This window comes from Hypomesus nipponensis, chromosome 14 (assembly GCF_054491055.1).
Source record: "Hypomesus nipponensis isolate SF chromosome 14, ASM5449105v1, whole genome shotgun sequence".
NCBI classification, from domain to species: domain Eukaryota; kingdom Metazoa; phylum Chordata; class Actinopteri; order Osmeriformes; family Osmeridae; genus Hypomesus; species Hypomesus nipponensis.
Window position 1 is genome coordinate 9,323,576 of NC_140374.1, and position 288,358 is coordinate 9,611,933.

General features: G+C 40.6%; 3 protein-coding genes and 1 pseudogene across 17 annotated transcripts; 1 reads left to right on the forward strand and 3 right to left on the reverse strand.

The window, feature by feature from the left end:
- Nucleotides 1–46,593: 46,593 nt before the first annotated feature.
- Nucleotides 46,594–79,151, reverse strand: dapk2b (death-associated protein kinase 2b). Of its 7 annotated transcripts, none has more exons than XM_084672051.1 (12): nt 78,963–79,146; nt 78,190–78,370; nt 54,387–54,608; nt 53,908–54,046; nt 52,968–53,097; nt 52,733–52,781; nt 52,610–52,636; nt 52,345–52,497; nt 51,022–51,085; nt 48,189–48,278; nt 47,972–48,055; nt 46,594–47,714 (listed from the first exon to the last, which is right to left on the reverse strand). In XM_084672051.1, exons 2-12 carry the CDS (start codon nt 78,264–78,266, stop codon nt 47,637–47,639), a joined length of 1,113 nt encoding a protein of 370 aa, XP_084528177.1. In that variant the 5' UTR covers nt 78,267–78,370; nt 78,963–79,146; the 3' UTR covers nt 46,594–47,636. The 7 variants fall into 7 exon arrangements, with proteins under 7 accessions (XP_084528177.1, XP_084528178.1, XP_084528175.1 ...); XM_084672052.1 differs by having other exon boundaries at nt 51,022–51,067; nt 78,963–79,145; XM_084672049.1 differs by lacking the exons at nt 46,594–47,714; nt 47,972–48,055; nt 48,189–48,278 and adding an exon at nt 48,468–50,126 and having other exon boundaries at nt 78,963–79,151.
- Nucleotides 79,152–82,744: 3,593 nt separating this feature from the next.
- tbc1d2b (TBC1 domain family, member 2B) lies at nt 82,745–216,574 on the reverse strand. Of its 3 annotated transcripts, XM_084672046.1 has the most exons (14): nt 216,191–216,574; nt 215,280–215,430; nt 213,802–213,961; nt 172,469–172,614; nt 171,949–172,199; nt 135,210–135,467; nt 135,045–135,125; nt 134,603–134,713; nt 134,194–134,390; nt 133,545–134,039; nt 133,192–133,309; nt 125,979–126,164; nt 87,400–87,521; nt 82,745–84,241 (listed from the first exon to the last, which is right to left on the reverse strand). In XM_084672046.1, exons 1-14 carry the CDS (start codon nt 216,527–216,529, stop codon nt 84,046–84,048), a joined length of 2,811 nt encoding a protein of 936 aa, XP_084528172.1. In that variant the 5' UTR covers nt 216,530–216,574; the 3' UTR covers nt 82,745–84,045. The 3 variants fall into 3 exon arrangements, with proteins under 3 accessions (XP_084528172.1, XP_084528171.1, XP_084528170.1); XM_084672045.1 differs by having other exon boundaries at nt 135,063–135,467; XM_084672044.1 differs by having other exon boundaries at nt 135,045–135,467.
- A 22,501-nt stretch (nt 216,575–239,075) lies between these two features.
- Nucleotides 239,076–260,183, reverse strand: LOC146258526 (uncharacterized). 7 transcript variants are annotated; one of them, XM_084672320.1, is made up of 11 exons: nt 259,690–260,183; nt 246,462–246,487; nt 244,741–244,954; nt 244,555–244,663; nt 244,254–244,348; nt 243,140–243,199; nt 242,811–242,879; nt 242,686–242,730; nt 242,104–242,342; nt 241,677–241,835; nt 239,076–239,248 (listed from the first exon to the last, which is right to left on the reverse strand). In XM_084672320.1, exons 5-10 carry the CDS (start codon nt 244,258–244,260, stop codon nt 241,719–241,721), a joined length of 537 nt encoding a protein of 178 aa, XP_084528446.1. In that variant the 5' UTR covers nt 244,261–244,348; nt 244,555–244,663; nt 244,741–244,954; nt 246,462–246,487; nt 259,690–260,183; the 3' UTR covers nt 239,076–239,248; nt 241,677–241,718. The 7 variants fall into 7 exon arrangements, with proteins under 7 accessions (XP_084528446.1, XP_084528445.1, XP_084528447.1 ...); XM_084672319.1 differs by lacking the exon at nt 259,690–260,183 and having other exon boundaries at nt 246,462–248,974; XM_084672321.1 differs by lacking the exon at nt 259,690–260,183 and having other exon boundaries at nt 241,696–241,835; nt 244,741–248,974.
- Nucleotides 260,184–278,565: 18,382 nt separating this feature from the next.
- On the forward strand, nt 278,566–280,868 carry LOC146258527 (uncharacterized; annotated as a pseudogene).
- The last annotated feature ends 7,490 nt before the right edge of the window (nt 280,869–288,358 follow it).

Genomic DNA, 288,358 nt, shown 5'->3' on the forward strand with positions numbered 1-288,358 from the left:
ACTTTTCTCAGAGGCCTTTGTATGGAAAGTATAGGTTTGACGACAAAAGCTAATTACTGAAGAAGCAGAGATGGAAGTGAGAAAGAAATCGAGAGAGGGAGGGAGTGAGAGAGTGGAGAAGAGCGGGAGGGAGTCTGCAGGGGAGAGCTGGAGGGAGAAGGAGGGGGAGAAGGAAGGAGAGACTAATACAATTCTACTTCGTCCATGCCAAAGAGACAGAAAAAAAGCCTAATTTCTTTCAAAGCACCCTTTTATTGTGAATTGGCATTTATTTTAGTTCCGGCTGGGTCTGAAATGGCTAGTCCATGAGGTGAAAGACTTTCCAGCCTCGGTTTGTTCTTTTGCAGGTATTTATATTCTGTAGATAATGCATTTCTTTATTCAGTCTTTCCCTTTTCCTGGATGTTGAAATAGCAAACATTTTGCACAAGGTTTTGCACAGAAAACCTCCTATTTTGCTACTTCAAAATAATTATCTGAAAACTCTGATAGTACAACGTGATATAAAGACACCCGGAATTGTACTAATTGGTGGCCAAGCCGCGAAGCGGCGAAGCCACATAAGTGATTCTACCTTTTCTAATTATTGGTGGCCAAGCCGCAAAGCGGCAAAGCCACTTAAGTGTTTCTACCTTTTCTTATTAGGGGCCAAGCAGCGAAGCTGCAAGGCACCTATTGTAATTTGTAGTATTATTAGGGGCCAAGCAGTGAAGCAGCGAGGCACCTATTGTAATTGGGGTGTGCTTGCCTTCGGCGAGCACAAACCATTGTTATCTCACATATATATTATTATTGGAGTGTGCTTGCCTTCGGCTAGCACAAACCATTGTAATCTCACATATATTATAATTTTTTGTTGTTTATTTTCGCGCCCCTAAGGCTCAGTCAATATTTGGACTATATAGACAGCCTAGGTGTCAAACATTTCGTCTTGGTAGCGATTGCGTTGCTTCTATTCGGATTTACGTTCCGTTGCACAGTTTAGGAGGTTGCAAGGTTTTTGTGGGGACAAAGTTCCTTTTGTCGACGAAGGGTAACCTGTGCTAGCTACGTCACCACGTCAACACACGTTTGCAACGGCGCATGGATACAACGTGATAGAGACGTTCTAGCACACAAATTGGAGCTTGGATTACGAGTGAAAAATCCCACCCCAAAAATCCCAACCATTTGGCTTTGTTGAGAAAGCGATTTCGAGTGGAACTGAAATCTCGGATGTTTGATTTAGGTCGTCAAAGTCTTTGTAATTTGAGCGAGTGCGGGTCGCCCATGAGACCGCCTAGTCTTTTAGGCGGCAGCCATGCTAGAAAGCGTCATAGTAGTATTTTCGTAACTAATTTTATAGTTAAATTTTACACGAAAAAACAGAAAGAGGGAAATCTTATGAGAATATGACTATTGTGAAGACAGCCAGGTGGTGAGATTTTAATGTAGGTTGCTGTAAAAACTTTGATTTGTTTGCTACGGGGGAGACCCGTCAGCCTCCATTGACGATTGCGGCAGCAATAACAGTGTTGTTAACGTCGACAAAAGTGTTGTCGGTCTGCATCTGATGAGTTCTTTCTTAATTTAGCACCAGGGTCAATTCTACATTGTTGTGTACAGTGTTTTAAAGATATGGCGATTTTGGAGACAGCCAGCGGGTCAGCATATTTGTTATTTGTGTAAAATTTTTGAATTTTAGTGAGACCGCGTCTTGTTTTGACGTTAGCCTCTGAGTCACAGACTCGGCTCTGTGACTCACACTAAACTATTTTTATATAATTCAGCTTTTTGATATCTATTCAACTTTTTTCAATATCACTGATTACGTTTCATGACTTTTTCAAACCGTTTCTGAGATTTACATGGGTGTTTACAAGAAAGCCCAGAGCGCAGACCGAATCGCTTAGAGCGGAGGGGAGCTTCGGATGTCGTTGAAAACATATTTCTAGTTTGCCACCATTGCCACAATTTTTGCTCTTCATGCTTCGTTTTTGGATCAATATATAGCTAATTTTGTGCTGGTTGTAGACAGTTGTCTGTGGAATCCAAAAGACTTACACATTTGTTCAGAGCCGGACGAAAGCGAGACAAAGTCCAACTCTCGCCCCATAGAGTCCAATGCAAATGTGGTGACAAATTCGTCACAGAAAACAAAAAATAACAAGATTTCTAAACTGCCGTTATAGTCGTATTTCTGAACGCACAGACATATAAAGGACATCTCTGGTTTCGGCAGAGTCTTGGAAAATATCGTTATTTTTTGTATTGGACGTATAGTTTTGCGTCTACGTTAACTTGTTTGAGGTGTGGATTCTTGCTAAATTTCTGGTATTCTCTGCCCTCAGCGCATTAGCAGCCATAGCTGCACCATCACCGTGGCAACCACACAAACAAGCGCCTGTCTCTTACACAGGTGATTGGTATTAGCTGATTAGTGGAGACACAAGACAAGCGATTCAGTCAACTCGTCTCATTAAAAGACTAAGAGCACCACAACACAACTACTACCACTATTGATACTGCTATATCTTATGCCACACTACAACAACTAATTCTGAAGACGTCTACATGATTCTTTTTATTAATCCTTGTATGGTCCACGGACAAAACGTGCACCATCATCCTTCTGCAACAAAGTGTCGCCGTGTCTTCCTGTATCAGCCCTACTACTGCTGTATGTGTCATTCAATCAAAACCAACAATCCCAACTATAATTTCAGCTGTTAAAACTATAATATTCTTGTTACAACTATAGCCTACTTCTTCTTCTGTTTAACAGTTCAACTTTCAGCTTCTCCCGCATTGTAGGCAATTTAAGCTTTTATAGCTTTGTTGATGCAGTTCAGCTTCCACACTGCCTCTTGAAATTAAACTAATTCTTCACAACGTTCAAACGTATTCTCCCGCATAGTTTTTAAGCACTGAGCTTCGTCAGATGATGCAGTTCACTCCATCTTTTGTGGAAGTCATACATTTGTTAAAATAATTTCAGCTTGAGGGTATTTTCTCATTTCTGTATTTTCAGCCATTTAAAAAAGAAAATTCAGATTTCAGCATTCCAACGCATTTTCAGCAGGAAATGCATAGTTATATCAACTTCTTAGTTCTTCCGCCGTTTTTTTAGCCTTTAACTAGTCCTACATACTTTCACAGATTCCAACAATTTTGATATCAAAACGTTCAGCTCCTTCAGGAGATGATGGCTATGACTTTTGGTATTTCTCACTTTTATACTTTTTAGACAATGAAGGTTTTTGTGCAAATTATTCTCCCATTAAAAGTAATGGTAAATCCTTTCAAATCATTATAAAGATTCCTCCTCTTTCAAACTTAACCAGTTCAGCATACTTTCAGCTAGAGACACCATTCAAACTTTAAAATGTTCACAAGACATTCAGCTATCCCCAAATGATTCAGCTTTTTCAAATATTCAGCCAATTTTCAATCGTGACAGTTTTAAATACATGAAACATTTAGCTCCTTCTTGGTTGAACAGCCAGCAGAGTGGCACACAGCCTTTCAAATTATCTCACTAACTTCAATGGAGAGGTGGGTAAAATTCGTCAGAGAATTTCGAAAGTAGACGTGTTTTTAAACTGCCGGTAGAGTCGTATTTCTGACCGCACAGACATATAAAAGGACATGTCTGGTTTCGGGAGAGTCTTGGGTCTCAGAAAATATCCTCATTTTTTGGATTGGACGTATAGTTTTGTGTCTAGGTTAACTTGTTTGAGGTGTGGATGCTAGGTAAATGTTGGTGTAGCGCCCCTCGTGCCACGTTGTCGGGCATAACTTAAATTAAGAAGGGCGCCCTGAATTCTTCAACAAATAATGCATACGCATTCAACTTAACAAACACACATTTACATTTAATATATATGTATATATATATAAGACATTACAATTTAGATGATAATAACACTGGCCGTAATTATCCTACTACCGATTGAAACTAATACCCCTCAGTCCGTCACAGGCCAACAGGTGTTCGGCTCGGGCACGTTGTTCCACAGCCTAAGATGGCGGCTGCTGTCCGTGGGCAAGACGCAGCAATAGCGGCCACCTCGTGGCGCGGTGATGGTTACAGGGCTGAACAAGCAGGTCAACGGTGTCCCAGAGAACTTTGGCAGAGTTCGTCGGAGATTTGCTGGTATAGACAAGAATGGAAGACCTCCTGGATTTGGCTATCCGTCAACTCCGGTCCTCCTCCCGTCTGATGCAGTCCCTGGTTTGACTCGTAACCACGGAGTTGCCTATCCGACAGCTCACCAGTTACTGTATTTTGAAGGTTACCTAGTTGGCAACACACCACTCAATGAACTTTACTATAGCCTAAAAGTTTATATGGACTGCAACATTAACCAAACTCCCAAACACCAACTCTGATATATTCTCCACCGTCTCTCCCTTCCGCTTCCCTCCATCCCAATATATATCCCGACATCGGGTCAAGGGTCAAACTAATCAACCAATAAGCTGACATTAAATGAAATCCAAATATTAACAGCGGATATATTACATAGAACACATGAAACTTAACAGCATTAGTATATCTGAACAGAAAAACAATACATGAATATAATATGAAATAAAATACTAGCAAGGGGCTACACACTCCCCCCCCTTAAATGGTTCTCATGTCCCTATGAGACTTCACTAACATTACCAATTAGAACTCCTCTCTAACCAATCCTTATAACTATCCCCCTGTGAACTATAGTCAACGGTTGGTCCTTGGGCCGGCCTGCTTCATCATATGTCAATCTAATCACAGGCTTAATAGGCCTCTTCTCCACTTTAGGGGAACTTCTCTTATCAGCCCCTGTCGGTGTATTACCCTCTGCTATCGTATTACCTCCATCAGTCTCATTACCGGTAGGAATGTCACCCTCACTGGCATCTGCCACCTCATCCTTTCCAGAACTTGCATACTGCTCATCATTACTCCCTGCATCTGAAACCCCATCAAAAATCCTATCAGGGATCTCACTACTACGTCCTACCCTCAATCTGCACCCTGGTTGTACCCCGCAATCAGACTCACTAGTTTCTCCATCAATGACCTGACTAGTATTTCCTTCAGGTTCAGGTTGACGCAACTTGCTTGCCACAGACTTCCTCTGAGCTCTAGTCACAGGTCTGTGTATTGGGAGCTGATCATCTCGCTCTTGGTGGACTTCTCTGCCCTCGGCGTGTTAGCAATCATTGCTGCACCATCACCGTGGCAACCAAACAAACAAGCACCATGAAAGCAGAATTGGGTCACGTTTTGGAAACTGCAGGTAGAGTCTATTTCTGACTGTACAGACATATAAAGAATATCTCTGGTTTCGGCAGAGTCTTGGGTCTCGGAAAATATCAGTTTTTTAGGGGATTGGACGTGTAGTTTTGCGTGCAGTTTAACTTGTTTGAGGTATGGATGCTAGGCAAATTTCTGTTATTCTCGACGAACCAATAAAGTTCATCATTCATCAAACCCGATTATTAGCAATTGTCGGTTCATGCCAATAATACAATTACTCCGTTTACATGTGTAATTAGTTATGCGATTACTCAATAAACACGTCTACATGATTCTTTTTTATTAATCGTTGTATGCTTCACGGACGAAACTTGCACCATCATCCTTCTGCAACAAAGTGTCGCCATGTCTTCTTGTATCTGCCCTACTGCTGTATGTTTGAATCCTACTAAGAAAGCCGAGTAAATGCACTCAATGTTAGGCTACATCTGCTACTGCTATTACTATCTCAACTATATTTTCAGCTGTTAAAACGATAATATTCTTGTTATGACTAGCTAGCCTACTTCTTCTCTGTTTAACAGTTGAGCTTTCAGCTTCTCCCTCATTGTAGGCTATTTTAGCTCTTAGCTTTGTTAGATCATGCAGTTCAGCTTCCACACTGCCTCATTTGTATGACTCACACATTTTTGAAATTCATTTCAGCTTTCAGCTTGCTGGTATTTTCTCATTTCTGTATTTTCAGCAATAAAAAAAAATATATATAATAAAACAAACGTTCAGCTCCTTCAGGAGATGTGTGCTGTGTTTTGGTATTTCTCCCTTTTATACTTAAAAAAATGTTAAGGTTATTGTGCAAATTATTTTCCCTTTAAAAGTAATGGTAAATCCTTTCAAATCATTAAAAAAGCTTCCTCTTTCAAACTTAACTTCTTCAGCATACTTTCAGATAGAGACACCATTTAACCTTTAAAATGTTCACAAGACATTCAGCTTATAACTTTCTACTAAATGTTCACTATTTTCAGCTTTTTTAGCATGGTCAGCTATCCCCATTCAGGTTTTCAGCATTCTCACTGCTGTTTCGCAGGAACAGCCTTTTCTAGTTGTGAGAATGCTGTTAAGCATTCTCACTATTGTTTTTTGTTTCTCTTTATTATTATTATTGCTGGCCAAGCCGCGAAGCGGGGAAGCCACATAAGTGATTCTACCTTTTCTTATTATTGGTGGCCAAGCCGCGAAGCGGCGAAGCCACATAAGTGATTCTACCTTTTCTTATTATTATTGGTGGCCAAGCCGCGAAGCGGCGAAGCCACATAAGTGATTCTACCTTTTCTTATTAGGATTCCTCCGTAAGGAGTAAACCTATTGTTGGGGTGTGCTTGCCTTCGGCGAGCACAAACCATTGTTATCTCACATATATATTATTTATTATTTATTGTTTCTTTTCGCCCCCCTAAGGATGCCTCAATATTTGGACTACATAGACAACGGCGATGTCAAAAGGTTCGTCTCGGTAGCGATTGCGTTGGTTGTATTGGGATTTATGTTCCATTGCACGGTTTAAGTAGAAATTACGTTTTTGTGGCAAAAAGTGAAGCTAACGGTGGCTAACTTGCTAGCCACAGTCACTGACGCCACTAACGTCACCAACGTCACGAAAACTCGCGTGACTATCTCTAGCAGAACATTAGTTTCCCATCTGTTAACTTGGGGGATACTAATCTGCAAGGCAGCTGCAGAAACGCCACAAGCAAAGAGGCCAGGGTGATATTTAATCATTTTACTTTGTGGTGTGAAACATAATTGTGAAATGTAATGTACAATATTAGCTGATATTATTAAGTAAGTAGGCCCACATCTACTTTCGGAAACGGTAGTCTACTATTTCACTGAAGCATTAGCATCATGACATTAGCCTCTGTTGCTTGGGCAACACATACTACAGTGGTCATGATGCATCTGTTTTCAATCGTTAAAATAAACATTCCTCACAAATACGTTTTTGTTGTAGGATTTATTTTGACATTAATAAACGATTTGTTGGTGAAATGACCATTACCTGTGGTTTCAAATCAGTGTGGCGGCTCACTGCAACGCTGTAGCCTACCCGAGACACTAATGAGTAGCTAACAAAAACATCTCTTTATAGATGTTTAGAAAGTCAAACGGCGACGGAACATGTTTGGCTTTCCCCTTACTCAAAAGTTTTTCAATAGGTGAAAGTATCTGACTACTAACCTGAACTTCATTGCCACAGCCTAAACTTTGTCAATGTCAAAACTTTGTCTGTTCATGAAAATAATTAATGTCAGCCTGCTTCAGCCTTGCTTAGCTGTAGGATATACATTTTACTGGGTCTTGCTGCGCTGCTTGATTTATTGAAATTATTATGAAATGTTATGTTTTACTAGCCATTTGCCTTCTTAAGCAAATCACAGTATTTCCCACCCCTCATGGTGTAACTGAGACGACCGTAAATAGCCTAATTCATCTTTCAAGTAATAAGCCCCCGTTGAAGTGTTGAGCAGGAAATTAGCTGGTCTGTAGAGATCTTGGGTTGGTGGTTTTACTGATGCAGAATTCGCTCAAATAAAATCGATAGACGTAACGAGTGGCACATAACGTGAAGTAGGCCTAACATTGCATTTGATTTTGTTTGAGTTTTAATAACTTGTCCAGTGCATCGGGGCAAGTAGCACTAGCCTAAATTGATCTTCCAGACTTGCCGTAAAAAAAAAATGTACTCTTCCCGGACAAGCCTTAGCTACATGGCTAGACTGTTGATCCAGATCAGAATCCATCATATCTTGGACACTCAAAATCAGCGAATCTTGCAGCCAAATCAAGTAGCCTATATTTATAGGCCTTTATATGGCTACAAACTTCTGCTCGGTTTCTAGCTGGCTACTTGTTACCAAGTTACAACTTTGTTGCAGGGGCATTCTTTGTCTACATTGCGAGCTAACAGTGTCCGGTAATTATGTCGCTATAAATAATGATGTTAAACCGAGACCACTAAGCCCTCAAAGAAAATGTAAGGTCAAAGAAACAAAAGAAAGGTTTGAGGTTACTCTGAAAATTATTAATAAAATAGGCTTCTAATATTAAACTGCTAAATCCTTCTCTAACTAGGCTCCTCTATGATGCATAATGAAACTTAACGTTTTTTAAGTAATCAATAAGCCTACGCTTGCCCTCATTACTCAAATGATGCCGTACAGGGCGTTCAAATTACATAATAGGGCGATGATAGGAGGATAATAGGACATAATAGGGCAACCAACAAGTTGTTTATATCTGATTACAATTTAATAAGTTATCTAGCGATGCATCTTCATGAGCTACATTTGGCCTCCTTCTCTTCCAACCAACCAGTATCACCTCTCCTCCATTTGAGTGATGCATGTCATTTTTACAAACTTATTATCAAGGGAACACAATGGTCAGAACTGTAGTCATACACTTAAATGCTTTTTGAAATATGTAAACACCAGGAGTGTATGGAAAGCTGGGGCAGCCACAAGCACACCCTCACAATTTCCCCAGAAATTGTATGCTCTCTAGTTATTGTTAGTTTTATTAGGGTTCCTCCGGTAGGAGGGAACCCTATTGTTATTGGTGGTTTTATTAGGATTCCTCCGTAAGGAGGAAACCTATTGTTATTGGTGGTTTTATTATTAGGATTCCTCCGTAAGGAGGAAACCTATTGTTATTGGTGGTTTTATTATTTGTAATTCTTGTACCATGGGAGTCAATGGCAGCCCCTAGACCCCATCGACAACTTTTTGTGTAATTTGGCACACTCATTAAGGACAGTTTCTTCTATATCAACACCAAGTTTCATGTCTCCCATTAGACCACTCTAGCGCCACCAATGGGTCAAAGTTGGACTTGTGTTTACACACGCAACTTTTGAACCGTATGACTCATTTTCAAAAATGAGGTACCACTGGATTCCCTGGATCAAGCCGAGTTCAACGCACACCATGGCGTTAATTTCCGGTTTTATAGATTTCCCGCCATTTCCGGTTTTATCAAAAACCTTTGAAAGCCTACTCCTCCTACAATTTTTGTCATATCTTCTTCAAAATCACCAGAGATGATCTTCAGACCAAGCCTCACAAAAGTTATCAAAGGAATTTTGATCCTCATAACCGTCTACCCGGTACAGCCAATCAAATTCATCAGAAAAGCCGCCAAACAGGATGTGAAGTCATGTCTCAGCAAATCTTTGAGATATCAACACTAAACTTGGTAGATCGGAGGAAGGCACTACAACATGTTACCATGTGCAAAGGCAAATTCATATCTCTAAAAATGATTGATATAAATCAAATTGAACTTATCGCTAACGCTAAAATAATGCTTTACACATCAGCCAGTCAAAAACTGATACTCTGATTCAATCACAAGTTCATATGAAGACTCTTGAGAATGTTCATAACACAAATCTGTGAAAAAGTTGACTGTAAGATGAAAGGTCGATTTTTGGTGAATATTTGAAACATGCTTGCTTGGCTAATTTCTAGGCAAATTTCCAATGAATGTCTCCCCTGCTCCTCCCCGCGCGTGCTCCAAAATCGCACACACACTCAGCCTTCCCTTGACACACGCGCGGCCAAGACGCACACGCAACATTTCAGGAGAGTGTGGGCTGACCAAGCCCCCACTCATTCCTTGGTCTTTAGCAAAGAGCCCATGTGGCTCTTGATGGTATTGCATTTCCGATTTTGTATGCAATGGTAAAAAGGTCTCAAATCCTGAAACATTGATAGTGTAGGCCGAGAAACACTTTAACAAAAGCCCATGTGGATCTTGTTGGTATTGCATTTCCGATTTTGTATGCAATGGTAAAAAGTTATAAAAATCCTGAAACATTGATAGTATAGACCAAGAGTAACTACCACACCACAAATGGCCCACCATTAACCATAGGTGGCACTACAGGCCACGCCCAAAAGCACAAAGATACAAGGCTTTCTGGAATGGATAGGCTCACCAAGCCCCCTCCCTTCACTTATTGGCTTGAAAAAAAGGCCCATGTGGATCTTGATGGTATTGCATTTCCGATTTTGTATGCAATGGTAAAAAGGTCTCAAAATCCTGAAACATAGATAGTATAGGCAAAGAAACACTTTAACAAAAAGCCCATGTGGATCTTGTTGGTATTGCTTTTCCGATTTTGTATACAATGGTAAAAAGTTATAAAAATCCTGAAACATTGATAGTATAGACCAAGAGTAACTACCACACCACAAATGGCCCACTATTACCCATAGGTCTTCCATTGACACACACGCGGACTTGGCAAGACGAACACGCAACATTTCAGGAGAGTGTGGGCTTACCAAGCCTCCACTCATTCCTTGGTCTTTTGCAAAGGCCTTGTGGATCTTGATGGTATTGCATTTCAGATTTTGTTTGCCATGGTAAAAAGTTCTCCAAATCCTGAAACATTGATAGTAAAGGCCAAGAGTAACAACAGCACTTTAACAAAAGCCCATGTGGATCTTGTTGGTATTGCATTTCCGATTTTGTATGCAATGGTAAAAAGTTAAAAACATCCTGAAACATTGATAGTATAGGCCAAGAGTAACTACCACACCACAAATGGCCCACCATTACCAATAGGTGTCGCTACAGGCCATGCCCTAAAGCACAAAGCACTTCACTTCTTGTGAAGATTAAAGCACTTCACTTCTTGGCTTGAAATAAAGGCCCTTGTGGATCTTGATGTTATTGCATTTCAGATTTGGTATCCCATTGGAAATTCTGCAGCATTGATTTTTCTATACAGTTACAATTTGTCAAGAATAAACATTTTTCAATGGTTCGCAATGCTTTACACGTAAGCCAGTCAAACAAGTTCATATGAAGACTCTTGAGAATGTTTAGTACACAAATCTGAGAAAAAGTTGACTAAGATGAAAGGTCGATTTTTGGTGAATCTTTGAAACATGCATGCTTGGCTAATTTCTAGGGAAATTTACAATGAAATGTGTCCCCTGCTCCTCCCCGCGCATGCTCCAAATTCTCACACACTCATTCTTCCCTTGACACGCGCGGGCTTGGCAAGACACACACGCAACATATCAGGACTGTGTGGGCTGACCAAGCCCCCACTCATTCCTTGAATATCAGCATAGGCCCTTGAGGACCTTGGTGTCATTGCATTTCCTACTTTGTATGCAATAGTAAAAAGGTCTCCAAATCCTGACACATTGACAGTACAGGCCAAGAGTAACTACCACACTTTACCCAAAGCCCATGTGGATCCTGTTGGTATTGCATTTCCGATTTTATATGCAATGGTAAAAAGTTTTTAAAATCCTGAAACATTAATAGTATAGGCCAAGAGTAACTACCACACCACAAATGGCCCACCATTACCCATAGGTGGCGCTACAGGCCACGCCTTAATGCATAAAGATACAAGGCTTTCTGGAATGGATAAGCTCACCAAGCCCCCTTCCTTCACTTACTGGCTTGAAATAAAGGCCCTTGTGGATCTTGATGGTATTGCATTTCAGATTTGGTATGCCATTGGTAATTCTGCAGCATAAATTTTTCTATACAGTTACAATTTGTCAAAAATAAACATTTTTCAATGGTTCGCAGTGTTCGGTGGAATCCGCCATTACTGCTTGCAGTTATATTTTGTAATTCTTGTACCATGGGAGTCAATGGCAGCCCCTAGACCCCATCGACAACTTTTTGTGAAATTTGGCACACTCATTAAGGACAGTTTCTTCTATACCTACACCAAGTTTCATGTCTCCCATTAGACCACTCTAGCGCCACCAATGGGTCAAAGTTGGACTTGTGTTTACACACGCAACTTTTGAACCGTATGACTCATTTTCAAAAATGAGGTACCATTGGATTCCCTGGATCAAGCCGAGTTCAACGCACACCATGGCGTTAATTTCCGGTTATATAGATTTCCCGCCATTTCCGGTTTTATCAAAAACCTTTGAAAGCCTACTCCTCCTACAATTTTTGTCATATCTTCTTCAAAATCACCAGAGATGATCTTCAGACCAAGCCTCACAAAAGTTATCAAAGGAATTTTGATCCTCATAACCGTCTGTCCGGTACAGCCAATCAAATTCATCAGAAAAGCCGCAAAACAGGATGTGAAGTCATGTCTCAGCAAATCTTTGAGATATCAACACTAAACTTGGTAGATCGGAGGAAGACACTACAACATGTTACCATGTGCAAAGGCAAATTCATATCTCAAAAAATGATTGATATAAAGCAAATTGAACTTATCGCTAACGCTAAAATTATGCTTTACACATCAGCCATTCAAAAACTGATACTCTGATTCAATCACAAGTTCATATGAAAACTCTTGAGAATGTTCATAACACAAATCTGTGAAAAAGTTGACTGTAAGATGAAAGGTCGATTTTTGGTGAATATTTGAAACATGCTTGCTTGGCTAATTTCTAGGCAAATTTCCAATGAATGTCTCCCTTGCTCCTCCCCGCGCGTGCTCCAAAATCTCACACACACTCAGCCTTCCCTTGACACACGCGCGGCCAAGACGCACACGCAACATTTCAGGAGAGTGTGGGCTGACCAAGCCCCCACTCATTCCTTGGTCTTTAGCAAAGGCCCATGTGGCTCTTGATGGTATTGCATTTCCGATTTTGTATGCAATGGTAAAAAGGTCTCAAATCCTGAAACATTGATAGTGTAGGCCGAGAAACACTTTAACAAAAGCCCATGTGGATCTTGTTGGTATTGCATTTCCGATTTTGTATGCAATGGTAAAAAGTTATAAAAATCCTGAAACATTGATAGTATAGACCAAGAGTAACTACCACACCACAAATGGCCCACCATTACCCATAGGTGGCGCTACAGGCCACGCCAAAAAGCACAAATATACAAGGCTTTCTGGAATGGATAGGCTCACCAAGCCCCCTCCCTTCACTTATTGGCTTGAAAAAAAGGCCCATGTGGCTCTTGATGGTATTGCATTTCCGATTTTGTATGCAATGGTAAAAAGGTCTCAAAATCCTGAAACATAGATAGTATAGGCAAAGAAACACTTTAACAAAAAGCCCATGTGGATCTTGTTGGTATTGCTTTTCCGATTTTGTATACAATGGTAAAAAGTTATAAAAATCCTGAAACATTGATAGTATAGACCAAGAGTAACTACCACACCACAAATGGCCCACTATTACCCATAGGTCTTCCCTTGACACACGCGCGGGCTTGGCAAGACGCACACGCAACATTTCAGGAGAGTGTTCCTTGGTCTTTTGCAAAGGCCATGTGGATCTTGATGGTATTGCATTTCAGATTTTGTTTGCCATGGTAAAAAGTTATCCAAATCCTGAAACATTGATAGTAAAGGCCAAGAGTAACAACAACACTTTAACAAAAGCCCATGTGGATCTTGTTGGTATTGCATTTCCGATTTTGTATGCAATGGTAAAAAGTTAAAAACATCCTGAAACATTGATAGTATAGGCCAAGAGTAACTACCACACCACAAATGGCCCACCATTACCAATAGGTGTCGCTACAGGCCACGCCCTAAAGCACAAAGCACTTCACTTCTTGTGAAGATTAAAGCGCTTCACTTCTTGGCTTGAAATAAAGGCCCTTGTGGATGTTGATGTTATTGCATTTCAGATTTGGTATCCCATTGGAAATTCTGCAGCATTGATTTTTCTATACAGTTACAATTTGTCAAGAATATACATTTTTCAATGGTTCGCAATGCTTTACACGTAAGCCAGTCAAACAAGTTCATATGAAGACTCTTGAGAATGTTTAGTACACAAATCTGAGAAAAAGTTGACTCTAAGATGAAAGGTCGATTTTTGGTGAATCTTTGAAACATGCATGCTTGGCTAATTTCTAGGGAAATTTACAATGAAATGTGTCCCCTGCTCCTCCCCGCGCATGCTCCAAATTCTCACACACTCATTCTTCCCTTGACACGCGCGGGCTTGGCAAGACACACACGCAACATATCAGGACTGTGTGGGCTGACCAAGCCCCCACTCATTCCTTGAATATCAGCATAGGCCCTTGAGGACCTTGGTGTCATTGCATTTCCTACTTTGTATGCAATAGTAAAAAGGTCTCCAAATCCTGACACATTGACAGTACAGGCCAAGAGTAACTACCACACTTTACCCAAAGCCCATGTGGATCCTGTTGGTATTGCATTTCCGATTTTATATGCAATGGTAAAAAGTTTTTAAAATCCTGAAACACTAATAGTATAGGCCAAGAGTAACTACCACACCACAAATGGTCCACCATTACCCATAGGTGGCGCTACAGGCCACGCCTTAATGCATAAAGATACAAGGCTTTCTGGAATGGATAAGCTCACCAAGCCCCCTTCCTTCACTTACTGGCTTGAAATAAAGGCCCTTGTGGATCTTGATGGTATTGCATTTCAGATTTGGTATGCCATTGGTAATTCTGCAGCATACATTTTTCTATACAGTTACAATTTGTCAAAAATAAACATTTTTAAATGGTTCGCAGTGTTTGGAGGAATCCGCCATTACTGCTTGCAGTTATATTTATTATTATGTTTTACCCATGGGAGTCAATGGCAGCCCCTAGAGCACAATTGTAAAAAGTTGTGAAATTTGGCATGTTGAAACTGCAGACCATTAGTAACTACCATACCAAACATGGGCCATGTGAGACAACAGGTGGCGCTACAGGCCACGCCCCAATATGTCAATTTTTAAAGTGATGCCATTTGCAGGCCATAAGTCCCAAAATGCTGAAATTTATTACAGATGCCTTATTTCTCATGAGGAACAAAAAAGCCTCTAGAACCTATAACGGCCGCCATATTGGATTTTTCTGTACAATAAAGATTGAGGAAACACGTTTTTTCGCTACTCCTCCTACATTTTTGGTTAAAATTTTCTTCAAAGTTGCCAGAGAGGATCTCCAGACTGAGCCTCACAAAAGTTATCAATAGGATTTTTGATTTTCAAAACCGTTTGTCCAGTACAGCCAATCAAAATCATCAACAAAGGAACCAAACAGGAAGTTGGGTCAAATCTCAGCAAATCTTTGAGATATCAACACCAAACTTGGTATATCGGTAGAAGACAATACAACATGTTCCCATGTGAAAAATTGACTTAATATCTTAAAAAATGACTGACATAAATCAAATCAAATTTATCGCTAACGCTAAAATAATGCTTTACACATCCACCGGTCTAAAACGGATACTCTGATACTATCACTAGTTCATATGAAGACTCTTGAGAATGTTTAGTATTCAAATCTGAAAAAAAGTTGACTGTGAGATGAAAAGTATATTTTTGGTGAATATTTGAAACATGCATGCTTGGCTAATTTCAGAGATATTCTGCAAAACCCTCTCTCCCCTCCTCCTGCCCGCGCGTGCTCCAAATTCTCACACACACTCAGTCTTCCCTTGACACACGCGCGGCCAAGACGCACACGCAACATTTCAGGAGAGTGTGGGCTGACCAAGCCCCCACTCATTCCTTGGTCTTAAGCAAAGGCCCATGTGGATCTTATATGTGGTATTGCATTTCCGATTTTGTATGCAATGGTAAAAAGGTCTCAAATCCTGAAAGATTGATAGTATAGGCCGAGAAAAACTTTAACAAAAGCCCATGTGGATCTTCTTGGTATTGCATTTCCGATTTTGTATGCAATGGTAAAAAGTTATATAAATCCTGAAACATTGATAGTATATAGACCAAAAGTAACTACCACACCACAAATGGCCCAACATTACCCATAGGTGGCGCTACAGGCCACGCCCTAAAGCACAAAGATACAAGACTTTCTGGAATGGATAGGCTCACCAAGCCCCCTCCCTTCACTTCTTGGCTTGAAATAAAGGCCCATGTGGATCTTGATGGTATTGCATTTCCGATTTTGTATGCAATGCTAAAAAGGTCTCAAAATCCTGAAACATAGACAGTATAGGCCAAGAAACACTTTAACAAAAGCCCATGTGGATCTTGTTGGTATTGCATTTCCGATTTTGTATACAATGGTAAAAAGTTCTCCAAATCCTGAAACATTGATAGTATAGTCCATGAGTAACTAACACACCACAAATGACCCACCATTATCCATAGGTGGCGCTACGGCCACCCCCCAATTGTCCATTTTCAAAGTGCTGCCATTTGCATCCCATTTGTTCCAAAATTCTGAAATTCATTACATATGCCTTATTTCTCATGAGGAACAAAAAAGCCTCTAGAACCTACGGCACCCACACAAATCTGAAAAGTAGTTCAATGTAAGATGAAAAGTAGATTCATTGTGAATATTTAAAATATGTATGCTTGGCTAATTTCTAAAGCTTTTTCCCCAAATCCTATCTGTAATTTGTTTAAACAAACGTAGCCTTTTAAACCTCTAGGTTTAATTCTCTCTTTTATAAATTTAAAGTTGGATTTGAGATTTAACAGACATTTAATCATTTAGCAAGTTGTTTGACTCAAAAATCATAACAATAGCAAGCTCCCACCTTCACTCCTTAGTCTAGTAGCCATTTTAGACTAGTAGGCATTGTGTGGTTAGTTTGGCCACAGCTAATTCTACTGTTAAAAGAAACAGAAGGTCTTCTTCTTCAGAACTATACAGTTGAATCAACCAAACACAGCTTGGTCATGTTATCATCTTCTTTGGCACATCTAAACTAAGGACTTGACTTTTAAGAAAGCATGACCAAAGCAATTGGGTGAGGGAGGGTTCCTACATAAACAGTTGCTGACAAAGAATTTCAGACTTAAACATAGTCTTGCATTAAGAGTAGAGTCAACAAATTGAATAACTGTGCTAATGGTTGTTGAAACTCATTGCTCTGCGTTGGTGCATGTCAATTTAGGCAGAAGTCCATGTCTGGTGATATTTGACAACCTCAAACACCATGAGTCTGCCACTGGGCCTATTGAAAAGGCTCTTGTTTTCATTTGCAATGCAACTATGGGGTGCCAAGCTGGGCCTAGTTGTACTGTTAGAAAGGCCAGTTACATTAAACATTATTGTTGTTATATAGTTTTCTTCCGAGCATTGCATGCACTAATAAAAGCAATGATGCCCAGAAATGTTTTGTAGGAGTTGCGAAAAAGAGAAGCAGAACAGTGGAACACCATCCCAACTCAAAATGTAGTAGCGTAGAATAGAGGAACTGGGTGTACAAGCATCTGCTTGCGGAATGAATGCTCCGTGCCATGTTTTAGAAAACTTGAGAAGTCTCCCTTTATTCGTGGTGTGTGTCCAGTATATAACGTCTCGCCCTGCTTTATCCTACCGCCCTGCTCCCCTGCCCCTTGTAGTAGCCTCATCTCCATGCCCATAACATTACGCCATTAACTAGATCCAGTAACATGACACTGGGAAATGGGTGCTGAAGTGGAAAGTCCCCAAAAACAGCATAAAACAAGGAAAATATTAATCCACCAGTCATTTTTACATTTTAAATATGGAGGCATCTATTGGAACTGGTGGTAACTCCTTTGTTGTACACCCAACAAAAATGGGGCTACTTTACATATAATATATATATAACTATACTTATAGGCCTTAATGTAGTTGTCGTCCTACCATTGCATACACGTCCTTTACTAAAGTGTATCTTCCCTTTCATAAAATTATTATTGTAATCAAAGCTTTTAAAGAATGGATCTCTGCATGATGGGCCTGACCAGAGCACAGGTGGCCTGACAGAACACGCTTCAAAGTTGTCACTTTCAAAAGGGTGGCATTTTAACCCTGTTTGTCCAAAATGTCTAAAAGTTGGTACGCATGCCTTATATTGCTCATGGGGAACAAAAGAGTGTCAATAACCCATAATGTCGGCAGCATGGATATTTCTCTACAGTGACAATTTGTGAAGAATTTCAGAAAATGACTTAAAATCAGCCATTGATCCAGTTGTCTTGAAATGTTGTGTACATGAATGAAATACATGTCTGTGTCATGTCAATTTGGTAATGGTTTGAAATGCTATGGAGGAACCCGCCATTGCTGCCTGCAGCTATATTTCTTTTTTTTTTTATTCTAGTGCCATGGGAGTCAATGGCAGCCCCTAGACCCCTTCGACAACTTTTTGTAAAATTTGGCACACTCATTAAGGACAGTTCATTCTATACCTTCACCAAGTTTCAGGTCTCCCATTAGACCACTCTAGCGCCACCAACGGGTCAAAGTTGGACTTGTGTTTACACACGCAACTTTTGAACCGTATGACCAATTTTCAAAAATGAGGTACCATTGGATTCCCTGGATCAAGCCGAGTTCAACGCACACCATGGCGTCAATTTCCGGTTATTTAGATTTTCCGCAATTTCCGGTTTTATCAAAAACCTTTGAAAGCCTACTCCTCCTACAATTCTTGTCAAATCTTCTTCAAAGTTACCAGAGATGATCTTCAGACCAAGCCTCACAAAAATTATCGAAAAGAATTTTGATCCTCACAACCGTTTGTCCGGTACAGCCAATCAAATTCAGCAGAAAAGCAGCCAAACAGGAAGTGAAGTCATATCTCAGCAAATCTTTGAGAGATATCAACACCAAACTTGGTATGAAGACTCGGAACCCTCTTCTTAGCCTATCTACACAATTTGGTGTCACGTGATCACTGGGCGTGGCCGCAGGAAGCAAAAATGTGTTTTGGCCAATAACTATTGATTTGTTTGCCTTTATTGAGTGATTCCTTTGTCTCATGATATCTTGGGACATCCCGTGTGTGACTCATAATAATTTGTGAAAATAGCCGAATTGATGCAGCCGTCATTTTGAATTCATTGAAAAACGTTTTTTCTGTTCTCCTCCTACACATGTTGTCAAATCTTCACCAAATTTAGCAGAGATTATCTTCAGACCAAGCCTCACAAAAGCTTACACATGGTTTTCTGATTTTCGAAACCGTTTTTCCGGTACAGGCAATCAAAATGTGCCGTTATGCTAGCAAACAGGAAGTTGGGTTGTATCTCAGCAAATCTTTGATGGATTCACACCAAACTTGCTGCGTGTACTTGTTACCCTCTTCTGAGGATGTCTAAAATGTTTTCTGGGTTATTTGACTGCTTGGCCACCTCATTGCTGCTTGCAGCTATATTTGGAATTGGTCAGATTTGGTATCCCCTTGGTAAGTCAGCAGCATTGATTTTTCTATACAGTTACAATTTGTCAAGAATAAAAAAAATTCAATGGTTCACAATGTTTGGAGGAATCCGCCATTACTGCTTGCAGTTATATTTAGGATTCCTCCGTAAGGAGGAAACTTATTGTTATTGGTGGTTTTATTATTTGTAATTCTTGTACCATGGGAGTCAATGGCAGCCCCTAGACCCCATCGACAACTTTTTGTGAAATTTGGCACACTCATTAAGGACAGTTTCTTCTATACCTACACCAAGTTTCATGTCTCCCATTAGACCACTCTAGCGCCACCAATGGGTCAAAGTTGGACTTGTGTTTACACACGCAACTTTTGAACCGTATGACTCATTTTCAAAAATGAGGTACCATTGGATTCCCTGGATCAAGCCGAGTTCAACGCACACCATGGCGTTAATTTCCGGTTATATAGATTTCCCGCCATTTCCGGTTTTATCAAAAACCTTTGAAAGCCTACTCCTCCTACAATTTTTGTCATATCTTCTTCAAAATCACCAGAGATGATCTTCAGACCAAGCCTCACAAAAGTTATCAAAGGAATTTTGATCCTCATAACCGTCTGTCCGGTACAGCCAATCAAATTCATCAGAAAAGCCGCCAAACAGGATGTGAAGTCATGTCTCAGCAAATCTTTGAGATATCAACACTAAACTTGGTAGATCGGAGGAAGACACTACAACATGTTACCATGTGCAAAGGCAAATTCATATCTCAAAAAATGATTGATATAAAGCAAATTGAACTTATCGCTAACGCTAAAATTATGCTTTACACATCAGCCATTCAAAAACTGATACTCTGATTCAATCACAAGTTCATATGAAAACTCTTGAGAATGTTCATAACACAAATCTGTGAAAAAGTTGACTGTAAGATGAAAGGTCGATTTTTGGTGAATATTTGAAACATGCTTGCTTGGCTAATTTCTAGGCAAATTTCCAATGAATGTCTCCCTTGCTCCTCCCCGCGCGTGCTCCAAAATCTCACACACACTCAGCCTTCCCTTGACACACGCGCGGCCAAGACGCACACGCAACATTTCAGGAGAGTGTGGGCTGACCAAGCCCCCACTCATTCCTTGGTCTTTAGCAAAGGCCCATGTGGCTCTTGATGGTATTGCATTTCCGATTTTGTATGCAATGGTAAAAAGGTCTCAAATCCTGAAACATTGATAGTGTAGGCCGAGAAACACTTTAACAAAAGCCCATGTGGATCTTGTTGGTATTGCATTTCCGATTTTGTATGCAATGGTAAAAAGTTATAAAAATCCTGAAACATTGATAGTATAGACCAAGAGTAACTACCACACCACAAATGGCCCACCATTACCCATAGGTCTTCCCTTGACACACGCGCGGGCTTGGCAAGACGCACACGCAACATTTCAGGAGAGTGTTCCTTGGTCTTTTGCAAAGGCCATGTGGATCTTGATGGTATTGCATTTCAGATTTTGTTTGCCATGGTAAAAAGTTCTCCAAATCCTGAAACATTGATAGTAAAGGCCAAGAGTAACAACAACACTTTAACAAAAGCCCATGTGGATCTTGTTGGTATTGCATTTCCGATTTTGTATGCAATGGTAAAAAGTTAAAAACATCCTGAAACATTGATAGTATAGGCCAAGAGTAACTACCACACCACAAATGGCCCACCATTACCAATAGGTGTCGCTACAGGCCACGCCCTAAAGCACAAAGCACTTCACTTCTTGTGAAGATTAAAGCGCTTCACTTCTTGGCTTGAAATAAAGGCCCTTGTGGATCTTGATGTTATTGCATTTCAGATTTGGTATCCCATTGGAAATTCTGCAGCATTGATTTTTCTATACAGTTACAATTTGTCAAGAATATACATTTTTCAATGGTTCGCAATGCTTTACACGTAAGCCAGTCAAACAAGTTCATATGAAGACTCTTGAGAATGTTTAGTACACAAATCTGAGAAAAAGTTGACTCTAAGATGAAAGGTCGATTTTTGGTGAATCTTTGAAACATGCATGCTTGGCTAATTTCTAGGGAAATTTACAATGAAATGTGTCCCCTGCTCCTCCCCGCGCATGCTCCAAATTCTCAGACACTCATTCTTCCCTTGACACGCGCGGGCTTGGCAAGACACACACGCAACATATCAGGACTGTGTGGGCTGACCAAGCCCCCACTCATTCCTTGAATATCAGCATAGGCCCTTGAGGACCTTGGTGTCATTGCATTTCCTACTTTGTATGCAATAGTAAAAAGGTCTCCAAATCCTGACACATTGACAGTACAGGCCAAGAGTAACTACCACACTTTACCCAAAGCCCATGTGGATCCTGTTGGTATTGCATTTCCGATTTTATATGCAATGGTAAAAAGTTTTTAAAATCCTGAAACATTAATAGTATAGGCCAGGAGTAACTACCACACCACAAATGGCCCACCATTACCCATAGGTGGCGCTACAGGCCACGCCTTAATGCATAAAGATACAAGGCTTTCTGGAATGGATAAGCTCACCAAGCCCCCTTCCTTCACTTACTGGCTTGAAATAAAGGCCCTTGTGGATCTTGATGGTATTGCATTTCAGATTTGGTATGCCATTGGTAATTCTGCAGCATACATTTTTCTATACAGTTACAATTTGTCAAAAATAAACATTTTTCAATGGTTCGCAGTGTTTGGAGGAATCCGCCATTACTGCTTGCAGTTATATTTAGGATTCCTCCGTAAGGAGGAAACCTATTGTTATTGGTGGTTTTATTATTTGTAATTCTTGTACCATGGGAGTCAATGGCAGCCCCTAGACCCCATCGACAACTTTTGGTGAAATTTGGCACACTCATTAAGGACAGTTTCTTCTATACCTACACCAAGTTTCATGTCTCCCATTAGACCACTCTAGCGCCACCAATGGGTCAAAGTTGGACTTGTGTTTACACACGCAACTTTTGAACCGTATGACTCATTTTCAAAAATGAGGTACCATTGGATTCCCTGGATCAAGCCGAGTTCAACGCACACCATGGCGTTAATTTCCGGTTATATAGATTTCCCGCCATTTCCGGTTTTATCAAAAACCTTTGAAAGCCTACTCCTCCTACAATTTTTGTCATATCTTCTTCAAAATCACCAGAGATGATCTTCAGACCAAGCCTCACAAAAGTTATCGAAGGAATTTTGATCCTCATAACCGTCTGTCCGGTACAGCCAATCAAATTCATCAGAAAAGCCGCCAAACAGGATGTGAAGTCATGTCAAAGCAAATCTTTGAGATATCAACACTAAACTTGGTAGATCGGAGGAAGACACTACAACATGTTACCATGTGCAAAAGCAAATTCATATCTCAAAAAATGATTGATATAAAGCAAATTGAACTTATCGCTAACGCTAAAATAATGCTTTACACATCAGCCAGTCAAAAACTGATACTCTGATTCAATCACAAGTTCATATGAAGACTCTTGAGAATGTTCATAACACAAATCTGTGAAAAAGTTGATTGTAAGATGAAAGGTCGATTTTTGGTGAATATTTGAAACATGCTTGCTTGGCTAATTTCTAGGCAAATTTCCAATGAATGTCTCCCCTGCTCCTCCCCGCGCGTGCTCCAAAATCTCACACACACTCAGCCTTCCCTTGACACACGCGCGGCCAAGACGCACACGCAACATTTCAGGAGAGTGTGGGCTGACCAAGCCCCCACTCATTCCTTGGTCTTTAGCAAAGGCCCATGTGGCTCTTGATGGTATTGCATTTCCGATTTTGTATGCGATGGTAAAAAGGTCTCAAATCCTGAAACATTGATAGTGTAGGCCGAGAAACACTTTAACAAAAGCCCATGTGGATCTTGTTGGTATTGCATTTCCGATTTTGTATGCAATGGTAAAAAGTTATAAAAATCCTGAAACATTGATAGTATAGACCAAGAGTAACTACCACACCACAAATGGCCCACCATTACCCATAGGTGGCGCTACAGGCCACGCCCAAAAGCACAAAGATACAAGGCTTTCTGGAATGGATAGGCTCACCAAGCCCCCTCCCTTCACTTATTGGCTTGAAAAAAAGGCCCATGTGGATCTTGATGGTATTGCATTTCCGATTTTGTATGCAATGGTAAAAAGGTCTCAAAATCCTGAAACATAGATAGTATAGGCAAATAAAAACTTTAACAAAAAGCCCATGTGGATCTTGTTGGTATTGCTTTTCCGATTTTGTATACAATGGTAAAAAGTTATAAAAATCCTGAAACATTGATAGTATATACCAAGAGTAACTACCACACCACAAATGGCCCACTATTACCCATAGGTCTTCCCTTGACACGCGCGAACATTCTCAAGAGTCTTCATATGAACTTGTGATTGAATCAGAGTGTGCTTGGCAAGACGCACACGCAACATTTCAGGAGAGTGTGGGCTTACCAAGCCCCCACTCATTCCTTGGTCTTTTGCAAAGGCCTTGTGGATCTTGATGGTATTGCATTTCAGATTTTGTTTGCCATGGTAAAAAGTTCTCCAAATCCTGAAACATTGATAGTAAAGGCCAACAGTAACAACACTTTAACAAAAGCCCATGTGGATCTTGTTGGTATTGCATTTCCGATTTTGTATGCAATGGTAAAAAGTTAAAAACATCCTGAAACATTGATAGTATAGGCCAAGAGTAACTACCACACCACAAATGGCCCACCATTACCAATAGGTGTCGCTACAGGCCACGCCCTAAAGCACAAAGCACTTCACTTCTTGTGAAGATTAAAGCACTTCACTTCTTGGCTTGAAATAAAGGCCCTTGTGGATCTTGATGTTATTGCATTTCAGATTTGGTATCCCATTAGAAATTCTGCAGCATTGATTTTTCTATACAGTTACAATTTGTCAAGAATATACATTTTTCAATGGTTCGCAATGCTTTACACGTAAGCCAGTCAAACAAGTTCATATGAAGACTCTTGAGAATGTTTAGTACACAAATCTGAGAAAAAGTTGACTCTAAGATGAAAGGTCGATTTTTGGTGAATCTTTGAAACATGCATGCTTGGCTAATTTCTAGGGAAATTTACAATGAAATGTGTCCCCCGCTCCTCCCCGCGCATGCTCCAAATTCTCACACACTCACTCTTCCCTTGACACGCGCGGGCTTGGCAAGACACACACGCAATATATCAGGACTGTGTGGGCTGACCAAGCCCCCACTCATTCCTTGAATATCAGCATAGGCCCTTGAGGACCTTGGTGTCATTGCATTTCCTACTTTGTATGCAATAGTAAAAAGGTCTCCAAATCCTGACACATTGACAGTACAGGCCAAGAGTAACTACCACACTTTACCCAAAGCCCATGTGGATCCTGTTGGTATTGCATTTTCGATTTTATATGCAGTGGTAAAAAGTTTTTAAAATCCTGAAACATTAATAGTATAGGCCAAGAGTAACTACCACACCACAAATGGCCCACCATTACCCATAGGTGGCGCTACAGGCCACGCCTTAATGCATAAAGATACAAGGCTTTCTGGAATGGATAAGCTCACCAAGCCCCCTTCCTTCACTTACTGGCTTGAAATAAAGGCCCTTGTGGATCTTGATGGTATTGCATTTCAGATTTGGTATGCCATTGGTAATTCTGCAGCATACATTCTTCTATACAGTTACAATTTGTCAAGAATAAACATTGTTCAATGGTTTGCAGTGTTTGGAGGAATCCGCCATTACTGCTTGCAGTTATATTTAGGATTCCTCCGTAAGGAGGAAACCTATTGTTATTGGTGGTTTTATTATTTGTAATTCTTGTACCATGGGAGTCAATGGCAGCCCCTAGACCCCATCGACAACTTTTTGTGAAATTTGGCACACTCATTAAGGACAGTTTCTTCTATACCTACACCAAGTTTCATGTCTCCCATTAGACCACTCTAGCGCCACCAATGGGTCAAAGTTGGACTTGTGTTTACACACGCAACTTTTGAACCGTATGACTCATTTTCAAAAATGAGGTACCATTGGATTCCCTGGATCAAGCCGAGTTCAACGCACACCATGGCGTTAATTTCCGGTTATATAGATTTCCCGCCATTTCCGGTTTTATCAAAAACCTTTGAAAGCCTACTCCTCCTACAATTTTTGTCATATCTTCTTCAAAATCACCAGAGATGATCTTCAGACCAAGCCTCACAAAAGTTATCGAAGGAATTTTGATCCTCATAACCGTCTGTCCGGTACAGCCAATCAAATTCATCAGAAAAGCCGCCAAACAGGATGTGAAGTCATGTCAAAGCAAATCTTTGAGATATCAACACTAAACTTGGTAGATCGGAGGAAGACACTACAACATGTTACCATGTGCAAAGGCAAATTCATATCTCAAAAAATGATTGATATAAAGCAAATTGAACTTATCGCTAACGCTAAAATTATGCTTTACACATCAGCCATTCAAAAACTGATACTCTGATTCAATCACAAGTTCATATGAAAACTCTTGAGAATGTTCATAACACAAATCTGTGAAAAAGTTGACTGTAAGATGAAAGGTCGATTTTTGGTGAATATTTGAAACATGCTTGCTTGGCTAATTTCTAGGCAAATTTCCAATGAATGTCTCCCTTGCTCCTCCCCGCGCGTGCTCCAAAATCTCACACACACTCAGCCTTCCCTTGACACACGCGCGGCCAAGACGCACACGCAACATTTCAGGAGAGTGTGGGCTGACCAAGCCCCCACTCATTCCTTGGTCTTTAGCAAAGGCCCATGTGGCTCTTGATGGTATTGCATTTCCGATTTTGTATGCAATGGTAAAAAGGTCTCAAATCCTGAAACATTGATAGTGTAGGCCGAGAAACACTTTAACAAAAGCCCATGTGGATCTTGTTGGTATTGCATTTCCGATTTTGTATGCAATGGTAAAAAGTTATAAAAATCCTGAAACATTGATAGTATAGACCAAGAGTAACTACCACACCACAAATGGCCCACCATTACCCATAGGTCTTCCCTTGACACACGCGCGGGCTTGGCAAGACGCACACGCAACATTTCAGGAGAGTGTTCCTTGGTCTTTTGCAAAGGCCATGTGGATCTTGATGGTATTGCATTTCAGATTTTGTTTGCCATGGTAAAAAGTTCTCCAAATCCTGAAACATTGATAGTAAAGGCCAAGAGTAACAACAACACTTTAACAAAAGCCCATGTGGATCTTGTTGGTATTGCATTTCCGATTTTGTATGCAATGGTAAAAAGTTAAAAACATCCTGAAACATTGATAGTATAGGCCAAGAGTAACTACCACACCACAAATGGCCCACCATTACCAATAGGTGTCGCTACAGGCCACGCCCTAAAGCACAAAGCACTTCACTTCTTGTGAAGATTAAAGCGCTTCACTTCTTGGCTTGAAATAAAGGCCCTTGTGGATCTTGATGTTATTGCATTTCAGATTTGGTATCCCATTGGAAATTCTGCAGCATTGATTTTTCTATACAGTTACAATTTGTCAAGAATATACATTTTTCAATGGTTCGCAATGCTTTACACGTAAGCCAGTCAAACAAGTTCATATGAAGACTCTTGAGAATGTTTAGTACACAAATCTGAGAAAAAGTTGACTCTAAGATGAAAGGTCGATTTTTGGTGAATCTTTGAAACATGCATGCTTGGCTAATTTCTAGGGAAATTTACAATGAAATGTGTCCCCTGCTCCTCCCCGCGCATGCTCCAAATTCTCAGACACTCATTCTTCCCTTGACACGCGCGGGCTTGGCAAGACACACACGCAACATATCAGGACTGTGTGGGCTGACCAAGCCCCCACTCATTCCTTGAATATCAGCATAGGCCCTTGAGGACCTTGGTGTCATTGCATTTCCTACTTTGTATGCAATAGTAAAAAGGTCTCCAAATCCTGACACATTGACAGTACAGGCCAAGAGTAACTACCACACTTTACCCAAAGCCCATGTGGATCCTGTTGGTATTGCATTTCCGATTTTATATGCAATGGTAAAAAGTTTTTAAAATCCTGAAACATTAATAGTATAGGCCAAGAGTAACTACCACACCACAAATGGCCCACCATTACCCATAGGTGGCGCTACAGGCCACGCCTTAATGCATAAAGATACAAGGCTTTCTGGAATGGATAAGCTCACCAAGCCCCCTTCCTTCACTTACTGGCTTGAAATAAAGGCCCTTGTGGATCTTGATGGTATTGCATTTCAGATTTGGTATGCCATTGGTAATTCTGCAGCATACATTTTTCTATACAGTTACAATTTGTCAAAAATAAACATTTTTCAATGGTTCGCAGTGTTTGGAGGAATCCGCCATTACTGCTTGCAGTTATATTTAGGATTCCTCCGTAAGGAGGAAACCTATTGTTATTGGTGGTTTTATTATTTGTAATTCTTGTACCATGGGAGTCAATGGCAGCCCCTAGACCCCATCGACAACTTTTTGTGAAATTTGGCACACTCATTAAGGACAGTTTCTTCTATACCTACACCAAGTTTCATGTCTCCCATTAGACCACTCTAGCGCCACCAATGGGTCAAAGTTGGACTTGTGTTTACACACGCAACTTTTGAACCGTATGACTCATTTTCAAAAATGAGGTACCATTGGATTCCCTGGATCAAGCCGAGTTCAACGCACACCATGGCGTTAATTTCCGGTTATATAGATTTCCCGCCATTTCCGGTTTTATCAAAAACCTTTGAAAGCCTACTCCTCCTACAATTTTTGTCATATATTCTTCAAAATCACCAGAGATGATCTTCAAACCAAGCCTCACAAAAGTTATCAAAGGAATTTTGATCCTCATAACCGTCTGTCCGGTACAGCCAATCAAATTCATCAGAAAAGCCGCCAAACAGGATGTGAAGTCATGTCTCAGCAAATCTTTGAGATATCAACACTAAACTTGGTAGATCGGAGGAAGACACTACAACATATTACCATGTGCAAAGGCAAATTCATATCTCTAAAAATGATTGATATAAATCAAATTGAACTTATCGCTAACGCTAAAATAATGCTTTGCACATCAGCCAGTCAAAAACTGATACTCTGATTCAATCACAAGTTCATATGAAGACTCTTGAGAATGTTCATAACACAAATCTGTGAAAAAGTTGACTGTAAGATGAAAGGTCGATTTTTGGTGAATATTTGAAACATGCTTGCTTGGCTAATTTCTAGGCAAATTTCCAATGAATGTCTCCCCTGCTCCTCCCCGCGCGTGCTCCAAAATCTCACACACACTCAGCCTTCCCTTGACACACGCGCGGCCAAGACGCACACGCAACATTTCAGGAGAGTGTGGGCTGACCAAGCCCCCACTCATTCCTTGGTCTTTAGCAAAGGCCCATGTGGCTCTTGATGGTATTGCATTTCCGATTTTGTATGCAATGGTAAAAAGGTCTCAAATCCTGAAACATTGATAGTATAGACCAAGAGTAAATACCACACCTCAAATGGCCCACCATTACCCATAGGTGGCGCTATAGGCCACGCCCAAAAGCACAAAGATACAAGGCTTTCTGGAATGGATAGGTTCACCAAGCCCCCTCCCTTCACGTATTGGCTTGAAAAAAGGCCCATGTGGATCTTGATGGTATTGCATTTCCGATTTTGTATGCAATGGTAAAAAGGTCTCAAAATCCTGAAACATAGATAGTATAGGCAAAGAAACAGTTTAACAAAAAGCCCATGTGGATCTTGTTGGTATTGCTTTTCCGATTTTGTATACAATGGTAAAAAGTTATAAAAATCTTGAAACATTGATAGTATAGACCAAGAGTAACTACCACACCACAAATGGCCCACTATTACCCATAGGTCTTCCCTTGACACACGCGCGGGCTTGGCAAGACGCACACGCAACATTTCAGGAGAGTGTGGGCTTACCAAGCCCCCACTCATTCCTTGGTCTTTTGCAAAGGCCTTGTGGATCTTGATGGTATTGCATTTCAGATTTTGTTTGCCATGGTAAAAAGTTCTCCAAATCCTGAAACATTGATAGTAAAGGCCAACAGTAACAACAACACTTTAACAAAAGCCCATGTGGATATTGTTGGTATTTTTTTCCGATTTTGTATGCAATGGTAAAAAGTTAAAAACATCCTGAAACATTGATAGTATAGGCCAAGAGTAACTACCACACCACAAATGGCCCACCATTACCAATAGGTGTCGCTACAGGCCACGCCTTAAAGCACAAAGCACTTCACTTCTTGTGAAGATTAAAGCACTTCACTTCTTGGCTTGAAATAAAGGCCCTTGTGGATCTTGATGTTATTGCATTTCAAATTTGGTATCCCATTGGAAATTCTGCAGCATTGATTTTTCTATACAGTTACAATTTGTCAAGAATATACATTTTTCAATGGTTCGCAATGCTTTACATGTAAGCCAGTCAAACAAGTTCATATGAAGACTCTTGAGAATGTTTAGTACACAAATCTGAGAAAAAGTTGACTCTAAGATGAAAGGTCGATTTTTGGTGAATCTTTGAAACATGCATGCTTGGCTAATTTCTAGGGAAATTTACAATGAAATGTGTCCCCTGCTCCTCCCCGCGCATGCTCCAAATTCTCACACACTCATTCTTCCCTTGACACGCGCGGGCTTGGCAAGACATACACGCAACATATCAGGACTGTGTGGGCTGACCAAGCCCCAACTCATTCCTTGAATATCAGCATAGGCCCTTGAGGACCTTGGTGTCATTGCATTTCCTACTTTGTATGCAATAGTAAAAAGGTCTCCAAATCCTGACACATTGACAGTACCGGCCAAGAGTAACTACCACACTTTACCCAAAGCCCATGTGGATCCTGTTGGTATTGCATTTTCGATTTTATATGCAGTGGTAAAAAGTTTTTAAAATCCTGAAACATTAATAGTATAGGCCAAGAGTAACTACCACACCACAAATGGCCCACCATTACCCATAGGTGGCGCTACAGGCCACGCCTTAATGCATAAAGATACAAGGCTTTCTGGAATGGATAAGCTCACCAAGCCCCCTTCCTTCACTTACTGGCTTGAAATAAAGGCCCTTGTGGATCTTGATGGTATTGCATTTCAGATTTGGTATGCCATTGGTAATTCTGCAGCATACATTCTTCTATACAGTTACAATTTGTCAAGAATAAACATTGTTCAATGGTTTGCAGTGTTTGGAGGAATCCGCCATTACTGCTTGCAGTTATATTTATTATTATTATTACACTTCTTCTGTCATTGGAGTCTATGGCAGCCCCTAGAACCGTATGGTAAAAAGTTGTGAAATTTGGCACACTTATTAAGCACAGTCCCTTCTTTATATTCACCAAGTTTCATGTCTCTCATTGGAGCACTCTAGCGCCACCAACTGGTTAAAGTTGGACTTGTGTTTTCACACGTAACTTTTGAACCGTATGACCGATTTTCAAAAATGAGGTACCATTGGATTCCCTGGATCAAGACGAGTTCAACACACCCTATGACGCCAATTTCCGGTTATATAGATTTTCCACCATTTTGAATTTAAAGGAAACACGTTTTTTCACTTCAACTACTTCTATTTTTTTCAAATCTTCCCCAGAATTGGCACACATTATCATCAGACCAACCCTCACAGAAGTTATCAAAGGATATTCGATTTTCAAAACCGTTTGTCCGGTACAGCCAATCAAAATCGGCAACAAAGCAACCAAACAGGAAGTTGGGTCATATCTCAGCTAATCTTTGAGAAATCAACACCAAACTTAATATGATGACTCGGAACCCTCTTCTGAGGCTGTCCAATTAATTTGGTGTCATGTGATCACTGGGCGTGGCCGCAGGAAGCAAAAATGTGTTTTGGCCAATAACTGTTGATTTGTTTGCTTTTATTAAGTGATTCCTTTGTCTCATGATATGTTGGGACATCCCCTATGTGATACATGATAACTTGTGATAATAGCCGAATTGATCCGGCCGCCATTTTGAATTAATTGAAAAACTTTTTTTCTTTACTCCTCCTACACATGTTGTCCAATCTTCACCAAATTTGGCAGAGAGTATCTTCAGACCAAGCTTCACAAAGGCCTTTACATGATTTTTGTTATTTTCAGAACCGTTTGCCCGGTACAGGCAATCAAAATGTACCGTTAAGCCAGCAAACAGGAAGTTGGGTCGTATCTCAGCAAATCTTTGATGGATTCACACCAAACTTGCTGCGTGTACTCTTTACCCTCTTCTGAGGATGTCTAAAATGTGTTATGGGTCATTTGACTGCTTGGCCACCTCATTGCTACCTGCAGCTATATTGTTAGTATTATTATTATTATTCTAGTACCATGTAAGTCAATGGCAGCCCCTAGACCCCTTCAATAACTTTTTGTAAAATTTGGCACACTCATTAAGGACAGTTACTTCTATACCTACAACAAGTTTCATGTCTCCCATTAGACCACTCTAGCGCCACCAATGGGTCAAATTTGGACTTGTGTTTACACACACGACTTTTGAACCGTATGACCCATTTTCAAAAATGAGGTACCATTGGATTCCCTGGATCAAGTCGAGTTCAACGCACACCATGGCGTCAATTTTCGGTTATATAGATTTTCCGCTATTTCCGGTTTTATCAAAAACATTTGAAAGCTTACTCCTCCTACAATCTTTGTCAAATCTTCTTCAAAATGACCAGAGATGACCTTCAGACCAAGCCTCACAAAAGTTATCACAAAATAATTTTTATCCTCACAACCGTTTGTCCAGTACAGCCAATCAAATTCGTCAACAAAGCAACCAAACAGGAAATTGGATCAAATCTCAGTAAATAGTTGAGATATCAAAACCAAAGTTGGCACATCGGTGGAAGACACTACATTATCATGTGAAAAATTGACTTAATATCTTAAAAAATGACTGATATAAAGCAAATCAAATTTATAGCTAACGCTAAAATAATGCTTTACACATCCACCGGTCTTAAACAAATACTCTGATACTATCAGTAGTTCATATGAAGACTCTTGAGAATGTTTAATATTCAAATCTGAGCCCATAGAAAACTTCCTTAATAACATATTGGCCCGAGAATATATTTTACAGCGCTGTCGATATATATCGTTGTCATCTGTCCAATCATCAGAAATGACATGGCCCAGATATTTTATTTCCTCACAAACACCAAGGGGACTGCCAGATAAATAAAAGGTAGGGAAGGTTAATTTCCTGTCCTGATTACTTCTGACTATCATTTGTGGCTTTTCTTTGCATTATATTTTATATCATGATCTATGCCATACTGAGAGCACACCCTCAGCGTCTGTTGCAACAGGCTGAGTAGGACCAGGGGCCTGTACTACGAATCAAGATCAATGCTCTGGATTACTTTCAGTTACCCGGCTACGCGAAGCCTAACAATTGCAGTCACGATAAGCGGTACTACGACGGCGTTTATCAACTCTCTAACTCAACCCAGATCTTTCCAATCTAGAGACGTGCGCGTTCACATAAAGGGGCTGTGTTTGAACCGTATGTCCAATCGCAAACATGGACAAAACAAGATCCGCATATTTCACGGAGGAGGAGCAGACAATCTTACAAACTTTGTCTACTCCTCCTGCGTGAAATATTGTAATACAAGCATATCAGGAATACAGACATAATACAGGCAAATTTCAACAAAGTCGCTGCTGCCAAGCTGGAAAAAAATAGCATACGCTGTAAATGCGTAAGCTACATGACTTATTGAAGATGTGACCATAATTACACGGGTGCATTCCACAACGTTAAACTTTTGTTGCTGTATTATTTTAGTTGCAACCCTGCAGTGGCAAACGATCGTGGGAGCAAATGCTAAATAAATATAAAACCATAATTCAAAACGGTAAGTAGCAGTAGGCAATACTTGCACATATTTTAAGGCCAAGTACAAGGCTGAATTGCCTGAATTAGTCCCTTTTGTAGGCAATTGTATAGCTACAAAAGGCCTATAGAACAATGAAATTGCCTGCAGCCAACAGGAAGAAAAATTAGGCAACTGGTGGCAGCAGGTTGGAAGCCCAGGCATATGTATGTTTCAAGTAATCTATGTGACCATGTTCATTCAACAATTATTTATGAATATTGTAGGAGTGAAATGTATTACTGTTCTCTGCAGTGACAGGAAATACAGTGGTGTTGCTGCCACCACCCACTGTCGTCCCACTGTGGTATACAGAGGTAACAGTGAAACTAATAGTCATACGCCAGTATGTATGCCATATGTGGTTGCTGAATATGGATCAAATATACCATTTACTTTCTCAAGTGGAGGTCCTAGATGATCAGGAAACTGTGTCTGCCTGCTCATTTTGGGGGTACACCTTTGAGTTTTATTTACCACTTGCAACACAGATGGTGAGAGTGTGTGAACGTGTGACTGTGATTGAAGTGTCTGTAATGACTTACTAATTGTGGTGGTCTCAACATAAGACACAAGTCCTTAAAGTGCTCATTTCAAATATGACTCAATTGATTACATTTCTATGGTGTTGAACTCAGCAGGAAGAGGAACTTCTTCCTCCCCCTGAGCCTAGGGCCTCCACTTCAAGGCCAAGACAAAGACACAAGGTATAAGCAAAAAACCACAGTAGTCAAATGGACACCTTCAACTTTCTCCAAGTGTGCCTTGCAAAGGGACAATGTTCTTCATTTGTTTCAGGTTGGAGCAGACAGTGTGAGGGTCCTGTATAAAAGAACCCTGGAGCTCGATTATAAGGTTTTTAATTAAAAAAACAAGGCTGGAGACAGAAAAACTGGAATATGAGAAGAGATCGTACATGACTGAACGACACTAAACTTAGTTACACTGACATTTGTTAGTTTTATTATTATTATTATTATACTTAGGACTAGGAATTTATGGCAGCCCATAGAACCGATTGGTGCGAAGTTTTGAAATTTGGCACACTGATTTTGGTCTCCTGATTATCGTCACCAAGTTTCATGTTGATCCCTGAAGCACTATAGCGCCACCAAGGCGTGACAGTTGGAGGTAAGTTTACGCCCACAACTTTTGAACTGTGAGACCGTTTTTCTTAATTGAGGTATCATTGGATTCCTTGGATGCAGACAATTCAATTGAACCCTGTGACGTCATTGTCGTCATGATGGTTTTTACGTCATTTATATTTTAAGAAATGCCAACTTTTTCAAACTAGTCCTAGGCCGTTGCCCCGATTTTCATGAAAATCGTAACAGATCATCTTCAGACCATGCCGACAAAGTTATCAACATTTTATTGTTAATAAAATTCACGAGTAACGCGCAAACAATTTTGACAAAGAGCACGCCAAAGCCGGAAAAGGGTGGAGTGCCATCTCCGGGTCGGGGAGGAGATCCTGAACCAAGTGGAGGAGTTCAAGTATCTCGGGGTCTTGTTCACGAGTGAGGGAAGAATGGAGCGCAAGGTCGACAGGCGGATCGGTGCGGCGTCCGCAGTGATGCGGGCTCTGCATCGGTCCGTCGTGGTGAAGAAGGAGCTGAGTCGAAAGGCGAAGCTCTCTAATTACCAGTCGATCTACGTTCCTACCCTCACCTATGGTCACGAACTATGGGTAGTGACCGAAAGAACGAGATCGCGAATACAAGCGGCCGAAATGAGCTTTCTCCGCAGGGTGTCCGGGCTCTCCCTTAGAGATAGGGTGAGAAGCTCGGTCATCCGGGAGGGGCTCAGAGTAGAACCGCTGCTCCTCCGCGTCGAGAGGAGCCAGCTGAGGTGGCTCGGGCATCTGATTAGGATGCCTCCTGGACGCCTCCCTGGTGAGGTGTTCCGGGCACGTCCCACTGGGAAGAGGCCCCGGGGAAGACCCAGGACACGCTGGAGGGACTATGTCACTCGGCTGGCCTGGGAACGCCTCGGGGTCCCCCAGGAAGAGGTGGTGGAAGTGGCCGGGGAGAGGGAAGCCTGGGCCTCCCTGCTTAGGTCGTTGCCCCCGCGACCCGATCCCCGGACAAGCGGAAGATGACGAGACGAGACGAGCACGCCAAAGCGGACGTGAGGCCTTGTCTCGGTTCCATACGGTTTACCGTGTGGAGACGAAACTTTGATAATGTAATCACAAGCATGTCATCTAATCATGTTCCTACCACAATCACCTTGATATGTCAAAATATGACTGAATTACAGCTGTTTATTCTTGGGTCAAATCTGACAAAGCTTGCCACGGGAGAAACAGCTTCCTTTTTTAAATAAAGTAACCAAACACAGCACTTCCCAGCAGCCAGAATAGCTCATTGGGATAAGACGTGCTCCTCAGAATTGCAAGGTAGTAAGATCGAATCCAGCCACAGTCATCGAGCATGTCGTGACACTTGATAATCTGTTTAGCGACGCCACAGTAGCTGTCTAGCAGTATAATCGTAATAGTAACAATAACGTTTCATTGTCATGGGATTTATAGTCAAGAAGAAATGCATTTATTGTGCTTTGTAGATACAACGCTGCTACATCTAGCCAGTGCATTTTGTCTCAAAATGACATGACTGTGTTTTATGATTTGTTTCTTTAGCTACTGAATTTCCATATCGAATGCTGCTTGGCCCCTTCATTGCTGCTTGCAGCTATATATATATATTTTTTTATTCTTGTACCATGGAAGTCAATGGCAGCCCCTAGAACCCTTCCATTACATTACATTACATTTATTCATGTAGCAGACGCTTTTATCCAAAGCGACTTCCAAGAGAGAGCTTTACAAAGTGCATAGGTCACTGATAATAACAACAAGATAACCCCAAAGCATTGCGGGTTGCCAAAACAAGAAGTACACATTGTGAACGACCAAAAAATAAGTGCTAAAGGGAGGAAACCATAAGAGCATGTAGATAAACAAGTTACAATTAAACAACGTGAAACTCTAAGTGCAAGTGTACCTGTAGGGAAGCAATAAAAATAGGATTAACTAAAATAGAAAACAGTTTAAATCAGCTACCACTAACAAACAAGAGCAACAGTCTAAGCAAGAGTCATTGTGATCCTTGAGGAAACCAGCGTTGGGTTCAGCAAACCATTCCTAAGTACCGTTGTACTCCCGGAACAAGTGCGTCTTGGGCCTTCTCTTGAAGGTGGAGAGACAGTCTGTGTCTCTGATAGAGGTGGGGAGTTGATTCCACCACTGGGGGGCCAGGCAGGAGAAGAGCTTGTGTTGGGATTGGGCGGTCTTGAGCGGTGGGACCACCAGGCGGTTGTCTGAAGAAGACCGTAGGTGGCGGGTGGGGGTGTAAGGCTGCAGGAGAGACTTGATGTAGTCGGCTGCAGTCCCGTTCACTGCTCGGAAGGTCAGTACCAGGGTCTTGAATCCGATGCGGGCCGTTATGGGTAGCCAGTGGAGGGATAACGAGCGGGGTAACGTGGGAGCGTCTGGGTAGATTGTAGACCAGGCGGGCCGCCGCATTCTGAATCCTCTGAAGAGGGCGGGTTGCGCATGCTGGGAGACCGGCGAGCAGCAAGTTGCAGTAGTCCAACTTGGAGAGGACAAGTGCTTGGACAAGCAGCTGGGTGGAGTGCTCAGACAGGTATCTCCTGATCTTCCGGATGTTGTAGAGGGTGAATCTACACGACCGGGAGACCGCAGCAATGTGGGCCGTGAGGGAGAGCTCGTCATCCATGGTAACCCCAAGGTTCCTGGCAGAGGATGAGGGGGTCACCGTTGCAGATCCTAGGTTGATTGAGAGGTCGTGGGAGATGGAGGGTTTGGCCGGGATGATGAGAAGTTCTGTTTTGGCGAGGTTCAGCTGGAGGTGGTGCTCGGTCATCCAGGCGGAGATGTCTGCGAGGCAGGCCTCAATCCTAGCTGAGATCCCCGGATCGGTCGGGGGGAACGACAGGTACAGCTGTGTGTCATCAGCGTAGCAGTGGTACGAGAAGCCATGGGAGGTGATGATTGGTCCAAGTGAGGTGGTGTACAGAGAGAAGAGGAGGGGTCCAAGGACGGAGCCCTGTGGGACGCCAGTGGAGAGCTGGCGAGGGTCTGACAGTTTGCCTCCCCAGGAGACCTGGTAGGATCTTCCCGACAGGTAGGATGAGATCCACTGGAGTGCAGTGCCAGTGATGCCCATCTCAGAAAGTCTGGAGAGCAGGATCTGGTGGTTAACCGTATCAAACGCTGCAGAAAGGTACAGCAGAATGATGACGGATGACCTCGAAGCCGCTCTGGCAGACTGGAGGGCAGTGGTGACTGAAAGGAGGGCAGTCTCTGTGGAGTGGCCGGTCTTGAAGCCCGATTGGTTGGGGTCAAGCAGGTTGTTCTGAGAAAGAAAGTTAGACAGTTGGTTAGATACAGCACGTTCAATTGTTTTAGAGAAGAAGGGTAACAGTGATACCGGTCTGTAGTTCTGGAGGATGGCAGGGTTAAGGGAGGGTATTTTGAATAGAGGGGTAACTCTGGCCTGTTTGAAGGCAGAGGGGAAGGTGCCAGAGGTAAGAGAGGAGTTTAGAACATGGAGCAGAAAAGTTATGATAGAGGGGGAGATGGTTTGAAAGAGAGGGGAGGGGACAGGATCAAGGGGACAAGAGGTGGGGCGATGAGAGAGAATGAGATTAGAGAGCTCTGCCTCGGACAGGGGAGAGAAAGAGTTTAGACATTTAGTTGGGTCAGTCATGGAGGGTGAGGGGGTAGGAAAGGTGGGTTTAGGGAACCGACTGCTAATGTCAGCGACTTTTTTCTCAAAGAAGGAGGAGAAGTCGTCTGCTGTCTGGGTGGAGGGAGGGGTGGCGGAGGTGGGTTAAGAAGGGTGGAGAAGGTAGAGAAAAGTTTGTGGGGGTTAGAAGCAGAATTAATTTTGTTAAGAAAGTAGAGGGTTTTAGCTCTAGTTATGTGAGAAGAGAAGGATTTAAGGAGGGAGTGATACTTATCAAGGTCCAGACCGTCTTTGGACTTGCGCCATCTCCTCTCAGCTGCTCGAAGGGTGGACCGTTCTTCACGGATAACATCCGTAAGCCACGGGCAGGAGGGAGAAGATCGTGCAGGGCTGGTTGACAGGGGACAGAGAGTCAAGTGATGCCGTTAAAGCGGTTAACAAGGTGTCAGTGTTAGTGGGGTGGGACGAGAACTCGTCAATGGAAGGGAGGGAGAATGTTACAATAGAGGAGAAATGGGAGGGGGATAGGGAGCGGAGGTTGCGCCGGAAAGTTACGAGGGGAGGGGAGGTGGGAGGGAGAGAGATAGAGAATTGGATAAAGTAGTGATCAGAAATGTGCAGTCGGGTTACAGAGGTTAAGTCAGTGAGATAACTTTTTGTGAAATTTGGCACACTCATTAAGGACAGTTCCTTCTATACCTACACCAAGTTTCATGTCTCCCATTAGAACACTCTAGTGCCACCAATGGGTCAAAGTTGTGACTCATAATAATTTGTGATAATAGCCGAATTGATGCGGCCGCCATTTTGAATTCATTGAAAAACGTTTTTTCTCTACTCCTTCTACCGATGTTGTCCAATCTTCACCAAATTTAGCAGAGATTATCTCAGACCAAGCCTAACAAAAGCAAACAGATGGTTTTCTGATTTTCGAAACCGTTTTCCCGGTACAGGCAATTTAAACGTGCCATTAAGCCAGCAAACAGGAAGTTGGGTCGTATCTCAGCAAATCTTTGATGGATTTACACCAAGCTTGCTGTGTGTACTCGTTACCTTCTTCTGAGGATGTCTAAAATGTTTTCTGGGTCACTTGACTGCCTGGACACCTCATTGCTGCTTGCAGCTATATTTGGATTTGGTCAGATTTGGTATCCCATTGGTAAGTCTACAGCCTGGATTTTTCTATACAGTGACAATTTGTGAAGAATATACATTTTTCAATGGTTCGCAATGTTAGGAGGAATCAAGCCATTGCTGCTTGCAGCTATATTTAGGGTTCCTCCGTCAGGAGGACCCTACTGTAATTGTTGGTATTCTTCTTCTTATTATTATTCTTGTAATTTAACTCATGAACACATTGGTAAAAAGTTTAGAAATTTGGCATATTGATACAACATGCCACAGCTACGGCCCAAACACAGACTGGCCCACATCAGACAATAGGGGGCGCCACAGGCCACGCCCAAATGTCCACTTTTCAGAGTGGTTGCATTTCCACCCCATTGCTTCAATTCTTCTGAAACTTGGTGGGCATTCCTCATTTTTCATGAGGAACAAAAAAGCCTCAAGGACCCATAAGGTCCGCCATGATGGATTTTCCTGTACAGTGATAATTTGGGACAACATTCAAAATTCCTCTTCTCTTGAACCAAATGTCTAATTGACTTGAAATTTGGTACATATATGTATCATTGACGTATTTAAAAATGTTACTTAATGCAATTGAATTGAAGTACAAAATGGCTGAAAGGGGTGTATTTATTTAAATGTCCACATTAACTCAATATGTTTGTGTCACTAAATCAAATGTCATTTTGAATGATGGTTTTTCAAACCTAATAGGCTTTAAGGTGATCACTCTGACGTACCCTACACAATTTCACCTTGGTATGTCAAAATATGACTGAATTACAGCTGTTTGAACTTGGACCAAATCTGACAATGCTCACCATTGGAGAAACAGGTTTTTTTTGTACAGTAACTGAACATGCCAAAACTCAACACTGAGAATAGCTCAACGAGCGGGAACGGTGACCTGCAAAGTATAAGGTCGTAGGTTCAAATCAAGCCACACTGAGTCTGTCTTAAATTTGAATACATGTTTAGTTAAACAGGATGACATCGTTCTGAAGTGCCATGCGCAATTTCACCTTGATATGTCAAAAGATCATTGAATTACAGCTGTTTAAGCTTTCGCCGAATCAAACAAGCCATGCTACAGGATATACAGGTTTTATCAGAAACTAACCAGAAGTTCTCAGCCTTGCGGGTAGCCCAATGGGTTGAAACGTTGTACTGCAAAGCATAAGGTCACAGGTTTGAATCCAGGCACAGTCTTTTGGCCTGTCATAATTTTGATTACTTGTTTAGTTAAACTGGCAGACATTATTCTGAAATACCTTGCACAATTTCATGCAATTTAACCTTGAAATGTTTCTTAACCTTTGTCCCAAAGCTGACAAAAAACTAATACTCATATCACGCAGTCGGAGCACTGCTAGATAATCAGCATCAGATCCCTTGGGTACCCAGCATGCAGTGCGGCATGTCCAAAAACGCAAAGACTTGTGGAAAATAGTTTGGTTACAACAGCCTTGCGAGGGATTTCATTTGTTGTGTTCGTTCAATTAGATGTTTGTAATGTTATTGTTGGTTAGTGAATATAATCTTGTTGGTCACCTTGATTGTGTATGTTGTGTAGTTTAATGGGAGCAGAGAGTCGGCTGCTAAACAGTCACATGTTATTCTTGCAAAGAGCTGAATGTGAACGCTGCCCTAGCCCAGTTACCCACATGATTTTAGTTGGTTGTGCATTGACTGAGAATCTGGAATTGATTTTGGCCAAACATGAAGTCGTTTTGCTCTCTTGTTGTCAAAGTCTCGATCTTCTGCAGTGTACATGTTTATAATATTTTGCCATTTTGCGGAGGAACCCGCATCGCTGCTTGCAGCTATATTCTTCAAATTGTAACTGTATAAAAAAATCTATGCTGCAGAATTACCAATGGGATACCAAATTTGAAATGCAATACCATCAAGATCCACAAGGGCCTTTATTTTAAGCCAAGAAGTGAAAGGAGACATGACATGAAAACTTCATTTTATGAGGTTATTTAACATTAATATGAGTTCCCCTAGCCTGCCTTTGGTCCCCCAGTGGCTAGAATTTTCGATAGGTCTAAACAAAGCCCTGGGTGTTCTTCTCTCGCTTTGACAAAATGAAGGCTCAATTGCTCTATTTGAAAATCTCCTCCGGGTGACGTAGATACGAGAAAGGTTACCTCCCCTCTCTCTGCTTTGCCCGCCCAGATCATCTGGCCCGCCCATGAGAAACTGAGCTACCACCGTGCAAGGGCAAGTGCGATATTGGTTTTTCCTGGAGAGACATGGCGAGCAAACGAACGAAGCACAACAGTTGCTCAGTGCTTGGATGTACAAATGCAAGCACAAATCTTTTTTTAGTTCGTTCATCCGAGCCTCTGCACAACCAATATCTAAATTTTATTTTTGCTGTAAATGCGCCGACACAACTTCCCAAAGTTTTGTATGTCTGCGCCAAACATTTCAGCCACTACTGTTTCTTCAACTTGAGCCAACACAAAGCTGGCCTTACTGAAATTACATTCTGGATCATTACTAAACCTCCTTGGTCAAGCTACAAACCTTGGACAAGTAAGTTAACTAATGCAATCATTTTGTTGCTTACTGTATATGGTTACCTAGCTTGCTACCCTTAGAATGTGGCTGTAACATTAGCTCTGCAGCTAACAGCTGAGTTACTGTTGCTAATGTAAAGATAAATGGCATCAAGTGTGTGTGTGTGAATACAAACGCTGTAACACCAGTGTTGTACACTTCTTTGTTATTTGGATAACCGTTGGTGTTATGGCGTGCGCGATATCCGCCTTTCCCCTCATTTAAATTATTATGAGTGTGCACTTCTGCAAACCAGGGTGATCAGATGAGAATGGGCAAATTCGAAGCATCTTACAGCAACGGGGCTACGAGCCAGCTGAGTTACTGTCGCTAATGTAAAGGTAGATGGCATCAAGTGTGTGTGTGAATACAAATGCTGTAACGTGAGTGTTGTACACTTCTTTGTTATTTGGATAACCGTTATGCTGTTGGTGTTATGGCGTGCGCGATATCCGCCTTTCCCCTCATTGAAATTATTATGAGTGTGCACCTCTGCAAATCAGGGTGATCAGATGAGAATGGCTAAATTTGAGGCATCTTACAGCAACGGGGGCTACGAGCCATTGCGATACATCCGTTGTAAACATTAGCGCATGTAGCCGCCCCTTTCCTCCTCATTAGCATTTAAAGCTACAGACACAGAAACAGCGCGTTTTGAGGAAAGCTCATTGAGGGACTGCTCGTAGTGGCTGTAACTATGCACCAAGGCTGAATTTCGGGAAAGATACTTCGGATACAGTATTAGGGGACCACTAAGACCTATATAAAAGCATCCAAAAACAGTATTTCAAGTCTCCTTTAAGGGAGGGGGCTTGGTGAGCCTATCCATTCCAGAAAGCCTTGTATAATTGTGCTTTAGGGCGTGGCCTGTAGCGCCACATATGGGTGATGGGGGGCCATTTGTGGTTTGGTAGTTACTCTTGGCCAACACTATCAATGTTTCAGGATTTTTATAACTTTTTACCATTGCATACAAAATCGGAAATGCAATACCAACAAGATCCAAGCGGGCTTTGGTTAAAGTGTGGTTGTTACTCTTGGCCTTTACTATCAATGTTTCAGGATTTTGAGAACTTTTTACCATTTTATACAAAACCGGAAATGCAATGACACCAAGGTCCTCAAGGGCTTATGCTGACATTCAAGGAATGAGTGGGGGCTTGGTCAACCCACACTCTCCTGAAATGTTGCGTGAGCGTCTTGCCAAGCCCGCGCGTTTGTCCAGGGAAGGCTGAGTGTGTGAGAATTTGGAGCACGCGCGCTGAGAAGGAGAGGGAGAGGGGATTTGGGCAAAAAGCTCTAGAAATTAGCCAAGCATGCATATTTAAAATATTCACAAAAAATCAACTTTTCATCTTACATTGAACTTTTTTTCAGATTTTTGTAGTAAACATTCTCAAGAGTTTTCATATGAACTTGTGATTGAATCATAGTATCACTTTTTGACCGGCGAATGTGTAAAGCATATCCACAAAACAGTACAAAGTCACAAAGTGATACTCGGACAAGTCAATGAAACACTTTGTATTCATCAGCGCACATGAACTATGTTAAACTTCTATCCTTTGGTTTCATGAACACAATTACTCAAACATCTAGCTTTCGCTCTCATCGCCTCTGTTTATTGCCTTCTGCCTAATGCTAGCTAGTAAGGATAACTATGCAGCTAACCAAGCTAGCTAGCTACCATTTCCAAAAAAACAGTTGCGCTGTAAAGACCGTCACAAAAACTTGGAAAGCACAAAATAAACAACAAAATTACATGACGCAATATAGAATAACCCAACCATACAGGCACGTACAGTACATTCATTTCAAACGCCGTCTCACACAAAGTAAAAAGGTTTTATAGCTTGAAATGCTGAAATACATAGCCTACTGTTTACTAGCAAAGATTAATCCCTAGCTCAACAAAACAAGTACAACATTGAATAAAATAGTGTTTAACTTATCATACGAATTAAACACAATAATACATGTTGTTTATTGATGTAATAGGTATGCTTTTAATACTTACGGTCAGATGTAACGAAAATCTTCTGCACACAAAAAAATGGTGTTCTCTCAATATCAAAGATCTAGAATCTTCTGTTTACCTTACACCCGTATATCCGGTTCCATTATTCAAGACAAATAATACAAAATACATGATCAAAGTAGTACATTAAAATAAACAAAGGTTACTGACACACTTTTAATCCAATGAAGAAAAATCTACTTGACTGTTATAGCAAATTCCAAAGGAATATGGATTTGAAAGACATTTGTATCGTACATTTCCTTGCAAAACCACTGTTCCGTCTGTCTGCATCTCTGTGTGTCTTTGCATGTGGGATATTCTTAAACAGGGTTGTTGACTTAAAAGGTTTAGCAAAGGCAACTATGTCTGGAAATATGAAGGTTATACCTTGGTCCAAAGCAGTACCTGAATATTCAGAATCAGAATTGGTGTTTATTCGCCATGAAAGTTTGCACAAACAAGGAATTTACTTTGGCAGGAGAGCCTACCTAGGGAGCCATTTTCGGCACCAACTAGAAAGGTTACAGCAGAACATGACATGAGGAGAGAGGAGGAGAGAAAAAGGCAACCCCCAGACAATGTTCCTAGAGGAGTACAGTGTGGAAATAGGCAAAAACCTCAGCACATAAGCCCAACAACATTTACAAAGTAAATTGCAAACAGCAATCTATCACTGAAAACTGGAAATAGCACTTGTCTCCTCTCCTGGTTTATGAGCTCTCATGAGTCTGCCAACCAGAGGACCTAGATGGAGAGCAAGGGAGCACTGAGACATTGCCACTCAATGACAGATATAGAACACAGCGGCCTAAATACAGCCGCCTCTTATTAAGGCTCCTTTTTAAGAATAGGGCCAGACTGTGCTGCTGTAGGAATGAATAATGGAGACAGCCTCCAGAAGCTCATTTCCAGAGAATAATCATCAGGCTAAAGTATGTCCTGATGATCACACAGATAAAGTGAGCACGAGGCTTGCATGATTAATGGCCAGCAGGTCTGTCTTTTGGAACACTAGCTCTCTGGATCAGACAATCTGTTCCTGGACAGCTTTGTGAAAATGGTACTAGAGCTACTTTTCCCTTTATTCTCCCTTCACAGCAGACTCCTTTAACAATGACCTACAAAGACATTTGACCACTAGATGGGGCCATGGTCAAAGAAAATCTTACAAACATTTCAATATGCCATCTATAAACTACTGCACATTACGTGACTGACTATGATTGTGATTAGCTTCAGTTACAGGTAGATTTTTAGATGGATGATAATAATGTCACAAACCAAAGCTGTTTGCGCAGATTTTTTAGCAGTTGTACTAATGAGCCTTTGATGTTAAAAAAAGTAGCAATAATCAAGAGATCCTTGCTCAGTGGCCCAGCTGGGGAGGTTCAAGGATAGTTGGTAATGATTCACAGAACTGGACACCCCATTTATCACTGAGACCTATTCTTGGGAACCATATCTTTACGTTTCTCAGGCACCACCCATAGCAAACTGGAGTGCATGACATGATTACATGACACAGCACACATTTGACTGTTACGTCACTCTCCCACATTTGCAAATCAAGTTTTATCAGATGGTTAATGACATTGAAATGGTGAAATGACTCATCATCCAACAGCTAGAAAATACCTGGTGTTTAAAGTTGATAATGTGGGCAGTTGACTTGTTGCTAGTGCCCGATTTGATCACAGATTTTAATCCCAGGTCTGTAAAGGGTATTGGTGAACATCATCGTCTGTGTTATGCATCTAAATGCTGACAGAAGAAGCACACCATATTTGTCTCGGTGACCGACAGGGACAGTTTGGTATTTGTTTCAGTTATACTGTTATAACTTTATATTATAAATGCATAGGTCACTCTCTGTGTGTGTCTGTGACTGGCGACAGGGGTGAGAACAGTGCAGAGCAGAGGACACTCACTGACTCACCAGCAGCACTGAAAGTAACAGATGACTGGTAGACAAGCTATATCAAACTTTCTACCCATGGCAAAGCCACAAAGACTGGACCAGATGTGTATCAATGAGACATCTTTCAACTTTCACAGCCTCTAGGCTGGAGAAGAGATCTGGCTCCATATGAACAGGTGACGCAAACTTATTTTTGCTCTTTTATCTTATAGGCTGCTTGTAAGTTATTGGACTGTAACAGGAACTTAAAGAAAGACACAAATACATGCCCTTATTTTGACACCAAGGGAAACAGTGCCTCTCACGCATGAGGACCACGAATAGTGTTAACATCACAATCATGCTTGAGCCACACTGAACAAATCATGTTCGTCATTCATTCTTTAAAATCAGCTGTGCTTGAACCAAATTGTCAGGACATTTTATTTGAGTTTCACCATTGAGTCTCATGTCAATGGGCCAATCAAGGATTATTTAAAAAAGTAGGGCAGACAGCTGAGAACGGAACAAACATGCATATTGGCAAGATTCCACTCATTATGCATTAACAGAGAAAAGCTCATTGGACATTGCCCGGTTTAGGGGGTGGTCTGACGTAGTTTGGGTCAGTTTAATTGCACAATGCCCCTCCCACTGAGTTAACTTATTTTAGGTCACATTTTCCCCCAATTTCTTTCAGCCTAACCAGGCTCAAACAACATTATTATTGTGAAACTACTGAGCAATCACTGTCCCAAAACATTATAATTGAAAATATTAGTTCTCTGCAAGTTAGATATAGCATATATATAAAAATAACGATTAAAAGCTCATTTAAAAAAAGGTAACTAAGTTTGTTTCTCATAAATAAGGTTATTAATCGACTATTGAACATATTTAACTATTCAACTTTTTAAGATTAATGGGATGTCTAGCCTCACTGTGACCAGTCTTTATATTAAGTTAATGGCCCTGAAATTCAGCACAAGACAAGAGTTGACTAATTGGTTATTTTAATATAAATGTTATATTGTTTCGTAAACAGAAATGAAAATCCTCCAAACACATTAAGTGTACATTAGGCAAAGACGTAAAAGTCTAAAACAGACTAATTTAAGAAACTAAAATAATCAAAACAAAATATATTTCATAAATATTAATACACATCCAGAACATGACACATTCATAGAAAGTAAGTGGGAAAAGTTTCATTGTATCCATTACTATACTGCAAACTGTAATCACACTTGAGATGGACCGATTAGCACTGGCCTGGATACCTGCCTTGTTCAGTCAGTGCAGTAAACAACACAGCATCTTTTCCACAACGTCTTGCAACATCTGGCAATCAGAGATAGCGTTTTTTCAAAAGGTGTAAACATCAGTAAACATATTTGTAACTCTGTAATGCATTAAAGTCACTGATGGAGGTTGATTAGCCAGTTGAAAAAACAAAACAAAAAAACAATGTAAACAACCCTGAAGACTTACCACTCTAAAATGTATTCTAATAAGGTAGGTTGTGAACCCAGTAGAAATGGATGCAGTGAACGTTCAGGACATAATGCTTAATTTGCTATACTAAATGAATATAAAACAAGCTCAACAAGGTGTCTGAAATCTGATCAAAGGTAGCAGACATTGAAAATAAATGAAGGAATCACACTGTCAGAACTGTTCCAGGGACACATCCTGAACGAGGAACGTTGTCAGTGTGAGTGTCCTGCTTTCACCTAACACTCTACACAAAGCCCCTGCCTATTTTACATTCTATGACACAAATGAGGCAGGAAATACTCCTTGTACAGTATGTTACAATAAAAAAATATTGCACCAGAAAATACATTTTGAATTATGTAATAAATATGCTGCATGTCTTTGATCACAAAGATGAGCACATTGCATATACATTAATTTCAATACATTGTAGACTGCAAAACTGTTAATAACAGATTGCCTGTGCAACTACTGTAGTCCATGACCAACAGTGTCTTCTACAACATCACACCAACACTGACTGAGCTCGGACAGAGGAACTTTCAGGAAGTGCTGCTTCTTTTTCTTGTTCTGGGTTTTCTCTTCATGAAGTCTTCCTCTTGGTCACTTTCACAAGCCCTCTGAAACAAGTAAATGGCAGAGAGTTTGTGAGAAGTTTAGGCACAGGTTACAGCACAAGCAGACTGAATGTAGAGTAGTTAGTGTTTAGCGTACACTATATGTCACAGTAACAGGACACAAACAGTCCCACTGAACCTTGGTCAAATAAGATCATGCCGTGAGCCTTATGACTACCCAATTCAGGATTAGTTGTATTAGTCCCTGATTGCCCAGACCTGCTGGTTCCAGTGGTGCCAGAACAGTGTGTCCTCCTCACCTCATGCTGGTCAGGCAGCTTGGGATGGCCCTTCTTCATCATGCGTGTTAGGTGGTTGCACAGGGACACAATCCTGAATGTCAGCTGTTTAATAATTGAAGGAGAGGGTTAAGAGAAGTAGGTTAGAAGTACAGTACAAATAATAGTACATTAATTAATATAATCCACTACAGTTTGCTTAGACTTGGATGTCTTTGAGATTGAGTGTGCGTTTTACCTTCCACTTGCGTCTGGCATACAGTCTCCTGAAGTTTTCCAGGTTGACCACAGACAGCCTCCTCACCAAGGCCTGTCTGGGGTTTAACGGCTGAGGAGAGAAGTAAAAAGTATAAGGAAAGACTAAAATGCAAAATTTAATATCAATGTTAAACCAAGGCCTGTTGAACACTTTCATTGACATATTTTAGACTGCAGCTGGAATATTGTAATTGTAATATTGTAAGCATGTATTTACTAATTTAAAACTAGAACAAAAAAATTCAATACTTCAAAACAATTTGCTGAGAGAAATAAACAGGGACCTTTATTTATGTCCACCTTTAGGAATTCATAAACAAACCAAATACAAGGTGATGTTTTATGTCCAGTCATTACAATTGGTTACTGACATTTCCAAAATAAAGTGCCATATTTGCACTGGACTATCAATATAAAAAGAAAATTTGACTAAACATTTTTTTTTACTAGAAAACAAAATTAACTAAGAATGAAATGAAAATATAAATCAACAATTTCAATGAGTTCAACAAGTAAAGAATAACTTTCTGCTACAATCCAAATTAAGGAATATATATTTGATCATGGGTTCTTGGCAAGGTCAAGGCAAGGAAGCAGACACAGTGGTGGACCAAACAGTCCTGTATGGTAGAGTGGCTAGACAGAAGCTACTCCTCAGTAAAAGGTACATGGCAGCCTGCCTGGAGGCAGGAAGGCACCTGAAGGACTGAAAATTCTCTGGTCTGGCGAAACAAAGATTGAACTCTTTGGCCTGAATGCCAAGCGTCATGTTTGGAAGAAACCAGGCACCTGTCCAATACCATCCATACAGTGAAGCAAGGTAGTGGCAGGCAACTTGTAAGTTATTGGACTGTGGCCATCATGCTGTGGGGATGTTTTTCAGTGGCAGGAACATGGGTGACTAGTCAGGATTGAGGGAAAGATGAATGCAGCTTGAGTGACATGCTTGATGAAAACCTGCTCCAGAGGGCTCTGGACTCTTATTGTATATTATTTTATATAATTTTTTACATTGTATAATGGTGGTTAGAATTATTTAGATACTGTTGTACATTTTCTACATTTTATAGGGAATACAAATAAATGTGAATATACTTTCAAGACAATAGAAAAAACAAGCTTGGAAAACAAAACTCATGACATTGAACAGAAGTTGAGTCTTGCATTTCAGTAAATAAATCAGATGAGATATAATTTTCTACAAAACCTGACTTCTATGACACATTGAACATTATTGACTAATTAAGCAAAGGTACCCATGTCATAATCTTTCCTTTCCTCAATGTTAGTTAGACTCTTTTATATCCTGTTTGGCCTCAGGACCCAGTTCCCCTCCACAGGACTGGTTGATCAGCTCTGTCAGGGCATGTTTGATGTCTTTGTTGAGGCTGTCAGGCAGGCTGCCAGTCCCCTCCTGGTTTAGGGACCGCATCAGCTCCTGCAGCCAGTGGAGCTCTGTGGTCAGCTCTTGCCTGAGGGACCTGAGGCGGTTCTGCCTCTGGACGTACCTCCCACTGATGCTCTCCAGGCTGGCATCCACTGCCAGCAGGTCAACCTGCAGTAGCCTCCTGGAGGCCTCCACCTTTTGGAACTCATAGCACACCTGAGAGAGTTGCTTCCTTGCATTTTCGCCCTCCTCCTTGTACAAGGCCTCCTTCTTGGTGTAGACGGCGAGGAGGGTGTCAACGTCCCCCTGCAGACTCTGGTGGGCTCCGGTCACCCCTGTCAGGCCAGTTTCCATAAGGGAAACCTCCTCTACCACATGGGCAAAGCGCTCAAAGTTGACGTAGGTGTTGTTGGGGGGCATGCTGGTGTGGGAATGATTGGTGTACTCTTTTAGATGCTTGGTCTTCATTTGCTGAGGCTCCATCTTCTTCATGGCTTCAAGGACAGAGCTCTCATCCACATGGCCTTGTGACTTCAGACAGGGGGAGTGGAGGAACATGAAATGAGAGCTTGTCCCATGGATGGAAATCTGACACACACGAGATGGTAAGCAGGACACGTGTTACCCTTGTGGAATTAGTGCACATCACGCAGGTTGAGCCAGTAGAACTCAGTACCCAAGGTGCATTAGGGAATGTGTGGAAGTCCACCTCTTTACATTTGCCAGTGTATTCATCACTCCAAACTGGATGGGGTTTCCACAACAAAACTATACACATGCATGTGCGCTATCAGTGGTAGAGCACTCATGGTCATTCTCAGAGTCATAATCACACAAATGTTAGCATTTGTTTTCCAAGTCTTCCTGATTATTTGTCTGTGTCTAGTATAGTACAGATCAAAACTGTGTAAAAAAGTGCAGACTAGTGGCCATGTTTATGATCATATGTTCAGTCTCCCCCTTAGGGGTGGGGGAAAAATCGAATTGCATTTGTATCGAGATTCAGTCTTCTAGCGATTCATATCGATTCACAAATGTCAAAAATACATTTGTATTTTATTTTAAATAATAATAAATGTCAAGGTTTTGATGCATTGGGATTTTTTTCTTCAACACTTGAACAGCCTATCACAGTCAAATAGAAACAAGTTACACTAAACAGCAAATTGGAATCAAATGTAAGCATATATTGAAAAACAAATTTGACAAAAAAAAATTTTGAATCATTTTTTTATCGAATCGTGAGCCCAAGAATCGATCTGAATCGAATTGTGAATTACGAAAAGATTCCCAGCCCTTATCCTCATCATTTTGAAGTACAGTTTTTTGTTATTTTGTTATACCTCATCCACAAAATATATGAGGAGAATGTCAAATAATGACAGAACCAGGCTATTATCGAATGAAGCAAAAAGCATGTACTTACTTTTATCCAGGGATGGTGAAGAGCATCTTGGATAGTCAGTCTTTTTCTGCAATGCAAGTAACAACTGTGAAGTTGTTAACAGCAAAGTAGCCTAAGACCTGTCTCCGCAATGTGAGCCTCTAGGGAGCGGGAAAACTTAGCAGACTTCCTTAGTTTCCTTAGCCTGGCTGCCAGCCCAACTTATCCCTGCCCACAAAAAAGTTTGGTCGGGAAGTTGGGTCTGGAGTAGCTCGTTTGCGGAAAAACTATATCCGAACAGGAGCTGTTCGGACCAATCAAATTGTCAGGGCAGGCTTTGTATGATGATGGACAGATGATCAACAGTAACGTCATCAACAACGTCACCAAAGAGCGCTTGGGTTGAATTTGTTTTCAACAAACAACATAATACATTGCTCTGATTGGTTGTAGGTCTATCCAATTGAGCGAAGAGGCATTTGTTTTACGAGTTCGGTTGAAACACGCCCCATAGTCACAGCCCAACACAGAGTTATCAGACTCATATTCTGACTAGAATTATGAGTATGACAACGTCAGGCTATAGTTTCCTAATAAAAACATTTCTCTGAAATGGCATGCACCAACATGTCAAATAAATGAGAGTAATCCTATACTTTAAATAAATGCATTGTCTATCACCTTTATCGTATTTTTCAGAAAATAAGCCAAATTTTCTATAAACTGGACCCCACCAGAATGGGAGCTTTATGTTTGTAAATCAGAGTATATACACCGCACTGGAATATATGCCACACTTAATACGTCAACAATTATACCAAGCAATGCACGAGTAGGCTATAGGCAGTACAGCATGCCGTTATGTAACACACATCAAAAACGAAAGTAAGTCGTAATTAATTTTTCTGTTGCCCGGGAATGAACTAATATTTAAGTTAATATTCCGAAACGGTAGCTAGCTAGCTTTAGTTAGCTTCCGGGCTAAGTTAGCTAGCATAATACTCGTAGCAATGCTACTATCATGCTAGCAGACATCCCAACCTGCAATAACTAATTATATGGAGGTGGCGTTGTGAGACCCGCATTAGAACGGTCACATATGTGCGACGCTACTCCTTAACAGGTTAACTAGCATTCACAAAAAGTGTTTCTACTGTTGTTTTGTTATAAAATCGTTCTATAAGCTGCTTCTAAATATAAGCTGCACCACCACAAGAAAAATTTAAAATTGGGATATAAACCGCGGTTTTATTTCCAAAAAATACGGTAGATCAATCAATGTATTCACATACACTCATAACCCTAATGCCTGTTGACCACCTGAGGCCATGTTTCAGGGGGTGAATCAGGGACCCAAGGATTCACCTTGTGTCTTTCTCCAGAAGCTGGCGGATGAAGCTCTTAGCAAGCTCACTGGTACTACTGAAAAACTCCTCTTCAAATTCATAATTTGTGGCTGAGATGTTTCCAAGGGTTTCCTGTTTCGAATCGCCAAGGAAAGGTGATGCCCCACTCAAACTACAAACACATACAAAACAACACAAAGACATTTAGAAAGCTGTGTCTGCTCTGTATGAATCAGCGTAATGCGTAAATGTCCAATTACTGCTAGTTCAAAGGCTAAACTTACAGTATATATGTGATGACTCCGATGCTCCTGTGAGAGAAGGTTAACACAAGGTTAATATAAAGAAACGGACTGCTGCCTGTAGTACATAGAAGCCTACAGTGTGATGTAATTAGGAACTCTTACCACATGTCGGCCTCTAATCCCAATGGCTCATAGTTGACTATCTCTGGAGCTGAAAATAGAACTGGTTATGAGCATCACAACACACTGGCCCAACACAAAACAACACGAAGCTCATAGACAGGAACCAGTCTCATATAAACATTTGCAAACAATAAAAAAGCATTTAAAAGCTCCATTAGACTAAATGGGATTCATATGATGAGCAAAGTGTAAGCATTTAATATAAAAACATTACCAACAAATTCAGGGGTCCCAAAAATATTTTTGAAGTCCGCCCCAGCTTCAATTTTATGAGCAAGACCAAAGTCGATCAGCTTGATTCGGGGGAGTGGAACATTCTTGTCCAATAGCATTATGTTTTCTGGCTGTAAATCACAACATTGTCATTAAACTCTATGTAGAGATGTGGCTCATAAATAAAGTAAGTTACCTGATTCCAGTGCTTCATCATATTGCGTAGGCATAAATGATAACATTCAATTCTTTACAGTTATGCTGGAGGGTATGATGTATGAAATTTTCTCATTTTATAGCTTTCTGACTGACAACTTATCCCAGTTTGTGGAACAACAATATTACTGTCAACACTATTATTGTTCTAAATGAGGAATGTTCTAAAAGGTGGGCCTATTTGCTTTGAATGCTTGTTTTCAGTAGCTCTTTGAATAGGCTGTCAGGTGGGTGCCTCTCTTCACCATACCTTGTGTGTGAGTGTAAGGCATAAGAAGAAAAATAGGATGGAGATTATCAGAGAGCAGTGAGGGTGAAATACTTGTAAAGTTGAGGAGATACATGTACATTTAGTCATTTAGCAGACGCTCTTATCCAGAGCGAATTACAGTAAGTACAGGGATATTCCCCCCCGAGGCAAGTAGGGTGAAGTGCCTTGCCCAAGGGCACAACGTCATTTTGCAAGGCCGGAAATCGAACCGGCAACCTTCTGATTAATAGCCCGATTCCCTAACCGCTCAGCCATCTGACTCCCTTTATAGGGATAACAATGTTATGATTGAAGCCAGAGAGAATCATATCATGATGATAAAAAAACCTGTCTGCTTACAACAAAATACCTCTAGCAATACAAATTATTAAACACAAAATATAAACATTTCTAAAACGTAGTTTGTTTAACGGTGGTAAACCCCAGAGGAAAGAGGCATGAGTACATACAGTACCTTGAGATCAAAGTGTGCAATCCTCTTAGAGTGAAGGTATTGGACTCCATCTAAGATCTGTTTAATGAACTGGGTGGCTTCCTCTTCACTCAGGGATTCCTTCTGGGCCAAGAAATCAAAGAGCTCTCCCCCTGACACCCTGCAACACACAGACACACACAATGGTTTTAATACCCTGTAGTATGCAACCCTTAAAAATGGAAGAGATCCAAGGTATAAAGATATTTTCATGATCAGAAAAAATTATAAAGTGGTAAATATAACAAAAGTGGCCACTCTGTTCCCTCAATTCAACATACACACACTTGTTGATTTGAGACACATATCTACAGTGCATGAAGACATGATACCAAACTACTGAAGTTTCTTCCCTTTCCACCTCATGTAACTAGAGGTGTAGAGTGCGTTGTTATGTTTTATTCTCTGACATGAATGGTAAAACAGAATATGTTGGGTGTATTGTGGTGCTGTTAACTCACAGCTCCAGAATGAGCACAACGTCAGAGCAGGTCTCATACACGTCATGCAGGGTGATGATGTTGGGGTGTTGAAGCTGCTGCAGAATATCCACCTCCCTCTCAATCTCCTCCCTTCTCACCCCCCGCCTGCTGGCCCGGCTCTGGCGCTTCTTAATACATTTTGCCGCAAACTCCAGGCCTGTGCTCTTCTCCTTGACATGTTTGACAATGGCAAATTGCCCGCTGTGGACACAAGACAAACAAAAGATGGTGACATCAGAGCTGATCTCAGCTGTTAGAATGGGTGGTCTGTCTTGGGCCTGGAGGTATCGTATTATTACAAAGGAGGCCAAAAGGAGGCAAATTCATGACTATAGCTAAAGCCTAATGCAATTGTCTCATTCCAAGCCACTTTCCAATATTTTGCAACAAATTAACTGGCAGCTTCATGTGCACCATTTGAGGCAAGTTGCTCAACTACACCACTTAAGGTAGGTTTCTCTTGTACTGTACATCTGAATATAGGCGAAGAGGAGAGGTGTGGCGGGAGGAAATCCTCCTGTTTGGTTTGTGTGTGTGAGTAATGGAGTAAGAGAATAATGGCTGGAGAAACTCGGCCACACAGAGAGGCAGTCTGCACTGCTGGCCTCCCACTGCAACAACAATCCCAACAAATGGTTGAGCCATTCTTAGAACTCTCTGCCCAGCCAGTCTAAATCTTCCAAATATTTCACAAAAGAATGGTCTCACAGCCAAAAGAATGGATTATTATTCCTGATGAGTTAATTCATGATTAATAAGATCCATTGCCATTTAAACTCATACAATACATGCTTTAGCTTTTGAAATGGGTTCATTTACCTATGATGGACACGTCTAGTCAGTGAAAACTGAACATGTACAGTTAATACCCCCATAACATGAGGTGGGGAACCAGAAAAAGACAGGCTTCCTATAGCTATTTTCTCCACAGTCACCCATGATTCATGTGTAAGTTTTGCTAGCAGACAGGATTTTGACACCTTTTACATTAACATGGTTACTGTCACCGTGGTTAGATGGATTCGAATTACTGGTTTATTTGGACTGAAATAGAATGATCCCTTTCTTGTAAACACCTTCTTTTGAATAATTGAGGTCCGACTATGATCCGATCGTCACCCCGAGATAACTCGGTCCGAGTTGGTTGATAATTTGAATCTCACATGCTTGTAAACGGTGAATTGGGCTATGAACTGGACTCTGCGTCTTTGCGCATGCTTGAGATCCCGTCGCCCTCCCTCCCAGGTCGTGACCTGGAAGTCAAAAGAGACGATAAGTTGTCGCAGCCGGGAGCCGGCCCGGCAGAAACAAACAACGCGAGCCAATAGCGCTGTTTGCATTTGCAGTACTCCTATTGTCGTCATGCACGAAATGTAGAGGGACGTAGATTCACCTTGCTCTCCGTTCGCCGTCTTTCTCGAAATGTTGATGTTGTTGTTGGTAGTGAAGAGAACAAGCGGAAAGGGCTGTATCACCACTAGAAAACAGCGCCACGTATCGTACTGGGATATGACATGCTTTCGGCCAATGATTCGGTTTATTCACTGCCATATATATTAGGATAACAGCAGTTGCCCCCCAAAATAGCATTGTCCGAATAAAGCTAGATTCGAATTGATACCATCATAGAAATGTAGTGTGTGACTAAAATTGATAAAAAAATAAAAAAAAATCTCTGGTGACATCCAGTTAAAGAGTCCCCTCTGGCACACTGAAGGGTTATGTCATCAAGCTATCACAAGCTTTGAAGGCCGGTATGAAATATGACTAAACCTGTCACTCCTGACACTTTATTCCCGACAACCCTAATATACTGTGCCTAGTGATCCCGAGTGCCTCTCGCCATGCTGTGACCAGTGTCCAATGGGACTGGGCCTCTGGGTGTAACAGCCCCCACCTTTTACTCACTTACAGATGGGGTGGGAGATGGAGGGGCATAAGTACCCAAAACTATGCTTAAAGGGGTGATTGACTGGGTTTTGGGGGGTATTTCACTTCCTTAAGGCCTCCAAATAGGGTGTTTAACATTGGTTGGGCTGAAAATGGCCTGGGTTCTGTTCTATGCCCCCTGATACATCCAGTGAAATTTTCCCGGGAAAAAATGCTAGATTTTCTCCTTTTATGGTATGCTCATGAATAGATGAACTGCACGCTGATTGGTTGGTTTACAATAAGTGAAGCTGCGGATCAAAGACGCAACACGGCCATCAGCCCTCACTGAAACAACCAAGCTGGAGACTTGAAATAAAAACGTACAAATAAATGTATTTTGTCTACACAACAGATTTTTTTTCTTTTCAACAGATTGACTAAATATCATTTGAAATGATGACGTTAGTTGTTTCCACTTCTGTTGTCGAAGCAAACAGAATCGCCTTAGGTGGGTAACGTTAGCACTACAGCTTAGCAAACAAACAATCGTGATTCAATTCAGCTTCAATTAGCTCTAGCTATCTTGCTGAAAAATACATATGGACAAACATGCATCTTGAATTGTAGATTTACATAAAAAAATTTGTTATTTCTTTGAATGAAACACAGTCAGGAACATGAAATAACGTTAGCCCCATTGGCAATAAACTAGGCTAAATCATCACACATTCTACTTATGCTCTTGCGTTAGCAAGCTAAACTAGTTTACATGCCTACAGTCTAGGTGTTTTCGCTATCTAGCTGTTCTTGCATTCCTTGCAAATAGCTGAAAAGAGGTGCGTTCCGACCTTACGTTCATCACAACTGCAAGCTGTAGTATGATTTTGTCTTTAACAGTTATTAGCAATGCTAACGTATCCTGTATCTAGCACCTGCCTTTCTCCAGTTCTTTCAAATAGATAATCTAGACAGGCGTTAGCAATAGGCTACACTGCTATTCGTTTTCTGGCAATTTTTTCGGATTTTTTCATTTACCACCGTAGTCCATTTTCAAAATGCTAGAAAACGTTTTTCTACATTGACACATGTAGCGCCTGCAGTATCAAGGCCAGTGTCACACTAGTGAAATTGACTGAGTTGGACTGTACACAAGGAACAGACAATGAAGGAATAACTTCCTGTGTTTAACATGAATCACTCAGAGAGATTCCTGAGTGGGTGAGATAGTACCACACTGCCTGGACACAGCCTATCAGGCCTACAGGCCAAATTATAGCCAAACCTGCATTCTCATCCTCCACCTGTCATGTGTCTTGTAAGGGCTATAGAACTGATGGGGTCCTTGGGAGGAGCGAGGGATGGGGGTGGTGGGAGGTTAGGGAGGTATTGTACAGTACGAGTGGAAGGATAGAGGGTGGAGAGAGAGTTCCCAGGATTGAGGCTAGTCCCTGACATGAGCACACACACTCAAGATACCAGGGGGGCACAACCATTCTGTATACTCATGTCAAACCCAAGGGAATTCAATGTGAAATATTCACTGCAGTGTACCATGTATAGGCCTACACACAGTGGTGTATAAAGTACACAAAAGCCATACTTGAGTAAAAGTAAAGATACCTTACTGGAAAATGACTCCAGTAAAAGTAAAAAGGCACGTATTAGAATACTACTTGAGTAAAAGTCTTTAAGTATCTGATATGTGATACTTGAGTATCAAAATACATTTTCTGATATTAAATGTACTTTCGTATTGCAAGTAAAAGTAAATGCTGTTAATAAAAAAGCAAAGGGTCAGAATTTTGAGAATTATGAAGTTTATTCTTATTAAGTGCTGTGGCCACCATGACTAAGGACAAGGACTTGAGCTGAAAATATTTATGTTTATGCTAATTATGATAACTAAACATTAACGTTGCGGCTCATGGGATTAATCTTAATTAACCTCAATGTGTTTCCTGAGGTTGGATGTGGAGTTTTTGAATGCCAATATTTCTGTAGCTTTGTGTAAGCATAAGAGGCACTTCATCTGGTACAATTTACTATATTAGTCAGTGCATTAATTTAGATTGATAATCCCAGAAGAATGAACGCAGATATCCCAATCAACGCTTGTAAAATCAAAGCAGTTTAACCGAAAACACAAACCGATGCACGCAGAATTCCATGTTAGCGCGCTCTTCTGAGCTTTCCAAATAGCCACTGCAGCACGCACACAGAAGTCCAGGTGTCGGACTCTGCACAAAAATTAAATAAAGTTTCTAAATGATAGGGCTTATTTTGACCAAAACATAAAAACAATGTAAACTATCATTATGGATGACGCTCTTATATTACGGTAATAGCATTGGCTGTTGTGTTTGAGATGTTAAGTTTCTCACATCTGCGTGCATGATGCGTATGACGTGTATGTTGTTGAGTTCTTTTGTATGATGCACAGAGACGGTTGGACATAGCCGGTGCACAGAATAACGAATAAATAAGTATAAAACTGATGCTCCGCTCATACTTCCATGCCAAGTTATGCCAGCGCAACTCTGATAACTTTTCAGGTTATGGGCCCAGAGTTGAAGATAAGCGAGTGTGAATAAGTTTAACGCAATATGCTAGCTAGCAGAAAAAGCTAGAAGAAATTGACGGGATGGCTAAACGAGCAACAGGATTTCCAGCGTCCCAGCTTTTATTTGATGGGTCTGAGGAGAAATTTGACCTTTGGGAAACGGTTCCTTGGATATTTACACATTCTGAAATTAAAGGAGACTGTCTTATGAGAACCTGGTAAAGCAAGTGATGAAGATAGTCGGAAGAATGCCGTCTGCTATGCCCAGCTGGTAAGGTTAATAAACAATAAAAGCCTAACGCTAATCAGAAATGAGGCTGCTTACAATGGCAGGAAAGCCCTACGTATACTCAAAGAACATTATTCAGGGAAGAGTAAGCCACGGATTATAAATATGTACACATCATTAACCAAACTGCGTATGGCAGACAGTGAGACTGTCACTGACTATTTAATAAGAGCAGAGAACATCATTACAGCATTAAGAGAGGCAGGAGAGACCATAAGTGATGGACTGATCGTAGCCATGACGCTAGGTGCACTACCAGACTCGTTCAAGCCGCTAGCCGTCCATGTGACACAAAATGAAGATAGCGTTACATTTGCGGACTTCAAAAGAAGACTACGAGTCTATGAGGAATCAGAGAAAATGAAAACGACAGAACCGACTACAGATAATGTGATGAAAACATACACAAGACAGGGCAGAGGCTATAGCAAGCCACACAATAACAGAAAAGAAGATGCCAACATTACTTGCTACAAGTGTGGAATAAAGGGACACAGGGTGAGAACATGTTACAGAAAAGTGTGGTGCAATTACTGTAAGAACAATACGTATGCAGAGTCACTTTGTAAGAAAAAGGGGGGACAAGATGGCGTCAGAAAAGTTGCAGAGGAGCAAGATGGCGACCAAGACCACTTCTTCAAGGCCGAATATGTCAAGAGTGATAGACCACCAGGTAACATCAAAATGAAAGGCATCATGGTGGATGCGGGGGCGACTTCCCACATTGTGAATGACATCAACAAGTTCAAGAGCTTTGACAACTCGTTCCAGTCAGAGACCCACTCAGTTGAGTTAGAAGACGGAAGCAAATGCAGTAGAATAGCACAAAAGAGAGGAACGGCAGTGAAACATTTTCTAGACAACGCTGGACGACAACACACAGCGCAGCTACGAGATATGCTCTACATGCCATCGTACCCACATGATATCTTCTCAGTGGCAAGAGGAACAAATGGAGGAGCGACAATCACTTTCAAAAAGGGGGACAGTCGCATGGTCACCAAGGGTGGTAGCAGGTTTGACATCCATGAGGAGGGAAACTTGTACTACTTACCAACTGTTGAGAAGGATGTTGATCAATGTAAAGTATGTCATGATAAGCAAAAGTGGCATGAAATATTGGGTCATTGTAATTACGAAGATGTGAAAAGGTTGTGATGTGTGTACACAGGGAAAGTTCACCCAGATAAGAAATAGGGAGCCAGATAGGAAGGCAAAGAAGCCCCTAGAACTAGTCCACACCGATTTAGCCGGTCCCATGCGGACACCAAGCATAGAAGGACACAGATATGCACAGTCCTTTACAGAAGAACTACTCAGGCACTATGCTTGTATACTTCCTAAAATACAAGTGATACAGTGCAGGCTACAGAAAGATTCTTAGCAGACATAGCTCGTTATGGAGAAGTCAAGTGTATCCGTTCAGATAATGGCACTGAGTTCACAAGTCGAGACTTCCAAACACTTAACAAAAAATAGGATTAGACATGAGAGGTCTGCGCCTTACTCACCACACCAAAATGGAACTGCAGAGAGAGGGTGGAGAACACTATGATATGAGCAGATGCCTACTGATAGAAAGCGGGTTACTAGATAAGCTATGGAACTACGCTGTACAGACCTCCACTTATGTGAGAAACAGATGCTACAGTAGGCGTACAAAGAAAACGCCATACGAGCTATTCACAGGCAAGGTACCAGACATATTCAAATTGCAAAAATTTGGATCGATGTGTTTTGCCTGTAAGCAAGAGAAAAGCAAATTGGACTCCAGATGTGAGCAAGGTGTTTTTATAGGCTATGATAAAAACAGCCCAGCCTCTCTAGTATACCATCCAGAAACTAAAAGGGTCCAAAAGCACCGGTTGGTGAAATTCACCACTAAAACAACCAAAGAAAGGGAGACACAAACATCTGAGTCACACACAGAATACCGGGATGAACACTCTATTGTTGAGAACAGTGGAGAGAATGTTGTTGACGAGAATGTGGAAAATGTACCAGTTCAGGGTGTTCAAAGTGGTGCTAGTGAGGCCACAGAGACTGTGATCAGAAGGTACCCACCGAGAACCAAAAAGAGACCAGCTCATCTACAGGATTTTGAGACTGATGACAAACTACACACATGCATGGACTCTTGTTAAAGAACAGTGTGTGACATACCTCAAACCTACCAGGACGCCATTGCATCAAGCAAAGCAAGGCAGTGGATGAATGCCATGAGAGAGGAGATGCAATCTCTGGAGGAGAATGAGACTTTCAGCCTTACTCAGTTGCCACCAGGCAAACAGACAGAGGGGGGCAGATGGGTTTATGCACTTAAGACAGAAATGGATGGATCTGACAAATACAAAGCGAGATTTGTGGCAAAAGGCTACAGTCAGAAACCGGGCACTGACTACGAGGAGACCTTCTCACCCACAGCTGATATGACAAGTGTGAGAGTGGTCATTCAAATGGTTGTACAAGATAACCTAGTCCAGGGGTCGGCAACCCAAAATGTTGAAAGAGCCATATTGGACAAAAAAACTAAAAACAATTCTGTCTGGAGCCGCAAAAATTGAAAGCCTTATATAACTAGAGAGTTATATAAGAGTTGAGTTCCCCAATTTCTGGGGAAATTGTAGGGTGTGCTTGCTTGCTTTGGTTGCAGGGGTCCATATTTAAATTACATTTTACAACTGATATTTATGTATATTTTATATAAAAATGCATAGCTTACTTATTTATAAAGATTACATATATTTAAAAGCATATTTTTTTCTGCTCATTCACAACTCAAAATACTAAGAGTTGTCTTCTCATTTCCCCTGCAAGAAGGAAGGGTGATCAGCAACCATAGTTGAATCAAAACTAATACATATGGCAGACCGGTGTAAAAATTGACCTAATCTCTATGACTTAAGCCTTTCTCTGCCTGAGCCAAAATTCTGAACATTCCATATACTGTTGAAATATGATATTCATAATAATATTTATATTTTATGAATGTTCATATTAAATCTCACACCTTAACTGTTTATTTAAGCAATAAGGTACGAGAGGCAGTACTTTATCGTCAATAATGTACGGGTTCCAGGGTTTGCCGGCCCTCAGCACCTTATTGCTTTTATAATACGGTTACCAGTGAAATTATAAATAGTAGATAAATAGTAAGCTGCCTTTCAGCACAAATAGTTATAGCCAACAAATGTTGTGTATTGCATTTCAGTAGCCAAGACAAAATAGTCCCGTACGTGTGGCTGTTGCTATGCAACGGAAAAACAGCATTGTGAACTTTACGTTTGTTAGCCTAGCTAGATCTTGCACCATCTCATTCATTCACATTGCTCATTTAAAAAAAGTTGCCTTTAAAATAACAACAATGACAATTTCAATAAAATAATATAGCTGCAAGCAGCGATGCGGGTTCCTCTGCAAAATGGCAAAATATTATAAACATGTACACTGTAGAAGATCGAGACTTGGACAACAAGAGAGCAAAACTACTTCATGTTTGGCCAACAATAATAGGCTGAACGGGGATTTGAACTCATGAGCATAAGGTAACAAGTCAGTCTCTGTAGCCTCTGCTTTACATCAACTGCTGAGACTGTATAATTAGTAAGGGCTGAGTATTAACTTTTTATAGGATATTGAACTATTCTTGAGTTGATCTCTTTCCAGACTCTCAGTTAACGCACAACTAACAATAGTCATGTGGGCAACTGGGCTAGGGCAGCGCTCATATTCAGCTCCTTGCAAGAATAGCCTCTGATGGTAAAGCAGCCGATTGTCTGATCCCATTAAACTACACAACATACACAATCAGGGTGACCAACACGATTATATTAACTAACCAACAATAACATTACAAACATCTAACTAAACGAACACAACAATTGAAATCCCTCGCACGGTTTTTGTAACCAAACTATTTTCCACAAGTCTTTGCGTTTTTTGACATGCCGCACTCCATGCTGGGTACTCAAGGGTGCTGACGCTGATTATCTAGCTGTGTTCCGACTGCATGATATGAGTATTCGTTTTTGGTAAGCTTTGGGACAAAGGTTAAGAAACGGTTGACATTTCAAGGTGAAATTGCATGAAATTGAGCATGGTATTTCAGAAGGATGTCTGCCTGTTTAACTAAACAAGTAATCAAAATTATGACAGGCCAAAAGACTGTGCCTGGATTCAAACCTGTAACCTTGCACTTTCTAGGACATCGTTTCAACCCATTGAGCTACCCTCAAGGATAAGAATGTCATCAGTTACTGTACAAAAAAAGGAAGACGTTTCTTCTGTCGCACGGATTGTTTGATTCAGCCCAAGTTTAAACAGCTGTAATTCAATGATCTTTTGACATATCAAGGTTAAATTGCGCATGGTACTTCAAAACGATGTCATCCTGTTTAACTAAACATATATTCAAATTTAAGACAGACTCAAACAGTGTGGTTGGATTCGAACCTACGACCTTATACTTTACAGGTCACCGTTCCAGCTCGTTGAGCTATTCTCAGTGTTGAAAATTGTCATGTTCAGTTACTGTACAAAAAAGTAAGCTGTTTTTTCTGTGGTAAGCGTTGTTAGATTCAGCCAATGTTGAAACAGCTCTAATTCAATCATATTTTGACATACCAAGGTGAAATTGTTTATGGTACTTCAGAGATGTCTGACGATCAATTTACTTCATTCGAGCTAATTCGGTTCTAAATCTGACACTACCATACGTAGACTCCAAGTAGCTTGCTACTGTTGTAAACCTGGCTTGTTTTGCAGTGGTTTACAGTCTAGCTTAACAGATGATCGGAGTGTTGTTATGGGCTCAAATAAACACTCATTGCTATGTTTTACAACCGGAGGATTGACCGGAACACTAGAAACCGTTCTGTCCCAAAAAAATATTTTTGCCTCTGACTGGTTTTGAAACTACAATCCTTTGTTTATCAGCACAGCATCTTAGCCAATTGAGCCATTACCAGAGCTGGACTCTTGCCATGTTCAGTCATCAACTGGATAATAAAATAAGATGTTTCTCCAATGGCAAGCATTGTCAGATTTGGTCCAAGCTCAAACAGCTGTAATTCAGTCATATTTTTACATATCAAGGTGAAACTTTGCAGGGTACTTCAGGGTGGTGTCATCTTATAGCCTATTGGGTTTGAAAAACCATAATTCAAAATTACATTCGATTTAGTAAAACAAACGTATTGACGCAATGTGGACATTTACATAAATACACCCCTTTCAGACATTCTGTATTTGATTCAACTGTCTTAAGTAACATTTTTAAATATGTCAATGATACATATCTGTACACAATCTCAAGTCAATTTGACCTTTTTTGTAGGAGGAGATATATTTAGAAGGTTTTCCCAAATTATCACTGTACAGGAAAATCCATCATGGTGGACCTTTCTTCGGCAACCTTTTAGTTATTTTGAGTGCGCACTAATACGGAACGCTTCCCTTTCAAGGTAAATGTGAAAAGGCGTACAATACTTTATCGCTCAATAATGCACACCCCGGAATTCCCTCTCAACCAATCAGAATGCTTGATTTCATCCACCCGTATTATAAACCATATTGAAGAGGAGAACCAGGGGATTTTTATGATGTGAATAAATATGATTACTTAAGGCAAATCATATTTTATCAAGGTGATTTCAGGCAGATATTTTTTACAAAAACTTCTCCATCCACCATACCTCATCAGACAACTTAATTTGTAACCCTTTTAAGTAGGTGGAATATCCACAAATCTGTGGGCAATGAAGAACAGAAGATAGATTAGAAATATCATATTTTGATTAAAAGTTATGACCATTCTAGTGACTAATGGAGACATAGGGGAAACCGGAATGATCCTCCCCCAAAAGTAGCTAGCGCTATGGCTGGATACTCATCTCGATATCTAAAAAACGTTCGAGTTTCTTCCACAATCGACCGAATTGGCCGAACAAGGCATGTACATTTAGCTTACAGTGTACATAATCGAGCTAGTTAATGTTGTTTTTCCAAGTTTTTTAGAAATCTGCTCAAATTGAGGCTAAACAGTGCTACTCCCGTCAGAGCTGCCTTTCACGAACGGCCAAGCCGGACACGTAATTCTTTCCTGAAATACTTGCGTCACTCCCAAAAACAAATTCTTTGTAAGTAAAAAGTTTAGACTTTTAATTTATAATATTGACAACATATTAAGACATTTGTCTTTACTCATAATATCGTCTCCGATTTCAATTCAAAGCTGTATTTTAACACTGCAGGTAATCTCCCATGATGTCTCCGCTCTGGCTCCGCCTCAGAAAACAATGGCTGCCGTTGCTGACGATACATTTATTTTCCCCTCCCAGTAACCCCTTAAACAATGATATGTACTTTGAGCTTAAGTTGTCATGAGTATCCGGCAGTTTTCAGAAATAAAATCAGTGATTGGACGGTAAAGATTAAGAAGGAAACCGTTTTAATGCACATATTAGAATGGTCCGGTAGTAAAGGGTTAAACGTCATTGTAAGTTTTTCCCTTCTCGTGATATCTTCAGGCATTTAGCCTACTCCTATTGCATTCATTCATTAATAAAGAACCCCCTTTTGAAGCTTATTTTAACAACGACATTACCAGCAGTAGCTATCTCAGATGGAATTGCGATTCAAATAGTACCATAGGCTAACTGAAAATATGCCCCCAAAAACTTAAATAAGCTTGACATTTATTTAGGGGAAAATCACTCATTCATAAAAATGTCAGTGGTAGCGATCATTGTCAGTAACAAGGCAACATGCGATATAGCCCTGCTGTGTGGAGAAGCTGCCCCGGTAAATTGTAGGCTACTACTAGACTGTCTTGGTAGCAATTGCGTTGGTTGAATTCGATTTAACGTTACTTCCGTTGTACGGTCTAGGCTGAAATGAATTATTTTCATGAACAGAAGTTTAGGCTGTGGCAATGGAGGTCAGGTTAGTAGTCACTAGTCAGATAGTTTCACCTATTGAAAGAGTTTTGATTTAAGTAAGGGTAGTGCCGAACATGTGCCGCCATTTGACATCCTACTAGTACTGTCCTGTAAACAGCTGTAGAGATGTTTTTGTTAGCTACTAGACTAGGCTACAACGTTGCAGTGAGCTACACTGGTTTGAAACCACAGGTAATGATAATTTCACCCACAAATCGTTTACTTGTAATCTAATGTCATAATAAATCCTACAACGAAAATGTATTAGTGAAGAATGTACATTTTAACGATTGAAAACATATGCATCACAGACCGCTGTAGTATGTGTTGCCCGGGCAACAGAGGCTAATGTCATGATGCTAATGCTTCAGTGAAATAGTAGACTACTGTTTCCGAAAGTAGATGTACTTCCTTAATAATATTAGCTTGTATTCTACATTACACATTACAATTGTGTGTCATATCACAAAGTAAAATGAGCAAATAGTTATCACCTAGGCTTCTTTGCTTGTGGCGTTTCTGCAGCTGCCTTGCAGTAAAGCAGTTAGCCTAGCCATCTCCCAGAAGTTAACGAGCTGCTAACTAATTACTAACTAATGTTCTGCTTGAGATAGTCATGCGAGTTTTCGTGACGTTAGTGGCGTCAGTGACTGTGGCTAGCAAGTTAGCCACCGTTAGCTTCACTTTTCGCCACAAAAACTTAATTTCTACTTACACCGTGCAACGGAACGTAAATCCCAATACAAGCAACTCAATGGCTACCAAGACGAAACGTTTGACACCTAGGTTGTCTGTGTAGTCCAAATATTAAAAAAGTTTTAGGGGGGCAAAAAGAAATAATATTAACTAGAAAAAGCTGTTCCTGCGAAACAGCAGTGAGAATGCTGAAGACCTGAATGGGGATAGCTGACCATGCTAAAAAAGCTGAAAATTGTGAACATTTTCAGAAAGTTATAAGCTGAAGCTTCAAAGCGACCGAAAGGTATTTTAAATAGGGGCTGGAGATGGATGAAGGCATAAAACTACAGAAAAGAGAAGAAAAAAGGTAAACAAAGTGAAAAAAACAGAAAGAAGACAAACAGTGCATCAAAATGTGAACATTTTGCAGACAATTCTTTGCTGGAGTTTTAAAAAGCCTGAAATGCATGTTAAAAAGGACCTGCAGCAAGATGAATGCAGAAAAGTACAGAAAAGAGAAAAAAAATGCAAAACAAAAAGGGGAACATTTCAGAAAGATGAGCTGCAAGAAAATGCAAAAAAAGCTGAAAATCGTGAATATTTTGTAGAATGATATAATCTGAAGCTTCAAAGTGCCCAAAAGGTATTTTAAATAGGGGCTGGAGCTAGACGAAGGCATACAACTACAGAAAAGAGAAGAAAACTGCTGAACAAAGTGAAAAAAAATCCGAAAGAAGAGAAACTATGCATAAAAAAGTGAACATTTAGCAAAAAAATTTTTGCTGGAGTTTCAAAAGGCCTGAAATGTATGTTAGAAAGGGCCTGCAGCAAGATGAAGGCAGAAAAGAGAAAAAAATATCAAAAGTACTGGCAGTTGGAAGATAATGCTGTGAAATGTATTTTTGAAAGGACCTGGAGCAAGATGAAGGCAGAAAAGTACAGAAAAGAGAACAAAATATCAAAAGTACTGGCAGTTGGAAGATAATGCTGTGAAATGTATTTTTGAAAGGACCTGGAGCAAGATGAAGGCAGAAAACTGAAGAAAAGAAGAAGAAAAATGCAAAACAAAAAGGGTAACATTTCAGAAAGATGAGCTGCAGTAAAATGTGAAAATTGAGCAGAATACCAGTTGAAGTCTGGGTTGAACGAATTTGAAGGTAAGAGGACAACACTGGAATGACTGGAACTTGCTGGAAAAACGTAGCAACCGCTGGTCATTGGCAACAGACTGGCAACATTTCTTACCTAGAAGAGGAGAAACTAATCATGTATGCCTGCACACCCAGTCCTGTTCAGACACTTAATTTAAGATTACATAAAAATTATAATTCATAGTGCAGGGTTGCTGATGTTGTCGTTGTTCCTGGTGAGTTTTTTTATAGTAAATAACAAGATCATGCTACATCTAACCAGCGGATCATTTCTTGCAAGTGTGTCAAAGTGGTATGTATTAACACCGTAGGCTTGAATAATAACCGAAGGCGTGAAGCTAGAGGGAGAGGATGATATGGAAGATTTCCTACATAAGTATATCTACTACTTCAAATTGAAAACGGAGTAGATATTTAGAGTAAAGACAAGTTACTTTACATTTTTGTTCAATATCGTCAATTAAAAGTAAAAACTTTCCAGTTACGAAGAGTTTGTTCGTAGGATTAACTCCAGCTGCAGCAAACACTTAGCGTTACTGTACCCCAGCCCTGGTTTGGCTGTTTGTGACGGTCAGCTATGACAGTCGCGCCTCGATTTTTGCAGATTTCTCTAAAACTTGCTAAAATAAAAACGATCTAGCTAGATTATGTACACTTTAAGCTCAATGTATATACCTTGTTTGGCCAATTTGGTTGATTGTGGAAAAAAAGTCGAACCGTTATTAGCCTAGTTATGGAGAGCAATCACGCTAGCTCGATTATGAGAAATGTAGCTAGAATCCACACCTCAAACTAGTGCTGTCAGTTTAACGCGTTATTAACGACGTTAACGCAAACCCAAATTAACGGCGTCAATTATTTTATTGCGCGATTAACGCTCTTTTTGGCCTAGCTAACTTTGTCGTTTTTTTCACATGCTGTTGCAACAACTACCGACGTTAGAAAAAGTACAACACCACACCGGATCTAGCTAGACCGGAAACAAAACAACAGGCACGCCAAACACTCGTTTGGCTTGCAAGCTGGCTAAAGAGTAGTAGCAGAGCCCGTTTACGGATATTAGACATTCTCTGGTAGTAGGCTAACGTTACGTTTTGAGTGGATGACGAGCGCGAGATGCCGAAATGGATGCCAATAAGATTCTGAATGGAAAGTTTGATTTTAAAAAGTTGCCAAATGGTTCTATTGACAAGACCAGTGATCTGTGTGTTTTGTCGTTGTAAACTGAGCTATCATCGCAGCACGTCCAGTCTGAAATACCACTTGATGGCCAAGCACACAGCTGATGCGAATTCTCTGCCCCCTCGTCAAAGCCAGGCGATTGCAATGTTGTTTTCCAACAAAAAAAAATATTTGCACAAAGCAATCCGAACCACTTTTCTATGTTGATAAGAGCATTAAAATTTGAAAAAAGATTGGGACAAAAAGAAATCAGGGACATTTAGAATAGATAAAAATGTGCGATTAATTGTGATTAATCGCGAGTTAACTATGACATTAATGCGATTAATCGCGATTAAATATTTTAATCGTTTGACAGCACTACCTCAAACAAGTTAACCTAGACGCAAAACTGTACGTCCAATCGAAAAAATAAGGATATTTTACGAGACTCAAGACTCTGCCGAAACCATTGATATCCTTTATGTGTCTGTGCAGCCAGAAATACAACTCTTTTGGCAGTTTCCAAAACGTCACCCAATTCTGCTTTCATGGTGCGTGTCTGTTTGGTTGCCACGGTGATGGCGCAGCTGTGATCGCTAACAAGCTGGGCAGAGAATCACAAATTTAGCTGGAATCCACACCTCAAACAAGTTAACCTAGACGCAAAACTATACGTCCAATCCCAAAAATGAGAATATTTTCCAAGACCCAAGACTCTCCCGAAACCAGACATGTCCTTTATATGTCTGTGGGGTCAGAAATACGACTCGACCGGCAGTTTAAAAACACGTCTACTTTTGAAATTCTCTGACGAATTTTACCCACCGCTCCATTGAAGTCAGTGAGAGAATTTGAAAGGCTGCTCTCGCTTTAAGGCTCAAAGCTGAAAATCTGTAAATGTGAGCTCTTTAGTAGTTACATTGGCTGAAAGAGGACAAGTTTTCCTACATTTTAAGGTATAACTTGTTTCTGTAAGTTAAACTATATGAACGTCAGAGGAATTTGTTTGACAATTTAGTTGAATATCAGAAAAAGAGCAGCCAGCAGAGTGTGCCACTAAATTGTCACGATTCAAAATTGGCTGAATATTTGAAAAAGCTGAATCATTTGGGAATAGCTGAATGTCTTGTGAACATTTTAAAGGTTGAATGGTGTCTCTAGCTGAAAGTATGCTGAAGCAGTTAAGTTGGAAAGAGGAGGAAGATTTGTATTGATTTGAAAGGATTTACCATTACTTTTACTGGGAGAATAATTTGCACAAAAACCTTAATTCTTTAAAATGTATAAAAGTGAGAAATACCAGAAGTCATAGCTATCATCTCCTGAAGGAGCTGAACGTTTTGATTCCAAAATTGTCGGAATCGGTGAAAGTATGCAGGACTAGTTAAAGGCCAAAAAATATATATATATATATATATATGTGAGATAACAATGGTTTGTGCTCGCCAAAGGCAAGCACACTCCAATTATAAGCCTTATAATGAAGGCAACACATGCTCTAAGTGTCTATATTAGCTATATTAGCCTACTATCAAAATGATAAGTACAGGCAGGGGTGAAAGTAAGCCGGTACTGGCCGGTACGCCGTACCGAGAAGAAATTACAACACACGCACAGGCCGTTGCAACAAGGCAAGCAAAACAAGCAATAGCTTGGGGCGCCGAGCTGGCTTGGGGCCCCAAGACAACGACTGGTTAGGAATAAATAAGAATAGCCCGGGAGCGGGCTGCGGGACACATGTTTTTCTGCCCAAATCAACAAAGCTGCCATATGTTGTCACTTGTCTCTGCCGATTGGGCACTCACATGTGCTGTACCTGACCCTCATCAAAAACAGATACAGGTGGGTTAAAGAGTGATACTAGAGTGATAAAAAGTCCTAGTGAATGCTTGATAAGTAGACTATAATACAGTAAATAAACAAAAATAAATAATAAATAATTAGGCTAAATGAAATTTTCGCTGTGCGCGCGCATTACACCTGTATCATAGTACCACCAAGAAATAAAAACTACTTTCACCCCTGGCTACAGTACTGTCTTCAATGCCACAGCTATTGTTATGTCAAAACAAAACATTCTCATTTCCGGCACTTTCAAACAATCAGTGAAGTGTGGCTAGCAACAGCAGCTAGCTTGCCTCTAGCAAACTGCTTTTGAATCAGCCATGTCCCCCTAAATTAATATCAAAATTATTTACGTTTTGGGGGGTTTATTTTCAGTTAGCAGACGGTAGTGTTTGAATTTCAATTCCATCTGAAAAACTGCCAGTGACAACGTTGTTGCAGTCGCTTGTTTCAAAGGGTGTTCACTTGTTTCAAAGGGTAATCTAAATGAATTATGCAATATGAGTAGGCTAAATGCTTGAAGAGAAAACGGACCCACCTGCAACCGACGCAAACAAGCACACCCTACAATTTCCCCAGAAATTGTACCCTCTCTTGTTGCATATGTAAAATAAATAAACTCATGTTTTGATGGATGTTTGATTCTGACTGCTTTTTTTTTCATGTGGATCTCAAGAAACTTCAGTTTCTGCAAGATCCAGGACTGGCGTCTGCCTGATGGCTTTGCCTTGAGGTATCGACTGTATTGAGTCCTCATGGTCTCCATCTTTGCTTTTGCCATCGTCTCTGTAAAACAAGCAAGAGATCCAGCCACCATTAGTAAACTAAATGTTTATAATTGTAGATAATATGACAGAAGATCATGTCTTTTTCTTTACTTTCTATTGTCGTTAGTAGCTAGTATATCAAATATAGCCAGGTACATTTTGACCATTAAATATTCAATTGAAGTTCCAAGTAGCCTGGGTGTGAATGTTACAAATAACCATCTGGGATGGAATACAGTTTAGACTAGGCCGAGGTACATTTCAGAGCGCCCCCCCCCCTCCCTCCCGTGACTAAAATAAACTTAATGACATTTTAATTGAGACATTCATGTCTAACATGGCTGCCGATTGGTTGTATAAAAAATTTATCACAGCCCAATGGAGCAGTATCATACTCTCAGAGTCATATTCTGACTAGAATTAGGAGTATGACAACATCAGGCTACCTTTTTAGGCTCGCTATATCCAAATTGTTTTGGCTTGCGAAAACTAGCTTAGTGCAGCTCAGTCAACTCAAGATGGCTGAGTCCAGAGGGAAGAATTATTATCATTATTTAATGTCCAAATGCTTATCCAAACAACGTCAATACCAGCACAGCACTCCGTTGGGTTATAAAGAGGACATATGCAGAATATGAAGTGTCCGGCTTTTTATTTGAGCGTGGGAAACTAAACCCATTGTAATCTGGAATCTAAAGGAATAAAAGCATCTGCTAAATAAATAAAATGAATACATGTAAATTTGCGCACGGTGGAGTGGTATTCCTAGTCCTTAACAGGCACGCCAGCTGTCTTAGCTTTAAGCTGCCCAGTGGGGCTGACAGCACATGGTCTCAGTGGAGTTTTCACTTCCAACAGCTGAAGGTTATTAACCCCAGTTCAAGGTTGGGGGGGCGCTTGGACCAGCGGCGCCGGTCAATATTTAAACAAGTCTCATCCACGAGAACCTCTGGGACCGCATAACAGAGCCAATTTCACAACTGACCAAACCCTAGTTAGGCCTCCCTGTGACTTACAAATCTGCAGGAGTGGAGGATCCTAGAAAGGCTGTGTAGGTTGGTGGTACTACAAAGCACATCTGTCATTCTTTTCTTTCAGAATAGAATTGATGTCATTGTCTATTGAAATTAATGTGAGGACTGAAAATATTCAGTCCTCACAACTCAAAATATTCTTTATATTGCCTCGAATTAGCACTGCAACAGTAAAAGCCAACAAAGCTGATGCAGATGGCTAGGATAGCTTGGATGTCTCAGTCAGTACTGTTTTATATGCAATGTGGTTTTGTTGTGGTATAATTTAAGGGACATGTTTATAGAAGAGCAGGCTCGGTTGTCCCAGTGCGGTGCTTGACTATTACAGGGACAGCCCTGTTAAGGAGAGAACTCGAGGAATGTTCCCAGGTCTGAGTTCCCAACATCAAGCTTTGCTATAAACAAGCACATTTTCACCCATCACATCAGGAATGTCCTGTTTCTGCATTGGACTCTGTCCCACCGCTATCTACTATTGGCAATAAATACAGCATATCAATCCATAAAAACCCTGGGATGTACATTTTAACTATACTCCCAGGATCAGGTACACCCATTTGTCTTGTGAGATTTCATTTTTGCGCTTCAACACATCTTCAGTGTGAGATCTGCAGATTAGCAGTCCTATCAGTGTACCATGTCACCTTCTCAGGGTTCCTGTACGCAGTACTGAAATAAATGTGAAACACGAAATAACATGCAACTGCCGTGTTTCATTTCCCATTTTGATGAAGCCTATTTTGCATAATGTCTCTACAATCACAATGGAATTCTAACCCTTGCAAATAGACAGCTTGTTGGTATGATGCTTTTTACATTTCAAACCCTTTATATTTGTTTATTGTAACTGACTAGTGCAGTGCCTGTGTTGCAATCAGTGATGTTGATGTGACACACACACAAACATATTGCTGGAACTATAATTGATTCTCGCATTGACATAAGACACGGACAACCAGTCGAGAGAACTTTCTTAAGAACATTATTCGTGCTGTATGCTCGTTTGCGGCTCACTATATCCATGCCTCAAGAAACCGACCGAGGAGATGGCCCGAATCATGCATTCGTATGCATTCGGTGAATAAGATGTCGCTTGATATATTGTCCTATCTTTATTTAGATCTGCCTGCCTGCCTGCCTGCCTGCCTGCCTGCCTGCCTGCCTGCCTGCCTGCCTGCCTGCCTGCCTGCCTGCCTGCCTGCCTGCCTGCCTGCCTGCCTGCCTGCCTGCCTGCCTGCCTGCCTGCCTGCCTGCCTGCCTGCCTGCCTGCCTGCCTGCCTGCCTGCCTGCCTGCCTGCCTGCCTGCCTGCCTGCCTGCCTGCCTGCCTGCCTGCCTGCCTGCCTGCCTGCCTGCCTGCCTGCCTGCCTGCCTGCCTGCCTGCCTGCCTGCCTGCCTGCCTGCCTGCCTGCCTGCCTGCCTGCCTGCCTGCCTGCCTGCCTGCCTGCCTGCCTGCCTGCCTGCCTGCCTGCCTGCCTGCCTGCCTGCCTGCCTGCCTGCCTGCCTGCCTGCCTGCCTGCCTGCCTGCCTGCCTGCCTGCCTGCCTGCCTGCCTGCCTGCCTGCCTGCCTGCCTGCCTGCCTGCCTGCCTGCCTGCCTGCCTGCCTGCCTGCCTGCCTGCCTGCCTGCCTGCCTGCCTGCCTGCCTGCCTGCCTGCCTGCCTGCCTGCCTGCCTGCCTGCCTGCCTGCCTGCCTGCCTGCCTGCCTGCCTGCCTGCCTGCCTGCCTGCCTGCCTGCCTGCCTGCCTGCCTGCCTGCCTGCCTGCCTGCCTGCCTGCCTGCCTGCCTGCCTGCCTGCCTGCCTGCCTGCCTGCCTGCCTGCCTGCCTGCCTGCCTGCCTGCCTGCCTGCCTGCCTGCCTGCCTGCCTGCCTGCCTGCCTGCCTGCCTGCCTGCCTGCCTGCCTGCCTGCCTGCCTGCCTGCCTGCCTGCCTGCCTGCCTGCCTGAAATTGTTTAAAAAATGTTAAGGCTTCGACCAGTGCTGCTCAAGCAGAAAGACAGGGTCAGGGAGAGAAAGAGATATATTTGTTAGGCATTGAAGAAAGAGTTGGAGAAGAGGACAGCATTCAACATGCTGCTGTGAGAGAGCCAGCTAAAGCAACAGATGAGGTGGACAAACGTGTAGAAACAGGCAGGTAAGTAAGCAGGTCTCAGGACAAGGGAACTCATGTGAAGGTGTGAATCACAAATTACTAAACAAAGGAATTATTTTGACCCCCCCCCCCGTCAGACACGGGCCAACCGACCCCCACAAATTGCTTTCTAACACTGCTGATATATACTGAAATAAAGTATCCACTTTGTATTGTCTTTCTGTTAGTTAGCTAGCCAGCATTTCATTCATAAAGATAGCTTTTGAATGAAGCGAAATAAATGTTATGCGAGCAGTCAGCACTTCTCACCTAGCCATTTTGTATGTTGAAAAACTGATACTCAAAAATGTGCTTCTAAATGAAAGTTTACCCAAAAAACATCTTATTTGTGAGTTGCCAATTGAAAGGTTGTCCAGCAAGTAGGCCAAGTCCTCGTTTGATGATTACCAAAGCAATGGAAAACAAATCTTGTCTATATATCCTATAGGCTAAACTATAGTGGGTTGTATGTGTAGTCTACACAGCAACAATTGTAGCTAAAACCTTCATTTGATCTTGATAGGCTAAGCATTCTGTTGCAAATAATAAAAATAAACCAACTTTATATTAATTAAAACTACTTCAGCATAATAATGCACCTAAAATACAAACCTGAGAAAGGGCAGCAATCGCTATCGAATCAACAGACATGTGCAATTTAACTAGCAGGGGAAGAATACAAACAGCGAATATCACCAGTTAACTTGATTTAAATTTGCAAGAACTATAGACTTATACAATAACAGGCTTAAATGAACTGACAACATAAGTTATACGACTTACAGTTCTCAAGGACACACACACACACTCTCTCAACTGCAGTGTGAAGCACGTGTCCGTGCAATTCTCCGACATGCACTCTACAATCACTGCTGATAGACGGCCTAACATTTTGTACAGGCTGATTTCTGATACCGTGGCGGCATAAATTTAGCCACGGAGGAAACACTGCACTTTATATTATCAATCCAGGTTAAGAATACCAATGGAGGCTGCGTTGGAAATCATAAATCAAACTTTTCAGCATTTTGAGTGAAAATTTCATCTGCATTTGTACAGTTGTAATTCGTGTGCACCGGGCTGGCCCTCGCAGCGGTAGTGGCCACTCTGTCCATTCGCGCACCTCACAGTTGCGTATTGATCAGACAAGAAGACATGCTTTTCAACTAGATTACTATTGATCAAAACAGAACGAGGGTTCGGCTGTAGCCTACTTGAAACATACTATTGAGAACATATTAGCTGACATGCATTGCACGCGTGATGAACACAGCTTTTTTTTTCTTCATCGCAGACTTTTTTTTGGCCTTTGGCGCTCGGGATTTCTCATTGGCGCTTGGGAAAACGGCTTTGGCGCGCACCAACATTTTCTCTATGCAGGAAAAACCCAGGAAAAATATGTATTCAGACAGTGGCAGTGTAAAAAGGTATCATAGTTCTACAAAAATAGTAACTATCACCAAATATGGACATATGTACGTCTGTTGGCATTTGCAATGGCCACCTTGTTTGTTTAGACGAATGGTTTACATAGTACCTTGTAATCCCAGAAGAGTCTTCTCCTCAACCTCAGCTGTTGGCTCACCTCAGCCTCCACTTGTCTCCAAGAAGGTTGGAGGCAGCTGGAGCCAACATGATGGATTGGGGCACCAACAACAGATGAACATATAGAATATGATATAAACACTCCATCAAGCTCCAGTCAAGAAATTATTAAGCATTCAATAGTCTTCCATTGCCTTGACCAGCCTCAAGTTCACTGAATCAATCAAAATAATGTGACACTTACTTTGTAAGACACATATACTGTCCAACCATGACTAGCACCTGTTTTAAGTATCAATGCACAGAATGGCCATAACTAGAAGAATCACTGTCTTTAAAACACTATACAACAGTGCTTCTCAACTGGTCTAAACTCAAACAGGGTTCCTGTTAGGCTGGAAGGTGGCATGTAACTGTATAACTCGAGACGGCTATCTCCTCTGTGTCTCACGGTGAATGTGTGAGCCTTGAGCACCTTTCAAAATAAAAGCACACCAAGTTTGGTAACTACAAAATAAATAAAAGTTATATTTTTTGACGGAGCCAAAGCAAACATCCCTCTCAACACCAGCTCGCAACCCACTTTTGGGTCGCGACCCACCAGTTCAGAAACACTGCTATAGAGCCACAGTAATACCTGTCAACATTCCTCTACATGTATGTTTAGGAACACAGACTTAAGATTTCCTCTACTGTCTAGGGATGATTGAGTAAGAGTGGCCTGCATACACAGGCCCACACAGGTGAGTCAAGGTCCCCACCCACTCATTCCAAATGTCATCAATGAGCACAGAGCAACAAAAGGATTTGGAACAAGTTTCAGTCTTCTAACTGCCTGACGTGGCTGCTGAGTTGCTGATGAAATTCACAGACACTTCCGTGACACCACAGGCCTTCTCTCATGGGCCTTCCTCTTTTGTGAATGAAACGTGTGGTTTTACACCACAAGTACGCCAACACTTTTTCTGCTACTCATTTACTGACAAACTGCACTCAGTTGTGCTTCAAAAAAGTATGTGACATTGATCATGAGGTATGCACCATTTCCTTTAGAATGGATATCTGAATAGTGAATCACAAAGAAGCTCTGCATCAGAGAAAAGAGGTGGAAACTAGAAACACAATCCACGCTCCAACAATAATGCAAATACAGCTGGAGCCACTCTATTGAAGAGTAAGAAGATCTCCTGAGGGAGTGTCGGCATGGGAACACAAAACAGCCGGGTTGAATTTTAGTACGATGGAAGACAGATGTTCAGACATGCTCCTCCTAAAAACTCCAGTCACAGTCACACCTATTTTGAAACACCCCTCTACAATAAAAAAACGTTCAGGTTTTTATTCCTTCCTTCTATTTTCTGTAGAATACTCCTTGATGTCTTCTTCCAATGTTCATTGTTTTTAGTTTGTAAAAGGTTTATTTGACTTCAAAACAGAGTAATGTCTGTGGTCTAACTTAATCCTACAACATACAACGCTACAACCATTTGTCTTTAGCAATCCGTATCTCCTACCATCTATACTTTTCCCTAAAAGTTGTTCTCTGGGGCTACTTTATCCCTAGAGCTTTTCCGTTTGTAAACTTCAAGCCATATTGCCCTGACACTGTCCCCGTAAACTCCAGCAGGCCAACTGTTTGCATATATTTGGTATACGCATTGGCATTGCACAGTGCAGGATGCATGAGGAGTTTAAATAAGACTGGCATTAAACAACTTTATAGTGTATGGCATTTTATCCTGTGTATTGTAATCAGATTGTATTGAAATGTTACAGAATGATAGTAGTCATTAGCACTTCCCACACACTTACCTCCCCAACTCTTCACCAATTTCATAGAAGTCCTCCACTTTCTGTTGCTTGAATACATCCATGCCTAATGTCCTCATTGATGTAGATTATTTCCTCATAAACATGTAACACAGATGTCTGAGTGTCTTCACTCTTTCCTTCTGTCTGTCTATCTCTCCCTCAATTCTCCTTTAGTTCAGGCCTGTGAAAATAGATAACAGTTAACTCAAGTTCCTGTTCAGCTCTGACTCAAGTATTACCACATGTCCCTGCTTGCTCTACAGCATTCCATCTGAAAACAGCAATTGTACCTTGCTACCTCAGTTCTCATAGGTTCTTTAGGGGATCAAAAAAGAGACACCTTGGCCCAGTGCCTGACCATGTAAGGTCTACCAAGTCTGCCTTTCACAAGTCTAAATGCTTACAAGTGGCACAAATACTAGGTAGTGAGTAATGACAGTTGATATTACAGTGAACTTTGTTGTCTAATGAGTAGCACTAGCTAGTTTAGCTGTAGCCTACTTTAGGGATTATGGTATTTTAGGTTGTAGCCTACTAAACTATGTAGGCTACAGTAAACAGCCCAAACTAAGAAAAAAAAACTTTTTTTAAATAACTTCAAATAGATCCATTAAGATAAATATTTTTTGTTAAAAGATGTTCAATGTTGGTAAATGGTCAAAGATCCGAATATCATTCAGTAACTTACAACTAAAGTTACACCGAGAGGCCACACACTGACACACTACCTAACTAATTCTCAGAAACAGGTTACCAAAATTAAGGTGTCTTACCGTATCAAAATAAATAGTTTTTAGAATAACGACATTCTTTCTCTACTTCTCTCAGTCTCAAGAGAAGTGACGTCTGGTGTGCAAGCAAGGGTTCTGTGCAGTCTTCTTGGTTGGAATCAATTTCCTTCATTTTGTTCAGCGTACACTTGTTTCAACACAACTGCAACTCACGCCATCTACAGGCAGAAATCACGTGACAGTAAATAGCTCTGTGAAGCTCTTGAGTTGACTTCGCCGGGTACTGTGAACTATGGCTCCATTAGATACCAGTGTAACTGTATCATTGTTCATTGATAAACACCAAATCAAATCCAAATTTTATTTGTATAACACTTTTTACAAGAAATGTCACAAAGCGCTTTACATACGCCAACCCAACTTAAACCCTCACGGAAGACAAGGAAATCTCCCAGGAAAACTAATCTATTAATTGAAGGAAACTCTTTCTCTGTGTGTGTGTGTGTGTCACCAGATCAACCAGAGTCCCATAAATGTAATATTTTCGGCCTAAATAATTGATAACAAAATAATGACTCTTGTTTACACAGTCCTGTACATATGTATTTGCAACCATGTTCTTAATTGAAACTTTTTTTTTTATCGCTAGTTTGCTACGCTAACGTTCCATTGTATGGAAGCAAAATCGTGACCAAAATTCAAATGAAAATGCATTTCCAGAAATGCATTTTCATTTTAAGAATGTGGCTGCATTATTTGACTCATAAATGAAATTAGTAATCAATCATCCTATTTGCATTTTAATTTTCTTCTTTGAGACTGCTCATTCTTTCACTTAATTAAAAAGAAAACGAAAAAGGCATTTGAAATTTAATTTTCAAAATATGCCCCAGCAAATAGATACCAAAATTCAATTTGAAATGTAACATTTGAAAATGAAAATGCATTTCCAGAAATGCATTTTCATTTTAAGAACGTGGCTGCAAAATCGTGACCACAATTCAAATACAAATGCATTTCCAGAAATGCATTTTCATTTTCAAGATTGTGGCTGCAAAATCTAGCCTGGCTCTGCCCTCCTACGTACTTCCGGTCAATTTGGATTTCGCTTCAGTAGTAGGTCTGGGAGCTAGGCTCTGAAGTCGGTTTCCAGAAACAATTTTTTTTAGGTCCAATCAGCGAACAATGGGAGTGGCAGAGAACGATGACGTTAATGTGGTGCACTAGCTTGAGTAGTTCAGTAATGGCGGAGGAGAAAGATGCAAGCGAAACTATTCTGCGGTTGTGGCAACGTTGCTGAATATCCATAGGTTAAAGCCGGAGCAAGAACATTCCTTGCTGAGTTTTGTTGGTGGCCATGATGTTGTGGGCCTCCTCCCCACGGGGTTCGAGAAAATATTGATTTTCCAGCTACGGCAGCTAGCTCCGTTACAGTGGTGGTGAAAGGGTTGGCTAAGGCGAACACTTGCGATTGGTTATGGCAACTCAGAGTGGCTCTGGGCGGATCCAATAGTTTTAAACTTCAACAGAGGACCCGCCTTCAAGGAAGTTAACGTTTGTCAATGGAGAGATCCCAGACCCTCTGTACAAATGAAATGTACGAGGGTCTGGTTAGGACCAGGCTAGTTCTTTGCGGGCTGAACACGAAAATGAAAATGCAATGTCCCCTCTGTTTTCTTTTTGATTATGGCATAACACGTGCAGTCTTAAAGAAGAAAATTAAAATGCAAATAGGATAATTGATTACTAATTTCATTTATGAGTCAAATAATGCAGCCACATTCTTAAAATGAAAATACATTTCTGGAAATGCATTTTTATTTGAATTTTGGTCACGATTTGCTTCCATACCATTTCTGATTTGCACAACGTCCCACATTTCTCACTCACAAGGCATTGTGTGTAAAATGTGTTGTACATATCTTTTTAGGAAACAGTTGTCAACAAAAGGGACAGTCCTAAAACCTTAATATTTGTTTTTCTTTACAGATGTTTGTGGAAAGAGAAGACAGCCAGTTAACAAAGACCTGCTCCAAATGGCATAACCTTTTGAGCTTTGGCTATGAAAATTAAGTGTGTACTGAATGCATGTTAATAAATACATTTGACTGATTTTCAGTGGAGGCCTTTATCAGTGGGTGTAATTTAACAAAAACCTATTAGAAAATTAGAAATCAGAAATTCATTTTCACGGTGTTTGCTGAAAAAGAAAGGAATGTGCTAAGAAAATAAATATTGATCAAACAGCAGTAAACTGAGCTATATCTGTATCAAACAAAGAACTTTTGGGAGAAAAAGTTGTTCTCAGACTCAGACTGTTCAAACCATTACATGTAATCTCCCTCAAATCCACCTCTGAGGTGGGATCAGGGTAATCCTGATTTTTAGGATGAAACTGATCCAGATTTCCCACTAAAGTTTTGAAATACTCAACAGCAGTCTTTTATCCGGATCAAAGGCAGGATTGGATTCCCGAATCTGAATCTTCAGGATCAGATTTGCTTTGAAATACAATTTTTTAGGATCTGATCAGGATTTAATCCAATCCAGGAGGATTAATCCTGTGGGATCATTTTGAAATACCGGCCCCTGGGCGCCACATCCTCGAGACGAGGCAGGGGCACAGGGCAGGACCGAGGCAGGGGCACAGGGCAGGAGCAAGGCAGGGACACAGGGCAGGGCCGAGACTGGAGTCGGGGTAGGAGCCAGGTCTTGGTACCCTTCCGCAGGCCTTATGCTGCACACTTCGGCTCCACCGAGGGCAAGACGGGTCCCTATGAAAGGGTTGGGGGGACTCGCCACAGGGTCCATTGTTGGTCTTATCCTTGTTACGGTGTGTAGTGGGGTATGACCCAAACACAGGAGTAGCCAGAAATTCCCTCAAAACAAAGGGTTTATTCTTTTAAACGGGAAAACAGACAGGGTACTCACGGTAACAAGGGTAAGAACCAGACAAAGACTGGACACAAAACAGGAACCTAAATACACAGAACCAAACAAGACACAGGTGGACACGATGAGACAAACGAGACCTGAAACCACTCAATGAGACACAGGTGAAGATTAGGGCAGGGTAAAAACCATAAACGGGGGGCACGGCTGTGGTATTTTGGTATCTCACATACTTATTGTTATTTTTTTGGATTGCCCAATTTCTTCATTTTTATGTAACTTTTTCAACAGCTTCATGTGAGGCTGCAACATAGCCTATCACCATTCCCTCTTGCACTTAGGGAAATTATAACAGAACCCTGATCCCTGATCATTCTACACTTCACTCTTAGTATTTCGAAGTGTAAATGAGCAGCAACAAATATATGCTTTTTAATCTATGCTATCTTCATAAATAATAAGTATGCTTACTTATTTAAAATATAACGTAGGTAACAGCAAACAAATGAAGGGTACATAATCATTTGCATAAATGTAGGCTAGCATTGATAATTTTAGAATAAATGTGGAGGTTGAACAAGTACTTCAGAGATGACACAAAAATTTCAATGGTGATCTGAGAAATAAAAGTACCAAAACCACTGAGTGGTTGCACTATCTACAATTCCAGAAATCTGTGTATGTCACCAACATCAGCGTGGGAACTGTGCCCTATCTATAATTAATCCCTATCTATAATATATAATCTGTGTGGGTGTGCCACCAATTTTATCACGGCACTATGCACTAGTTGAGATAAAATGGAAGAAACTTTGGGAGGAGCAATTCGGTGAGGGATCCCCTTCTCCAAATATGCCACTAAACCTCCTCAATTAGCTCTTGTGGCATATGCATACATTTCTAAGAACAAGGATAGAAACATGAGCACATAATACAATAACACATTTATTGGATAACCACATAGGTATAAAATATCCTGATACATTGTTGTACAAATATGGCACTGAACAATTGTGTAACATTCAATTGAATATAGTGATATATTGGACAAAGATAGATTGTTGCTATGGATAACATCAAAGGACTTTCACACAGGCCTACTATCTTATTTTAATGAAAAAAGCAAAGATTTATGGTAAAAATATAGGACTATAAGATAACTACAATCATAGTAAACATGCATAGTAACTGGGGTGCAGAAATGGATATTTAGTTATGAAGTCAAGAACAAATGAAAATAAATCCTGTTTTAATATAAATTGAAAGAGGATTTCTTTTTTTACCATGGTAAGGAGGGTTATAGAGATGTGACCCAGCTTGAAACTAACCAACTAGCCAATACTGCCTCTTAGAGGTGAACAAGTGAACTGACATGACAGGCCTTAAAACGATAGTTCCTAGTTATAGTGCCATAGACACAATCCAAGTTTAACACTGAGGAACGTACCCAAATTGTCTAAACAAAATCATGGACACATTTGGTCAATCATTGTCAAAATGTCAAATAATGGGAAGGAAAGGTGAGTGAAAATTAAGAGTTAACATAGTAAATTCAGTCCCCATTATGTTTGCAGTTGTGAAAGTACCTGGAACCGGTGTGGTTCCAGGGAGGCTACTATTCCTTTACTTCTTCCATCAGTAATACCAAGAAACCCTGTGGAAATTGTGTCAAAGTGATTCAAGTGCTTGACAGACATAAGGAATCTCCTAGAGTGTGATTCTTACTCAGGAGATAGTAAACAGTAACATAGAAAAGTCTAAAACATGCCAGTAAAGTTTCATCTTAAAAGCTATTGAATGTTTTATAATTGAAAATACAATCTCTCCCTCCACTAGGAAAAGCTCTCTACTCCAAAGACTCTTTCTTTAAAAATACTGATAGCAAAAGTCTGAGCTTGCAAACACATTGTAATATGGAACTGAACATACTAAACATAATTATGTTTGGTATTTCAACCTCTTAGCTCTCAGTCCCTTGACAAAAACACAAACAAACAGACATTTACAAAAGATGGACGGAATACTGATACAAAAACAGTTGGGTAATAACATTTTGGTCCACAGAGCTACATGAAAAGCAGGCTGCCAGCTTCACCTCTCAAGCAGTAAACAGCATGCAATTGGCTTGGCTTGCAAGACATGTTGTACCCAACACTATAGTCAAAAACGTAAACTCCTCTCTCCTTGTTTGGTTTGTACTGTACATTAGCTTTTTTGAATCATTGCCAGCTAGCTAGTTGTCTTCCTCATCCTCACTGATGTAGGTCCTTCCATCCATAGTGCTCTCCCTCTCCCGGAGGAAGGTCTGTCGGATGGCCTCCAGCTCTGTTAGCTCCAAGCGGACCTTCTCCAGATGGAAGGTGTGTCTGTTCTGGATCTGCCTCAGAGGAAATGGGTTCATGTCCACAAAGGCCATGTTCATCAGCTTTCTGCAGGGAGACACAAAACAAACCTTAATGGGAACCTGCCATGTATCGTTCCACGGCCTGCTGGTGGGCTCGTTCAGGATTGTTGAGTACTAAGCTATGCAACGCACAAAACAACTCTTTACATTGTTAAGCATGCCATATATCGTTGGAAAGCTAACCATTTCAAAATACAGTCACAACAGCAGGAACAATCAATGTCTTTGTCTGACCACCAACATGTCAACAAACTAAAACAAAACCGAGACGACTCCCTTATCAAGCCTCACAGTAGTCCACTTATACATAACATCCCAACAAAGATAGTCTGGTTACATTGTCAAAGGTCCAAACGATCCAACCAAGTAAATGATTTTGTCAAAAACAACATCCATAAATAGCCATGGACTCTTGTTGCATCATTCTAAATTCACCACTGAAGCAGTCATTCTCAATTCTCATAAAATTGGTCATAACTTTGGTTCCCTTATGAATATTCCAAAATGTTTTATGTCAATGGCTGTTACACTCTGACCTTTAGATTGACACCTCATTTGACCCTGTCCTTAGCCTTCAATAGCCAACGAGTGCCTCAATGAAGGTGGTGCGCCATTACCCCCCCTCTCCTTTTTTCTTTGTCAAAACAAACAAGATTAACATGGTAGAATGGACATAGTTGATGGGAAACCATTCACCCAGAAGTTTCATACAAAACCATGCAAATGCATTGAATACGCTATTAAGGAGCTAAAAAGCAGTTTAAAGCAATACAAAACTGAACATCTCCAAATCTGATTCTGAAGCCAAAATCTTTTCAGTACATCATGTTTAATTCAGTGCCACACATGACAGTGCTTATATTTCAGCCTAAAACGGGTCAAACTGACTCAAAGCAACTGTATTTCATCCTATCGACATCCTACTGAAAAGATTTTGGCATCAGACTCCATTTTGGAGACTTTCAGTTTCAGAAATTCTGAAAAGAATGGTAAGGGGCTATAGGGGAAAGCTTTGAATCTTCAACTTAAATGTCTGTGAGTATAGCTCACTCGCAATTGCCACAGGTTTTACTGTCCCAATCCCAATGTCCACCCTCACAGACTCACAGACTTTGAGGCGCATTCTCGCTAAGTCTGGAAGGGCTTCGGGCTTTCCCACTGTCAAACCGTCAAGTGTGCGAGGTCTGTTTCAAAGAAATGATGGGCCCTTTATGCACCCTTTTTCCAAATTTTGGTGAATTACCCACAATTCACAGCGTTGTGACTCTCTCTTTGGCTCTCGGCAAAGGCGGTCGCATTTTTCTCTCCTCCCCTCCCTGACCTTCCCTGCTTGGCTCTGTCTTGTCTTGTCTGTCTCAAGATACTCTCTCATCATCACTCTCCGAAACTACAAGCATGGAATTAATTAGCTGGTCTCTCAATGCAATTGACACCATTTTCTTGAAGAGAAGCTTGGGTTCGGGGAAACCCAACTGTCCTGACGGGACTTTCGCAGCTGGCTGAACGATGGATGCGAGGGCAAATTGGCGTGTCATGTGTCTAGTGGCGCTTTCCGTGGAGGACGTTGTAGACATTTTCATATTCGGAACCGTGATTACAGGCTTTCTGCTGTTTGGAATAGGCGGTTGGTTTGTATATCGGAAATTCAAGGAAACGGCTGCGGCCATCAAAAGCCCCGTTAGGCTGTTGGAGCTCTGACTGTGAATTTACAGCATGGATTACAACAGTGATAAGTTTGCAGCTCTGCAAAGGAAGATGGAGGAGTTGGAGACCTTCCTGAAGGGTGGACATGAACATTTTGTTGCGGCTACTCGTCAAAACATCTACCCCAATCTTATCTCGGCCCCATAACCAGCACAGGCCTTGGCCAAGGCTCCCCTGGAGAGCGCTGAAGCGAGACTATCTTGCTCTTCCCTCCCCCCCCCACCAACATCTGTGGTTTGGTCTCTACCCGGGTCATGACCAAGGATGTCTCCTTGCCAACACAATCTGTATAGGGAGACTCGGACTGATTGTGGCCTAGGTCGAGGGCGCCAACCCAGACCTACTCACACATGAACTTTCACCTACTACAGATAGTAGCCACCTACACATCTGGCGGGCCTGTGTCCAGCGCTTACCATGGCTGCAGGTCCAGATGCTGCTTGTATACCCCCCCGCCCCACTCCCCGTTGCAAGTGTCTTTGTAAATGTTGTTGGGCTTATGTGCTGAGGTTTTTGCCTGTTCCCACACTGTACTCCTCTAGGAGCATTGTCTGGGGATTGTCTTTTTCTCTCCTCCTCTCTCATGTTATGCTGTAACTTGTCTAGTTGGCGCCGAAAATGGCTGCCTAGGTAGGCTCTCCTGCCAAAGTAAATTCCTTGTCTGTGCAAACTTTCATGGCGAATAAACACCAATTCTGATTCTGATTCTGATAACCATATACTGTATATAAAGATGGATGACGCATCTCCACCGATGACTGTAAAAACTGTGGACATAGAAACAGCCCTTCAAAAGAAGCCAAAACAACTCAATCGCCCCCTGGTGGCTGGCTGCAGTATAGGTCACAAGTCCCGCCTCCTCCATGTTAGCGAATGGCACAAAGATTGTTTCCGTCATTTTAGGTCATTACTATCACGCTGATGTCCATTAAAATGCAATTTTTTTCAGATCAGTTTGTTTTTAATTAGTTATTTGACAATAGAAAAAGGGGTTAGTGTGTGTTCGATACCACGGCTTCACCACTCTACTGCGCAGACTCTGGCTCCAAATGACATCACCCGCTAGATGGCAGCATCCGTATCCGGGATATTTCACCTTCATTTTTGTACAGTGGGAGGAAGTGGAGATGTTGCCCCTTGGTCTCCACGTCATCCCAATGTATGTAGGCTATGTTTGTCTGTACTAAGTACGATCCCATCCCCCCTCCTAATCAAGTAGTGAATCAGCAGATTTGGTCTGAGTCAAATACCCATAAATATAATGTTTCACAAGTAGTTGTATCCACTTCCAAGCATGCCTTCTATGTGTTCGGCAATTATGCCCACTAAACGTACGCATTGTTACATTTAGAAAATGTCTTGATGTATCGTTAGAAAACAATGTGTAAAATATTAATATTTTTGTGGTACTGTTATAACAGACAATTTACACTCCAAGTGTAGGTTGGAAATATAAAGGATATATCAAGGATACATTACCTTGAGTCCAGGATTGTGCGTGTGAAACAGCGGAGGTACTTGAATATAGCCATGGAATCCTGCAACTTCAAAAACTCCTCCTCTTTGTACTTGAAGAGCGCAAGGGCACAGCGAAATATGATCTAAATAACAACAAATAAAATTAGTTCTCAGAGATCTCCTTCCATCAAATGAAATGCCTCTGAAATGTTAAAGGCACCGTTTTTGTAATAATATTTTTTTTCATGTGGAGATATTGACAACACAACATGTAGTAAACATGCAAAAAAGTTTTTAAAAATACAACAACAACAACCTAACCACTGTCTGTCCCACTGAAACAGGACAACTAGAGAGGGTACAATTTCTGGGGAAATTGTGGGGGGTGCTTGCGTCGGTTGCAGATGGGTATGTTTCCAGGCTGTGAATATCAACATCCTGTATTTTTGTACACCCTTCAACTAGCTAGCTAGCTCTACAATTTGCCGGGGCTAGGTCTGAATCTAGGATCAAAACGGAGCACAGCTGCCAGCTGTATAGCTAGGTATATGCAGGTAGCAACGCTAGTGCTAAATAATTATTTATCTGGTCGCCTCCATGACGCCGGGTAAGCAGGGCTTGTGAGACTGCTCACCAAAAGAACGGAAAAAGAAGGGGAACCCACTTTTCTAACAGATTAAGACATGTTAGTAGGTACCTAGCGAAAAGTAGCCATAACTTTCCTAGACTTTTAGCTACAGTACTAATGCTGACGGTTCACTGATATAGTTGTCTGTCTTACTAGAACTGCGTCGCTTCTAACGTGTGCTGAAGTTGTGATGTTAGGGTAGCACTGAGGCATTTTTTGCCACAAAAACGTAACCTCTTAAACCATGCAACGGAACGTAAATCCCAATACAAGCAACACAATCGCTAACAAGACAAACCTTTTGAAACCGACGTTGTCTATGTAGCCCAAATATTGAGTGATCCTTAAGGATGGGAAAATAAATATTACAAAATAACTAGAGGATACCATTTCGGGGGAAATTGTGAGGTGTGCTTGCGTCTGTTGCAGATGGGTGCGTTTTTCTTAATTTGTACAAGGAATATTTCTGTAATTTAAATAAGTATGCATACTTATTATTCATGAAGATTATATAGATTAAAAAGTTTACATTTGTTGCTGCTCATTTACAATTCTAAAATAATAAGAGTGTATATTGAAACAGTGTTCTCTTCTCACTTAAATGAGATTCTTCTTATGTCATGCAAGAGGGGATGAGGATAGTCTGTCTGTGGCAGGCAGCCTCACATAGTTGAAACAGTTTTCCCTTCTAGTGATATTTTTAAGCATTTACTCATATTGCATTCATTAAGAACCCACTTTGAAACAAGCTTATTCTAACAACGTTGTCACGGGCAGTATTTAGAAATTGTGCCTCGTTTTTGCTCAACCTCATAATTTGTTTGCATATAGTTGAAACGTAGGACTTATATCTAGGAATGTGTGGACTCAAATATACATAAAAAATGTTTTGCAATCAAACGATTAAAATATTTAATCGTGATTAATCGCTGTAATGTCATAGTTAACTCAATTAATCGCACATTTTAATCTATTCTAAATGTCCCTTGATTTCTTTTTGTTCCATAATTTTTCACATTTTAATGCTCTTATCAACATGGAAAAGTGGATCGGATTGCTTGGTGCAAATGTTTTTTTAAATTGAAAACAACATTGCAATTGCCTGGCTTTGACGATGGGGCGGAGAATTTGCATCAGCTGTGTGATTGGCCATCAAGTGGTATTTCAGACTGGACGTGCTGCAATGATAGCTCAGTTCACAACGACAAAACACACAGATCACTTTTGTCTAGTCAATGGAACCATTTGGCAACTTTTTAAAAGTAAACTTTCCATTCAGAATCTTATTGGCATCCATTTCGACGTCTCGCGCTCGCCATCCACTCAAAACGTAACGTTAGCCTACTACTCTTTAGCCGGCTCGCAAGCCCAAGCAAGTGTGTGCGGTGTGCCTGTTGTTTTGTTTCCGGTCTAGCTAGATCCGGTGTGGTGTTGTAGTTTTTCTAACGTCAGTAGTTGTTGCAACAGCATGTGAAAAAAACTACAAAGTTTGCTAGGCCAAAAAGAACGTTAATCTTGTGCAAAAAAATTTGACACCGTTAAAATGGCTTTGCATTAACGCCCTTAATAACGCGTTTAACTGTCATCACAAAAAAATATATATAATTTCCGGTGCATTCAAACAATCCCTATATCCTATATCTACGTTTAGGTGAGTCAGCTAATGCTACCTCGGACATAGTTGTGGAACTCGAAGCAAGGGTAAAGCAAGTTGAACAACTCTCAGTAAAATGTTTCGACTTGGAGAGACGGTCTAAACGACAGAATCTGAGAGTTTCTGGAGTTAAAGAAGGGATTTTGTGGCGCAACTGCTTATGGACGTTTTAAAGCTGGACGAAAAACCAGTGATAGACCGAGCACACAGAGCTCTGTGCGGGCGCCCCAGTGGCAATGGCCCACCTCAACATTTTCTTTTAAAAGTCACATGACATGAAAACGTCACTTTAGGGGGTTATTTAACATTAATATGAGTTCCCCTAGCCTGCCATTGGGGGACCAAAGGTAAACCAAGCCCTGGTTATTCCTCTCCGCCTTTGGGAAAATGAAAGCTCAAACGCTTGGTTTGAAAATCTCAGGTTACCTCCCCTCTCTTTGCTTTGCCCACCCAGATAATCTGGAGAAACTGAGCTATGACCGTGCAAGTGTTTTTATCCTCGAGAGACATCATGGCTTGCAAACGGACGAAGCATTACATTTGCTCAGTTTGGATACACAAAGGAAAACAAACGTATTTTTACAGTTCCTTCATCCGAGCCTCTAAAGACCCAGTGTCTTAATTTTATTTTCTCTGGAAATGCACCGACACAACTTCCCAAGTTTTATATGTCTGCGCCAAACATTTCAGCCACGACTGTTTCCTCAACTTGAGCTAATACAAAGCTGGCCTTGCTGAAATTAATCTGGATCAGTACTAACTCTCCTTGGTCCAGCTACAAACCTCGGACAAGTAAGTTAACTAACGCAATATCATTTTGTTGCTTTACTGTTACCGAGCTTGCTACCTCTTAGCTTTGTTGATGCAGTTCAGCTTCCACACTGCCTCTTGAAATGAAACTATTTCTTTGATTGCTTCACAACGTTCAAACGTATTCTCCCGCATTTTAATTAAGCACTGAGCTTTGTTAAATGATGCAGTTCAGCTTCCACACTCCATATTTTATGTGAATCATACATTTTTAAAATTAATTTCAGCTTGCGGGTATTTTCTCATTTCTGTATTTTCAGCCATTTAAAAGAATTAATTTCAGATTTCAGCATTCCAACGCATTTTCAGCAGGAAATGCATGTTCTAGTTGTGAGAATGCTGTTAAGCATTGTTTTCCTGTTTCTCTTTATTATTGTTGGAATGCTGTATTGTTCTTTGAATCTTTAATCAACTTATTCTTCTATTTCTTCCGTGGCACCTTTCAGCGCCTTCAAATCTTCAGCTATTAAAAACCGTTCAGCTATCAAAAAATTCAGCAATTTCAGGCCATTCCCGCTATGACTTTTCAGCTTTGTACCTTTTATGCTTGAATTAATATAAATCAATATTCATAATATTTTTTACATGGGTTTCCAATGGAGTTTTCTTTCAAATCCTTTCAAACTTCTTAAAACTTCTTCAACTTCCAAATCTTCTTCTTCCTCAATCTTTCAGCTAGAGCCACCATTTAAACTTTAAAATGTTGACAAAATCCTAAACTATTTTTGAATAATTAAGTGAGCTAATTTTGTGCTGGTCGTAGACAGTTGTCTGTGGAATCCAACAGACTTACACATTTGTTCAAAGCCCCACGAAAGACAAAGTCCAACTCTCAACCCATGGAGTCCAATGCAAATTCTGGTGACAAATTTGTCACAGAAAGAAAAAACAACAAGATTTAGAAACTTCCGGTAGAGTCGTATTTCTGACCGCACAGACATATAAAGGACATCGCTGGTTTCGGCAGAGTCTTGGGTCTCGGAAAATATCTTTATTTTTTGGATTGGACATATAGTTTTGCGTCTAGGTTAACTTGTTTGAGGTGTGGATTCTAGCAAAATTTCTGGTATTCTCTGCCCTCAGCGCATTAGCAGCCATAGCTGCACCATCACTGTGGCAACCACACAAACACCCGCCAGTCTCTTACACAGGTGATTGGTATTAGCTAATTAGTGGAGACACAAGACAAGCGATTCAGTCAACTCGTCTCATTAAAAGACTAAGAGCACCACAACACAACTACTACCACTACCGATACTGCTATATCTTATGACACACTACAACTACTAATTCTGAAGATGCTGCTAATATCTCTTTTGCTAACTACTATGCTAATAGTACTGTTTTCCCATCTAACACATGACGTTGCGGCAACGTTGCCAGTAAGTGCTCAGTCGGTAACCCGCGACGTTACCTACTGGCAACGTCGTGGCAACGTCATAAAGGTAATGTTGCCAGTTGGTCCCATGGACAACGTTGCCACGACGTTGTACTTTGGTCGGCTGGTTACGTTATTTATAGACCCGTGGGCAACGTTGCCGCGAAGTTGTACCTTGGTCGGCTGGTTACGTTATATTTTGGTCCCATGGACAACGTTGCCGCAACGTCGTCCCTTGGTCGGCTGGTAATGTAATTTTTTGGTCCCATGGACAACGTTGCCGCAACGTTGTACCTTGGTCGGCTGGTTACGTTATTTTTTGACCTGTGGACAACTTGCCTGGCTTCCAGCCCAACTTAGCCCCGCCCACAACAAAAATTTGGACGGGAAGTTGGGTCTGGAGGGGCTCGTATTAGGGACAAACTATATAAACCAGGAGCTGGGCGGACCAATGAAATTGCCAGGGCGGGCTTTATACGATGATGTACAGATGATCAACAGTAACGTAATCAACAACGCCACGAAAGAGCGCATGGGTTGAATTTGTTACGTATTACGTTGCTATGATTGGTTGTAGGTCTATCCAATTGAGCGAAGAGGCATTTGTTTTACGAGTTTGTTGAAACATGCCCCATAGTCACAGTCCGACGAGTTATCAGACTCATATTCTGACTAGAATTATGAGTATGACAACGTCAGGCTAGTGGACAACGTTACCGCAACGTCGTACCTTGGTCGGTTGGATACATTAATTTTGGTACCATTAAGTTGCCGTTAAGTTGCTCTTTGGTCGCAGGACAACGGATCTCGAGTGCAATATAGTGGTTTATCCAGAGATGGAGAGATCACACTGGACTGCTCTCAGTTCTGACCCTTTTGTAAGGTAGCCATAGTCACATTAATTCCAATCACACACAATATTACATGTTGCACCCAGCACGTATAAATACAGACAATACATGTAATTCATGTACTGCACAGCCTCAGCATGTCATTGTTCATCAATTTTCTCATATGCAGAAACATAGCTTTAATTAAAAAAAAGACAGAATTTGGAATATAATTTAGTCTTTCATTCTTTACTTCAAACATGTACAAAAGCAATCAATGTGTGATGTGTAACATGATTAAGCAAACATTCCTTGTATAGCATACCAAAGCTGTATGACACACAATGCAAATTTGTGCTCCAATAATTTTCTTATACAAAATTGTTAAATGTGACCAAAAGGTAAGCGACTCTTAAGAGTTTCATTTCCAAAGACAAGTCATCACAGAATATTACAATTTTTCCTTAGCAAACCTGTCCCTCAGTCTCCCCCTGAGCCACAACTTTGCGCATGCCCATTTCAACGCATAGCTGAAACTGGGGTTTCAACAAATTTTGCAGGGGGCCCACCGTCTTTCACGCAATGGATTTTACCGGGAAATAAGTTACTTCAAAGGTGAGTTTCTTTACAGAAATAGTTTTAAATATATAAACATATTTTCAGAAATTGGATGGGGCATATAGGTTTGAAATTGAGGCTATTTAGCCTGTTTATGTGCTATATCAGATTCACATTGTTTACGTTAGGATTTCGCTAGCTAGTTGGTTAAACCCTCCAGAAAGTTATGTTGAAATACTGAAAATGTATACATGTTATCAAAGTTTAGCGTCTCGCGAATCACCCTCAAAAGAATCTGTGAAAATAAACGTTCAGAACTGTTAGAAAACCTTGTCCCAAAATAGTTTATTTAGCCCTGAATTTTCTAAGACTGGAGCTAGCGCGCGGCTGATCACGTTCACAGTCGGTCATGGCATGCACAGCAATGGCGTCTGTAAAAGTATCATGTCACTAATTCTTCCAATTTGTACATTACATCTGTTTTTGGATAAGTTTATTTGTTTTAACCTTTAGATGCGTGAGTTCTAAATATTTCCGACGCTTCCACCAGAGTGAGTTATTTTTCCAAAACGGAAGCTATGTAGCTTTAATTAGCTTCCATTACCTAGCAACCTAACATAATACTCGCACCAATGCTACTACTTGCTAGTGTTACTTGTTAGCCTAATTGTACATTCTGAAGCCATACTATAGTGTTTATCATATAGTTTTTGCCCATCGGAAAATAGTCGGTTGGAATGTGCCAACCGAATGTCACATATGCGACGCTATGCTGTGGGGCCCTGCTTTCGAACGATCACATATGTGCAATGCTACTCCTTTAATATCAATATACTAATACTATGTACGTAAACTACATTCCACTTTAATTTCTGTACAGATTTTCCGACCACCATCACAAGCACTGTGTCCCTTGGAAATTATGGTAAAGTAATGAATGACTGTTTATAACAGTGACAATAATTGTATGAGCCATGGCAACCCTCAAGGCTATGTTTTGAAGCAAAAGCATGACTTCAAAACGTTTGCATCACCAGGGGCCTGTTGCACAAAAGTAGAATTAAGACATCCGGGATAAATGACTCAGCTGAGCTCAATGAAGCCAAAACATGTGCGTCCAGGCTTAATTGGTTGCACAAAGACCAAGCCAGGATGAGCAGACACGGATTCATTAAGCCAGGTGAAACCAATCCTGGATAGGTGCGCGCTCACGGCTCACTCAAATAGACCCCGCCACAGATCACAGATTAACTGATTTACCATGGCAACTAGAGCCGCGTACTTTTCCCCGTCGGAAGCACAAATCCTCATGGAGGCATACGAGGAGGTAAAAGATATAATTAAGAAGAAAGGCAACACCGCCACAGTGATAAAGCAAAGAGAAAAAGCGTGGCAAAGTATTGCAGACCGCCTGAATGCGTAAGTAGTGCACAATTACACACTCACCGCTCCGCTGAAACATCACAATTACAATTCAAATATTTAATTCACATCTCCAAAAATGCAGTTGTACTGTAATTATGAAACGGTTAAATTTTTAATTGAAATGCACTGCAGATATGAGTGAAATTGTGTAAAGTAACTCCATCACACTGTATAAAGCTATGATACATTTTTTGATATTTTTACTGAAAACAAGACAAAAATACCAAGTAAATTTTTGCAGTGTGACTCCATTAAATATGTGTGTGTGTGTGTGTGTAGATTAAACATGAACGGGCCAAAACGGACATGGCAGCAGGTCAAAATCAAATACAAGAACATTCTGCAGAATGGTATGGTCCCTGACTAATATTTAACAAAGCACAAGCATATATTGTACCCAGAAGGTGCCTGCTCACACATTGTCTGTACTGTTTTAGCAGTGAAAAAGAATACCCACAGACAAGGCACGGGTGGTGGGTCACCAAAGGCTGACCTTACCCCAGCAGAGGACATGGCCTTGGAGCTAAATAAAGGCAGGCCCGTCTTAGAGGGGATCCCTGGGGGGAAAGAGACGAGCATAGGTTCCTCCCAAGATGCCACCCGCTTCATTCAAGGTATGTCCTTCCATCTCTACATGGGATACAACCACATTCATATTGAATCAATTTGGACTGTCTGACTTTGGTTTACCTATTGCCTTGCAGTGTCTGGCAGCACTGTGTTCCTGTTAGAGCCACCAGCACAAGCACTAGACGATGCTGATCCAGTGAGTACTCCATCAAAGGCATACTGTAGGCCTGGCATGTCTTGTCTACTAGCTTCAATATGAATCCGATTAAATGTGATAGGGTGAAGGCCCCAGTGCAGCAGCAACAGCACATGATGGAGACGATGATGAGGAGGAGACCATCTCTCTGGATTCCAGAAGGCATGAGGTATCATGTTAAGACTGTGAAAGTACTATTTACTCTACAATGGTGAGGAGTCCTCATCAAAATCAAAAAATCTAATTTCTTTTACAGGACCCAGATGCTATACAGTGGGAAAACCAGCCTGGCAACATAGTGCGTATTAATAAAAGGACACCACATCCTGCCAAATTCCAGCTGCGCTAATTGTATTGTGTTCACAGAGCTCACAAGCTATCAGAAAGTTGTATGGCAACCACCTCCGGCGCCAAATAGAACTGGCAGACATAGACATTCAGTACAAGAAGAAAAAGATGGAAAATCTTGCACTGGAGTCCGAAATAAAAAAGAGGACAATTAGGAAACTGGACCTTGAAATAAAAAAACTTGAGAGGGAGGTGAGATATGCCTTCAATGTACACTGTATGCTAACTGTAACACAAATGTATTAATCATTATTTTTCTTTCCTCCCCCAGCTCCAAGAAGATGACACAGCTGAAAATAAAAATTAGGTATATTCTCGTAAAGTCAAGTGAGCCATGAAATATGAGCTCTTATTGTGAGCACACAGGACGGTGGCATCTTTCTAAGGTTTTTTTTATTTTCCCAGCAATCAGTACAACCAAGTCATCGTTATAAGGCATCGCCCTCTTTTGCCCACCCCCCCAGCACCAGGTGTGGCCACTAGCCTATATGAAGGCCCAAAATTGTGTGTTCCTTTCTGCTCTGACAATGGCATGCCCATTCGTGCGAGATGTGGTGGATGAAGAAGCACTTGTGCTGAGGAGAGCCTTCAGGCGAGAAAGGGTCTTCAGGGACCGGTTGGACCCACTGGCCTTCCCTGATGACCATCTATATGAAAGATACAGGTTTTCTGCAGATGGCATCAGGTATCTATGCAGACTACTGGGTCCCAGGATTAAGCACCGCACTGCATGGAGCCATGCACTGAGTGTGGAGCAAATGGTTTGTGTGGCCTTGCGCTTTTTTGCTAGTGGAGCCTTCCTGTACTCAATGGGGGATGCAGAACAGCTGAACAAGGCCACAATTTGCTGCACAATAAGGAGTGTGTGTCTGGCTATCAAAGCATTAGCAGATGTCTTCATCTCCTTCCCTGGCCACAGAAGACTCTGTGACATCAAAGAGGAGTTCTATAGGATTGCAGGTAAGAGGATCTACAAATTACAGGACAACTGTTAACACATAGTAGGATACTCATTACTTTGTGTGACAGGTTTCCCCAATGTCATTGGTGCAGTGGACTGCACACACATAAGGATAAAAGCCCCCTCAGGTGCCCATGAGGCCGATTTTGTGAATAGGAAATCCTTTCACAGCATTAATGTTCAGGTGAACATAACTTTTTGATATTGTCCATTGACGAACACGCTGCATTGCCAGTGATGTGCATTGATTGGTGTAATATTCCTCATCTTATGATTTCAGATGGTCTGCAATGCTGACTGTGTGATCAGCAATGTTGTGGCAAAATGGCCTGGCTCAGTCCATGACTCCAGAATCTTTCGGGCCTATGAAATCTATCAGTGCCTATCACAAGGTAAGCCACACAACCCCTATTTATAACCATCATGGCTGTGTCAAGAATATCACTGTGTTTATGAGGTAGTAATGATGAGATTTTGTGTTGACAGGTGAATTCTCTGGTGTGTTGCTGGGAGACGGGGTATGGCTGCCAGCCTTTTCTCCTGACACCTTTCACAGACCCCCAGGAAGCACAGCAGGCCTACAACCATGCCCATGCCAGGACCAGGGCCAGAGTTGAAATGACCTTTGGCCTCCTGAAGGCACGCTTTCACTGCCTTCACAAATTAAGGGTCAGCCCTGTTAGGGCATGTGATATTACTGTGGCTTGTGCTGTCCTCCACAATGTGGCCTGCCTGAGGAAGGAGAGGGCCCCCAGAGTGCCACCAGCCATGGACTGGGACAATCCGGCAATCTTCCCTGATGACGACAGTGGTCGGCTGCTGAGGGACCAATATGTGTTGAATTATTTTAGTTAGTATGTGTGCTTTCAATTTTGGTTAAATATGTCCTGCGGTGGCAGAGGAATTTGGGGTTTTTTGGGTTCGTTTTTTTACGAATTTGGCCTCTTATGATGTTTGTGCGGTATACTGTGTGTAATACAAGGCTGCAGGGAGGCTACTGCATCCATTCATTTGTCTGTTCAGTTGATGTGTATGGATTTGTCCTGCATTTATTTTAGTGTGCAGACATGCAGGGTGTGTTATATACAGACCTTTGAATGTGTATGTATCATTTTGTATAATATGCTTGGATTCTGTGCTTTCCATCTTGTAGAGTCACTGTGACTTCAGTTTCGAAAGGAGCTGATGGTTTACCTGCTTTGTTTTGTCCTTATTCAATAAAGGAACATAATGTTACACATTGTGTTTTTATATTCATATGGAATGTGTATTTGTTTATATGACAGAGTACTAGGGCCACACTGAAGAAAAAGGATAAAGTCATAAATTTATGAGGCTGGTTCTTTCTGCAGAAAAGCTACATATTGTTTTTACAGTTTTGATACTTATGACAATGTGATACTTAATATTCTGGCACATCAGCATGTCTTTGTTTATGAAACCATACTGAAGTACAATTTCACGAAATGCCCCACATCTGTCATTTTAACAACTGTCCTCCTTTAAAACAACTGGTTACAATATTATGACTTGTGTTTTTTTCCCCTCTGTGGCCCTAATATTCTATCATTTTATATATAGCCTTATAGTCTATGGGAAACTGTAAATTATCTAATGATAGCAACATCATCTAAAAATCATTTTTTATCCAAAATCATTGAAATTAATGATCACAAACGTTTAAATAATGACAGTGGGTCTAGTTATATGTGATAACAATGTATAGTGAGCAGTGAAATAACTATTGGTTTCCATTTGTGGTGACTGCTGACTGACATTAGGGATGAGATTAAATAGATCCTGGAATTTAGCCTGGTCTGGAGCAGGCTAGCTCCACAGAATAAATCTCCATGGTAATTTATACCATAACATATCCTCCTGCCCCCTATCCATCTTTAGTGCAACCGGATTACGGATCAATTGAGCCAGGATCACCAAGATATCCTGGCTTAATCCCTTATCCTAGTTTTGTGCAACAGGCCCCAGATGCCATACCCCTAGGTGTCAACTCTGGTCTGGTGGAGGAGAACCCATAGGGGGCCAAGGAAAACAGCGGGCAGGCAGGCAAGTGCAAATATAAGACATTCAAAAAAATTCTCAAACCATTGCCAACTCATTGTAAGGCATACCTAATTGTAAGGCATACTTAAGTTGTTCTGATCGTGGGGGGAAACATAATTGTCAAAACAACAAATGTTGTCATACTAATGCTTTGTATACCCCATTCAGCTGTACCATCTGGGCAAAGACCATTCAAGGTAACATTTGTTATGTACATCAATGTTACAACCATTCTAGAAGAACCACAGTGTATGCCAATCATGCCAAATTTTGTAAACTTGTTTTACTTGTCCTTAATTACAGACACATTACAGGTTATGCTCCGGAAGATGGAGACATTGGAGGAGAGCCAGCGAGAGGCTCTCCTATTCAGGCAACTACAGGGCAGACACACTGAAGAGGTGCCAGTGATGGACTTACAGGTGGCCCAAACACAGGCTGAACTCCAAAACCTTGAGGAGTGCCTTAAGGTGCTGGAGTTCCGAAAGAGTGGTAGGTGTTTGGAGATGCCATGAACTATGGCTTATATGCAGCGTTCAAATTGGTGCTGACAATAAGTAAGTAAGTAAGACTTTATTTATATAGCATATTTCATACAAGAATTGTAGCTCAAGGTGCTTTACATAAAATCAATAAAAACAATAAAACAAGTGATAAAAGTAATAATTAAAATAGCAACAATAATATAACTAATAAAAGTAGTAAAACCCTTCTGAGATAAAATTACTTAAATGCTTCGGTAAAAAGGTAGGTTTTAAGCTGTCTTTTAAAAATGTCTAGCGTGTTTGCTTCCCTAATATTTATGGGTAATTTGTTCCGTAGTTTTGAGGCATAATTAGCAAAGGCCGAATCACCAATATTCTTATGACTGCTTCTGGTGACCTCTAATAGGCCTGCATTTGATGATCGCAGTGTTCTAGCTGGTGTGTAGTTTATAAGAGAGTTAGCAATGTAGCTAGGTCCTTGTCCGTGTAGAGCTTTGTATGTGAGGTGAAAGAAAGCTGTTTTGGTCACTTTATTTATGTGAGAGTTGAAATTCAAATCTGAGTCCAGGATTACACCGAGACTCGTCACCTCTGGTTTAAGACAGGGGGTTAAGCCTCCTAGATTCTTCGTAAGCATCTCTCTTTTGGATTTGGGGCCACATAGTAGGACTTCGGTTTTGGTTTTCATTTAATTGAAGAAAGTTATCATTCATCCATTTGTTTATTGCCAACAGGCAGTTGGTAATGGAATTGATGGCCGTTGCATCGTTGGGTTCAGTGGATATATATAGTTGTGTGTCATCCGCATAGCTATGGAAATCTATGTTATGTTCTCTGATTATGTCGCCGAGTAGTAACATATAAAGAGAAAAAGTAATGGACCTAAGCAACTTCCTTGAGCAACTCCATAGCAGTTCTCATGTTTCTTGGACCTATGGTCTCCTAAACTTACATACAACTTTCTTCCTGTGATATATGATTTTATCCAGTTCAATACACTATCCGTGAACCCAATAAGCTTTTCCAGTCTATTGATTAGGATGTCGTGATCAATGGTATCAAATGCTGCACTGAGATCTACCAGGATAAACATAGAGACTTTATTTGCATCAGAGTTTAGTCTGAGGTCGCTAATTAATTTGGTGAGAGCAGTTTCAGTACTGTGATATTTCCTGAAACCTGACTGCGAGACTTCCAGGATGTTATTTTCTTCAAGAAAATAATTTAATTGGACTAAAACTATATTTTCCAGTACTTTACTAATAAATGGAAGGTTTGATATTGGTCTGTAATTTGCAAGTAGACTGTTATCCAATTTGGGTTTCTTTAATAGGGGCTTTACAACAGCTGTTTTGAATGTTGTGGGTATAGGATCAATATCTGAGGTTGTGGAATTAAATTCGCTCACAATTTTTGAAAGTTCACTAAGTGTGATACAGGTAAATGTGCTCATGGTTATGTTACAGAATCTACTGATGTCAGTTTCGACCCCACTATTAAAAATACTTGCTCTGATAAAAGTTATTTTGCTCTTGAAGAACAAAGCAAGCTCTTCACATTTAACTGCTGAGGATGGGGGTGGGACAGGGACAGTGTTTAACAGCTGGTTAATGGTGGAGAAAAGAACTCTGGAATTTCTGGCATTTTCTGTAATAATGTTGGAGAAATATTCTCTCCTTGCTAGACGGATGGTTTTGTTATAGGTGGTTAGTGTATCTTTGTAGATATTGTAGTGGATAGTGATCTTTGTTTTCCTCTCTGCTCCATTTTCTCTCTGCTGCACGGCATTTTCTTTTCGTTTCACTAACATTTTTATTTCTCAACCATGGGGAGGTCCTGCTTGTGCACTTCTTTTTGGTTTCCAGTGGTGCAACATAGTCTAACACAGATAATAGTGCATCATTGAGGTTCTCTACCATTTCATTCAGAGAGCAATCATGATTAGTTGGCTCATATAGAGCGAATTGTTCAGAAAATTTAATCATAGCTGTATCGTCTAAATTTCTTCTTTGGACTAAGAATTCTTTTGTGTTTTTTGTTAGGATAATTTCAACATTAAAAAGTATATAATGATGGTATGAGAGGGGTAGATCAGTTATCGAAATATTATTGATATTTAGTCCAGTTGTTATCACTAGATCTAGTGTGTTTCCGTGTGTTGGGTCTGTTATGTGTTGAGTTAGATTGAAACTGTCGAGGAGATTTAAGAGCTGAATAGTTCTTGGGTCTGCTTATTTATGTACTGGATATTTAAATCTCTGTTTAAAACTACTTTGTCATATCTAGTGACACATAGTGATAATAGTGATTAATAAGTTAATGACTTCTAATTGCAGACACTGTGATGAAGTGGAAGACGGGACTGGAGAGAAGGCTGTGGAGCTGTCTCCGCCTGGATGACCAAGCACCACCTTCAGCTGAACCTCGGCAAAACAGAACTCCTCATCATCCCGGCCAAACCCTCCATCTCCCACGATCTCTTAATCACCCTGGGATCGGCTACAGTGACCCCTTCATCCTCGGCCAGGAACCTCGGGGTGACCATGGACGACGAGCTTTCCCTTACTGCCCACATTTCTGCGGTCACCCAGTCGTGTAGATTCACCCTTTACAACATCCGGAAGATCAGGAGATACGTGTCTGAGCATTCCACCCAGTTTCTAGTCCAAGCACTTTTCCTCTCAAAGTTGGACTACTGCAACTCGCTGCTCACCGGTCTCCCGGCATTCGCAACCCGCCCTCCCCCAGGGATGCAAACAGCGCGCTTTTCGGCACCTCCCGCTTTTTTCATGTCAGTTTGGGTGACTTGCGTGAATTGTCCAGATCCAAATAGTTTTTTTTCAGAGGAGAGGGGGGGGGGGGGGGGGTCTGATTATAATTGCACCATCAGTAATTCCGTATTGCCTCCACCAAACAAGTAAATAGGAAATAAGCAAATCAGCAGTAGCCTTTGCACGCAAGTGTGAACCACTAATGTTTCTTCTTGCTGCGTATCTTTTACTGTCTGTGGTGGGTACTCAATAAACAGACTCCGGTCCGGATCCGTACCACAATACCTAGACGCAATTCATTGGTGCGTGATTTTGTGCTATAGCCTATAATTTTCATCTTCCGTGTCCAATCTAAAGCTCCAATCAGGAACTGTAATAACTAATCAACATGACAACTCATTCACTCAACATTGTCCGCAACCTCTGTGGGTAACACAGGTTGTGTGTGTCATTCGCAACAACGCAGGCTAATCGATTTTCTAACGGTAGCAAGCCTACCTGTTTCTTCCATGGCAAAAATCATGGCGTGACAAAACCCAGCGAAAAGTTGATTCCGAAAATCGTAAATTTCAGACAGAATGGACTGTCATGTATGCATTTGTGTTGCCGGTGGGGAGCACACAACCGATGTGTTTAATCTGCAATGAGACAGTTGCCCTTGTCAAAAGTGGTAGAGCTAACGTGAAATGTCAGTATGACACAAAGCATAGACACTTTGAACAAAATTACCCCCAGAACTCTGGTCTATGGGAGAAAGATGCCCAGGAGCACGGGCACTGTGCCCTCCTAAACTTAAGTCAATTTTGAATGGGAGTCAATGGTAGAGGTAAGGGCTAGAAAAATAAACCATGGTCTGTGATGGCATTTTTTGACATAGTTACTAAGAGTGTCTTTTTTAAGAGACTGAGGTTGTGTTTAGACAGATGGTCAGCTAAGGTATTTGGGACTGATCTAATCCCCAGTTTCCTGGGGCACTAAGTTAGGGAGAGTGGTCAGCAATTTAACCTCTGCCCTCTGAACCCTGGCCTCAGGAGACTAGGCCAGTGTCCTGTTTATCAAAGGACATGGGACACTGGCCTGGGGGGTTTCTATTGTCTTAAAAGGTCACTGACCAGTGCTGACCAATCATGGTGATGATAAATATCTGTTCTCTGTTCATAAAAGGAAGACCTTTCCTTAAAGTTTGCATCACTCTTGCAAACGATTTGTGACTAGCACACCCTTCGTAATGACTGATCAGCAAAGCTTTGTTTAATAAGATATAATTGTATAATCTAAATAAATTGTATTAAAACCACATCCCTTGACTATTCAGATCTACACAGTGCCACTCGAATTCTTCCATAACAGGTCCGTTTCGGACCCTGGACTGAATGGAAATTTGGTGAGTGGATCTTTTGAGTTTCTAATTGAGTACCCCTGTTTTATGGGAAGCCAAGCTTCCCTTGCAGTCTTAAATAAATCTCCTACTGTCATGGATTTTAACAGGAAGGTGACCAAGGCATACACACCCTGTGGCAAGAAGAACAAACAACCTCTCAAAAGTAAGAACCGACAGGCCTTGTCCTCCATTGATCTTGTGGTGAGGGGCCATTCCCAGGCTGTTACTCAGCTGAAGGAGTTGGCTAGGATCCTCAATATTTAGTGCCCTTAGAGGTGGCCAGGAAGAAGAGGAAGAAGGAGTAAAACCAGAAAAAGTGCTAGATAATTTAATAAAGGTTTGTCTCGGAATAAAAAATGATATTGAATATTACAAATTTGTGTCTGTGTATTTTTATCTTCAGAATGTAATTTTACTCTGTGCATATAGGGGGTGGGCCAGGGATGTCAGGGGGTTGGTGGCAATGTAAGTATATGGATATTTGCCACGGGGCGAGGGCTTTATTTTACCTCTCTCTTTTTTGACCATACATGTGTTTGCATCCATGTGTGTGTGCTTCATTGTCTGGGCCAACTGACAGGACCTGTAGCGGGGACTGGCAAAAGATTTCAATTCACTGTTTGACACTTTGTTCGAAATAAAATGACTGAATGTTACATGGTAATGCTGCCTTGTTTATGATTAGCTTAAGTTAGGCTACACATCACTCAAATATAGTCCTCCTAAAGTTGGCTACCATGTAGCCTATTATACAAGAACAAGTAGCATTTGGGGCAACGGGGTAAAAATCATTTTGACGGGTGTTAAGAAAAACTTTTAAAAAGTTAAGTTTTCCATGAACACTGTGCCGTAATGCAACATGATAACGTTTTATACGCCCATTGGCTGCGCGCAGTTTGAAGTGAAACCAGTGCGAGAAACTGTGGTAAAGTAAAAAGTTAACTTAATGTGGCGGTGGTATAACAAACTTCTGGATTCGAGAAGAGGAATGAGGCAGGGGATGAGGATAATTATAGCAATAGAGAAACGAAGAAAATAAAACGTAATGCGAAATGGCTGACTGGTCGGGAATGGCTTGTGTTTGACAATTAAAATGTTGTCATGTTTTGTAAGAATTGCCTCATGTAGTCTACACAAAAGAAAAATGTTGCTTACTGACACAGTCTTCTGTAATGTAAATACACTGTTTTTAATAAATAGTATATTAGGTCGGTTAAATTAATGCCTGCTTAGGACAAAAACGTTACTGCAAATGCATGGGCAGGAGTCAATCTCATGACGCAAATGGAAGTTTTAGCCATTTACAAAAAATGGTGTCCTTACCAGTGGGGGAACCAGACTTTTATATATGGGGTGGCCAAGGGGTGGCCAAGGGGTGGCCATGGATACTTCAGGGGGTCCACAGACCAAGACTGAAAATGTGTGTGTAACCTTATTCTGGCATCTAAGCATTATTCATATGATTGCTGATTAGAAGTAGAAATTACAATTCACTTTAGCCGAAGTTCTTCAGTGTGGCTTAGTATGGTCCACTAGGGTTACTTTAATCAAATTCTAAATTTACTATGAATAGACTATGTCCACATCTGAATTGCAACTCATTTCTTTCTTACACACCATGTACTCACAAACTGGAGAGACTTTTGTCTGTCTGTTTTCATGAATATATAATCTGGGTCTAACCAGCAGCCTGTACTACGAAGCAAGATCAACATGCGCTGGATTACTTTCAGTTACCCGGCTACGCGAAGCCTAACAATTGCAAATATAGCTGCAAGCAGCAATGTGGTGGCCAAGCAGTCAAATGACCCATAAAACACTTAAGAAATCCTCAGAACAGGGTTCCGAGTGCATGCAGCAAGTTTGGTGTGAATCCATCAAAGATTTGCTGAGATACGACCCAACTTCCTGTTGGCTGGCTTAATGGCACATTTTGACTGCCTGTACCGGGCAAATGGTTCTGAAAATCAAAAAATCATGTGAAACCCTATGTGAGGCTTGGTCTGAAGATACTCTCTGCCAAATTTGGTGAAGATTGGACAACATGTGTAGGAGGAGTAAAGAAAAAACGTTTTTCAATGAATTTAAAATGGCGGCCGGATCAATTCGGCTATTATCACAAGTTATCATGTATCACATACGGGATGTCCCAACAATGTCATGAGACAAAGGAATCACTTAATAAAAGCAAACAAATCAACAGTTATTGGCCAAAACACATTTTTGCTTCCTGCGGCCACGCCCAGTGATCAAATGACACAAAATTAATTGGACAGCCTCAGAAGAGGGTTCCGAGTCATCATATTAAGTTTGGTGTTGATTTCTCAAAGATTAGCTGAGATATGACCCAAATTCCTGTTTGGTTGCTTTGTTGCCGATTTTGATTGGCTGTACCGGACAAACGGTTTTGAAAATCGAATATCCTTTGATAACTTCTGTGAGGGTTGGTCTGATGATAATGTGTGCCAATTCTGGGGAAGATTTGACAAAAATAGAAGTAGTTGAAGCGAAAAAACGTGTTTCCTTAAAATTCAAAATGGTGGAAAATCTATATAACCGGAAATTGGCGTCATAGGGTGTGTCGTCTTGATCCAGGGAATCCAATGGTACCTCATTTTTGAAAATCGGTCATACGTGTGTTTACGTGTGTAAACACAAGTCCAACTTTAACCAGTTGGTGGCGCTAGAGTGCTCCAATGAGAGACATGAAACTTGGTGAATATAAAGAGGGGACTGTGCTTAATACGTGTGCCAAATTTCACAACTTTTTACCATACGGTTCTAGGGGCTGCCATTGACTCCAATGACAAAAGAAGTGTAATAATAATAAATATAACTGCAAGCAGTAATGGCAGATTCCTCCAAACACTGCGAACCATTGAAAAATGTTTATTCTTGACAAATTGTAACTGTATAGAAAAATGTATGCTGCAGAATTACCAATGGCATACCAAATCTGAAATGCAATACCATCAAGATCCACAAGGGCCTTTATTTCAAGCCAGTAAGTGAAGGAAGGGGGCTTGGTGAGCTTATCCATTCCAGAAAGCCTTGTATCTTTATGCATTAAGGCGTGGCCTGTAGCGCCACCTATGGGTAATGGTGGGCCATTTGTGGTGTGGTAGTTACTCTTGGCCTATACTATTAATGTTTCAGGATTTTAAAAACTTTTTACCATTGCATATAAAATCGGAAATGCAATACCAACAGGATCCACATGGGCTTTGGGTAAAGTGTGGTAGTTACTCTTGGCCTGTACTGTCAATGTGTCAGGATTTGGCGACCTTTTTACTATTGCATACAAAGTAGGAAATGCAATGACACCAAGGTCCTCAAGGGCCTATGCTGATATTCAAGGAATGAGTGGGGGCTTGGTCAGCCCACACAGTCCTGATATGTTGCGTGTGTGTCTTGCCAAGCCCGCGCGTGTCAAGGGAGAATGAATGTGTGAGAATTTGGAGCATGCGCGGGGAGGAGCAGGGGACACATTTCATTGTAAATTTCCCTAGAAATTAGCCAAGCATGCATGTTTCAAAGATTCACCAAAAATCGACCTTTCATCTTAGAGTCAACTTTTTCTCAGATTTGTGTACTAAACATTCTCAAGAGTCTTCATATGAACTTGTTTGACTGGCTTACGTGTAAAGCATTGCGAACCATTGAAAAATGTATATTCTTGACAAATTGTAACTGTATAGAAAAATCAATGCTGCAGAATTTCCAATGGGATACCAAATCTGAAATGCAATAACATCAAGATCCACAAGGGCCTTTATTTCAAGCCAAGAAGTGAAGTGCTTTAATCTTCACAAGAAGTGAAGTGCTTTGTGCTTTAGGGCGTGGCCTGTAGCGACACCTATTGGTAATGGTGGGCCATACTATCAATGTTTCAGGATGTTTTTAACTTTTTACCATTGCATACAAAATCGGAAATGCAATACCAACAAGATCCACATGGGCTTTTGTTAAAGTGTTGTTGTTACTGTTGGCCTTTACTATCAATGTTTCAGGATTTGGAGAACTTTTTACCATGGCAAACAAAATCTGAAATGCAATACCATCAAGATCCACAAGGCCTTTGCAAAAGACCAAGGAATGAGTGGGGGCTTGGTAAGCCCACACTCTCCTGAAATGTTGCGTGTGCGTCTTGCCAAGCCCGCGCGTGTGTCAAGGGAAGACCTATGGGTAATAGTGGGCCATTTGTGGTGTGGTAGTTACTCTTGGTCTATACTATCAATGTTTCAGGATTTTTATTACTTTTTACCATTGTATACAAAATCGGAAAAGCAATACCAACAAGATCCACATGGGCTTTTTGTTAAAGTGTTTCTTTGCCTATACTATCTATGTTTCAGGATTTTGAGACCTTTTTACCATTGCATACAAAATCGGAAATGCAATACCATCAAGATCCACATGGACCTTTTTTTCAAGCCAATAAGTGAAGGGAGGGGGCTTGGTGAGCCTATCCATTCCAGAAAGCCTTGTATCTTTGTGCTTTTGGGCGTGGCCTGTAGCGCCACTTATGGGTAATGGTGGGCCATTTGTGGTGTGGTAGTTACTCTTGGTCTATACTATCAATGTTTCAGGAATATTATAACTTTTTACCATTGCATACAAAATCGGAAATGCAATACCAACAAGATCCACATGGGCTTTTGTTAAAGTGTTTCTTTGCCTATACTATCTATGTTTCAGGATTTTTATAACTTTTTACCATTGCATACAAAATCGGAAATGCAATACCAACAAGATCCACATGGGCTTTTGTTAAAGTGTTTCTCGGCCTACACTATCAATGTTTCAGGATTTGAGACATTTTTACCATTGCATACAAAATCGGAAATGCAATACCATCAAGAGCCACATGGGCCTTTGCTAAAGACCAAGGAATGAGTGGGGGCTTGGTCAGCCCACACTCTCCTGAAATGTTGCGTGTGCGTCTTGGCCGCGCGTGTGTCAAGGGAAGGCTGAGTGTGTGTGAGATTTTGGAGCACGCGCGGGGAGGAGCAGGGGAGACATTCATTGGAAATTTATCTAGAAATTAGCCAAGCAAGCATGTTTCAAATATTCACCAAAAATCGACCTTTCATCTTACAGTCAACTTTTTCACAGATTTGTGTTATGAACATTCTCAAGAGTCTTCATATGAACTTGTGATTGAATCAGAGTATCAGTTTTTGACTGGCTGATGTGTAAAGCATTATTTTAGCGTTAGCGATAAGTTCAATTTGCTTTATATCAATCATTTTTAGAGATATTAATTTGCCTTTGCACATGGTAACATGTTGTAGTGTCTTCCTCTGATCTACCAAGTTTAGTGTTGATATCTCAAAGATTTGCTGAGACATGACTTCACATCCTGTTTGGCGGCTTTTCTGATGAATTTGATTGGCTGTACCGGACAGACGGTTATGAGGATCAAAATTCCTTTGATAACTTTTGTGAGGCTTGGTCTGAAGATCATCTCTGGTGATTTTGAAGAAGATATGACAAAAATTGTAGGAGGAGTAGGCTTTCAAAGGTTTTTGATAAAACCGGAAATGGCGGGAAATCTATATAACCGGAAATTAACGCCATGGTGTGCGTTGAACTCGGCTTGATCCAGGGAATCCAATGGTACTTCATTTTTGAAAATGAGTCATACGGTTCAAAAGTTGCGTGTGTAAACATAAGTCCAACTTTGACCCATTGGTGGCGCTAGAGTGGTCTAATGGGAGACATGAAACTTGGTGTAGGTATAGAAGAAACTGTCCTTAATGAGTGTGCCAAATTTCACAAAAAGTTGTCGATGGGGTCTAGGGGCTGCCATTGACTCCCATGGTACAAGAATTACAAATAATAAAACCACCAATAACAATAGGTTTCCTCCTTACGGAGGAATCCTAATAAGAAAAGGTAGAATCACTTATGTGGCTTCGCGGCTTGGCCACCAATAATAAAAGGTAGAATCACTTATGTGGCTTCGCCGCTTCGCGGCTTGGCCACCAATCACGATAAGCAGTAGTACAACGGCGGTTATCAATTCTCGAACTCAACCCAGATCTTTCCAATCCAGAGACGTGCGCGTTCACATAAATGGGCGGTGTTTGCACCGTATGTCCAATCGCAAACATGGACGAAACAAGAGCCGCATATTTCACGCAGGAGGAGCAGACAATAATCTTACAAACTTTGTCTACTCCTCCTTCGTCAAATATTGGAATACAAGCATATGAGGAATACAGACATATAATATAGGCAAAATTCAACAAAGTTGCTGCTGCCAATCTGGCAGAAAATAGCAGACGCTGTAAATGCGTAAGCTACATGACTTATTGGTGGCCGAGCCATGAAGCGGCGAAGCCACCTGAGGGTTTCTACTTATTGGGGTGTGCTTGCCTTCGGCGAGCACAAACTCTCGCCCCATAGAGTCCAATGCAAATGTGGTGACAAATTCATCACAGAAAACAAAAAATAACAAGATTTATAAACTGCCGTTATAGTCGTATTTCTGAACGCACATATATAAAAAGGACATCTCTGGTTTCGGCAGAGTCTTGGGTCTCGAAAAATATCTTTATTTTTTGGATGGACTTATAGTTTTGCGTCTACGTTAACTTGTTTGAGGTGTGGATTCTTGCTAAATTTCTGGTATTCTCTGCCCTCAGGCTGCACCATCACCGTGGCAACCACACAAACAAGCGCCTGTCTCTTACACAGGTGATTGGTATTAGCTGATTAGTGGAGACACAAGACAAGCGATTCAGTCAACTCGTCTCATTAAAAGACGAGGAGCACCACAACACAACTACTACCACTACTGATACTGCTATATCTTATGCCACACTACAACTACTAATTCTGAAGATGCTGCTAATATCTCTTTTGCTAACTACTATGCTAATGATAGTGTTTTGTTCAACTACGCCACTGAGTGCATTCACTTGACCATGAGAAACCCGATAGCAATTGTCAGTTTATGCCAATAATACAATTACTCCGTTTACATGTGTAATTAGTAATGTGATTACTCAAACACGTCTACATGATTATTTTTTATTAATCCTTGTATGGTCCACGGACAAAACGTGCACCATCATCCTTCTGCAACAAAGTGTCGCCGTGTCTTCCTGTATCAGCCCTACTACTGCTGTATGTTACATTCAATCAAAACATTGGATCCTACTAAGAAACACGAGTAAACGCACTCAATGATAGGCTACATCTGCTACTGATATTACTATCCCAACTATAATTTCAGCTGTTAAAACTATAATATTCTTGTTACAACTATAGCCTACTTCTTCTTCTGTTTAACAGTTCAACTTTCAGCTTCTCCCGCATTGTAGGCAATTAAGCTCTTATAGCTTTGTTGATGCAGTTCAGCTTCCACACTGCCTCTTGAAATTCAACTATTTCTTTGATTGCTTCACAACGTTCAAACGTATTCTCCCGCATAGTTTTTAAGCACTGAGCTTCGTTAGATGATGCAGTTCAGCTTCCAAACTCCATCTTTTGTGTAAAGCCTAGTTTATACTTATGTCGCCGACACTTTTGAAATGGTCGCAGACGAAGAAAAAAAAGTGTCGCTGAAGCTGCTGCATTTATACTTCGGCAAACACATAGCTATGGTTACATTGTTTACGCTTTGTAACCTAGGTGATTGATCGGAGAAAAATGGCTGTAGCTAATTTTGACAGGCATTATAAAGGTGTGGATATGTTCTAACTTGCTCTGCCAATCTCTCCTCTTTTCCTTCCATCTTAAACAGCTGTTGAGCGTTCACTGAAAATTCAAAACAATGCAGTCAACGACGCGTGCCGTCTATCTAGCCAATCACACTTGCGCGACACAATGTGACGACATCAGCGCCAGTAGAAATTTCTCCTGGTAGGCGACACTTTCAAGCGACGGTTAAAAGTGTCGACCATGACGCCATTTCCGTCGGCGACCTTTTCAGAAGTGTCTGCGACCTAAGTATAAATTGGGCTTGAGTCATACATTTGTTAAAATAATTTCAGCTTGCGGGTATTTTCTCATTTCTGTATGTTCAGCAATAAAAATAAAAAAATCTTTAAAAAAAAAGTTCAGCTCCTTCAGGAGATGTGTGCTATGTGTTTTGGTATTTCTCCCTTTTATACTTAAAAAAATGTTAAGGTTATTGTGCAAATTATTCTCCCTTTAAAAGTAATGGTAAATCCTTTCAAATCATTAAAAAAGCTTCCTCCTCTTTCAAACTTAACTACTTCAGCATACTTTCAGATAGAGACACCATTCAACCTTTAAAATGTTCACATGACATTCAGCTTATAACTTTCTACTAAATTTTCAAATTAGCTTTTTTTGCATGGTCAGCTATCCCCATTCAGGTTTTCAGCATTCTCACTGCTGTTTCGCAGGAACAGCCTTTTGTAGTTGTGAGAATGCTGTTAAGCATTGCTTTTCAACTTCTCAGTTCTTCCGCCGTTTTTTGGCCTTTAACTAGTCCTGCATACTTTCACCGATTCCTACAATTTTGATATCAAAACGTTCAGCTCCTTCAGGAGATGATGGCTATGACTTCTGGTATTTCTCACTTTTATACTTTTTAAAGAATTAAGGTTTTTGTGCAAATTAAATATTTAGCTCCTTCTAGATTGTTATGATTGAGAGTGTGCCACTCTGCTGGCTGCTTTTTTTCTGATATTCAACTAAATTGTCAAACAAATTCCTCTGACGTTCATATAGTTTATCTTACAGAAACAAGTTATACCTTAAAATGTAGGAAAACTTGTCTTCTTTCAGCCAATGTAACTACTAAAGAGCTCACATTTATAGATTTTCAGCTTTGAGCCTTGAAGCGAGCGCAGCCTTTCAAATTCTCTCACTAACTTCAATGGAGAGGTGGGTAAAATTCGTCAGAGAATTTCGAAAGTAGACGTGTTTTTAAACTGCCGGTAGAGTCGTATTTCTGACCGCACAGACATATAAAGGACATGTCTGGATTCGGGAGAGTCTTGGGTCTCGGAATATAGATCTAGATCGCTAGATCGTTTTATTTTAGCAAGTTTCACAGAAATCTGCCAAAATCGAGGCTCAAGACAGTCATAGCTGACCATCACGAACAGCCAAACCAGGGCTGGGGTAAGTGTTTGCTGCAGCTGGCGTTAATCCTACGAACAATCGCTTCGTACCTGGAAAGTTTTTACTTTTAATTGACAATATTGAACACAGATGTTAAGTCACTTGTTTCTACTCTAAACATCTTCTCCGTTTTCAATTTGAAGTAGTAGATCTAGCTTATGTAGGAAATCTTCCATTGCATCCTCTAGCTTCACGGCTTCGGTTATTATTCAAGCCTACGGTGTTAAAACACCACTTTGACACACATGCAAGATATTATCCGCTGGTTAGATCTAGCATGATATTATTTACGTATAAAAAACTCACCAGGGACAACGACAACATCGGCAACACTGCACTATGGATTATTATTTTAATGTCATCTTAAATTAAGTGTCGAACAGGACTGGGTGTGCAGGCAGGCATTATAAGTTTCTCCTCTGTCTTGAACCTGAAACCTAGATTCTATTAAAAAATGTTGCCAGTCTGTTGCCAATGACCAGCGGTTGCTACGTTTTTCCAGCAAGTTCAAGTCATTCCAGTGTTGTCCTTTTACCTTCAAATTCGTTCAACCCAGACTTTGGCAACTGGTTTTCGGCTCAATTTTCACATTTTCCTGCAGCTCATCTTTCTTAAATGTTCCCCTTTTTGTTTTGCATTTTTTCCTTCTTTTCTGTACTTTTCTGCCTTCATCTTGCTGCAAGTCCTTTCTAACATACATTTCAGGCCTTTTGAAACTCCAGCAAATATTTGTTTACTAAATGTTCAAATTTTTATGCATTGTTTCTCTTCTTTCTGATTTTTTTCACTTTGTTTAGCATTTTTCTTCTATTTTCTGTCGTTTTATGCCTTTGTCCGGCTCCAGCCCATATTTAAAATACCTTTCGGTGGCTTTGAAGCTTCAGCTTATAACGTTCTGAAAATGTTCACAATTTTCAGCTTTTTTAGCATGGTCAGCTATCCCCATTCAGGTTTTCAGCATTCTCACTGCTGTTTCGCAGGAACAGCCTTTTCTAGTTATTATTATTATTCTTTTTGCCCCCCTAAAACTTTGTCAATATTTGGACTACATAGACAACCTAGGTGTCAAACGTTTCGTCTTGGTAGCGATTGAGTTGCTTGTATTTGGATTTACGTTCCTTTGCACAGTTTAGGAGGTTACAATGTTTTTGTGGCAACAAAGTGCCTTTTGTCGACGAAGGGTAATCTGTGCAAGCTACGTCACCATGTCAACACACGTTATCAACGACGCATGGATACAACATGATAGACTTTCTAGCTCGCAAATTGGAGCTTGGATTACGAGTGAAAAATACCACCCCAAAAAAATCACAACCATTTGGCTTTGTAGAGAAAGCGATTTCGAGTGGAACTGCAATCTCGCAATTTTGATTTAGGTGACAGTCTTTGAAATTTGAGCGAGTGCAGGTCGCCCGTGAGACCGCCTCGTCTTTTAGGCGGCAGCCATGCTAGAAAGCCTCATAGTAGTATTTTTTGTAGCTAATTTTATAGTTCAATTTTACACTAAAAAACTGAAAGAGGGAAATGTTATGACAATATGACTATTGTGAAAACAGCCAGGTGGTGAGATTTTAATATAGATTGCTGTAAAAACGTTGATTTGTTTGCTACGTGAGAGCCTGTCAGCCTCCATTGACGATTGCGGCAGCAACAACAGTGTTGTCAACTCAGTCAACTGTTGATCTGCGTCTGGTGAGTATTTTCTTAATTTCGTACCAGGGTCAATTCTACACCTAAATGGACAGCAGTGTTTTAAAGATATGGCGATTGCAAAGACAGCCAGCGGGTCAGCATAGTTTGTTATTTGTGTAAAACTTGGAATTTAAGTGAGACTGCGTCTTGTTTTGACGTTAGCCACAAAGTCACAGACTCGGCTCGCCCACTGGCAATGTAGTAGGCTACAGTACTGTCTTCAATGCCACAGCTATAGCTAAACTTTATTATGTCTTATTACACGGCTGTTCTGAATGCTGTAGAATGCTCCATTCTCTTGAATGGGGCTTCCCAACGTTCTGCGGTGAACAATTTTCTAATATTTGACCGTTGCTATGCATATTTGACCGCTGTCAAGGGAAGTGGCCTTTTTGCCTCGGATTCACGTCTTTCATAGCACTCCGCAAGTAGTCCGGTAACTTTTCAACCCCAGCGTACTCTGTTGCTTAGCGACGTCAGCTGATTTGAAGCCTAAATAATGCTAAGTCTATGAAGTTCAACTAGTTCAGAGAACTATTTCTCTGCTGATCAACAATACGAATGGTAACAAATACATTGTAAAAAGACACACTGTGTTAAGTTATTTTTTTTGGTAAGTAGCCGTTTAATAAGTGGGATAATGTATAGAACACAGGTCATTAGCGGGGAAATAAGCCCCTTCATGGCGAAACAAAACTGGCGAAAACTCTGCTTCGCGTTGTGCCTAACAACTCCCCTTACCTGTTCTAAAATCAGCGCAAACCACGGTCTCTTGGGGCTTATTGCTTAATTATCCCTTACAAAAGAAACGTTCTAATTTCCTGCGCTTTCAAACAACCAGTGGAGTGTGGATAGCAACGGCAGCTAGCTTGCCTCTAGCAAACTGCTTTTGAATTAGCCATGTCCCCCTAAATTAATATCAAACTTATTTACGTTTTGGGGGGCATATTTCCAGTTAGCAGACGGTACTATTTGAATCGAAATTCCATCTGAAATACTGCCAGTGACAACGTTGTTACAGTAGCTTGTTTCAAAGGGGGTTCCTTGTTTCAAAGGGTGTTCTTAATGAATTATTCAATATGAGTAGGCTAAATGCTTGAAAACACACTAGAAGGGAAAACGGACCCACCTGCATCAGAAGCAAGCAAGCACACCCTACAATTTCCCCAGAAATTGTACCCTCTCTAGTTATTATTATTATTACACATCTTCTTCTGCCATGGGAGTCTATGGCAGCCCCTAGAACCACATTGTCAGAAGTTGTGAAATTTGGCACACTCTTTGGGACCAGTCCCCTCATCAATTTCACCAAGTTTCATGTCTCCCATTCCAACCATCTAGCACCACCAATGGGTCAAAGTTGAAGGTGTGTTTACACATGTTACTTTTGAACCATATGCCCCATTTTCCAAAATGAGGTATCGTTGGTTTCCCTGGATCAAGACGAGTTCAACGCACTCTATGACATCATACCCAGGTCTATAGATTCTCCGCCATTTTGAATGTAAAGGAATTTTTCGCTACTCCTCCTACAATTCTTGTCGAATCTTCTTCAAAATTGCCACAGATGATCTTCAGACCAAGCCTCACAAAAGTCATCCCCTGGAGCTTTGATTTTCGCAACCGTTTGTTAGTTACAGCCACATCAAATTGATGTGGCTGAATTGATGTGGCCGCCATTTTGAATATACAGTTTTTTCGCTACCTCTCATATAAGGTTTGTCCAATCTTCACCAAATTTGGCACAGATCATCTTCAGACCAAGCCTCACAAGTTGTTTGGATTATCTAAACCTATTGACTGGAACAGCCAATCAAAGTCGTCAGCCAATAAAAGTCATCAACCAAGCCACCATAAAAGAAGTGAGGTGATATCTCAGCACCTCTTTACTGCATTGACACCAAATTTGGTATAGGGACTAGGGACACTGTTCTAAAGAGGTCCAAAATAGGTCATGCCATTTCACCACTAGGTGGCGCTGCAATAAGCAAAAATTTGGCACCATTTATCTTCAGATCAAGCCTAACAAAAGACATCACATTTTAGATTTTCTACACTTTTGACTGGAGCAGCCAATCAAGGTTGTCAGCCAATCAAAGTCAACCAAGCCACCATAAAATAAGTGAGGTCATATCTCAGCACCTCTTTACTGCATTGACACCAAATTTGGTATAGGGACTAGGGCAGGGGTGTCCAATCCTGGTCCTTGAGGGCCACTGTCCTGCATGTTTTAGATGTTTCCCTGCTCCAGCACACCTGATTCAAATGAATGGGTCATTATCAAGCTCTGTGGAAGCTGGGTAATGACCATTCATTTGAATCAGGTGTGCTGGAGCAGGGAAACATCTAAAACATGCAGGACAGTGGCCCTCTAGGACCAGGATTGGACACGCCTGGACTAGGGACACTGTTCTAAAGAGGTCCAAAATAGGTCATGCCATTTCACCTCTAGGTGGCACTGCAATAAGCAAAAATTTGCATCCTCTTCACACTTCGGTAAAGCCGATCAAATTCGGCGATGAAGCCGCCAAAACAGGACGTGAGATCATATCTCAGGAAATATTTGCTGAATCAAAATCAAAACTTGGTACAGGTGCTCAGGACCCTGTTCCAAAGAGGTCCACAAACGGTTGTGTCATCTAACCGCTACGGGGCGATCCTGTGTCTGACACATGTTAAATTGTGATACCAGCTGAATTGATGTGGACGCCATTTTGAATGAATGAACCGTTTTTGGTAAATATCAAATATTCACCTAATTTGGCACAGATTATCTTCAGACCACAATCACCTTGACATGTCAAATAGAACTGAATTACAGCTGTTTAAACTTTGGACCAATCAAATTTTTACCCAGTAACTGAATTCTGTGATTTCCAGCACTGAGAATAGCTCACTAGGATAAGTTGGTGTCCTGGCAATGTACACGTCAGAGGTTCGAATCCAGCCAAAGCTGACAAGCTTGTCATGTCTCTGATTCTCTGTTTAGCGAGACTGTAAGCAAAGGAAGCCAGGTACACCGCAGTCACTAGATGTCGAAAGTTTCTTCTGGGTCATCAGAATCAGAATGGGATTTATTCGCCATGAAAGTTTGCACAGACAAGGAATTTGCTTTGGCAGGAAGGTGCATACAGTAAACATATAGGAATCTTAAATTTAAATATGTAGTCTAACTATACTAAGGATACATAAACTAGCAGTACTAAGTGGAATTCAATTAAAATAAAATAGAATATACAATAAAATAGAATATTTACATTGTCATTTTGTCATTTTTACATTGTCATTTAGCAGACGCTCTTATCCAGAGCGACTTACAGTAAGTACAGGGACATTCCCCCGAGGCAAGTAGGGTGAAGTGCCTTGCCCAAGGACACAACGTCATTTGGTGTGGCCAGGAATCGAACCGGCGACCTTCAGATTACTAGTCCGATTCCCTAACCGCTCAGCCACCTGACTCCCCCTATAAGCCACCTGACTCTCCTATAAGTTGCCAATTTACAAAAGTACAAAAATTACAGGTGTTGAGTGCAGTGCAAAAAGTTTTTTAGGACATTCAGTCAGTGTGAGCTTTGGCCTTGTTGAGGAGGCCAACAGCGGAAGGGAAGAAACTGTTTGTATGGCGTGAGGTTTTGGTCCTGATGGACCGCAGCCTTCTGCCAGAGGGGAGGGACTGAAACAGGGAATGTCCAGGGTGGGAGGAGTCAGCAACAATCTTCTTCGCCCGTCTCACGGTCCTCGAGGAGTGCAGGTCCTCGAGGGAAGGCAGATTGCAGCCAATCACCTTCTCAGCAGTGCGGATGATACGCTGCAGCCTGCTCTTGTCCTTGGCAGTGGCAGCAGCATACCATCTGACCTGCTTGGCCACCACATTGCTGCTTGCAGCTATATTTGAAGATGTGATCATAATTACATGTGTGCATTCCACAACGTTAAACTTTTGTTGCTGTGTTATTTTAGTTGCAACCCTGCAGTGGCAACCCTGCAGTGGCAAACGATTGTGGGAGCAAATAAAAATTAAAACCATCATTCAAAACGGTAAGCCAATACTTGTACATATTTTAAGGCCAACAAATACAAGGCTGAATTGCCTGAAATAGTCCCTTTTTTAGGATATCTATCTATCACCCCATGATGGAAGGAGTGGAAGGGGGCATTTCTTCAGACCCTGGTGGCAGTAGGTTGGAAGGCCAGGCATATGTATGTTTCAAGTAATCAAGTAATGTGACCATGTTCATTCAACAATTATTTATGAATATTGTAGGAGTGAAATGTATTACTGTTCTCTGCAGTGACTGTCGTCCCACTGTGCCATACAGACGTAACAGTGAAACTAATAGTCAGTCATACGCCAGTATGTATGCCATATGTGGTTGCTGAATATTGATCCAATATACCATTTACTTTCTCAAGTGGAGGTACAAGATGATCTGTGTCTGCCTGCTCATTTTGGGGGTACACTTTTGAGTTGTGTTTACCACTTGCAACACAGATGGCGAGAGTGTGTGAACGTGTGGCTGTAATTGAAGTGTCTGTGGTGACTGACTAATGGTGGTGGTCTCAACATAAGACACAAGTCCTTAAAGTGCTCATTTCAAATATGACTCAATTGATTAATTGCTATGGTGTTAAACTCAAATGGACACCTTCAACTTTGAGCAAGTGTGCCTTGGAAAGAGACAATGTTCTTTTGTTTCAGGTTGGAGCAGACAATGTGAGGGGCCCTGTATAAAAAAAAAACCCTGGAGCTCGATTATAAGAGACTTTTAATTTAAAAAACAAGGCTGGAGACAGAAAAACTGGAATATGAGAAGAGATAGTAATTGACTGAATGAATGACACTAAACTTGGTTACACTGACATATTTGTCTGTGTTCCTAGGGAAGGGAGAACACATGAGGATGTATTTGTTAAACTTTGTTCTACGTTTTGGTCTTTTTAATACCTTTTTGTGGCTTTCTTGTTGTGCCTTTTGAATCTTTTCTGGGGGTTTTCACCACTTATCTCTTTCAATGTCCTATTTATTGTTTTTGAAAAATGCTATAAAAGTGAATGAACCATCAAAATTCAATGAAAGTAGTGAAATGATCATTTATGTATCACTTGTAAAGAGCTTTGTACAGATACCCATTGTTCTTTTTGGTTTGAAAGGTTTTGGTTGGGAAAAAAAAAATTCTGATATGGAAATGATTAGAAAATGCCTCAAAGCAACCCAAGGACAACAGAATGGGTTAAGGGGAGACACCCCAGTGAATAGGGATAATATATCAACATGAAACCTCCCCAGTTGATAACTAATAGCAGGCTAGGTCAAATATTGTTTTCATTACTAGTTTCCTGTAAAAGTATGTTTAAATTAGCAAATGATTAAGTTGTAAAATATGATATAATTTGCATACATTTCCAGAACAGAAATCAGAACATTGAGTGAAAAACCTTGTACATTTTGTCAACATATTAGAGTCCAAAGTTTTTACAAAGGGCAATTTGGAAATCTCTTTTTCATCACTACATTAATCAGAATATGGTGGCAACAGCCATTAAACAAAATGCGTTGCAAATTGCGCGGCAGACCGAGTTCTTGCTCAGGTTCTCTGCATCACCCACACTATAAAAGTACCCATAGAGAAATAACGAAACGCTATGCATACAGTCTGTGGGACTGTGAGTGCACAGCTTCAATGTGTTGCATTGGCAACATACGGCTCAAGAAGCTGGCAATATACGTAATTCCCTCTGCTAAGAACCTATATCTTTCAGGAAGATACTCATGAGGGAATGCGAAAGGGTTTTGTCAGTCTCTAAATGTTATGTTTCTTCTGAGCGCACCTCTGACTATCCGTGTACCAAGCTCCATAGGATCTTCTATGAACGGTGACGACATTATTGTCAAGAATGAGTTAGTGGGCGGGGTTTTTTATACCGGTTGATCTCTGATCTCCAACTTAACTTGCTCCTGACCAGGTTAGCCGTTCAGCATGTGTTACCACGGCGGTCTAGAAAACCCTGGGTTGTACCTGAAGTTACCTCGCTAACACCAAATCTTGATTCGTAGTACAGGCCCCAGGTTAGAGGTTGACCCTTTGATGAATCTTTTACATTAAAACATAACTATTAGTGGATACTCACACAAAAAATGCCACAGCCATCAAAACAAGAACACTCATGAATCAACAACCAACATTTTAAAGTGAGGCTTAATTGGAAAAAAACATTTGTGTTGACTTACATGTGTGGCCTACAAACACAAGCTAAACTTGGCATGTGACTGACTGCCTAGTATGCTCTGACCTGGTGCCTGTAGCCTCAGGGAGGGGGCTGCTCTGAGATCTTGGGGTGGTGCAAGGACTGGGGTCTATTTCCATCTGATCCCGTTTGCTCAGCTTTTTGTCGAAGTCTGCTATCTCACCCTTTCTTTTAATGTTTGAAGTGAACCCTAAGCAAAAACAACATGTAGGCCTACACATCCAATTACCCATATTTGAGTCCAATCTCAATCTTAAACATATCCCCATTATTATCTTCAATCAACTACCAGCCTTGATCATGGCCTACTCTGAAATACGTATTTCAAACATGCATTATACAATAGCAAACAGGGTAGCTATCTGACTGCAGTGTTCATCTTTTGTAACGTTAATAGATTGATAAGGCATCGCATCAAGGAATCTTGGCTGTTAAAGTACAAACATTGTGTAGCGACCCACACCAAAAGACGTATTATATGTTAGGCTGTTAGTTGGTTGTTTACCAGTAGTGTTTGTGTGGTCCAACATGCCAATCAACCTGCTGTCTGCTAATCACGGGAATGCCGAGAATGTTCGGATGCCGGGCATCCAGTGGTTGGCGATGGGGCATGGAGGAGGGTGGTTGGACTGGGGGGATGGAACACTCGAAGTTAGGACCAGGTTTAGCGTCTGTTCTTTCTGTTACGTCTGGGTTTCACAAGATATGGTCACAATTGTTTTGTGGGCAACCGTTCTTTTATTTAGCGTGGGCTAGGACCAAACAGTTGTTTGGTTTACTAGTAGCCTGTGTACCTTTTAGTTAATAAACGTCAACTCGGGAACTTCATCTTATGCCTGGACGATTGTTCCTTTCTGACCTAGATAGTCAGGTCATCACAATAGATTTCAAAAGGCTAAATTATACTGTTGTTGTTTTAAAAGTGTGCAATATAAATGAAAATGAAAAAAACTAAATTGAATCAACAACACCACAGTACGACAACTACGCTGTTATAGCTACTAAGGTAGTGCTAAGTGCTAAACAAAAACAGAGATATTTCTCTTATCTGAATCTGTTATGGAACCAAATTGCCAATATGCATCTTTTTTCTATGGCTCTGCGGCCCAGCAACTCAACTTTCATAACATTTTGTTCAGGAAGCCTCAACCCCAATGCTAAACCTTAAAATGATAACTGTAATATGATGCTCTTGTTTTCCGTCGCTGGCGCTGTATCAGACGCTGGCGTAGTGATTTGTGACACTGGTGAACAGTGGAAATATCCTCTATTGAAAAAATGCGCTGCCAGATGTCAAAATAAAAGCTTATTTTAACAAGATAAATTAAATGTCAATCAGCATCCAATTGCCAGGGATAGCAAATTACATTTTGGGATGGCACCTGGGGTGGCCAGTCCGATATCAGGGGGGTCCAGTGCCACCCCGGCCACCCCTCTGGCTCTGTGACTGGTCCTTACTTAGTCACGTGTTGGTGATTTTACATACCCTGGCATCATCCTTCTGTGCTTCATTTTATGTGTGTTTCATGCCAACAATGTTCATAAAAGGATCAAATGCATTCAGTGAAACTCATAATTGTTCTTATTTTCACCGGAATACATTTGGCAAGTGGAAATTGTGATTGGCTGGTAAATTTAGAAAGTTACCAGCCACATCGGCTGGTGATCAAAAAAGTTAATTTAGAACCCTGAACGTAACTGTGTTAGCTGGGTAGCGCAGTTCAGAGTCTATCGAGGAAGACTACCGTAAGAAACAATAAACAATGCTGAAGGCTTGTCCAACCAGAACTCTTGATATACATGTAAACTGCCATCCTCTGACGAGTAATCTTATGGGTGCATATGTAGACTTTGGATCTCAATTTTAATGTTGAAGATAAAATAGTACTAATAGTCCTTGCAAATCAGCGTTAATAAGAAGCAGATGAGCTAGAGTCTAGCTAACATTGACTAGACGGGCATTGCTGATGTTTGTCTATACAGTAGCGTAGAAGATCCCTGTGCAGTTCGACCCTCCACACATTTGCGCAAACCATTTCACCAAGGACGGTTTTGAAAACCGAGGACAAAGTAGGCCTAAAGCAGGATTTGCTATGAAGCTGTTGCTGAGGTGCGTTCCGACCTTACGTTCATCACAACCGCAAGCTGTAGTATGATTTTGTTGGTAACATTTATTAGCAATGCAAACATATCCTGTATCTAGCACCTGCCTTTCTCCAGTTCTTTCAAATAGATAATCGAGACAGGCGTTAGCAATAGGCCACACTGCTATTAGTTTTCTGGCTATTTTTCGGAAAGCTTCCCTTCTAATGCCTACAGCTAGTCTAGCTCGAGTTATTTCCTAAGTAAAGTATGTTGATGTGTTTAGAAAACGTATTTAGCATTCTACCTATGCTAGATACAGGAAACATTAGCATTGCTAATAACCTTTAGTGACAAAATCATACTGTACTTACAGCTTGCTGTTGCGATGAGCATACGGTCGGAACTGCACCTCTTTTCAAGTTCAGCTTCCTAGCAAATCCTGCTTGAAATTGTCCGAGGTTGTCAAAACTGTCCTGGGTGAAATGTTCAGAGCAAATAAATACTTGAGTGTCGAACTTCGCTAGGATCTTCTCATAGACAAACGGCAGCCATGCCTGTCGAATGTTTGCCTCCTTTGGAAAACTGAGTGATAGCCTTCCCTGTACAGCCTGGAACACAGCATTTACGATGTGGTCCATTTTCAATATCCTTGTTATACTTCAAAACGTTTTTTTTGTAATTGCTTAGAAGTAGCCTACACAAAGCAGCGCGCAGCTAAACTAGCATCGGAGATCTACGCTACCTCAGACTGGGCAATAACACCAGTGGCCTGGTCTGGATGTACATTTTGGGGCGTGACAAATATACAGACCAGAGCCAAAAAAGGCGGTCAGTCCGGTGGCTTTGTTGAAAAGCTAGCGTTTTACAGACACATTTTTTCATTTTGAGATTTTCATAGGAAAGAGGTGTCAATGGACTTTGAGGTTCACTGTATGTTGATTTTACCCACCGAACTGTCGTTATTCAACTATGACAAGGTAGAATATATATATACATATTAGGGCTGTCAAAGTTAACGCGATAATACTGCGTTAACGCAATCTCACTTTTACACAATCAAAAAAATGGTGCCTTTAACGCAGGTTTCTTTTTGACCCTGGGAATCACCTGTCGTCACATGACTTCGACTGCCGACGGTAGCTGAATGATGGAGAGAGGGCTTTTAGATGGGAAGTTCCAATTCGAAAAGTTGCCAGACGGCCCAGTTGACAAAACCAAGGCTGTGTGTACTGATTGTCAGGCTGAGTTTATATCACAAGCAAGCAAAGCACAAAGCTAGCAGCAACAGCGTTAGCAGCAACAGAGTACAGCAGCAGCGTTCGCTCTGGTAATATACGGTAGACAACACTCGAGTGGACAATGTTACATTTCAGATTACATTTCCTAAATATTCACCAATGTTTTCTTATTTGGGATTTGTTCTTAAGTAAGAACAGAATTTACGCACTCTTATGCACAATTGAGAGCAGACATGTTTGCGCAAAATAAGTAGTTATACCTTTTTCGTGCATTCTCATTTAAAATAGAATAATTCTCTCATTTATAATTTTCCAACAAATAATTTGCATAGTTTTACAAATGTTTTTGTTTTAATAAATACACACTACACTTACACTTCTGCTCATTTGTAAAGCACTTGGAATTTTGTGAATAAATTGTGCTAGGCCTATATAAATACAGTATTTTACAATCACTATGTTTCCTAGTTTCCTAAAGTCTTGACACAGTTAGCACAACATCTGTCTGTGTTGGCTATACAAGTAACACATTTCTTGTTGCTTTGACACAAAATGCATAAAATAAACACAAATATTAAATGGTTGAACTTATTTTACACACAAGCTCAACCGAGACCAAAACTATTGATTTTTACTGCCCAATTTACCAATGCTTCCACACTGTATGTCGGAACAGATAACATCATGTTCAAAACCTAACTTATGGGCTAAAGCCAAACTGAACAGCTGTTCATATTGTAAATTGAAACAAACATATCTCCTGTATTTTATTCCATTGCTTCTGAGAAACAGTAGCAGGAACTCAAGTTATGCAAATACTGTAAATCACAGCTGATTCCCAACTAGGAAAGACTCAGGTGTTGAGGTTCTTTCAATTGCATGACCATAATGTACATACAGTAAGAGGACTTATTTGGGCTAATCTTATGTGGAAAAAGAGCAATACATAGAAACACAAAGAAAGAAAGAATTTGTAATGCCTGCACGAAGGAGAGGAAGACAAGTACCAGGACAAGGGAGAGGAGTTAGAATGTGTGGTGGTGCTCAGCGAAGGACCTAGGGTAACTGATGAAATATTGTAAATGGAAGCTATATTGCATATTTCTTGCAGTAATGTCCTGTTGCAACTGAAGCCTTTACTGCAGCAATTATGTTTCTGTCTTCTTTTTTTCAATACAGTAACCGCACATTCTATAAAGATACTCTGAGATGGGTCATTCATTTGTTGTTATGAATTTCTGCAGCAAAAGAAACAAAATGCATGCTACACCCAACAAAACAAAAATGTAAAGAGGCTTCAAAAGAAACTGCATTGCAAAACACAATCTATGATCCATATACTGTGAGACCTGACACATACTGTATAATAGAATGCCGTTTCTGTAATTTCATCTGATGTTAGTGTTTGTTATGACATGCTATGATTGATTAAATGTTTCTTTTGAAAGCAAACGTGTGTTAGTGTTTTGGTAGACATGGTGTATTGTTAGTGTATTTTTGTGTTATGAAAATTAGTGTTTGAGTTTAGTTTATAATGTATGATTTTGAGCATTAAATCAACAGTTTTGCCAATTGAGTGTGGTAGGTGCATTAAGAGTAAGAGCAACAAGAAACAAGGAAACTTGTTAGATGTATTGAAAAGATTGTCATAACGATTGTAATAAACTGTAAACTAGCCTGCTTTGCCTTCAATTCAAACCAATTATGTTAACAGGGAACTTTGCCATCAAATAATAAGTGACTTATCACTGTATTTATAGGCCCAAAGTAGGCTTATTACGCACATTAGGACTACACCACACAATGGCGTATTTATTGCTGCTGCAAAATGTTGCAGACCTTCGTCTAGTCCTTGGGTGGGTGTGACAGTTTGCAGTGCGATATGATATTTGATTGATATTTTTAGGAAAAGCTTAGTAAAACAAGAACATAACAAACAATAGATAGGAGCGCCACTCTTGTGCATCCTCACCCTACATTCTACAACCACTGACACTGTTTAAGACTTGTTGTATTAAAGTTGTAAAGATCCATGAGTAACTAAGTAAGACTGGAATTGTAATTAAATGTTAAAATCACATATACAGCAACCTTCCAGGCTATCCATATCAGGCTATCCATATGAATGTCTTACATCCCCATAAGTCACCCAGTTAGAAAACAATGAAACTTTGTTACCTTAGGCCCCTCATAGAGGAAGGCATCCCATATCTTGAAGAGGATGTCGCTGACCACACTGTCCACAAACACTACCAGGAACCAGTTGAAAGTGATGAGGGAGAAGTCAACCTTATACTGCTCAAAGTGTGAATGGAGTCTGGGCAGCTTCTCACTCATCAAGTCCTTAAACACACGCTGATCAACCTGCAAGGACAGAGATGGCTGAGAGTCAACAAGCCATGTAGACAGAAGATAAATGGGGACATTTCTTATGACTGGTAAAATGGACCTACTGAGAAGAGCAAAGGCACACACAGTAATGCTAACCACTGCTATACATTATTATGTCATGCTAAGCCGCACCCTCTGTCAAAAGGAGAAACAGGCATGTCCTGCATGCTCAACAGGGGGCAAACCAAAAATGTCTCCCAATTAGACCAGGGGCCGGTTGCACAAAACACCTTACGTTTTTCCTTAACTAGTGACACTTAAGGGTCAATTTCTCCTTAGCTAAGGGATTAATTTAAGGGTGTTGCACGGAAACCCTTGAATGGTTTCCTTAGCTAAAATGAAACGTTAAGGGATTTACTGCATTGAATGTGATTTCACAGAGGTAAAATTCTACCATTTCCACGGAGACTGCGTTTGTTCAGTTGTATCGCAAGTGCATCACCTTACAAAAGCTAGAGCTAGTTAGCTCCAGCTTAGCTCTAGCTAGACTTACGAAAAAAATTGAAGAAGGCAAGAAAATATTGTGCTTCTACAGGAATACAAAAAAAAGCACAAACTAAAAAGTACATTTGATCCACAAATAACTGCAAACAAAAAACAACGAATGTAGGACAAAATTGCGACATAAATTAACACACAAAGTTTGGTAGAGTGGTCAATTCAAGAAAAGAACAAGTATATATGATATGGACTGTAAAGAATATATTGTGCTTATTAAAGTTATGCATTGTGCTTATTGAAGTTATGTCTTATGAACTTAAAAGTTTGTTTAGGCGTAAACATTGTGTCTCACCCAGGGTGTGGGGAACAGGCTGTATTTGTGTCTTCATCTCTTCATTCCAGAAGCAACCTTGAAACCGGGCTGAGACGGCACCCAAGCAGGTGGGACCTGCCGGCAAGAATAACTCCCCTATGCATGAGAAAGCTCAACCCTCTTTTCATCTTTTTATCATACAGCACTGTATAATATATGCTGGGGCAGGGACAGATAGTTAGTTGGACTTTGTGAACCAGCCCAAACTCTGTTGCGGGTAGGGAAACGTAGACAACCCCAGAGCTCTGTACTTGTTGATTTCCAACTGCTGCATTAAAGCTGATATTTTCGTACCTCTGTGACTTAAGACCACTCTTTCTAGAACACAGATTTGTGTCATTGAATACTATCATTACATAATAGAATAGACACAACAATTAAAGTCCTTCAACTGTTATGTCCTAAAAATAGATAACCAATTACAGGAGGGAGTCAAATAAAACTGGTGATATCAGCTTTACTTGAAGGTCTTGTTGCTAGCCTACACAGTAACGTTTAAGTGAGAGCTACTTCTTTTAACTGTGTAGATCAAAATGAGATCTATACTCTGCATTTACCGGCGTGAATCTAGCTACTTACAGCGGTAGCCGATGCATAAATAGCCTTCATGTTTAGACTGCAGCACAATAGCCTAACAGTGCTATAGGTGTGGTATGGGTTCATTTATCTCCATAAACTCGGCCATGTTGCGGTAAAGAATAAGTCAGAGGTGCCTCAAGTTTTCTTCCTTTGTTTGCTAAGGGCTTTCATGCAATGCTTTAACAAACTATAAGGGAATCCTTAAGTATAAGATAAGCAGAAAACCTTAACCTGGGCGGGGTGGTGGGACAGGGTTGCTTCTTTCCCCACATATTTAAAGACATCCACACCACTCCTTGCTACTGCCAAATCATTTGAACACCATTATGTGATGTTAACTGATCCTATAAAAGCATGGCTAATTAGGGCTGTCACGATAACTACTTTTTCTTGTGGATATATTGCACCAAAATTAATTGCGATAAACGATATTATTACACACGTCAATTGTAAATCCCCCCCCCCCCCCCCCCCACCCCGACGAGCTTTCATGGCTGTTTGCGCGTCTATGTCGCTTCACTCCATCATCCCTTATTGTTTACAACGTTGGTGTTGCCTTTTCAGCTTGAGATGTACAAGGTGTGGCGTGAGAGTGTGTGAAATGGTTGAAATGCGTGTGTCTCACAGCCAATGCGTGAGAGTTGGCAGCCCTATGTTTGTCAATAGTGTGCAGCATATTTGAAGACGCTGTTTTTTTACCGTGTTTAATGGCTGCATCTCTTTGGCTATATAGCGAGTTACGCTATCCGTGACTGTGCGCCATTTCGCGCTGTCACGTTTATATTTGCACTGTCGGGAAAAGGCATCTGTAACAGAACTGTATGGAAGACCTACGGTGGCCCTGAAGTGCAAATCACACCCCCTTTTATGAGTACATCCCCCAAATGAAAACGCTCCCCCCGAATACAACTCAACTCCCCCCAAATCGGATGACTTGTTCACCTCCCCCCAATACAAAAACGCGCTCCCCCAAATGGAAAACGACATTACATTAACTCTGAACGGAAAGGGTAGGTATTACACTTTTGCGCTGATTGGATGCTAATAGGCTAAGAAATTGATCGACAGAAGTAAAACATGCAATAGCCTGACAGAGTTACGTGCACCAGGACATTTTTGGGGGGTATATCGAAGCATGTAGCATAGACTACGTATGCAAAAGCATAAATTGCGTGTTTTACATAGCCAAACAACTAGTTCACGTAACTCTGTCATTATCATGAACTTGATCGTTTTGGTTGGAAGGAAAGAGGAAACATTAATGTTTACAATTCAGAGTCACTACTCTTTATTTTAATCAGGGTAATTCCTATGAAATAATCTCAGATATGCTGTTAACGTTTCACAATATAAGTAGCCTAGCCTATGCGCACGCTAAAAACGCAGTTGAAGGCAGAAGAACGAAATGCCACAATGACAGAGTAACGTGGACCAGGATAGTTGTTTGGCTATCGATTTTTACATTTAACACGAAATACTTTTGCCTAAGCAGCCTACTATTTGCTACATTCTTCGATAGCCAAACAAATGTTCTGGTGCACGTAACTCTGCCTGGCTATTGCATTTTGTAGGCCTACTTCTGTCGATCAATTTCATATTTCTTGTTAGTTAGCCTACTGCATCCAATCAGCGCTAAAGTGTAGTACCTACCCTTTCCGTTCAGAGTTCATGTAATGTCGTTTTCCATTTGGGGGAGCGTGTTTTTGTATCGGGGGGAGGTGAACAAGTCATCCGATTTGGGGGGAGTTGATTCGTATTCGGGGGGAGTGTTTTCATTTGGGGGATGTACTCATATTAGGGGGTGTGATTTGCACTTCAGGGCCACCGTAAAGACCCCTTTCCAGCTCCAGTTGTTGTTCACTGTTTGAAAAACTGGGTCAGATAGAAAGATATGTGTTGCTAGGTGAGATGTTAGGTTAGCTAGTTGCCTCTTTTCGTTTCCACTTGTTTTAAACAAAGTTGACATACCGGCTTGTTCACGTTAATCGGCTCTCATCTCATTCGGTTTAAAGACAAAATGTTCCCACACCGGAGCTGAAGATTGCGGCTTTGAAACCAAGTCAATTTTTACTTGTTCTTCCTAACTAGATGTAGATGTCACGTAACAGAACACTTTATAACACAGTGAGTTCACGCCTTCAACTGTCGTTGTCCGCTATGTGTATGTATGTATATCGCAGCACCAAAAATTATTGCGCTCATTTCCATATACCTGCGATAAGTCAATATATTGACTATCGCGACAGGCCTATGCCTAATTGTTATTTAATGCCCACTAGGACCGCTAGCCAACTTTGTGGAGGAGCTGGACATGCTCCTCAGCATCCTCCCGGATGATGGAACCACCCTGATAGTCCTTGGGGACTTCAACATCCACCTCCAAGGAACGCAGGCCGTCGACTTCTTGTCTCTCCTGACCTCCTTTGACCTGACGCTGCTGAGCACACCGGCGACCCACAAGGCAGGCAAACAGCTAGACCTCATCCTGACACGTAACATCACTGACTTAACCTCTGTAACCCCCCTGCACATTTCTGACCACTACTTTATCCAATTCTCAATCTCTCTCCCTCCAACCCCTCCCCTTGTAACTTCCCGGAGCAACCTCCGCTCCCTATCTCCCTCTCATTTCTCCTCTATTGAACATCCTCCTTCCCATTGACGAGTTCTCGTCCCATCCCACTAACACTGCCACCGACACCTTGTTAACCACTTTAACTGCATCACTTGACTCTCTCTATCCCCTGTCAACCAGGCTTGCGCGATTTTCTCCCTCCTGCCTGTGGCTTAGTGGCGGTGTATCCTGCTCTCGGTGCACGGAGGAGCTGCGATGCACAACAAGCAGAGAAAATTACCCAACGGATCTGCAAGTCCATCGAGATGGATATGCTACCCTTAAGTATTATTGAGGGCGAAGGTTTTTATGAAGCTTTGTTAATTAGCCGTAAAAAAACGAGGGTCAGTTGTGTTTGAGCACCGGCTTCTAGCTGTTGGCTCCGCTTCTAGGAGTTACAGAAATAGTTGTTCTTCTTGTAATACAGATCTCAATGCGGAAACACGTTGTGTTTTATCTATTTTCACTGCATTTTGATATAGCCTATAAATAGTGAATATTAATATAAAAATGTTAATGATTAATCGAAAATCGATTGTTAATTCTCCCGACGATCGATTAGGACAATTTAATCAAATGCCCATCCCACTTACGGATGTTATTTGTGAAGAACGGTCCACCCTTCGTGCAGCTGAGAGGAGGTGGCGCAAGTCCAAAGACGGTCTGGACCTTGAGAAGTATCACTCCCTCCTTAAATCCTTCTCTTCTCACATAACTGGTGCTAAAACCCTCTACTTTCTGAACAAAATTAACTGCTTCAAACCCCCACAAACTTTTTTCTACCTTCTCCACCCTTCTTAACCCACCACCCCCTCAATCCACCCTGACAGCAGACAACTTCTCCTCCTTCTTTGAGAAAATAGTCACCGACATTAGCAGTCGGTTCCCTAAACCCACCTTTCCTACCCTCTCACCCTTCATGACTGACCCAACTAAATGTCTAAACTCTTTCTCTCCCCTATCTGAGGCAGAGATCTCTGACCTCATTCTCTGTCATCGCCCCACCTCCTGTCCCCTTGATCCTATCCCCTACCCTCTCTTGCAAACCATCTCCCCCTCCATCATAACTTTTCTTCTCCATGTCCTAAACTCCTCTCTTACCTCCGGCACCTTTCCCTCTGCCTTCAAACAGGCCAGAGTTACCCTTCTACTCAAAAAACCCTCCCTTAACCCTGCCGTCCTCTAGAACTACAGATCGGTATCACTGTTACCCTTCTTTTCAAAAACAATTGAACGTGCTGTATCTAACACCCTGTCAAACTTTCTCTCTCAGAACAACCTGCTTGACCCCAACCAATCAGGCTTCAAGACTGGCCACTCCACAGAGACTGCCCTCCTTTCAGTCACCACTGCCTTCCAGTCTGCCAGAACGGCTTCCAGGTCATCCGTCATCATTCTGCTGGACCTTTCTGCAGCATTTTATACAGTTAACCACCAGATCCTGCTCTCCACACTTTCTGAGATGGGCATCACTGTCACTGCACTTCAGTGGATCTCATCCTACCTGTCGGGAAGATCCTACCAGGTCTCCTGGGGAGGCAAAGTGTCGGCCCCCCGCCAGCTCTCTACTGGTGTCCCACAGGGCTCCGTCCTTGGACCCCTCCTCTTCTCCCTGTACACCATCTTGCTTGGACCAATCATCACCTCCCATGGCTTCTCCTACCACTGCCACGCTGATGACACGCAGCTGTACCTGTCGTTTCTCCCGACTGATCCGGGGATCTCATCTAGGATCGAGGCCTGCCTCACAGACATCTCCGCCAAAACAGAACTCCTCATCATTCCGGCCAAACCCTCCATCTCCCACGATCTCGCAATCACCCTGGGATCTGTGACGGTGACCCCTTCATCCTCTGCCAGGAACCTTGGGGGTTACCATGGATGATGAGCTCTCCCTGATGGCCCACATTGCTGCAGTCTCCCGGTCGTGTAGATTCATCCTCTACAACATCCGGAAGATCAGGAGATACCTGTCCAAGCACTCCACCCAGCTGCTAGTCCAAGCACTTGTCCTCTCCAAGTTGGACTACTGCAGCTCGCTGGTCTCCCAGCATGTGCAACCCGCCCTCTTCAGAGGATTCAGAACGCAGCGGCCCGCCTGGTCGACAATCTACCCAGACGCTCCCACGTTACCCAGCTCCTCATCTCTCTACACTGGCTACCCATCACAGCCCGTATCAGATTCAAGACCCTGGTGCTGACCTTCCGAGCAGTGAATGGGACTGCACCTGTCTACATCAAGTCTCTCCTGCAGCCTTACACCCCCACCCGTCACCTACGGTCTTCTTCAGACAACCTCCTGGTGGTCCCACCGCTCAAAACATCCCGATCCCAACACAAGCTCTTCTCCTGCCTGGCCCCCCAATAGTGGAACTAGCTCCCCACCTCCATCAGGGACACTGACTGTCTCCCCACCTTCAAGAAAAAGGCTCAAGACGCACTTGTTCCGGGAGTACATCGGCACTTAGGAATGCTTGGCTGGACCTAATGTTAGTTTCCTCCAAGATCACAATGACTCTTATTGAGAGACTTGTTGCTCTTGTAGGTTAGTTATAACGAAGTAAACTCTTGTACTCGCTGTGAAATATTTTAGTGTTAATTGTTCTTCTACAGGTACAGTCTTGCACTTTTTTGAGGTTCATGTTGTTTTAATTTGTAACTTGTATAACTGCATGCTCTTATGGGTCTTCCCTTTGGCATTTTTTTCGTTTTTCACAATGTATCCTTCATGTTTTGGCTGCTTGCAATGTTTGGGACTACCTCATTGTTATGATCAGTGACCTTTGCTCTTTTGTAAAGCTCTCTCTTGGAAGTCGCTTTGGATAAAAGCGTCTGCTAAATGCATAAATGTAAATACTTAAGGGAACATTTAAGGAAACATAAAAAAAGACTTAAGGGTGCTTTATATTTTAAGGAAACCTTAACTCTGACTTTAAGGAAAATCTTAACTTGTTTTGTGCAACCGGCCCCAGACCTTGAAGCAGTGTGTTCACCTGTGAGCCCAGCAGTGTCTTAGTGTAGTAGTCCCGAGGCATGAAGACTTCGACAATGGCTATGAGGCACCAAAAGGCATATTCCTGGTCTAGATAGAGAAGCGCAATGGCTGCCAGTCTGACAAGAGAAGAAAGAGTCATACTGATTAGCAACATAATCTAGACAGATTTAAAAGCTGAGGACAAAGCTGAGAGCTGAGAACAAAATAGCTCCCAGTAAGCTTTGAAAAGAAAAATAAAGTTGATAAACAATCATCCAGTCATATCTTATCTTGTAAGCACAGTAAACATCTACTTAATGTGCAGCATTTGGCAACAGGTCACATGCTTAAAAACCAAGGCCCTCCCTCTACCTGTTGAGGCCTTGGCAGTAGCCAATGTCTGGGTTCCTCCAGGAGAAGGCCAATAGAACGTTCCTGAGTTTCTGGATGCCATCTGCGCTGGGGGAGGAGTAGTGCTTGTTGTTAGGAAGAGTTCGCAGCAGGTCCAGCTCGATCTGTTTGGAGGCCGGGTTGGGTTTCTCCCGGGCCACACGCAGGAGGGTTTCATAGTAGTCTGTCGCTAAGCTGTCACGGAATTTCTTGACATGGAAGGCCACGCACCAGCGCCACACTTTGGAACGGTGCACATGAGGCACTCCGCTTCGCATCAGGGTCTTGAGCTCCGGGGAGCGCACCATCTCCCTGTTCATGGTGCTGGACAGGTAGTTCTCCCACTTCACCCCCACAGACACCTCCTGGTCGGTCAGGGAGAGTGAGTGCAAGTCCAGGGCCCTCACTTTGGCCACCAGCTTTTCCTCCTCATCCTCCTCCTCAGGGACCGTTTTGAAGCCATACACGTCATACTCACTGTGCAGAAAAGAGGAGACACACAGAGAAGACTCAGGTCAATGAGTCATCAAATCATGTTTCTGTACATGTAAAAATATAAATTGAAAACATAGTTCCTAACTCTATGAATGCTGATTAAGTGGTTACAGTACAATACAGTACAATACAGTACCTGACGGGATGTGGCTTGAAGATGGTGTGTTCTTGCACGTCAGCGGTCTCAACCTGCAAGGCGTCCTCTAGCAATCTGGAGATTACCTCGCTGGCTTGAGTCTGCTCTGAGGATGAACACACTGGGGTCTTCACCTCCTGGAGCAGAACCAGGTACTTACTCTCCACCTGGCACAGCTGGGCCTCTAGGACTGTGTACTGGCACAAAAACATGAGTACACAAAGGAACGATTGTTTGATCAACTAATATTTTATTTGGATGGCATTTTCAAATGAGTAGACACATGGTTTCTCACAACAGCTGTTCTGATGGCCTTCTCTAAAAGTGTGTTCCTGTTTCTATTATCAGTGGCACAGTTTAAGACCAACAAACAACCAAACCTCAGCCACCACAGAATAATCAATTTTACCTTTGCCTCCATTGCTTTCTCTCTGCTCTCTGCATTCCTGCGTAGAACGGTAAGCTCCAGGATCTCTTTGTTCAGGAACTTGTTCTGAGACTTGTATCCTTCAAGACTGTCCTGCAAAAATACATAAACAATACTCAGGGGCGCCGTATAGGGGGAAAAAGTTGGACACATTTTTTTTATGGGGCCCAAAATTCCTGGCGGCGACCCTGACAATACTCAGTCCCCAGGTACTAAAAATAATTACAATTTAAATGAACTGAATGTCTGGTTTCAAAATTCACCTTTGCCAAACTCAAAAAGATGTGTGAGGTCTGAAGTACCATCTTAGAAAGTACTGAGGTCAGTTGGTTCATTCACTTCCTTCCTCTCTGCCAAGTCATCTAGTTATATTTGGTATTAGAGCATGTATGCTCTCATGTGTAGATACTAGTGCTGTGTTTACCTTGAGGTTGTCCAGTACCTGCTGGTCCTTGTTAGGGGGTGGTGAGCTGCCCTCTGGGGATCCGTCGCAACCCTCACCACTCTGCTGGGAGAGCTTGATGATGACTTCATCCTTGGCCTGGATGGTCTCCATCAGCATACCCAGCTGGTCATTGATCTCACCCACCTTTATTTTCAGGCCCTTCAGCTCTTGCTGTAGGCTCTCCTTCTCCAGGCCAAGCCGCTCCATGTGGCCACACAGGGCCTTGATCTGCTCCTCCCTCTCCTGGAGGAGAGCCTGAGCTTGGGTTCGTTCCTGGTCTCCCCCTGGGCCTGGTTCTAGGCTTGGATCTTGACCTGGGGTTGAGACCGCAGTAAGGCTGCGTGCTAGATATTGTTCACACTGGGAGCTCCTCAGGGTCTGCTGTAGAAGCCTCACCAGCTCCTATTAGAGATGAAAAAGGATACTTATCAAGGTGATGCGGCCTGTGTCAATTACGCCCCAAAACTATGGAACACAGCAAACACGCTAAACATTTTCAAAAGACAGATTAAAATCCATTACCAAAGCATTTAACTCATTTTATCTCAGAAGGTTTTATTATTTTTTTAATCTATTTTTTTGGATTCCTGCAAAGACTCCAGCTTGTGTTTGACTTGTATTATTGTTTTTACTGATTGTGTTACATTTTAAACCAATGTGGCTCGAGATACCGCAAAGACTGGCTTGTGACAACGCGAAGACTGTGGCTCGCAGGGTTGGGTAGGTTGCTTTTTAAATGTAATCCATTACAGTTACCCATCCAAAATTGTAATCAGTAACGTAGCTTTTGGATTACCCAGACTCAGTAATGTAATCTGATTACTTTCGATTACTTTTAAATTACTTTCAAAACTTAGTTCATAACCAGTTGAAGTTTGTTTAAATAACCTGGAATGAGACTAAATCAAAAAACAAATTCTGTTGCACACCAGGGATCCGTTCTCCGTACGCCGCTTATTACATCCGAGATCAAATGACACATCCAAGATGACATCCTCGTGCTAATCATGATCTGGCTAATTCGGTTCTTCCAACACCCTTGTTGTTTATGATTAGTATAGCTGGATTGAGTTATGCGTTGGTCAAAAAGGGGGTATGTATCGATAGTAGAAATCTTGTTCAGCAACGCTGCTATTGGCTGCTCACATAAATCTATGGCTGCTCACCATGGCCAAAAAGAGCGCCCCGTGTTTTCTGCAACAGAGCCAAACAGAGCAAGAGCTTGCTCGAAGGTTACTAAATTGGAAGATTTAATCAAAACGCCTCAAACACCTCAAAGTGTGCAAAATCCAGGAGAGGGCTGGCGAAAAGTAGCAGACAAATTAAACGTAGTGACCACGTTAGATGTTTTATCGCATTACAGTAGGCTAGGACTATTTCTTTGAATTTTCTTATTTTCATAATTACTTTGTTTATCATCTAATGTCATATAATTTAAGGAGGTTCCAACAAATGAATGATGTAAATGACACCCTCACAAGAAAACTGATCTCAAAAAGAATAGTAGCCTGTCTCGCTGTGCAAATTGGATCTGTCTATATAAAATATTAAATTATGCTCATAATTTTTGCACCTTCTGCAACTGATTGTTGTTGTAAAAAGTGATGGCTGTGACAGGCTTCCTGTATCACCTCTGCTTGTAAAGCCGCAATGAAATCCTGTTTACATAAAATAAGCCTGCTCCCAAGCAGGTTTAAGCTTACGGACCTGTTGCTATGACAGCAAGTCCAGGATGAGCTTCGAAGAACCAAACAATCCAAGATCATGACAAATTATCAACAATGAAATCCAGCTAACTGAGTTTGCGACGTACGGAGAACAGGCCCCAGAAACTGTTGCAGCAGGACATACAGTTGCACTCAAAAATAATTAGAAAGGTCACCCCAATTCATGTCAATAAGGGCATTACACTCGAGGTGGACTGATGGCCAGTGGTAGTGTACCAAAAGAAAAAAATGATATAGAGGGTCCAATAATGGCAGTTGACATATAATGCAAAACATTATTTATGGAGTAATTAAACCCAAAGGAAATGTGGGAATTAGGTTAAACTGAAACAAGCAACGGGGTGTATAATTGTATTAAATGTATGATTAAAATTGGCTTGCAATTTCGCCCTAAAAATTTAAAGAAATAGGTTGCAGCAGTTTATCTTTCAACTACAGTTGCAAAATCCGCGATGGGACTGAGCTTGAATAGCTTCGGCAATATTTTATAGTACAAAATCGCTGTAAATCAAAAGGAGATGCAGTCTTTCGACAGACTCTCCAATCATTACGCGGAAGCCCAGCATCCAGGCCAGCCCACTCCTCCATTCAGCCCCAGAGACGCTGAGCGTCATGGCGGGACATCATAGCAGCATTTATCCAATGACCGTATAGTTTCGAAGCACTGAAAAAAACTGTTCAAAGCAGCCCCATTGAAGTCCATGGAAACTGAGCTTCAACAAGGAAATTTACTGTGGCGCTAGGGGAATGTTTGAGATGGAAATCAGTCAGTCGACCTGCTAATATATGTAGCTGATTCTGAACGAACTCGTTTTCAATATGAACGTGTTCTAACGCATTTAAAATGTTAACACAATTGTAAATATTTGACCATGAATTTTTTTAAATGTTAGGGACTTGCAGTCTTAAAGAAATCGCCACTGGTTTAGACCGATTCGGTCTTTGTCAGACACATGGGTTTGTTGTTTGTGACGTCACCGCGCCGCCATTTTCCAGGTACAGCTAATGCTGGGGACACACTATATGATTTTTTAAATCTTATAAGATTTTCAAACTGTGAGAGACCACAAACATAAGGACAAAAAATCCTAGATTTAGCCGTTTTGCTCCTACAGTGTGTGGTCACTCTTAACACACCTCACACCAAGGGAACATCTGATAAAATCTGCGGAACCATCAAGATAATTGGGACATATGTTACCTAGGATTGTCAGAAGGGCCAAAATCAGAGCGATTATCCTGTGGTGTGTCCCCAGCATAACGTGCAGTCGATGAGCACTGATGAGAATTTACTGAAGATAACAAGCAAATAAATCGCTTAACTGGAGAAGCACAAGTAAACTGAGAAATGGCTGTACTGCGATAAACTTACCAAAAATGCTAGGGACCGTTACTTTGAGAAATTGTCATCCATTCAAGCCATAGATGCATATGAGCTGACTGCAGTAAAGTGGAGTAAGGATTTACATTCCGACCAAAGGACTTTAATGTCAGTAGGCTACATGCACAAATATATAAATTGTACTGACATTAACTTAAGCATACATTTTCTGTTGAGATAGATCACTGATTTGCAGTTTGCTCTGTAATCGTCAAAAAATGACTTTTAATACACCTGAAGTATTAAACCTATAATACATATATATATATGTTGTTTCCATTTAGCTGTCAAAGTAAATCACAAGAAAACAATTACCAACACATTTCTGAAAAATGTTTTCATATGTTTTATTGTAAATGCAAGGCTGGTCAGGTTGGTCAACGCTGCCTTGCAGAGCGTGCAGTGTTGGTGCGAGTGATTTCTGTCTCCATCATGTCATATGTTAGCCTAGCTGCCAGCCCAAATTGGCCCCGCCCAAATACAAATTTGGTCGGGAAGTTGGGTCTGGAGTAGCCTGGCTTCCAGCCCAACTTAGCCCCACCCACAAAAAAAATTGGTCAGGAAGTTGGGTCTGGAGGGGCTCGTATTGGGGACAAACTATTTAAAACCAGGAACTGGGCGGACCAATGAAATTGCCAGGGTGGGCTTTATACGATGATGGACAGATGATCAACAGTAACGTAATCAACAACGCCACGAAAGAGCGCTTGGGTTGAATTCGTTTTCAACAATAAACATATTACGTTACTCTGATTGGTTGTAGGTCTATCCAATTGAGCGAATTCGAGGCATTTTTTTAACGAGTTCCGCTGAAACACGCCCCATAGTCACAGCCCAACGGAGAGTTATCAGACTCATATTCTGAATTATGAGTATGACAACGCCAGGCTAGTCATATGTTGGTTGACCTGCAATAACATTAAAAAGGTTTAAGCTTCATTACACGGGACCAGAGAGGTTACTATTAGTCAGAAATTATACTTAAGTAAGAGTAGCCTACATATATGTTACAGCCCTGTAGCCTATAAGACGATTGCATGACATTTAACGGTATAAACAGAAGATCTTTCGCCGATAATAAAAGACTTGAACATAATCAACCATGTATTGTTTTGATTAATCTCCTGTGCAACGTAATTCGTCCAAAACTACATGTGGATGTAACGTTAGATATTTCACATTTGTCAACATCACTTAAATATCTTACCTTTATGAAAATGTCGAGCGCAAACATACATAGAACGCGATATTTTAGCAAAGGTGATGTTTTTGCGCTGGACCACTGCAACCCAGTTGATCCGCTACATGTTGCCCCATATTTCCTTCGAAGTGGGAAAGGAAAAAAAAATATTCCCGATGTGAAGTGTATGACCTTTGCTGTCATGAGATCTTCTATTGCAGCCAATCACGCAACAAGAACGTCCCATTTTGACACTTAAATTAAATGAATTAATAGCAAACTCACTCGTACCTGGAAAATGGTGGATACTCCCATAATGCCCTTCGGTTTTCACAACTGTGACGTCACCTGACAAAGACCGAATCATTTAGCTACAGTTTGGTAAACCTCAAACTAGTGATGGGGTAAACAAAGCTTTCCGAAGCAACGAGCTATTTGACACAATTGTCTCGAAAAAGTATCGCTTTTTCGAGGCGTTCGATACATCTTCTCCATAGGGACATCTGCTTGTCAGTTTATTGTGTGGTGACTGTATCGAGCGAAGGAAGGAATCAAGTGACGTCAAGGTCCTCAAGACGTCAGTCTCACAATCGTCATTGACAACTTGATAAATAAAGTTTGTGTGACAAATGTTTAGATTTGCAAGTGTCAAAAATATGTTATCATATATCTTGTTGTATTATAAACCACGTAACGTATTTGCTACTTTACGTTTATAACATTTATTTTTTGGTTCTTAAAACTTTAATTACACAAAGGGCTCAACTGAGTATGGCTTCGTGGTAAGAGCGCAGCCTCTCACTCTGACTAAGTGAGATTGCATCTGCTCACCCCGTTTTAGTGGAAGTATATGCTAAATGAATACATTATTATATGATAATGTAAGCTTCGGTTAAGGTTTTGGAACATGCTTTTGCAACCGGGAAAGGGATGGCCGCATTTAAAGGCTGGTAAAACTAGAGAAATATGTAGGCTATGTGCTTGTGTATGGAAGCAAATTGTGACCAAAATTCAAATGAAAATGCATTTCCAGAAATGCATTTGCATTTTCAGAATGTGGCTGCATTATTTGACTCAAATGAAATTAGTCATCAATCATCCTATTTGCATTTTGATTTTCTTCTTTAAGACTGCTCATTCTTTCAATTAAAATGAAAACGAAAAAGACATTTGAAATTTAATTTTCAAAATATGCCCCAGCAAATATATACCAAAATTCAATTAGATTTTTTTGGATTACCAGAAATGCATTTTCATTTAAGAACGTGGCTGCAAAATCGTGACCACAATTCAAATGCATTTCCAGAAATGCAAAATGAAAGAAGAAGCATTCTGAGCGGCGCAGCAGAGTGACGTCGCTCTTCTTCAGCTCCCTGCTGACCGACCTACCCATCTTGTCCGGTAGGGGGCGGTGTGCGCATATGCATTGCATTACATGGCAAATGTGCCGGGAAATTGATTGAATTGCAATTGAATTTAGAGCAGCGTTACCCAACCGGTGCCCACCGGTCCGTGGACCGGTACCGGTCTGTAGGTCATTTCGTACCGGGCCGCACAAAAATAATCTATACAGTTATTTCTTTTTAATTGATTATCAGTCTGAAAGATGTTTTATTCTGAAAAATGACCTGATTCTCTCCTTCTCCGCGGGCCTTTTCCCTTGAGCAAAAAAGCTGTGCAAAGACTTGTGTTTACTCATTTTTAGCAAGTTTGTGGGCTTTATTGAGCGGTATCATGCGCGTAACCGGAGCTTTAGCAAGCTGGCTAACGTTGCGTTCTCTCCTCTTGTGTTCAAAGACTCAATTCATCGAATGAATAGGTTTCCTCCGGTAGGAGGAATTATAGTTTTTGTTAGTTTTCTTATTATTATTAGGGTTCCTCCAGGGGGGTTTTCCATCAACGTCGCTAACGCAAGTCGCGCTAACACGAATAAGTCTCACTTGGGTAAACGTCAACTTAGACTTAAGCCTGAAGCCGTTCCACTAACGTTCCGTTCCACTAACAGGCAATGCTAATTCAAGCTAGACCTCAATAAGCTTTGACTCTGCAGCCCAGATCAGGCGATCGTCGAAAAGAGGAGTTATGTCGCAAAAAGCAAAGCGTAAAGCAACAGAAAGGTGTTGTTTCAGCAGCGTAAATTGATTTTTTTAGTTTTTTTTAGTTGTCCCCAAAAAGGGCAATGTTGCCGCAATTAACATGGCAAGGGAGATCAACTTGTCAAACCATTACGACCGTTAAAATGCGTATATTGTAGACCTACCAAATATACTTAACATATATAGCCAATATATATATGCATTTAGGCCTACTGATAATTAGCATAATTTGATGAGCTGTCTGAAACCGTTCTGACAGGCTAGCCCATGGCCGATATTCTCAACAGGAGATTGAGAATAATAGCCCAAAAAAGAACGTGGGAGCAATTGAAAATTGTAGGATAAAATTCAAAACACTGAAGAAAGCCATGGTTAATTGCACTTGATGTGAGCTAATAATGTTTTTGTCTTCACATCTTGAATAAATTACTTCTAAATAACTTTGCCACACGCATTTATTAGGCTAACTGATGCTAAGCTAATGCTGAGCTTTAAGATAAAAGGGAAAGATAACCATGACCAAAATAGGGATTCACTGACTTTTTAGATCAGAAGGTGACCCAAACTGCACACTTTGTTTGGCAGAACAGTTATTTTAAATTGCTCAGCATGACTAGCATTATTATATCACGAGTATTTCCAATTAACATAGTCTGCCTCCACAGATCCAGAGGGGGCTTGGACAGTGATAGACTAACTTTGGGAAAGCATGCCCTACTGGGAACATTAGGGGAGACTGTTGGGCACAGCATCTAATTGTCTTCTTTGGAAAGGGCAACATGTGGGACACTGTCATGTAGGGGCAGCATAAAGGGCACTTCATAACAGCACCCTTTTCCATTGGAAGTAAGGGCATGGGAACAGTCCAATTTAGGCCATTATAAGGGCACCATATAGGGTACTGCATCACATTTTCTATACTATAAAGGAACTCATTAAGACATGTTTTTACATTTATAGAGGGCACACTGTCATTTATTGCGTGGGGCATCCTGGGCACTCAAGCATATTTCACAATGTGAATGGCAGACAGTAGGGCACTTGGTCTAATTTTTGCCACTCTGGGCATTTTAGAAACACTCAACCATGGGGGCACCAGGCAGTCACCCCCTGAGTCTTCCAATGGGCCTGGAAACACCCATGGGGACAGTATATTACACCTATAATATTCGGGAAGCCAGAGGAGAGGTAATATAGAGGCTTGTCAACATATAGGCTACTTTAAACAATGAAAATACTTTATACAATTGAATAAAAAGTCTCCTTGATTCTTTGTGTTTCACGATTACCTGAAAAACTGATGATAATATTCAGGTACTGCTTGGAGCAAAGTATACCCTTCACATTTCCTGGCATAGTTCAAGAACGTCCCACATGCAAAGACATAGACAGATGCAGACAGACTGAACAGTGTCAAGGCTTGGCTGCAGTGGGTTTGCTTCCTTGTGTGTGATTCCAGCAGACTACATAGTCTAGGCCTACCTACATAGACTGCAGTCTACTACCCTCCTTTCTACTATTATAGTCTACTCTCCTTTCTATTACTTTCTACAAAGGATGGTAGGCTGCTTTTATGTGTTCATTGCCATCCTTAAGAGTTGCTAAAGTGTTATTTTATATATATATATATATATATATATATATATAAATAATGTTTTATTTTATTTAAGAATGACAATTAAATCTATCTAGATAAACTATGCTGGGCATGCTGAACCTATACTTCTTCCACAGATACTGGTCAGGGAAGCATTACTTCTGTCTCTGAAGACCCTTGGGGCTGGTGGGATAAACGCTCTTTGTCTAATCTGAGCACCTTCATCCACCACAGGCTTGTCAAAGAACGGATTCGCCATAATTGATTGTAACTTGTCTTGAGGCTCTGCTTAGTTTCTACGGCCTTATTTTATGTCAATTAACCAATGGCTTTTGAAAACAGATAAAGTGACATTATTTCTTAACTTGTTATTTTATATTAATATATTTTTTGGAGATGAAGTAGACCTAAACACGAGAATCATTCATGTCTGCACTTCAAAAAGTCTGAATTTACGTTCCCGAACACGGACTAAAGTGCTTTGCGCGCAGGAATTTACTCGACGGAACTGTCTTTTGAGATTCTGTTTCCGCCTGTTTGAAATTATTTGCAACACATTTTAGTTTAGCTTGACTTTTAGCCTGACACGGATCAGGCTAGTCCCGATCCTTGTTTACGTAGCTCGAACTAGAATAATCCACTTTAATGGAACGGAACTCTCGCTAAAGTAAGTGAGACTTGGCGAAATAAGTCTCGCTTTCCCTTAATCGACGTTGGTGGAACACCCCCCAGTAGGAGGGAACCTATTGTTTTTGTTAGTATTCCTATTATTATTATATTTCTCCACTAAATGGCCCAACAGCTCAAAAAGTCCTGGACCCGATTTTTTACAATTTGGCCCAATGATACAACAGGTCCCTCACTACTCCCACACGGCTAGTGGCCCATAGGTGGCGCTATAAAGCATGCCCAAAGTCTACGTGATTTCCCCAGCGCCCCATTATTCCGAAATACCTGGAAATTGGTATACAGGCTTTTTTTCATGGGGAACAAAAAAGCCTCAAGGACCCATAAGGTCCGCCATGATAGATTTTGTTGTACTGTCCAATTTGACACAACCTTAAAAACCCTTCTCCTCGTGAACCATAGATCCAATCGACTTGAAATTTGTTACAAATGTGTAGAATACATGTTTTTATAATTGGTAAAATTGAGTAAGAAATGCAATACAAAATGGCTGAAAGGGGTGTATTTATGTAAATGTCCACATTGCCTCAATATCTTTGTGTCAATAAATCTGATATCATTTTGACTCATGGTTTTTCAAACCTAATAGGGTTCAAGACGACATCACTCTGAAGTACCATAAACAATTTCACCTTGGTATGTCTATATATGATCGAATTCAATTGAATTGCTCCACAGCGCGCGCTCCAAATTGTCACAGGCTCATCCAGCTCCTTGACACTAGGGGGACCACCTGTCTCGCTTTGCGTTGTGTTGCACAGCATTTTCACCCCTTGTTCCACACGTTGCATATTGAAAATGCTGTGCGATACAGACAGGGGTGAAAGTAAGCCGGTACTGGCCGGTACGCTGTACCGGTAGGAAATTTCTTCCCGGTACGCCGGGCAGAATTAAACCGTTATCATAGTACCACCAAGAAATAAAAACGACTTTCACCCCTGGCTACAGAGGGAAAGGTCACACTACTTGACACACGTGCAAGCTTGGCGAGACGCACACACATTCTCTCTGGAAATGTTGTGCTGACCAAGCCCCCAGCCTTGGTTTTTAGCTCCTGTTTCATTTCGCTTTCAATCGCAGGTCATCGTTAGGAATAATTTCTTTTTCGGCGGCCACTGTTGTTTTCAACTGGAATCGCCTGACAGCCGGTTTGGAGGCAGCCATGTAAGTCCTATTTTTACACATTATAACCTAGAATCAATGATTAGGTTCGTGAAAGTACACTACTCTTGAATTATGGTAAAGGTTTGAGCACTTTGAAACCTTTAGATCGTGAGTTTGAAGTGACGGAAAACCGAACTCGGAAAGTAGCTAGCTTTTTCCCTCTGTGTAATTACTGAATCATGTAGCATCTCGGCAAAATCATCAAAAAGGTAGAGGAGGGCAGCTTTCAGGACAACAAGCGATTCCCCACACACCTGTCGGCTCAGAATTTTGATTTGGGTCGAGAAAGTCTTTGTAATAAGCCTATGCTCCAGGGAGACCGCATAGGCTTAGGCGGCAGCCATGTTTTGTTTGCGTCATGTTCATAAGTTCACCATTTCACAGTTCGGTCGACATCAAAAATGTCGAGGAGGGCAGCCTGTAGGAGATGTGGGAATTGTGCTTTTAGCCAGACGCTCCGATTATTTTTGTGATTTGTGAAAACTCGCAAGTGGAGTGAGACTGCGTCCCGAGGGTACATTGTTTTGACTTAGCCTCAGTGACAGATTTGGCTCACTCACTCACTGGCAGTGTGTAAACGATATGGTAATTCACTAAATTCTAGTCCTAAACGTCAGGGGAGGGCTGCTTTTTGTAGACAAGAGTCTGCTGAAGATAGCCAGTATATAGGATCTTTCAAAACAAGCATATTTCATTTGTCATTTTCCTGAGAAAGCGACCTACGTTAGCCAGGCTAGTTTCACTTGGTCAGCCTATTTAAAGGTCTCTGACAGTCAGAATCACTGTTTACAGGCAAAAGTGACTTTGGCTGAATCTAACAACTCTTACCACAAAAGAAACAGCTTAATTTTTTATACAGTAACTGAACATGACATTATTCAACACTGAGAATAACTCAATGGACAGAGACAGTGACCTGCAAAGTATAAGATTGTAGGTTTGAATCCAGCCGCAGTCTTATAGCCTGTCTTAAATTTGAATATCTGTTTATCAGAATCAGAATCAGAATGGGATTTATTCGCCATGAAAGTTTGCTAAGACAAGGAATTTGCTTTGGTAGGAAAGTGCATACAGTAAACATATAGGAATCTTAAATTTAAACATGTGGTCTAACTATACTAAGGATACATAACCTAGCACTACTAAGTGGAATGCAATTAAAATTAAAAAGAATGTACAATAAAGTAGAATATAAGTTGCCAATTTACAATATAAAATACAAATATTACAGGAGTTGAGTGTAGTGCAAAAAGTTTTTAAGGACATTCAGTCAGTGTGAGCTTTGGCCTTGTTGAGGAGGCCAACAGCGGTAGGGAAGAAACTGTTTGTATGGCGTGAGGTTTTGGTCCTGATGGACCGCAGCCTTCTGCCAGAGGGGAGGGACTGAAACAGGGAATGTCCAGGGTGGGAGGAGTCAGCCACAATCTTCGTTTAGTTTAACAGATGACATCATTATGAAATACCATGCGCAATTTCATGCAATTCCACTTTGAAATGTCAACCGCTTCTTAACCTTTGTCCCAAAGCTGACCAAAGCTAATTCTCTGCTCTTTTTACTCTTACATTCTTAACAGTTGGTGTGTAGCAGAGAGGATAGAGAGAGGCTGCCTTACAACATTATGCTCATGAGTTCAAATCCCCATTCAGCCTTTTGTAGTTGGCCCAACATGAAGTAATTTTGCTCACTTGTTGTCCAACTCTTGACCTTCTACAATGTACATTTTTATAATATTTTGCCATTTTGCGAGGAACTCTCATCGCTGCTTGCAGCTATATTTTTATTTGTATTGGCATTATTCGGTTCATGTTAATACACTGTTCAGTTTCCCATCTTCCTTTAAACCATAGGGGAATTAGTTTTGTTTGTTTGGCCAATATTTAACCCCCTACAATAGGAACTTTAGTAACCACATGACATCAATTTGACGTCTTATTTGAGGTCAACCTAAACAAAACAAAATATATACAGTATTTTCCGGACTATAAGTCGCTCCGGACTATAAGTTGCATCAGTCAAAAAATTGTCATGAAGAGGAAGGAAACATATATAAGTCGCACTGGACTATAAGTCACATTTTTTAGAAATGTATTTCACAAAATCCAAGACCAAGAACAGACATTTAATCTGGAAAGGCAAGTTTTTCAACTACACAATAGCACACAGAACAACTGGCTGAAAATGTGTCACATTAACATACCGGACACCTAAACAGTTATTCAGCTACACATTAGCCTAAAGAACATACCTGGGAGGCTGAATAGGCTACATTAACATAACAAGCTAGCGAGTCCAATAAGCAAGTCAAAGGAATTTTTGTTCACCAAGCTCCCAATCTCATTTCACATCACTGAATCCGTTGAACTCGTTGGTTCATATTAGTCAGTATGAATTAACATCAAGAATTTGAATTATATATATTTTGATATATAAGTTGCACCTGACTATAAGTCGCAGGACCAGCTAAACTACGAAAAAAAGTGTGACTTATAGTCCGCAAAATATGGTATATATAAAAAAATTGAATTATGTCTCTAATAGGGATGGGCATAATTAATCGATTAACGATCATTAAGAATTTTGTCAATGACATTATTTGTTCATCGATAAAACTAATGCGTGTTCTGTTGCGTAGTGCAAGTCTTGAAGGAATGCAATGGATTTTGCTATGTGGCAGCAATTAAACATTTTACCAAACAAAGCCAATGTTTGGGAAAAAACGCCACAGGCCTACTCAGTTACCGGAGAGTTTCCATGTATTTCAAAAGTAAACATGAAGAGGTCATGGCGAAGTGTAGCGTGAGACCATTTTGACTTAAAAATTACTTTGTTCACTGTCAACACTGCAAAGCTGCAGAAACTCCTCCACGACTCAAATGATGTATCTGCAAATCCATCGAGATGGATATGCTACCCTTAAGTATTGTTGAGGGCGAAGGTTTTTGAAACTTTGTTAATTAGCCGGAAAAAAACAAGGGGCAGTTGTGTTTGAGCACCGGCTTCTAGCTGTCAGCTCCACTTTCAGGAGTTACATAAATAGTTGTTCTTCTTGTAATAGCTACAGATCTCAATGCAGAAACACGCAGTTTTTTCTATTTTCTCTGCATTTTAATATAGCCTATAAATAGTGAATTTTAATATAAAAGTGTTAATGATTAATCGAAAATCGATTGTTAATTCTCCCAACGATTAATTAAGACAATTTAATCAAATGCCCATCCGTAGTCTCTAAGCTTGAATCTTAGTTTATATCCTTTTTTGTTATTATGGTTAACCTTTTTTTGTCTTGGAATGTTGGAAAAAAACATGGCAGCTAAATATTACCCTTACACAAAACTACAGTCCCTGACAAGCTAATTATTTCAACAACCCTGACCAAATTCAACATATCAGCTTATTATGAAGAGCATGGCATCAGTTTTGAAGATTTGATTAATCTAGCTATCTTAACTGGTAGTATATGGTAGTGACTCCTTTACCAAGGAAAATGTAAAGCATACATACTTCACAGAAAGCAACTCTTATCACAAACTCCATATTTGATTGTTTGCTACTGGACATTTATTAAAAACGGTCAACTTATGATTAAAGCAAAAGAGCAGTGATCATACTAGTTAGATAATGTGTGGTTGTAGCTAGGACTGAAACGTGGCAAGCAAATAATTAATATAAATTGGATAGCTGAACGGCTAACATAGTCTTTGCCAAGATACAGCATATCTTTCACCACAATTAATATTTGTCGTACTTGACAATGTTTCAAGTTAATTAGTTAGCCAACTCCTAGCATCTGACTAGCTATCTAGCTAACTCTATTTAACTTGTGTTTGCTAATTGTGGAGGGAGCCAAATTTTAAGTAACTAGTACACGTATGTATAGCTACTGCCAATTATCATTAGCCATAAAATGCTTCTTCAAGTTTGAAGTTGCCAATTTTTTTGTCTGCGCAAAGACTGCGGCCTGTTTTCAGAAAGGTTTTATTACTTTTATTAGTTATAAAAGTTTTTATTTTATTTATTTTTTACAAATACATCTATTTATTAATGGAAATTGGTGGTATACAGAGTAAAATAGGAACCATTAATCTCCATGTTTTTTAGTTTTTTTTGACAATCAAACAACAACAATGACATCATCCAACGATACCCTGAACTAGTATGATGAATAGGGCTGCAACAACGAATCGATTAAATCGATTATTAAAAGCGTTGGCAACTAATTTCATTATCGATTTGTTGTGTTGCGCGATTATTACGCCTCCACTAGGTCGCAGAGATGTTTGAGTATTAAAACAAAAGTTTAGTTGAGCACGGAGGTAGAGGAAAGGCCATCGGAGAGACGTTGTTGAGTAACGTTGTTCTGAAACACATGGCGGCAGTGACGTACGGTGATTTCAGTAAGAGGCTAGGCACTGAGTTATGAAAACCAGATTACCTAATTTATTGTTAGGCTAATATGTCAAAACAGTAAAAGCAATAAACAGTACGAGCAGCCTACAGCCGCTGAATGTTAGCACAGCCACATAGCCAATCTTTTCTTCATACCAGTCTGTTTGAAACAATCGAAAACATGTTGTCCCTTAGGCTGCAGTAATCAATCTGCCAATCAGTCTGGCGTAGACCTCCCTCTTGCTATTATCTCCTTTTTTGAATACATTTGAGCCTTGGGAAATTCCTCAACTCTGTGATAGGCAGACACTGCTGCTGTCATATTCGACATTTGTCTCACATTCGTAAGAGCTACCTAGCAGCATTGCGTTAGGGACCGGGTGAAAACTACCCATACCATTTTGAAAAATGTAGACATTTATAATATTTTTTGGAATATAAAACCTCAAACACACACCAGAGTATCTTAACAATGTTCAATTAAGTTTCAAATTAAATTATATAAAATCACGCTTTGAAAATAGCTTTATCCTCGCAAATAGTAACTTTTTTTTTCAAAATTGTGTCAAAAAATCTTAAATATACACCAGATAATTCAATAAAGTCTGGCTTACTTGCACAACCTTTTAATTTTCAATAAAGTTTTAAACAAAACTCAAATAAATTGCTTATCTTTGAAAATAGCATTAACTCCACACTAATATTAATAACCTTTTCAAAATTGTGTGCCTGTTTGTGCACATTCTGAAAAAATTTTGCACTGTGAATTTGCACTGTCAGTTTTGTTTTTGAATAAAGGGCTGGACATTAAAGTTTTTTTAAAATCTGTTAATTCATCGATTCATCGAAAAAAGAATCAACAGATTAATCGATTATTAAAATAATCGTTAGTTGCAGCCCTAATGATGAATATAAAAAGGGGAAAAAAAATGAAAGAAATAAAACACACTTAATGATAATTATACTATAAATAATATTAATAATACTTTTTTTTTTTATACCCCACAGTAGTAAGAATAATAAAGAGAAAAACACACACATATATCTTAAACCCTGGATGCCTATGTATCGCAAATGTGAATAGGTGTTTGAGAGCATTATTACAAGTACCGCACACTCTCAGAAACAGTGTGGAAGGCCAGGGTACACTAAATGGACCATGTCTCCAATTCCTAAGTTTAAGTTGTAAGCACCGGTTCCAAATTTCTCAAAACCCAAAGATCAATAAGGTCCGAGCTTATCGATACCGCTATCGAGACTAGGTAGGCTAATATAATGTAACTTATGTCTCGAGAGATAAGTCATGTCATTTAAATAAAATCACTGGTGCACAAACATACATCGATTGTTTAATAAAATTACTAAATTAATTTGAATGGCCTGCCAACCACCTTTAAACTAAAAGAAGAAGAATTTGATTGGCTCCCGCCCTACTTCGCGTCATTTCTCATTTTGTTGCTAGCTACGATGGCTTAACGTACTAAGCAGTCAAACGCTTGGCTACATTTTAATAAAGCCAAAGATGAGGACGAAGCGTGTAATATACGTTTCGAAGATAATTTCTTGTAAGGGGGGAACACTACTCCTCAACGTTGTGTGTCAGCTAAAAGTAAAATGCATTTGACTGTCTTTGAGAAGCAACGGTGCCAACTCCAGCTGCCGGACAATCCTCCTCCTCCACCCAAGGTATGCATGGTGTGCGCAGTCAGCGCACCCCAACTTCGTAGCATGTATTCATAGTTGACAATAATAATCCTCAATAATAAGAGCCAGGGCTCTACAGTGCAACTATTTCACTCGCATATACCCAAAAAATGTAATGCGTGCGCGAACCCGAATTCTTTTTTAACAAGCACAGTCACTGTGTGAGTAAAAGACTAGCCTCCCCTGCCCCGTTGCTGATCATTCAAAACATAGTCACCAGGAGCATGGCTCTGTGGGCTGCTTAAACATGTTGTTAAACAAAAACAGAGACAGAACAAAATAGTGATGAGATAAGGAAGGTTTGGGTTTGGTTAGCTGGTCACTTAGCTATATCAGGTGCCTTTTGTTGAAACGCGTTAAACATTTCATAAAGTCTTGAACAATGTCGGCTTGTCAATGTCAATTTTTGTAAACCAACCAATCACAGTAATTTATACTACTTACTCATCCAGGTTGTGGATAGTACATCTGGAGTGGACGATTGTAGATTTAGCCAGAGCCAAGAGCCATTGTGCCAATATGTGCTCCTTTTATCCAGCCTCCTCCTGAGAGCAACACATTCTCCTTGCTCTATTTGACATCTGTTTTACTTAAGTTATTGTTATATATGTTGTTCAGCTATCTTGTAATTTACATTTATTCTATATAAAGTGTGGCGTGGTTTGTGTGGGTGCTGCTATATGATTAACATTTGCCAAATTCATCAATTTAGATGGTGGTTAGCTCAAGCTCACCCCAGAAAAGTATCGATAGTGGTATTGATAAAGACTCGGATTGTTAAGCAGTCTCAAATGGTATCAATATCGATAAAAAGTTATGATCCACATCCCTAACCCTCTCAATGTAAATTACATTTTTTATAGCTTGAGAAAGAGCATGACATCCTCCAGCCAACGGGCACTCGATGGGGGTGTGGTGGATTTCCACATAAGGAGAATTCTACGGTGGACAAGCAGTGAAGTGAATGCAATAACATCCGATTGAGCTTTAGTGACTGTCTTTAGGAACACCAAATATTGCAATTAAAAGACTTGGATCAATGGTGATGTTAAGAGCCTCTGATAACATTTTGAACACTCCAGACCAATATGTTTCAAGAGAAGGGCATGACCAAAATGTGTGGGTAAGATTTGCAGGTGAAAAAGAGCACCTGCTACAGCTAGCATCAGCCCCCTGATATATTTTCGCCAGTTTTGCCTTACTTTAATGACCTCTGTGTAGCAATTTAAACTGAATGAGTGCGGGGCAAGCACAGAACATCGATGAATTAACTCTTTCCAGTGCCTGGTCCCAATAATCACCTAACTCCATTCCTAACTCCTCCCAACCAGCCCAAATTTTGGCCAAGTTGGGATTTTCCAAAGAAAGCAATTTCTGATATAAAACTGAAATAATTCCTTTTTCTGGTTTTAAAAGAGTTATGTCTTTCCAGAGTCCCTGCACGGGCAGGGAGGGAGAGGAGGGGAAATTAGCCATGAGAAAATGCCGTATTTGGAGATATTTAAAAAACAGTTGCCTTGGGAAGTCATCTAATATCTGTAGATTCTCATAACAATCCAGTGTTTTAGAACTATAAAGGTCTTTAAAACAGTAAATACCCTTCCTCCACCATTCAATAGTCCATAATAGAGGGACAAATAATATATTTTTTTGTGAATAGGGCTGAGGGTTGAGGCAGACATGAATTTGAAATGAGAGCGAAATTGGTTCCAAATTTTCAGAGTAGAGAGCACTACAGGATGAGAGGTGAAGCTGGAAGATCTTATATGTAAGGACAGGGGTGAAAGTAGTTTGTATTTCTTGGTGGTACTATGACAACGGTTGTGCGCGCGCCAAAAGTTTAACTTAGCCTAATTATTTATTATTTATTTATTAGCTGCTGCAAAATTACACCAAGACAAGTAGAGCTATTTTATCCAGTGTAATTTATCACTTACCACTATCTTGTTTTTTATTATCCTCCTCTTCCTTTCTCTTCTTCCTTTTCTGGCTTCCTAAAGCATAATTCCGCTTCATGATGACTGCCGACCATAGAGTTAATATAACTAGAGACAGCTACTTCTGTCTTCCAAGATTGCGTCCCCATTCATTTCTATGAAAAGTGCTCAGTGGCGCAGTGAGGCAAGCAAGAGCGCGAGACTGGACGCAGCCATCTTTCCACTTCCGTGTCTTCCGGTCTAGCTTTAAACAGTGGCTCTTTTTTTCTCTAGCTCCGAGACCTCGTGCACGCTTGCAACTAGCTGTACACGTCATACTTTGCGACAACCAGTCGCGAGCATAGATTTATATGGTTACGAGCGTGTGGGCATTGCAGTTGCAGAATCTATGGGCAGAATGAGGTACAAGTCCGATAAGAATCAGACACATGATGCAAACTTAACGGAAATGTATTCTGTCACTGTATAGTATTCCTTTCACTTGTTTTTTAGGCTATATGGCTAAATGTAGGGCTATTCTAGATTAAACTCATCACATATGTTGCTTTTTTTCTTCGTGATATGAGTATGATTTACAACGCATTGTATCGGATGAAATAAACTGTTAACATGAACAGCTCCGTCGTTGTTTTTGCCAGGCAAAGAAAGCTTAATAGTTATTTTGGTAACCGGAATCTTGCATAATGCAGACTTACCATATCTTACTGTCAACTTTATATTCAAACGAAATGCCACAAAATTCACACTGCCATCAATTTCACATCAGTGTCGAAATGCGACCTGTGTTTTACATGCTCAACCTAGAAAACCAAACGTCTATTAATGGATATAATGTGATCTAACAACAAGTGTTAATAATGTAATAAATAAAAGCTTGAGAAGTGTGTCTAAAATATACTTTATTGAACATTTGCCTTTGAAAGGGGCATGTTCATAGAACCATAGGCTACAAGACGTTTCCATCAGATGTAAGTGGGGGTGAAACATTGTCCCACAAAAGCAGTCTGGCTTGATGACACGATCAAAAAAAGAATCATGGGTGTGTTTAACAAAAGCTTCTGAAGGCAAGACTAATATTATTTAAATATATATCATTTCCAATTGTGGTTAACAGTTAAAGTATTAATCTTCGTCTTTGCTCCAGATAGACATGTCAACAATCTATGCTCGCGCTTAACATAATATATTTGCCATCATGTCATGAACGTTTTTACGAAAAATCAAATCTGTTTGAAAATAACGGGAATAAACTATATTAACAACATTTCATGTAGGCCTATGTGTGACAACGATTTGCTAGACTTGCTACAACAAGGCAGGCAACTCAAGCCATTTCTCCCTGTGCTCATTCAATATGTCTATGGCTCATTCAGCTCAATGTAAATCGGCTATCGGCCAATGTGGACTTTTGTGCTCATGCCCCGTTAGTATCCACAGGCACATTTGCAGGCAACTTTTCTTGATGTAAGCAAATAAATGGGCTGCTAGTTTACCCATTTCGGATTGGTTTCAATCTTAGCAAAAATCAGGACAAATTATTCTATGAAAAAGCTAGTAGTATGAGCCAGGTTCGAGAATCGAACAAAAATTATCGGGGGAGATAGTTTTGTAAATGTTGACTGGAGTTAATAGAATAAAAACGACCGGAAGACACGGGAACCTTACCCTAAATGCAATACCACCTACATCCACCGGGGCCGTTGCTTCAAGGCGAGGGGCTAGGGGTGGGGGCTTGCTGCCGACCGACGAGGTTTTGTATTTTGCCAGCAGCACAGATCATGAGAGGGGCCCCTTGAGGGGGATCCCGATAACAGTGTCATCGCACTTTACTGCATTGACTATCAAAGGGGCGCTCACACAGTTTGTCGTTATGTTATTCTTAACCAGTCGTTGTCTTGGGGCCCCAAGCCAGTTTGGTGCCCCAAGCAATTGCTTGTTTTGCTTGCATTGTCGCGACGGGCCTGTGCGTGTTGTAATTTCTTACCGGTACGGCGTACCGGGAAGAAATTTCTTACCGGTACGGCGTACCGGCCAGTACCGGCTTATTTTCACCACTGTGTAAGGATGAGTAAATTAAGGCCCTAAGGCTAGATTGTTTGCATGACTGTTCCTCTAGAACACACCAGTTTAAATGAGGACAGTGTAGCCAACAGATTATTTTCGGATTATTTGAAGCACAGTAGTAGTGGATAAAGCTGGGCAAAGCAAGTCCACCAACACAACGCTGCCTTTGTAAAAAAGTATTTCTTAACTCTGGGTGCTTGGTTGTCCAATATAGATGAGTTCACAGCTTGAAAATTGTTTAAAAAATGATTTACGAGAAAAAGTAAACATTGAAATACGTATAGAAACTCATGTAGAAACGACCCATCAAAGAAAGTGGTAAACCAGACCATTTTTAAAAATCACACTTCATTTAGTTAACTTATGTTGTTAAATTAGATGCATTAAGAGAAGTGAAAGATTTGGTAATATGAATTCCTAAATATTTGAACTAGTGCTGTCAGTTTAACACGTTATTAACGGTGTTTACGCAAACCCAAATTAACGGCGTACATTTTTTTATTGCGCAATTAACGTTCTTTTTGGCCTAGCAAACTTTGTAGTTTCTTTCACACGCTGTTGCAACAACTACTGACGTTAGAAAAACTACCACACCGGATCTAGCTAGACTAGAAACAAAACAGCCACACACACTTGTTTGGGTTTGAGAGCCGGCTAAAGAGTAGTAGGCAAACTTTACGTTTAGACTGGATGGTCAGCGCGAGACGCCAAAATGGATGCCAATAAGATTCTGAATAGAAAGTTTACTTGCCAAAAAAGTTGCCAAATGGTTCAATTGACAAGACCAAAGTGATCTGTGTGTTTTGTCATTGTGAACTGAGCTATCATCGCAGCACGTCCAGTCTGAAATACCAAATGATGGCCAAGCAAACAGCTGATGCGAATTCTCCGCCCCCTAGTTAAAGCCAGGCGATTGCACTATTGTTTTTAATTTAAAAAAAAACATTTGCACTAAGCAATCCAATCCACTTTTCCATGATGATAAGAGCATTAAAATGAGAAAAAATAACGGGACAAAAAGAAATCAAGGGACATTAAGAATAGATAAAAATATGCGATTAATCACGAGTTAACTATGACATAAATGCGATTAATTGCGATTAAATATTTTAATCATTTGACAGCACTAATTTGAACCCATCTTCAGAAAGGCGAAAAGGAAAGGAGGGTACTAGCCTGGAAGGAACTGGAAAGTTGAGTTAAAAACACTCTCTTTTCTGCAGATTGAGCTTATATCCTGAGAACATTCCAAACTCCTCCAGGATAGACACAATAGAGGAAGCAATCGTGGCTGGGTGACTAACATAGATCAACAAGTCATCAGCATATAGTGAGACCCTGTGCTCAACTCCCCCTCTAAATGCCCTGAAATACTTATGTGGTTCACAAGGCTATGGCAAGTGGTTCGATTGCAATGGCAAATAAAAGTGGGGAAAGTGGGCAGCCTTGTCTTGTGCCTCTTGTTAAAGGAAAAAAAGATGACCGCAAACCATTTATTTGTACGCATGCTTGGGGATATTTATATAAAAGCTTAATCCATTTAATGAAGGTGGTGCCAAAACCAAATCTTTCCAAAGCTGCAAATAAATACTGCCATTCAACCCTATCGAATGCTTTCTCAGCATCCAGAGAAATAACTGCTTTGGGCACAATAAATGTAATATATCATTTATGTGTTTTGGGTCTGAAACTAAAATACCTTACTCATCTTTAACTTGGGGGATAAGACGAGATGCAGTCTGCCGCTTTAATTGGTGAGCAAGTGAACAACTACATTTATCCCCATATTCATAGGAGGTCCCATGGATTTTAGTAGAAAATGCTCTGCGTGTTTCGTAGTTAGAATGTTCAGTTTGGCTTGCAATTCTATCCGTTTCTTATGTAACTCAGCATTGGGGGATTCTGAAAAGAGCTGGTCAAGTATATGTATAGAGTCAGTTAAGCTTAAGACTTCCTTAGTGTTCCCTTTTGGTTAAATCCACGTATTAAATAATATGCCCCCTGAGGAAAGCTGTGAGCGATTCCCACAGTAATGAATATGAAGTGTTCTCGTTTTTGTTTATGCTGATATATGCATCTTTTTTTTGCCAAAAATATTTTTATTTCAGTTTAACAACGTAAAATACAGCCCGTCACAGTCATATAATATGGAATAAAATCTTACATTATTGCAATGACGTAACAAAACAAAACAAAGAATTAAAAAAAAAAAAAAAAAAAAAAAAAAAAAAATACAAAACAGTGCTTCTTCTGTTTTAAAAAAGTGGTAATCTTTACAAGGTTTAGTAAATATATCTCATGTAAAATACAATTGAAAAAATAAATAAAAATAAAATAAATTCTGCTAGCCTAGAAACAACATTAGCCACTTTTTCACAATTATTCATCGTCTTGATCCTCTGTTAAGTCTAAATCTTTAACATAGTTCGTGAAAGGTCTCCAGATATTTTCAAATTGTTGCTGTTTATTTTTCAATATGTAAGTTATCTTTTCTAAAGGGAGGCATGACAACATCCGTCTGATCCATTGAGTTGTGTTAGGTTTATTAACCTTTTTCCATAACATTGCAATACATGTTTTGGCGTACAGCAAGCCGAGGTCTATGAATGCTCGTTCATTTTTACTATAATTGTGTTTTTCTGGGAATAAGCCTAACAGAAAAAGCTTAGGGTCAAGTAAAATTTGTTTTGAAATTATCTTCTCAAGTATATCTCGTACCTCTTCCCAGAACGTTTTGATTTTTCTGCATTGCCATATACAGTGAAACAATGTTCCCTCAAATTCCAGACATTTTGTGCAAATGTCAGGGATGTTTTTGTTGTATCGATTTAAATCAACAGGTGTCACATATGTCCTCATTAACCATTTATACTGAGTCAGTTTAAGACGAACATTTATAGACTTAGTGTGAGCACCAGCACAAGCTATATTCCAATCTTGATCGGAAAGGTGCAAATTTTCCCTCCAGGCATTCAACTTATACTGTGAACTTTCAGGAGAGTAAGATGTCATCAATTTATAATACTCTGATATTATACCCTTTTTCAAGCTGTCTTTTGTCGTAATTTTTTCCAAATCTGAGTGTAGAGGTCTAGTAAGAGCATCGTCTAGGTTTACTTTAACAAAACTTCTTAGTTGTAGGTACTTGAAAAAGTGTTTCCTATCAAGATTAAATTTAGACCTCAACTCCTCAAAAGACATCATGACACCTGAATCAGTTGAATAAAGGTCTTTAATCATTTTGAGTCCCTTAGATTTCCATGATTTAAATGTTGCATCAGCTCTACCTGGTATAAATAACTGGTTACCCCATATTGGACTATATAATGACAATGATTGTGGTTCTTTTAAATATTTTTTTACATCATACCATATCTTTATCATATGTTTTACAATTGGATTTTTCGTTTTTTTACGTCGTTTTTTTTCTGTATCAGAGTATATGTATAAGGGAAGAGGTACTTTAAGACCTTCGGATTCCATTTCGCTCCAATGAGGGGTATCATTTGTTGAGAAATAGAACATAATAGACCTCAGCTGCACAGCCCAGTAGTACCATAGTAAATTTGGACATTTTAATCCCCCTCGATCAAATGGTAAGTACAACAAAGACAAACGGAGTCTCGCCCTTCTATTGTTCCATATAAATCCAACAAATATTTTTTTAATTTTTGAGAACAAGTCTGAAGGTGGTGGCAGAGGAATATTTTGGAATAAATAAAGGAATTTCGGCAATATAGTCATTTTTAAGATATTAATTCTCCCAATTATAGAAACTGGTAGCGACGTCCATCTTTCAATCAACTCACTAATTTCAATCATTAACGGTTCATAATTTGCATTAACAACATTTTCTAGTTTAGGCAGTATCTGTACTACTAAATATTTAAACTGTTCTACACTATTAAATTGGGTTACCTCAGAAGTTGGGTTTCTTCTGTCCTGTTCATTAAGTAGTAATATAGAAGATTTTGTATTATTCACTTTATTGATATATGCATCTTTGTTGATTGCCAGAAAGCGGAAAAAGTTTTGATCTGACAGTATAAGGGGATCTAGTTTCCTATTATATGTCTAGAACAACAGGGGGCGTGATCAGAGATGATGATGGTTGAGTAGTCAACAGATTTTAACTGAAGGAATAAATGAGCTGTCGATGAAAAAAATAATCTATGCGGGAAAAAGAACGGTAGACTGGGGAGAAAAAAGAAAAACCCTTCAAAGTTGGGTTACGAAGCCGCCATGGATCAATACAGCCACTCTGCTCCATAAATGTTGTGAATGCCTTTGCAATGCCTGAGGGCGAATATCTCATTGAACATGATGTATCCAAAGTAAGGTTGTTGGCACAATTTAGGTCACCTCCCAGTAGGGCTGTCCCCGACTAAGATTTTCTTTGGAAAAATCAACTAATCAAAATTTATAGAATTTTTTTTTTTTTTTCTATAAATGTCACAATGTTTTTTATCAAGCCATTTTGTGTGATGTTTTACCTCACTGTTCTAAAGGGGCAATTGACTGGGTTTTTGGGGGTATTTCACACTGTTCCTTAAAGGGGCAATTGACTGCAAAACCGATTTTACCTTGTCATAGTTGAATAACGACAGTTCGGTGGGTAAAATGAACATACCGTGAATATCAAAGTCCATTGACACCTATTTCCTATTCAAATCTAAAAACAGAAAAATTTGGCTGTAAAACGCTAGCTTTTCAACAAAGCTACCGGTCCTACGTAGGACCGGTAGGATCGCCCTCTTATTGGCTGTGGTCTGTATCTCTGTCACGCCCCAGAATTTACATCCAGACCAGCCTGAGGTAACGTCTATCTCCGATACTAGTTTAGCTGCGCGCTGCTCTGTGTAAGCTACTTATAAGGAATTACAAAGAAGAACATTTTGAATTATAACAAGGATATTGAAAATGGACCACGGTCGTAAATGTTGTGTTCCAGGCTGTAGCCAACAGGGAAGGCTAACACTCACAGTCTTCCCAAGGAGCCAAACATTCAACAGGCATGGCTGCTGTTGTCTTATGAGAAGATCCCGGCAAAGTTCGACACTCAATCATTCATTTGCTCTGAACATTTCACCCAAGACAGTTTTGCAACCTTGGACAATTGCAAGCAGGATTTGCTAGGAAGCTGAACCTGGAAAGAGGTGCTGTTCCGACCGTATGCTCATTGTAACCGCCTATTAGGACAGTATGATGTTGTGCTAACAGTTATTAGCAATGCTAACGTTTCCTGTATAATATAGCATACCAGGTAGAATGCTAAATAAGTTTCTACACACATCAAAATGACTCTAGCTAGACTAGCTGTAGTCGGCATTAGAAGGGAAGCTTCCGAAAAATAGCCAGAAAACGAACAGCAGTCTGGCTTATTGCTAACGTCTGTCTAGATAATCTATTTGAAAGGACTGGAGAAAGGCAGGTGCTTGATACAGGATACGGTAGCATTGCTAGTAACTGTTACTAGTAACACCTAGACTGTAGGCATGTAAACAAGTTTAGCTTGCTAACGCAAGAGCGTAGAATGTGTGATAATTTAGCCTAGTTTTTTGGCAATGGCGCTAATGTTGATTCATGTTCCTGACTGTGTTTCATTCAAATAAATAACCTGTGTAATGTAAATCTACAATTCAAGATGCATGTTTGTTCAGATCTTGGTCATGTTATTTTTCAGCAAGTTATTTAGAGGTAGCTAGCTAACTGAAGCCGAGAAGAATCAGGATATGGTTTGGTTGCTAAGCTGTAGCCTAACGTTCTACCCACCCAAGTCAATCCAGTTTGCTTCAACAACAGAGGTGGAAACAAGTAATGTTATCATTTCAAATGATATATAGTCAATCTGTTGAAAACAGTGTTGTGTAGACACAATAGATTTATTTGCACGTTTTTATTTCAAGTTTCCAACTTCGGTGTTTCAGCGAGTGCTGCTGTTGGCCGTGTTGCGTTTTTGCTCCCCAGCTTCACTCGTTGAAAACCAACCAATCAGCGCGCAGCTCATCTAAATATTAATGAGCATACCATAAAAAGAGAAAAGCTAGTGTTTTTTCCCGGGAAATACCCCCAAAAAACAGTCAATTGCCCCTTTAAGGTCTCCAAATAGGGTAGGTACCATTGGTTGAGCCAGGGACATACTGGGGGGGAAAAGTGGCCCGGGATTTATACTGTCAGACCGGCCCACTCAGTAAATGGCGTGCGGCCCACTCAAAACAAGGCGCGTTGTCCACTCAATGCATCGTACGTATCGACCAGTCATTGGCCTACTTGGAAAAATACCCATACACTTAGCATTACTTTGGATGATTACAAAGAAATTACATAATATATGTTTAATTTCTTACATTAAACGGTACAAGGTCCGTAAGACCACATTTCAGAAGACGGGTCAAAACCTTTTCGAAAAATCGGCACCATGAGTGTGAATACAGATTGCGAGGGGCAGTATAAAACTCAGTCAGTGTTTCCAGGCAACCAAAGGTCTTAGAGGAATTTATACGCATTCAAGCTGTTATGTGAAATAATATGAAATGCCGACGATGTAAGAGGGCCGGTTGGTATTGGAAGAGGGCTGGTATTTTGGACCATCCCAACCCCGTTGGCCCACCGGGGATTCTCCCGGTATCCCCGATGGCCAGTCCGCCCCTGGGTTGAGCTGAAAATGCCCCAGGTGCTGTTTTATGCCCCCTTATATATCCAGTGAAATTTTCCCAGGAAAAAACGCTAGGTTTTCTCCTTTTATGGTATGCTCATGAATATATAGATGAGCTTTGCGCTGATTGGTTGGTTTACAACGAGTGAAGCTGCGGAGCAAAGACGCAACACAGCCACAGCACTTACTGAAACAACGAAGGTGGAAACTTGAAATAAAAACGTACAACTAAATCTATTGTGTCTACACAACACTGTTTTCAACAGATTGACTAGATATAGTTTCAAATGATTATGTTAGTTGTTTCCACTTCTGTTGTGGAAGCAAACAGGATCGCCTTAGGTGGATAGTGGATAACGTTAACACTACAGGTTAGCAAACAAACTATTGTGATTCAACTCGCCTTCAGTTAGCTCTGGCTATCTTTCTAAAAAATACATCTGGACAAACATGCATCTTGAATTGTAGATTTACATGACAACACAGGTTATTTATTTGAATGAGACACAGTCAGGAACATGATTTAATGTTAGCCCCATTGCCAATAAACTAGACTAAATCATCTAACATTCTACCTATGCTCTTGCGTCAGCAAGCTAAACTAGTTTACATGCCTACAGTCTAGATGTTTTCGCTATCTAGCATTCCTTGCAAATCAGCGTTAGTAAAAAGCAGATGAGCTCATTACTCGTAATATTTATATATTTTGTTTTCCTCACACAAGTTTTTTTCATTAAATTTCATGATTATCATGAAGATTACATCCAGCAGTTTTATTTGCGCTTGTACTGAGTGATTCTTGTTCCATAAACACCTTGTGCAATCCAACTCAAAAAAAAATAATAAAATCAGCGCTTCCTCACCATCAGATTGTCCACTACGGACAATTCAGGAGGGGGAGATTCCCCGACTGCATGGAATACAGGATAACATCACATATCCTACCTTTAGATAACTGCAGAACACATTTAGTGTATAACTAAATATATTTATTTAATACTGTGCTTAAGACCTTAAGGCTCTGGATGTTGTAGGGCTGTCTTGGTTGACACGACTCTGCAACATCGCGTGGACATCGGGGACAGTGCCTCTGGACTGGCAGACCGGGGTGGTGGTTCCCCTCTTTAAAAAGGGGGACCGGAGGGTGTGCTCCAACTTTAGGGGGATCACACTCCTCAGCCTCCCTGGGAAAGTCTATTCAGGGGTCCTGGAGAGGAGGGTCTGTCGGATTGTCAAACCTCGGATTCAGGAGGAGCAATGTGGTTTTCGTCCTGGCCGTGGAACAGTGGACCAGCTCTATACCCTCCGCGGAGTCCTGGAGGGTACATGGGAGTTCGCCCAACCAGTCTACACGTTTTGTGGATTTGGAAAAGGCGTTCGACCCTGTCCCTCGGGGGCTCATGTGGGGGGTTCTCCGAGAGTATGGGGTACCGGATTCCCTGATCGGCGCTGTCCGGTCCCTGTACGACCGGTGCCAGAGTTTGGTCCGCATTGCCGGTAGTAAGTCGAACTTGTTTCCGGTGAGGGTTGGACTCCGCCAGGGCTGCCCTATGTCACCGATTCTGTTCATTACCTATATGGACAGAATTTCTAGGCGTAGCCAGGGTGTTGAGGGGGTCCGGTTTGGTCACCTCAGGATCGGGTCGCTGCTTTTTGCAGATGATGTGGTCCTGTTGGCTTCATCGGTGTCATGCCCTCTGCCCCTGTCTTCAGTAAGCAGCGCGCCCTGTCCTTGCCTCCCCACCGCCCTTACGACTGTGCCATAGACCTCTTGCCCGGTTCTCCCTACCCCAGCAGTCGGCTGTACAACCTCTCCCGCACCGAGCAAGTCACCATGGAGGAGTACATCCAGGACTCCCTGGCTGCTGGCCTTATCCGTCCATCTTCCTCTCCCCTGGGTGCAGGGTTCTTTTTTGTTGGGAAGAAGGACGGGACCCTGCGCCCCTGTATCGACTACCGGGGTCTCAACAACATCACGGTAAAGAACAAGTATCCTCTACCCCTCATAAGCTCTGCATTCATCCCCCTTCATGGGGCTTCCATATTCACCAAACTGGATCTACGAAACGCCTATCACTTGATTCGGATCCGTAAGGGAGACGAATGGAAGACGGCTTTCAAGACCCCCCTTGGACATTTTGAGTATTCCGTAATGCCTTTCGGGTTGACCAATGCCTCTGCCGTTTTTCAGGCCCTGGTCAATGATGTGCTCCGTGACATGTTGAACCGTTTTGTTTTTGTGTATCTGGACGACATTTTGATTTTTTCTCGGTCTCCTGCTGAACACGAGCAACATGTGCGTCGGATCCTTCAACGCCTTTTGGAGAACAGGCTCTTTGTCAAGGCTGAGAAGTGTGTGTTCCACGTTCCCTCTGTGTCCTTCCTGGGGTACATCATAGCTGAGGGTCAGGTGAAGATGGACCCCGCCAAGGTGTCAGCAGTCGCAGAATGGCCTGCTCCCGACAACCGGAGAGGGCTACAGCGCTTCCTGGGCTTCGCCAACTTCTATCGCCGTTTCATACGCAACTATAGCCGCACTGCGGCTCCGCTCACATCCCTTCAGCCACATCCACACCGTTCTCTTGGACTCCAGAGGCCGAGGTCGCTTTCAAAAGCTCCAGTTCGTTGTGGAGGTTGATGCCTCTGACACAGGGGTAGGGGCTGTGCTCTCCCAACGGTCTCTTGCTGACCAAAAATTGCACCCCTGCGCCTTCTTCTCCAGGAGACTCACTCCTCCAGAGAGGAACTATGATGTAGGGAACAGGGAGCTTCTTGCTGTGAAGCTGGCCCTGGAGGAATGGCGTCATTGGCTGGAGGGTGCCGAGCTGCCCTTCATTGTGTGGACCGACCACAAGAACCTGTCCTACGTACAGACCGCCAAGCGTCTGAATTCCCGCCAAGCCAGATGGGCCTTGTTCTTCGGTCGCTTCCAGTTCCACCTTACATACCGTCCAGGCTCCCGAAACGTCAAGCCAGACGCACTATCCCGTCTGCACTCTGTCGAGGACAACACCTCAGATCCGGGTTCCATCCTGCCTCCCACCTGCCTGGTCGCTGCCCTCACATGGGAAGTCGAGTCCCTGGTCACACAAGCACAGACACTGCAACCAGATCCCGGTACCGGTCCCCCCAACAGCCTGTTCGTTCCGGACTCTGCCCGCTCAAAGGTGCTCCAATGGGCTCACTCTAGCCGTCTAACCTGCCACCCTGGCATCACCCGCACCCTGGATGTTCTTCGACAACGGTTCTGTTGGCCAACCATGGACGCTGACACCCGTTCTTTTGTTTCTGCCTGTACCACCTGCGCTCGGAACAAGTCCTCCACGAGACCCCGAGCTGGCCTACTTCGTCCCTTACCCATCCCCAGTCGTCCCTGGTCTCACATAGCCTTGGACTTCGTCACAGGTCTCCCCCATCCGGGGGCAACACCGCCATCCTCACGGTTATAGACCGGTTCCCCAAAGCCGCCCACTTCATTGCCCTGTGCTCCTGCTCCGCCGCCCCCTCGGATCATTGATGATCACCCTGCCTACACGGTCCGGCGGCTGCTGGACGTCCGTGGCCGTGGTCGCGGGGTCCAGTACCTCGTGGATTGGGAGGGCTATGGTCCAGAGGAACGGTCCTGGGTTCCCACGCGCCGGATTCTCGATCCGTCCCTTATTCGTGACTTTCGCCGTGCTCACCCGACTGGTTCTGGGCGTCCGCCAGGTGGCGTCCGTCGGAGGGGGGGTACTGTCATGCCCTCTGCCCCCTAGTGGCGGGTTGTTTGTGTTCCCCGGTTGTGGGTGTGGCCATGGTCTCCTGTCTCAATTACCCACTCACTCTGCCTCAGTCTTCACACCTGTCTCCCATCAACTCATCAGCCCTGCAGTTTATCAACCCTGGTTTTCACACCATTCATTGCCGGATAATAGTTTTGTCTACCCTCGGATCACCAACCTTGCCAGACCCCGTACAGCCTACCCTGAAGTCCTGTCTGTTTTTTCATCATCATCATTCCCCTCTGCACTTACCCCAACATTAAACCCCTCTGGACCATACCTCTTTTTTTGCATGTCTGTGTTGTGCACTTGGGTCCACCACCACCACCACCCCGTAACAATCGGGCCGCGACCGTCAGCTCTCACTGGAGTGGTTCGCAACCGAATGTGAAGCAGCTGGGATGCGAATCAGCACCTCCAAATCTGAGGCCATGGTAATCGACCGGAAAAGGGTTGAGTGCCATCTCCGGGTCGGGGAGGAGATCCTGAACCAAGCGGAGGAGTTCAAGTATCTCGGGGTCTTGTTCACGAGTGAGGGAAGAATGGAGCGCGAGGTCGACAGGTGGATTGGTGCGGCGTCCGCAGTGATGCGGGCTCTGCATCGGTCCGTTGTGGTGAAGAAGGGGCTGAGTCGAAAGGCGAAGCTCTCTATTTACCAGTTGATCTACGTTCCTACCCTCACCTATTGTCACGTACTATGGGTACGTGACAATAAAACGCTTTTGTTTTCAAATTGTATCTCGACTCGCAGTATCACTGCCACAGTTGACGCCACTCGCAGTTTTTTTAAATTGGTGATCTACCGGCCACCACATTTTCTGAGTTTTCGGGCTCCACCAATAGGCTAACAGTGTCTGAGAACTTGTCATGCGCTATGATTCACCGTAAAGAACAATCGTATGCCAGGGTCATGATGAGATACTAGATTAGCATTTATGAGGTGCTTTGCATTGACTATTTATGGTTAAAAATGGGCGTGTTCAGGGCGGGGTACAATGCTGATTCACGTACGCACACTTGTGGGTAATCTGTGATTTATAAAGGGAACATTGCGTACAGGTGTGCGTACGCACAGTTTTATAAATCTGAATCGTTGTGTGCGTACACCATTTTAGGCTTTTGGGCGTACTTACACTTTTAGTAAGAATCCTACGCACAGTTTTATAAATGAGACCCCAGGACTGGATCGCCGATGCTGAAAGACCGAGATTTAGAGTGCACAGCTCGGTAACTGCGCTGGGCGTCTTGTGCCTGATCCACCACCGCAGCCACACTCGGTTTCAGCAGATCCAGACGAGTGCGAAGCTTGCGGTGGAAAAACAGCATCGCTGGTGCTTCCTGAGTAGTTGAATGGGGAGTGTTCCTATATTGAAGTAGAAAAGTATCCAGTCGCCTCTGAACTGATGAAGTTCCCTTTGATGATTTAAGAGAATGCTTAAAAGTCTGTACAAAGCGTTCAGCCAGACCGTTGGTTGCTGGGTGAAAAGGAGCTGAATGCACATGCTTAATGCCATTTGACTTTAAAAAGGTGGCAAACTCCTCAGATGTGAACTGTGGCCCATTATCACTGACAAGCACCTCTGGTACCCCATAGTGGCTGAACAGACCTCTTAATGCCTGGATAGTCTTCGCCGAAGTGGTTGCTTCCATTAAAATGACCTATGGCCACTTGGAGTGGGCGTCGACCACTACGAGAAACATGCGCCCCTCATATGGGCCAGCAAAATCAACGTGAATACGCTGCCATGGGGCTGTGGGCCATGGCCATGGGTGAAGAGGAGTGAGGCACGGTGTTTTCTGCATGCGCTGACAAGGCAAGCAGGTCTTGCATTTCTCCTCGATTTGAGCATCGAGGCCCGGCTACCACACGTAGCTTCGCGCCACGGCTTTCATCTTAACCACTCCAATGTGCCCTGTATGAAGTTCCTCTAACACCTGTTGATGCAACTTTGGAGGCACAATAACTCTATTACCCCACAGGAGGCAGCCCTGACTCGTTGTCAGCTCATCCTTCTGTACTAGATATGGCATTAGGCTACTGTCAAAGCCTTTGGTGGCCGGAAAACGGCCAGTTGACACCATCTTCAAGACTTGTGAAAGTGTGAGATCCGACCTGGTTTCTCTTCTTACATCAGTACAGCAAATTGGTAGACATTCTATGTGGTTAACAAGGAACGTGTCAATTGTCCCTGGTCTTTCCTTATGTTGCACAGGAAGCGGCAGGCGAGACAAACCGTCAGCGTTGCCATGGTCAGCAGCACGTCTGTACTTGATAGTATAGTTATGTGCTGCTAGTATGAGTGCCCATCGCTGCAGTCTCGCTGCAGTCTTTGAAGGAATTGCCTTGCTAGGGCTCAGTATGGTCGTTAAAGGACGGTGATCTGTGAGCAAAATGAAGTGCCGCCCATACAGATAAGAGTGATAACGCCTGACTCAAAACCCAAAAATTATACCCAAGGCTTTTCGTTCAATTTGGGCATAGTTTTGCTCAGCTTAACTTAGCGTTCTAGAAGCGAAGGCTATGGGTCTTTCTTCACCACTTGGCATACGATGGGAAATGACCGCTCCAACTCCTTAAGGCAAGGCATCGCAGGCCAGAATCACAGGAAGTTGTGGATCATAATGGGTCAAAAAGAGTGTCTGCTAAATGACTAAATGTAAAATGCTCTTGCTAGAGCGCTGCTCTTTGCCTTGCGAAATACCTCATCACATTCCTTTGACCATTCCCACTTAATGTCTTTGTGCAGTAGACCATTTAAAGGGTGGAGAAGCGTGGACAGATTCGGAACAAAGCGTGCATAGTAATTGAAGAGTCCTAGAAAAGAGCTCAACTGGCTTGTGTTGGTTCGCAATGGAGCATTCACTATGGCACACATTTTGTCAGGATACTTGTGAAGTCCTGTCGCATCAATGATATGGCCTAGGTACTCTAGAGAGTTTCTGAAAAACTCACACTTCTCCTCTTGGACTCTTAGTCTGAATTTTTCCAACCGACTGAGTACGGCCTCCAGGTTTTCCAGATGATGGGCATCATTTCGGCCTGCGACAAAGATGTCATCAAGAAAGCAGTGCACATTTGGGAGCCCTTGTAGCACTTGGTCCATGATCTTCTGAAAGATTGAGAGTGCAGATGTAATTCCGAATGGTAAGCGATTGAAGCAAAACATGCCCTTGTGAGTGGTGATGGTGAGATATTTAAGTTTTCACTCACAGGCACCTGCCGATACGCCTGTGATAGATCCAGTTTGCTAAAACGAAGTCCTCCAGACAGCAATGCAAACAAATCCTCAATGCGAGGTATTGGATAATGTTCAACGCATAAAGCTGGATTTACTGTGACTTTGAAATCCCCACAAATTCTCACGCCACCATTCTTCTTAATGACAGGGACAATGGGGGTCGCCCAATCACTGAATTTAACTGGGGAAATCACTCCCTGTTGGAGCAATCGTTCAATTTCCGCTTCTACTCTTGGTCTTAATGCGTATGGGACTACACGCACTTGAAAACTTGGGCTGTTGATCCGGTTTTAGTGTCAGTGAAGCTTGAAAGCCTTTCAGAGTTCCTAAATTTTCACTGAAAACGTTTGCATGGTGATTTAGGATGTCTTTAAGAGTCTCCTTGTCTTTGGGCAATGTTTTCAGTCTTGATTTCACGCCAGTCAAGCCTAATGTTCCTTAGCCATTCACGACCAAACAGTGGTGGTGCATTCCCTTTCACAACATATAAGGGCAATCGAACTTTCTGTTTATTCAATTTCACCCATACTTTCAACATTCCCTCGGGAAGCAGCAACTCTCCTGTGTATGTTTTCAACACTACATCAGTCTTGCGTAAACGTATCGGGGCAAATTTGGCTTTGTAAAAATCCAGTGAAATCAAAGACACAGCTGCTCCAGTGTCAAGCTCCATATCAATGACATGGACTTCGATCTTTGGCCCAATCATCATTGAAGAAGATGCTGCATTGCCTTTTCCTTACTGCCATCACTGCCTCAGTGTCACTAACTACTGCTGAAACCATATCCAATCTTAATTCAGAGTCTGAATCAGAATCCCCTTCACTTGTAGATGAGTTGGCCTCAACCTCATTAATTTTTCCTGTCCTAGTAGTTCCATGCTTGTGTTTCATTTTTGCCTCATATCTTTGATTTGTGTATTTCTGATCACTCCTTTTCTGATCACTTCTTTTATTTTTACATAAACGAGCAATGTGGCCTGTTTTTGTGCAATTGTGGCATTGCTGTTCCCTAAAGTAGCAATCCCATTCGTTGTGATTTGTTTTGCCGCATCAAAAGCATTTGTCGCCCCGTTGTGGCGATGAGAACGACACAGCGTGCACCTCTCGACATATGTCGACCATTGCTCCGTGGCTTCATCGAAGGCCTCAATGTGTCCGATTAGAGCTGCCATTTTCGCATACGTTCCCTCTTGAATATCGCGTTGGGGCTCACTCACGTCTCTCTCTTCCTCATCCGACGGCATGAGTAGGTTACCTTTCTCGTCGCCAATTTGTAATGACTTTCCTAGTCAACTATAGTGTACTTATTCACTATTATTTAGCATCAGTATGCAAGACAACTTTGAGTGACGACCGAACACATTTGGTTATAGTTCTACACTGGTTTATTTCTTAATGCATACATCTACTATTAAATATAGCATAGCATGCCCTACTGGTGAGGTGTGTCAATGCTATTACCAATACATCACAATTATATTTTTTCATAAGAACGAATGTCACCAACATTGTAGTCGATCCCGCTGCCTCAGTCATCTTGTCTGCTTTCTGTTTCAAAGCGTAGGCGGGACTAGTGTCTCCACACACACAGAGCGGACACCAACAGCTGAAGAGAAGGCGTGAACTCACTGTGTTATAAAGTGTTCTCTTTTGTGACATCTACAGCTAGTTAGGAAGAAGTAAAAATTGACTTGGTTTCAAAGCTGCAATGTTCAGCTCCGGTGTGGGAAAATTCGGTCTTTAAGCCGAATGAGATGAGAGCCAATTAACGTGAACGAGCCGGTATGTCGACTTTGTTTAAAAACCGTGGAAACGAAAAGAGGCAACTAACCGAACATCACACCTAGCAATACATAACTATGCCACCCAGTTTTTCAACCTGTGAACAACAACTGCAGCTGGAGCTGGAAAGGGGTCTTCCATACAGTTCTGTTACAGATGCCTTTTTTCAGACAGTGCAAATATTAGAAATTATAAACTTGACTGCGCGAAATGGCGCACACTCACGGATAGCGTAACTCGCTATATAGCCAAAGGGATACAGCCGTTAAACACGGTTGAAAAACCAGCATTTACAAATATCTCATGCATTGGCCGTGAGACACATGCATTTCAACCATTTCACACGCCACACTTTGTATATCTCAAGCTGAAAAGGCAACGCCAACCAAATAGCCCTGTTAACGTTGTAAATAATAAGGGATGGTGCAATATATCGCACAATAAAAAGTAGTTATCGTGACAGCCCTATGTAAATGTACTGTAAATGAAATGCTGCCATACCACAGATTTCTTTGCTATTTTGCCTAATAACACCGACGAAGTAGGCTATGGCAGAGTTTGTAGTTCGTCAGACAATTGTGCTCGTGCCATGTGCAAAAAACTAACAAAACAAAGCACAGATTAACGAAAGGGAGAACAATAACACATTTTCTTTAAAAAAAAAATTTTTTTGTCTTAAATAATATAATCTACAATTTCTGTAGAACATGTCTTTAATTCAGCGGTAATCAGAACTCACATTGCCATTCGGCAGCTAGACTAAAAAAATCTTAGTCAACGAAGAGCATATCGACCAGAAAATCGACGAGTCGACTGAGTGGGGACAGCCCTAATTCAAATCACACAAACATGTTCTCCAGACATGCCTCACTTCCTCCACTACACTGTACCATGTAGCTATACTTGAATATGGAAGAAAAACCTTAGAGGCAGACCTTAAAACGTAATTTGTAAAAGTCTGACAGAGACAGAGTGAAGAGACATAGGACTACTTGTGTTAGAACATATGATTAAAGGAATCAGACCCACAAACTCAAAACCTGTGGAGTTTAGTCTGGTCATAAAAAGAGCAGTACACGCAAAAGTGCAAAAGTACAAGTATAGTACCAGTTTTCAGAAGACTGTCATTGTGCCTGCCATAGTCCTCTGTTACAACCTCAACAACAAAATAAGAACAGAGGGAGGGATTGTCTTACTAGTAATGTTTTACCATTTACCAGAGTAGCATGGCTGCATGCATGAATAGTCATTTTGCTCTCGACCACACCAATGAGAGAATCTCAATTCCATCCACATATTCTGATACGGGGTAGCATCTCCTGTGGCCTGTGGTGAATTTATGGGGAAGTGATGTGTTCGGTGGACGATAGGAGTGGCTCTCAGCCTGGAGTATATTTTACAGTGAATGAAACAGCGATGACACAGCAGAGTAACCTCATTTGCTCAATGATCTACAATGGGTTGATGGATACTCCTGTATGTAAATGCATGTAAAAGTATGTGTGTGTGTGTAGTAGTACCTTCTGGCTTGCTAGCTCTTCTTGAAGTTTGGCCTGTTCCTGGTGCATAAGGCCCAGCTCTTCCTGCTGACTCTGAGGACGAAGCTGTAACTTGTTGGGTTTGGTGCCGTTACACTCCAACGGGGAGCTCTCGGGACTGCGTCTCTCTGTCGCACGGCCAAACTTCCCTGAGGCCATCATGTCCCGCAGGAAGGGTCTCTTAGAGCGCGTAGCACGTGCAAAATCAAAGTTGAAATGCGACACAATCGAATCTGAGAGAGAAAATGGTTTTCAATAACAGGTGTCTGTAGGATATTCAATTAATATGTACATTTCTTTCTTTAGTCTTTATGGAGATTTATATTACGAACAACATTTGCCTTATATTTTAGAACCGAACATATTACTCCAGATGATCCATGACCCTTTACAATCCTATTTCTGCCAAAGAATGCTCAGTAGAGCAAAGGTGACCACAGTTAAGCTAAACCTACTGTAGAGTAGGCTAATGCAAGCCAGAGAGACATGGGGGTGAACTCACGTCTGTGGGTGTCTGGGTGAGGCTTCAGCTCAGGGCTGTCCCTGGCTGGAGCATCCACCAGCTCCCAGTCCTCTGAGTTGCCTGTATAGAAAACACTGCGCCGGTTGTCCGTGCCCCGCCCCGCCCGCAGGTGTGACATGGAGTTCCTGGGTAAGAAGACATGAGGACAGGGTGTCAACCAGAGAACTCAGTTAATAATTTTCTGGAAGTGTCAAGAACAGAAAGTACCCAGAATTGAGGGACGATAATCTCTCTAATAAGGCCAGGAATCTGTGTGCGTTTGTACAAATTAGAATGGGTGTAGTTTCCCACGATCAGCTGAAGAACTGGGCACTTTGCAAAGTTCATATTCCGCCCTCTTTATAATCCAACGGAGTACAGATTGACGTTGTTTGGACATGCATTTCAACATAACATAATGAAAAAATAATTAGCCTCCTGTTTGACTTGCACTCTTGGCATCACAGCTCCTTCCCTCTGATATGTCCTCTGGTCTGCAGAGTTTCCTACGAATATCTCGAGAACCGGGCACTTGGCAAAGTTAACATTTTGCAGGTGTCCTTTTTATAATCCAACGGAGTGCATTACCGCAATGGAACTAATGCGATTAACAAAGGCATTCACAATGAAATGAAACTAAACACAGTAAAGAAATAAGGAAATCCTGTTTAGTTATTTAGAAGTTAATTAGCTTTAACAACCAATAATCAGCTGGTTTCAAAGGGGCTGGCTAGCTAACAGAATGACAAATTAAAGTGGATATACTTTCAGTATAGATCAGTGAATTTTGTTACATAAATGAACGTGTTTACTGATGTCAAAACTGCCTGCACATTGCAACTGTACAAGAGCTGTATGGTGATTTATGCCGACAATTAACTGGCTAAACAATTGTTGGCACAAACACACACACACACAGATTCCTGGAATTGTAGATAGGGCACACATTTCTGGGAAAATTGTGGGGTGTGGTTAAGTCGGTTGCTGATGGGTCAGAAACAGTTACATCAAAACAAAGAAATTGGGCAATCCCAAAAATAACTATAAATATTAGTGCTGTCAGTTTAACACGTTATTAACGGCGTTAACGCAAACCCAAATTAACGGCGTAAATTTTTTTATTGCGCGATTAGTGCTCCTTTTGGCCTAGCAAACTTTGTAGTTTTTTTCACATGCTATTGCAACAACTCCACACCGGATCTAGCTAGACCAGAAACAAAACAACAGGCACGCCACACACACTTGTTTGGCTTGCGAGCCGGCTAAAGAGTAGTTGCAGAGCCCGTTTACGGATATTAGACATTCTCTGGTAGAAGGCCAACGTTACGTTTTGAGTGGATGGCGAGCGTGAGACGCCGAAATGGAAGCCAATAAGATTCTGAATGGAAAGTTTACTTTTGAAAAGTTGCCAAATGCTTCCATTGACAAGACCGAAGTGATCTGTGTGTTTTGTCGTTGTAAACTGAGCTATCATCGCAGCACATCCAGTCTGAAATACCACTTGATGGCCAAGCACACAGCTGATGCGATATCTCCGCCCCCTTGTCAAAGGCAGGCGATTGCAATGTTGTTTTCAGTAAAAAAAATATTTGCATGAAGCAATCCGAACCATTTTTCCAAAAAGAACAAAAAAAAAATCAAGGGACAATAAGAAATCAAGGGACATTTAGAATATATAAAATGTGCGATTGATTGTGATTAATCGCGAGTTAACTATGACATTAATGCGATTAATCGTGATTAAATATTTTAATCGTTTGACAGCATTAATAAAAATAGCTGCAAGCAGTGATGCGGGTTCCTCCGCAAAATATTATAAAAATGTACATTGTAGAAGGTCAGACGAGAAAGAGTTATACGACAAGAGAGCAAAACTACTTAATGTTGTGTCAACTACAATAGGTTGAATGGGGATTTGAACTCATGAGCATAAGGTTACAAGGCAGCCTCTCTATCCTCTCCGCTACACACCAACTGTTGAGAATGTATGAGTAGAAAGGGCACAGTATTAGCTTTGGGACAAAGGTTAAGAAGCGGTTGACATTTCAAAGTGGAATTGCATGAAATTGCGCATGGTATTTCATAATGATGTCATCCTGTTTAACTAAACAGATATTCAAATTTAAGACGGCTAAAAGACTGCGGCTGGCTTCAAATCTACAACCTTATACTTTGTAGGTCACTCTCCCAGTCCATTGAGATATTCTCAGTGTTGAATATTGTTGTGTTCAGCTACCGTATAAAAAAGTAAGCTGTTTCTTCTATGGTAAGCGTTTTTAAATTCAGCCAAAGTTTAAACTACTCAAATTCAATCATATTTTGACATACCAAGGTGAAATGGTTGATGGTACTTCAGAGTGATGTCATCTTGAACCAATAAGGTTTGAAAACCATCAGTCAAAATTATATTTGAATTATTGACACAAAGATATTGAGGCAATGTGTACATTTACATATATACACCCCTTTCAGACATTTTGTATTACATTTCTCATTCCATTTCACCCTATATACGAACACACTTGCCCGCATATTATCCCAATCCATGCCGTTTACCTCCCTCCCAGCGCAAGTCACGCCAAAGCAGAAATGCTGTAGCGGATTCATGAAGTTTAGATGTCGACAAATCATTGCCTCCCACAACCTAATCACATTGATCGCAACACTAATTCTAGAATTTCTCAAAGATGGCTTGAAGATCGTTTTCCAGAACCACAGTCAATTTATAATCAAGAATAGCCTCATTAGCAACAGGTCTATGGCACAGCCCATGATCAACTCATGACAAGTAGTAATGTACATTGGCCAACTCTCACTTCCCATTAAACCACACAACATGCACTCTCAGGGTGACCAACAAGATTATTTTAACTAACAAACAACAATATTACAAACCTCTAACTGAACGAATGCAACAAGTGAAATCCATTGCATAGCTGTTGTAACCAAACTATTTTTCACAAGTTTTGGCGTTTTTTGACATGCCGCACTGCATGCTGGGTACCCAAGAGCGCTGACGCTGATGATCTAGCTGTGCTCCGACTGCGTGATATGACGAGATGCTAGTGACGTGCTAAGGTCTCAGTCTCCTGAAATGTAACGTGTCTTTCTGCCTTGAAGCTGCATGTGCATCATCATCAAGACCCCATGTATATGGCAAGATAACATCCAACCTAACAATTTCTCCAAATCCGACTGCAGATTTGTATACCATATGTACTGTGTTATGGTTGTTTGAGTTAAACAACTTGCTTAATGAATTAAATGGCTGTTAAATGTCAAATCCAACTATAAATGTATAAAAGAGAGAGTTCCAATCAAATCTGAATTCTTTTTATACCTAGAGGTTTAAAAGACAGCCTTTGCCTAAACTGACATGCACCAACTCAGAGAACTGAGTGTCAACATCCATTTACATCCACATTTAGTCTCTATTTTTTACTCTACACTTTGGCATAACTTTGTTTAACTTAATGTCTGCACCTCTCTGTCACCAACTGTCTCTGGAGTGGGGGGTGGGGGCTTCACAGGGTGTCTACCGGTGTAAACAAGTTAAATTTAAAACTTTTTAAGACCTTTTAATAACACTTCCGATTGAAATTAAAGACAAAATTTACGATGGAAATACAAATCAAAAGTGGAAATAAACAGTAATCTTCCCAAACATTGATGTCTGAGCAGAAACTAGCAATTCCACGAATCCCATGGAAACAAAGGCAAATGTGTGAGATGTACTGATGTGGAGCACAAATCATCCAAGAAGCAGTACTTCTCTTGAGTAGTTTTTATTCAGATGACTAATCATTGGATTCAAGTCAAAAGTCTATAACTTGAACCTGTTTCATTACTTAAGACCCTAAAAGTCAGCAGCTTGGCATGCTGTGACATGGAAAGGATTAAACATTTAGACTTTCATCAAAGTAAAAAATGCTGGTTTGTCCTTTTTCATCAATGTCCTCAAAAAAGCAGTCTGCAGAGCTGCTGTGTCTGTGGGGTGACTGTCTGTCTCTGGAAGGCTGGCAGGAAGGGGCAAGCAGGGCCTGCCGGCAGGGGCAAGCAGGGCCTGCCGGCAGGGGCAAGCAGGGCCTGCAGGCAGGCAGTCAGGGCAGGCCAGCTGGATGAAGCTGTCCTGGGGTCAGGGCTGAAGAAAAGCTGTCCAGCTAGAGGGGGTAGTCCAGCAAGGGATCTGTTTTTCTCTCAGCATCCTCTGTTGACCTGTGTTGAGCAGGCCTCTGCATGGCCCTCCAGACCTGTAAAAGTGAAGAAAGGATCCATGTCAGTTGTGAAAAATGAACCTTTTTACATCTACACAGTTCTACACTTACATAAACTACAGTTTTGACTGTGAAATGCAGTGGCATTATTTGAACTTTAATCCATATGTGTTGAACTGATGGAGAACCGGCCATGCAAAGTCACTCCAAACATTTGGCTCGATTCCAGGCTCTTGCAAGAGTATTTAGCTCTGAACTGGTCAATATACACCTCTGACCAAAGATCAGCTCGACCTTTGCCTGATTCTGTCTGTCAGAGACCTATAGGCTGACCGAGTAAAACAAGCTTGGCTAATGTAGTTCGCTTTCTCAGGAAAATGACAAATGAAATTGTCTTGTTTTGAAGGATCCTTTATACTGGCTATCTTCAGTATACACTTCGTCTACAAAAAGCAGCCCTCCCTGACGTTTTAGGACTAGAATTTAGTGAATTACGATATTGTTTACACACTGCCAGTGAGGGAGCGAGCCAAATCTGTCACTGAGGCTAAGTCAAAATAATGTACCCTCGGGACGCAGTCTCACTCCACTTGCGAGTTTTCACAAATCACAAAAATAATCGGAGCATCTGGCTAAAAGCACAATTCCCACATCTCCTACAGGCTGCCCTCCTCGACATTTTTTATGTCGACCAAACTGTGAAATGGTGAACTTATGAACATGACGCAACCAAAACATGGCTGCCGCCTAAGCCTATGCGGTCTCCCTGGAGCATAGGCTTATTACAAAGACTTTCTCGACCCAAATCAAAATTCTGAGCCGACAGGTGTGTGGGGAATCGCTTGTTGTCCTGAAAGCTGCCCTCCTCTACCTTTTTGATGATTTTGCCGAGATGCTACATGATTCAGTAATTACACAGAGGGAAAAAGCTAGCTACTTTCCGAGTTCGGTTTTCCGTCACTTCAAACTCACGATCTAAAGGTCTCAAAGTGCTCAAACCTTTACCATAATTCAAGAGTAGTGTACTTTCACGAACCTAATCATTGATTCTAGGTTAAAATGTGTAAAAATAGGACTTACATGGCTGCCTCCAAACCGGCTGTCAGGCGATTCCAGTTGAAAACAACAGTGGCCGCCGAAAAAGAATTTATTCCTAACGACGACCTGCGATTGAAAGCGAAATGAAACAGGAGCTAAAAACCAAGGCTGGGGGCTTGGTCAGCACACCATTTCTAGAGAGAATGTGTGTGCGTCTCGCCAAGCATGTCATTGAGGCTAAGTCAAAACAATGTACCCCGGGACGCAGTCTCACTCCACTTGCAAGTTTTCCACAAATCACAAAAATGGCTGCCGCCTGAGCCTATGCGGTCTCCCTGGCGCATAGGCTTATTAAAAAGACTTTCTCGACCCAAATCAAAATTCTGAGCCGACAGGTCTGTGGGGAATCGCTTGTTCTCCTAAAAGCTGCCCTCCTCTACCTTTTGGATTAAATCGCCGAACCCAATCATTGATTCTAGGTTAAAATGTGTACAAATAGGACTTACCGAACGTGGCTGCCTCCAAACCGGCTATCATGCGATTCCAGTTGAAAACAACAATGGCCACCGAAAAAGAATTTATATTCATAATGGCGACCTGCGATTGGAAGCGAAATGAGGGTGAGGGTGGGGCTTGGTCAGCACACCATTTCCAGAAAGGATGTGTGTGCGTCTCGCCAAGCTCGCGTGTGTCAGTAGGTTGACCACCTGTTCCTCTTTGTGCTGTATAGCACAGCATTTTCAATATGCGACGTGCGGAACAAGGGGTGAAAATGCTGTGCGACATAACGCAAAGCGGAACAGGGTGTCACCCTAGTGACAAGGGGCAGGATGAGTCTGTGAGAATTTGGAGCGCGCGCACTATGGAGCAATTCAATTGAATTCAATCATATATTGACATACCAAGGTGAAATTGTTTATGGTACTAGAGATTGATGTCGTCTTGAACCATATTAGGTTTGAAATACAATCAGTCAAAATTATATTAGATTTATTAACAACAACAAAATATTGAGGCAATTTACATAAATACACTTCTTTCAGCCATTTTGTATTGCATTCTTATTCAATTTGTCCCTTTATAAAAACATGTATTCTACACATCTGTAACAAATTTCAAGTCGATTGGATCTATGGTTCATGAGGAGAAGGGTTTTGAAGGTTGTACCAAATTTGGACAGTACAAGACAATTTATAAGTCTGACAATATGGGTCCTTGAGGCGTTTTTGTTCCCCATGAGAAATAAGGCATGTATACCAATTTTCAGGCATTTTGGAGTAATGGGGCGCTGGGGAAATCACGTAGACTTGGGGCGTGTTTTATAGCACCACCTATGGGCGCACATGGGCCACTAGCCGCCTGGGAGTAATGAGTGACCTGTTGTATCATTGGGCCAAATTGGAAAAAATCGGGTCCAGGACTTTTTGAGCTATTAGGCCATTTAGCGGAGAAATATAATAATAAATATAACTGCAAGCAGAAATGGCAGATTCCTCCAAACACTGCGAACCAGAGGGTATCGAGTACACGCAGCAAGTTTGGTGTGAATCCATCAAAGATTTGCTGAAATACGACCCAACTTCCTGTTTGCTGGCTTAATGGCACATTTTGATAGGCTGTAGCGGGCAAACGGTTTCTAAAATTAAAAAAACATGTGAAGCTTTTGTGAGGCTTGGTCTGAAGATAATATCTGCCAAATTTGGTGAAGATCGGACAACATTTGTAGGAGGAGAAGAGAAAAAAAGTTTTTCAATGAATTCAAAATGGTGGCCGCATCAATTCGGTTATTATCACAAATTATTACGAGTCACACACGGGATGTCCCAAGATATCATGAGACAAAGGAATCACTTAATAAAGGCAAACAAGTCAATAGTTATTGGCCAATACACATTTTTGCTTCCTGCGGCCACGCCCAGTGATCACATGACACCAAATTGTGTGGACATCCTCAGAAGAGGGTTCCGAGTCATCTTACCCAGTTTGATGTTGATATCTCAAAGATTTGCTGAGATTTGATCCAATTTCCTGTTTGGTTGCTTTGTTGCCGATTTTGATTGGCTGTAGTGGGCAAACGGTTTTGAAAATCCAATATTAAAGTAATGCCTGAGTGATAGTTGCTCTGAAGATAATGTATGCCAATTCTGGGGAAGATTGAAATAAAATTGTAGGAGGAGTAGGCTTTCAAAGGTTTTTTATAAAACCGGAAATAACAGAAAATCTATATAACCGAAAATCGACGCCATAGGGTGCGTTGAACTCTGCTTGATCCAGGGAATCCAATGGTACCTCATTTTAGAAAATCGGTCATACATTTCAAAAGTTACATGTGTAAACACAAGTCCAACTTTGACCCGTTGATGGCGCTAGAGTGGTCTAATGGGAGACATGAAACTTGGTGTAACTGTAGAAGTGACTGTCCTTAATGAGTGTGCCAAATTTCACAAAAAGTTACCATATGGTTCTAGGGGCTGCCATTGACTTCCATGGTACAAGAATAAAAAAAAAAGAAATAAAAAAAAATATAACTGCAAGCAGTAATGGCGGATTCCTCCAAACACTGCAAACCATTGAACAATGTTTATTCTTGACAAATTGTAACTGTATAGAAGAATGTATGCTGCAGAATTACCAATGGCATACCAAATCTGAAATGCAATACCATCAAGATCCACAAGGGCCTTTATTTCAAGCCAGTAAGTGAAGGAAGGGGGCTTGGTGAGCTTATCCATTCCAGAAAGCCTTGTATCTTTATGCATTAAGGCGTGGCCTGTAGCGCCACCTATGGGTAATGGTGGGCCATTTGTGGTGTGGTAGTTACTCTTGGCCTATACTATTAATGTTTCAGGATTTAAAAAACTTTTTACCACTGCATATAAAATCGAAAATGCAATACCAACAGGATCCACATGGGCTTTGGGTAAAGTGTGGTAGTTACTCTTGGCCGGTACTGTCAATGTGTCAGGATTTGGAGACCTTTTTACTATTGCATACAAAGTAGGAAATGCAATGACACCAAGGTCCTCAAGGGCCTATGCTGATATTCAAGGAATGAGTTGGGGCTTGGTCAGCCCACACAGTCCTGATATGTTGCGTGTATGTCTTGCCAAGCCCGCGCGTGTCAAGGGAAGAATGAGTGTGTGAGAATTTGGAGCATGCGCGGGGAGGAGCAGGGGACACATTTCATTGTAAATTTCCCTAGAAATTAGCCAAGCATGCATGTTTCAAAGATTCACCAAAAATCGACCTTTCATCTTAGAGTCAACTTTTTCTCAGATTTGTGTACTAAACATTCTCAAGAGTCTTCATATGAACTTGTTTGACTGGCTTACATGTAAAGCATTGCGAACCATTGAAAAATGTATATTCTTGACAAATTGTAACTGTATAGAAAAATCAATGCTGCAGAATTTCCAATGGGATACCAAATTTGAAATGCAATAACATCAAGATCCACAAGGGCCTTTATTTCAAGCCAAGAAGTGAAGTGCTTTAATCTTCACAAGAAGTGAAGTGCTTTGTGCTTTAAGGCGTGGCCTGTAGCGACACCTATTGGTAATGGTGGGCCATTTGTGGTGTGGTAGTTACTCTTGGCCTATACTATCAATGTTTCAGGATGTTTTTAACTTTTTACCATTGCATACAAAATCGGAAATGCAATACCAACAATATCCACATGGGCTTTTGTTAAAGTGTTGTTGTTACTGTTGGCCTTTACTATCAATGTTTCAGGATTTGGAGAACTTTTTACCATGGCAAACAAAATCTGAAATGCAATACCATCAAGATCCACAAGGCCTTTGCAAAAGACCAAGGAATGAGTGGGGGCTTGGTAAGCCCACACTCTCCTGAAATGTTGCGTGTGCGTCTTGCCAAGCCCGCGCGTGTGTCAAGGGAAGACCTATGGGTAATAGTGGGCCATTTGTGGTGTGGTAGTTACTCTTGGTCTATACTATCAATGTTTCAAGATTTTTATAACTTTTTACCATTGTATACAAAATCGGAAAAGCAATACCAACAAGATCCACATGGGCTTTTTGTTAAACTGTTTCTTTGCCTATACTATCTATGTTTCAGGATTTTGAGACCTTTTTACCATTGCATACAAAATCGGAAATGCAATACCATCAAGATCCACATGGGCCTTTTTTCAAGCCAATACGTGAAGGGAGGGGGCTTGGTGAACCTATCCATTCCAGAAAGCCTTGTATCTTTGTGCTTTTGGGCGTGGCCTATAGCGCCACCTATGGGTAATGGTGGGCCATTTGAGGTGTGGTATTTACTCTTGGTCTATACTATCAATGTTTCAGGATTTGAGACCTTTTTACCATTGCATACAAAATCGGAAATGCAATACCATCAAGAGCCACATGGGCCTTTGCTAAAGACCAAGGAATGAGTGGGGGCTTGGTCAGCCCACACTCTCCTGAAATGTTGCGTGTGCGTCTTGGCCGCGCGTGTGTCAAGGGAAGGCTGAGTGTGTGTGAGATTTTGGAGCACGCGCGGGGAGGAGCAGGGGAGACATTCATTGGAAATTTGCCTAGAAATTAGCCAAGCAAGCATGTTTCAAATATTCACCAAAAATCGACCTTTCATCTTACAGTCAACTTTTTCACAGATTTGTGTTATGAACATTCTCAAGAGTCTTCATATGAACTTGTGATTGAATCAGAGTATCAGTTTTTGACTGGCTGATGTGCAAAGCATTATTTTAGCGTTAGCGATAAGTTCAATTTGATTTATATCAATCATTTTTAGAGATATGAATTTGCCTTTGCACATGGTAATATGTTGTAGTGTCTTCCTCCGATCTACCAAGTTTAGTGTTGATATCTCAAAGATTTGCTGAGACATGACTTCACATCCTGTTTGGCGGCTTTTCTGATGAATTTGATTGGCTGTACCGGACAGACGGTTATGAGGATCAAAATTCCTTTGATAACTTTTGTGAGGCTTGGTTTGAAGATCATCTCTGGTGATTTTGAAGAATATATGACAAAAATTGTAGGAGGAGTAGGCTTTCAAAGGTTTTTGATAAAACCGGAAATGGCGGGAAATCTATATAACCGGAAATTAACGCCATGGTGTGCGTTGAACTCGGCTTGATCCAGGGAATCCAATGGTACCTCATTTTTGAAAATGAGTCATACGGTTCAAAAGTTGCGTGTGTAAACACAAGTCCAACTTTGACCCATTGGTGGCGCTAGAGTGGTCTAATGGGAGACATGAAACTTGGTGTAGGTATAGAAGAAACTGTCCTTAATGAGTGTGCCAAATTTCACAAAAAGTTGTCGATGGGGTCTAGGGGCTGCCATTGACTCCCATGGTACAAGAATTACAAAATATAACTGCAAGCAGTAATGGCGGATTCCTCCAAACACTGCGAACCATTGAAAAATGTTTATTTTTGACAAATTGTAACTGTATAGAAAAATGTATGCTGCAGAATTACCAATGGCATACCAAATCTGAAATGCAATACCATCAAGATCCACAAGGGCCTTTATTTCAAGCCAGTAAGTGAAGGAAGGGGGCTTGGTGAGCTTATCCATTCCAGAAAGCCTTGTATCTTTATGCATTAAGGCGTGGCCTGTAGCGCCACCTATGGGTAATGGTGGGCCATTTGTGGTGTGGTAGTTACTCTTGGCCTATACTATTAATGTTTCAGGATTTTAAAAACTTTTTACCATTGCATATAAAATCGGAAATGCAATACCAACAGGATCCACATGGGCTTTGGGTAAAGTGTGGTAGTTACTCTTGGCCTGTACTGTCAATGTGTCAGGATTTGGAGACCTTTTTACTATTGCATACAAAGTAGGAAATGCAATGACACCAAGGTCCTCAAGGGCCTATGCTGATATTCAAGGAATGAGTGGGGGCTTGGTCAGCCCACACAGTCCTGATATGTTGCGTGTGTGTCTTGCCAAGCCCGCGCGTGTCAAGGGAAGAATGAGTGTCTGAGAATTTGGAGCATGCGCGGGGAGGAGCAGGGGACACATTTCATTGTAAATTTCCCTAGAAATTAGCCAAGCATGCATGTTTCAAAGATTCACCAAAAATCGACCTTTCATCTTAGAGTCAACTTTTTCTCAGATTTGTGTACTAAACATTCTCAAGAGTCTTCATATGAACTTGTTTGACTGGCTTACGTGTAAAGCATTGCGAACCATTGAAAAATGTATATTCTTGACAAATTGTAACTGTATAGAAAAATCAATGCTGCAGAATTTCCAATGGGATACCAAATCTGAAATGCAATAACATCAAGATCCACAAGGGCCTTTATTTCAAGCCAAGAAGTGAAGCGCTTTAATCTTCACAAGAAGTGAAGTGCTTTGTGCTTTAGGGCGTGGCCTGTAGCGACACCTATTGGTAATGGTGGGCCATTTGTGGTGTGGTAGTTACTCTTGGCCTATACTATCAATGTTTCAGGATGTTTTTAACTTTTTACCATTGCATACAAAATCGGAAATGCAATACCAACAAGATCCACATGGGCTTTTGTTAAAGTGTTGTTGTTACTCTTGGCCTTTACTATCAATGTTTCAGGATTTGGAGAACTTTTTACCATGGCAAACAAAATCTGAAATGCAATACCATCAAGATCCACATGGCCTTTGCAAAAGACCAAGGAACACTCTCCTGAAATGTTGCGTGTGCGTCTTGCCAAGCCCGCGCGTGTGTCAAGGGAAGACCTATGGGTAATAGTGGGCCATTTGTGGTGTGGTAGTTACTCTTGGTCTATACTATCAATGTTTCAGGATTTTTATAACTTTTTACCATTGTATACAAAATCGGAAAAGCAATACCAACAAGATCCACATGGGCTTTTTGTTAAAGTGTTTCTTTGCCTATACTATCTATGTTTCAGGATTTTGAGACCTTTTTACCATTGCATACAAAATCGGAAATGCAATACCATCAAGAGCCACATGGGCCTTTTTTTCAAGCCAATAAGTGAAGGGAGGGGGCTTGGTGAGCCTATCCATTCCAGAAAGCCTTGTATATTTGTGCTTTTTGGCGTGGCCTGTAGCGCCACCTATGGGTAATGGTGGGCCATTTGTGGTGTGGTAGTTACTCTTGGTCTATACTATCAATGTTTCAGGATTTTTATAACTTTTTACCATTGCATACAAAATCGGAAATGCAATACCAACAAGATCCACATGGGCTTTTGTTAAAGTGTTTCTCGGCCTACACTATCAATGTTTCAGGATTTGAGACCTTTTTACCATTGCATACAAAATCGGAAATGCAATACCATCAAGAGCCACATGGGCCTTTGCTAAAGACCAAGGAATGAGTGGGGGCTTGGTCAGCCCACACTCTCCTGAAATGTTGCGTGTGCGTCTTGGCCGCGCGTGTGTCAAGGGAAGGCTGAGTGTGTGTGAGATTTTGGAGCACGCGCGGGGAGGAGCAAGGGAGACATTCATTGGAAATTTGCCTAGAAATTAGCCAAGCAAGCATGTTTCAAATATTCACCAAAAATCGACCTTTCATCTTACAGTCAACTTTTTCACAGATTTGTGTTATGAACATTCTCAAGAGTTTTCATATGAACTTGTGATTGAATCAGAGTATCAGTTTTTGAATGGCTGATGTGTAAAGCATAATTTTAGCGTTAGCGATAAGTTCAATTTGCTTTATATCAATCATTTTTTGAGATATGAATTTGCCTTTGCACATGGTAACATGTTGTAGTGTCTTCCTCCGATCTACCAAGTTTAGTGTTGATATCTCAAAGATTTGCTGAGACATGACTTCACATCCTGTTTGGCGGCTTTTCTGATGAATTTGATTGGCTGTACCGGACAGACGGTTATGAGGATCAAAATTCCTTTGATAACTTTTGTGAGGCTTGGTCTGAAGATCATCTCTGGTGATTTTGAAGAAGATATGACAAAAATTGTAGGAGGAGTAGGCTTTCAAAGGTTTTTGATAAAACCGGAAATGGCGGGAAATCTATATAACCGGAAATTAACGCCATGGTGTGCGTTGAACTCGGCTTGATCCAGGGAATCCAATGGTACCTCATTTTTGAAAATGAGTCATACGGTTCAAAAGTTGCGTGTGTAAACACAAGTCCAACTTTGACCCATTGGTGGCGCTAGAGTGGTCTAATGGGAGACATGAAACTTGGTGTAGGTATAGAAGAAACTGTCCTTAATGAGTGTGCCAAATTTCACAAAAAGTTGTCGATGGGGTCTAGGGGCTGCCATTGACTCCCATGGTACAAGAATTACAAATAATAAAACCACCAATAACAATAGGTTTCCTCCTTACGGAGGAATCCTAAATATAACTGCAAGCAGTAATGGCGGATTCCTCCAAACATTGCGAACCATTGAAAAATGTATATTCTTGACAAATTGTAACTGTATAGAAAAATCTATGCTGCAGAATTACCAATGGGATACCAAATCTGAAATAAAATACCATCAAGATCCACAAGGGCCTTTATTTCAAGCCAAGAAGTGAAGGGAGGGGGCTTGGTGAGCCCATCCATTCCAGAAAGCCTTGTATCTTTGTGCTTTAGGGCGTGGCCTGTAGCGCCACCTATGGGTAATGGTGGGCCATTTGTGGTGTGGTAGTTACTCTTGGCCTATACTATCAATGTTTCAGGAATTGTATAACTTTTTACCATTGCATACTAAATCGGAAATGCAATATCAACAAGATCCACATGGGCTTTTGTTAAAGTGTGGTTGTCTCTTGGCCTTTACAATGTTTCAGGATATGGAGAAAGAAACAAGACAGCTTACACTCTCCAACTTGAACACATTATACCATCAGATGTTTAAAAACTACCTGTAACTCAAATGTTATGTGTTACTTTTGACAGGGTTTGACAATATTTAATTAAAGTTCAGCCACCAACTTACTGTTATTTCAAAGCCGGAAACTTGTAGGCTAGCTCCTTGAAATATTGTCACTTAGGTTGTTTTTCCTATCAGCTGATCTGGTTACAAACAATTTGATTAGCTAACAAGATGATACACAAGTTCTGGTTGTTTGGAGAGTTTAGGTAGTTGAGAAGCTTGACAAATAAAGTTGCTAACTTAGCTACAGAAGGTTTTTACAAACAGAAGTTTTGTATGAAATTCAATATTTGTTATGGCAAAATGTACAGTGGGGTCAGTGTATACAAATAACTTACTACAGAATCAGTTTTGCTGTTACAATCTATGTGCACCATACATTTGATTAGAAAATCAGTTGACATACATTGCATGCTTAATAAGGGCACAGACAGGACGGACAGGGCAGTGGACAGTTAGGACAAAGAAGGCCTGTAGCAGGAAAGACAAAGTATTCTTGATTGTACACACATTATCCTGCCCCCCTCTATTCGACCACACAACTCATGTTACGTTCATTGGAAGTGCATTTATGTGAATATTTTTTTATAATAAGTAAATATATAGTTCAATAAATGAGATCTAAAATAACTACTCTCTTTCTTTCCTTTTTGTCTAGTAATACAAAGAGGTACAAGCCGTAACGCAACCTTTACCTGAGGAATCAGCAACTACAATTCGAGCCCTATGCTCAAGCCTTACCAGAGTTGGTATATCACAGTGAGCTAGCCATCCCATTAAACTGCATTATATGCAAAAGGGAAACATACACCAAACGGACATTTAGCAGAAAAAGACTAAGTAAAAATGTATAGTGTTTAATACCCACATATATGGCAAGTTGCTAGTTGCTGCTGAGAGGCAAATGGATGACAACCTCTGACTGTATATCCGTGGTAGGGATCGGGTTGCTTCAGAGGCAAAGTACCACTTCAGTAGCGTCAGGGACTAGTCAGCTAAATCTCCCATCCCATATCAGTCTACCATCTCCAGCCAGATCAGTCTACTATCTCCAGCCAGCTCAGTCTCTCATCTCCAGCCAGCTCGATCTACTGTACACTCAACAAGCGGAAGAAACAAGACAGCTTACACTCTCCAACTTGAACACATTATACCATCAGATAATTAAAAACTACCTCTAACTCAAATGTTATGTGTTACTTTTGACAGGGTTTGACAATATTTAATTAAAGCTCAGCAACCAACTTACTGTTATTTCAAAGCCGGAAACTTGTAGGCTAGCTCCTTGACACATTGTCACTTAGGTTGTTTTTCCTATCAGCTGATCCTGTTACGAACAATTGGATTAGCTAACAAGATGATACACGAGTTCTGGTTGGTTGGAGAGTTTAGGTAGTTGAGAAGATTGACAAATAAAGTTGCTAACTTTGAACTAAGCTACATAAAAATAAGTCACTGAATGGCTACTAGTCCATAATGGCTACTAGGCCAAGGAATGAAGGCAGGTGCTTGGTCAGCCCACTCTTTACAGAAACCCGTAAACCCACAAGCTTGTCCATGTGTCAAGGGCCAGTATGTGTGTGAGAATTTGGAGCGCGTGCTGAGGGTTAGTGGGGGCTTGGTCAGCCCACACTCTCCTGAAATGTTGCGTGTGCGTCTTGCCAAGGCCGCTCGTGTGTCAAGGGAAGGCTGAGTGTGTGAGAATTTGGAGCGCGCGGGCAGGAGGAGGGGAGAGAGGATTTTGCAAAAAAAACTCTAGAAGTTAGCCAAGCATCTATATTTAAAATATTCGCTAAAAATCGACTTTTCTTCTTACATTCAACTTTTTTTCAGATTTGAATACTAAACATTCTCAAGAGTCTTAATATAAACTAGTGATAGTATCAGAGTATCCGTTTTAGACCGGTGGATGTTTAAAGCATTATTTATATATATAAATTCGATTTTCTTTATATCAGTAATTTTTTAAGATATTAAGTCAATTTTTCACATGGTAACATGATGTAGTGTCTTCCACCGATGTGCCAACTTTGGTTTTGATATCTCAAATATTTGCTGAGATTTGATCCAATTTCCTGTTTGGTTGTTTTGTTGCCGAATTTGATTGGCTGTACCGGACAAACGGTTGTGAGGATCAAAATTATTTTCGATAAATTTTGTGAAGCTTGGTCTGAAGGTCATCTCTGGTCATTTTAAAGAAGATTTGACAAAAATTGTAGGAGGAGTAGGATTTCAATTTTTTGGGATAAAACCGGAAATAGCGGAAAGTTTATATAACCGGAAATTGACGCCATGGTGTTTGTTGAACTCGTCTTGATCCAGGGAATCCAATGGTTTCTCATTTTTGAAAATGGGTCATACGGCTCAAAAGTTGCGTGTGTAAACACAAGTCCAACTTTGACCCATTGGTGGCGCTGGAGTGGTCTAATGGGAGAAATGAAACTTGGTGTAGGTATAGAAGGAACTGTCCTTAATGAGTGTGCCAAATTTTACAAAAAGTTATTGAAGGGGTCTAGGGGCTGCCATTGACTTCCATGTTACTAGAATAATAATAAATATAGCTGCAAGCAGCAATGGAGGGGCCAAGCAGTCCAGAGCAAGACATGGCCTCCATAGCACTTGCGCAACAATTAAGTCACAATAACCTGTTGCACTCATTGCAACACACCAAGTTTGGTTGAAATATCTGTTTGCGTTCCAAAGTACTGAGTGTTCAAACTGTTTTTTTACTGGTATAACACCACAGGCCTCCTCTGCCCCTCGTGGGAACGATGTAACCCAAGTTTGGTGACAATCGCACAAATGGTTGCTGAGTTACGGTCTCACGTGTCTTTTGCGGCTTCGCTGCCGCCTTTGATCGGCTCTACCGAACAAACGGTTTTGAAAATGGAAAATCCATCTTACACCTTTTTGAAGCTTGGTCTGAAGATCATCTGTGCCAAATTTTGTAAACATCGGACAAAATTTGGGGCGTGTAAAAGGTTTTTACACTTTTCCATTAAATCCAAAATGGCGGCCGCGTCAATTCGGTTGTTATGAAATATTATCGATGGTCAAGCTTGATAACTCATAAGACATCAACAGACAAATAAATTACTTTATTAAGGTAAACACTTAAATAATTAGCCAAAACACGTTTATGCTTCCGGCCACGCCCCCTTTTAGTCACATGACACAATATTTGGAGGACATCCTCAGAATAAGGTTCCGAGTAGGCATACCAAATTTGGTGTCACTGTCTCAAAGAACTGCTGAGATATGACTTCATTTCCTGTTTGGTGGCTTTCCTGATGACTTTGATTGGCTGTCACGGACAAACGGTTGTGGGGATCAAAATGCTCTACCATAACTTTTGTGCGGCTTAGTCTGAAGATCATCTCTGGTAATTTTTAAGAAGATTTGAAAAAAATTGTAGGAGGAGTAGGCTATCAAAGGTTTTTGATAAAACCGGAAATAGCGGACACTCTATATAACCGGAAATTGACGCCATGGTGTGCATTGAACTTGGCTTGATCCATGGAATCCAACGGTATCTAATTTTTGAAAATCGGTCATACGGTTCAAAAGTTGCGTGTGTAAACATAAGTCAGACTTTGACCCGTTGGTGGCGCTAGAGTGCCCAAGTATGGGACATGAAACTTTGTGAATTGGACCAGGGGACTGTCCCCAATGGGTGTGCCAAATTTCAAAACTTTCGACCATGCGCTTATGGGGGCTGCCATAGACACCCAGTCCTAAGAATAATAATAATAAATATAGCTGCAAGCAGCAATGTGGTGGCCAAGCAGTCAAATGACCCATAAAACACTTAAGAAATCCTCAGAACAGGGTTCCGAGTGCATGCAGCAAGTTTGGTGTGAATCCATCAAAGATTTGCTGAGATACGACCCAACTTCCTGTTGGCTGGCTTAATGGCACATTTTGACTGCCTGTACCGGGCAAATGTTTCTGAAAATCAAAAAATCATGTGAAACCCTATGTGAGGCTTGGTCTGAAGATACTCTCTGCCAAATTTGGTGAAGATTGGACAACATGTGTAGGAGGAGTAAAGAAAAAACGTTTTTCAATGAATTCAAAATGGCGGCCGGATCAATTCGGCTATTATCACAAGTTATCATGTATCACATACGGGATGTCCCAACATATCATGAGACAAAGGAATCACTTAATAAAAGCAAACAAATCAACAGTTATTGGCCAAAACACATTTTTGCTTCCTGCGGCCACGCCCAGTGATCACATGACACCAAATTAATTGGACAGCCTCAGAAGAGGGTTCCGAGTCATCATATTAAGTTTGGTGTTTATTTCTCAAAGATTACCTGAGATATGACCCAACTTCCTGTTTGGTTGCTTTGTTGACGATTTTGATTGGCTGTACCGGACAAACGGTTTTGAAAATCGAATATCCTTTGATAACTTTTGTGAAGGATGGTCTGATGATAATGTGTGCCAATTCTGGGGAAGATTTGAAAAAAATAGAAGTAGTTGAAGCGAAAAAACATGTTTCCTTAAAATTCAAAATGGTGGAAAATCTATATAACCGGAAAATGACGTCATAGGGTGTGTTGAACTCGTCTTGATCCAGGGAATCCAATGGTACCTCATTTTTGAAAATCGGTCATACGGTTCAAAAGTTACGTGTGTAAACACAAGTCCAACTTTGACCAGTTGGTGGCGCTAGAGTGCTCCAATGAGAGACATGAAACTTGGTGAATATAAAGAGGGGACTGTGCTTAATAAGTGTGCCAAATTTCACAACTTTTTACCATACGGTTCTAGTGGCTGCCATAGACTCCAATGACAGAAGAAGTGTAATAATAAATATAGCTGCAAGCAGCAATGTGGTGGCCAAGCAGTCAAATGACCCATAAAACACTTTAGAAATCCTCAGAACAGGCTTCCGAGTGCATGCAGCAAGTTTGGTGTGAATCCATCAAAGATTTGCTGAGATACGACCCAACTTCCTGTTGGCTGGCTTAATGGCACATTTTGACTGCCTGTACCGGGCAAACCGTTCTGAAAATCAGAAAATCATGTGAACCCCTGTGAGGCTTGGTCTGAAGATACTCTCTGCCAAATTTGGTGAAGATTGGACTACATGTGTAGGAGGAGTAAAGAAAAAACCTTTTTCAATGAATTCAAAATGGCGGCAGGATCAATTCGGCTACTATCACAAGTTATCATATATCACACACGGGACGTCCCAACATATCATGAGACAAAGGAATCACTTAATAAAAGCAAACAAATCAACAGTTATTGGCCAAAACACATTTTTGCTTCCTGCGGCCACGCCCAGTGATCACATGACACCAAATTAATTGTACAGCCTCAGAAGAGGGTTCCGAGTCATCATATTAAGTTTGGTGTTGATTTCTCAAAGATTTGCTGAGATATGACCCAACTTCCTGTTTGGTTGCTTTGTTGCCGATTTTGATTGGCTGTACCGGACAAACGGTTTTGAAAATCAAAGATCCTTTGATACCTTCTGTGAGGATTGGTCTGATGATAATGTGCCAATTCTGGGGAAGATTTGACAAAAATAGAAGTAGTTGAAGCGAAAAAACGTGTTTCCTTAAAATTCAAAATGGTGGAAAATCTATATAACCGGAAATTGACGTCATAGGGTGTGTTGAACTCGTCTTGATCCAGGGAATCCAACGGTACCTCATTTTTGAAAATCGGTCATACGGTTCAAAAGTTACATGTGTAAACACAAGTCCAATTTTGACCAGTTGGTGGCGCTAGAGTGCTCCAATGAGAGACATGAAACTTGGTGAATATAAAGAGGGGACTGTGCTTAATGAGTGTGCCAAATTTCACAACTTTTTACCATACGGTTCTAGGGGCTGCCATAGACTCCAATGACAGAAGAAGTGTAATAATAATAATAAATATAGCTGCAAGCAGCAATGGAGGGGCCAAGCAGTCCAGAGCAGGACATGGCCTCCATAGCACTTGCGCAACAATTAAGTCACAACAACCTGTTGCACTCATGCAACACACCAAGTTTGGTTGAAATATCTGTTTGCGTTCCAAAGTACTGAGTGTTTAAAGTGTTTTTTTCTGGTATAACACCACAGGCCTCCTCTGCTCCTCTTGGGAACGATGGAACCCAAGTTCGGTGACAATCGCTAAAATGGTTGGTGAGTTACGCTCTAACGTGTCTTTTGTGGCTTCGCCGCCGCCTTTGATCGGCTCTACCGAACAAACGGTTTCAAAAATGGAAAATCCATCGGACACCTTTGTGAAGCTTGGTCTGAAGATCATCTGTGCCAAATTTAGTAAACATTGGACACAATTTGGGGCGTGTAAAAGGTTTTTACACTTTTCCATGAAATCCAAAATGGAGGCCGCGTCAATTCGGTTGTTATGAAATATTATCGATGGTCAAGCTTGATATCTCACAAGACATCAACAGACAAAGAAATTACTTTATTAAGGTAAACACTTCAACAGTTATTAGCCAAAACACGTTTATGCTTCCGGCCACGCCCCCTTTTAGTCACATGACACCATTTTTGGAGGACATCCTTAGAATAAAGTTCCGAGTAGGCCTACCAACTTTGGTGTCACTGCCTCAAAGAACTGCTGAGATATGGCTTCACTTCCTGTTTGGCGGCTTTTCTGCAGAATTTGATTGGCTGTACCGGACAAACGGTTTTGAAAATTAAATATCCTTCGATAACTTTGTGAAGCTTGGTCTGAAAATCATGTCTGGGAATTTTGAAGAAGATTTGACAAAATTTGTAGGAGGAGTAGGCTTTTAAAGGTTTTTGATAAAACCGGAAATAGCGGAAAATCTATATAACCGGAAATTGACGCCATGGTGTGCATTGCACTCGGCTTGATCCAGCCGAGTGCAATTGTCCCCTAATAATACCACCAATAACAATAGGGTTCCCTCCTACCGGAGGAACCCTAATAATAATAATAATACTAACAATAACAATAGGTGCCTCGCAGCTTCGCTGCTTGGCCCCTAATAATAATAGAAAAACTAACAATTACAATAGGTGCCTCGCAGCTTCGCTGCTTGGCCCCTAGTAAATATAGCTGCAAGCAGCAATGGAGGCCACACCATGGCGTCAATTTCCGGTTATATAGATTTTCCGCTATTTCCGGTTTTATCAAAAACATTTGAAAGCCTACTCCTCCTACAATTTTTGTCAAAATGACCAAAGATGACCTTCAGACCAAGCTTCACAAAAGTTATCAAAAATAATTTTGATCCTCATAACCGTTTGTCTGGTACAGCCAATCAAATTCGGCAACAAAGCAACCAAACAGGAAAGTGGATCAAATCTCAGCAAATATTTGAGATATCAAAACCAAAGTTGGCACAACGGTGGAAGACACTACATCATGTTACCATGTGAAAAATTTACTTAATATCTTAAAAAATTACTGATGTAAAGCAAATCGAATTTATATATATAAATAATGCTTTAAACATCCACCGGTCTAAAACGGATACTCTGATACTATCACTAGTTCATATGAAGACTCTTGAGAATGTTTAGTATTCAAATCTGAAAAAAAGTTGAATGTAAGATGAAAAGTAGATTTTTAGTGAATATTTTAAATATACATGCTTGGCTAACTTCTAGAGTTTTTTTGCAAAATCCTCTCCCCTCCTCCTGCCCGCGCGTGCTCCAAATCCCCACACACTCAGCCTTCCCTTGACACACGCGCTGGCTTGACAAGACGCACACGCAACATTGCAAGAGAGAGTGGGCTGACCACCCCCACTCATTCCTTAGTCTCTAGCAAAGGCCTTGTGGATCTTGATGGTATTGGATTTCCAATTTTGTATGCCATGGTAAAAAGGTCTCCAAATCCTTAAACATTGATAGTAAAGGCAAAGAAACACTTTAACAAAAGCTGATCTTGTTGGTATTGCATTTCCGATTTTGTATGCAATAGTAAAAAGTTATACAAATCCTGAAACATTGATATATGTATATATATATATATATATACATATATATACATATATATATATAAATATAAATCATTATTTCAGACGCCAAGTTACATATAAAATAACAGACATAGAGCTATAAAAAATAGAAAAAACATAGATAATACAGTGTGTTAAAAAGTATGAAGACTTTTGTGCCAATGTCGTCTTAAGTTCCAAGTAAATCGATAGCAGCTCTTTAGAGGGTTGACCAAAGCCTCTACTAATCATTTCTCAGACTTGTCCAGTCGACACCATACATCAGTTGTCTCAAGAGTGCCTTACAGGTTGGTACGTGCTTAGACACAAACAACTGACTAGCACTATGCCACCTAGGCACATTAAGTAGCAATCTAAAAGCATCATTGTAGGCTCCTTCCAGTATCTGTATATTCCTTTTCCTGTATATAGACATAGCAGTGTACAATGGTGTTATGTAGGTTCTAAACAGGGAACATTTAACTGAATCTGAGCACATAGAAAACTTCCTTAATAATATATTGGCCTGAGAATATATTTTACAGCACTGTCGATATATATCGTTGTCATCTGTCCAATCATCAGAAATGACATGGCCCAGATATTTTATTTCCTCACAAACACCAAGGGGACTGCCAGATAAATAAAAGGCAGGGAAGGTTAATTTCCTGTTCTGATTACTTCTGACTATCATTATGTGGCTTTTCTTTGCATTATATTTTATATCATGATGTATGATACTGAGAGCACACCATCAGCGTCTGTTGCAGCAGGCTGAGTAGGACCAGATCATCTGCGTACGTCAGATGATTGACAATAGATTAACCAACAAGACAGCCTGTATTTGTCTTATTCAGCTGGCTTGATAAGTCGTCCATATACACATTAAACAAAAAGGGAGATAAAAATCTTCCTTGTCGAACTCCACCAGAACACCAAACTATACCAGAACACCAAAATCCTCACAAGAGGTTTAGGGACACCTCTCGCTAGCAGTTTCATAAACAGTTTTTCATGACATAGGGATAAAAATACAGATGAATTAAGACTTGTGTACCTAAAGACAATCTCCTTCAGAGCATAGATACAGAGATCGGTACCATGTTTTCTTTTAAAACCAAACTGATTGTCTGCAGTCAGAATATACATTTCCAATGTCAATAAAATAATTCTCTCAAACACTTTAGACTGGCCAATGCAATGGGTCGATAGTTGTCTATGCTGTTCAGTTTACCAGCCTTATCTTTAACAACAGGCACTAACAGTACTGACATAATAGAGTTTGGTAGAACACCATGAACCATAATTCCAGTGAGACACATGGCTAGTAATGGACTGAGTCTATAACTGGCATTTTTTAGATGCTCTGCAGAAATGCAATCCATACCACAAGCTTTGTTGTTGTCTAACATGTGGATGGCATCATAAATATCCACTGATCAAACAATCAAGTCTGCATAGATACCTTTATAGTCATTATCAATTCTCACTGTGTTACTTTTAACACAATTAAATTGTTTACTGTAGTGCTCACGCCATGGATCAGCAATCTTCTCTGGACAACTTACCCCCTCGATATCAGAGGGGAGGGGAGTTCTGTTATTATTTATGATCTTGACCTCCTTCCAGAAGTCAGTAAGATTGTTATTCTGCATCTTTCTGGCCAGCGAATCTGCTCTCATTGTGTTTTCATTTTTTCTTAATAAAACGAGTGCATATTTAAATCTAGCATTTGTGAGTTTTTTTGTTATCAAGCAGCACTCCCTGTCTGGGTCTGCCTGCCGCTGACCAGACTCTAAAGGCTTCTCAAGCAGTAGCATGTTGCTCAGACACAAACTAATTCCAGCCAGGCCGTGTGTTAGGGGCCTTACTCTTGTGATTAATAAAAGGTTCACTGGAAGCATAAAGACATTTGACAATATCATCATACATGGCACAGAGCTTTTCAGCATGATGTTTATTGTTGCAGTTCATATCCGTGCACATTAGGGCATCCCTAGGCAATTCAACATCACTAAGTAAGCTGTCAGTTAATAGAGAATGTCTGTGCATAAACTCTTTGGTCAATTTTGACCAGTCCAGTTTTCTTGAGGGAGCAGCATTACCCTTGTTGGCCAACAAGATTACACTCTCAACATTTAGCAGCACAGCAACTGGTATGTGATCAGTGGTGGCCAGCCCATAACACATCTCTATATTTTCCAGTGAGTCATGAGCATGTCACAATATGGTCTAGCCAGGAAGTTGTGTGCCACGCTTCACTTACATAGGTAAAACTTATATCAGGCAATAACGCTTGATATAATTAATTTAGTTTCATTACAGAACTGCTGCAGATGTTGTGCGAATAAACACTTATCTGACATCACAGCATTAAAATCACCCATGACATAGACACAACATGAACTATTATCCTCTATGAAGGACTGAATAAAAGCTAACCTGTTCTGAAATTCATCCTCATGGTCATATGATTCAAATGGTGTGTACACATTTAAAATAGTACATTTCATTTCATTATGATTAAAATCCAACCCAATAGCCCAGTCAACGTTAAGCCGCACCACCTTTACCGTTGGGTCATATTTTATGTTCCACAGTATAGCTACACCATCAGCTATCCTTCCACGAACCATTCTCATGCTGAGATCGGTAGTGGATTCTCCAGCACCATGAAAGTTCATGTGTAGGGAGTTCAATTTGTCCAGATCTTCTTGAATGCAGACAATGTCAGTCTCGTCCAGCAATGTGTCCACCACCAAACGTCTTGATCTATCAGCAGCAGTATGTCCTACTCGGAGGCTACGAGCGTTGTAGGATACAACCCGCATTAATGATCTACCACGGACCCATCAGGGCAGCTGGCCGGTGTGTCTGTCTCCCTGGTCTCTACATTCCCTGGTCCCTACATTCACCCCAGCATCATGACTGAGCTGAAGCTCAGTACCCTGCGAGCGGGGGGTTTGCTCTGGTCTAGCTTTTTTGATAGTATAGACCAAGAGTAACTACCATACCACAAATGGCCCACCATTACCCATAGGTGGCGCCACAGGCCACGCCCTAAAGAACAAAGATACGAGGCTTTCTGGAATGGATAGGCTCACCAAGCTCCCTCCCTTCACTTTTTGGATTGAAATAAAGGCCCTTGTGGATCTTGATGGTATTGCATTTCAGATTTGGTATCCCATTGCTAATTCTGCAGAATAGATTTTTTCATACAGTTACAATTTGTCAAGAATAAACTTTTTCAATGGTTCGCAGTGTTTGGAGGAATCCACCATTACTGCTTGCAGTTATATTTAGTATTCCTCCGTAAGGAGGAAACCTATTGTTATTGTTAGTTTTATTAGGATTCCTCCGTAAGGAGGAAACCTATTGTTATTGTTAGGGGCCAAGCAGCGAAGCTGCGAGGCACCTATTGTTATTGTTAGTATTATTATTATTATTGGGTGTGCTTTGCCTTCGGCAAGGGCACAACCATTGTTATCTCACATATATATTATTATTTATTTATTTTCCCACCCCTAAAACTTTGTCAATATTTGGACTACATAGGCAACCTAGGTGTCAAAAGTTTCGTCTTGGTAGCGATTGAGTTGCTTGTATCGGGATTTACGTTCCGTTGCACGGTTTAGTAGAAATTACGTTTTTGTGACGAAAAGTGAAGCTAACGGTGGCTAACTTGCTAGCCACAGTCACTGACGCCGCTAACGTCACTAACGTCCCAGTCACTGACGCCACTAACGTCACTAACAGGGGCGAGCCAAGATGGCGGCGTGACGAGTCAACTTTTTCCGAGCTCTTGCTTATCTCTTATTGTACGCATAGATTTTTATAGTATGGAACTAAAGTTTAGCTCTTAAAAATTGTAGAAGTATTCTTTTTTACTTTTTGGACTTATAAAGTTTACTGTATAGTTGAATTTGCATTTGCGAAGATGCCTAAGCCGGTACAGAAAAGACCGAGTGCACCTAGCATTGAAGCGAAAAGTTGCACACCTGCTAGCGATCATGACTATGTCGTTGGGATGGAGTGTAACGTGCAAGGGGTTAACGAAGAAGAGTTCCCTCCATTGCCAGTGACGCCAAGTAAGCCACCCATTGCTAAAAAACCGACCATCTCTCATGTTGGATTGGGCAGTGCGCTTAACTCAGATGACGCCGTTCACACCCTGATTAACCTCATCAACTCTAGGAGTGATAAAATTGAAAAAATGGTGGAATCCGTCTGTGTCGAAATAAAGGTCTTGAATGAGAAGTTTATCACCATCGAAAAACGTGTGGAGAGAAGTGAGGAAACTACGACGGAATGTGTGAACCGAGTGTCGGAATTGGAGCGTTATGGACGTCGGTGGAATTTAAGGCTCTATGGTGTATCAGAAGTGGAAAAGGAAAATGTACGGGCAGAGGTGATCAATGTCTGCCAAAAGGTGCTACCAGAGGAGAGAGTGAAGCTTCCTGATGCCATTGACGTTGCACATCGTGTAGGGAAACAGCGACAAGATGACCCGAAGCCCCGGGGTATCATTATCAGATTTATCTCCCGGAGACACAGGGACGCAATTTGGAAGGCTGCAAAGAATAACAACTTCCTTCAGAGCAAGGGACTGCGCTTCACAGAGGACTTGACTAAAGAGGACAGAGAGAATAGACAAAAGCTGTGGCCCGCGATAAAGAAGGCTCGTGAAGATGGAAAAGCAGCCTACTTCGTGGGAGGTAGAGGTTTCGTAAATGGTTCAGAAATTAGGTTATAGACATAAACTATGATAATAAGGTAGGGTATCTTACAATATCTCAGGTTCATTGAAATGTTGATCCTATCTGGTGGTGCATACAGCTGTTTGTCTTTCTATACTGGTGCAATTTACTTTCTATATTGGTGCTGGGTGAATTGAGAGGCTATTAATGTCTGAGGTATAGGCGTATGCAGAAGTGATATACTTTCAAGTTAATCAGGTTTCTTTACTCTAGACTATATTGAGCCTCAGTTACTTCTAATTGTGAAATAATACAAGCAACTTTTAATGTTTTATTTTCAGAAATGCTCAATTACAATCACTAAACGAGCGGTTCTCGGATACATGGTTCTATTTCACTGTTTCAAAGTATCCATTGTTATTCACTACTAGTTATAGCAATATGCTATCGTTATCTTTTGTTTCTCTTAACGCTAGGGGTTTACGTAACAATGTTAAGCGTAAAGCTTTATTTTTATATGCTAAACAGTTCAAGACAGATTTTTGTTACTTTCAAGAATCACATTCTATTTCAAATGACGTCAATTTTTGGAAATCTCAATGGGGTAATTCCATATGGCTTTCTGATGGTACAGAACGTTCTGCGGGTGTGGCTACATTAAGGAATAGGTTTTGTGGAGAGGTTTTACTTACAAAATGTGATCCAGCTGGACACTTTATATGTCAAGTGATTAAACACAACGAGTTGATTTTTATTATTTGCAACATCTATGGATATAACACAAAAAAGGAGAATGATGACCTGACTGGTATCTTACAGAATATTCTGGAAGACTGGTTGGTTACATTTCCTAGTGCCATTCTGTTATTGGGAGGGGACTTTAACAACATTTTAGATGGTCATATGGATAAATGGCCTCCTGGTAAGCCAAATAGAAACAATACTAGTCTCATAGCATTTATGGATAGATTTGATCTCATAGACATATGGAGAAAAAAATATCCTGATAATAAATCATTCACGTGGAGTAATAGTACAGGTTCGAGTCAGTCTAGAATTGATTTTTGGTTAATCTCTGGGAGTCTGAACATAGATGCTGTAGAGGTGGATATATGCCCAACTCCTCTTACAGATCATAAAGCAATATGTTTTTGTTTAAAGTTAGCCAATTTGAAAAGTGGGACTGCTCAGTCAAGGTATTGGAAACTCAATTGCTCAATATTACAAGATGATGATGTTAGAACAGAAGTTTTAAATCTGATTTCTTATTTTTGGACAAAAGCTAAAGAAGAAGAACGATTTAGTAGTAATTGGGAGCTATTTAAATTTGAGGTGGGAATCTTTTTTTAGAAAATATGGCTCTATGAAGTCCAAATCTCAAAGATCTGCAGAATTAAGGGTAATAACAAGGATTACCTTTTTGTCAAATAAAAGGCCAAATACTTTATTAGACGAGGAAAAGGTTGAGTTGGTTAATCTACAAGCTCAATTAGATGACTTATATAATCAGAAGGCAAGGGGTGCTTATATTAGGTCGAGAGCTAAATGGTTGGAAGAGGGGGAACAAAATTCACACTATTTCTTTAATATGGAAAGAGCTCATTCCAATAACCAGAGTATAAATAAATTGAATATTGATGGGGTTATTTCAGATGACTTCAAAGTGATATCCAATTATTGTAGCAATTTTTATAAAAAATGATATAGCTCTAAGTTTTGCCATACAACTGCGGATAATTACCTGGACTCTCTGAATGTTAAAACTATTGATAAGAGACAAATGGAGATGTGCGATAAGATTATCTCTCTACAGGAGATTAAGAATAATTTGAATCTGCTAAAAAACAACAAATCACCTGGTACTGATGGGCTGACGTCTGAATTTTACAAGGCATTTGCTGATGAACTAGCTCCGTTTTTATTGGAGGTCTTTACGGAATCCTTAAAGAAAAATTGCCTCCCAGCTACTATGACTCAAGGGGTGACTGTTTTAATTCCCAAACCCAACAAAGACAAACTGCTAATTGACAATTGGCGCCCAATTTGCTTACTTAACAATGATTATAAAATTCTAGCTATACTTTTGGCTAAAAGACTCAAGATGGTGTTGACTTCTATTATTGATGAAACACAATCTGGTTTCATGGCAAAAAGACATATTACAAATAATATTAGGCTGGTTTTGGACATTTTGGATTATTCAGACATGATTGATGATAATGGTTTTATTTTGTTTTTGGATTTTTACAAGGCCTTCGATACTGTGGAGCATCAGTTTATTTTGCATTCTCTGAGAAAGTTTGGATTTGGTAATTACTTTTCTACGGCTATTAAAACTTTGTATATGCATAGTAATAGTTCTATTCAGTTAACAGGCGGCACATCCCCTAGATTTGAGGTGTCTAGAGGTATACGGCAGGGATGCCCTACCTCCCCCTATCTCTTCCTTTTAGTAGCTCAGTTGTTGGCTGACCATATTAAAGCTAGTGCTGTGAAAGGTATCTCTCTACTTGGCAGTGAATTACTATTGACACAGCTGGCAGATGATACCACACTATTTCTGAAGAATCAGTTTCAAATTCCTGCTGCTATAAAAACAATTAAAGAATTTTCAGAGGCATCTGGTTTACATTTGAATGTTAATAAGTGTGAACTTCTGTCTATCAAGGAGTGCACTTCCTCTTCTCCTTGACAATATTCCAATTAAAGATGAAGTTCTCTATTTGGGTATTGTAGTTACCAAAGACCAACATAAGAGAAGTCATTCCAATTTTTCCCCTGTTATTAAAAAATCTCAAAAAAGATTTAATCAATGGCTATTAAGAGATTTATCATTGAGAGGTAGAGTGTTGATTACTAAGGCAGAGGGTCTGTCTCGTTTGACTTATGCAGCTTTGGCCCTGCATCTGGATAATAAGCTACTAAAGGAGATAGACAAATTGATATTCAATTTCATCTGGAAAAATAAGACACATTATATAAGAAAGACTGTTCTTATGGATTCCTATGAAAATGGTGGACTAAATGTATTGGATTTCGGTACTTTAAATAATACTTTTAAAATAAATTGGCTGAAACAGTTTTTTGGAAACCCCTCTTCAGTTTGGAATTTGATACCTCTCCATGTGTTGTCTAATCTTGGTGGCTTAGACTTTTTTCTTGCCTGTGACTATGACATTGACAAAATTCCTGTGAAATTATCTGCGTATCACCGACAAGTTTTTTTGGCTTGGTCTCTCATATACAAACACAATTTTTCTCCTCACAACTATTTGATCTGGAATAACAAGAATATTTTATATAAACACAAATCTCTCTTTTTGGAAAATTGGGTCTGTAATAATATCTTGCAGGTAGATCAATTATTTAATGAGAAGGGTCGTCCTTTCACTTATGAGGAGTTTCTTGCTAAATACAGGATTCCAGTCACACCTGGGGATTATGCAAAAGTCTTTGGCGCAATACCCTCTGGTATTTGTATGCTTTTTAAATCTCAGCCAAGGGTTACACTCCAAAATTGTCCCCTTGTGCATAATCCTGTTACAGACTCCCCTATAGGCAAAACCTGCTTTTCCAATACTGGTAGAAATAATAATAGATCTATTCGAACTTTGTTTCAGAGAGATATAACTACGGTGTCTTATGTTATTCCTTACTGGAATCGTTTTGTCAATGATATTGTTTGGAAGAATGTATGGCTTTTACCTAATCTATATTTAGTCACAAATAAAGTGAAGGAAATTTCTTTTAAACTTATCCATAAATGTTATCCAGCAAAAAGCTATATTAAGAAAAGATTTAAGAAAGACATTGATGTTGTTTGCACTTTTTGTAATGAATGTGAAGAAACGGTTGTGCATTTATTCTGGCATTGTCCAATTGTAAAAGAATTTTGGCAAAATCTTTGTAAGTTTATTACTGAAAGTATTGAGGCTGATTTTTGTTTATTCTGGAAGTATGTATTGTTTGGGCTTTTTGACAGTTCCAGGAAAAACAACTGTGTATATATAATTAATCTTATTATTATTATGGCCAAGTATCATATTCATAGATGCAAATTCATGGGAAGAAAACCTTGCTTTATTGCCTTGAACGGAGAGCTCAGACAGTATATTTTTTCAATAAAAAATTCTCTTAAACAAAAGGCCATTAAAACGGTAAAAATCTGTAGTAGTTTAAATATATTAATGTAATGGTTTATATCCCCTAGCGTGATTTTATTTTATTTTTTTAGTTATGTTATTTTGTATTAATACATGTTTACTCCGAACGTAAATGATGTTTTTTTTTTACTTTTTGTATCTTGTAAAATGCAATGCACTTGACTTTGTTGAAATTGCTAATAAAAAAATAAAAAAAATAAAAAAATAAAAAAAACACTAACGTCACTAACGTCACGAAAACTCGCGTGAATACCTCTAGCAGAACATTAGTTTAGCAGCTCGTTGACTTCTGGGAGATGGCTAGGCTTAGGCTAACTTCTTTACAGCAAGGCAGCTGCAGAAACGCCACAAACAAAGAGGCCTGGGTGATAACTATTTGCTCATTTTACTTTGTGATATGACACACAATTGTGATGTGTAATGTACAATATAAGGTAATATTATTAAGGAAGTACATCTACTTTCGGAAACGGTAGTCTACAATTTCACTGAAGCATTAGCATCATGACATTAGCCTCTGTTGCCCGGGCAACACATACTACTGCGGTCTATGATGCATCCGTTTTCAATCGTTAAAATAAACATTCCTCACAAATACATTTTCGTTGTAGGATTTATTATGACATTAGATTACAACTAAACGATTTGTTGGTGAAATTATCATTACCTGTGGTTTCAAACCAGTGTAGCTCACTGCAACGCTGTACTGTAGCCTAGTCTAGAAGAACGCTGAATGAATGCAATATTAGTAGGCTAAATGCCTGAAAATATCACGAGAAGTTAAAAACTTGCAATGACATTTAAGTCATAGAGATTAGGTAAATTTTTACACCGGTCTGCCAAATGTTTTCGTTTTACATTGTGATATGAAACACGTTTGTGAAATGTAGCTAGCTAGCTACATATGATAGCTCTATAGCTACTACGCTGATATTATTAGAGCTAAGCTAGTAGATCTACTTTCGGAAACAGTGGCCTGCTATTTCACAGAGGAGTTAGCTCTAGTTGTTACCCCAGCACATCTGCTACTATCTGCAGTGTTACCAAGTGTTAGACCTAGCTACAGCTAACTTGCTACCTTGTTAGTCTTCCGTTCCAGACCTCTTCTGGGAGGTACTGTACAAATCGTCCAGCCATCAGCTAGTGCCGTAGTGATAGTTAGCTAAAAAAAAATCTAGCTAGTCTAGTCAGCTTGTTGTCTTTGGTAGAATACAAAGTGATTATTTAAAGTCAAGTAGCTATGTGAAATGTTCGGTTTACACATAACAACAGACCAGGATGGTTTACAAATATGCCTTTTCCATTCACACGTCTGAGCTTACTTTTAAATAACAGAAAACATTAATATATGGAGTTTAGATGGTTTTATGAATCAATAAGTCCTACACCAGCTTGCGATCCACTTGGGTCGGGAGTCGGGACCTACCACTTGAGAAACACGGTCCTACACATAATTAGACTAACTGTAATATTAGACGTCCCATAGCCTACAAGTGACCCTTTAAATATAGCAAAGATGGGTGTTGATTTTTTAATCCTTAATGTATTGTGTAAAATTAGCTACATTATGCTGATGTCTTTCTAACCCGGTGCAACAGGTGCCCTGAGAGGATTAAGGAGTTGAAGAAGCAGATGCTGTGTCTTCCTCTTGTTGGGCAACCAACAAGTTGTTTATCTGATTACAATTTAATAAGTTACCTAGCGCTGCATCTTCATGAGCTACATTTGGCCTCCTTCTCTTCCAAACAACCAGTATCACCTCTCCTCCATCTGAGTGATGCATGTAATTTTTACAAACTTATTATCAAGGGAACACAATGGTCAGAACTGCAGTCATACACTTAAATGCTTTTTAAAATATGTAAACACCAGAAGACTTTGGGCAGCTGGGGCAGCCGCAAGCACACCCTCACAATTTCCCCAGAAATTGTATGCTCTCTAGTTATTATTATTATTAGGGGCCAAGCAGCAAAGCCCATACTTGGGCACTCTAGCGCCACCAACGGGTCAAAGTTGGACTTATGTTTACACACGCAACTTTTGAACCGTATGACCCATTTCCAAAAATGAGATACCGTTGGATTCCCTGGATCAAGCCGAGTTCAATACACACCATGGCGTCAATTTCCGGTTATAAAGAGTTTCCGCTATTTCCGGTTTTATCAAAAACCTTTGAAAGCCTATTCCTCCTACAATTCTTGTCAAATCTTCTTAAAAATTGCCAGAGATGATCTTCAGACTAAGTCGCACAAAAGTTATGGTAGAGCATTTTGATCCCCACAACCGTTTGTCCGTGACAGCCAATCAAAGCCACCAGGAAAGCCACCAAACAGGAAATGAAGTCATATCTCAGCAGTTCTTTGAGGCAGTGACACCAAAGTTGGTACGCCTACTCGGAACCTTATTCTGAGGATGTCCTCCAAATATTGTGTCATGTGACTAAAAGGGGGCGTGGCCGGAAGCATAAACGTGTTTTGGCTATGAAACTATTTAAGAGTTTACCTTAATAAAGTAATTTATTTGTCTGTTGATGTCTTGTGAGTTATCAAGCTTGACCATCGATAATATTTCATAACAACCGAATTGACGCGGCCGCCATTTTGGATTTAATGGAAAAGTGTAAAAACCTTTTACACGCCCCAAATTTTGTCCAATGTTTACAAAATTTGGCACAGATGATCTTCAGACCAAGCTTCAAAAAGGTGTCAGATGGATTTTCCATTTTCAAAACCGTTTGTTCGGTAGAACCGATCAAAGGCGGCAGCAAAGTCGCAAAAGACACGTGAGAGCGTAACTCAGCAACCATTTGTGCGGTTGAAAAAAACAGTTTGAACTCTCAGTACTTTGGAATGCAAACAGATATTTCAACCAAACTTGGTGTGAAAACAGGTTATTGTGACTTAATTGTTGCGCAAGTGCTTTGGAGGCCATGTCCTGCTCTGGACTGCTTGGCCCCTCCATTGCTGCTTGCAGCTATATTTGGTAGTATTATTAGGATTCCTCCGTAAGGAGGAAACCTATTGTTATTGGTGGTTTTATTATTTGTAATTCTTGTACCATGGGAGTCAATGGCAGCCCCTAGACCTCATCGACAACTTTTTGTGAAATTTGGCACACTCATTAAGGACAGTTTCTTCTATACCTACACCAAGTTTCATGTCTCCCATTAGACCACTCTAGCGCCACCAATGGGTCAAAGTTGGACTTGTGTTTACACACGCAACTTTTGAACCGTATGACTCATTTTAAAAAATGAGGTACCATTGGATTCCCTGGATCAAGCCAAGTTCAATGCAAACCATGGCGTTATTTCCGGTTATATAGATTTCCCGCCATTTCCGGTTTTATCAAAAACCTTTGAAAGCCTACTCCTCCTACAATTTTTGTCATATCTTCTTCAAAATCACCAGAGATGATCTTCAGACCAAGCCTCACAAAAGTTATCAAAGGAATTTTGATCCTCATAACCGTCTGTCCGGTACAGCCAATCAAATTCATCAGAAAAGCCTCCAAACAGGATGTGAAGTCATGTCTCAGCAAATCTTTGAGATATCAACACTAAACTTGGTAGATCGGAGGAAGACACTACAACATGTTACCATGTGCAAAGGCAAATTCATATCTCTAAAAATGATTGATATAAAGCAAATTGAACTTATCGCTACCGCTAAAATAATGCTTTACACATCAGCCAGTCAAAAACTGATACTCTGATTCAATCACAAGTTCATATGAAGACTCTTGAGAATGTTCATAACACAAATCTGTGAAAAAGTTGACTGTAAGATGAAAGGTCGATTTTTGGTGAATATTTGAAACATGCTTGCTTGGCTAATTTCTAGGCAAATTTCCAATGAATGTCTCCCCTGCTCCTCCCCGCGCGTGCTCCAAAATCTCACACACGCTCAGCCTTCCATTGACACACGCGCGGCGGCCAACACACGCAACATTTCGGGAGAGTGTGGGCTGACCAAGCCCCCACTCATTCCTTGGTCTTTAGCAAAGGCCCATGTGGCTCTTGATGGTATTGCATTTCCGATTTTGTATGCAATGGTAAAAAGTTAAAAACATCCTGAAACATTGATAGTATAGGCCAAGAGTAACTACCACACCACAAATGGCCCACCATTACCAATAGGTGTCGCTACAGGCCACGCCCTAAAGCACAAAGCACTTCACTTCTTGTGAAGATTAAAGCACTTCACTTCTTGGCTTGAAATAAAGGCCCTTGTGGATCTTGATGTTATTGCATTTCAGATTTGGTATCCCATTGGAAATTCTGCAGCATTGATTTTTCTATACAGTTACAATTTGTCAAGAATATACATTTTTCAATGGTTCGCAATGCTTTACACGTAAGCCAGTCAAACAAGTTCATATGAAGACTCTTGAGAATGTTTTGTACACAAATCTGAGAACAAGTTGACTCTAAGATGAAAGGTCGATTTTTGGTGAATCTTTGAAACATGCATGCTTGGCTAATTTCTAGGGAAATTTACAATGAAATGTGTCCCCTGCTCCTCCCCGCGCATGCTCCAAAATTCTCACACACTCATTCTTCCCTTGACTCGCGCGGGCTTGGCAAGACACACACGCAACATATCAGGACTGTGTGGGCTGACCAAGCCTCCACTCATTCCTTGAATATCAGCATAGGCCCTTGAGGACCTTGGTGTCATTGCATTTCCTACTTTGTATGCAATGGTAAAAAGGTCTCCAAATCCTGACACATTGACAGTACTGGCCAAGAGTAACTACCACACTTTACCCAAAGCCCATGTGGATCCTGTTGGTATTGCATTTCCAATTTTATATGCAATGGTAAAAAGTTTTTAAAATCCTGAAACATTAATAGTATAGGCCAAGAGTAACTACCACACCACAAATGGCCCACCATTACCCATAGGTGGCGCTACAGGCCACGCCTTAATGCATAAAGATACAAGGCTTTGTGGAATGGATAAGCTCACCAAGCCCCCTTCCTTCACTTACTGGCTTGAAATAAAGGCCCTTGTGGATCTTGATGGTATTGCATTTCAGATTTGGTATGCCATTGGTAATTCAGCAGCATACATTTTTCTATACAGTTACAATTTGTCAAGAATAAACATTTTTCAATGGTTCGCAGAGTTTGGAGGAATCCGCCATTACTGCTTGCAGTTATATTTAGGATTCCTCCGTAAGGAGGAAACCTATTGTTATTGGTGGTTTTATTATTTGTAATTCTTGTACCATGGGAGTCAATGGCAGCCCCTAGACCCCATCGACAACTTTTTGTGAAATTTGGCACACTCATTAAGGACAGTTTCTTCTATACCTACACCAAGTTTCATGTCTCCCATTAGACCACTCTAGCGCCACCAATGGGTCAAAGTTGGACTTGTGTTTACACACGCAACTATTGAACCGTATGACTCATTTTCAAAAATGAGGTACCATTGGATTCCCTGGATCAAGCCGAGTTCAACGCACACCATGGCGTTAATTTCCGGTTATATAGATTTCCCGCCATTTCCGGTTTTATCAAAAACCTTTGAAAGCCTACTCCTCCTACAATTTTTGTCATGTCTTCTTCAAAATCACCAGAGATGATCTTCAGACCAAGCCTCACAAAAGTTATCAAAGGAATTTTGATCCTCATAACCGTCTGTCCGGTACAGCCAATCAAATTCATCAGAAAAGCCGCAAAACAGGATGTGAAGTCATGTCTCAGCAAATCTTTGAGATATCAACACTAAACTTGGTAGATCGGAGGAAGACACTACAACATGTTACCATGTGCAAAGGCAAATTCATATCTCAAAAAATGATTGATATAAAGCAAATTGAACTTATCGCTAACGCTAAAATTATGCTTTACACATCAGCCATTCAAAAACTGATACTCTGATTCAATCACAAGTTCATATGAAAACTCTTGAGAATGTTCATAACACAAATCTGTGAAAAAGTTGACTGTAAGATGAAAGGTCGATTTTTGGTGAATATTTGAAACATGCTTGCTTGGCTAATTTCTAGGCAAATTTCCAATGAATGTCTCCCTTGCTCCTCCCCGCGCGTGCTCCAAAATCTCACACACACTCAGCCTTCCCTTGACACACGCGCGGCCAAGACGCACACGCAACATTTCAGGAGAGTGTGGGCTGACCAAGCCCCCACTCATTCCTTGGTCTTTAGCAAAGGCCCATGTGGCTCTTGATGGTATTGCATTTCCGATTTTGTATGCAATGGTAAAAAGGTCTCAAATCCTGAAACATTGATAGTGTAGGCCGAGAAACACTTTAACAAAAGCCCATGTGGATCTTGTTGGTATTGCATTTCCGATTTTGTATGCAATGGTAAAAAGTTATAAAAATCCTGAAACATTGATAGTATAGACCAAGAGTAACTACCACACCACAAATGGCCCACCATTACCCATAGGTGGCGCTACAGGCCACGCCAAAAAGCACAAATATACAAGGCTTTCTGGAATGGATAGGCTCACCAAGCCCCCTCCCTTCACTTATTGGCTTGAAAAAAAGGCCCATGTGGCTCTTGATGGTATTGCATTTCCGATTTTGTATGCAATGGTAAAAAGGTCTCAAAATCCTGAAACATAGATAGTATAGGCAAAGAAACACTTTAACAAAAAGCCCATGTGGATCTTGTTGGTATTGCTTTTCCGATTTTGTATACAATGGTAAAAAGTTATAAAAATCCTGAAACATTGATAGTATAGACCAAGAGTAACTACCACACCACAAATGGCCCACTATTACCCATAGGTCTTCCCTTGACACACGCGCGGGCTTGGCAAGACGCACACGCAACATTTCAGGAGAGTGTTCCTTGGTCTTTTGCAAAGGCCATGTGGATCTTGATGGTATTGCTTTTCAGATTTTGTTTGCCATGGTAAAAAGTTCTCCAAATCCTGAAACATTGATAGTAAAGGCCAACAGTAACAACAACACTTTAACAAAAGCCCATGTGGATATTGTTGGTATATTTTTCCGATTTTGTATGCAATGGTAAAAAGTTAAAAACATCCTGAAACATTGATAGTATAGGCCAAGAGTAACTACCACACCACAAATGGCCCACCATTACCAATAGGTGTCGCTACAGGCCACGCCTTAAAGCACAAAGCACTTCACTTCTTGTGAAGATTAAAGCACTTCACTTCTTGGCTTGAAATAAAGGCCCTTGTGGATCTTGATGTTATTGCATTTCAGATTTGGTATCCCATTGGAAATTCTGCAGCATTGATTTTTCTATACAGTTACAATTTGTCAAGAATATACATTTTTCAATGGTTCGCAATGCTTTACATGTAAGCCAGTCAAACAAGTTCATATGAAGACTCTTGAGAATGTTTAGTACACAAATCTGAGAAAAAGTTGACTCTAAGATGAAAGGTCGATTTTTGGTGAATCTTTGAAACATGCATGCTTGGCTAATTTCTAGGGAAATTTACAATGAAATGTGTCCCCTGCTCCTCCCCGCGCATGCTCCAAATTCTCACACACTCATTCTTCCCTTGACACGCGCGGGCTTGGCAAGACATACACGCAACATATCAGGACTGTGTGGGCTGACCAAGCCCCAACTCATTCCTTGAATATCAGCATAGGCCCTTGAGGACCTTGGTGTCATTGCATTTCCTACTTTGTATGCAATAGTAAAAAGGTCTCCAAATCCTGACACATTGACAGTACAGGCCAAGAGTAACTACCACACTTTACCCAAAGCCCATGTGGATCCTGTTGGTATTGCATTTTCGATTTTATATGCAGTGGTAAAAAGTTTTTAAAATCCTGAAACATTAATAGTATAGGCCAAGAGTAACTACCACACCACAAATGGCCCACCATTACCCATAGGTGGCGCTACAGGCCACGCCTTAATGCATAAAGATACAAGGCTTTCTGGAATGGATAAGCTCACCAAGCCCCCTTCCTTCACTTACTGGCTTGAAATAAAGGCCCTTGTGGATCTTGATGGTATTGCATTTCAGATTTGGTATGCCATTGGTAATTCTGCAGCATACATTCTTCTATACAGTTACAATTTGTCAAGAATAAACATTGTTCAATGGTTTGCAGTGTTTGGAGGAATCCGCCATTACTGCTTGCAGTTATATTTATTATTATTATTCTTCCGCCATGGGGTCCTATGGCAGGCCCTAGAAGCGCTTGGTCAAAAGTTGTGAAATTTGGCACACTCATTGGGGACAGTCCCCTGGTCCAATTCACAAAGTTTCATGTCCCATACTTGGGCACTCTAGCGCCACCAATGGGTCAAAGTTGGACTTGTGTTTACACGTAACTTTTGAACCGTATGACCGATTTTCAAAAATGGTACTTTTGGATGTCCTGGGTCAAGACGAGTTCAACACATCCTATGACGTCAATTTACGGTTATATAGATTTTCCGCAATTTCCGGTTTTATAAAAAAACCTTTGAAAGCCTACTCCTCCTACAATTATTTTCCAATCTTCCCCAGAATTGGCATACATTATCATCAGACCAACCCTCACAGAAGTTATCAAAGGATATTTGATTTTCAAAACCGTTTGTCTGGTACAGCCAATGAAAATCAACAAAGCAACCAAACAGGAAGTTGGGTCATATCTCAAACATCTCAAATATTTGAGAAATCAACACCAAACTTGGTGTGTCACGAGGAAGACACTACAACATGTTACCATATGTAAAGGCAACTTAATACTCTTGAGAATGTTTAGTACACAAATCTGAGAAAAAGTTGACTGTAAGATGAAAAGTTGATTTTTAGTGTATATTTGAAACATGCATGCTTGGCTAATTGTTAACGAAATTTCCAATGAAACGTCTCCCCTGCTCCTCAGCGCGCGTGCTCCACATTCTCTCACACTTAGCCTTTCCCTTAACACGCCCAAGCTTGGGAAGACGCACAAACAACATTTACGGACAATGTGGGCTGACCAAGCCCCCACTCACTCCTTGATTTACAGCATAGGCCCTAGAGGACCAAGGGGTCATTGCATTGCCGATTTTGTATGCAATGGTAAAAAGTAAATCAAATCCTGAAACATTGATACATTACAATTAGTCATTTAGCAGACGCTCTTATCCAGAGCGACCTACAGTAAGCACAGGAACAGTACATTTACATTTATTCATTTAGCAGACGCTTTTATCCAAAGCGACTTCCAAGAGAGAGCTTTACAAAAGAGCATAGGTCACTGATCATAACAACGAGATAGTCCCAGACATTGCAAGTAACCAAAACATGTTCTCACATTGTGAAAAAGCTAAACAAGTGCCAAAAGGGAAGACCCATAAGAGCATGCAGTTATACAAGTTACAAATTAAAACAACATGAACCACAAAAGTGCAGGACTGTACCTGTAGAAGAATAATCAACAGTAAATATTTCACAGCGAGTACAAGACTTAACTTCATTATATCTAACCTAAAAGAGCAACGAGTCACAGTAGGGTGAAGTGCCTTGCCCAAAGGACACAACGTCATTTGGCATGGCCGGGAATCAAACTGGCAACCTTTAGATTACTAGCCCGATTCCCTAACCGCTCAGCCTTCTGATTCCATTGATAGTATAGGCCATGAGTAACTACCACACCACAAGTGACCCACCATTATCCATAGGTGGCGCTCAGGCCTTGAGAACACAGCCAGGGATGTTGTCAGGTCCTGGAGCTTTATGCGCTTTCACTCTAAGTGATAAGTTTAAGGTTGTTATAGAGGTTGTTAGCAATCTAAGGAAACCTCTAATTCCCTTGTGTAGGCTACAGCATGCAGCCAACAGTGTGTTGTTTTGTGTCTGTATTTTACTTGGTAATGTTGCTCATGTCATTGTATGTTCAGATTAAGCTAATGTGGTCTTTTTTTTTTCTCATTACAGCGTGAGTTTAGTTTTAGCGGTGGATTTGGAGAAGAAGCTTTAAATAAACCTCTAGCAAGAAAGACACTTGTGCCTGCCAATGCTTCATGGGAATTATAGTACGCTGCACTTGTGAATTACTTGTGTAATAAATACTGTGTTTTAATTTAACCATTTAAATAACCGTTTTCAGATTTTGGGGGGGAGGCGTTTAAATCGAGGGTGCCGTTTATTACACAATGTTAATTTTTGGTGCGGCGTTTATTCGAGGGCGGCGTATAATCGAAGAAATACGGTATGTATTTTTCGTAACTTTGTAAATTACCCTGAGAATGTGTCTTTAGCCCTCCACAATAAACTGAATGTAGATTTGAACATTTGGTTAGCAGTTTGTACCAATAATATTACCTTCTATTAAACTAAATACTTTAGAGAGAGCTAAAAAGGGTACTTCCTGAATACAGCTGAACTCCAGACAGGTGAATGTAGCAGTAGTCAGGCCAGTTGAACACACCGAGAACAATAACCTAAGAGGATTTAGTGACGACTCTTGTCTCCCTTTTACTTATTGTTCCTTAGTGCCCCTTACCTGATCTCTGTGCCCCAGTGTTTGAGGGAGTTGAGGGTGGATGTGCCAGCTGGTCCCCTGGCTGACTGGACCCCCACCATACTTTCGGTATCCATCTCCATGGAAAAGTCACTGCGGACTTTCTCCATGCTCTCGCTGGACTTCTCAAAGAGGAAAGCATCTGGAAGCCACCACAGAGAGAGATGGGGAGTATTACAGGCACCACAAGATGCACTGACACCACTCCGCTCGAACCTCAGCATAGCACACCCAAACCATCAGACATTGCAAGAGAGAGAGAGAGAGAGAGAGAGAGAGAGAGAGAGATAATCACATTATACAACTATTAAAAAACTGTAGGTCGCACCCCGCCCCTGCACGGTGCTAGAGAGAACCCAGTCTTCTCTAACACTCCATGTCAGACGCCAGCCAGGTTTTCACCCCAGTTCACTTTAACGACTGCCAGGTCGCACCCCGCCCCTGCACGGTGCTAGTATTACAGGCCCACATCACTTCACCAATCCAACTGTACCACACAGGAGCAAGGAAACCAGGCACAGTACAGCTGATCACATTCAAAAACACTGGAACTCTGTCAGGAGTAGAAATGAGAACCCAGTTGTTGAGTGACAGATCTGTTTACTGTACAGTCATGTCTGTGGGAGCTGTACCCAGAATGCTCCTTGTTACTCGGCATGTATCCTTACAACACACAGAGATGGTCTACAATCTATCTGAGGTCAGAATCCTGACACAGCTTCTCTGTGTAAAATGATATGATGAAGTGAACTGGAAAGTGTGGGAACATCGCTGGTCAGGGAAAATAATTTTACCACATACAATAGTTTTGCTAGTGCTGTGAAATTTCGTTCACACTATCTTCCCAAAGGGAGATACAGAAGGAATGCTAAAGAAGGAATGAGTCCACAGTTTCCACTCTGCTAATATATCCATGTAGGGATCAAGGGTCTGCAATGCCAAGGACCAAGGCTGGGGATGCAACATGAGGTGCAAACAAACCCAAGCTCGACACAAGATAACATGACACGACTTGGGGGGTGAGGTACCTCTTTGAGGAGCCATTGACAATGTTCAAAATAAAAAAAGGTCTAAAACACTGATTGCTCATTAAACATCAGGAAATGTAGAAGAGAGGAAGCATGGCCCTTTGTCAGACAATTGTTTTTGTATTAAAACATAATATTTCATATGATTTATTGACATACACCAGGTAAATATTAGAGAGAGAATGCCTGTTGCTATTCATAATGTCAGAAACAAATGAATGTTTGCATGATATTACAAATCAGATTAATAATTGACACAGGTTCTGTAATAAAAAATTACCAATATGCAAAAACCTTGTGTAAACATTGAACCCAACCCAAACAGTTAGTGATGTTTACTTGTTGATGTTTCCTACGACTTACTTGTGCATGTGTTTGTGTTTATGTGATTATATGCAAGTGTGTGTGTTGATGGGTGTACTCCATGGTTACCTGTATCTTTGGCTACCAGGCCCGTGTGTGGGTAGAGCAGGGTTGGAGAGCTCCAGCTGTCTCTCTGGCCAGATCCCCTGGTGTTACTGAACTCCCAGCGTTTCTGCTGGAGCTGCTGGAGCCAGTAATGCATCACCTGCCTGTTAGGGGCCTGGACATAAACATATATGCTCCATTGTCTGTCATGACACAACAAATAATGCATCTTGGTAAGCAGAGTTGATCTTGATGTTGTATTGTTTAAGACAGTATCTACAAGTATTTCCAGTCAGATATTGTAGTGAACTCCAAAGAATCAGCCATGAAAAACAACACGTTAGGATTCAGAATTGTGTCTCTCAGCTCTGGTTTTTGAGTTACATATTAACCCTAAAACGCGTATTCTAGGAGAAAACTACCAATAAACAATCTTTGAAGAAGCAGGCTGGAGTATTTGCAAAGAGTGTAACCAGCCAGACATTATTACACTTCCTGAAACATCTTGGCGAAACCACCTGCCTTTAACAGAAACTGAGATCAGCATATGATCAGATTCTACCATGTCATTTTGTTCTGTGCTGTAGAACACAGAATTTGCCCACATTTGTTTTTGTAGTAGGCCTAGGCTAATATGTTAGGGAAGACCAACTAACGATATAATAGCCAATATCTAACGTAAACTATTACTACAAACAATAATTACATTTAGTTTTCAATTTATGACTATAAAATTGGTCAATCAGAATGAATCATAGATGACATTATGTAGTAGGCTAGGCTAATGCTTGCGGGTGCCGCACAACATTTACAAGCTAATTGTTCATTTGAGAAACATAAATAAGTGGTTTTAATTTTAAATGCAAACTAGGTCAGATGTTTTTGTTGTTGAACTCATATCAAACAATGAATGCATTTAACACTCAAATAATTACCTTGAGAAGAAATTCCTTCCCCGAGGTCCGGATCTCAAACTGCCCTTCATCCCCCTCAACATCATATCTAAAGCACGCATCGGCTATCTCTATATGTCCCAGAGGCAGGGCGTCCTGAGGAGTCTTAAAGTAATACAAATAACACTTCCTGGGATCATAAACGAACCACCTGGGTTTGTATCCCCTTAAAGGCCCCTTTCCAGCAAGTTTATTTAAATAACCGCATAATTTCGGGGCTTGGTCCTTTGCTGCTTCAACTTCAGCCACATCCACGGATTTACAGCACATAATCCGAGTATCTTTTGAAGAACATTCTTTGTTGTCATTCTCTTCATGCATCTTTCCTCGAACTTTCTTGTTCTTGCACCACAGCGGATGCACAGCTCTATTTCCACCCGCATGACTGCTTACTCCTTACTCCTAATAATTATGGTATTTGTAGTTTTAGGTATATAGGTCGCAAGACGGCGGGAGTCTATCGCTAGGTGGAGATATTTGACAAGACTAAACCTGGAACAAAAGGCCCATGTCTAAAAGATGCTGAATCTGATAGGCCGACTCGCGGTATGCGTTTTATTAGAGCTTGAACCTGCAGAGCCGGAGAGCTGCAGTTTCAGGATCGCAGTTTCAGGACCGCAGTTCTAGGACCCTTGGCATGACATTCACAGATTCAAACTTCCGGGATCAATTACTCTATAGCAAAATGTTATTAAATCACAAATAACGCATATTTCGTACTGTAGTAAGGTAAACAACGAGCTACAAAGTCATTTTCATCAAAACGAGCCGTCCTACAACCTGAAGAAATAAAATCTCAGTAGTCTCTACGAGCAGCCGGCAGTAAGACGAGCGCTTAGGGACCGTCTACAAACGACAACAGCGAAAAGAGATCCAACAATTTTTTTTATTAATTTAATGTTTAAACAAGGTAGTATTTCCAAACGTAGTATTTCCAAACGTACCTCAATTATTATCTCCTGCTTGTTGTACTACAGCACTTACTTTTCAAAAATAAGCATAATCCTAAATTTGGGGAATATGTTTTGTTAAAAGTTTAATAGTTTTATCATTAAATACAGTTGTGTCTTTAAACTTTACTCACACATAACTATTCTTCTGCTGGTTGTACTACAATACTTTAATAAAAAAAATAAGCAAATCCTAAATTTGGGGAATATTTTTTGCCAAAAACGTTTAAAAGTTTTATCATTAAATAAAGTTGTGTCTTTAAACTTTCCTCACACATAAATAGTCCTATGATGGTTGTACTACAGCACTTACTTTTCAAAAATAAGCATAATCCTCACTTTGGGGAATATTCTTTTGCAAAAAACATTTAATAGCTTTATCATTAAATAAAGTTGTGTATTTAAACTTTCTTCACACATAAAAAGGCTTGTTTTGGTTGTACTACAGCACTTACTTTTCAAAGAGAAGCATAATCCTCATTTTGGGGAATATTTTTTAGCAAAAAACATTTAATAGTTTTATAATTAAATATAGCTGTCTTTAAACTTTCCTTACACATAAAAAGGCTTATGTTGGTTTTACTACAGCACTTAAATTTCAAAAATAGGCACAATCCTATTTAAAAAAAATATTATTTGCCAAAAACGTTTAATAGTTTTAGCATTAAATACAGTTGTGTCTTTAAACTTTCCTCACACATAAATCGTATTATGGTGGTTGTACCACAGCACTTACTTTAAAAAAATAAGCATAATTCAAATCTTGGGGAATATTTTTTGCCAAAAACCTTTAATAGTTTTATCATTAAATATAGTTGTGTCTTTAAAATGTCCTCTAACATAAAATCGTATTATGGTGGTTGTACTAGAGCACTTACTTTTCAAAAATAAGCATAATTCCAATTTTGGGGAATATGTTTTGCCAAAAACGTTCAATATTTTTATAATTAAAAACAGTTCTGATTTTAAACTTGCCACACACATAAATAGTCTCCTGATGGTTGTACTACAGCACTTACTTTTCAAAAATAGGCATAATCTTAATTTTGGGGAATATTTTTTCCCAAAAGTTTTGTCATAATTACAAAGCGTCATGTATCCAAAAATACTCCACACATAAAAGCCCCCCTGCTGGTGTTACTACATCACTTAACTTAAAACAAAAAGTATGTGTATCATTTGGGGGGGACATTTATTGTAAAAAAAAATACTGAATAATTGAATAATTATGTAGAATAATGTCTCCAAATTGACTTCACACATAGGTGGTTTGTTGTTGGTTGACAAAGCCATTCTGATGAGTTCATCATCGGCAGGAAGCTCCTAACCCTACAGGACATGTATCACACACAATGCCTCAAAAGAGCTGGCAGGACTCTAAGAGACTGTTACCACCCATCCTTCCGTCTTTTTACCCCATTGCCTTCTGGCAGGTGATACCGAAGCATTTGGTCTCGCACACGCAGACTGGACAACAGTTTCTTTCCAAGGGCCATCAGGCTTCAAATAGATATTGATATGGAAACTGATACACTTCTCACCAGTCACTTTACACACTGTCACTTTCAGCTACTGGTTGCACTATCAGCAACATTGCACTACTCTGCCGTGCAAAGGCAAAAGACCGTAACTTCAATTTTGTCGAAAATGATTTTTTTTTCATTTTCGGAACAGTTAAGGTCTGCTTTATCATGTGGCCAAATATCTTAAATTAACTCGTCTGTTTTTCAGAGAAAATAGGTTTTTGTCTTAACCGTAACTTCCAAATGCCTGCTTTGGCATTAGAAAGCCAATGCAGAATGCCGTAACATCAGATAAGGTTCTTTGCCTTTGTTTTGCGGCACTCAAAAACGTTCAAATGGAGTTACGCGGTTCACTTTAACTAATACGTAACCTAGCAACAACAAACACATCTAGCATTAGCCTAGCCTACTGGCTGGCATTCAACACAAAACATCACAAACATGAGTCATTTGTAAGTATCCTACCCTGGCAGTTCAATCAAAAACACTCTTGTCTTGTGAGTCTTGTGACAGGTATCCACGTGTATGTTACATTGGCTTATAATATACAGAGTTTATATCGTGATAAGCAACTAAGTGAGCGAAGAAACGGAAGTTACTGTATTTTGCCTTCGCATGTCCACTTACTATAGACTATAGTATACGACTGTAACTTCAAAATAGGGGTCAAAAGTGCAGTTTAAGATTAATTTATTTATTTATTTCTAATTTAGATAATGTGTAATCACTAAAACATCAAACTGCTAGATTTCTAGTGTCCTACCTAAAATACATTTGGCACGACAACTACTTGAAAATGCAAAAACTTTGAATCCGTTTTTCTCAGTTCTACACTTCGGCGAGTTACGGTCTTTTGCCTTTGTAGGGCAGTACTGTACTTCACTTGTCTTAAGAACAGGTTTAGCAAGGCGGTAAGAGAGGCTAAACGACTGTACTGAGAGAGACTAGAACATCAATTCTCTGCTAACGACTCTGCTTCTGTCTGGAGAGGACTCAGGCAGATTACCATCTTCAAGCCCAAAGCCCCCCTTTCCACTAATGACTCCCGCCTGGCCAACAACCTGAATGAGTTCTACTGTAGATTTGAAAGACAATTGGACTGTCCTGAACAACCCCTTTCCACCCGTGCGGCCTCCGCCCTCCCCCCTCTACAGTGACGACTCTCTCCATTCAGGAGAGAGAAGTGAGCAAAATGTTCAAGAGACAGAACCCTGCAAAGCAGCTGGGCCGGACTGTCTTTCCAGCCACCCTCAAGAACTGCGCTGACCAGCTGTCTCTGGTGTTCACCTACATCTTTAACACCTCCCTGGAGACATGCCATGTGCCAGCCTGTCTCAAGTCCCCCACCATCATCCCTGTGCCCAAAAAGCCAAGGCCAACAGGACTTAATGACAACAGACCCGTCGCCCAAACCTCTGTGGTAATGAAGTCTTTCAAGCGCCTGGTGCTGGCATACCTTAAATCCATCACAGACCCTCTACTGGATCCCCTGCAGTTTTCCTACAGAGCCAACAGGTCTGTGGATGATGCAGTTAACATGGCCCTCCACTTCACCCTACAGCACCTGGACTCCCCAGCATCCTACGCCAGGATCCTGTTTGTGGACTTCAGCTTTGCCTTCAATACCATCATCCCAGCTTTCCCAGCTGAACGTGCCTGATTCCACCTGCAGTTGGATCACAGACTTCCTGTCTGACAGGAAGCAGTGCGTTAAGCTGGGAACACAAGTCTCTGACTCCCGGTCCATCAGCACCCAATCTCCTCAGGGCTGTGTCCTTTCGCCTCTGCTCTTCTCCCTGTACACCAACAGCTGCACCTCCAGTCATCCTTCTGTCAAACTCCTCAAGTTTGCGGACAACACCACCCTTATGGGCTCATCTCTAGTGGAGACGAGTATGATTATAGGTGGGAAGCGGACAACCTGGTGACCTGGTGCAGCCAGAACAACCTAGAGCTCAATGCTCTCAAGACAGTGGAGATGGTTGTTGACTTCAGGAAGAACACAGCCTCACTCACCCTCATCACCCTGTGTGATTCCCCAGTCAACACTGTGGAGTCCTTCCGCTTCCTGGGCACTATCCTCGACCAGGTCTCCTCAAGTGGAACTGAACATCATCTTCCTCACCAAGAAAGCACAACAGTGGATGTACTTCCTGTAGCAGCTGAAGAAATTCAATCTGCCAAAGACAATGATGGTGCACTTTTACACAGCCATCATTGAGTCCATCCTCACCTCCTCCATCACCATCTGGTAAGCTGCTGCCACTACCAAGGACAAGACCAGGCTGCAGCGTATCATCCGCACTGCGGAGATGGTGATTGGCTGCAATCTGCCTTCCCTCAAGGACCTGCACACCTCGAGGACCCTGAGCCGACCGAAGAAGACTGTGGCCGACTCCTCCCACCCTGGACACTCCCTGTTTCAGTCACTCCCCTCCGGCAGAAGGCTGCGGTGCATCAGGACTAAAACCTCACGCCACAAGAACAGTTTCTTCCCTTCCGCTGTTGGCCTCCTCAACAAGGCGTTCAAACTGACTTTAATGACTTCATGTCTTAAAACAATTTGTATTTTGCACTACATAACAATACTGTATCTGTACCATTTGTATCTCCTGTAATATTTGTATTTTATATTGTAAATTACAGCAACTTATATTTTATTGTATATTTTATTTTAATTCTATTCCACTTAGTATTGCTAGTTTATGTACCTTTAGTTTAGTTACACCACATTTAAATTTAAGATTCCTATATGTTTATTGTATGCACCTTCCTGCCAAAGCAAATTCCTTGTTTATGCAAACTTTCAGGGCGAATAAATCCCTTTCTGATTCAGATTAGGTTAGTTTAGGTTTTTAAGGTTAGTATAGGTTACGTGTATTATGTGTATTTAGAGGTTTAGTATAGTGTATTGAATATTGTATATTGTTGTATATTAGGAGGTTTACTATATTTCATCTTATTATAGATGATCTATGTTCTGTGTACTTGTGTATGTTATGTTATTCCAGGTTGCTTCGCGTTGTCTTGTCGTACGAATGTCAGTGCCCAGTCTGACCCTCTGTTGTTCTGTGCCTCTGACAAAGACTTGAACTTGAACTTTCAATGTGTGCACATCCAGGCAAAAATACACTGCGTACACAAATAATACTAAACTTCAGGGACTATTGCTATTTGACACCAATGAAATAGTTTGTTTCTCATTACAAGGAAATGTTTTTATCTGCTTGAAGAAGACCTTGCTGATCGAGACTAATTGTGTGTGGATTATTTTTGGAGAAAGGACTCTTTGTAATTATTAAAGTATTACATGTTTTTAGCAATAAATATTCCCTAAAATTATGCATATGCCTTTTTTTGAAAAATAAGTGCTGCAGTACAACCACCATGATACGATTTATGTGTGAGGAAAGTTTAAAGACACAACTGTATTTAATGATTAAACTATTGAAGGTTTTTGGCAAAAAATATTCCCCCAAAATAGGATTATGCCTATTTTTGAAATGTAAGTGGTGTAGTACAACCAGCAGAAGAGTAATTATGTGTGAGGAAAGTTTAAAGACACAACTGTATTTAATGATAAAACTATTAAAAGTTTTTGGCAAAAAAATATTCCCCAAAAATTGTATTATGCTTATTTTTGAAAAGTAAGTGCTGTAGTACAACCATCATAGGACTATTTAGGTGTGAGGAAAGTTTAAAGACACAACTGTATTTAATGATAAAACGATTAAACTTTTAACAAAAAATATTCCCCAAATTTAGGATTATGCTTATTTTTGAAAAGTAAGTGCTGTAGTACAACAAGCAGGAGACAAGTCATAATTGAGGACCGTTTGGAAATACTACCTTGTTTAAACATTAAATTAATACATATTTTTGCTGTATCTCTTTTCGCTGTTGACATTTTTAGACGGCTGCTCGTAGAGACCAATGTTATTTCTTCAGGTTGCAGGACGGTTCGTTTTGATGAAAATGACTTTGTAGCTCGTTGTTTACCTTACTACAGTACGAAATATGCGTTATTTGTGATTTAATAAAATTTCGCTATAGAGTAATTGATCCCGGAAGTTTGAATCTGTGAATGTCATGCCAACTTTACCGAAGTACGTGTCACTAGATCGCAACAAGATAGGCTATTTGAATGGTTTGGGAGAGGCAAGAAACAAGAAAAACTACGGAATTTGTTAATTCAGATATGGATATATTTAATATATATATAAATATATAAACACAATAACAATCGCAGTATCACATCCACCCACCCCTCCCCCAAATACACCTGCATCGCTCCATCCAACTCTTCATCATTCCCTCCACCCCATCAACCACTCTTGAGAGCAACATCTTGAAGGATTTCTAGATTTTCGCGACCACCAAAAGATCAAAAAGAGTGCGACCAAAGAAGTATTCCGCACAAACAGTACTTTCTGTATTCAACTTGGTTTTTAGTTGTATGTTTAGCAATCAGTGTAGATCATAGGTAAAAGTAGGTAATGTGAATCACGTGTGGTTATGTATCAAACCACTCCGGTGTCGTGAAATGATTTCGACAGCAAACTTGAAGTTAGCTAGCTAACGATAACTTTATTGTCCAATTCAAGACAGCAGAATTGTTTTATACATAACCACACGATTCAAATTAAACCGAGGTGAAGTTAGTTTCATATTCGACATTCAACATTCATCTCACATTCATAATACGCTACTTTGCAGCGTCGAGTTAGGGACCGGGTGAAAATTACCCATACAATTTTGAAAAATGATGACAATAATATTTGTATGACTATAAAACCTCAAACAAACAGCAGAGTATTCCAGCGATATCTATATTTTACAGCTCGACATTAAATTATAACAAGAAGAAGAGGGAGTGATGTAGGCTAGCTTGTTTCATAAGATGGACGAGAATCAGAGTGTAAGTAGTTAATTTGAAGCGAGGTGAAGTTAGTTTCATATTCGACATTCGACATTCGTCTCACATTCGGAAGACGCTACTTTGCAGCGTTGAGTTAGGGACCGGGTGAAAATTACCCATACAATTTGGAAACATTATGACATTTTTAATATTTTTATGACTATATAACCTCAAACAAACATCAGAGTATTCCAACAATGTCTGGTATACTTCCAAAGCCTTTACTTTTTCAATAAAACTTTTTTTTCTTTTTCAAATTAGTTTTTCATATCTTTTTCAAATTTGTTTCAAAAAATCTCAAATACACACCAGATTATTCTAATAATACCTGGCCTACTTCCACACCCTTTAGTTTTTCAATAATGTTTTTAAAAGAATGATAGAAAATCGCTTATCTCTGAAAATAGCATGAAATCCTCGCTAATCTCAATGTCTTTTTCAAATTTGTGTCAAAAAATCAAAAATATACACTAGATTATTGTAATAATGTCTGACCTACTTTCACACCCTTTACTTTTTCAATAATAATTTTAAAAGAATGATAGAAAATCGCTAATCTCTGAAAACAGCACAAAATATTTGCTAATCTCAATATCTTTTTCAAACTTGTTTCAAAAAATCTCAAATACACACCAGATTATTCTAATAATGTCTGGCCTACTTCCACACCCTTTACATTTTCAATAAAGTAAAAAAAAAATGATAGAAAATCGCTGAAAATAGCATGAAATCCTCGCTAATCTCAATATATTTTTCAAATTTGTGTCAAAAAATCTCAAATACACACCAGATTATTCTAATAATGTCTGGCCTACTTCCACACTCTTTACTTTTTCAATATTTTTTTTTTAAACAAATGATAGAAAATCGCTAATCTCTGAAAATAGCATGAAATGCTTGCTAATCTCAATATCTTTTTCAAACTTGCTTAAATAATCTCAAATACACATCAGATTACTCTAATAATGTCTGGCATACTTCCACACCCTTTACTTTTTCAATAAAACGTTTTAAAAAATGATAGAAAATTGCTCTTCTCTGAAAATAGCATAACATCTTCACTAATCTCAATATCTTTTTCAAACGTGTGTTGAAAAATCTCAAATATACACCAGATTATACTAATAATGTCTAGTATGCTTCCACACCCTTAATATTTTCAATAAAGTTAAAAAGAAAATGATAGAAAATCGCTAATCTCTGAAAATAGCATGAAATCCTTGCTAATTGCAATAATCTTTTCAAATTTGTACTGAAAAATCTCAAATATAGACCAGATTATTCTAATAACACTTTGCCTACTTCCACACCCTTTACATACCAGTGTCCTTACCAGGTGCCCAAACCACCTCAACTGGCCCATTTTGACGCAAATGAGCAGTGGCTCTACTCCCAGCTCCTCACGGATGACTGAGCACCTCACCCTATCTCTACGGGAGACACCAGCCACCCTCCTGAGGAAACCCATTTCAACCACTTGTACTCACGACCTAGTTCTTTTGTTCATGACCCAACCTTTATGACCATAGGTGAGGGTAGGAACTAAACTTGACCGGTAGATTGAGAGCTTTGCACCGCTGCACCGATTCTCCGGCCAACCTCCCGCTACATGCTCCCCCTCACTCGCGAACAAGACACAGAGGTACTTGAAGTCCTTCACTTGGGGTACTTATTCCCTACCCCGGGTGGGGAAGACATGATTACAAAATCAATCATCGACCTTCGTCCTAGGGTGCTCTGGTACCACGTACACTTATGAGCATCCTTATGTTCAACCATGGTGTTTGCTATAGATAATCCATGACTAGCACAGAAATACAACAACAAACACCCATTCGGCCTTTCCGCCCAATTATGCCTCTCCGGGTGTCCCTGTCATTTTCCACATACTCGTTGAAGTCTCCCAGCAGCACTATGGAGTCCCCCACTGGGGCCCTAAAAAGGCAAAATACTCCAATCTTCTGTTCGGTCAATATGCACAGAGAACAGTCAGAACAGTCAGTCCCCCCCACAACCTATAGGCGTAGGGAGGCGACCCTCTCACCGAACTCCAACAAATATATCAGGTTACTGAGCATTTGTGTATGCAGTTTCTCTTCCCTTGAACATACTGCATTTTCTAATCTTGGGTGGCTGGTGCTGTCTTGGCGTTTAGGGCTACATCAAAAAATTTGATGTTTAGTTTGCTTAACTACTGCACTAAATCACACTTGACTGGTGGGGACCTCACCCATACTGTTATTGTAACTGTTATTTTTCGCTTTGTATTCTCTAATTATACTTTCTTCTCTCTGTTGCCCATCTAACCTCCCCTGTGGTGTGGTGTGGGGGGGTTGAGCTGTCAACATCGGCCTGGTTGCTGGTGTGACAATGTTGGACCTAGTCCCCAAGTGGACTTTGGTCTCCTATGACGGACCAGACAGAGTTCCTGGTCCCTTCCTGTCCATCTCCCTGGCTGTCCTCTGATGCATTTGGTGGAAAGCATATTGGTGAAAATACACATTGGTTATACTGTCACAATCAAACCACAGACTAGCTCCTGGTTGACCTGCAGCTGTGTGACCATTGGTCAGAATTTAGTTTAGCACAGCTTTAGTGCTGTTTGTAGAGATAAACCTTTTTTTTTTTTTTTTTTTTAAGTAGTCAGTAGGTCAGACATTATTAAAATAATCTGGTGTATATTTGAGATTTGTTACATTTACATTTATGCATGTAGCAGACGCCTTTATCCAAAGCGACTTCCAAGAGAGAGCTTTACAAAAGAACATAAGTCACTGATGATGACAACGAGGTAGCCCCAAACATTGCAAGCAGCCAAAACATGAAGCATACATTGTGAAAAACCAAATAAGTGCCAAATGGAAGACCATAAGAGCATGCAATTAAACAAGTGACAATTAAACAACATGAAACTCAAAAAAGTACAAGTACAATTAAACAGCATGAAACCCAAAAAGTGCAAGAGTGTACCTGTAGAAGAACAATCAACAATAAAGTATTTTGCAGCAAGTACAAAAAGTTTAAATCTGTTATAACTAGCCAACAAGAGCAACAAGTCTCTCAATAAGAGTCATTATGAACCTGGAGGAAACTAACATCAGGTCCAGCCAAGCATTCCTAAGTGCCATTGTACTCCCGGAACAAGTGTGTCTTGAGCCTTTTCTTGAAGGTGGGGAGACAGTCAGTGTCCCTGATGGAGGTGGGGAGCTGATTCCACCATTGGGGGGCCAGACAGGAGAAAAGTTTGTGTTGGGACCGGGCGCTCTTGAGCGGTAGGACCAGTGTTGGGTAAGTTACTTAAAAAAATGAAATTTATTACTAATTACTTCAATATTGTAGTTAAATTAATTTTGTAATTACTCTGTCTGAAAAGTAATTTAATAACTCAATAAGTAATGTAATGCATTAGCCTACTTCTTACAATCCTAAAAACCTTGACTGGATAGACAACAGAAAGGAAAGTCTTTCAATAATTACATACAAGTCAAACTTGGAACAGTTTAGCCTTTTAGCTTTTTAAAACATAGCCTACTAATACTTAACATTTTAGTAACACGTGTAACTTCTAACCAAATGTAACCTTCTTTCATCTTTAGTTACCAAACAATATGTGCATAACACAAAAGCTTAACTTTAAGTTAAACATGACATCACAGGATTCTACAGTACGCAGCAGTAGCATCTCTTCCTGCAATCTAGTTTGCAATATTTGTTTTAAGCTCACCTTCAGACACTTTCTGCACTGGCGATGTAAAATCAAGTTTTGCCTGCTAAACAGGTGTTGCTGAGGTGTTATCTGTCGATGCCAAAGTCAATTCCTAGTCTGTGCAAACTTTCATGATGAACATGGATCACTCAAAACTGTTTGTTGATGCTGCCTTGTCAGGTGCTTCAGTAGGTTACTTGTGCTAGCCGCAGCCGCATATCGTTTTTTCTCCCCAGGAAATATGCTTGAACTATACATTAATATTCTTGTTAAGCTGTGACAAAAAGGTAAAGTACTTGGAATATTTCCATTTGGTAAAACATCTAGAGCTTCTTGCTGCAGCCGAGTCCGAAATATTCCACTTCAAACAGCTAGAGCCCGCGCTTATGCAGTAAAAACTCGCGTCTCCCGTGCAACTGCACTACAGCTAACGATTTTAAAGAGGCAGCGTTCTCTTTCACCCTAAAACGATACATTTAGCTTTTAATTCAATATTGATTTATACAGAACTGTTTGACTATTTACAGTATGTAGCGCAAGTACATTACAAGTAACTGTAATTAAATTACCTAAAAATGAACAGTAATCCCTTACTTTGCTTTTTCAGTGGATAAGTAATTTAATTACAGTAACGCGTTACTTAGTAACGTTTTACACTCAACACTGGGTAGGACCACTAGACGGTTGTCAGAAGAAGACCGTAGGTGGCAGGTGGGGGTGTAAGGCTGGAGGAGAGACTTGGTATAGTTGGGTGCAGTCCCGTTCACTGCTCGGAGGGTCAGTACCAGAGTATTGAATCTGATACGGGCCATGATGGGCAGCCAGTGGAGGGAGATGAGGAGCGGGATAACATGAGAGCGTCTGGGTAGATTGAAGACCAGACGGGCTGCCGCATTCTGAATCCTCTGGAGAGGGCAGGTGGCGCAAGCTGGGAGACCGACGAGCAGCGAGTTGCAGTAGTCCAACTTTGAGAGGACAAGTGCTTGGACTAGCAGCTGGGTGGAATGCTCAGACAGGTATCTACTGATCTACCCGGATGTAGAGGGTGAATCTACATGACCGGGAGATCGCAGCAATGTGGGCAGTGAGGGAAAGCTCGTCATCCATGGTCACCCCGAGGTTCCTGGCCGAGGATGAAGGGGTCACCGTAGCCGATCCCAGGGTGATTGAGAGATTGTGGGAGATGGAGGGTTTGGCCGGGATGATGAGGAGTTCTGTTTTGGTGAGGTTCAGTTGGAGGTGGTGGAGATGTCTGTAAGACAGGCCTCGATCCTAGCTGAGATCCTCGGATCAGTCGGGGGGAACGACAGGTACAGCTGCGTGTCATCAGCGTAGCGGTGGTAGGAGAAGCCATGGGAGGTGATGATTGGTCCAAGCAAGGTGGACCAATATACACCAGATTATTCGAATAATCTTAATAATAGTGGGCCTCATTCACCAATATCTTCCTAAGTTATTTCTTAAATTTGTTCTTAAGAAAGTTCCTAAGAAAAATCTAGGTGTGATTCATGAAGCGTTCTTAAACAGCAGAATTGTTCGGAGGTGTGTTCTTAGAATGATGAATCCCAATATTTTGTAAGTTGAAAGCTCGTGCCCCGTTGCTCCTATTTAGCATAGGTAAACGCCCCGTTAATTCCCATAAAAGGGCATGATATGGCAGGGCCGTGTGCACACTCAGAGAAATGTCAAAACGACGTGGTAAAGACGGTGGAGGCCTCGACAAAAGACAGAAAAACTTAATAATAATTCTGAAGTGGAGGTACAGCTGCAGGAAGTTAGCGACAAACGACACATCATATTTACGTAATAGTGTCGGCTGTGGATACAAATCAGTAAACAAAACCGATGCATGGTATGCAATTACTCATGCAGTGAATGCTGTATCTGGAGAAGTGCGCAGAACTGATGAAGAAAAAAAATAAATGGTTTAACTTAAATCTGAATTCTTAAGCAAAAAAACTGACTGTTTTTTTGACTGTTACAAATATCCATGAGGACTGCTCTTGGTAGCCGAAAGCGTTCCAACAGGTAACCAACTCGTCGCTCTCTGCAAATAAATCGGTATGGTCAAGGAAGATGTGATCCCTCCTCAGGAAACGATCTGCAACATTTTGCAGCAGCAATAAATACCATTGTGTGGTGTAGTCCTAGTGTACGGAATATATTTCTGTTTCAATTCACAATATAAACAGCTGTTCACTTTGACTTTAGCCAATAATTTAGGTTTTGAACATGATGTTATCTGTTTTGCTGACAGTGTGAAAGCATTGGTAAATTGGGCAGTAAAAATCGATTGTTTTGGTCTTGGTTAAACTTGTGTGTAAAAGAAGGCCAAGCATTTTAAATGTGTGTTTACTCCATGCATTTTGTGTCAAAGCAACAAGAAATGTGTTAATTGTACAGCCAACACAGACGGATGTTGTGCTAACTGTGTTAAGAGTTTAGGAATCTTGTTAAAGGTATTGAAAAAACGTTCATAGCGATTGTAAAATACTGTATTTATATAGGCCTAGCACAATTCATACACAATGGAAATTCCAAGTGCATTACAAATGAGCAGAAGTTTAAGTGGAGTCTGTAATTATTAAAACAAACAAACAAAAAAAGTGTAAAATTATGAAATTATTAGTTGGAAAATTATAAAGGAGAGAAATACTAAATTTTAAATTAGAACGGACGAAAAAGGTATAACTATTTATTTTGCGCAAACATGTCAGCTCATAATTGTGCGTAAGAGTGCTCTTTGGTGTGCGTAAATTCTGTTCTTACCTAAGAACAAATCTAAAATAAGAAAACATTGGTGAATACCAGAATCTTCGTGAAAACTGCGTAAGTGGGGTTTGAGAACAAATTTGTTTGTAAGAACATTTGGTAAATGAGGCCCAATAAGATTAGCGATTTCCTATCATTCTTTTAAAAACATTATTGAAAAGGTAAAGGGTGTGGAAGTAGGCCAGACATTATTAGAATAATCTGGTGTGTATTTGAGATTTTTTTAAACAAGTTTGAAAAAATATTGAGATTAGCGAAGATTTCATGCTATATTCAGAGATTAGCGATTTTCTATCGTTTTTTTTTTTCTTTATAAAAAATGTAAAGGGTGTGGAAGTAGGACAGACATTATTAGAATAATCTGGTGTGTATTTGAGATTTTTCTAAACAAGTTTGAAAAATATATTGAGATTAGCGAAGATTTCATGCTATTTTCAGAGATTAGCGATTTTATATCATTTTTAAGAAAACATTATTGAAAAACTAAAGGGTGTTGAAGTAGGCCAGTTATTATTAGAATAATCTGGTGTGTATTTGAGATTTTTTGAAACAAATTTGAAAAAGATATTAAAAACAAATTTGAAAAAGAAAAAAAAGTTTTATTGAAAAAGTAAAGGCTTTGGAAGTATACCAGACATTGTTGGAATACTCTGATGTTTGTTTGAGGTTTTATAGTCATAAAAATATTTAAAATGTCATAATGTTTCCAAATTGTATGGGTAATTTTCACCCGGTCCCTAACTCAACTCTGCAAAGTAGCGTCTTCCGAATGTAAGACGAATGTTGAATGTCGAATATGAAACTAACTTCACCTTGCTTCAAATTGACTACTTACACTCTGATTCTCGTCCATTTTATGAAACAAGCTAGCCTACATCACTCCCTCTTCTTCTTGTATAATTTAATGTCGAGCTGTAACCTACATTCACTACTGCAGGAAAATATTGATTATCTTGTTCCGGCCCATGGTTATGTCAGATAAAACGAGGGTCCTAGAACTGCGGTCCTGAAACTGCAGCTCTCCGGTAGGTGGGCGCTACTGCAAAATTTGATATCGATCGATACCAAGTAAATACAGAGCCAGTATTGCCGATACCAATACCAATACTTTTTACTTTGAAAAGCAGCTGATCTACTTCTATGTAGGGGAAAGTAATGCCTTATACTTTATGAAGTCAATGCATCATCAATATGCACATTTGAATGAAAATAGAAAATTAGTATGTAATTATTATAACACTTATGTTTTATGTTTATTGTATACCCACCTGCCCACCAAGGTAAATTCCTTGTTTGTGTACACTTACTTGGCGATGGAACACATTTCTGATTCTTCTGATATGCATTTTCATGATCATTGGATGCTTTAATGATTTTTTCCTTTAATCAGTTGAGAAGCTGAGCTTCTCTTTCTCTCTGCCATTGTGCAGCCATCAGTGTGCTGCTGACTGAAGTCCGAAATATGCTTGCGTCTCCGTTTACGGATGGGCGGGCGCACGGATACGCACGGATACGGATGGATAGACTGGGTTTATGGTTCTCCGTAGGCTGTGGGTGCTGAAAACAATTCACCGCCAGAAGAGTAGGTGGCGCAATGGTTTTTTGTAAGACGTCGTCGAGTGTGTATTTACCTAGGTTTCCAAAAAGTCGGAGCAAATTTACAAATTAACCTTTTCAGCAATAAAATATGCACATTTTCAGCAACTACACTGCCCATTTCTTGTCACATTTGAATTCAGATGCTGATTTACATGTACCGTTTAGCTGAAATATGAATTGTAAAAACGTACAGCAATAGCGGTCAAACGATTCTGTTCATCCTGTTTATCACGGCAACCCCGCCCCTGCCCTTGACGCAAGCGGTTCTTAATACTGACCAATCACAGCCAAGGGGGTCTCCATAGGTCTCCGGAGCTCTCCGAAATTACGACGGATAGTTACAAAATTCAGGAGGTGCACGTCAAGCTCTACGAGGCTCTCCGAGGGCTGACGGAGAGCTCGTAGAGGGCGTTCCACAGAGACGAGGGCGTTCCGATGTGTCAGTTTTTCGAAAAACGCAGAAGCATATGTCGGCCATAAGTCATGTACGGCACGTGCACACCGGGGGGCGGGGGAGGGGCATAGTGAGTTTGAGCGAAGTTAGAGAAGCGGTGTTTGCACTGATGTAAAGGGAGTTGTGTACTGAATGTAGATAAGATACATTTAAACTTAAGTATCGATCTTTTCACGGGAGTATCAATCAATACTGATACCAATGTTGGTATCGATACTATCGATACTTTAGATCGATCCGCCCACCCCTACTCTCCGGCTCTGCAGGTTCATGCTACTCGTTTAAGGACAGCCTGGCCACTCCCTATTAAGCCCCATTGTACTGAATGTTGTTGGAGTTCCACCAGGAGTGATCGCGGTCGAGTGCAGAATGAATGGGAGTCTATATGGAGCTAAACTGCTAAATGTGTCTCTTTCACCTGATTGTCGTTGAAAAATCTAAGATTTAATTTTAGTTTTTATATGTTCAACATGGATTATAGGTCAAAAATTGAATGAACGAGCACTCATGTCCTTTCGGTTTCTTACAGGGTGAGTTGTTGTTGCCAATAACACGCTAGCATTCTGCTAATGAATGCTTATTGGTTAGTGAAAGACTGACTACGACCAGAGATCCCACTTGATGGTATCCGAAGTAGAATCAGAATGTCAGAGCATAAGCAACATTAGCAACAACATTAGCGACCCAAATCTCTTTCGAGCATGTTTATTGACAAGGAAAGCCTGACCTGTCAGCTGTGTTGTTGATAGCTTGAGAGAAAAAAAGGAAGTGACCAGAGCTTTGCCGTAAAACAATATATCTGGTCGTACAATGTCTATGACGTCAATTATATTTAAAGTGTTTCAACCGAACTCGTAAAACAAATGCCTCTTCGCTCAATTGGATAGACCTACAACCAATCAGAGCGTAACGTAATATGTTGTTTGTTGAAAACGAATTCAACCCAAGCGCTCTTTCGTGACATTGTTGATTACGTTACTGTTGATCATCTGTCCATCATCGTATAAATCCCGCCCTGGCAATTTCATTGGTCCACCCAGCTCCTGGTTTTATATAGTTTGTCCCCAATACGAGCCCCTCCAGACCCAACTTCCCAACCAAATTCTTTTGTGGGCGGGGCCAAGTTGGGCTGGCAGCCAGGCTACCATATACCTCCATTCATTCTGCACTCAACCGTTAGCGCCCTCATATGGAACTAAGTGGAACTGCAACCAGTTCAGAACCCGGAAGTTTCCAGAGAGTGACGGTTCTCTCTCTATTAGACAGTCTCTGCTACTATTCACCTTATGCCAGAAGTCACGATGGGCGCTGATGAAGAAAGTGTTTTGTCTGTCTCTTCATAAACGGACTGACTAAGTTCAATTGAGTTCTGAATTTTAATAAGTATTTATCAATCTGCAGATTGGGAGAGAAAACCAGACCTCTGACAATAAATGACAACACAACACCAGGCTTAGGTCTCAATCAAGTCTCTCTCCGCTCTGAAGGACAGAGGACCATCTTTTATAGGGCACAAGAATGTAAACATAGATAGTGACAGTCAGGCAGTAATGACGTTACAACAGTCTCAGAGAAAGAGATTCACAGCTCCCAACACATGACCACTCAAACTACAGAGTTCATAGTTAGAGCTCTCCTTGTAGTCATGACAAGGACCATTTAGCCAGTTCTTTCTCCTGATCTCAAACATCTATTAACCCTGACACATAGACACAATCTACTCTTATTAATAGCAAGCTTACATGAGAACATACTAACTAGTATCCAATGACTAGTTCTCTTGATTAGTGAATAATGTAAGCACACAGGAAATCTAAATTTCTTCCACAGCGCGGCCATCTGCGTTTTCTCATTTCCGGTTAAGCTTCTTTCCGCTTTATAACGGTACTAAAAGAGAATTTCTAACGCTGAGTTCACACTGCAGCGACGCGATGCGAGCGACAACAGGTTTTCCATTCATTTTCTATCGAGCCTGGCGAATCGCTTGCGTGGTGCATTGTGGGTAGCGACGCAACCGAGTTGAGATTTTCTCAACTTTATGCAAATGAGGAGCGATTTTCGCTAGCGATGGCCAATCAGAGTGTTTTCTTGTTTCTCGTAACGTAGCAACCATGGTGAACATTTCTAGCTTTCTACGTTTCAAGGTGGAGGAGAAACTAATCGTTTGTGTGGCTGCTTACCAAGTCCTGTACGATACATAGCTGTATTTTGTACAGTGAAGTTAATTTAAAAAAACTATCCATGGTGCAAGGTTGCTGAAGTTGTTGGTGCTTGTACTTTCAAATTCAGTCTAGTCACATTACGTAACTTCGTTTTGTGGTAAAGAGCTAGCTAGCCCGGCTGAAACTCCCTATCGTATCGGCAGATTAGCAGAGACTTTGAGTAGCATAATATAACGTTTTTTACACATGTCAACGTGTATGTCTATTAAAACGTTTTGTATTTTGTATACAATTTTGATCGATGTTACGAGTACGTAAACCCAAATGCAAAAATATGAAAAAAGTGCTTGGGGCAGAATAAGGTGAATAGACAGTAAGCCCATTAACAATGTTGATGTTTACGTTGAGTGTACAGACAACAGTCTTAAAGATGCTGTAAAGCAAATACCATGATTTGCTTCTCAGTAGCCTACATTATTTACCTACTTGTGAAATGATTTCCTGTAACCATGTGCAAAGCGCGAAATCTTTGTCGCACTGAAATGTGGAGTTAAAACGTTGAACAGTTTCTCTTTCGTTTTCAGCTCAGGTTTTGTTTTCACCTTATTCCGCCCCGCCCACTTTTTTCATCTTTTTGCGCTTCGTTGTATTGGCACTTCCGGTTTACCGCGGATATCATTCAATTAAATGGAGAACTGACGAAAAGTCGCGCTGCTAAAATATTAAAGATCCTGTTAAGTGGAATTAAAAACGAGTTTCAAGTTCACCACACCACAGAATAATGTGTTATTAACTACCCATCCAAATTCTAATGAAAATATAGCTGCAAGCAGCGATGCAGGTTCCTCCACAAAATGGCAAAATATTATAAACATGTACACCGTAGAAGATCGAGACTTGACAACAGGAGAGCAAAACTACTTCATGTTTGGCCTACAATAATAGGCTGGACGGGGATTTGAACTCTGAGCATAAGGTAACATGTCAGTCTCTCTAGCCCCTCTGCTTTCATCAACTGCTGAGACTGTATAATTAGCAAGAGCTGAGTATTAACTTTTTATAGGATATTGAACTTTTCTTGTGCTGATCTCTTTCCAGACTCTCATTCAATGCACAACCAAGAAGAGTCATGTGGGCAACTGGGTTAGGGCAGCGCTCATATTCAGCTACTTGCAAAAATAGCCTCTGACAGTAAAGCAGCCGATTGTCTCATCCCATTAAACTACACAACATACACAATCAGGGTGACCAACATGATTATATTAACTAACCAACAATAACATTACAAACATCTAACTAAACGAACACAAAAATTGAAATCCCTCGCACGGCTTTTGTAACCAAACTATTTTCCACAAGTCTTCGCGTTTTTTGACATTCCGCACTGCATGCTGGGTACTCAAGGGTGCTGACACTGATTATCTAGCTGTGTTCCGACTGCATGATATGAGTATTAGTTTTTGGTCAGCTTTGGGACAAAGGTTAAGCAACGGTTGACATTTCAAGGTGAAATTGCATGAAATTGCGCATGGTATTTCAGAAGGATGTCTGCCTGTTCAACTAAACAAGTAATCAAAATTATGACAGGCCAAAAGACTGTGTCTGGATTCGAACCTGTGACCTTTCTAGGACACCGTTTCAACCCATTGAGCTACCCTCATATGGAACGCCGAGTTAGTCAAAATTAAATCAATAAATAAATAGGTAAATGAATAGATAAATACATACATAAATAAATACGGCTATGAAATAAACTCTGAAATAAAAAAAAGATGGTAATAAATATATAAATATAACATTATATAATTATAAAGCTGAATAAATTTACCGAAATCAATAAATAAATACATTTATTTATTTTTAAATGACGTTTTTGTAAAGACAACATGTATTTAATTCATGGGACTTTTATTTCCTAATGCCACATTTATTTATTTTTTGAGACTTTTACGCACCACATTTTTTTCCACATGTATTTCCACACCACATTTATTTCCACTCCACATTTATTTCAGTGCTGTATTTATTTCACATCTCACATGCAAATGAGAGGGGTGTGGTTATTGTCAGACCAACGCAGCAGATAGCTATGCTACCTGTATAGGGGTGACAGTGGCATCGCACTGCCGAAAAGCATACAATGCAGACAAGCTTTGCCCATAATGTCTATGTCGTCTCTGCCTTTGTATGGGAGTGATGGCGGTGACTTAGTAGCCTACGTGTGGGGACTTGATCTTTGATAGCTATGAGGTTGCGCTGAAGTTACCTTTATAAACATGGCTTTCGCTCGTGTGACGTGGAACTCGTCTGCAAAGCTAACAATCACTGACAACACTATGTCTTCCTACTAGTAGGTGGTATGTTGGCTATCACCGGTCTCAAAGTCGGCAACTGTAGGCCAAGTGGCTGGCTATCCGGCTAGCTAGCTGACAAAATAATAAAAGGACGACATCAGTGTGGCCATTTCAGCTAGAGCTAGCTACTGTAGAGCTAGTAGTGTTGTGCTGTATTGGCACATATGAACAGCCAAACCCGTTTTGTCACTGAATGGCCATTAAAATGAGTCCAGTGGTAGTGGTTTGATTTAATATTGAATAATTCCATAAACCTGTACCTAATATCTGGGTTTGGTTATTGTGTACCGTAAGGGTCTTGGTCTTAAAACGTCTTGGTTAGTTGCAACTTTAAATTGCCAATAATAACAAAGCGTTAAGAAACTTGACTTCAATTTGAAGCAGTAGCCTACTGTAAATCCAAAGGTATGGGTAATGTCTGGAATGGTCTGGCTTCACTTCAGGTCTCGTCTCACTAAATGGTAATGCATGGCATAATGGTGAGGCTAGATCGTTATAATCAGGTGCCTTATCGACCTAGTTATCCACATAATAGCAGAGCGATGTAGTGGTGGTGGCAGTGATTGTCTTCTTTGTTGCTAGCTGTGTTAGCTAACATTACCTGGCACTTATCACCCCCCACTACCTGTACATCTTGCACACGAACAGTGCTCGATAAGTCTCAAACTATTTAAGACTTCAATATCTATGTTCTGTAGAGCACTTATCCGCCCAAGTACCTCTTCAAAATCTACTATCTGTGCCAAAATAATATATCCTGACAAGCCATGCCGTTCGGCAGTGCGATTCCACTGTCACCCCCATACAGGTAGCATAGCAATCTGCTGCGTTGGTCTGACGATAACCACGCCCCTCTCGTTTGCATGTGAGATTTGAAATAAATACAGCACAGAAATAAATGTAGTGTGGAAATAAATGTGGCGTGGAAATACATGTGAAATAAATGTGGCGTGTAAAAGTCCCATTAAATAAATAAATGTTGTCTTTACAAAAACGTCATTTTGAAATAAATAAATGTATTTATTTATTGATTTCGGTAAATGGATTCAGCTATGTAATTATATAATGCTATATTTATATATTTATTGCCATCTTTTTTTAATTTCAGAATTTATTCCATAGCCATATTTATTTATGTATGTATTTATCTATTTATTTACCTATTTATTTATTGATTTAATTTTGACTAACTCGGCGTTCCATACCCTCAAGGATGAGAATATGTCGTCAGTTACTATACAATAAAAGGAAGACGTTTCTTCTGTAGTACGGATTGTTTGATTCGGCACAAGTTTAAACAGCTGTAATTCAATGATCTTTTGACATATCAAGGTTAAATTGCGCATGGTACTTCAGAACGATGTCATCCTGTTTAACTAAACATATATTCAAATTTAAGACAGACTCAAACAGTGTGGTTGGATTCAAACCTACGACCTTATACTTTGCAGGTCATCGTTCCAGCTCGTTGAGCTATTCTCAGTGCTGAATATTATCATGTTCAGTTACTGTACAAAAAGTAAGCTGTTTTTTCTGTGGTAAGCGTTGTTAGATTCAGCCAATGTTGAAACAGCTCTAATTCAATCATATTTTGACATACCAAGGTGAAATTGTTTATGGTACTTCAGAGAGATGTCTGATGATCAATTTACTTCATTCGAGCTAATTCGGTTCTAAATCTGACACTACCATACGTAGACTCCAAGTAGCTTGCTACTGTTGTAAACCTGGCTTGTTTTGCAGTGGTTTACCCAGTCTCGCTTAACAGATGATCGGAGTGTTGTTATGGGCTCAAATAAACACTCATTGCTATGTTTTACAACCGGAGGATTGACCGGAACACTAGAAACCATTCTGTCCCCAAAAAATTATTTTTGCCTCTGACTGGTTTTGAAACTACAATCCTTTGATTATCAGCACAGCATCTTAGCCAATTGAGCCATTACCAGATCTAGACTCTTGCCATGTTCAGTCATTAACTGGATAATAAAATAAGATGTTTCTCCAATGGCAAGCATTGTCAGATTTGGTCCAAGCTCAAACAGTTGTAATTCAGTCATATTTTTACATATCAAGGTGAAACTTTGCAGGGTACTTCAGGGTGGTGTCATCTTAAAGCCTATTGGGTTTGAAAAACCATCATTCAAAATTACATTCGATTTGGTGACACAAACTTATTGAGGCAATGTGGACATTTACATAAATACACCCCTTTCAGACATTCTGTATTTGATTCAACTGTCTTAAGTAACATTTTTAAATATGTCAATGATACAACTAAGATGCACAACGCTAACGCCTGGCTCGGCTACATTAGTTTCAGCTACTGGCTGTAGCCTATCGAGGCTACGATAGCCTACTGGCACAGCTGGACATACTCATACTCATTTACCATTGAAGTAGGCTATACAATAAAAAGAAAAACATGGTTTGATAGTCTGTAGAATGGAGACTTTATTTAAGTAGACCTATGGTTCATTTGTCTCTCCAGCGCGTTTTCGTCCTTTCCCCCCGTCTCGCTCTGGCGCATACCGCAGCCAGCGCTTCACGGTGTCAGAAAACTCAGCATGAGTTTCGCCAGGAAATAACTAACGTACAGCATCTGAAACAGATAAGGGACTTAGTTACATACCAGTTAATGCAAATTATACAAAGTAGCTGACCTTACATCTGTAGCTGGGTGGGGAAGATACAGTGTATATTTTGTCATAAACCTTGAAGGTATTTAGATTAATTTATTTCTGTCACTAGGTGGCGGTGTGACGAGCCAGGCGTTAGCGTTGTGCATCTTAGTTGTTCACTCTTTTTCTTTTCTGCCAAGCATGAAAGCCTGACCTTCGTATGGAGGACCAAACCTGCCATATTTACAAATGAATGAATGAATAAATAAATGTCCACATCCATGCATTTAGACAGAAATAAACGAATATATATATTAATTAATGCACAATTGTCAATCAATAGTTACATATATTTTACATTTATGTATTTATTTATTTTGTATTCATTTATGTATTGATTTATTGATTGATTGATTCATTCATTCATTCATTTATTCATTCATTCATTCATTCATTGTTCCCAATATGATAATGAGAGGAGGCCAGTAGGCGTGGAAACTGATGTTCAGACATTGCAATCAATCCAGAGCCATAGATTCAATCTAGCTAACGCCTGGGACACACTGGCTGCGAAGCGCCCTGGAGCGCCACAATATACTACGAATGGCGCGATGCTGTTCACACTAGACGCGCATTTCTCCACGCTGGTCACCAAGCCTTTCACCTTCTCTGAGATTTTCTTTTCTACATGTAAAGCTGACATGTACATAAACATGGCATAGGCTACAGGCTATTTAGGCAACTTGTTGCTCCAACAATAACCGTCGCAACGGCATCCCATTCCCAATATAACGTGGCAACGTTTGGCTTTTGTTGCCGTAGTCTTTGTAAAATATGTGCTATGGGGTATACAACTCCATTTAGGACTAAGCTACTTTTCATCTTCGATGATTAACTTTGTGTCGTCAATCTTCACAAATTTCTCTTCTGCTTGATTGGGGGCTATATGCCAGATTGTCTATCTCGCTCTTACACACAGTACAAATATGTTGGTTTGACAATCAACAATCAGGATTTTTTATTTTAAAATGTTTACGTTTTTATCGGGGTAAACACATGGTTGGCCGGTCAGCGTAGTGAAGTTGGGTGTTAAGTGATAGCCCACAACTAACGTATTAAAATCTTTATAACATGTTTGTTTATCCAAATATCATATATGGTGAATTAAATCTTTGTTTTCAACAAGGTCGGCCAGCCTGTCCATGTAGGCTATGTTGTCCATGACAGCAAGGATGGATGTAAGGCTACATAATCGAATACAAAGCGTGGAAAACGATTAGCCAATGGTGTGTCAAATACCGCCTACCTATTTTGATTGACACATCTCATTAACATATTAAGAAGAAGAAATACAGGAATTAATGAATGAATAAATGAATGAATAAATGAATTAATAAATGAATGAATAAATGAATGAATAAATGAATGAATAAATAAATGAATAGATAAATGAATACACAAATAAATACATAAATACATGTAAATTATAAGGTAATATTGATTGACAATTGTGCATTAATTAGTACATGTATTCATTTATTTATGTCTAAATGCATGGATGGGGACATTTATTTATTCATTCATTCATTTTTAAATATGGCAGGTTTGGTCCTCCATACCTTCGTGGATGCCGGAGTTAACCTTGTTAAATATAGGTAAATATTGTTATACCGTTTAAAATGTATGTTAATATGTTAGGTTTGATTTACACCTGTTAGTCTTAACGTTGTTTTGCTAACTGGGTTGTGACTGGATTATGTTTTGTGTTTATCATTTATTTTTGGATGGATGTCTATGGATTCGTATGTGGCTGCTAGCGCCAGGGTTTCCGTGACTTTATATTGTTTTCAATGTCAGTGTCCTAAGCCCACTGCCATATTGTTTTGTATTATTTTGTTTTAAATAATTTCTTGGGGTGGCCTTGAGGCGAAAGTAACAGTTAATACACGAACCCGGGAAAAGTAATTGTGTCCTGTGTGGGTCTCAGTTCGGCAGGCTACACATGCACTAGACATACAAAGTAACTCTGGTCGGTTAATGTTTGTGTTTCTTGACAACAGTCTAGCGGAGTAAGGGAATTATTGTGTTGCCAATGATAATAAATTAAAAAAAAATATCTGTTGTTACTTTGTTAACCTCTGAATAATACTATCAAATTCGCCCAAAACGCCTAAACCAGGGCATATTGAAAGTAAGTTGAAAGCTGTTCTTGAACCATTTGGTGTACATGCATGGTTGTGGTCTCTTTTGAAAGGATCCCTATAAGTCCTACTGGTAATGGTACATACAGTAATATCACAGTGCAACATCACAACCATGTGATATTCAGCACAAACGCATAACCTCGGGTGTCACATTGCTTAAATTTCAGTTGAAAAATTATCCTTATTTCAATCTATTATGATTTACAGAACATGCAGTCTTGCACTTTTGTGGATTTTAGTCCTGTCTTCATCCCTTTCCCAGCCCAGTTGAGAGAACTGGCAAAGGAGTTTGTGAAGGTCTGAATGAGCAGACGCCTTGTGAAATCCTTTGCCGTGTGACCACCCAATACAGTTTGTATGTTGTCTAGAAAACAGAAATACAATGGAAATTAATTTAGAACTCACTTTATTAGCTGTGACAGTTAGATCTTATTGGCTAGGGTCTAGAACAAGTTGATGAGCAGTGCGTTGTTGCCAAGAGAGGTTGATATTTTATTGTGACTTTAATTTGTTGTTTTGCATTTTGTTAGTGGCCTCTGTATAGCCTTTTAATTTGAAATATTAGTTTGAGTGAGTAAATAATTATGAGAAAAATAATTCTGGTTGAAATGAAATATTTGTTTAGTGCCTACCAATTTTTGCCGCTCCACCTCCGATAGTAGCATCTGCTCCATCTCCTCTAGCTTGGCAAAGGTTGTGAGGGGCAGGCTGACTGGTGGTCTGGAAACAGTTTGAGGGTCATTGGATCCTGACTTGGATTTGGTCCCCAACATTTTCATTTCAGCCCTCATCTGGACCGTCTCCTGCCTGAGTGCCTGCACCTCCTCTTTTAGCTCACCCAGGGCCCGCAGAACTTTACTGAGAGCGAGGTCTTTGGACAGATAAAAGAGAGGGAGGGGAGGAGAGGAAGGACATTAATACAGACCCAAACTCAAAGTCTTTAACATTTTCCCAAATCTAGAAAATACTAATGATCGGGAGTCAGGTGGCTGAGCGGTTAGGGAATCGGGCTAGTAATCTGAAGGTTCGATTCCCGGTCACACCAAATGATGTTGTGTCCTTGGGCAAGGCACTCCACCCTACTTGCCTCTGGAGAATGTCCTTACTTATTTACTGTAAGTCGCTCTGGATAAGAGAGTCTGCTAAATGACTAAATGTAAATGTAATGATTGGTCATGAGATGTCTGAAAAGTCTCTCCAAATCCTATGCTTACCACTCATGATCTTCCTGGGATCCTCAGACTGCCCAAATTGGAATCCTGCACAATATTGTACTGATTAAATCTGTGTTTAGTTTTTTGGTACAAGTTAAAGTACAAAAGAAAAAACCTGTAGTTACCCTGGTAGAAGGGAGGTGGCTGAGGTTGACCATATTGCCATTCACTGGCCCGTGGTGCTTCAGCTGGTTCTGAAAACGACATACTATTTGAAATTGAACTATACATTGATACACTAAACAAATCTAACATGATACCAAATTTTCATTCTAACCCCTCCTGTTGTAGAAGGGGTTAGAATGAAAAATTCGTGTCATGTTAGGATTAATGATTAAGTGATAAGGAAATGCATATGGTCTCTTTCATTATTCAAGTCTGCACAAATAACACAGTTTACAAATGTTTCTTTTTACTGCTATTATTATTATTTATTTATTGCTGTTTTGATTACCTGCAAGTGGTCTTTGGGACAAGCAATTCCAGGACATAGATGGTTGTGCCAGGACTTGATCTAAAACCCGAACCAAAAAAGTTATATTTTATACTTTGTTGTATACACAAGTTAACACTTGTGTGTTTATGTCCACTAGGGATGGGCGTGGTTAATCGAATATCCGGATATCCTAAAGTAAGTTAGTATTCGAATACTTTTTTCGAATACTTATGAGCGTAGTTTAATTTAAAAAAATATATATATATATTGAAAAACCGTCGCGTCGTGTTGTGAATTCTAATAGTTGTGACGTTAGAAAATGATGAAAACCATCAAAAAAGGTAGGCTACGCCTGTGTTCTGCTGCGAGTCTCCTTTCATTTCATTTGGCGCTACAAGAAGCATAGTGTCCTGGCTAAGCAGTACCTCACAGCAACCTCAGGTCCTGCAGTCTTTTCTACGCCGGCCTGCTCGTAAATCGACTCCGTACTCGCCTCTCCCCTGAGCATGTTTACATGCTAATTCTCCTGAATAAAAATGCGTATGGCTAATGCAGTTGTGGCTTATTTATTTTCTTACCAGTAGCCATGTAGAACTAGCGTAATCGGCTGTTTATGTTTGCATTGTGTGGTAGGATTCCGGTTCCAAGTTAATATCCAAGTTAATATGCAATAGTTCTCCATGTGTGTCTTTCGTTTTTATCGAGGATAGCCTACCCAATGTGTTTAATTTAGTCCAATGTAGCCTACTTTTTATTTCACATAATAATAGGCTAATCGCTTCTCCGCCAAATTAAGAGCCTATGTATACAGTATATACGTCTGAAGACGCAGCGTTTTTTCAAGTTCATTGTCTTTTCGTCATGTTAATAAATTGATCTTTCATTTGTTTTCTTTATTCAACCCTTATTTAATCTAATATCTTAACAGTCCCAATTATTGCCAGTATGTGTGGTGGTTTGTGTTTACTGTTGGCTATGCTTTGCGTCACGTCAGGCTAATTACATAACGGAACCACATTAACAAAATAGATTATCCGGATATTATACTATATATTATATGATACTATTCGAATAGTGAAATCACTTAAAATCTCCATCCCTAAAGTCCACGGATCTATTGTTTTAACCATACCTGGCATGACTATTGTGGGTCAGACCACTCGTCTTTTAGGACCCCTATCAGGTTCCTCCTCACTCTCCTGATCCTCCAGGTAACGTGGATTAGGCCTTTTTAACAAAATGAGTGATGTGACACAACGCAACATGGAATTGATATGCAAATCAATTTACGGTGAATAAAATTAACTGAACAGAATGCACTCACTAATAGCTGGGCAATATTTACGTAGTCATAGTTTAAATATCAAAAGTGAATTGACAGTACAATAGGAAATTCAATTTATTACAAACTCTCTGTACAACAAGACATTTACCTTATTTTTCTTTGCCTGGTGTCGCTCTCTTCTTCGGACTGAATGTCCGACGTAGGGCAATCTGGCTGCAAAGACTTATGGAGATGTTGCTTTGCCTTAACATAGGATGCTGAAAGGGAATTAAGTAAATGAAACTAAACAAGTCTGTTTTTAGTTTTTTAGTTTTCTTTAAGTAACCTTACTTACCACAGTTAACCAAGACCCTGAAGCCTTTATGAATGGACCACTCTCGTCCTGGTGGGATGTGGTTCATTACAGCTTTTTGCATCCGCTGTCCATCATATGGAGGCCAATAACATGTCTTCTCTTGTCCTGTCTCTTCCAACCAGTTTGATGCAAAAACTGCAGTGCTTTTGTCTGGAAATTCCAACCACTTTCCACAGCTGTGCCATCTGGTAACCTAGTAGTTATTGAATTGAATGAATTTGTTTGAGAGAGATTCATTAAACAGGACATATAACATATTTTGAGTTATAAGAGTGTTAAAGAGTGATAAAAGGCCACCCTAAAAACTGTAGCCATTTATTATTATAATTCTTATTGGTTTATAAAGATTTCTGCCATCCTTTTTAAATATTTGTATTGTTATTTTGTCGTGTTAGGCTGTACCTAACCCCCAAGGTGGAAACAAGAAAGAGGCAGCCCTATCACAGAAGTGGAGCTAACCCTAACCCAGCGACCTAACCCATTCACTAACTCAACCCTAGTCTTCATGTGTGATACTGGCGGTGGGTATTTATGCACTTGAGCCCGATGGAATGTTGAGGCAACCAGCAATTGGCGACCCGCTCAAACCATGGATGTGCCCTCACCACTGCTCTAGCCGCACGGAAAACACCCAAAAACAATAAACCAGCTACAAAACAACAAATCAATGAGCCCCCTCTATTGAGGACACATAGCTTATTCCTATTTGGGTTAGGGTCTGCCATCCACTTGTTTGTTTTTTGTTATTGTTTCATATTAGGCTTGGTGAAGAAGGGGGATTGCAATGAAACTTTCTTTTTCTGGGAACAATACACATTTTCTCTGAATATTCTCAAGTTGCCCAACACCAAAGCACTCGTGTAAACCATAAACTCTGTAACAACTGATGTATGAGGAGGGACAAGGATAAGAAAAATATGATTCAGTGTTGTTAAACTTTCTATAAATTACATATACTGCACCACTGAACTTCAGTATGTTTTGTACCAGTGCAATTTCTTGTCCTATTGCTATGCAGTTGTCTCCCTGCTTGGTGGAAAGGCAAAACTCCTTTGTAACAACCTTCCTATACTGCTGTGCAAGACTAAACTGGGGTGGCAATGGACCCTCCTGGTGAATGTCTACAAGTACAGGCTGGACACCTGGCGGTTGTACCAGTATACCAGGTACCTCAGAAAGCCTTTTGACCACTTGTTGTAAAGGCTGGTGTGGCTTTCTTAACATTCTTTTTATTTTTCCAAGGAAATTTTCAAATGGAAAAGAAGATACATTGTCAAGTGGACCAAACTGCCTATACTCATCAGCCAAATGTATTACTTGATGTATGGTAAACACCATCTCCTCTTTACCATACAACTCACCAAAATTACTCACAAAATCTACCAACATTCTATGTGCAAAATCTATCATGGAGTCGGAGACTGATGGAGTCACTCTCATCTGAATCTGATGAAACAGTGAAATCTGCCCTTTGGCTAACTTCTTCGTCGTTTGTAATTGTGTTAACAGGACACTCCTCATTGTCCTCATTAGTCTCACATATAGTCTCACATATATTTTCATTTCTGGCCTGATTTGCAACTTGTAATTCAAACTGACTCAATTTATCATTTTCTGTTTCCTTTGTTTTGCTTAAGATTCGCCTCCGTTTTGCCCAATAGGAGGCCATAATGTTAAGGTCGAGGGAAGGTAAGAATTACCTATTAAGAAGAGCTTGAAACTGAGTCTTCAATGTCCGGTCATATGGAAAATGGGAAAAGAGACAAAACGATTTAGTTACAAAGACAAGGATATCATATTACGTAACATTTTATATGGGTTTATATCTACATCTTAAAAACAATGCTTTGACAACATTTATATTTTTATTTATATGCAGTATATAGTCTTGCTCTACAGCATTTAAGTATGGAAATTCAGTAGACTAAATGTTCTGGTTTTGTTTGTAAATACACTTATCATGGGACTGAAGAGGTTCATTACGTAAAGTATCGCGACAATTGTACACTCAGTAAAGAAGTACTAGTCACTTGCGTCCATAGCAGTTGCATAGAGTTAATATAACTAGAGTAAGCTACCTTTGTCTTCCAAGATGGCGTCCCCATTCATTTCTATGAAAAGTGCTCAGTGGCGCAGTGAGGCAAGCGAGAGCGCGAGACTGGACGCGGCCATCTTTCCACTTCCGTGTCTTCCGGTCTAGCTTTAAACAGTGGCTCTTTTTTTCCCTAGCTCCGAGACCTCGTGCACGCTTGCAACTAGCTGTACACGTCATACTTTGCGACAACCAGTCGCGAGCATAGATTTATATGGTTACGAGCATGTGAGCAAAGGCATTGCAGTGGCAGAATCTATGGGCAGAAAGTCCGATAAGAATCAGAGACATGATGCAAACTTAACGGAAATGTATTCTGTCACTACATAGTATTCCTCCTACTTGTTTTTTAGAAATAGGCTCTAGGGCTATTCTAGATGGAACTCATCACATTTTGCTTTTTTTCTTCGTGATACGAGTATGATTTCCAACGCATTGTATCAGAAGAAATACACTTTTAACATGAACAGCTCCGTCATTGTTCTCACCAGGCAAAGAAAGCTTAGTTATTTTGGTAACCGAAATCTTCCATAATGCAGACTTACCATAGCTTACTCTCAACTTTATATTCAAACGAAATGCCACGAAATTCACGCTGCCTTCAATTTCACATCAGTGTCGAAATGCTGTGTTTTATATGTTCAACATAGAAAACCGAACGTCTATTAATGGATATAACGTGATCTAACAAGACGTGTTAATAATGTAATTAATAAAAGCTCGAGAAGTGTGTCTAAAATATACTTGTTTGAACATTTGCCTTTGAAAGGGGCATATTCATAGAACCATAGGCTACAAGACGTTACCATCTGATGTAAGTGGGGGTGAAACATATATTACTGAGGACCTTCATTGTCCCACAAAAGCATTCTGGCACGATCAAAAAAAGAATAATGGGTGTGTTTAACAAAAGCTTCTGAAGGCAAGACTAATATTATTTAAATATATATCATTTCCTATTGTGGTTAACAGTTAAAGTATTAATCTTCGTCTTTGCTCCAGATATATGTCAACAATCTATGCTCGCGCTTAACATAATATATTTGCCATCATGTTATGAACGTTTTTACGAAAAATCAAATCCGTTTTAAAATAACGGGAATAAACTATATTAACAACATTTCATGTATGTGTGACAACGATTTGCTAAACTTGCTAAAACAAGGCAGGCAACTCAAACCATTTCTCCCTGTGCTCATTCAATATAAGTCTATGCCTCATTCAGCTCAATGTAAATCGGCTATCGGCCAATGTGAACTTTTTTTTTTTTTTTTACTTTATTTTTATTTATTTTGCATTTTTATGAAAACAGACATGTAACAAAAAACAAGCAAAAAGCACAGCAATAAAATGGGTTGAAAAAAGGTCATAGAGTCACATTATTATCAAATAACTAGCTTGGGGGGAGGGGGGGTACTAACCAGTGTAGGTGTTTCGATCAAGTCCTTAATATATAACCACTTTTCCTAGGGTCCATGTTAAGAAATAGGGCCCGACATTTGGCCCGACAATGAGTATCACGGGGGCATTTCTAGAAAAAGGTCCGAAGTGAAAGTCCATTGTCCAGTTGTACACAGAAATTCTTGATGCTCGTTGAAAGGGGGCACTATATTCCGCAGGCATACAAAGGGCAGCAGACCTATGTTTTTATCTGTATTAGACAGGTGGATATACTTACATGCATTGCATACATATACATCATCATGAATTCACACACAATTTTCTACTTGTATACCTATCAGTACCATATTATCTAAACAATTTTAAAGTGAGTTGACCATTTTCTCCATCTATTTGTGAATTTGTCCATACATAGGTTTAAGGAGAAAGTCAGCCTTTCCATGTGATACATTTCTTTTACAATTCCAATCCACTCCCCTCTTGTCGGGGGTTCTTTGTTAAGCCACCTTTTTGTAATGCATTTTTTACTAGCTGCCAACATTATTTTGAGCAAATACTTATCGCTAGAGTTGATTATGGACGAGATATTCCCAAGATATATTGTGCGAAAGTCATGTTTGATCTCGAAGCCCATTATAACGTTAATTTTCCCTACTATTTCCAACCAGTAGGGTCGGATATTTGGGCAGTCCCAGAATATGTGGAAGTGGTTAGCCTGGGTGTCTCCGCACTCCCTCAAGCAGTGCCCATACTCTGGCAAACCCCTCTGCAGTTGCTTTATTCTAGGGGTGATAAAAAATCTAATCATATTTTTCCACACAAATTCCCTCCACTGTCCTGAACTCGAAGTGCTCCGATGGGTTTCACAAATGTTCAGCCAATCCTCTTCTGAAATAGTTATTTTAGATTCCTTTTCCCATTTTGATTTAATATAAAGGGTGGATGTTCCGTTATGTGACTGTAAACATGAATAAATTCTAGCAATAAGTTTTCTGTTGAGTTTAGATTTGTATGCATCAATCAAGATGGTTATTAGGTCTGTGTTGCATTCTTCTGTTGTTTTTATATTGCTATTAAAGTGAGATCTAACTTGAAGATATCTGAAGAAGTCTTGCTTTTCTAGATGGTACCTATCACTAAGTTTTTGAAAGTCAACCAGTACACCGCCATCCAAGATAAGACAATATGTTGTAATGCCTTTAAAGGACCAATACTTATATCTCCCATCCATGTGGGAAGGTTTAAAATCTTTATCGTGTGCAACCCATCTTAGAATTTTGATATGATTTTCCAATTTTAATTTCCGACACTCACCAAACCAAATGTTGAGGGGTGTTTTTGTCCAGCAATTTAAATTTTCTTTAACAGATGAGTATAAGTTTCTGTCTCCAAGTAATGTTTGGAGGGGAATATCCAATTGATTCAGATCTAAATTTTTCCACTTAGCACTGTAACATGGGTTGCACCAATAAATTAAATATCTCAGTTGAGCTGACATATAGTAGTGTTCCATGTTCGGTAGAGATAGTCCCCCCTTTTCTTTGGGTAATTGCAATGTATTATATCTAACTCTAGGTTTTAGGCCTTTCCAAATAAATACAGAGAACATTCTTCTCCACTCATTAAATTGTTTTGAAGGTACTTCTACAGGTAATGATTGAAAGAAAAAAGTAATCGTGGTAAGATGTTCATTTTGATTATGTCTATTCGGTTATGCAAGTCCAGTGGTAATAATGTCCATCTATTCAAATCTGCCTTTATTTCTTTATTAAGTGGTAAATAGTTTATAGCGTATATTTTGGATAGATCTTTTGGGATGTTTATCCCAAGATATTTTACAACATCATTGTCCAAATTAAAGACAGACGGATTAAGTAATTGTGCTGCGGGTGTATAATTGTATGACAATATTTGTGTTTTATTTATATTCAATTTGTAACCTGAGTAATGACCAAACGTTTTCAAGCAAGAAAATAATTTAGGCAAGCTCAAATTGGGCTGGGAAAGAGTAACCAATACATCATCCGCGTAAAGACAGATTTTATATTCAGTCTCTTTAATCCAAATTCCTCCTATTTCTTGATCTTCTCTAATTGCTTGCGCTAGTGGCTCTATGAATAAGGCAAACAAGGCCGGGCTTAAGGGGCATCCTTGTCTACATCCTCTTCCAAGCTGAACAGGGTTTGATAGACTACCATTTATTTTTATTCTGGCTGTAGGGGAGTGGTATAGGTTTTTTAAAAATAGAATAATTGAGCTATTAAAACCAAATCTTTGCAGTGTTAGATATAAATATTCCCAGCCGACCGAGTCAAACGCCTTTTCGGCATCCAGGCTGAGAGCAATGGATTCATCTTCATTTTTACTCATATGCTCCATCAGGTGTAAAGCCCTTCTTACGTTGTCTTGTGTCTGTCTGTTCTTTAAGAAACCTGTTTGATCGTCGTCTATTATATCTGGAATTATATTTTCTAATCTTTTAGCAATTATTGAGGCATAAAGTTTGTAGTCAATGTTTAGAATCGAGATGGGTCTATACGAGCTACACTCAGATTTGTCCTTTCCTAACTTTGGGATGACAGAAATGATCGCTTGTCTCCATGATATTGGAGTTTCTCCCCCCTTCAGCGCAAAATTAAAGCATTTCAATAATATCGGTGATAATATCTCTCTAAATGTTTTGTACCATTCCGCTGGATATCCGTCCGCACCAGACATTTTATTTGTTTTAAGTCTCGAGATGGCACTGTCCAATTCTTGTTTCGTTATCTCACATGTCATTATTCTGTTCTGTTCCGTGCCAATTGACGGCAGGTCCAATGAGTTCAAAAAGTTTACAATGCTTGGGGATTCTGCACTATCCGGTTGTGTGTACAAATCCTTATAGTACTTTTCAAAGCATTGTTGTATTTCTTTCAACTTATGGCACATTTTGCCAGATTGTGTATCTTTAATTTTATGAATGGACCTTTCATCCTGTTGTTTCTTTATCCTCCAGGCTAATAATTTTTTGGCTCTTGGCCCATTGTCATAGTATCTTTGTTTAGTAAATTTAAGTTTCATCTCTTCTTGACTGTCATATATCCTATTCAAATTCTGTTTAGTCACTTTTATCTGATCTAATACTTGGGGATCATTAAGTTCCATATGTTTGATTTCTAAGTTTTTTAGCTGTAGTAGTAAGTCATTTAGTTGTTTCTGCCTTTCTTTTTTTTTAGTAGAAGACAACATTATGAGTTTTCCCCTGATTACAGCTTTGGCTGCATCCCATATGTTACTTGGAGATACTTCATCATTGTCATTGTGTTCTAAATAATCTTTAAATTCTTTTTCAATATATGTTTTACATGATGGTTCATTTAATAAGCTAGTGTTAAGCCTCCATGTTGTATTTTTAACTTCGGTATCCAGATGTAAAGATAGATATACACCTGCGTGGTCAGATATATCTTTAACACCTATATCACATTGTATGATTCTATGCCTGTCAAAGTTGAACATGAAAAAATAGTCAATTCGTGAATGTACTCTGTGAGGGTGGGAAAAAAAAGTAAATTTTCTTTCTGTCGGGTGAGTTTGCCTCCAAATATCCATCAAACCTGCTTCATGAAGAAGTTTTTTGACTGTAACTGTCTCAGGATTCGTTCTTTTTGTTAAGTTAGAAGAGTCAAGGGAGGGTTGTAGCTGTACATTCCAGTCCCCACCACAAATAAGCACACCTGAGGTCTCCTCAGCTATTATATCAAATATTTTCTTAATAAATATCTTATCATTGCCTGGGGGTCTATAAACGTTTAACAGTGTCACAGGTTTCTGGTCTATATGTCCCTTTACTAATGTGTAACGTCCCTCTGTGTCCGTTACTTGCTTGGAAAATTGGAATGTTACCTTATTTGAAATTAGTATCGCTACCCCTCTTGTTTGTTTACGTCCAAAGGATGAGTAATAAGTATTTTTAAAGCCAAAGCATTTTAATTTTTCGTGTTCCTCATCACAAAGGTGAGTCTCTTGCCAAAAAACTATTTGTTGTTTCTCTCTCTTCATTTTAGTTAGTAGTTTGTTCCTTTTGATGGGGTTAAGCAATCCATTAACATTCAAAGTAATAACTCTGTACTCCTGGTTTATCATCCTATCCCGTTAGTCTAATATACACATAATGCTCCTCCAATGACCTGAACATATAAACAAAAAAAGTCTGTGCTGTACAATAAAACAAAAAAAACAGTGACCTCCAAAAGTGAAGTACAAATGTAACTTCTGAACAGGGAGGGGAGGCCTCAGGAGGAGGGCCCCTCCAGGTGTGCATTGACATTATAAGTGTCATCAGAGCACACATCCAGCGGCTTTAGTGCAGCTTAATCCCCCCAGATTACTGGTCCAGAGAGTGTCTAATGTTTTGGCTAAGTATACTCAATACCATAGCAATAGTATATAAACAGATAAAGTAACAACAGGACTGATATTCAAACGTTAATCAGCCACGAACACCCTGTTAAAACATATTATACCTGTAGCTGTGTGATTAAACTCTGACGTAGGGTAGTGTTTTTTTTTTGTTTTTTTGCGCCCAACCTTCTTTAGCTATTCCTACCCTGTCTCTAGTTATCTACTCACGAGTACATCTCAGCTATAGTTCTCCTTCAGGCTTTGCGAGTGTTGAAATCTCCGTAGCTTCTCTCGGGCTCGTTCGATGTCTGCGGTGCGGTTTCGGCGCTTCATGGGCTCACGGAGCTCCCAGCCTCCGTCTGTCAGTCTCCTCCGGGGTGGCCAATGTGAACTTTTGTGCTCGTGCCCTATTAGTATCCGCGAGCACATTTGCAGGCAACTTTTATTGACGTAAGCAAATAAATGGGGTGCTAGTTTACCCATTTCAGATTGGTCTCAAACTTAGCAAAGGAAAAAGCTAGTAGTATGAGCCAGGTTCGAGAATCCAACAAAAATTATTGGGGAGATAGTTTTGTAAATGTTGACTGGAGTTAATAGAATAAAAACGACCGGAAGAGTCGGAAACCTAACCGTAATGCAGTACCACCTACATCCACCGGGGCCGTTGCTTCAAGCCAAGGGGCGAGGGGTGGGGGCTTGAGCAGTTGATGAATGAACTTCAACAACGGCGGTCATTTGTGATGAACACAAGAAACTGGTAAGTTGTTTACCTATATGCTTAGTAGATTAATAGTTGTATTGTCACATGAATATTTGTTTATCAGTGATCGTGTGTTTGAAATGTTACCGTCAGTATCGTAAGGATATGTGTAAGTTAACATTGACTCCCAGCTCGGTAGCTATAGCCAGTTCATTCGCTCGCGCAATGTGTTTGATTTAAGCCGTTAGCTCCGAAGTTCAACTGTCATATTTAGCATAGGCGAATCTGACCTTACCAAATGGTTATAATAGAAAAATTACTGAGATTCCTAAATGACCCACATTAACCGTGAATACTAAACGGTAATAACATTGTGTAGTGGCTGTGTACTGTAGTATGGAGGACCAAACCTGCCATATTTAAGAATGAATGAATGAATAAATAAATGTCCACATCCATGCATTTAGACATAAATAAATGAATACATGTACTAATTAATGCACAATTGTCAATCAACATTACCTTATAATTTACATGTATTTATGTATTTATTTGTGTATTCATTTATTTATTCATTTATTTATTCATTTATTTATTCATTCATGTATTCATTCATTTATTAAATCATGTGTTCATTTATTCGTTCATTTATTCATTCATTTATTTATTCATTCATTTATTCAATCATTTATTCATTCATTTATTCATTCATTCATTCCTGTATTTCTTCTTCTCAATATGTTAATGAGATGTGTCAATCAAAATAGGTAGGCGGTATTTGACACACCATTGGCTAATCGTTTTCCACGCTTTGTATTCGATTATGTAGCCTTACATCCATCCTTGCTGTCATGGACAACATAGCCTACGATTTTACTACGTTAGTTGTGGGCTATCACTTAACACCCAACTACGCTGACCGGCCAACCATGTGTTTACCCCGATAAAAACGTAAACATTTTAAAATAAAAAATCCTGATTGTTGATTGTCAAACCAATATATTTGTCCTGTGTGTAAGAGCGAGATAGACAATCTGGCATATAGCCCCCAATCAAGCAGAAGAGAAATTTGTGAAGATTGACGACACAAAGTTAATCATCGAAGATGAAAAGTAGCTTAGTCCTAAATGGAGTTGTATGCCCCATAGCACATATTTTACAAAGACTACGGCAACAAAAGCCAAACGTTGCCACGTTATGTTGGGAATGGGATGCCGTTGCGACGGTTATTGTTGGAGCAACAAGTTGCCTAAATAGCCTGTAGCCTATGCCATGTTTATGTACATGTCAGCTTTACATGTAGAAAAGAAAATCTCAGAGAAGGTGAAAGGCTTGGTGACCGGCGTGGAGAAATGCGCGTCTAGTGTGAACAGCAACGCGCCATTCGTAGTATATTGTGGCGCTCCAGGGCGCTTCGCAGCCAGTGTGTCCCAAGCGTTAGCTAGATTGAATCTATGGCTCTGGATTGATTGCAATGTCTGAACAACAGTTTCCACGCCTACTGGCCTCCTCTCATTATCATATTGGGAACAATGAATGAATGAATGTATAAATAAATGAATAAATAAATGAATAAATAAATGAATATATAAATGAATGAATGAATAAATTAATAAATCAATACATAAATGAATACAAAATAAATAAATACATAAATGTAAAATATATGTAACTATTGATTGACAATTGTGCATTAATTAATATATATATTCGTTTATTTCTGTCTAAATGCATGGATGTGGACATTTATTTATTCATTCATTCATTTGTAAATATGGCAGGTTTGGTCCTCCATACTGTAGGCCAGCGGTCCCCAACCCCCGGGGATTATTTCAGTTTTATAAAAAATAAAAATAAATGTATTTTTCATGCACCTTAAATATTTGTTTTTGTGTTGCGTCTTATTTTGAAGGCATGTTTAAATATTACCATAGCGACCAGAGAGTGTTTGGGGCAGAGCGGGGCAGAGCCGCAGAGACATGGACATAATAAGGGCAGAGAGGATTCATGTTATGTTGTTGGCACGATGTTACGAGGCCGCTGCTAATAAAGTTGCATAAGAGTACACAGTGGATTCACGTTTATTATTGTATTTAGAAAATGCCACCGTTTGTATGCCGGTCGTATCATTTTATTTTATGTATTTATGCGCCACTCCTTAAAGGCCGGTCCGTGAAAATATTTCAACATTAAACCGGTCCGTGGCGCAAAAAAGGTTGGGGACCGCTGCTGTAGGCTACTCACCTGCCAATAAATTGCGTTGTCGGTTGATGATGGTCAGCCTTGGGTACTATATCTAACCTACTAGTAACTGACGCTAAAACCTAGACTAGCTATGTTGTGGACTTAAAAACCGTACAAAACACTGCTATTAAACCATTAATTACACAAAATATAAAAAACACTACTGTAAATTACTGTACACGTCTAGAGCTAGCTTTATGAGCTTTGCTTAAAAATACTAACAACCTAACCTTACTAGCTATACTATAACGCTACCGGAACACTAAACAAGAACTGTCAAAAACTACTGTAGATAAAATATTAAATGACTAAATTCAACTATTAAACTATCAACTATCAACCCTAACTATATTCTAAAAGTCTCTTAATCTCTCTCTGTCTTATCTTGCTGAAAACCACCACAAACTGCGAAAGAATAACGTTAGCATTTGAATATGTTGCTTAACCATCCACGAGACGGCCCGGCCCGTGCCCTCAGTGTTTGGCTATGTGTTTAGACAGCCTATGTTTTGGTGTGTTAAAATTAGTTAGCTCTGTACCCAATATAAATGGAGACATTAAAAGAAGTGACTTACTGTATGGTAACCATAACCAACGTTATCAGAGAAGTGTGAACAACAGAGTCGGATGAACCAGTCAAATTTGTAACAGTAAATGTTAATAACATTCAACAAATAACACTTGTTTTGTTACTGATTACAATGTACCCGTTGCTGTTAAGGTGATTTTATTCACATGATTGCACTGCAATGTATTTTACATTGGGAAATCTACATTGTAGGCCTGTACTTTTATGCTATATGTGTTATATCCAGTACTGTGTGTACATAAGTAGCAGAGTGAATATGTTACAAACATGCACAAGTATTTGTTTTCCACTCATTGACTCTTGATGCCACTAATAGCATGTAATGTTCACATGTATTCTCTCAAAGTAACTTTTGCCTCAAGAATTCTTAATATAGAGATATTGACCTACTAAACACGACTGTAAAACTAGTGTTAGCCTAATACAATTTAACTTTATGTCTCCAGTGTCAAATTTCTGGCTGTTCACACCTCTGAGGAGCTCTCCTGGCCCCTCATCTTCCTTAAAAGAGCCTGTGGAGGGCTTGGGGCATCACCAGGGACCCCAACCAGACTGTTTGTGCCCCACCTCTTTGCTCCTGCACCAACAGGTACAGAAACTGCACTACCACACGTACAACTACAAAACTACACCCAGACCACATACCTAGTCACTTCATATTTACATGTCTCACTACACATAATTATGTATTTACTTACAGTGTATGTACAGTCAGGGGATTGTTTTTGGATCCCCTGCTGATTTTGTATTATGGTATGTTTATTTGAACAGTGAGAGACAAAATACAAACTAAAAATCCAGAAAAACGCATGTTAACATTTTTTTAAATTGATTTGCATTTTAAGGAGTGAAATAAGTATTTGACCCCTTTGCAAAACCTAACTTTGTGCAACGTTCAAAATCAGCAGGGAATCAAAACATGTTCCTTCACTGTATGTTGGTATGCATACCATCTGTAATACTACATATACCTGTGTAAATGCAATTCTGGTTCGATGCTACTCATTTTTTTTTGTCTTAGTACCTGAAGGCTGAAGTACCTGCAGTTCAATCTGAATTACATATGTATTTTATGTTTCAGTATTTTATTAATGGAGCAAGCTGATATAATTACTCACTTGCTCATGACATGTCATTGTTGTAGAAAGTAAACCTATGAAAATGTTCTTGTATTAGAATACAAAGAATGAACATCTTATCTAGAATTGGCTGCACATTTTCATCTGTGTCTCTCCTTCTTTTACCTGGTCTTCTCTCTTAGCAGCGAGGAAGGCTAGCAGAGGAAGTTCATGGTCAGGAGGCCGAAGTCCTAGAAGCATCCACTGCCAGCTGTGCTGCTTCTGTGTGTGTGTGTGTGGGGGGGGGGGGATAGATCACGGCAAAAGCAGACCTGCATAGTATCTTTTCTCACTAGCATTTTTATGGACAGGTCTTTGAGCTGCAATCTCTGTACAAAAATGTGTTGTATCAATACAGTTATTATTATTATTCTGCAATTGCTGTAGTTGTGTATTCTTTTCCAAAATGTTAGTTAGGTTCACTCAGAACTGTGATATCCTGTGATTATTTGTCTTTGGAAATGAAACTCATGGGAGATTTGCCATTTCATCACATTTAACTCTTAAATTATTGGAGCTCAAATTTGCATCAGAATCAGAATTGGTGTTTATTCACCATGAAAGTTTGCACAGACAAGGAATTTACTTTGGCAGGAGAGCCTACCTAGGCAGCCAGTTTTGCCTTCAACTAGAAAAGTTACAGCATAACATGAGAGAGGAGGAGAGAAAACCTCAGTTAATGTGTACTAGAAAAGTTGCAGCATAACAATGTATGATTTATACAGCTTTGGTCTGCTATACCAATAATGTTTGCTTAATAATGTCACACATCACCAATTGATTGCTTCTGTAATTTTTTATAATAAGAATGGAAATTATTCCAAGTTCATTTTAGTATCTTTGCTAGTAGCCCAAATAGTTTATGTAGATAAAAAAAATGAATGACTACTATGATATAAGGCTGTGTTGCCAATTAATTACATGACATAGCCTACATTTATGATTGAAATCCATGTGGTAGCTACTATTTCAAAACTGTCACTTGCAATAGGTTACAAACTGTTCAAATGAAAATGCACTCGAGATCTGTTGTGGTCCCATGACCAGAACGACTTCATCACGGCAATTGTAGCCAACCCATCTTCCTCACTGTAATGCGAATGATCATGTTACAACAATTTAAAATGTTAAGGTGATATGAAGTTGCCTGTCTAGGTTTATTTTTAGGCGTCGTATTAATTGTAGCCTATATAGGCCCAACGTAGAAAAACTAACCATTTAAAGGAAGCTCGCATCACGCACTTTTCAAATGTGGGGTCGAAGTCTATGCTGCAAAATCCCTATTCTACGTACTGTACCCACTTGTTGACAAATCCGATCCATCATTCAACAGTTGTGAACGATGTTGAAACAATCAAAAGCAACGTTGAATCGATGTTGTTGGAACGACGTTCCACGACGTTGATAGAACAACCACTTACAACGTCGATTCAACGTTGAATTTAGGTTATCCGACGGAAACCGATCAATATAACCAAAACTCAACGTCAATTCAACGTCTGTTTGCTATCTGGGATACTCGTAGGCCTGCTAGGGCCGCAGCATGTGGAGCGAGTTGAATAGCAAATGGATGTGAGATGATCGCATCAAAGTTTTTTCATTTTTTCCAAGTACAGTGATTATAATTTGTCAGTATATGTTTAACAACAAGACTAGCCAACTATCGAGCCATGTCATTGTCCCCAAATAAATAAAAAAATTAAGAAAATAATCGTCCATGTGTACAGTAGAGTTGCTGCTACTGTCGTGTTGGCCGCAGACCAACTGAAGTAGATTGACTAGCGAGGTGAATAGGGAATGGGATGTGAGATGAGCGGTTACGTGACACTGACACACTACATTCAGAAAAGAAACATTTTTCAAATAGGTTAAAATAAATATTGAAGTCACTCATTGTTGTAAATACAAGTTAGCTTGTTAAAGTCTTTCAAAATTGTAAATGGAGGCTTTGACTCCGTCACTGTTGTTATGGTTACTTATTTCAGATAATTTGTACAGGCTCCTGTGTAGCCAGCAGAATAATTTAGAACGGTGAAAAGACAGTTTTTCTGCAATGACGCAGTAGGTGTCCGTTATCACCCTATAATGTACACCCCTGCAGCCAATCAGAATCGAGTATTCACCCAGACCAATGGTATAAGACATAATAAAGTTTAGCTATAGGCTATAGCTGTGGCATTGAAGACAGTACTGTAGCCTACTACACTGCGTAGCGAGCCGAGTCTGTGACTGAGGCTATAACGTCAAAACAAGACGCAGTCTCACTCAAATTCCAAGTTTTACACAAAAACAAACTATGCTGACCCGCTGGCTGTCTTAGCAATCGCCATATCTATAAAACACTGCTGTGTATTTAGATGTAGAATTGACCCTGGAACGAAATTAAGAAAATACTCACCAGACGCAGATCGACAGTTGACTGAGTGACAACACTGTTGACAACACTGTGAATGATGACGCAATCGTCAATGGAGGCTGACAGGCTCTCACGTAGCAAACAAATCAACGTTTTTACAGCAATCTATATAAAAAAAATCACCACCTGGCTGTTTTCACAATAGTCATATCGTCATAACATTTCCCTCTTTCAGTTTTTTCGTGGAAACTTGAACTATAAAATTAGCTACAAAAAATAGTACTATGACGCTTTCTAGTATGGCTGCCGCCTAAAAGACGAGGCGATCTCACGGGCGACCTGCACTCGCTCAAATTTCAAAGACTGTCACGACCTAAATCAAAAATGCGAGATTGCAGTTCCACTCGAAATCGCTTTCTCTACAAAGCCAAAGGGTTGTGATTTTTTGTGGGTGGTATTTTTTACTCATAATCCAAGCTCCAATTTGCGAGCTAGAAAGTCTATATCTCGTTGTATCCATGCGTCGTTGCTGACGTGTGTTGACGTGGTGACGTGGCTAGCACAGATTACCCTTCGTCGACTAAAGGCACTTTGTCCCCACAAAAACGTTGTAACCTTCTAAACTGAGCAAAGGAAAGTAAATCCAAATACAAGCAACTCAATGGGGACCAAGACAAACATTTTGACACAGGCATTGTGTATGTAGTCCAAATATTGACAACGTTTTAGGGGGACAAAAAGAAAGTAGAAAAGGCTGTTCCTGCGAAACAGCAGTGAGAATGCTGAAAAACCTGAATGGGGATAACTGACCATGCTAATAAAGTTGAAAATTGTAAACATTTTCAGAAAGTTATAAGCTGAAGCTTCAAAGCGACCGAAAGGTATTTTAAATAGGGGCTGGAGCTGGACGAAGGCAAAAAACAACAGAAAAGAGAAGAAAAACGCTAAACAAAGTGAAAAATATCAGAAAGAAGAGAAACAATGCATAAAAATGTGAACATTTAGCAAAACAATATTTGCTGGAGTTTCAAAAGGCCTGAAATGTATGTTAGAAAGGACCTACAGCAAGATGATGGCAGAAATACAGAAAAGATAAGAAAAATGCAAAAGTACTGGCAGTTAGAAGGTACCGCTGTGAAAGGTATTTTTGAAAGGACCTGGGGCCGGTTGCACAAAACACCTTAAGTTTTTTCCTTAAGTATGACACTTAAGGGTACATTTCTCCTTAGCTAAGGGATTTACTTAAGGGGGTTGCACAGAATCCCTTAAATGATTTCCTTAGCTAAGGTGAAACGTCAAGGGATTTACTACATTTAACGTGATTTTACAGCAGTAAAATTCGACCGTTTCCACAGTGACCGCGTTGTTTGGTTGTATCTAGTGCATCACCTTCGTAGCTAGAGCTAGCTAGTAGCTAGCTTATAGACCTACGAAAAGAAGGCAAGAAAACCAAATTGGTCAGAGGAGGAAAATATTGTGCTTCTACAGGAATACAAAAAAGAAAGCACATACTAAAACGTAAATTTGATCCACAAATAACTGCAAACAAAAAACAACGTTGTTTTTTGGAAACGTACGATTGTAGGACGAAATTGCATCGAAATTGCATCAAAAATAAACCTCAAGAAGTTTGGTGAAGCGGTCAATTCAAGAAATAAAAAATATATGCTAGAGCTAGCTATGATAACTTGACTGTTATGTCCAAATAAGAGATAACCAATTTCAGGAGGGAGTCCAATATAACAGGAGATATCAACTTTACTGATAGCATAGGTCTTGTTGCTACTCAGTAGCCTAACGTTTTTAAAAAGTGAGCGCTAGGCTACAGTATAGGTAGCTAGATCAAACTAGATCAAAATAAGATCAACAGTTACACTGCATTTACCGGCGTGAGTCTATACTATATTTATATTATAGCTACTTTATTTACAGCAGTAGCCGACGCATAAATAGTAGCTATTCATGTTTAGACTGCAGCACAGTAGCTTAACAGAGCGCCATAGGTGTGGGATGGGTAATCTATCTCCATAAACGCAGCCATGTTGCGGTAAAGAATAAGTCTGAGGTACCTTAAGTTTTCTTCCTTACTTTGTTTGCTAAGGTCTTTCGTGCAACGCTCCTTAAGGGATTCCTTAAGTATAAGACGAGGTTAAGGAGAAAACCTTAAATACTTAAGGGAACATTTAAGGAAACCTTAAGGAAAATACTTAAGGTGCTTTGTGCAACCGATTATATTTTAAGGAAACCTTAACTCTGTCTTTAAGGAAAATCTTAACTTAAGGTGCTTTGTGCAACCGGCCCCTGGGGTCTCATTTATAAAGCTTGCGTATGCACAAAACAGGGCTGAAAATGTTGTGATTTATTAAAAAAGTTGAAGGTGAAAGGTTGTGATTTATAAAAAACAAACTTGACGGGAGAATGTGCGGTCCTCCACGCCAACTCTGACCCTCCCGTAGGCCTACGCACATTTTGAAAACAGTTGAAATTGGCGACGCAGATGACCGTACTGTAGTCAGACTGCAGAAAGTAAATGCGGGAAGAACGATTACTCGTAATATTTATATATTTTGTTTTTCTCACATACGTTTTTTTTCTCACTAAATTCATCATTATCATGAAGATTTAATCCAGCAGTATTATTTGAGCTTGTACTGAGTGATGATTGTTCCATAAACACCTTGTACAGCCCAACTCAAATTTTACATCAAAATTCAGCGTCACATTGTATAACTAAATATATTTTTTTAATACTGTGCATAGCCTATATCATTATATGTCAAAAACTGGAAATACAGTCGTTAAGCTTCTGCGCAATCGCTACACTACGTCCTCATCAGTCCAAACATTAATTCATAACAAAACCGTCCTAAAGAAACGTCTGTTTAGGCCTACCTATTACGTTTTTTCCAAATTATATCTCGGGGTAGGGGATACCAGTAGGCCTAATTGATGCTGAGACTTCACCAAGGTGCTAACAATCACAAGAATTGGAGTCACATTAATACTGCGGGGACCCCCGTGCGTAATATTGCATGATGGCACTTTTGGCACTGCTGGAGGACTACGCCAATGGCAGAATCAGGAGAGAAAGAGTATTCGGGGACCGTAATGATTTACTGGCCCATGATGATGAGTGGCTATTAAGCCGATTTAGATTCCCTAGAGCTTTGCTCTTGGATCTATGTACTGAATTGGGTCCAGTACTAGAGAGAGCAACACGCCGAAACCATGCAATCCCAGTCCAAACCCAAGTCCTCACCACTCTGGGGTTCCTGGCAACTGGCTGTCTCCAGCGGGAATTGGCAGACAGGTAAGTGTTCTATATCATCTTCAACTCAAACACAAAGGCATGTCTGGATATAATCTAATTGTGTATCATCCTATAGGTCTGGTATATCGCAGCCGTCCCTGAGTGCCATAATGCCGGCTGTTTTGGAAGGCATTATTAATATGGGTAGTCGATACATCAAGTTTCCCTACACTGTGCGAGAACAGGCCGAAATTAAAATGCAATTTGCAGCATTGTGACCCCGAACCACTGCCCCCTGCTCGACAAGAGGCACATCAGCATGGGGCAAGAATACGTGAAGATGTCATGCGGCGTTTGTAAGAAAGACAACTATCAAGTTTAATTTTGCAACAACATTCTTTAATACTTGAACAATTTCTTCAAGTACTTTCCTTATCTGCTGTAGCTCGCTTGACACGTTATTAATTGCCGTTATAGTGTCTTGCTGCAGATGAAGGACGGCGTCAGTGAGCACCCGACCACTGCCATGTGCACGAGGTGCACCGCTGACTGGAGCCGAACGCTGGTCTGCCGGGGTCTCCTCGACGGGAACCTCCTGCCCACCCACTGCTCCAAACTCTGGAGGGACTGGGGAAAAAACATTTGATTAGCTGGATTCACGCTTTAAGCCTACAATAAAACTGTTTACCTTTTTCCTCAGTGGTCGCGTCGGTGTCTCCCTCCTTCTCCGACACAATCCCACACACGCTGACCTCGCCAATTATGGCAGCAATTTTACCATCAATTGGCGATAGGTCAGGTATGCTTGGGCCTCCACCAGTTGTAGCCACACTCTGGCAGTGGGAGGACAGTTTCCTCTTTGCCTCCACCTGGAATTAATGAATGAGATTATTTATTTTGCGCAAGTGAGCACATTTAACTAACACCTCTTCAAATACACACGCAACACATAAAGGAATACAAAGATGTAGTATACTTTACCTTCAGATCGGACCACTTTTTTTTTTTGTTCTGCCACTGTGTGCTCTGTCCCACTGGCACCGTTGACGGCAGCCGCAATATGCTGCCACTCGCATATTTTTTTATTATTTGTGATTCCACTGCTGTGGCCACCAAATAATGTAGATTTTCGGGCCACCACCTCGCCTACAAGAACCTCAATTTCTGTGTCCGAGAACTTTCTCTTTTTTGTTTTTTTGTTCGCCATGATTCAAGAACAATCGGGCCGTGAGATTAGGGCTATTAATATAGTAGATTAGTATCCATGAGGTGCTTTGCATTGACCATTTATGGTTAAAAATGGGCGTGTTCAGGGCGGGGTTCAATGCTGATTCACGTACGCACACTTGTGGGTAATCTGTGATTTATAAAAGGAACATTGCGTACAGGTGTGCGTACGCACGGTTTTATAAATCTAAATTTTTGTGTGCGTACGCCATTTTAGGCTTTTGGGCGTACGTACACTTTTAGTAAGAATCCTACGCACAGTTTTATGAATGAGACCCCTGGTGCAAGATGAAAGCAGAAAAAGGAAGAAAAGAAAACACAAAAACAAAAAGGGGAGAAATTCAGACAGATGAGCTGCAGGAAAATGTGAAAATTTAGCAGAAAACCAGTTGCTGAAGTCTGGGTGAACGAATTTAAAGGTAAAAGGACAACACTGGAATGACTTGAACTTGCTGGAAAAACATAAAAACACAGACACTTAATTTAAGATGAACTCAAAATGATAATTCATAGTGCAGGGTTGCCGAATAATAAGATCATGCTACATCTAACCAGCGGATCAGTTCTTGCAAGTGTGTCAAAGTGGTATGTTTTAACACCTTAGGCTTGAATAATAACCGAAGGCGTGAAGCTAGAGGATGCAATGGAAGATTTCCTACATAAGCTAGATGTACAACTTCAAATTGAAAACTGAGAAGATATTTAGAGTAAAGACAAGTTACTTTACATCTGTGTTCAATATCGTCAATTAAAAGTAAAAGCTTTCCAGTTACTAAGCGTTTGTTCGTAGGATTACAGTAACGCCAGCTGCAGCAAACACTTAGCTAAACTACCCCAGCCCTGATTTGGGTGTTTGTGACGGTCAGCTATGACAGACACGCCTCGATTTTTGCATATTTCTTTAAAACTTGCTCAAATAAAAACGATATAGCTAGATTATGTACACTTTAAGCTCAATGTACATACCTTGTTTGGCCAATTTGGTCGAGTTGAAGAAAAAGTCGAATGGAGAGCCATATCGCGCGAGCTCGATTAAAAGAGAAAAACAAACATTTACCTAGCATCCACACCTCAAAGAAGTTAACCTAGACGCAAAAACTGTACGTCCAATCCCAAAAATTAGGATATATTCTGAGACCCAAGACTCTGCCGAAACCATTGATATCCTTTATGTGTCTGTGCGGTCAGAAATACTACTCTTTTGGCAGTTTCCAAACCGTCACCCAATTCTGCTTTCATGGTGCGTGTGTGTTTGGTTGCCACGGTGATGGCGCAGCTGTGATCGCTAACAAGCTGGGCAGAGAATCACAAATTAACTGGAATCCACACCTCAAACAAGTTAACCTGGACGCAAAACTATACATCCAATCCAAAAAATGAGGATATTTTCCGAGACCCAAGACTCTCCCGAAACCAGACATGTCCTTAATATGTATCAGAAATACGACTCTACCGGCAGTTTAAAAACACGTCTACTTTCGAAATTCTCTGACGAATTTTACCCACCTCTCCATTGAAGTTAGTGAGAGAATTTGAAAGGCTGCTCTCGCTTCAAGGCTCAAAGCTGAAAATCTGTATATGTGAACTCTTTAGTAGTTACATTGGCTGAAAGAGGACAAGTTTTCCTACATTTTAAGGTATAACTTGTTTCTGTAAGTTAAACTATATGAACGTCAGAGGAATTTGTTTGACAATTTAGTTGAATACCAGAAAAAGAGCAGCTGGCTGCTCAACCAAGAAGGAGCTTACCATTACTTTTAATGGGAGAATAATTTGCACAAAAACCTCAATTGTCTAAAAAGTATAAAAGTGAGAAATACCAAAAGTCATCATCTCCTGAAGGAGCTGAACGTTTTGATACCAAAATTGTAGGAATCGGTGAAAGTATGCAGGACTAGTTAAAGGCCAAAAAACCTACGGAAGAACTAAGAAGTTGGAACTAGAAAAGGCTGTTCCTGCGAAACAGCAGTGAGAATGCTGAAAACCTGAATGGGGATAGCTGACCATGCTAAAAAAGCTGAAAATAGTGAAAATTTAGTAGAAAGTTATAAGCTGAATGTCTTGTGAACATTTTAAAGGTTGAATGGTGTCTCTATCTGAAAGTATGCTGAAGTAGTTAAGTTTGAAAGAGGAGGACTGAAAGTATGCTGAAGAAGTTAAGTTTGAAAGAGGAAGCTTTTTTAATGATTTGAAAGGATTTACCATTACTTTTAAAGGGAAAATAATTTGCACAATAACCTTAACATTTTTTTAAGTATAAAAGGGAGAAATACCAAAACACAGCACACATCTCCTGAAGGAGCTGAACGTTTGTTTTATTATACATATTTTTTTTTTATTGCTGAAAATACTGAAATGAAAAAATACCAGCAAGCTGAAAGCTGAAATGAATTTCAAAAATGTTTGAGTCACACAAAAGAGGCAGTGTGGAAGCTGAACTGCATGATCTAACAAAGCTAAGAGCTAAAATAGCCTACAATGAGGGAGAAGCTGAAAGCTCAACTGTCAAACAGAGAAGAAGTAGGCTAGCTAGTCACACCAAGAATATTATCGTTTTAACAGCTGAAAATATAGTTGAGATAGTAAGTAGCAGATGTAGCCTAACATTGAGTGCATTTACTCGGCTTTCTTAGTAGGATTCAAACATACAGCAGTAGGGCCGATACAAGAAGACATGGCGACACTTTGTTGCAGAAGGATGATGGTGCAAGTTTCGTCCGTGAAGCATACAACGATTAATAAAAAAGAATCATGTAGACGTGTTTATTGAGTAATCGCATAACTAATTACACATGTAAACAGAGTAATTGTATTATTGGCATGAACCGACAATTGCTAATAATCGGGTTTGATGAATGATGAACTTTATTGGTTCGTCGAAAATAACAGAAATTTGCCTAGCATCCATACCTCAAACAAGTTAAACTACACGCAAAACTACACGTCCAATCCCCTAAAAAACTAATATTTTCCGAGACCCAAGACTCTGCCGAAACCATTAATATCCTTTATGTGTCTGTGCGGTAAGAAATACAACTCTTTTTGCAGTTTCCAAAACGTTACCCAATTCTGCTTTCATGGTGCGTGTCTGTTTGGTTGCCACTGCAATGGAGCAGCTGTACTCGCTTACGAGCTGAGCAGAGAGAATGACACATTTAGCTAGAATCCACACCTCAAACAAGTTAACCTAGACGCAAAACTGTACGTCCAATCCCAAAAAAATAGGATATTTTCCAAGACCCAAGACTCTCCCGAAACCAGACATGTCCTTTATATGTCTGTGCGGTCAGAAATACGACTCTACCGGCAGTTTAAAAATACGTCTACTTTCGAAATTATCTGACGAATTTTACCCACCTCTCCATTGAAGTTAGTGAGAGAATTTGAAAGGCTGCTCTCGCTTCAAGCCTCAAAGCTGAAAATCTGTAAATGTGAGCTCTTTAGTAGTTACATTGGCTGAAAGAGGACAAGTTTTCCTACATTTTAAGGTATAACTTGTTTCTGTAAGTTAAACTATATGAACGTCAGAGGAATTTGTTTGACAATTTAGTTGAATACCAGAAAAAGAGCAGCCAGCAGAGTGTGCCACTCTGCTGGCTGCTCAACCAAGAAGGAGCTTACCATTACTTTTAATGGGAGAATAATTTGCACAAAAACCTCAATTGTCTAAAAAGTATAAAAGTGAGAAATACCAAAAGTCATAGCCATCATCTCCTGAAGGAGCTGAACGTTTTGATACCAAAATTGTAGGAATCGGTGAAAGTATGCAGGACTAGTTAAAGGCCAAAAAAACTACGGAAGAACTAAGAAGTTGGAACTAGAAAAGGCTGTTCCTGCGAAACAGCAGTGAGAATGCTGAAAACCTGAATTGGGATAGCTGACCATGCTAAAAAAGCTGAAAATTGTGGACATTTCAGAAAGTTATAAGCTGAAGCTTCAAAGCGACCGAAAGGTATTTTAAATAGGGGCTGGAGCCGGACAAAGGCATAAAGCTACAGAAAAGCAAAGAAATGCTAAACAAAGTGAAAACAATCTGAAAGAAGAGAAACAATGCGAAAAAATGAGAACATTTAGCAAAACAATATTTGCTGGAGTTTCAAAAGGCCTGAAATGTATGTTAGAAAGGACCTGCAGCAAGATGAAGGCAGAAAAGTACAGAAAATAGGGAAAAAATGCTTTTGTACTGGCAGGAAGATACTGCTGTGAAATGTATTTTTGAAAGGACCTGGAGCAAGATGAAGGCAGAAAACGGAAGAAAAGAAGAAGAAAAATGCAAAACAAAAAGGGGAACATTTGAGAAAGATGCGCTGCAGGAAAATGTGAAAATTGAGCAGAAAACCAGTTGCTCAAGTCTGGGTTGAACGAATTTGAAGGTAAAAGGACAACACTGGAATGACTTGAACTTGCTGGAAAAACGTAGCGCTGGTCATTGGCAACAGACTGGCAACATTTTAAAATATAATCTAGGTTTCAGGTTCAAGACGGAGGAGAAACTTAGAGTATAAAGATATTTAGAGTAGAAACAAGTTACTTAACATCTGTGTTCAATATCGTAAATTGAAAGTAAAAACTTTCCAGTTACGAAACGTTTGTTCGTAGGATTAACACCAGCTGCAGAAAACACTTACCCCAGCCCCTGGTTTGGCTGTTCGTGATGGTCAGCTATGACTGTCTTGAGCCTCGATTTTTGCAGATTTCTGTGAAACTTGCTTAAATAAAAACGATCTAGCTAGATTACGTACACTTTACGCCAAATGTACATACCTTGTTTGGCCAATTTGGTCGATACTGTAGTTGAAGAAAAAGTCGAACCGTTTTATGGAGAGCCATATCGCGCTAGCTCGATTGTAAGAGTGAAACAAACATTTACCTAGCATCCACACCTCAAACAAGTTAACCTAGACGCAAAACTGTACGTCCAATCCAAAAAATACGGATATTTTCCGAGACCCAAGACTCTGCCGAAACCATTGATATCCTTTAAGTGTGTGCGGTCAGAAATACAACTAATTTGGCAGTTTCCAAAACGTCAACCAATTCTGCTTTCATGGTGCGTGTCTGTTTGGTTGCCACGGTGATGGCGCAGCTGTGATCGCTAACAAGCTGGGTAGAGAATCAAACATTTTGGTGGAATCCACACCTCAAACAAGTTAACCTAGACGCAAAACTATACGTCCAATCCAAAAAATTAGGATATTTTCCGAGACCGAAGACTCTCCCGAAACCAGACATGTCCTTTATATGTCTGTGCTGTCAGAAATACGACTCTACCGGCAGTTTAAAAACCCGTCTATTTTCGAAATTCTCTGACGAATTTTACCCACCTCTCCGTTGAAGTTATTGAGAGAATTTGAAAGGCTGCTCTCGCTTCAAGGCTCAAAGCTGAAAATCTGTAAATGTGAGCTCTTTAGTAGTTACATTGGCTGAAAGAGGACAAGTTTTCCTACATTTTAAGGTATAACTTGTTTCTGTAAGTTAAACTATATGAACGTCAGAGGAATTTGTTTGACAATTTAGTTGAATACCAGAAAAAGAGCAGCCAGCAGTGTGCCACTCTGCTGGCTGCTCAATCATAAAAATCAAGAAGGAGCTAAATGTTTAATTTGCACAAAAACCTTAATTCTTTAAAAAGTATAAAAGTGAGAAATGCCAGAAGTCATAGCCTACATCTCCTGAATGAGCTGACACATTTAGCTAGAATCCACACCTCAAACAAGTTAACCTAGACGCAAAACTGTACGTCCAATCCCCAAAAAATAGGATATTTTCCGAGACCCAAGACTCTGCCAAAACCAGAGATATTCTTTATATGTCTGTACAGTCAGAAATAGACTCTACCTGCAGTCTTGAAAACGTGTTCCTTTTGGTTTCCTGGTGTGTGTTTGTTTGGTTGCCACGGCAATGGAGCAGCTGTGCTCGCTAACGAGCTGGGCAGAGAAACACGAATTTAGCTGGATTCGACACCTCAAACAAGTTAACCTAGACGCAAAACTATACGTCCAATCCAAAAAATGAGGATATTTTCCGAGACCCAAGACTCTCCCGAAACCAGACATGTCCTTTTTATATCTGTGCGTTCAGAAATACGACTATAACGGCAGTTTATAAATCTTGTTATTTTTTGTTTTCTGTAACGAATTTGTCACCACATTTGCATGGAAATACGACTCTACCGGCAGTTTAAAAATACGTCTACTTTCGAAATTATCTGACGAATTTTACCCACCTCTCCATTGAAGTTAGTGAGAGAATTTGAAAGGCTGCTCTCGCTTCAAGCCTCAAAGCTGAAAATCTGTAAATGTGAGCTCTTTAGTAGTTACATTGGCTGAAAGAGGACAAGTTTTCCTACATTTTAAGGTATAACTTGTTTCTGTAAGTTAAACTATATGAACGTCAGAGGAATTTGTTTGACAATTTAGTGGAATACCAGAAAAAGAGCAGCCAGCAGAGTGTGCCACTCTGCTGGCTGCTCAATCATAAAAATCAAGAAGGAGCTAAATGTTTAATTTGCACAAAAACCTTAATTCTTTAAAAAGTATAAAAGTGAGAAATACCAGAAGTCATAGCCATCATCTCCTGAAGTAGCTGAACGTTTTGATACAAAAATTGTAGGAATCGGTGAAAGTATGCAGGACTAGTTAAAGGCCAAAAAACGGCGGAAGAATTGAGAAGTTGAAAAGCAATAGTGAGAATGCTGAACAGCATTCTCACAACTAGAAAAGGCTGTTCCTGCGAAACAGCAGTGAGAATGCTGAAAACCTGAATGGGGATAGCTGACCATGCTAAAAAAGCTGAAAATAGTGAACATTTAGTAGTAAGTTTAATGCTTAACAGCATTCTCACACCTAGAACATGCATTTCCTGCTGAAAATGCGTAAGAATGCTGAAATCTGATTATTATTTTTTTCAAATGGCTGAAAATACAGAAATGAGAAAATACCTTCAAACTGAAATTGATTTAACAAATGTATGACTTACTCAAAAGAGGGAGTGTGGAAGCTGAACTGCATCATCTAACGAAGCTCAGTGCTTAAAAACTATGCGGGAGAATACGTTTGAACGTTGTGAAGCAAAAAAGTTTAATTTCAAGAGGCAGTGTGGAAGCTGAACTGCATCAACAAAGCTATAAGAGCTTAAATTGCCTACAATGCGGGATAAGCTGAAAGTTGAACTGTTAAACAGAAGAAGTTATCGTTGTAACGAAAATATTATAGTTTTAACAGCTGAAATTAGAGTTGGGATAGTAATATCAGTAGCAGATGTAGCCTATCATTGAGTGTGTTTACTCGTCTTTCCTAGTAGGATTCAATGTTTTGATTGAATGAAACATACAGCAGTAGTAGGGCTGATACGGGAAGACACGACGACACTTTGCTGCAGAAGAATGATGGTGCACGTTTTGTCCGTGGACCATACAACGATTAATAAAAAGAATCATGTAGACGTGTTTGAGTAATCGCATAACTAATTACACATGTAAACGGAGTAATCTTATTATTGGTATAAAGTGACAATTGCTATCGGGTTTTTCATGGTCAAGAGAACGCACTCAGTGGCGTAGTAGAAGAAAACAGTAGCATTAGCATAGTAGTTAGTAAAAGAGATATTAGCAGCATCTTCAGAATTAGTAGTTGTTGTGTGGCATAAGATATAGCAGTATCAGTAGTGGTAGTAGTTGAGTTGTGGTGCTCTTAGTCAGTCTTTTAATGAGACGAGTTGACTGAATCGCTTGTCTTGTGTCTCCACTAATCAGCTAATACCAATCACCTGTGTAAGAGACTGGCGCTTGTTTGTGTGGTTGCCACGGTGATGGTGCAGCTATGGCTGCTAATGCGCTGAAGGCAGAGACTTCCAGAAATTTAGCAAGAATCCACACCTCAAACAAGTTAACGTAGATGCAAAACTATACGTCCAATCCAAAAAATAAAGATATTTTCCGAGACCCAAGACTCTGCCGAAACCAGAGATGTCCTTTATATGGCTGTGCGTTGAGAAATACGACTATAACGGCAGTTTATAAATCTTGTTATTTTTTGTTTTCTGTGACGAATTTGTCACCACATTTGCATTGGACTCTATGGGGCGAGAGTTGGACGTTCTCTCGCTTTCGTGGGGCTCTGAAAAAATGTGTAAGTCTTTTGGATTCCACACACAACTGTCTACAAATAGCACAAAATTAGCTATCTATTGATCCAAAAACGAAGCATGAAGAGCGAAAATTGTGGCAATGCTGGCAAACTAGAAATATGTTTTCAACGACACCAGAAGCTTCCTTCCGCTCTAAGCGATTCAGTCTGCACTCTGGGCTTCCTCGTACACACCCATGTAAATCTCAGAAACGGTTCGAAAAAGTCATGAAACATAATCAGTGATATAAAAAAAAGTTGAATAGATATCAAAAAGCTGAATTATTTAAAAATAGTTTAGGGTTTTGTCAACGTTTTAAAGTTTAAATGGTGGCTCTAGCTGAAAGATTGAGGAAGAAGAAGGATTTGGAAGTTGAAGAAGTTTGAAGAAGTTTGAAAGGATTTGAAAGAAAACTCCATTGGAAACCCATGTTAAAAATATTATGAATATTGATTTATATTAATTCAACTATAAGAGGTACAAAGCTGAAAAGTCATAGCCCCCATGGCCTGAAACTGCTGAATTTTTTGATAGTTGAATGGTTTAAATAGCTGAAGATTTGAAGGCGCTGAAAGGTGCCACGGAAGAAATAGAAGATAAATAATAATAAGTTGAATAAAGATTCAAAGAACAATACTTGGAATGCTGAAGCAGCATTCCAACAATAATAATAAGTTGAATAAAGATTCAAAGAACAATACTTGGAATGCTGAAGCAGCATTCCAACAATAATAAGTTGAATAAAGATTCAAAGAACAATACTTGGAATGCTGAAGCAGCATTCCAACAATAACTAGAACATGCATTTCCTGCTGAAAATGCGTTGGAATGCTGAAATCAGATTTTTTTTTTTCAAATGGCTGAAAATACAGAAATGAGAAAATACCTTCAAACTGAAATTAATTTAACAAATGTATGACTTACTCAAAAGAGGGAGTGTGGAAGTTGAACTGCATCATCTAACGAAGCTCAGTGCTTAAAAACTATGCGGGAGAATACGTTTGAACGTTGTGAAGCAATCGAAGAAAAAGTTTAATTTCAAGAGGCAGTGTGGAAGCTGAACTGCATCAACAAAGCTATAAGAGCTTAAATTGCCTACAATGCGGTATAAGCTGAAAGTTGAACTGCCACGGAAGAAATAGAAGATAAATAATAATAATAATAATAATAAGTTGAATAAAGATTCAAAGAACAATACTTGGAATGCTGAAGCAGCATTCCAACAATAATAAGTTGAATAAAGATTCAAAGAACAATACTTGGAATGCTGAAGCAGCATTCCAACAATAATAAGTTGAATAAAGATTCAAAGAACAATACTTGGAATGCTGAAGCAGCATTCCAACAATAAGTTGAATAAAGATTCAAAGAACAATACTTGGAATGCTGAAGCAGCATTCCAACAATAAGTTGAATAAAGATTCAAAGAACAATACTTGGAATGCTGAAGCAGCATTCCAACAACTAGAAAAGGCATTTCCTGCTGAAAATGCGTTGGAATGCTGAAATCTGAAATTATTTTTTTTAATGGCTGAAAATACAGAAATGAGAAAATACCTGCAAGCTGAAATTAATTTTGAAAATGTGTGACTCACTCTAAAGAGGCAGTGTAGTAGCTGAACTTCACCATCTCACAAAGCTAAGTGCTTAAATACAATGCGGGAGAATACGTTTGAACGTTGTGAAGCAATCAAAGAAAAAGTTGAATTTCAAGAGGCACAATACATATCACAAATGTAAGGAATGAGACGGCTATATAAGCAGAGTGGTTGTGTAAGCTACCACTGTATCAGCAGTCATTTAATACTTCCATACACTTAAGCATTCTACCGCCCTTATACTGTTTGCAGAACATTACAAAGTGTGGTGTAGACCAGTACATCACAGTAAAACATATTTATTGTATCAAATCAAATTTATTTGTATCGCCCTTTTTACACGCAAGCATGTCACAGAGGGCTTCACATACGCCCATAGAACTGCCCCTCAACCAACCTAAACCCTCAAGGAAGACAAGGAAAAACTCCCAACGGGAGAAAAAATGGAAGAAACCTTGGGAGGAGCAATTCAGAGAGGGATCCCCTCCTCTAGAGACGGTTGGTAAGAGAGAGGAGCAGAACACAAGCTAAACATAGTCATACAATGTCAATGGGTTTTGAAACACCAAAAATCCATTGTTCGGCTTTATAGACGTTGGATGGGACCTGGAAACTCGCTGTTGGCCGTCATGGAGGCTGGTTTCCGGTTGACGACCTGGTCCAGCTTTGGTAGACCGACGACCAGGCAGGTCCTGACAGCTCAGACCCCCCACATCACAGGGGATGTGTGGGGGGGACAGAGAGGAGAACAGGGATTAGAGAATGCCAGGAGCAGCTAACAGTTTCAGTCGTAATAGAATGAGATCCCCAGTGCAGCAATTTAACAAAGCTTGTTAAATTGTATGAAAATTACAGTTCTCAAATACACAAGTATGGTTTTAATTAAGATGAACACGAAAATTAGACCATCACGTAGCCTTACAAAAATGAACAACATTGAATAACTAGAAAAGGCTGTTCCTGCGAAATAGCAGTGAGAATGCTGAAAACCTGAATGGGGATAGCTGACCATGCTAAAAAAGCTGAAAATTGTGAACATTTTCAGAAAGTTATAAGCTGAAGCTTCAAAGCCACCGAAAGGTATTTTAAATAGGGGATGGAGCCGGACGAAGGCATAAAACGACAGAAAAGAGAAGAAAAATGCTAAACAAAGTGAAAAAAATCAGAAAGAAGAGAAACAATGCATAAAAATTTGAACATTTAGCAAAAAAATATTTGCTGGAGTTTCAAAAGGCCTGAAATGTATGTTAGAAAGGACCTGCAGCAAGATGAAGGCAGAAAAGTACAGAAAAGAGGGAAAAAATGCTTAAGTACTGGCAGTTGGAAGATACTGCTGTGAAATGTATTTTTGAAAGGACCTGGAGCAAGATGAAGGCAGAAAACAGAAGAAAAGAAGAAGAAAAATGCAAAACAAAAAGGGGTACATTTGAGAAAGATGAGCTGCAGGAAAATGTGAAAATTGAGCAGAAAACCAGTTGCTCAAGTCTGGGTTGAACGAATTTGAAGGTAGAAGGACAACACTGGAATGACTTGAACTTGCTGGAAAAACGTAGCAACCGTTGGTCATTTCATTGGCAACAGACTGGCAACATTTAGAATCTGGACAATAGAATCTGGGTTTCAGGTTCAAGACGGAGGACAAACTTATAATGCGTGCCTGCACAACCAGTCCTGTTCAGACACTTAATTTAATATGACATCAAAATAATAATCCATAGTGCAAGGTTGCCGATGTTGTCGTTGTCCCTGGTGAGTTTTTTTAATAATAAACAAGACCATGTTACTCTCTCTAACCGCCGGATCATTTCTTGCAAGTGTGTCAAAGTGGTATGTAGATCTACTACTTCAAATTGAAAACGGAGAAGAAATTTAGAGTAAAGACAAGTTACTTTACATCTGTGTTCAATATCGTCAATTAAAAGTAAAAACTTTCCAGTAACGATGCGTTTGTTCGTAGGATTAACGCCAGCTGCAGCAAACACTTACCCCAGCCCTGGTTTGGCTGTTCGTGACGGTTAGCTATGACTGTCTTGAGCCTCGATTTTTGCAGATTTCTGTGAAACTTGCTAAAATAAAAACGATCTAGCTAGATCATGTACATTTTAAGCTCAATGTACATACCTTGTTTGGCCAATTTGGTCGATACTGTAGTTGAAGAAAAAGTCAAATGGAGAGCCATATCGCGCTAGCTCGATTATAAGAGAAAAACAAACATTTACCTAGCATCCACACCTCAAACAAGTTAACCTAGACGCAAAACTGTACGTCCAATCCAAAAACTAATTATATATTCCGAGACCCAAGACTCTGACGATACCATTGATATCCTTTATGTGTCTGTGCGGTCAGAAATACAACTCTTTTGGCAGTTTCCAAAATGTTACCCAATTCTGCTTTCATGGTAAGTGTCTGTTTGGTTGCCATGGCAATGGATCAGCTGTACTCGCTAACGAACTGGGCAGAGAGAATTACACATTTAGCTAGCATCCACACCTCAAACAAGCTAACCTAGACGCAAACCTATACGTCCAATCCCAAAAATGTGGATATTTTCCGAGACCCAAGACTCTGCCGAAAACCAGCGATGTCCTTTATATGTCTCTGCGGTCAGAAATACGTCTCTGCCTGCAGTTTCCAAAACGTTACCCAATTCTGCTTTCATGGTGCTTGTTTGTTTGGTTGCCACGGTGATAGTGCAGCTATGATTGCTAACACGCTGAGGGCAGAGAATAACCAACATTTACCTAGCATCCACACCTCAAACAAGTTAACCTAGACGCAAAACTATACGTCCAATCCAAAAAATTTGGATATTTTCCGAGACTCTCCCTAAACCAGACATGTCCTTTATATATCTGTGCGGTCAGAAATACGACTCTACCGGCAGTTTAAAAACACGTATACTTTCGAAATTCTCAGACACATTTTACCCTCCTCTCCATTGAAGTTAGTGAGAGAATTTGAAAGGCTGCTCTCGCTTCAAGGCTCAAAGGATCGCCCCTTCGCGGCTTGGCCACCAATAATAAGAATACCAACAATTACAATAGGGTTCTCCTGACGGAGGAACCCTAAAAACACACAGACAAGTAGGACTATGTTAGAAAATCAGTAGTCTTCTCTGTTCGAGACTGGGGGGGGGCATGTCCCCTGAAGGAGCTGAAGCTCGCCCCCCTCGATGGGAGGCGCCGCCTCTCTCAAGTAAGCTACCTACGACCCAGATAATGAACGCTACATCAAGCCGAACAAAACAGTATAGAATTAGAATGTATTTGTTCAATGAGTGAAACATACAGATGCATATAAATAAAATTGATCATTCTGAGCTGTAACACAGGAGTAAACATTCACACCAGAGACAGCACAGACAGTGACCTCTCCAAGTAGTTACTTCTATTACATTAGCTACCATTTCACCAAAATACCATCATGCTACACTGAGTAGCCTAATATCAAGTTAGCGGTTTTCACTAACTAATACCTCTGGAAAAGTTATCTAGTATAATTATAACAAGTACACAGAACTGAGTGATGAAGTGCTGGCGGCGGTGGATGGTCCAAGTGCGACCGGAGGATGAACGGCTGGGGGGGGGGGGGGGCGCTCCGTGCTGCAAGAGAAGCCGTGTGTTGGTGAACCCTGTCTGTCTCTGGTTAAAACTGTCCACCGTGAAATGGTCAGTGCAGAGGCGTTGGAGTTTATCCAAAGCTTTCCATGAGCGTGGCTCTTCACAAAATCTATCCACCTATTTTTCTTTTCATTATCAATAGGGTACTTAAATGGTGTTGCAGCGCAGCTGGAGTTCTTGCATCCAGGGAAGAAGCAGTTGCGGGTGGTGGGAGACATCCTAAAGCTAGCTAGCTATCTGATGTAAGCTACAATAACAGTACAGCAGGAGGAGCCATTCAGTGATCTGATGTAGATGGGGAGGAATGACGTAGATGGGGAGTTGTTTGGCTCCGCCCATTAAAACCTGATCTGAAAACGGAAGAGAAACTGTTCTTTGGTCTAACTCCACATTTCAGGAACTAATCTCACACTTATATAATGTACTTAGAAGCAAAACATGGAATTTACTTTACAGGATTTTTAAATAATTAGTAGGACTTGTGCCAGAAATGCTATGTTCGTGTGCTACAACAAGTCAACAATACACCCTTTCACTGCGTGGCTTCGCAACTGATGGGCCAGAGGCATATAAAAAGAGAGCTACGACACTCTTTGATCTCGCCGACTCGTGATCACTTGGTTCAAGTTGCTCGCAAAAAAAACACTGCTGGCAACCTGTTTGAATGATTTTCAACGGGACAGACAGTAGCAGCATCTTGATTTATTGACATTTTAGGTATATTAACACATAAGGTCAATTGGTAACTGGTGTAATATGTATATGTCTGGTACTTTATTAACAATAAATTGTGATAAAGCAATATTGTGAAGCAGAGCTAGAAATGGCTATGCTAGTGTGGTATCGTGATTATCTGGTTCATATAGATACTATTGCAATACCACCCCACTCCATCAGGAGGTACAGTTAACCCTGAAGGTCAAGATCTTGACAGTAGATTAGCAGAGACCCAACCTGAGTGATGTCTGTCATCTACAACCTCTGTGAGTTCTTATATTAAATACTGAACATGATCATCTGGATTGAATCCTCATTTAATGGACACTACGTTCACATATCACATATTGGCGACGAGGATACTGGATGGAGGAGAAAAGGGCCTGATTAAAAGTCGGATTGCTTTGGGATGACCGCAGGTGGCAGACGGCAGGAACGTGCAAAGTGCTATTGGACTGGAGGTAACGAGCAAAATGGAAAGTTGACTACGATGATGATAGGCACCCTGTCAACTTTTGATGCAAAAGAGCAGACTTGGGAAGAGTACTGCGAGGTTCTCGATCAGTTTTTTGAAGCTAATTGGATCGATGATGGAGAGAAATGGAGGGCTATCCTAATCAGCGTGGTCGGTCCAGCAACGTACAAGCTCATGAGGAACCTGGTGAGTCCAGAGAAGCCATCTGCGAAAACATTCGATCAGTTAAAACAAGTAATGAAAGAGCACTTCAATCCTAAACCAAGCGAGATGCTGCAGAGATATGTGTTTGACTCGCGTTCACGTCAGCCTACGGAATCTGTGAGTGCATATGTAGCGGAGCTCAGACGACTAGCTCATGACTGTAACTTTGGCACTACACTGGAGCAAAGGTTAAGAGATCGTCTTGTGTGCGTTGAATGACGACCGGATTCAAAGACGTCTGCTCTCCGACATACACCTGACGTTTGAAAAAGCATTTAAGATAGCAGTAGCTGCAGAAACTGCAAGTAAAAATGCCCAAGACCTACAAAGGGCGGCCGTAGCATGTAACAGCATGAAAACGGAGGGAAATGAGACAAGATGAGAATGGAGAAACAAAGAGAGAGATTGTTATCGTTGTCACGGAAGGCACAGTGCAGCCGAATGTAGATTTAAAGATGCCAAGTGTCATTTCTGCGGGAGAGTAAGGCACTTCGCTAAGGCTTGTAGGAATAAAAGTAAGGATGATGCCCGTCCCAGTGAAACCAAGGCACACAGAGCAGAGCGGCTGCGCACACGCTTTCAACCCCGTCCACACAGGTCACACAACGTGTGTAAGAGACAAAATGATGATGATAGCTCTGATGACGAAGAAGCATTCATACTGGCATGCCTGAATACAGAAACTTCCATGCAGAGAATTAAACCATTCGAAGTCAACGTGGAAGAGAATAAAAAGAAAGTACACTTCGAAATAGACACAGGATGCAGTGTGAGTATTATGAATGAAAATAAATTCAATGAGATGTGGAAAGAAAAGAAAAGGCCCAAATTAAATAAAAGCAAAATGTCTCTGAAGTCATTCACAGGAGAAAAAATCAAAGTAGTGGGAGTTTCTGAAGTAGAAGTAAACTATGCTCAGCAAATTAAGACATTACCCCTAGTGGTGGTGAAGGGCACTGGACCTAGCTTGTTAGGTAGAGGCTGGCTGGAGGCTTTAAAGCTCAAGTGGGATGAAATTAAACATGTAAAAACAGATGCACATGAGCTACAGGAAGTACTGTCAAAGCATGAGGATGTTTTCAAAAAAGAACTAGGCATGTTAAAAGGCATGAAGGCAACAATCCGTGTGTCTGCGAATGCCCGTCCAAAGTTCTATAGGCCCCGCTCAGTTCCGTATGCCATGAGGGCGAAAGTAGAAGAAGAGATAGATAGGCTCCTGAAAGAGGGCATCATAACACCTGTCAAGTACACTGAGTGGGAATATTAGAATATGTGGCGATTACAAACTAACAGTAAACAGCGCCTCCTCACTAGAACAATACCCTATTCCCCGTGTAGAAGACCTGTTCAATACACTGGCAAGAGGGACACGGTTCTCCAAACTTGATTTAAGCCACGCCTATCTGCAGATTGTGATGGATGATGACTCCAAGAAATACCTAACGATAAACACACACAGAGGCCTTTTCACCTTCAATAGGCTCCCGTTCGGAGTTTCATCTGCTCCAGCCATATTTCAGAGAACGATGGAGAGTTTGTTGCAAGGCCTGCCCGGAGTAGCTGTTTACCTTGACAACATTTTACTGACTGGAAGAGACACTGTAGAGCATCTGAGCACGCTGGAGGAGGTACTCAGACGACTGGAAGAGGCAGGACTGCGACTGCGCAGAAGCAAGTGTGCATTCTTGCAAGACCAGGTTGAGTACTTGGGTCACAAGATTGATGCTGAAGGCCTGCACCCAGTGCTGAGCAAGGTAACAGCCATCGAGGAAGCTCCACCTCCAACCACAGTGACTGAGCTGAAAGCATATCTTGGCCTTTTAAACTATTATAATAAGTTCCTTCCTAATCTCGCCACACGTCTAGCACCATTACACAGATTAAGAAAAGACACTCAGTGGACTTGGAAGAAAGAACAAGAAGATGCGTTTTGTTTGTCTAAACAAAATCAAGCGATTTCACAAGTATATATATGGACGAAGATTCACAATCAGCACTGATCACAAGCCATTGATCTGCTTTGTTCAGCATCATCCTTTGAGAGGAATTTTCGTATTTTGGCAATATTACATAGATGGAAAAAGTTCTGGTGATTTGTTTAATATGGTACTCAAACGAAAGGTCTGGGTCCAATGTGACTCCTAAATTTTTTACCAACTGGCTTTGAGATACTTTGACGCCATCTAAGTTTAAGGTCAGATTGGATAAATTATTTCTGTATTTTCTAGGGCTGAAAATTTGAACCTCAGTTTTATCTGAATTAAGAAGAAGGAAATTTGCTGTCATCCAAGTTCTCAACCCGGAAACACATTTTTCCATAGCATGTGGAAATTCTCCAGGCTTTATGGACATGTATAGCTGAGTGTAGTGTCCTCTAATCAGTCACTTCCATCTTGACGCCGTAGGAGTTTTCAATATTGAATTTGTTTATTTAAACTTAGGTGTTGTCACAAAATATCAATGGTAAAGTAAAAGGTGCAAAAACAGATTCAGAAAAAATTGAAAAACCATATGCCTGCTAGCGTCTCTAAACTCCAACTTTCCACAACAGGCTCTCTACCAAACGCAACACACAATGCCATCTTCTTGTAGGGATTCACCTCCTAATTAAACACGATTAACACAGGTGAGGCGATCAATTAACTGTTCTAGGTGCCATTACTTGGTTCTGCCAGCAGGGTCATAATCTCGACTTGAAATCAGAGAATTTCTAACAAATCATAAATGGCTCCTACACACCGGCCGCCTTATTGCTACCGGCTAAACAGGTACATTAACATATTAAACAACAGTTTGGAGCCATGTTAAACCATTTCCACGTCATTACATAAGTTCCTTTTTTACACAAATCAGGTTAGTACAAAATCCATTGTGCCAAGAGGCCACGTGCAATTCAATGTCCAGTTCTGCACTTGTATGTGGCGTGCGATGTATGTGCGATACACGCAAGCATATGTGCGCATGTGTGCACGAAACGGAATCTTCCTCCAGGGCATGTATCGATCCGGGATGTCAGTGTACGTGTACCAGTTCACTCATGCAGGTAGGTAGTGTCGCATAAACATTGACATTCATATTCACATATCATTTTCCACCAGTAAACAAACCTTTGTAATGGGTCTATCCAAAACACTGGTCTTTGTTTTCAGACTCACACTACGAACAATTCCCTTCGAATCTGTCTTAGTGTCAATAACCCTCCCCAACATCCAAGATCCCCTAGGGGCAGTAGGGTCTGCAATTAACACAATATCTCCACACATGTAGTTTCTTTTCTGTTTGAACCATTTTTGTCTTTCCTGTAATGTAGGAAGATATTCCCTAATCCATCTTTTCCAGAAAATGTCGGATAAGTATTGTACTTGTTTCCATCTGCGTCATCATCTTCGTTACATGTTTGTAAAGCATGGTCAGAACTGGGCCATTCTGATTCATTGTCCTTGAGGAACTCTGGGCCATTCAGCCAAGTGTGCGAGTTCAGAAGTGCGCTGGCCTTAAGACCACGGGATGCACAATCTGCTGGGTTTTGTTTGGTGTGAATGTATCTCCACTGTTTGATTTGTGTTGTTTCTCTGATTGTGTTCACTCTGTTTGCCACAAATGTTTTGAATCTTTTGTTCTCATTCTGAAGGTACTTCAACGTTGACTTACTGTCAGTCCAAAAAACTGAATTCTTCAGTGTAAGCTGTAATGCTGCTTTCAGCAGTCCATCCATACGAGCTGCTAGCATCGCTGCAGTTAGTTCCATTCTTGGCATTGTTGTTTGTTTCAATGGTGCAACTCGTGATTTGCCCATTAGAAACGTGGTGTGCAGTTCATTCTTTGCGTTTTTGAGGCTGAGGTATGTGACACATCCATATCCACTTTCAGAGGCATCACTGAAATGATGAAGTTGGGCAGATGTCACTGGACCAAAGCCCTTTGGTTTAAAGCATCGGTCTACACTGAGCTCTTTGATGTGACTTAACCCTGCCATCCATTCTTGCCACGGCTTGACATAGTCGTCTGGTAGCTCTTTATCCCAAGCGTAACTGTGCCTGCAGAGGTCCTGCAGAATGGTTTTAGCAGTTAGGATGAACGGACAGATAAAACCGAGAGGGTCGTACACAGAGGATATGATGGACAGTATTCCCCTTCGTGTACATGGCTGTCCTTTCAGGCTCACTGCGAACGTGAGTTTATCTCTTTCAATTTGCCACTGAATGCCAAGACTTCTTTCTGTTGGGAGTTCACTGTATTCCAGATCAAGATCCTTAACCTCCTTTGCTCTGTCTGCCTGTGGTATGGCCATCAGCACTGTTCTGCTGTTACTGATCCATTTGTGCAATCTAAAGCCTCCCATCGAGCAGGCTGCTTCAAGCTCTTTGCACAACACCATAGCATCAGACTCAGTGGCCACGGACTTCAAGCAATCATCGACGTGAAAGTTATTCTTAATTGTTTCCACTGTTTCAGGCAGAAAGAGATCCTTAAAGTCTTCCGCGGTTTGTCGTAGGGCAAAACTAGCACAACTTGGTGACGATGTGGCTCCAAATAAGTGTACTGTCATTCTATACTCTTTTAGCTGTTGCTTTGTGTCACCATTTGGCCACCATAGAAATCTCAGAAAGTTCACATGATTCTCCGTGACTCTCACTTGGTGAAACATACCTTCAATGTCTGCCATAAACGCTATTGGTTCCTGGCGGAAACGCAACAGAACACTAACAAGGTTGCTGGTGAGGTTCGGACCCTGGATCAGTGTGTTATTCAATGATGTTCCCTGAAAGGAAGCTGAGCAGTCAAATACGACTCTCAGTGAACCCTTCTTTGGGTGATGTACACCATGATGTGGAATGTACCACCTTTTTCCACTTTGTGTTTCCAACTCATCACGTGGAACCACCTCTGCATGTCCCTTTTCGATCACTGCTTCTAGAAAGGTTGCATATTCCTTGTGGTACTGTTCGTTTTTTTCCAATTTCCTTTTCAGTGACATGATACGCTGCTGTGCCTGTTGGTAATTGTTTGGCATAGTCACATTACTGTCTTTAAACGGTAAGTAATAATGACCATTTCTTAGTTCTTTTGAACCTTTCATTACAGATGTAAACCGTTTGTCTTCAACAGACATCTCTGATTTCTCTTCAGCTGCCAGTTCCGGGAAATCATGGTGGTACTGCTTTATCAACAAGTCACTCAATTCTGCCACGGATATACGATTTGCAGTACAGGAGTGGCTTCCTTCCTTTTGACAGGTCGTTTCTTGCATGAGCCCATTGACGACCCATCCTAAAGGTGTTCGAACAGCATATGGCCCATTACCTCTACTGTTTATTACCTTCCAAGGCTCCATAAGCTTTGCAGCATTTATGCCAATCAACAACTCGATGTCGGCATCCAACTGTGGAATTTTTACTTCCCGTAAGTATTGCCACTTGTTTATGGAGTTTTGAGTGGGTATGTGTCGTTCTGAAACCGGTAACTTTGACTGTGTGTAGACCTCTGGGAGCTTATGATACAGCAGGTCTTCCATACTGCTGACTTCGAGACCAAAGACTATACTGCTGGGAAACCCTTTTCTCCTGTCCCATTGTGCACAGTAGTATTGAGACATGTTTACTCGTGACATTTCACTTTCTTTTCAGTGACTCTGTACAGAATGTGGCCGAGCTACCTGGATCCAAGAATGCATGTGTATTTATCACTGTGTCCGAATTTGACATCTTTACTCTTACTGGTACGATGGCAAGAGTGCATTGCTTTGATTGACTGGCCCCCATCATTGGGTCATCATCTTCCACGGACACCATAGCGCTATTCAGCGGTTTGCTTCCAGATAGGATTTGGTCACTTTTATTCCAGTCTTTCTCTCGTCCAGTATGAATGTGAAGAATTGTTGGATGCAGTAAAGAGCACGTTTCACATTTCATTCTGCCTTTGCAGGTTTTGCTTACATGTCCTTTGGTAAGACATCCAAAGCAGATTCCATTTGTTTTCAGGAATTCAATCTTTTCCTTATTCAGTTTCTTCTGAAACACTTCACAACGTTCAAACGTGTGATTCCTGTCGCAGAATAAACAAGGCGGTTGAAGGGCGTTTGTTTTCTGTTTGTGTTCCAATGACTCATTACTTTTAGGTTCAGGTACTTGGGCAACTGTAGTAGCAACGCTGGAGAATCTACCACTTGTATTCAATCTTGTGGTTTAGGTTTTGGGCCTTTATTCCCAGTTGGGGTTTGTATGTCACCAAACACTGGATGAAACATTGCTCTTGATTGCCTTTCGATAAACTCGAGCAAGTCCTTAAAAGTTGCTCTACGTTTGTTTTGATCTTGCAAGCTACACACAATTGTTCGCCATTGGTCCTTCATCCTAAAAGGAAGTTTAGATGTGATAAGCTTCAGGTTGGTGGAGCTTTCGAGGTCTCTTAAATCATCAACGTCTTTCATAGTGTTGTAGCAGCTACACAAGAAAAGAGCATAGGATCTTAACTCATTGCCGTCTTCTGGCTTGATGGCTGGCCAGTTCAAGGCTTTGTTCATGTAAGCTGATGTCACTTTACAGCAGTTTCCAAAATTGTACTCAAGCTGTTCTTTAGCCTCATTGTACGCGACAGCAGGGTCCATATTCAATAGGCTACTAACAAGGTTTTTGGGCTGACCCCTTGTATACTGTTGCAGGTAGTACAGCCTGTCACTCATATTTTCTGTTTTCCTTTCAACACACTGTTCAAACGCTTTCGTGAATGTCCTGTATTGTAACGGATCACCATCAAATATGGGGATTTCTATGTCTGGGAGAAGCGCAAGTGTTTGCTGTTTGACTAGCATTTCAGTGATCTCAGTTTGCCTTTTTAAAACATCAGTGATAGTTTTATCAAGTGAACTGCTTGGGCTTGTCCTTGGCCTGCCTGTAGGAGTAGCGTCAACAGTCGGTGGGCGTGCGGTTTGCGCGGAGCGAGTTTGAGTTCCGGTTGCAAGAGCTGAGGTCTCTACGCCTTAATGTCACAGGGATGTGCTCTGGTGGTGTGCGATACCCTGGTAAGCCAGATAGGGCTCTTGAGCGCTCTTCCTCGGCCTCTCTGTACACCCTAGCCTTTGCTTCTGCAGCGGCAAGTTCACCGTCCAATTCCACTCTTTCTCTTCGAGCCTTTAATTTTGCCTCCTCGAGATCAAGCTCATGTTTAAATTCGAGTGCTTGCGCCTTTGCTCTGATAGCCGCGCATTCGGCTTCGGCCTTTACATGAACGTATGATCCTTGAGACGCACCACTGAGAGCGCTTCTCGTTCTTCGGCTGTGCGTAACAATGTGCGCTGTTTTGGACGCGCTGTCTTGAGGGTTTATGTCGTCGTCTACGTCCTGCTCCTCATTTTCCTCTTCTGGCCTTTCTTCCTCCACATCCTCAATTTGACCATCGTTGGCCCATTCCGTAATTGATCCCAAGTACTGTTCAAAACTTTCTCGTTTGGGCTCATACCAGTCAAGGTGATCGGCTTCCTTTTCGTACTCGTCCTTTAACAAGTGTTGCACAGACGCTTGCAGGTTCACAAATTCCTCCAAGTATCCTTGAAACGCTGTGACCAGTTCCTTAACAGTTTCTTTTGGCTGTCCATGTTTTATAAGAGTGTCAATTTCATTTCTTTTGCGTGTTAAAACGCCGAGCTTCCCCCTACGTGTTGCAATCAAGTTGAAAAGTACCCTCTCTTCTCGAGGTCCTTTGTCAGGATCGAACTGTGGTAATCCTGACTCATCTGGCTGTTCGTCAGCCATGTTTAACAAAACAAATTCAACAAAGATTCAGTTCATCAAAAAAATCTTATGATCCTTATTTCGGAGATCCAGCAACAATGTCCATATAGGCTACTGAAGATCCAAACGAGAACTCAAGGCCCATTCAGTATTTGTATGAGCGCAGTTCAATTCATTGTGCGAACGCGACGGCCCGTCTTACAGTCCATCATTTACTCACGAATGGTTGGGGTAAACGTTAACTCTGTAGTCCATCCACCGGTAACAATCAATCACAACCTTTCAAGCGATCCAAGTAATCCTGCAGTATGCGGTATCCAAACCATTCCAAAGCATGCGATTTCCGAATTTCTCCAAAGCATGAGGTTTTTCAAAACTGTAGTGTCCTCTAATCAGTCACTTCCATCTTGACGCCGTAGGAGTTTTCAATATTGAATTTGTTTATTTAAACTTAGGTGTTGTCACAAAATATCAATGGTAAAGTAAGAGGTGCAAAAACAGATTCAGAAAAAATTGAAAAACCATATGCCTGCTAGCGTCTCTAAACTCCAACTTTCCACAACAGGCTCTCTACCAAACGCAACACACAATGCCATCTTCTTGTAGGGATTCACCTCCTAATTAAACACGATTAACACAGGTGAGGCGATCAATTAACTGTTCTAGGTGCCATTACTTGGTTCTGCCAGCAGGGTCATAATCTCGACTTGAAATCAAAGAATTTCTAACAAATCATAAATGGCTCCTACACTGAGTATCATCTGCATAACAGTGAACATTTACCCCAGAGCTTCTAATTATGTTTCCTAAATGCAACATATAGAGTGAAAATAACAGAGGGCCTAGAACTGAACCCTGTGGTACTCCGTATTTTACAGTGGTGCTCCTGGATGAGCAACCATCATAGTGGACATATTGTGATCTATCAGATAGATACGATCTAAATCACTGAAGTGAAGTACCAGAGATCCCAACATAGTTCTCCATACGCTCCAGGAGAATCTCATGATCCATAGTGTCAAATGCTGCACTAAGGTCTAGAAGAACCAGAACAGAGATAGAGCCCGCGTCAGAGGCTAATATTAGATCATTGACTACCTTAGCTAATGCAGTTTCAGTGCTGTGGTGAAGACGAAATCCAGACTGGAGAGGTTCATAAAGCTGATTTGAGGAGAGGTGCTCAGTGAGCTGTTGTGCCACAGCTTTTTCTAAAATTTTGCAGAGAAATGGCAAATTTGAAATTGGCCTGTAGTTGCTAAGACAACCTGGATCCAGGTTTGGTTTTTTAAGAAGGGGCTTAATAATAGCTTGTTTGAAATCATCAGGGACTTGTCCAGTTACAATAGATTCATTAACCCGTTAATTAGTAGCGTCACGTATATGTGATCGTTCGAAAGCGGGCCCCACAGAGTACCGTCACACATGTGATTCTGAACATTCCAACCGACTATTTTCCGTTAGACAAAAACGATATGACAAACGCTACAGTATGGCTTCAAAATTTACAATTAGGAGGCTAACAAGTAACACTAGCAGGTAGTAGCATTGCTACGAGTATTATGCTAGGTTGCTAGGTAACGGAAGCTAACTAAAGCAAGCTAGCTTTCGTTTTGAAAAAATAACTCACTCTGGTGGCTGCGTCGGTAATATTTAGAACTCACTCCTCTAAAGGTTAATAATACTAAGCATGGGTGGTCCAATAATAGGGAGAAGTTCCCTACAAAGTTTGGCAGGAAGGGGATCAAGAAGGCAGCTGATGG

Coding starts and splice junctions, on each gene's coding strand:
- dapk2b (XM_084672047.1), bottom strand. CDS start 78,266: ATGAGGACATTAGGCATGGATGTATTCAAGCAACAGAAAGTGGAGGAC. Junction 54,047..54,386: donor GTTGTGCTCATTCTGGAGCT/GTGAGTTAACAG, acceptor TGTGTGTTGCAG/GGTGTCAGGGGGAGAGCTCT. Junction 53,098..53,907: donor TTGCACACTTTGATCTCAAG/GTACTGTATGTA, acceptor TGTGATTTACAG/CCAGAAAACATAATGCTATT.
- tbc1d2b (XM_084672044.1), bottom strand. CDS start 216,529: ATGCATGAAGAGAATGACAACAAAGAATGTTCTTCAAAAGATACTCGG. Junction 135,468..171,948: donor AAGAGCTAGCAAGCCAGAAG/GTACTACTACAC, acceptor CATCTCTAATAG/GAGCTGGTGAGGCTTCTACA. Junction 134,391..134,602: donor AGAAAGCAATGGAGGCAAAG/GTAAAATTGATT, acceptor TTTTTGTGCCAG/TACACAGTCCTAGAGGCCCA.
- LOC146258526 (XM_084672320.1), bottom strand. Junction 242,731..242,810: donor GCCACCTCCCTTCTACCAGG/GTAACTACAGGT, acceptor AATATTGTGCAG/GATTCCAATTTGGGCAGTCT. Junction 241,836..242,103: donor AGGTGGAGCGGCAAAAATTG/GTAGGCACTAAA, acceptor TCTGTTTTCTAG/ACAACATACAAACTGTATTG.